This window comes from Engystomops pustulosus, chromosome 7 (assembly GCF_040894005.1).
Source record: "Engystomops pustulosus chromosome 7, aEngPut4.maternal, whole genome shotgun sequence".
Classification (NCBI taxonomy): Eukaryota; Metazoa; Chordata; class Amphibia; order Anura; family Leptodactylidae; genus Engystomops; species Engystomops pustulosus.
Window position 1 is genome coordinate 12070020 of NC_092417.1, and position 251480 is coordinate 12321499.

Below are 251480 nucleotides of genomic sequence, written 5' to 3' on the forward strand. Positions count from 1 at the left end.
ATCTGCTTCTATATATATCTATCTATCCCGTAAATCGGCTGCCTTTTTTTGTTGATAAATTTTACATTCTTTGTTTGTTTTATGTGTTTAGTTAATTTTTTTTTTTTTTTTTTTTTTTTACCATCAATTCTGTTCCCCCACCCACACCACATAAAACACTTTTAGATATATTTTTTCATGTGTTTCTTTTACCTGATGGTTACAGTCTTGGCGTCTCTTGTATCAAAACTCCTTGACAAAAACAAGCTTTTAAAAAAATTTTTAAAACTGGTTTTGGGGGTTAGAGAGTTGTTGCCTACCTCTACATTACCCCGCCCCCTACTACTTAGTGACGAGTCTCACTGGTGAAACATTGAGAGCTCGGTTACATCATTGGCCGCTTCATGTCATGTGACCAGGGTGATTTCATCTCAGGTCCTGTTACATTTCTACAGTCTATCCCATGTATGTATCTGATCATGTGAAATGACAGCAGCCTCCAAGTGATCAGATGCATACATGGGGTAGATGTTGCAAATGTAACTGGGTAAAGGACCTAGGAGATGACATCATCCTGGTAACATGGCATGCTGAGATAAGAATGGTCGGCAAGGGCACGCCCCCTCTGATGCCAGGTAATTTAAGATCTAGTTGATTGATGGCGATTATAAGAAACAATTTTAAGTTAAAAGAAGGGTGCCTGTTATGATGGGTTCCCTTTAAGATATTTTGACACCTCTTGGCATAGGGGATAACTAGCTGATCAGGGAGGTCTGACTTCCGGGACCCCTACCGATCACGGAAATGAGACCCTTGCGACCTCACTAGATGAACCTTGCTTCTACTTCCTATTCAGTGAAGGTGCCGGAGACAGTGGAGTGCACGTTCCGGCCTGCGCTTTATAAATTAGTGAGAACTGGTTCCCCATTGAGGGGATCCCAGCATCCCAGCAAAGTTCTAACTTTGAAACTTGCGACAACTCCCTAAATTAGACGGATCTCTGTCCTATTTAGTGTTCCAAAATGTAGTCCCAGCCTTTGACGGTCCTCTGCTTTATTCCGTTCATTTTCCGAAAATTTAACATCGTCTGAGGACTCTTGTATGCGATTATATTCTATATGAATGTTATTTATATACATTGTGTATTATAATACTTTATGTAATTATATAAGAGAAGCTTTACCCAAAATTTGCTAACGTGCAGTGTTGACCCCCCTCAAACCTTTTCCTAACTAGCGAAGGCCACCTGCTCCGGAAGACTTGTCCATCTTTAGGACTCCCTACATACATGTACAAAGAGAATATTTAGCTATTTTGGTGGCCATATTGGTTGCTGTTTTCCTTCTAAAGAAGTATTGTTTATACTTGAGTATAAGCCGACCCAAGTATAAGCCGAGGACCCTAATTTTACCACAAAAACCTGGTAAGACCTATATTTTTTTTTTTTTTTTTTTTTACTCAAGTATAAGCTGAGTTTGGGTTTTCAGCACATTTTTTTTGTGCTGAAAAACTAGGCTTATACTCGAGTATATATGATAAATATAAGAAATGGGTTTTTAATTTTTTTTTTTCAAAATATTTCTATGCTTATGTCTTGGGCGCTAAATTGAAGGGGCTGTCCAGGATTTTACAAAATGTGTGAATATATAACTTCGGTGATAAATCCTCGCCGCTTACGCTCAGTAATCGCCAAACATTACATGTTTTCTTTAAGCTAATTTACAAAACCTAAAATAAAAAAAATCCTGTATATTGGTGTATAATGTAAGCGATTGTACCTCTTGGATCTTATTCGTTGCTCAGAACAGCTCCTCCCCTTCCTGTCGTCTGTAGCGGTCGTTCGAGGATCAGAATTATCCGTCTAATGTAACGTGTCGCGGGCTTCAAAGCTTCATGTACATTGTCTGTGAAGAGCTTTTCTACGGAGAATGATTCGTGCACGAATTACGCCGCCTATTTTGTTAATAAAATGTGAAATGTCCATGTATTCTATTCATTTTTCTACTAATTTGTAAAAAATTTTTATATTTCAATAAAAGCCTTTTTATATTTTGAGCTAAACTGTATTCCGAGATTTCTTCCAACCCCCCCCCCCCCCCCCCCCCCCAAATTTTGTTATGACCTTTCCATGACAAAGCGAAACAGACGGAAGATGACGGCATTATGGCACCAAACAGGACGCGTAGGTTCTATTTCAAGAGACTTGGTATCATCGAGAGCAGATCCTTCTCTAAGTCTCCAAGGGCGACCTTCGTCGATCAGATGATTTTGTTTTACTTGGGTCGGATTGAGATTCTGGAGTCAAGTCGCCAACTAGATTCCCTCCCAATTTTCCTTTACTGTTTGGTAAGGGCATTATCTTGCTGACAGGCCACTGCTATCATTAGGGCAGATCTAGTCAGTCCCTAACACCTTTTTCCTTAGCACGCGCAGTGCCCCACTCCTCCTTGTGTAAGCACTGCGCATGCGCGGGGAGACGTCGGCGCCTCCGGATCTCCATGGAAATCCACTTGAGTATCAATGGGTAAGCCTTTATATCTCAAATATGCATGCACATTATGCTGAATCCTGATTGGGTCTCCACGGTATTGTAATTTTAAAGTGTTTCAATATCCTTGGAGCAATTGAGGCATCACTTGGTTTATAGTCGTCTTGTTCTCTTTTTCCTTTTTTCCCTTCCTGTTGTTTCTTACGTTGTAGGCTTGTTCTTCTTTTTTTTTTTTTTCGCGTTTGCCTCGAAATTAATGTGGACCAATGGGTCTCATTTGGCGCATTTCTGTTGGGTTTCCTGAATATTTCCGAATTGTCCCGGGATTTTGGCGCACGCGATCGGATTGTGACACATCGGCGCCGGCTTTCACGCGTCAGAAATTGGGGGGCGTGGCCGTCGGAAAATTTATCGCAAGAAAAGCACTCACACCGGGACGAAGAAGGTGAACTCCGGCGGACTTCAGCGCAGCAGCGACACCTGCTGGATATAGGGCACACGACCTTAGTGAATCCTAGAAGACCCGAATCCTCGTCGGAGAACGTGCCGCTTGATCGCGACTGGACCGGGTAAGTAAATCTGCCCCATTGTCTTGTTCTTTAAGTAAAATCCACCAACAAACTCAATTATGTTGTGGTCACCCTTTACTCAGAGGCATCCGCATTGTGAACACCCAAATTCCCAAGAACACCTATAATTCATCGATCAGAAGAGTGCAACTCTGTGACTAGACCCCCCCATACACAGCGAGCTGCCATGTCCTGTGTGTCCTGACACTTTTCTATCATAGCCAGCAGTGGTCAGGGGTCAGCATAGGAGCTCTGACCCCTCTGTGACTACACCCCTATACACAGCGAGCTGCCATGTCCTGTGTGTCCTGACACCTTTCTATCATAGCCAGCAGTGGTCAGGGGTCAGCATGGGCGCTCTGACCTCTCTGTGACTACACCCCCCATACACAGTGAGCTGCCATGTCCTGTGTGTCCTGACACCTTTCTATCATAGCCAGCAGGGGTCAGCATGGGTGCTCTGACCCCTCTGTGACTACACCCCCCATACACAGCAAGCTGCCATGTCCTGTGTGTCCTGACACCTTTCTATCATAGCCAGCAGTGATCAGGGGTCAGCATGGGTGCTCTGACCCCTCTGTGACTACACCCCCCCATACACAGCGAGCTGCCATGTCCTGTGTGTCCTGACACCTTTCTATCATAGCCAGCAGTGGTCAGGGGTCAGCATGGGCGCTCTGACCCCTCTGTGACTACACCCCCCATACACAGGGAGCTGCCATGTCCTGTGTGTCCTGACACCTTTCTATCATAGCCAGCAGTGGTCAGGGGACAGCATGGGCGCTCTCACCCCTCTGTGACTACATCCCCCATACACAGCGAGCGGCCATGTCCTGTGTCCTGACACCTTTCTATCATAGCCAGCAGGGGTCAGCATGGGGGCTCTGACCCCTCCGTGACTACACCCCCCATACACAGCGAGCTGCCATGTCCTGTGTGTCCTGACACCTTTCTATCATAGCCAGCAGTGGTAAGGGGTCAGCATGGGCGCTCTGACCCCTCGGTGACTACACCCCCATACACAGCGAGCTGCCATGTCTTGTGTGTCCTGACATCTTTCTATCATAGCCAGCAGTGGTAAGGGGTCAGCATGGGTGCTCTGACCCCTCTGTGACTACACCCCCATACACAGGGAGCTGCCATGTCCTGTGTGTCCTGACACCTTTCTATCATAGCCAGCAGTGGTCAGGGGTCAGCATGGACGCTCTGACCCCTCTGTGACTACACCCCCCATACACAGCGAGCTGCCATGTCCTGTGTCCTGACACCTTTCTATCATAGCCAGCAGTGGTCAGGGGTCAGCATGGGCACTCTGACCCCTCTGTGACTACGCCCCCCATACACAGCGAGCTGCCATGTCCTGTGTGTCCTGTGACCTTTCTATCCTAGCCAGCAGTGGTCAGGGGTCAGCATGGGCGCTCTGACCTCTCTGTGACTACACCCTCCATAGACAGCGAGCTGCAATGTCCTGTGTGTCCTGACACCTTTCTATCATAGCCAGCAGTGGTCAGGGGTCAGCATGGGTGCTCTGACCCCTCTGTGACTACACCCCCCATACACAGCGAGCTGCCATGTCCTGTGTGTCCTGTGACCTTTCTATCCTAGCCAGCAGTGGTCAGGGGTCAGCATGGGCGCTCTGACCTCTCTGTGACTACACCCCCCATACACAGCGAGCTGCCAGTCATCTTGTCCTCACATTAAAACCCTTCTACTTGCGTGTCCCACTCCTGCTTCCAACACATCAGCTTCGTGAACTGACTATTCACTCACCGCCCGATATACAACACTTGCTGACAGGCGTCACTGCCACCAGATAATCTGATGTTCGTGGAGAGCCTCCAGAGGTTGTCATTGCCTTCTTAAAAACATTCGCACCGACCGATAGTGTCCTCTCTCATCGTGCAGTCATAGCTTCCTGCTTATCACATAGGTACATGGCTTTGCCATTCAGGAATAGTTTGATTGCCCCTATGGGATCTGTAATGGCTCCATGTTCAATATATTTCCATATTTACAAAATTAGATACAGCGCCGAAACGGCTAAATCGTATTTGTAGGGGATTGAAGCGCACAACTTTCCTGAGATAAACTAGACTGACGATAGGATAAGAAGGTCACCCACTGCCATCGTTGTTCCTTTCTGGATATAGACATTACCCTTCTGGGTTAATCAGCGAATGCAGCATCGGAGAACTGGAGTAACGTTATTGCGAAGCAATGGATTTCTTCTCCTTGTCGGGTGCGTTGCAGCAGTCATTGCTATGGAGACTGCATGTAAATTGTCACTTGATTTCACCAGGATGACAGCGTGAGCGTGGATGAGACTCCCGCGCACTGCAGTGATGGGCAATGTACTGAATCGGGGATAATTGCCCAATTCTTATTAACTAACCTTTGCGCAAAGAGAATCTCCATGGTGGCGTTATAGTATACATCAAAAATCTCCATCTTTATCTTCTATTCCATTTTTTTACTTTATAACTTTTGTAGTTTTTATTTTTTAGGTTGTTTTCAGACAACCATGTTTATTGTGTGAAATCTGTCCTTAGACGTTTGAACACTGCCCAGGAGTTCTGGACTCGGAACGTCTACGAATCTGTGATTCACTACTTCCCCAATGGCCTTGTAACATAATTTTGTTTTTAGAACCACAGTCCTCCGGGGATCCAGTGATTCACAGCATCATAGATGAAGTCTATCCACGATATATACCCAGAATACACCTGTTCGAGACTGAAATAAAAATAAAGAAAAATTGCTAGGATGGGAAAAATCAAGCTTGTCTCTCTTATTGAGGTTTAATCAGATTGTTTTACTGGTGTGAATACTTGGGTAGACCTCATTTCAGGTCCGTTCATATCCCCATGTTGTGACCTGGAAATTTTGTCCATTTGTCCAAGGCTCAACCTTGGTTCTTCTCAGGCCTCATGCAAGCAATGTTTTTGTTTACGCAAAAACGGCCAGCGGAAGGGTTAGTAGGAGGGGCGTGAAGGCAGATGGGGGGTTCCTGCCCCTCACCGGTGCACTTGTTACCACCTGTGAACATTCGCAGGCTGCGGGGCAATTGAAAGCCGCCAAATGCTTCAGTAGGCCAGAGATTCCTGATGTATCCAACAGATGGACGTGGACTATCATACACTTCCACATGATAAATGTCCTCCAGTGACTATATTACAAGGACCTCTAGCCCTCGGAACCTTATGGTGACCTGTAATGATAGAACAAGGTCCTGGGTCCATCGTATGCCAATTTAGGCCATCACAGAAGCATTCAGGTATGTATACATTTGATCAAAAATGAGAACAGAGATGTAAACACAAGCTTCTTTTTAGGTATTTGAGATGCTATATTAAATTTTGTGTCGAGGTGGAGCTTACTACATAAATAATTCCTGGCTATTATACCCTAGTTACATCTAATATGGGTTGTCTTTTGCTGTACGTCAGGGCCATGGCAGCTTGCTGTGTATGGGGGGTGCAGTCGGAGAGACCATGTAGACCTGTCCACCATTAAGAAAGCTGGTGACCTGGTCTTCTGATCATGTCGATATTCTAGTGGGCCTGGGCCTCACTCTTGGTAGATCTTCATGAGTTTGAAGTATATCAAGTTGATGTTACAGTATGGGCCCATATCAGTGTGTAGGTGCATTTTACGGATCTACAGAACAATAAGAGAACACTACAGAAAAACACTGAGAAAACTTCTCCACTTTTATTAAGTTTCCACATTGCGCACACAAAAAATGCTGGAGCACATGAACATTTCAGCAGATACTTCGGGGAGCTGGTATTTGTATTCCTTGACAATTACGGTATTACATTCTCAACTGCAACCCACCGGCCCTCCCCACCTCCCGAGGCGTCATCTTCATCAATTTTAGCAAGGTAGAACACTTCAAAATAAAGATGCCCAGTTTCCATGGAAACTGCAAATTTTTTTTTTTCCTCCACCAATCTGAGTCTTTGGCACGAAAAGAGATAGCAGATCTTTCCTGGCAGTGACTGGTCCCGCTTTCAATTTCTATCCATCGGCAAAAAGACGAAGCATCACCTCTCCCGACATGTCTGTTTTAGTAAATAGTCTTATTGTCTTTACAATACAAATCCTGGGGAAAACTTTGTTTAGGGTTCTGTGTTATATTTCTTGTCTATGTGCAAATAAATGACAATTGGGTGTAACCAGTTGGGGTTAAGATTCTATAGAAAACGTTATCCCTACTCCTCGGCTCTAGAGACGACCCTCCATCCCCTCGGGTTTCTGCTCCTTAATGGCCATTGGTGATACAATGTTTTATGTAGAGGTTCCGAAGGAAAAACTTCATCTTTACAGGAGTCAGTTAATGCCACGCTCAAGATACCTCCCGTTGTGGGCCAAATGAGTCTTTTGATCCGTTTTTTAAAATCCAAACTTTATTTTAATTCTAGGTATTAAGAGTTATCTGTCGGCTACGCGTTTTGAGGCTTATATTCGATCTATATCTGGTTGATAACATAATGATATGTTGTTAGCCAGAGGAGAATTTCAGCCTCCAACATATTGTAGAAAAAAAGAAAACAGTTCCGACCTTCTAAAACTTAAGATCCAGAGATCAGAGACGATGATAGAATAAATGGGGGGATGGAACGACACTCCGAAGTCTTGGATAAAAAGCATTTCCTTTATTTAACATGGCTATGTTATACGTTCACGTCTTTGTCAAGGTCCTCCAACATATTGTTATGTATAAATGCAAGCCTCCAACATATCGTTATGTTATCATCCTGAGGAACAGGCGAATGTTACCCTCGAAATCCCTACCCGAGAGAGAACTTTTGATACCTAGAATTAAAGGGGTTATCCGGGTGTTAAAAATTACTTATGGCCGGGCTGGGGTGGGCTATTTAAAAATAATAAACATCTACTTACCTCGTCCTGCGCTGTGGTCCGTCTCCTCTGTGCGCCGGTTTACAACGCTGAGAGATAGGGACGGACGGGAGGAGCCGGCCACATCACGGACCGGAAGTTCCCTGTGCGTGGCTTCTGTGCCCCTGTAAACAAACAAGGTCACAGATCAGACAGACTGCGTTGCGGGACATTGGCGGCGCCGGACGAGGTAAGTACATGTATTTTTAAATATCCCACCCAAGCCCGGCCCTAAGTAATTTTTAACACCCGGATAACCCCTTTAAAATAAAGTTTGGATTTTGACAAACAGATCAAAAGTCGAAAGAGCCATTTGGCCCACAACGGGAAGTATCTTAAGCGTGGCATTAAGTGACTCCTGTAAAGATGCCATTGTTTTCCTTTTGAACCTCTATTTGACCAACGGCGTTCATAAAGAATCCAGAAAAAGAGTATGAACCAGCAGCAGTGGAGACCCTCGCAACCCTCATTTTGATACGTGCAACCAGTAGTTATGTACTGAGCCTAACCAACTAAGGTGAGCAGTACCATACACGCGTGAAGTACCAACAGATTTTAAAAAGGAAGTTGCCCTACGAGTGTTTTTTGTGTTGTTCTTTTTTGTAGTTCTTTGAATATACAAAATCTTTTTTTTATTGCACTTTAGTGGCCTGTGCCAATTATTCTCAGCCTTTGGTATAGGCCCGGATGTCATGAGTGCACTTCGGAAGCAGAACCACTAGGTGAACGCGTGGTCACCGCAGGAGGCGGTGACTAGTAAAATATTTTCTTCTATATCTTCTTCTATATCCCCCCCAAATGCTTCCCCTTCTGGATTTTTATTTTAGTGAAACTTTACTGTAACTTTACGGTACAATTATATATATGTTTTTAACAAAACAGACATATCAGAAGTGGTCAAGGGTCCTCGTTAGCATAGACACGGTCTACAGAACCATTGAGAGATAACAGCCCCCTAGTTTTGTAGAATCCAAAAAGAAAATATATAAAAAAAAAAAAAAAATCTGTGGAAAAATATCCAGCTGCTCAAAAAGAGACATACTTGGATTTCGATGTGCTTTTCATTTTGTTTTTGTTTTTTTTGATAAACGACGCCGTTTACACAGAATCATGGAAGGTCCAAATATGACCACGTTGGAATGAGTTGGTGATGCTTTCTCCTAAGCGGCGTCCAGACTTTTGGCTGGTCCTGTATTGATGTTGAGGCTTTTGTAGGAGTGCAGTGAGATTTTGGTGAAGCGTTATGATGCACTTATCGTGCCGATAATCACTCGCGTAAGGAGAACATAAAAAAAAAACAAAAAAAACTTAAATCCAATGACCTCTTCCTGCAATTGGAAACACAAGAATTTTTGTAAACTTGTGTAGACGGTCTGTTTTCCGGTCCAAGACAATGAAATTGTGGACGGCCTCCAAAAATTTTTTTGATATGTTTTAGTGATTTTATTTTTTTTTTTCCAAAATATTTGAAAAATTTTTATGATTGGCTGAGGTATCCTGGGGTTTTCGAAGAGTACAGTTGAGGCATGACACTGAAGCACAGAACAACTCTAACCAGACATTGCTGAAAAATGGATATGTTTGTCTTTTTGGATATCCCGATGCTCACCTACAATATCGATACAGAATAACACACAGAAGATAGCCACAACAGTCACGTTACGTTCCGGGCATAGGCGTGCACAAAGTGTGCGGTAATGAGGCTTGAAATCTTTTTTTTGTATTGGCAAATCTATGTCAGCTTTGTGCCATCTTGGTCAGAGCTTAGCATCGGTCACAAAGCTTCACAGTCGATGTAAACATCCCACACAATTCGGCTTAAAGAATACAAAAAAATAACACAACCCCCCCTCCCCCCTGCCCCTATTCCCACGCCTTAAGCTGATTTCCCGAAGGCCACCAGTGAATGTTGGGGATAACATCAATATTATCATCCCATGATCGGGACATGAGGACCACCGGTTCAGGCCCAGCGGTAATCGAAGGTGTCCTTCTCCATGTAATCTGTCCATGTGGACGAGGGCATGCTCCGGTATGGATCCAGGAGGATCCTGAAGCAACGTACGATAAGAAGCCCCAAGAAGATGAAGAGTAGGAACACGAGGACAAAGGCAGCTTTCTGTTCTAGGGTCAGAGAAGACACGGGAAGGGCAGCGCCTGACGTCGACATTGTGGTGCTCAGAATCTCTCCGCCCATTGTTAGTAGCATAGTGAGATCACTTGTCTTCTGTCTCTGATCCTGAAAGAATAGAAACCAAATTTTTTTTTTTTAGATTTTAATAGGAAAATGATAAATCAATTATATGTAAGCTACGGTATGTACATGTCTTATAACTGAACCAGAACTGCCATGTAGACAAAGTTATCAACTAAATAACGGAAACATTTGGGGCCATTAACCTTCTAATCTTCACAGTTCACATCTTCTTCAAGAGACAAGGACTGAGATTAAAGTGTGGGGGGTTTGTGCATAAGAGAATGTATTACATTTACTATAGTTTTGTATATGGGGAAGTACATAGGGGGCAGTATTATAGTAGTTATATTCTTGTACATAGGGGGCAGTATTATAGTAGTTATATTCCTGTACATATGGGGCAGTATTATAGTAGTTATATTCTTGTACATAGGGGGCAGTATTATAGTAGTTATATTACTGTACATAGGGGGCAGTATTATAGTAGTTATATTCCTGTACATAGGGGGCAGTATTATAGTAGTTATATTCTTGTACATAGGAGGCAGTATTATAGTAGTTATATTCTTGTACATAGGGGGCAGTATTATAGTAGTTATATTCCTGTACATAGGGGGCAGTATTATAGTAGTTATATTCTTGTACATAGGGGGCAGTATTATAGTAGTTATATTCCTGTATATAGGAGGCAGTATTATAGTAGTTATATTCTTGTACATAGGGGGCAGTATTATAGTAGTTATATTCCTGTACATAGGGGGCAGTATTATAGTAGTTATATTCCTGTACATAGGGGGCAGTATTATAGTAGTTATATTCTTGTACATATGGGGCAGTATTATAGTAGTTATATTCTTGTACATATGGGGCAGTATTATAGTAGTTATATTCTTGTACATAGGAGGCATTATTATAGTAGTTATATTCTTGTACATAGGGGGCAGTATTATAGCAGTTATATTCTTGTACATAGGGGGCAGTGTTATAGCAGTTATATTCTTGTACATAGGCGGCAGTATTATAGCAGTTATATTCTTGTACATAGGGGGCAGTATTATAGCAGTTATATTCTTGTACATAGGGGGCAGTATTATAGCAGTTATATTCTTGTACATAGGGGGCAGTATTATAGTAGTTATATTCTTGTACATAGGAGGCATTATTATAGTAGTTATATTCTTGTACATAGGGGGCAGTGTTATAGTAGTTATATTCTTGTACATAGGGGGCAGTATTATAGCAGTTATATTCTTGTACATAGAGGGCAATAGTATAGTAGTTATATTCTTGTACATAGGGGGCAGTATTATACTAGTCATATTCCTGTACATAGGGGGCAGTATTATAGTAGTTATATTCTTGTACATTTGGAGCAGTATTATAGTAGTTATATTCTTGTACATAGGGGGCAGTATTATAGTAGTTATATCCTTGTACATAGGGGGCAGTATTATAGTAGTTATATTCCTGTATATAGGGGGCAGTATTATAGCAGTTATATTCCTGTACCTAGTATTATAGTAGTTATATTCTTGTACATATGGGGCAGTATTATAGTAGTTATGTTCTTGTACATAGGGGGCAATATTATAGTAGTTATATGCGTGTACATAGGGGGCAGTATTATAGTAGTTATATTCTTGTACATAGGGGGCAGTATTATAGTAGTTATATTCTTGTACATAGGAGGCAGTATTATAGTAGTTATATTCCTGTACATAGGGGGCAGTATTATAGTAGTTATATTCTTGTACATAGGGGGCAGTGATATAGTAGTTATATTCTTGTACATAGGGGGCAGTATTATAGTAGTTATATTCCTGTACATAGGGGGCAGTATTATAGTAGTTATATTCTTGTACATGGGGGGCAGTATTATAGTACTTATATTCTTGTACATAGGGGGCAATTTTTATTAGTAAAAACAAACAAAAATTTACAATACATTCTTGTCAGAATGAAAAATAAAACAATTATTTAACAGAGATTAAACACATCAGCAAAATAATGAATTTAGAGTAACTTCAAATTAAAAAGTCCATCACTGGTAATAAGGAAAAAAAATAAATAAACAGAATTCCATGACATATAATCCATCACTGTAGATTTATGTTCCTCCATAACTGAACATTCTGGCTCTTTTTCCTAAACTCTAATGATTGGATCCACCTCAGCTCTGACAGTATCTGTGTGACTGCGGTCATGGGCTGGAAGGACTCATTATGGACGGACACTCTGGTCCTGGTGTGCCAGTGGTAGTATTTAGTTACCGTGATGATCAGGTACATGGTCCCCCTGTCGATGCCGGCTACCTGTGGTGTCACCCCATAGATTACATCAGGGTAGGTCAGAGACTGCAGTCTTGGTATCCTAAGCCTGCGGGACACCTCCTGCCATATCCGTCTCCCTCCCTGGCACTCGGTAATGAAGTGCTGCATCGTCTCCTCCTGCTGACAACCCAAGGGGCACATACGGTCTGAGACACTTAAAAACTTTAAATTACCCCTAACAAAAAGCTTCCCGTGCAGTGATAGCCAAGCAATGTCGAATAGTTTTGCAGGGAGCCTAGGACTATTGAGGAGCTTCAGACTTTTCTGCAATGTGGCCGTTGTGCAGTCCCTCAGAGCTGGCTGTAAAGTATAAAAGGTCCTACAGACACTCATATAAAGGTCCTTCCTGGTCTTACTCTCCAGATAGGTCTTATCTATTCTCCACTTTTTCACACACCTGAGACCATACTCCAGATACTGGGGGAGGAAGCCAGGAGTCCATCGGCCCCTCTTGAGACTGCCGCCTCGCACCCAAGATTCTGCAAAAGGCAATATCCAGTCCCTGACACTACTTACCCACATGAGACCATTATTTGAGTCCAAGCTTCCAAAATTAACTTTCAGAAACATGGAGTCAAAAAATACCCTTGGATTTAACATATCCAGTCCACCCTCTCTCCTCTGCAGGTAGGTGATCCCTCTTTTTACTGGGTTCAACCTGTTCCCCCATAAAAGCTGGAAGAACAGGCTAAAGAGCCTAGCGGAGAAAGATTCTGGCAAAGGAAAGACGACAGAGACGTAGAGGAAGACAGGGACCAGGTAAGCCTTCATCAGAGTAACCCTTTCTCTATAGGTCAGCCTCCAGTTCTTCCATCGCTGAACCTTTGCATTTCCGGTATCCAACTTCTCTTCCCAATTTAGTTTGGCATTATCTTCCCTCCCAAATTTCACCCCAAGGATCTTAATATGGGTGGAGGCCTTGGCGAACTGTGGCAGATCAAAGCCAGGAGCAGTATCCAATGTCCAGAAAGCTTGACTCTTCTCAAGGTTGACCAGAGACCCGGAGGCCTCTGAGTAACTTCTGATGGCTGCAGACAACATCTCCACCTCACGAGGTTCAGATATCACCACAGTGACATCATCCGCGTAGGCGACTACCTTCAAAGGCAAGCAATGGGGGACCGGCACCCCCTGAAAATCACACCGCTGCAGTGATCGCAGAAACAAGTCTATGGCAAACACATACAGCAGTGGACTCAGGGGGCAGCCCTGTCGCACCCCGGCCTCTACTTCAAAAGTGTCCCCCTGCCAACCATTGATCAGAGGAAAGCTCTTCGCCTCTCTATATAAAGTTCTCAGCCAATCTATAAATTGTCCCGGAATACCGTACTTTGACAAAGTTGCCCATAGATAATCGTGATCAACCCTGTCAAAGGCTTTAGCCTGGTCCAGACCTACAACATATCTCCCACACCTCAGAGCTTTACATCTCTCAAACATCTCCCTTATCGAGATAACTGCTCCAGAGATGTTCCGCCCTTTTACCGTGCCGTACTGAGAGCCTGCCAACAGTGCCGGGGACAAACAGACTAACCTAGAAAACAGAATTTTTGCCAAAATCTTCCGGTCAACATTCAAGAGGGCGATCGGCCTCCAGTTCTTGATGTCACTAGGCTCTTTACCTTTGGACAGCAGAATAAGGGAGGACACTCTCATGGATGGAGGCATCAGGTGATTTTCTAGACAATTTGTAAATACATCCACAAGGATCGGGGCTAAGAGGTCTCTGAACTTCTTATAAAATTCACATGTTATACCATCAGGACCTGGTGCCTTCTTCAGATGTAACTTATCAATGGCCTCTTTAACCTCCTCCTCTGTTATTCCTGCTGTCAAAGGAGAAAAGTCCAAATCTTTAGTGTCAGGACCTGGAGTTGCCTCCAAGAATTGAGCCATTTTCTCTTCATCCAAAACCTTCTTCTGAAATAACTCAGCATAGTAGGATCTCACCACCCCCAGGATACCCTCCCGAGATTCCTGTAAAACTCCCTGGGAGTCAGTGAGACCTGTGATCGATTTTTTTGCCACACGTTCCCGGCAATTTTCATATGGATCTGGAACCCCCAGAGTCCCGTAATCCCGTTCTACAACAAGAGACGTGTAGCGGCTGTACTGATACTGCTTTATTTCAGATTTCAGTCGGTCTATCTTTTGTTTGTCCCCCCCTCCCGCCGAATACAGTGACTCCAATTCTTTCCGCAGCTTGAGATACTGGCTGTACTTACTCTTACCCTTCTTCACTGACAGTCTCTTTAAGAGGGACCTGATCTCCTCCTTGACGTTCTCCCACCAGTCAGATATGTTGTCATAGAAGTCTACTCTCTGGAGCTGGTCCTGAAAAAGGGAGTGAACACAATTCTGGACACAGACATCATCCAGGATGCTAGAATTGAGCCTCCATAACCCCCGACCAATGTCTGAGCGGTTAGAGGCTCCCATACAAAAAAATAACGCCAGGTGATCAGAATATGGGACAACTCTCTCGCTCATCCCACTAACAGTCTCTGAGGGACTCACAAACGCCATATCTATCCTACTGCTCCTGTCAGCACATGTGTAGGTGTACTTGGGTTTCCTGCCACCCAGGGTAAACACATCACATAAATGGGCCTGTGATACGATGTTCTGTAGGACTTTGGAGTCTCTGACCACTGCTCTGCCCGAGGACCTGTCACCTGATGTCATGGTAACATTGAAATCACCCGCCATTACTACAGGGATTGAGGTAAATAGATATTGTTTCACCTCATTGAACAGCTGGATTCTCTCTGTCACTGTCTGTGGGCCATAGATGTTGATCAGACGGAGCCGCCTACCATGGATGGTCACCTCTAGCACCAGGCACCTCCCCATAGCGACCTCCGTCAGCCTGTGCACCGTCACGTCTGTGGTGTTAAACAGTATGGCGACCCCGGCGTACGGCTCCACAGCCAGTGACCAGTAAGAAGGACCAGACCGCCACTCACGCTCAGCCTCACGGAGATGCCCCAAGGTGGTCAGACGGGTCTCCTGCAGGAAGATGACATCAGCGTCCAGATATCTCAGGTGGTCATATACAGCGTGTCTGGTCCTTCTTACTTTAATGCTGTTAACATTGCTAGAAGCAACTCTTAGAGAGAATCCAGCCATCATAAGGAAAAAGAAAAACAGAGCAGCGACCCCCATCATCATGAGTCAGAGTCAGATTCCCTCTGCCTACCACCAGTCTCCATGTCTGACAGGGGGTCTCCAGCTTCAGAAGAAGGGGGCTTCTTTTTTGTCGGAGGGTCTTCTATATCCCCGTCACACTCATTATCGATGCGTTCTAACTCACGCTCAAAATCTCCATCTGACTCTGATAAGACATCAAATCTATTGGAAAGGACCATGACCCCGGCATCACCACTGGATTTTTTCATGGTCTTAGACCCTGCACCATACTCTGTCTCAGGCTTACGGGTGGATTTGTCTTTTTTCTTTCTTTTGTTCTTTTTGGACTCCTCATATTCGGTAGTAGATGTTATAGAGGCTGCTGCCTGAGGCTGGTCCTGAGTGACAACCTCCATATTCTGCTGAGTGCGGACTGCTCTCTGAGGTTCTGGCGCAGTATCACCTGACCCCTGCTGTACCTCCTGCCTAGTTAGTATTAGACCTGACATCAAGGCCTCCTCCTCTAAGGCGTCTGCCTCCTGTACTATCTCGTCATCAGAGAAATCCCTGGCGATGTTATGCCAGGCCTCCGGGCAATCCTTGTGTGGGTGGCCCATCTCACCGCACAGATTACACTTGACTGTCTCGCAGTTGGCGCTGAGATGGCCGACCTCCCCACACAGGTTGCACTTTACTACTGTGCATACTTTGGCCACATGACCGATCTTCCCGCACCTAAAACACTTTCTCGGCTGCCCGGGATAGAAGCAGACGCCTTTCTCTCTGCCTATGAAGAAGCTGTTGGGGAGGTGCAGGGTGATGTTATTATACTGGCGTAACTTCACCAGAACCTTCCACCCTCCAGTCCAGATACCGTCGGCGTCTCTATTCTTGGTGAGGTCTGACACAAGATCACAATGGCGCCTGAGCCACACCAGAATATCCTGAGGGGGAACAGACTCGTTCCAGAAGATGACATTAACCAACACAGTACCTGGCCTGGATATGGGGACAAACGTGAACTTACACCAGCCATCGGTGTCCCCGAACCGGGGGAGTTTATCCCAGAACCTGTCCAGACTAGACATGAGCTTAAAGCTGACATCATAGCCCTGTCTGTCTGGAAGGTTGATGACTGCCAGGATGTCATCAGGCGTGAACCCCATCTGGCGGCACAGGAGATCCCGCACCACAAACCTCCTATCTGGGAGATCTTCCTTTGCGCCTCTGTTCTTAAAGCGCACCACGTTCCTCCTCTTAAACGCCTGCCCGGAGTATTGTGCACTGGAGGTAAAGGAGGGAGCGCCGCGGCTCCAGGCATTTCTGGGAGGTTCATGACGGGGTTCACTCTGGCTATTAGGGGGAGGGTCTGATCTAGGGGGATCTGACTTATTTGGGGGGCTTGATGTTAGAGGGGGGAAATCACATACATCATCCTGTACAACCCCCTGCGCCCCATCCACCTCTATGCTATTATTAGATGGTTGCATATCCCAGACAGACTGAGGGTCCCCTCCATCCCCCAACCCCTCAGGTTCATCAGAATGTCCCCCAGTCTCGGTCACAGCAGCACAGATCTCCTGGGACAGTGCATCAGTCTGACACACAGAGGAAAATGCTTTGTCTTGCTGCTGCGCAGTCACTGCTGGGACTTGTTGTACCACATCCTCGTGCTCCTTCTCAGTGACTGCTGCAGAGGTCTGCGGCTGATCCTGCAACTGTCCCTTTTGGAAGGAGAAACTAGCAGGTTTCAGTACAGGTGTTGTAACACGGGGCGCATCTGGGATCTTGGGTCTGGGGTCACAGCTCTGCCTCTGCTGTGAGAAGCGCTCCCTATTCTGATATGTCTCAGCCAGGGGTCCCATCTTCTCCAGAACATAGTCCATGTCCCTCACCACCTGTGCCAGCTCTATGCTCAGTGAGTGCAGCTTGGTATCATACAGTCTCTTACTCTCTGGATGCGCAGTTTTCAGGTTATACATACAGTCTATCTGCATCTGCAGCATTTCCTTATGGTGGCTAAGCTCCCCCATCCTCCTTACCAGTCCTGGGATCTCCTCTGCTAGCCTCAGCTCAGGCGCTCGCACGGTCTCCTTCCCCTGCTGTGCTGGTCGGGGTGCTGCTCCAGGTGGTCTAGGAGCACCCGTCTCCTTTGCAGCTCCAGTCTTTCTGCCTGCAGTGGCAGAGCTTGAGGCCTGTTCACACTGTGCAGGGACACTCAGCGGCTTAGCTGTAGATCTTGTGCGGCCTGTAGCGGCCATGCTGGACACCACATCCCTCTGCAGTAAGTTCTCTTGCAGGGTTTGTCTCTCCAGGGACGTTCTTCTCTGTCTGGGTGCAGGAGTGGGGGGCTGTGCACCTGCTGCTCGTCCTGCACTCACCACCTGTGCTGCTCCATGCTGGCCGGGCCTGGGACTTACTTCCTTCATTGCTTCACTCACTTTGTTTTCTTGTATCTTCTTTACAACATCCATATTCTGCTGACTTTCTTCCTTACAAACGACTCTGGGATTTCCATCCCTTGTAGAAATTGTATGGGAGTTTTCTCCCGGTGTAGGCCTGGAAGCCTGGGCCTTGCTTGGGGAATCTCCCCACCCAGGGTGGCCCCGCCCTGGGCTCGCTCCAGACATCAGGAGACTCAGGAGCTCACACTGCACACAACCTCTCAGCAAGGGGGCAGTATTATAGTTATATTCTAGTACATAGGGGGCAGTATTACAGTAGTTATATTCTAGTACATAGGGGGCAGTATTATAGTAGTTATATTCCTGTACATAGGGGGCAGTATTATAGTAGTTATATTCTTGTACATAGGGGGCAGTATTATAGGAGTTCTATTCCTGTACATAGGGGGCAGTATTATAGTAGTTATTTTCTTGTACATAGGGGGCGGTATTATAGTAGTTATATTCTTGTACATAGGAGGCAGTATTATAGTAGTTATATTCCTGTACATAGGGGGCAGTATTGTAGTTATATTCTTGTACATAGGGGGCAGTATTATAGTAGTTATATTCTTGTACATAGGGGCAGTATTATAGTAGTTATATTCTTGTACATAGGGGCAGTATTATAGTAGTTATATTCCTGTACATAGGGGGCAGTATTATAGTAGTTATATTCTTGTACATAGGGGGCAGTATTATAGTAGTTATATTCCTGTACATAGGGGGCAGTATTATGGTAGTTATATTCTTGTACATAGGGGGCAGTATTATAGTAGTTATATTCTTGTACATAGGGGGCAGTATTATAGTATGTATATTCTTGTACATAGGGGGTAGTATTATAGTAGTTATATTCTTGTACAGGGGGGGCAGTATTATAGTAGTTATATTCTTGTACATAGGGGGGCAGTATTATAGTAGTTATATTCCTGTACATAGGGGGCAGTATTATAGTAGTTATATTCCTGTACATAGGGGCAGTATTATAGTAGTTATATTCTTGTACATAGGGGGCAGTATTATAGTAGTTATATTCCTGTACATAGGGGGCAGTATTATGGTAGTTATATTCTTGTACATAGGGGGCAGTATTATAGTAGTTATATTCTTGTACATAGGGGGCAGTATTATAGTATGTATATTCTTGTACATAGGGGGTAGTATTATAGTAGTTATATTCTTGTACAGGGGGGGCAGTATTATAGTAGTTATATTCTTGTACATAGGGGGGCAGTATTATAGTAGTTATATTCCTGTACATAGGGGGCAGTATTATAGTAGTTATATTCCTGTACATAGGGGCAGTATTATAGTAGTTATATTCTTGTACATAGGGGGCAGTATTATAGTAGTTATATTCCTGTACATAGGGGGCAGTATTATAGTAGTTATATTCCTGTACATAGGGGCAGTATTATAGTAGTTATATTCTTGTACATAGGGGGCAGTATTATAGTAGTTGTATTCTTGTACATAGGGGCAGTATTATAGTAGTTATATTCTTGTAAATAGGGGGCAGTATTATAGTAGTTGTATTCTTGTACATAGGGGCAGTATTGTCGTGTAAATAGTGCTGTAAATGGATGAGATTATGTATACTGTACAGTGAATTATCACCCTGCAGTCTTTCTGTACACAATGTACCTGACACCAAGCGGCTTTTATCACCAAATAAAGCTCGGGCTCAGCAACCGAGACAAATGTAATGTCCATGCCAGTGCCAGCAGCGATGTGGATTCCATTGCCATTAATTTTGTTTCGGAAACCTGCAGAAGCTACAAAAAACCCTAAATTGCTTCTTTATCTTCTGGGGATGTTTGTCCTTGAAATCTTCTTAGTTTATGAAAAGTTAAACATTTTTTATTAATGTGAGACTAAATGTGTCCTTAGAGACTGTCATTTGGGCTTCTCAAATTTGGTGTTCTGCAAAAATTTGAATTGTACAATTTTATATGAATTGTATTCATGAATGATGTGGACGGACTTACATTGAAGATTGATTAGAGTGTGTACAATACTGTGCAAAAGTTTTAGGCAGGTGTACGAATGAACAAAATAGTAAAATAAAAATCATCCATCTGGGTGTGATCACTTGTTACTTTCAAACTAGGACTATCTCAGTCACACCCATTTGTTGTCAATAAGAGTGACAACATCCTTGCAGGACACATCCTTGACCTACAACTCCAAATATTACTGAGAAGAGTTCCCCGTTCTCGAGATTGCTAGGGGGAACTTGTTATTGGTGGGGGTCCCAGCATTTCCACCCTCATTGATCACCATATCAGCTTACCTTACGACAAAATCAGAAGAGTGCCATCTGCTCAGAACTGGCAAAGGTTAGTGCCAACAGGTAGATCCATCATCTGTTCAGAGAAGATCCACCACACTTGGTGTGATCACTCTTTACTCTCAAACTAGGACTATCTCAGTCACACCTATTCGTTGTCAGTACTGCAAGAGTGCCGGAAATATTGAGCTCAGTGTTTTGCAAGTTCCGACACTCCTAAAGTATTGAATGGACCAGCAGGACATATCCTTGACCTACAACTCCAAATATTACTGAGAAGAGTTCCCCGTTCTCGAGATTGCTGGGGGCACTCGTTATTGGTTGAGGTCCCAGCATTTGAACCCTCATCGATCACCATATCGGCTTACTTTACGACAAAATCAGAAGAAAGTCAGCAAGTGCCTTCAGCTCAGAACTGCCAGAGGTTAGTGCCAACAGGTAGATCCATCATCTGTTCAGGGAAGATCCATCACACTTGGTGTGATCACTCTTTACTCGTAAACTAGGACTATCTCAGTCAACCCCCTTTTGTTGTCAATAAGAGTGCCGGAGATATTGAGCTCTGTGCTTGGCAATTTCCGACACTCCTAAAGTATTGAATGGCACAGCAGGACACATCCTTGACCTACAACTTCACATATTACTGAGAAGAGTTGCCCGTTTTCGAGATTGGTGGGAGCACTCGTTATTGGTGGGGGTCCCAGCATTGGAACCCTCATCGATCACCATATCAGCTTACCTTACGACAAAATCAGAAGAGTGCCATCTGCTCAGAACTGGCAAAGGTTAGTGCCAACAGGTAGATCCATCATCTGTTCAGAGAAGATCCACCACACTTGGTGTGATCACTCTTTACTCTCAAACTAGGACTATCTCAGTCACACCTATTCGTTGTCAGTACTGCAAGAGTGCCGGAAATATTGAGCTCAGTGTTTTGCAAGTTCCGACACTCCTAAAGTATTGAATGGACCAGCAGGACATATCCTTGACCTACAACTCCAAATATTACTGAGAAGAGTTCCCCGTTCTCGAGATTGCTGGGGGCACTCGTTATTGGTTGAGGTCCCAGCATTTGAACCCTCATCGATCACCATATCGGCTTACTTTACGACAAAATCAGAAGAAAGTCAGCAAGTGCCTTCAGCTCAGAACTGCCAGAGGTTAGTGCCAACAGGTAGATCCATCATCTGTTCAGGGAAGATCCATCACACTTGGTGTGATCACTCTTTACTCGTAAACTAGGACTATCTCAGTCAACCCCCTTTTGTTGTCAATAAGAGTGCCGGAGATATTGAGCTCTGTGCTTGGCAATTTCCGACACTCCTAAAGTATTGAATGGCACAGCAGGACACATCCTTGACCTACAACTTCACATATTACTGAGAAGAGTTGCCCGTTTTCGAGATTGGTGGGAGCACTCGTTATTGGTGGGGGTCCCAGCATTGGAACCCTCATCGATCACCATATCAGCTTACTTTACGACAAAATCAGAAGATAGTCAGCAAGTGCCATCAGCTCAGAAGAGGCAGAGGTTAGTGCCAACAGGTAGATCCATCATCTGTTCAGAGAAGATCCATCATACTTGGTGTGATCACTCTTTCCTCTAAAACTAGGACTATCTCAGTCACACCCATTTGTTGTCCATACTGTAAGAGTGCCGGAGATATTGAGTTCTGTGCTCGGCAAGTTCCGACACTCCTAAAGTACTGAATGGAACAGCAGGACACATCCTTGACCTACAACTCCAAATATTACTGGGAAGAGTTCCCTATTCTCGAGATTGCTGGGGAAACTCGTTATTGGTGGGAGTCCCAGCATTTGAACCCTCATCGATCACCATATCAGCTTACTTTACGACAAAGGCAGAAGAAAGTCAGCAAGTGCCATCAGCTCATTACTGGCAGGGGTTAGTGCCAGCAGCCAGATCTTGTGGTTTGCAGCCAGATCTTGTGCAGTGAGCTCTGCAGATTTTTGTGGCAGATAACCTTTAAAAGAAGCATCACAAAAGCGAGTGTGTGAGCTTGGCGGCAAGTGTGCATTGATCCCAAGTGTGTGCAGTGTCTTAAGTGTGACTTAAGTTTGAGGGGCTTTAGCAGGTAACTGCTGTATTTTGTGTTACTCTGACTGTAGATTCTTCTTTCTGTGCATATTTATATTGTAATCCCCATTAGAATAATGGACTCCATAAGTGGCATTGCTACAAGGTGTACATCCTGTGCCATGTATGCTTTCCTTGAACAGCCGTTCGAGGGGGAATACTGCTGTGTGGGGTGTGTGAAAATTGCTCATCTGGAAGCCCAGATTCTGGATCTAAATGAGCAAGTTTCAAGGCTGCGGGCAATTGATAATATGGAACGAAGTTTGCTGCTCCTGGAGCACAAACTCTCTGGGGAAGATGGTTGTGGGGAGGGAAGTAAGGAGGTGCAGAGTGAGGGGGCAGCTAGTTGGGTAACATGTAGAAGGCGGGGTAGAGGGAAGAGTTGTAGAGAGTCTAGTCCTGATCTGGTGCACCCCAATAAGTTTGCCAGGCTGGCGGATGAGGGGGATATCAGCTCTGGGGTAGCAATGCTGCAGAAAGACGTGGCCGCTAGTAACCAGGGGACTGTCTGCTCCAGTAAGAAGGGTAATGGAAGCACAGGCAAGGTCAGACAGGTGCTGGTAGTGGGAGATTCGATTATTAGGGGAACACACAGGGCAATCTGTCACAAAGACCGTGCATACCGAACAGTGTGTTGTTTGCCGGGTGCTCGGGTTCAGCATGTTGCGGATCGGGTTGACAGATTACTGGGAGGGGCTGGTGAGGAACCAGCGGTCATGGTCCACATTGGCACTAATGACAAAGTAACAGGTAGGTGGAAGGTCCTTAAAAATGATTTCAGAGATTTAGGCCATAAGCTCAGGGCAAGGACCTCAAAGGTAATTTTCTCCGAAATACTGCCTGTACCACGTGCCACACCAGAAAGGCAGCGGGAGATCAGGGAGGTAAATAAGTGGCTCAAAGGTTGGTGTAGGAAGGAGGGTTTTGGGTTCATGGAGAACTGGACTGACTTTTCTGCCGGCTGCAGGCTCTACAGTAGGGATGGGCTGCACCTCAATGGGGAGGGGGCCGCTGTTTTGGGGGGAAAAATGGCTGGAGGAGTGTTTAAACTAGAGACCTGGGGGGAGGGCAACTACACTTGTGCAGGGCAAATAGATGGTGTACATAGAGAGCTGGGAAGAGCCATAGTCCATGGGGGAGGAAGGGGGGCTGGAATGAGATTGGGGAATAAGAACAAAAGGAAAACGGACAGGGAAAACCATATAAAGTGCATGTACACAAATGCCAGAAGCCTCACAAACACAATGGAGGAACTGGAACTCTTGATGTTGGAGCGGAAATATGATATAGTGGGTATCAGCGAGACATGGCTGGACAGTAGCTATGACTGGGCTGTTGCTATAGATGGTTATAGTCTTTTTAGAAAGGATCGTATAAATAAAAAGGGGGAGGGGTTTGTTTATATGTGAATTCTTGCCTCAAGCCCGTCCTGCGAGATGACATCAGTAACGCAAATGTGGAGTCCCTATGGGTGGAGATAAGAGGAGGGAAAAAGAATAATAAAATATTACTAGGGGTTTGTTATAAGGCTCCAAATATAATGAAGGCAGCAGAGGAAATGCTGATAAGTGAAATGGATGCGGCTTCAAAGCGCACGACCACACATGGAATATTGTGTACAGTTTTGGGCACCAGTGTATAAAAAGGATATAGTAGAGCTGGAACGGGTGCAGAGGAGAGCAACCAGGATTATTAGGGGAATGGGGGGAACTAGAATACACTGACAGATTACAAAATTTGGGATTATTCAGTTTAGAAAAAAGACGACTGAGGGGAGACCTCATTACAATGTACAAATACCTGAACGGACAGTACAAGGATCTCTCCAAAGATCTTTTTATACCTCGGCCTGTGACCAGGACAAGGGGGCATCCTCTACGCCTAGAGGAGAGGCGATTTTACCATCACCATAGACAAAGGTTCTTTACTGTAAGAGCAGTGAGACTGTGGAACTCTCTGCCGCAGGAGGTTGTTATGGCAGACTCTATGTACATGTTCAAGAGAGGCCTGGATGACTTTCTGGAGAGAGAAAATATCACGGGTTATGGGGATAAAACATTTATTTAATTCTTAAAGGTTGGACTTGATGGACTTGCGTCTCCTTCCAGCCTTATATACTATGATACTATGATCTGTTCGGAGAAGATCCATCACTCTTGGTGTGATCACTCTTTTCTCCCAAACTAGGAGTCACACCCATTTGTTGTCAATAAGAGTGCCGGAGATATTGAGCTCTGTGCTCGGCAAGTTCCGACACTCCTAAAGTATTAAATGGCACAGCAGGACATATCCTTGACCTACAACTCCAAATATTTCTGAGAAGAGTTCCCCGTTCTCGAGATTGCTGGGGGCACTCGTTATTGGTGGGGGTCCCAGCATTGGAACCCTCATCGATCACCATATCAGCTTACTTTACCACAAAATCAGAAGATAGTCAGCAAGTGCCATCAGCTCAGAACTGGCCGAGGTTAGTGCCAACCAGGTAGATCCATCACACTTGGTGTGATCACTCTTTACTCTCAAACGAGGACTATCTCAGTCAACCCCCTTTTGTTGTCAATAAGAGTGCCGGAGATATTGAGCTCTGTGCTTGGCAATTTCCGACACTCCTAAAGTATTGAATGGCACAGCAGGACACATCCTTGACCTACAACTTCACATATTACTGAGAAGAGTTCCCTATTCTCGAGACTGCTGGGAGCACTCGTTATTGGTGGGGGTCCCATCATTTGAACCCTCATCGATCACCATATCAGCTTACTTTATGACAAAATCAGAAGATAGTCAGCAAGTGCTACCAGCTCAGAACTGGCAGAGGTTAGTGCCAACCAGGTAGATGTATTATCTGTTCAGAGAAGTCTGGCCAGATGTGGTCTTCAAGGAAGAATTGGGCCAAAGCCACAATTTCAATTATGAAACAAGGCCAAACGACTCGATTATGTACAAAAACACTCCGCTGCTCCAGACTGGTGGGTCACAATCTAAAATATATTAGGCGGGAAATGAAGAGATTTCATTTGGCGACTTCAGGCAATGGAAGCATCGTGGAGGTTCCGTGCAAATTTGGGGCTGCATTTATCTATTATTCAACAAATTTAGGAAGGCCTCTGATTGGATCCAAATTTATTGGGGGACAAGAACCCCAAACATTTATTTTGAGTTGTTAAGAACTATCTTCAGGGTAAAGAAGTACAGGGAGTCCATAAAGAGATAGAAGTATTGGGTTACAGTTTAGAATCTATCATTGTATTCTATTTCCCCGATCCCCTAATCTTCTTAGTTGCGCTCCTCTGCACCCGTCTCAGTTCTACTATGTCCTTTTTATATACTGGTGCCCAAAACATTCCCCAGTATACGGTATCATCCCTGCTGCATCTCCCCTGTTACAGGTTGATGGCTCCGGTGGAATTTTCCAGGTTAATTCCTTCTCCGCCTCCACCATCACATCTTCTGCTGGATCAGACTTTTCCCTTATCTGTTGTAAATGATTTTAGCGCTCCCCTCCCGGGGCGCGGAGCCTCAGCCCGCGCCAGCATCACAATTGGCATTCACTAAAACTAAGACAAATGGGGCTAATGTTCAGAGCGGACTGTGAGAGCGCGGCCTTGTCTGCAGAGCTGCTGTATATACTGTAATCAGCTGCCACGGGGGATGAGTGAGCGCAGCTCCGGAGAGATGTGTGTCCTCCAACCGGAACAAATTGAGATATATGATATTATCTGCATTTTACCCCATATTTGTAGGAGGGTTACTTATCTCTTACATAATTTCTCCAGTCACTTCCAAATTTATATCATATTTCTATGTGTAGCAGAACCTGACATCTCCTTGCGGGTTCAGTCCCTACAGAAACACAGATTCATATTTTTTATAATTGTGTGAACTGCATTCACAATTCTGCACATACTCAGTCTCAAAGCTCACTTCTTCCTTTACACCTGCTTGTTCAGTGTCTGCTATGTTATGTATTTTAGTAACACAGCTGCATTCACCATTTTGCTAGCACTTTCTTAGTTTTCAAAGCTCACATCTTCCTTCATTCTCTTCTTGTTCAGTGTCTATAAGAAGCATTGGGGGTCATTTACTAAGGGACCGATTCGTGTTTTCCCGACGTGTTACCCAAATATTTCCGGTTTGCGCCGATTTTTCCTGAATTGCCCCGGGATTAGGGCGCACGCGATCGGATTGTGGCGCATCGGCGCCGGCATGCCCGCGACGGAAATCGGGGGGCGTGGCCGAACGAAAACCCGACGGATTCGGAAAAACTGCCGCATTTAAAAAAAAGAAAGTGTTGCTGGACACGCGCTTACCTTCACCCAGCAATGGATCGTGGACTCGCCGCTGGATCGCGAATGGACCGGGTAAGTAAATCTGCCCCATTATGTTTTGTGTTATAGTCATAAACCTGTGTTCCCTTTTTTCTGACACCTTCCCAACTCCACAACTCACATCTTTCTTTACACCCTGCTTCAGTGTCTGCTATGTTATGTATTTTAGTTACAGAACTGCACACACCAATTTGCTAGCGCCTTCTTAGTGTCAAAGCTCACATCTTCCTTCCTTCCCTCCTTGTTCAGTGTCTGTAGGAATCAGCTACTTCATGTTTTGTACTTAAGTCCCAGACCTGTGTTCCACATTCTGCTTGCACATTCTTAGTTCCAGAGCTCACATCCTCTTTCATTTACTTCTAGTTCATCAATGGTGTTATTTTTCTTTAGTGTCAAAGGGGTGTGGCCAGGCTGACAGTTCCAGCCCAAACCCAACTGCCAACAGTAGAAGGCCAATTAGCATATTGCATTTCCGTCGGACTGTTCATGGTTTTCAGGTTTTGCGCCGCTGGGAGAGGGATTTAGAAGGGGATTGTGTCGCACGTGATTGGATTTTGGCCCAGCAGCGCTGGTTTTCATGCAACAAAAATAAGGGGACTGAGCGCGGGATTTAACTTTCAAATTCTGTCTCAAGCCCAAGCACTTACATGCACCAGGAAGAAGAAGGTGAACTCCGGGGACCTGAGTGGGGAAGCGACACATGCAGGATATCGGGCGCACGATTTTAGTGAATTCTCGTCGGACAATGCACTTTCAGGGAGGTAAGTAAATGTCCCCCATGGTGTCTTATACTTCATTCAAAGAGCTGCATCCACCATTTTGCTTTCTGAGTTTCAAAGCTGAAATTATTATTTATATCCTGCTTGTTCAGTGTCTGTAAAATGCAGGTATCTTATGTCTGGAGGTACAGAGCTAGAATGGTGATTTTACTAGCACATTCTCAGTGCAAAAACTCACAGCTTATTTCATACCCCTTGTGTTCAGTGTCTGCAAAAATTATCTGTATTATGTCTTATTCTTGAGTTGCATTCAGCATTTTGCTACCACCTTCTCAATTTCAAAGCTCAAAATTTCCTTTCTACTCATGCTTATTCAGTGCATATTAAAACAAAGCTATTGTGTATGCTTCAGTCACAAAGCCCTTATATTACATATTACATCCTCCTTGTTCAGTGTCTGTTATGTCTTCACCTCAGTGATGGATTATATGTTGGTCTCACAACTGCAATCACCATTTTGCTGGCACCTTCTCAGCTAAAAAGCTCAGATCTTTCTCCATACCATGCTTGTTCAGTGTCTCTTACATACTTTATATAGACAATTAACTACATCTTCCACATGAAAACTAACTAAATTATAATGTTTCAGCAGGACTGTAGATGTGGCTTTGGATGGTTCTGGAGACTACTTGAAGTCATTTTTCTATAAAATGACATATATCCTATTACGGAGACGTATGGATCTTTCGGAATCGTCTTGTAATGATTTACCATCTTGTTAATGTATCGCAGTGGGGCAAACATGATTTGCATTGGACACTCGTGTAATTTAGAAGAATATAAAACTGTCTGCCGAAATGTGATCTTTGACCAATAATGCAGGGTGTTCTTTCGAGCGGCGGATCTGAGTGCACGCAGCAGCCGGTGATTATCCCACTTTGGCTTTTCCGGCAGTAAATACATATTAATTATCTGCTTATGTGAACACAACACTGTCCAAGTCTGCTGCCAGCGGCTGCCAAGAGCCGGGCTTGATGTGTGATACACACTACAGAAGAGTCGCTGCAGCAGACTCTCGTCACATGAGCCACCATTTGTATAGTCAACCCTTTCGGAGCAGATCCCTTGATCGAAAGGTTGCGCTTTATATGTTGTGGTTGTCCCTCTGAGGTCACCACATTGGCAGACAATTTAAAGGATCCCCTCCCTTCTACTCTGTGCGAAAAACTGACCTCTACAGTGGTCGAAACAATTAGGTGTTAATCAGTTCCTTGCCAACATCATCTTATTATTATTAGTAGTGGGGGGGTCCTAATAATTAGGATCTTCCCCCACAGTGATAATGTGAAAGGATGGTCGTTCAAAGTTTGTGGTTTAGCAATGGAAGATGACATCAGACTACACACAGTTTATTTGTAGTCTGTTACCATGGAGACACAAATGTCTACAGAGGTGAACTGATGAGTTTTAGGGTACTCGTCTTGGTGATAGTTTGCTTTGAGTAATTTAGCGAAGCTAATTTTTACAAAATTTGAACCCCAGAGGTCAGGAATCCTATCAGTCTGGCGATTCAGATTGTATTCTTGGCCAAGTACCTGATATCTTATGTTTTAAGATGTCTCCTTGTTTTGTTACAAATTATGGTTTTGTTTATTTAAACTGATTAATTTAGCTTCCTTTGTTATTTTAAAGGAGCTAAGTTAAAAAAAAAATACTTTCAAGTAAGTTTTTGAATTTCTGTCATGTTGACTATGCACAGGATGTATTTGCTTATACTAACAGAAAATTGGGAGAAAGGTTTTTTAACTTGGTCACAGTCATTTTTAGGTTTGGTTCAAGAGATTAGTCGGTTAAATACAAGAAACAAAAAAGGTTAGATATAAAATATTTATAGGCTTTGTACTGGAGATGTTTTGGTACGTAAAAGAGATTTTTAGGGTGATAATATTTTGACATATGTTTTATGCTTGGTTCAAGACATTTTTAGCATGGACACAAGAGATTTTTTGGGTTGGGTGGACTACAAGAGGCTTGTTGGTTGGGTACAAATAATGATTTTAAAGATGGGCACAATGGGGTCATTTACTAAGGGCCCGATTCGTGTTTTCCCGACGTGTTACCCAAATATTTCCAATTTGCGCCGATTTCCCCTGAATTGCCCCGGGATTTTGGCGCACGCGATCGGATTGTGGCGCATTGGCGCCAGCATGCATGCGACGGAAATCAGGGGGCGTGGACGAATGAAAATCCGACGGATTCGACAAAAACCGCCGCATTTTTTTAAAAAAATGTGTCGCGAAAATTGCACTTACCTTCACTCACACCGGTTCGGTGAACTCCAGCGCGTTCCGATGCTCTTCAGCGCAGCAGTGACATCTGGTGGACGGCAGAGGAACTACCTTAATAAATCCCGGCCGGCCCCGAACCCAGCGCAGAGAACGCGCCGCTGGATCGCGAATGGACCGGGTAAGTAAATCTGCCCCAATATTTTTTAGATTGGTAAGAGTGGTTTTTAGGTTTGACGTAAGATTTTTGGTTTGGGTATATGACAAAAAGATTTCTAGGTCAGGTACACAGTTTGGTATTTGCAAGACGTGATTTTTTTCAGTATTGAATGTAATCTTTTAATAACAACATGAAAACTTGTTTCGAAACCATTGCTCAACACTCTCCCACATGGAATCAAAACAAAACTTCAATGGTGTTTCCAATATACCATGTGGTACTTAGAACGTCAAATTGCCCACAACCCCCTATAAATCTGCCTACTGATTGGACTCTTACACTCCAAGGTCCCAAAGTCCAAGCCACCCACATAACTACCCATTACACCCCCCCTCCCCACCCCCACCCAATTATAACTTTCTCATAGCAGTCTGATCCTTGTGCTCCCTCCTTTTTGCCAACAAGCTTTACCAGCTAAACTTGGTGTAAGTGAAAGCCTGTTTTTCTACAGACGAACATCGACACTCAGAAGATTCTCCTTTATAAGTTCAATCTGAAATCGCCTTATATCTTCTTAAGACACCTAGCAAGTAGCTCATCAAAGCCCCACTGCCTCTCTTTATCTTGACCCCCTTTTCCCTTGTTTGTTCTCCCCTTGTTATTATGTAAGAGTAGAAACCCTCAAAATGCTTAATATGACTCAAATAAAACTCAAATAAAACAAGAAAAATTTGTGGCAATGAAAGATATTGGGGTAAGACAAAGGTACGACAACAATGAACAAATAATATAGCATTTTCTGGTGTCCCATTATTTTGGATACATATAAAGGGTACAACAATAGAGGTTGCCACCTAGGGGCACTTCAATTGGGGGAATCAACATCCATGCTTATCAATTACCCAGAATTTTCCAAAATTCCCTAATTTTTAGAAGCCGCAAAAGCTGGCAAGAGTCGTGAAATTCCTCTCCAAATTGGGCAGTTTTGTATGGTTTAAGGGAGGGACTGAAGGTTAAGTGAAAGGTCCATTCGGCATCTAGGGGTTTGAGTTAAAGCCAATAAATTCGGCATCTACACGATAGGGGAATAGTTAGAAATCTGTTTGGACCCTTAGCAATTAGTAGAAAGCAAATGAGACTGTGATTGAAGCACTGCTAGGCATGCGTTCCCTTATTGGGGGCTTCCCAAGATCGTCTACCCCTCTTTTCACAGTTCCTGATTCTCTTTTTCACTGCTGTTCTATATGTTTTATATTTTCGGGACAGCCCCTTTAATTGTCACGTGAAAACCATTACCTGCAAGGGCACCATCTTTGTATCTTTCAGGACCCATTCCCTATTGTTGAGTGCCCTATTAAAAAAATTTCAGTAAATCATATTTGGGGGTTTCCTTGGTTCAAGGATTCCAATTCGGTAGGCAGAGCAGAGCTCTGGTGGACGTAGCAGGTCCAAGGATATCATGGAGAAGCCATTGATTTGACTGGACTGCATGCAATACTTCAAATCTCCTGTGGGGGAGCTGCTGGGAAATTGGAAAGCTGATGTAGGTATCCTCCTTAGATTACTAGAACCTTATAACTATAAAGGACAGTCTGAAGAAGACAGTCTCTTTACGTGTTTAAAAATGTATCCAGTTCTGATCATTTTGGGCTTCCAACTGAGAATCATTGTTGGGCCTTTAAGCGGACTAAATAATATTACGGGCATGTGCTAGAATAATCCACACTTCCAGTATATAATTATAATACATGCAGTAAATGATAAATCTGCTCTTAGTGCTGACCTATGGGAAACACGCCTCATGCCTTACGTCGGTCAATACATGGTCACTTTCGCTGGTAGAACACAATTGTGACCTTCGATTACCGATAAATCGTGGGAACGCCTCCGCCGAGGTCAATACTTGTCTTGAGGTTTGAGTTAGTGATCCGCACCTCCCGCAGCTGTCAGCGACTCCATTTTCCTTTCAGGGTCACTAATCATCGCTTTCTGTCTGACCTTCCATAGATTACACGTGAGGGAAACAGTAATGTCCATTCAGCGGCTATAGATTATGTAGTCCATATGCAAAGCGACACGGGAAAACTGTAAATGGAAGAGCGTCACCTGCCCGCAATAACCACATAGTTCTGAGGTAAAAAGTTCTGGCTGCTCATAGTTCTGAGGTAAAACGTTCTGGCTGCTCATAGTTCTGAGGTAAAAAGTTCTGGCTGCTCATAGTTCTGAGGTAAAAAGTTCTGGCTGATCATAGTTCTGAGGTAAAAAGTTCTGGCTGATCATAGTTCTGAGGTAAAAAGTTCTGGCTGATCATAGTTCTGAGGTAAAAAGTTCTGGCTGATCATAGTTCTGAGGTAAAAAGTTCTGGCTGATCATAGTTCTGAGGTAAAAAGTTCTGGCTGATCATAGTTCTGAGGTAAAAAAGCAAGGATTACTAATAATATAGTATCTTGAGATATACCGAGATAGTAGGTCAGAGCTGGGATACCTTATATCACGGAATATTATACTAATAAGTCACTTAGATATGAAGACCAATGGTAAGATCGGACGGGAATTATCGATCTGAGAATATGATTTAATGCCTGAGGTAATAATTCCGGAACGGGAGGAATCTTTAACTAGTCAACTACTATATTAGGTAATAAATCAGAGCTGTAAGATAATTACTCATTTATCTGAGGGAAGTGGACAATTGTCTTTGAGTTTGATCATCAAGAAATTCCGAGATTGTAAATCAGCTACGTGGAATAATTATTGAGCGTAATAAGTCATTCGAATGGTATAAGTCTCTCTGAGTTAGTGCATGTGAGACAAGAGCTATTCAAGATAAACAAATCAGAAGGGATAACATGATGGGTTAGGAGATGGATCTATAGGGATCCAACCCAAGACACAGGGACTTATGGGTGACTACTACCTTTACCCCTTCATCTGTAAATCAATGATATAATGGGGCACATTTACTGTCCGACAAGGATGAACTCTGCCGCGATTCATGAAAATTGTGCGCTCGAGATCCTACATGTGTCGCTTCCCCGATCAGATCCGCCGGAGTTCACCTTCTTCTTCCTTGGCTTGCGACACAAACTTAAATGTTAAATCCTGCGCCTAGTCCGAATCCATTGGATCATCTGACGGCCCGCCCCACGATTTGTGTCGCGTGAAAGCCGGCGCGATTGCGACACAAAATGATTGCGTGCAACACAATCCCCTTCGCGATCATCAAAAAGTCGGTGAAAACCGACAAAAATGCAGCTGCGGGACATAAATAATCGCCAGAAGTACCCGTCCTATTATATGATGAGAAATAGAGTATCTGAAATAATGAATTAGTGTTATAATATAATAAATTGGTACCAAGAGATTACGATTAAGTTACCTGAGATAAAAAGTCAGTGATATGAGATGATAACTAAAGTATCTGAGATAGTAACTGAGTTGGCATCACTTTGTAATGAGGCCGTGAGATAAGTTTCTGGGATAATGAGGGGAAGGTTTTGAGTTTTTTTGAGAAAAAAAAATGGCACAAAGAAATAGTTTTTGTGCAAATGGAGGTTTTTTTTATTCAGTCCTCTTCCCTTGCAAAAACGGGGCTTGTACAGAAAAAAGTGGGTTCTTCAGTCCTTTGATGTCCCCATAGTGTAAGAACTACTACTACTAATAAGCTGATGACATGAGATATGTAGTAAGTGTTAATGTTTGGTGAAATAATATGCTTAATTATGAGATAATAAACATGTCTCTTGGCCAGTAAGTCAAGTTATGAGATAATACGGCCGGTACAGGAGATAATTAGTCACATTATAAGATGATAAGTTGCTGTGTGAGAGAAGAAGTCAGCACCATGAAGTCATGAATATAATTATGAGATAATAAGGCAGGTGTCTGAGATAATAGATCAGTGCTATAAGATCCTGCATCACGATATGATATAATACACCAGTTATCTCCGATAATAATTCAGGTTATAAGATAATAAACCAGGTAGCTCAATTAATGAGTTAGCACTATTAGGTCACCCATATGATTATGAGATATGTGAAGTTATGAGATAATAAGTTACCAATATGAGATTAAGCATCAGGATATAGGATAATAGCCAGGTACCTTACATAATAAGTCAGGATATGAAATAATAAGTCAGGTATCTGAGATAATGGGGCACATTTACTAAGGGTCCGCAGCCGCGAATCCGTTGGGTTTTTCCCGAATATTTCCGCTTTGCGCTGTATTTCACGGGATTGTGGCGCACGCGATCGATTTTTGGCGCAATCGCGCGACAGAAATCGGGGGGCGTGGCCACCGGCCAACCCGAAGGATTCGGAAAAACCACAGAATTTAAAAAGCCATTTGTGTCGCAAGATCAAGCACTCACATACACCAGAAAAAAGCAGGTGAACTTCGGCGGACCTCGGCGCAGCAGCGACACCTGGTGAATATCGGCGCACGGACCTTAGTGAATCCCGGCAGAACCCGAATCAGCGTCGGAGAACGCACCGCTGGATCGCAACTGGACCGGGTAAGTAAATGTGCCCCAATAAGTCAGCACTATGACATCATGCATCGGGTTATGAGGTAATAGCCAGGTACCTGAGATAATAAGTTGGGTATCTGTGATAATAAGTCGGGTACCTGAGATAATAAGTCAGGTACCAGAGATAATAAGTCAGGTTATGAGATAATACAGCAGGTATCTGAGATAACAAGTGACCACCATGACATCATAGGCCAGGTTATGAGATAATGGGGCACATTTACTTACCCGGTCCAGTCGCGATCCAGCGGTGTGTTCTCCGACGCTGATTCGGGTTCTGCCGGGATTCACTAAGGTCCGTGCGCCGATATTCACCAGGTGTCGCTGCTGCGCCGAGGTCCGCCGAAGTTCACCTGCTTTTTTCTGGTGTATGTGAGTGCTTGATCTTGCGACACAAATGGTTTTTTAAATTCTGCGGTTTTTCCGAATCCTTCGGGTTGGCCGGTGGCCACGCCCCCTGATTTCTGTCGCGCGAAATACGGCGCGATTGTGCCAAAAATTGATCGCGTGCGCCACGATCCCGTGAAATACAGCGCAAAGCGGAAATATTCGGGAAAAACCCGATGGATTCGCGGCTGCGGACCCTTAGTAAATGTGCCCCAATAAGTCAGCACTATGACATCATGCATCAGATTATGAGATAATAGCCAGGTACCTGAGATAATAAGTCAGGTTATGAAATAATAAGTCAGGTATCCGAGATAATAAGAAAAAATTGTATTGCAGTGTCCATAAAAAGGAAGGAAAATACTGGAGGAGCTACTAACTTGGTACACTCCAAAATTAGCCATAAAAATCACAAATAAAAACAATGTTAGTGCTCTAACTCCACAATAAAATGTTAGGGTTGAGAATTCCACAGAACAGTCTCACCCAGTTCCTTATAAATCGAAGATTGGAGAAATTTCTTGGTAATTCCTCTTGTCATGATGTTCACTTCTCTATACTAGATCCTGTGGGAGACCACGCTACACTCTCGTGCACGCGATCACAGCACCGGTCCTGTATCAGGAAGAATGTGGACGGATGGTGCAGATCACCAAGGATAAGAGTAAAAATAATTTTATTCTAGCATACTCACAAGCAAAATATTAAAAGTGCGCACATCAAAATGGTTAAAAACGCCAGAGGACCTCATGCCGACCTAGATTTCGCCCTTTTGGCTTCATCTGGGGCCTGAGGCCCATTTTGTTTGTGAGTATGCTAGAATAAAATAATTTTTACTCTTATCCTTGGTGATCTGCACCATCTGTCCATTCTTCCTGATACAGGACCAGTGTTGTGATCGCATGCACGAGAGTGTACATGGTGACAGGAGGAATTACCGAGGAATTTCTTCAATCTTCGATCTATAAGGAACTGGGTGAGACAGTTCTGTGGAATTCTCAACCCTGTTTTATGTTTTATTGTGGAGCTAGAGCACTAAGGCTACATTCACACTACAGTACGGGGGACGTATATACGGCCGATGTATATGCGGCCGATATATGTCCCCGATACACTTCTATGGGCTCACGGCCCTGTACGGGAGCGGTACGGTGCAGCACACGTGCGGCACCGTACCGCTCCGTAGCCTGGGGAAAGATAGGACATGTCCTATCTTTCCCCGTATTACGGCGCCGTGCGCCATTACTTCCTATGGAGAGGGACGGGGGTGAGCTGCGCTCACCTCCTCCTCCTCTCCCCGCGCTGCCGTGTGCCCGCCGTGCTACGGTGCGGCAGGCTCACGGCAGTGGGAATGTAGCCTAACATTGTTTTTATCTGAGATAATAAATCAGCACTATGACATCATTCATCAGGTTATGAGGTAATAGCCAGGTTATAAAATAACACACCAGGTATCTGAGATAATAAGTCTATGACACCATAGTTCAGGTTGTGAGGTAATAAGTCAGCACAATTAGATAATAGTTAGATAATACGTGAGAAATGATGTTGCTGCTATGAGATTATGTCAGGGTTATGATGTATTTCATTAGCACTTCAGGCTACGTAATGGAGAAATCTCGGCAATAACATTCTGGGTGCGGTCACACGTCGCATTTAACGCAGGTGTCTGCGATATGTCAAATTATGAGATCAAATATCTGAGGTAATAAATGAGTGTCATGAGATAACAAGTGAATTTATGTGATAATCGGTCAAATATCTGAGGTAATAAATGAGTGTCATGAGATAACAAGTGAGTTTATCTGATAATCGGTCAAATATCTGAGGTAATAAGGAAGCGTCATTAGATGACAAAAGGGGCATATGAGGTAATGTGTCAAGTATCTGAGAAAACGCAGGTTATGAGATAATAGATCACATGTGCGCTGGTGTAAGATGAAAGCCATGCCGCTTCTGATGTATCTGGTGGGCGGCTCTGCCGACTGCCAAAACTATGCCAGTTTCTAGATGGTCTAGGTAGTGCGCAGGCCGGGGCATGGAGCTTGTGTAAAGCGGATAATAATCGCAATGATTGGCGCTCTGAAAAGCATTGTGATTATTTGACGGCTTATAAGCTTGTTTTCGAGCAGATAAGCCGGGCTAAATGTCACCCGTGATGTCAAATATCTGACGTAACAAGTCAAGGTAAGTGATAATAAGTCAAATGTCTGAGGTAATAAGTGAGTGTCACGAGATAACAAGTGAGGTTATGACATTATGGTGCAGATTTACTTACCTGGTCCATTCGCGATCCAGCGGCACGTTCTCTGCGGTGGATTCGGGTCTTCCGGCGATTCACTAAGTTCCTCCGACGTCCACCAGGTGGCGCTGCTGCGCTGAAGTTCCCCGAGGCCCGCCGGAATGCACTGAAGTTCACTGGCCTATTCCTAGTGAAGGTAAGCGCGAGTCCCGCGACACTTCTTTTTTTTTAAATGCGGCGTGCCAGCGCCGATGCGCCACAATCCGATCGCGTGCACCAAAATGCCAGGGCAATACATGGAAAATCGGCGCAAATCGCAAATATTCAGGTAACACGTCAGGAAAACGTGAATCGGGCCCTTAGTAAATGACCCCCAATAAGTCAACCATATGGGATAATCGGGCTTTTTTACTAAGGGACATTTTCGGGATGTGTGCTGCTGTGATAGGGATTTAACAGGAGTTTTTGGCGCACGCGATCGGATTGTGGCGCAGCTGTGCTGCTTTCATGCAACAGAAATCAGGGGGCCGACGGATTATCCGACTGATTCGGACTGAGCGTGGGACCATGCACCAGGAAGAAGAAGGTGAACTCTGTTGGACCTGAGCGGGGAAGCGACACATGCAGGATATCGGACGCACGATCTTAGTGAATTGCGGCACAGTGCATTGTCGTCCTCCGGACGGGTAAGTGAGTGTGAACCCAATAAGTCAGCCATTTGACATAAGGGGGCTCATTTACTAGGGGTCCGCGGACCGTACTATCGTCAGAATATCCGTCGATTTCCAATGTGCACCGCATTTAGAAGGGCTTTTTATCGCTCAGGGACCTGAGCGGGGAAGCGACATATGCAGGATATCGGGCCATCTTGGCGAATCGAGGCGGACTTCATCCTCGTTGGAAAGTCTGGATCAGGGATCGCGACAGGACCGGGTAAGTAAATGTGCCTCAATAAGTCAAATATCTGAGCTAATAAATTAGTTTATGACCTAGTTAATTTGGATATTTAAACTTCAGGTACGTCAGGAATGATGAGGGGACTTGTATATAAACTCCCCCGCCCGCCATGCCGCTGGGCTACGGGAAAGATCGCCATTCTGCGTTTAGGACAGCGGTGGCGATCCTACTGTAATTGACGCAAATAAGTATTATAATGATGTCATCCATACATGGTCACGACGTATATAACATCTATATGACAAAATACCGTAGCCACGCCCCTTTTATAGTAGTTATTACATCACAGGGAATTGTCTAAATTAGCCTTAAAATTTTAAAAAAGCATAAATATTGAAGAAAAATGTGCAGAAAAGCGTCCACCCCCGTGTTGCAGCGTGTGATCTTCCCTCAAAGCTCAGACCTGTTGCTGCAGTAGTTAAATGCGACGGCGCTCACCTGCACCAGTGCTGATTAACCTCTTCAGTGCTGAATGTAGCTGTGCGTCTGGACAGAGGGGTGCGGATGTCTGTGCATCTTCTATGTGACCCCCCCACCCTATGTTGTAGATGACTGCAGACAATAGGCAGTGCCCGGTGCCCGCCGCCTCCTTACCTGTTGATGAGGAACTTGTGAATGCCCATCCCTGAGCGATCGCCCTCCGATCACATCTCCAGGGTCTTCACATCCAGCACTGAGCGTGTTCCCCCGGCATCTGCTCTCCAGCCGCCCGCTTCTGCATTTCTGTAATGGGGGGGAGGTAGTGGGGGTAGGGGATGCCACCGCTGGTATGGTTGTCACTAGCAACTGGTACCTATAGCAGCCCCTGGGCTGAGCATCTGCAATTAATTGGCAAGAAGCAGGGAATGGTAGCGGCTGGAAGAGGTCTCACTCCCTCAGCCTCGCGGACCACCTATGCTCCAGACCACGAGCTCTCATTGGCCACTGCAGTTACTGATGGGAGATGGAATAAGCCCCCTCCTCTGGTCTGGAGCACAAGCAGCAGAAAGGGGGCTATTAACCCCCTGCCTGCCGAACATGTCACTCTGCAGCGCAACTGGTGGACGCCCTCCACTTGTGGGGACAGGACAGGGAAACGCTGACACTTGGGGGTACAGGACAGGGACACACTGACACTTGTGGGGACAGGACAAGGACACGCTGACACTTGGGGGGGACAGGACAGGGACACGCTGACACTTGGGGGACAGGACAGGGACACGCTGACACTTGGGGGGACAGGACAGGGACACGCTAACACTTGGGGGACAGGACAGGGACACGCTGACACTTGGGGGACAGGACAGGGACATGCTGACACTTGGGGGTACAGGACAGGGACACACTGACACTTGGGGGGACAGGACAAGGACACGCTGACACTTGGGGGGACAGGACAGGGACACGCTGACACTTGGGGGGACAGGACAGGGACACGCTGACACTTGGGGGACAGGACAGGGACACGCTGACACTTGGGGTACAGGACAGGAACACGCTGACACTTGGGGGACAGGGCAGGGACACGCTGACACTTGGGGGACAGGACAGGGACAGGCTGACACTTGGGGGGACAGGACATGGACGCGCTGACACTTGGGGGGGGCAGGACAGGGACACGCTGACACTTGGGGGACAGGATAGGGACACGCTGACACTTGGGGGGACAGGATAGGGACACGCTGACACTTGGGGGACAGGGACACTGACACTTGGGGGACAGGACAGGGACACGCTGACACTTGGGGGACAGGACAGGGACACGCTGACACTTGGGGACAGGATAGGGACACGCTGACACTTGGGGGACAGGACAGGGACACGCTGACACTTGGGGGACAGGATAGGGACACGCTGACACTCGGGGGAACAGGACAGGGACACGCTGACACTTGGGGGACAGGACACGCTGGCACTTGAGGGACAGGACACGCTGGCACTTGGGGGACAGGACAGGGACACGCTGACACTTGGGGGACAGGACAGGGACACGCTGACACTTGGGGGACAGGATAGGGACACGCTGACACTTGGGGGACAGGACAGGGACACACTGACACTTGGGGGACAGGACAGGGACACGCTGACACTTGGGGGACAGGGACACGCTGACACTTGGGGGACAGGACAGGGACACGCTGACACTTGGGGTACAGGACAGGGACACGCTGACACTTGGAAGGGACAGGACAGAGACACGCTGACACTTGGAAGGGACAGGACAAGGACACGCTGACACTTGGGGGACAGGACAGGGACACACTGACACTTGGGGGGAACAGGACAGGGACTCGCTGACACTTGGGGGACAGGGACACGCTGACACTTAGGGACCAGGACAGGGACACGCTGACACTTGGGGGACAGAACAGGGACACGCTGACACTTGGGGGACAGGACAGGGACACGCTGACACTTGGGGGACAGGGACACGCTGACACTTAGGGACCAGGACAGGGACACGCTGACACTTGGGGGACAGGACAGGGACACGCTGACACTTGGGGGACAGGATAGGGACACGCTGACACTCGGCGGAACAGGACAGGGACACGCTGACACTTGGGGGACAGGACACGCTGGCACTTGGGGGACAGGACAGGGACACGCTGACACTTGGGGGACAGGACAGGGACACGCTGACACTTGGGGGACAGGACAGGGACACGCTGACACTTGGGGGACAGGATAGGGACACACTGACACTTGGGGGACAGGACAGGGACACGCTGACACTTGGGGGACAGGACAGGGACACGCTGACACTTGGGGGACAGGACAGGGACACGCTGACACTTGGGGGACAGGACAGGGACACGCTGACACTTGGGGTACAGGACAGGGACACGCTGACACTTGGAAGGGACAGGACAGAGACACGCTGACACTTGGGGGACAGGACAGGGACACACTGACACTTGGGGGGAACAGGACAGGGACTCGCTGACACTTGGGGGACAGGGACACGCTGACACTTAGGGACCAGGACAGAGACACGCTGACACTTGGGGGACAGAACAGGGACACTGACACTTGGGGGACAGGACAGGGACACGCTGACACTTGGGGGACAGGGACACGCTGACACTTAGGGACCAGGACAGGGACACGCTGACACTTGGGGGACAGGACAGGGACACGCTGACACTTGGGGGACAGGACAGGGACACGCTGACACTTGGGGGGACAGGACAGGGACACGCTGACACTTGGGGGACAGGACAGGAACATGCTGACACTTGGGGGACAGGACAGGGACACGCTGACACTTGGGGGACAGGACAGGGACACGCTGACACTTGGGGGACAGGACAGGGACACGCTGACACTTGGGGGACAGGATAGGGACACACTGACACTTGGGGGACAGGGACACGCTGACACTTGGGGGACAGGACAGGGACACGCTGACACTTGGGGGACAGGACAGGGACACGCTGACACTTGGGGGACAGGACAGGGACACGCTGACACTTGGGGTACAGGACAGGGACACGCTGACACTTGGAAGGGACAGGACAGAGACACGCTGACACTTGGGGGACAGGACAGGGACACACTGACACTTGGGGGGAACAGGACAGGGACTCGCTGACACTTGGGGGACAGGGACACGCTGACACTTAGGGACCAGGACAGAGACACGCTGACACTTGGGGGACAGAACAGGGACACTGACACTTGGGGGACAGGACAGGGACACGCTGACACTTGGGGGACAGGGACACGCTGACACTTAGGGACCAGGACAGGGACACGCTGACACTTGGGGGACAGGACAGGGACACGCTGACACTTGGGGGACAGGACAGGGACACGCTGACACTTGGGGGGACAGGACAGGGACACGCTGACACTTGGGGGACAGGACAGGAACATGCTGACACTTGGGGGACAGGACAGGAACATGCTGACACTTGGGGGGGCAGGACAGGGACACGCTGACACTTGGGGGACAGGACAGGGACACACTGACACTTGGGGGGACAGGACAGGGACACGCTGACACTTGGGGGACAGGACAGGAACATGCTGACACTTGGGGGGACAGGACAGGAACATGCTGACACTTGGGGGGACAGGACAGGGACACGCTGACACTTGGAAGGGACAGGACAAGGACACGCTGACACTTGGGGGACAGGACAGGGACACACTGACACTTGGGGGGAACAGGACAGGGACTCGCTGACACTTGGGGGACAGGGACACGCTGACACTTAGGGACCAGGACAGGGACACGCTGACACTTGGGGGACAGAACAGGACACTGACACTTGGGGGACAGGACAGGGACACGCTGACACTTGGGGGACAGGGACACGCTGACACTTGGGGGACAGGACAGGGACACGCTGACACTTGGGGGACAGGACAGGGACACGCTGACACTTGGGGGACAGGACAGGGACACGCTGACACTTGGGGGGACAGGACAGGGACACGCTGACACTTGGGGGACAGGACAGGAACATGCTGACACTTGGGGGGGCAGGACAGGGACACGCTGACACTTGGGGGGACAGGACAGGAACACGCTGACACTTGGGGTACAGGACAGGGACACGCTGACACTTGGGGGACAGGACAGGGACACACTGACACTTGGGGACTTGGGGGGACAGGACAGGGACACGCTGACACTTGGGGGACAGGACAGGAACATGCTGACACTTGGGGGGGCAGGACAGGGACACGCTGACACTTGGGGGACAGGACAGGGACACGCTGACACTTGGGGGACAGGACAGGAACATGCTGACACTTGGGGGGGCAGGACAGGGACACGCTGACACTCGGGGTACAGGACAGGGACACGCTGACACTTGGGGGGGGCAGGACAGGGACAAGCTGACACTCGGGGTACAGGACAGGGACATGCTGTCAATTGTGGGATAGAACAGGGACACGCTGACACTTGGGGGACAGGACAGGGACACGCTGACACTTGGGGGACAGGACAGGGACACGCTGACACTTGGGGGACAGGACAGGGACACACTGACACTTGGGGACAGGACAGGGACTCGCTGACACTTGGGGGACAGGGACACGCTGACACTTAGGGACCAGGAAAGGGACACGCTGACACTTGGGGGGACAGGACAGGGACACGCTGACACTTAGGGACCAGGACAGGGACACTCTGACACTTGGGGGGGCAGGACAGGGATACGCTGACACTTGGAGGGACAGGATAGGGACACGCTGACACTTGGGGGACAGGACAGGGACACGCTGACACTTGGGGGACAGGACAGGGACACGCTGACACTTGGGGCACAGGGACACACTGACACTTAAGGACCAGGACAGGGACACGCTGACACTTGGCGGACAGGACAGGGACACGCTGACACTTGGGGGACAGGACAGGGACACGCTGACACTTGGGGGGACAGGACAGGGACACGCTGACACTTGGGGGGACAGGACAGGGACACGCTGATACTTGGGGGACAGGACAGGGACATGCTGACACTTGGGGGGACAGGACAGGGACACGCTGACACTTGGGTGGACAGGGACACGCTGACACTTGGGGGGACAGGACAGGGACACGCTGACACTTGGGGGGACAGGACAGGGACACGCTGACACTCGGGGTACAGGACAGGGACACGCTGACACTTGGGGGACAGGACAATGACATGCTGACACTTGGGGACAGGACAGGGACATGCTGACACTTGGGGGGGCAGGACAGGGATACGCTGACACTTGGGGGGACAGGACAGGGACACGCTGACACTTGGGGGGACAGGACAGGACACGCTGACACTTGGGGGACAGTACAGGGACACGCTGACACTTGGGGGACAGGACAGGGACACGCTGACACTTGGGGGACAGGACAGGGACACGCTGACACTTGGGGGACAGGGACACGCTGACACTTAGGAACCAGGACAGGGACACGCTGACACTTGGGGGACAGGACAGGGACACGCTGACACTTGGGGGACAGGACAGGGACACGCTGACACTTGGGGGGACAGGACAGGGACACGCTGATACTTGGGGGACAGGACAGGGACATGCTGACACTTGTGGGGACAGGACAGGGACACGCTGACACTTGGGGGGACAGGACAGGGACACGCTGATACTTGGGGGACAGGACAGGGACATGCTGACACTTGTGGGGACAGGACAGGGACACACTGACACTTGGGGGGACAGGACAGGGACACGCTGACACTTGGGTGGGCAGGGACACGCTGACACTTGGGGGGACAGGACAGGGACACTCTGACACTTGGGGACCAGGACAGGGACACGCTGACACTTGGGGACAGGACAGGGACACGCTGACACTCGGGGTACAGGACAGGGACACGCTGACACTTGGGGGACAGGACAGGGACATGCTGACACTTGGGGGACAGGACAATGACATGCTGACACTTGGGGACAGGACAGGGACATGCTGACACTTGGGGGACAGGACAGGGACACACTGACACTTGGGGACCAGGACAGGGACACGCTGACACTTGGGGACAGGACAGGGACATGCTGACACTTGGGGGACAGGACAGGGACATGCTGACACTTGGGGGGACAGGACAGGGACACGCTGACACTTGGGGGACAGGACAATGACATGCTGACACTTGGGGACAGGACAGGCACACGCTGACACTTGGGGGACAGGACAGGGCCACGCTGACACTTGGGGACAGGACAGGGACACGCTGACAATTGGGGAACAGGACATGGACACGCTGACACTTGGGGGACAGGACAATGACATGCTGACACTCGGGGGACAGGACAGGGACACGCTGACACTTGGGGGACAGGACAATGACATGCTGACACTCGGGGGACAGGACAGGGACACGCTGACACTTGGGGGGGGGCAGGGACACGCTGACACTTGGGGGTACAGGACAGGGACACGCTGACACTTGGGGACCAGGACAGGGACACGCTGACACTTGGGGCACAGGACAGGGACACGCTGACACTTGGGGCACAGGACAGGGACACGCTGACACTTGGGGGACAGGACAGGGACACGCTGACACTTGGGGGGACAGGACAGGGACACGCTGACACTTGGGGATAGGACAGGGACACGCTGACACTTGGGGGACAGGACAGGGACACGCTGACACTTGGGGGGACAGGACAGGGACACGCTGACACTTGGGGGGACAGGACAGGGACACGCTGACACTTGGGGGACAGGACAGGGACATGCTGACACTTGGGGGACAGGACAGGGACATGCTGACACTTGGGGGGACGGGACAGGGACACGCTGACACCTGGGGGGACAGGACAGGGACACGCTGACACTTGGGGGGACAGGACAGGGAGACGCTGACACTTGGGGGACAGGACAGGGACACGCTGACGCTTGGGGGACAGAACAGGGACATGCTGACACTTGGGGGGACAGGACAGGGACAAGCTGACACTCGGGGTACAGGACAGGGACACGCTGACACTTGGGGGACAGGACAGGGACACGCTGACACTTGGGGGGGCAGGACAGGGACACGCTGACACTCGGGGGAACAGGACAGGGACACGCTGACACTTGGGGGGGGGGGGGACAGAACAGGGACTCGCTGACACTTGGGGGACAGGACAGGGACACGCTGACACTTAGGGACCAGGACAGGGACACACTGACACTTGGGGGACAGGACAGGGACACGCTGACACTTGGGGGACAGGACAGGGACACGCTGACACTTGGGGGACAGGACAGGGACACGCTGACACTTGGGGGGACAGGACAGGGACACGCTGACACTTGGGGGACAGGACAAGGACACGCTGACACTTGGGGGGACAGGACAGGGACACGCTGACACTTGGGGATAGGACAGGGACACGCTGACACTTGGGGGACAGGACAGGGACACGCTGACACTTGGGGGGACAGGACAGGGACACGCTGACACTTGGGGGGACAGGACAGGGACACGCTGACACTTGGGGGACAGGACAGGGACATGCTGACACTTGGGGGACAGGACAGGGACATGCTGACACTTGGGGGGACGGGACAGGGACACGCTGACACTTGGGGGGACAGGACAGGGACACGCTGACACTTGGGGGGACAGGACAGGGAGACGCTGACACTTGGGGGACAGGACAGGGACACGCTGACGCTTGGGGGACAGAACAGGGACATGCTGACACTTGGGGGGACAGGACAGGGACAAGCTGACACTCGGGGTACAGGACAGGGACACGCTGACACTTGGGGGACAGGACAGGGACACGCTGACACTTGGGGGGGCAGGACAGGGACACGCTGACACTCGGGGGAACAGGACAGGGACACGCTGACACTTGGGGGGGGGGGGGGGGACAGAACAGGGACTCGCTGACACTTGGGGGACAGGACAGGGACACGCTGACACTTAGGGACCAGGACAGGGACACACTGACACTTGGGGGACAGGACAGGGACACGCTGACACTTGGGGGACAGGACAGGGACACGCTGACACTTGGGGGGACAGGACAGGGACACGCTGACACTTGGGGTACAGGACAGGGACACGCTGACACTTGGGGGACAGGGCAGGGACACGCTGACACTTGGGGGACAGGACAGGGACACGCTGACACTTGGGGTACAGGACAGGGACACACTGACACTTGGGGGACAGGGCAGGGACACGCTGACACTTGGGGGACAGGGCAGGGACACGCTGACACTTGGGGGACAGGACAGGGACACGCTGACAATTGGGGTACAGGACAGGGACACGCTGACACTTGGGGGACAGGATGAGGACACGCTGACACTTGGGGGACAGGACAGGGTCATGCTGACACTTGGGGGACAGGACGGGGACACGCTGACACTTGGGGGACAGGGCAGGGACACGCTGACACTTGGGGGACAGGACAGGGACACGCTGACACTTGGGGTACAGGACAGGGACACACTGACACTTGGGGGACAGGGCAGGGACACGCTGACACTTGGGGGACAGGGCAGGGACACGCTGACACTTGGGGGACAGGACAGGGACACGCTGACACTTGGGGTACAGGACAGGGACACGCTGACACTTGGGGGACAGGATGAGGACACGCTGACACTTGGGGGACAGGACAGGGTCATGCTGACACTTGGGGGACAGGACGGGGACATGCTGACACTTGGGGGACAGGGCAGGGACACGCTGATACTTGGGGGACAGGATAGGGACACGCTGACACTTGGGGGACAGGACAGGGACACGCTGACACTTGGGGGACAGGACAGGGGCACGCTGACACTTGGGGTGCAGGATAGTGATATGATGACACTTGGGGTGCAGGATAGTGATATGATGACACTTGGGGTGCAGGATAGTGATATGATGACACTTGTGGTGCAGGATAGTGATATGATGACACTTGGGGTGCAGGATAGTGATATGATGACACTTGGGGTGCAGGATAGTGATATGATGACACTTGGGGTGCAGGATAGTGATATGATGACACTTGGGGTGCAGGATAGTGATATGATGACACTTGGGGTGCAGGATAGTGATATGATGACACTTGGGGTGCAGGATAGTGATATGATGACACTTGGGGTGCAGGATAGTGATATGATGACACTTGGGGTGCAGGATAGTGATATGATGACACTTGGGGTGCAGGATAGTGATATGATGACACTTGGGGTGCAGGATAGTGATATGATGACACTTGGGGTGCAGGATAGTGATATGATGACACCTGGGTACCTGTAACCTCTGTTACTTGTATACTGACCGCTGATGCATGTGGCATATACATATAGTATTTAGAGTGCTGCCCTCTGGTGGACACATGACACATACACTGTGATGTACTTGTGAATATACATGCGACTGCTGCCATCTAGTGGAGCTGTAATGGATCTGTCATTATAGGTCAGACCATGAATAAGCTCTTGCGAGCAAAACGCGTAGGTCGTCTCCTGTGAAGTCTCTCTATGTAGAGCTGTGTATTCTGCCCTGAAACATGTCTTTTTATGGAACATAATAAAAGAAAAGATAATATTAATCTTGGATCTCCAAAAGCGCTGGTGTCCTGTCTTTAGAATTACTGTGCCCATATTTACAAGATAGGAGTAGTAGTACTGTGCTGTGCCCGTATATACAGTATAGGAGTAGTAGTACTGTGCTGTGCCCATATATACAGGATAGGAGTAGTAGTACTGTGCTGTGCCCATGTATACAGGTTAGGAGTAGTAGTACTGTGCTGTGCCCGTATATACAGTATAGGAGTAGTAGTACTGTGCTGTGCCCATATATACAGTATAGGAGTAGTAGTACTGTGCTGTGCCCATGTATACAGGTTAGGAGTAGTAGTACTGTGCTGTGCCCGTATATACAGGATAGGAGTAGTAGTACTGTGCTGTGCCCGTATATACAGTATAGGAGTAGTAGTACTGTGCTGTGCCCATATACAGTATAGGAGTAGTAGTACTGTGCTGTGCCCATGTATACAGGTTAGGAGTAGTAGTACTGTGCTGTGCCCGTATATACAGGATAGGAGTAGTAGTACTGTGCTGTGCCCATATATACAGTATAGGAGTAGTAGTACTGTGCTGTGCCCGTATATACAGGATAGGAGGAGTAGTACTGTGCTGTGCCCATATACAGTATAGGAGTAGTAGTACTGTGCTGTGTCCATATATACAGGATAGGAGTAGTAGTACTGTGCTGTGCTCATATATACAGGATAGGAGTAGTAGTACTGTGCTGTGTCCATATATACAGGATAGGAGTATAAAGGCTGTGCTCATATATACAGGATAGGAGTAGTAGTACTGTGCTGTACCATATATACAGGATAGGAGTAGTAGTACTGTGCTGTGCCCATATATACAGGTTAGGAGTAGTAGTACTGTGCTGTGCTCATATATACAGGGTAGGAGTAGTAGTACTGTGCTGTGCCCATATATACAGGATAGGGGTAGTAGTACTGTGCTGTGCCCATATATACAGGATAGGGGTAGTAGTACTGTGCTGTGCACATATATACAGGATAGGAGTAGTAGTACTGTGCTGTGCTCATATATACAGGATAGGGGTAGTAGTACTGTGCTGTGCCCATGTATACAGGATAGGAGTAGTAGTACTGTGCTGTACCCATGTATACAGGATAGGAGTAGTAGTACTGTGCTGTGCCCGTATATACAGTATAGGAGTAGGAGTACTGTGCTTTGCTCATATATATAGGATAGGGGTAGTAGTACTGTGCTGTGTCCACATATACAGGTTAGGAGTAGTAGTACTGTGCTGTGCCGGTATATACAGGATAGGAGTAGTAGTACTGTGCTGTGCCCGTATATACAGTATAGGAGTAGTAGTACTGTGCTGTGTCCATATATACAGGATAGGAGTAGTAGTACTGTGCTGTGTCCATATATACAGGATAGGAGTAGTAGTGCTGTGCCCATATATACAGGATAGGAGTAGTAGTACTGTGCTGTATCCATATATACAGGATAGGAGTAGTAGTATTGTGCTGTGCCCATATATACAGGATAGGAGTAGTAGTACTGTGCTGTGTCTATATATACAGGATAGGAGTAGTAGTGCTGTGCTCATATATACAGGATAGGAGTAGTAATACTATGCTGTGCCCATATATACAGGTTAGGAGTAGTAGTACTGTGCTGTGCTCATATATACAGGATAGGAGTAGTAGTACTGTGCTGTGCCCATGTATACAGGATAGGAGTAGTAGTACTGTGCTGTACCCATGTATACAGGATAGGAGTAGTAGTACTGTGCTGTACCCATGTATACAGGATAGGAGTAGTAGTACTGTGCTGTGCCCGTATATACAGTATAGGAGTAGTAGTACTGTGCTTTGCTCATATATACAGGATAGGGGTAGTAGTACTGTGCTGTGCTCATATATACAGGATAGGAGTAGTAGTACTGTGTCCATATATACAGGATAGGAGTATTAGTGCTGTGCTCATATATACAGGATAGGAGTAGTAGTACTGTGCTGTGCCCATGTATACAGGATAGGAGTAGTAGTACTGTGCTGTACCCATGTATACAGGATAGGAGTAGTAGTACTGTGCTGTACCCATGTATACAGGATAGGAGTAGTAGTACTGTGCTGTGCCCGTATATACAGTATAGGAGTAGTAGTACTGTGCTTTGCTCATATATACAGGATAGGGGTAGTAGTACTGTGCTGTGCTCATATATACAGGATAGGAGTAGTAGTACTGTGCTGTGTCCATATATACAGGATAGGAGTATTAGTGCTGTGCTCATATATACAGGATAGGAGTAGTAATACTATGCTGTGCCCATATATACAGGTTAGGAGTAGTAGTACTGTGCTGTGCACATATATACAGGATAGGAGTAGTAGTACTGCGCTGTGCTCATATATACAGGATAGGGGTAGTAGTACTGTGCTGTGCCCATGTATACAGGATAGGAGTAGTAGTACTGTGCTGTACCCATGTATACAGGATAGGAGTAGTAGTACTGTGCTGTGCCCGTATATACAGTATAGGAGTAGTAGTACTGTGCTTTGCTCATATATACAGGATAGGAGTAGTAGTACTGTGCTGTGCCCGTATATACAGTATAGGAGTAGGAGTACTGTGCTTTGCTCATATATATAGGATAGGGGTAGTAGTACTGTGCTGTGCCCATGTATACAGGTTAGGAGTAGTAGTACTGTGCTGGGCCGGTATATACAGGATAGGAGTAGTAGTACTGTGCTGTGTCCATATATACAGGATAGGAGTAGTAGTACTGTGCTGTGTCCATATATACAGGATAGGAGTAGTAGTGCCGTGCCCATATATACAGGATAGGAGTAGTAGTACTGTGCTGTATCCATATATACAGGATAGGAGTAGTAGTATTGTGCTGTGCCCATATATACAGGATAGGAGTAGTAGTACTGTGCTGTGTGCATATATACAGGATAGGAGTAGTAGTACTGTGCTGTGCTCATATATACAGGATAGGAGTAGTAGTAATGTGCTGTGCTCATATATACAGGATAGGAGTAGTAATACTATGCTGTGCCCATATATACAGGTTAGGAGTAGTAGTACTGTGCTGTGCTCATATATACAGGATAGGAGTAGTAGTACTGTGCTGTGCTCATATATACAGGATAGGAGTAGTAGTACTGTGCTGTGCCCATGTATACAGGATAGGAGTAGTAGTACTGTGCTGTACCCATGTATACAGGATAGGAGTAGTAGTACTGTGCTGTACCCATGTATACAGGATAGGAGTAGTAGTACTGTGCTGTGCCCGTATATACAGTATAGGAGTAGTAGTACTGTGCTTTGCTCATAGAAGAAAAAACGATGTCCGCGCTTCGGGGATATCCAAGTAAAAAATTATTCTTTATTTTCACATTCTTGTAAAATCCATATTAGGCAAACATGTACAAGTGTGGTGGCCCAGGTAAGAAACCAACGCGTTTCGCCCTCCCTCAGGGCTTAATCATGGTTACACTCACTCATAAATCGTAATGCAATTTAAAGATCCCGCTGCGGTGATGGCGTGTGACGTACCGGTCACGTGACAGAGATCACGTGATCGGGCTGAGACGCGTCCAACAGACCACAGAAGGATAATGATGTGCGTTAAAAAACTCTAAATGATAAAACAAAACATAATGAAAGGTAAGTAGGATAATCGGAAGGTACTGGAAAAGTGAACTGGGCTATAAGAAACAGATTGCAAATCCACTAAAATATGGGGGAAAGCCGTTAATCGGGAGAGGATGGTATAGACATCAAGCATAAGGATCTTAATAATAATGCAATAGAATAAGCATAAATATGGCAGGATGACAAATCTCATATATGTAGTTAGATTAATATACAGACATGAATACCAAAAGAGGAGAACACATAAAAACAATCTTGCTCCAAGAAACAGGTTATAACTTGTTAACAATAGCAAGTGCCTGGTTAATGATAACATAATATTAAATCCTGCCTTAGGTTCATACCTAGGGGTTGGGTGGTTTTGAGTACAAACATCCAGTATGTCTCCCTATTCATAAGTTTCTTCCTATGATCACCCCCCTTTTTGGTCTTTTAACTTTTTCTATGCCTTGCCATCTAAAACAACTATTGTCACCATGGTGTATATCCCGAAAATGCTTGGAAACTGCTGACATGTTGGTAAGATTGGTGTTTTTAATGTCAGACAAGTGTTTCCTGATGCGCGTTTTTAAAGAATTGGTAGTATAACCCACATACTGTAAATTGCACATAGTGCAAGATATTAAATAAATAACACAAGTAGTATTACAATTTAAATAGGTGTGGATTTTATATTTTTCTTTAGTAACGCACGAGGAGAAGCTGCTGGTGATCAGAAGATGTTCACAGGTAATGTGCTTTGCTCATATATACAGGATAGGAGTAGTAGTACTGTGCTTTGCTCATATATACAGGATAGGGGTAGTAGTACTGTGCTGTGCTCATATATACAGGATAGGAGTAGTAGTACTGTGCTGTGTCCATATATACAGGATAGGAGTAGTAGTACTGTGCTGTGCCAGTATATACAGGATAGGAGTAGTAGTACTGTGCTGTGCCCATATATACAGGATAGGAGTAGTAGTACTGTGTTGTGCCCGTTTATACAGTATAGGTGTAGTAGTACTGTGCTTTGCTCATATATACAGAATAGGGGTAGTAGTACTGTGTTGTGCTCATATATACAGGATAGGAGTAGTAGTACTGTGCTGTGCTCATATATACAGGGTAGGAGTAGTAGTACTGTGCTGTGCCCATGTATACAGGATAGGAGTAGTAGTACTGTGTTGTGCCCATATATACAGGATAGGAGTAGTAGTACTGTGCTGTGCCCATGTATACAGGATAGGAGTAGTAGTACTGTGCTGTGCCCATATATACAGGATAGGAGTAGTAGTACTGTGCTGTGCCCATATGTACAGGATAGGAGTAGTAGTACTGTGATGTGCCCATATATACAGGATAGGAGTAATAGTACTGTGCCCATATATACAGGATAGGAGTAGTAGTACTGTACTGTGCCCATATATACAGGATAGGAGTAGTAGTACTGTGCTGTGCCCATATGCACAGGATAGGAGTAGTAGTACTGTGTTGTGCCCATATATACAGTATAGAAGTAGTAGTACTGTGCTGTGCCCATGTATACAGGATAGGAGTAGTAGTACTGTGTTGTGCCCGTATATACAGTATAGGAGTAGTAGTACTGTGCTTTGCTCATATATACAGAATAGGGGTAGTAGTACTGTGCTGTACCATATATACAGGATAGGAGTAGTAGTACTGTGCTGTGCCCATAAATACAGGATAGGAGTAGTAGGACTGTGCTGTACCCATATATACAGGATAGGAGTAGTAGTACTGTGCTGTGCTCATATATACAGGATAGGAGTAGTAGTACTGTGCTGTGCCCATATATACAGGATAGGAGTAGTAGTACTGTGCTGTGCCCATGTATACAGGATAGGAGTAGTAGTACTGTGTTGTCTTTAACAAAAAGGGGAGAAAAGGTCACAGCATCCAATATGATGAAAAAAGGTTAAACCTTTATTCACACAGGCATAGAAAAAAGTGCAACGTTTCGATTCACAATGAATCTTTGTCTTTATGTTGTGTCTTTATGTACATGATAAGACTAGTAGTGCTGTGCTTAAACTGTGAGTACGAGATGAGAGGGGCCACAATATGAGGGAGAGATATGAGGCCACAATATGAGGGAGAGCTGAGAGGCCACAGGACCGGACTGAGGGGTCTAGGTCCCACCAGTGATATTGATTCTGGAAAATTCATGGAAATATTATTTGCACATTCTTAGGTCGCGTTTACACAAAGCATTTTCATTGTGTTTTGAAAGGTACTATAAATGTGTCCGTCAAAAACTTATCACAAATCCCATCAGTCTTAATGATGGTAAAGGGATGAAGATGTGGTGCAAACACTATGGGGCACATTTACTTACCCGGTCCATTCGCGATCCAGCGGCGGGTTCTCCGACGCTGATTCGGGTTCTGCCGGGATTCACTAAGGTCCGTGCGCCGATATTCACCAGGTGTCGCTGCTGCGCCGAGGTCCGCCGGAGTTCACCTGCTTTTTTCTGGTGTATGTGAGTGCTTGATCTTGCGACACAAATGGCTTTTTAAATTCTGCGGTTTTTCCGAATCCTTCGGGTTGTCCGGTGGCCACGCCCCCCGATTTCTGTCACGCGAAAGTCGGCGCGATTGCGCCAAAAAACGATCGCGTGCGCCACAATTCCGTGAAATACAGCACAAAGAGGAAATATTCGGGAAAAACCCGACGGATTCGCGGCTGCGGACCCTTAGTAAATGTGCCCCACTGTGTAGGCAGATCCTATGATCATGTTCACACGATGCAACTGAATTGCATTTCAACGTGTATTTCAAGCGCATTTGGAGCTTCTCCTTCCTGAATGCAGATGGGTTTAGACCTAAATTCTTATGTTCGGTAAGTAGTAACATGTTTTGCACGTCTTTGATCAGGTTGACGATAAGGTGTAAAGGAGCCTTCGGTTATGACGCTCTCCCCGAGCAATGGCAGAGGACGGGCACTCTTCACACCAGGCTTCATATTCACCCCGTAGAGCCGCCTCCTCAGGGTAGCTTCATTCCATTGAGTGCCAAAGTTTCCCGACTGATCGTGGTACATGTCCAGCACTATCTTGGCTTCCCTCCTGGGAATCAGAATCTGGTAAAGTCGGTCATACAATACCAAGGTAATAGGATCCAGGGTTCTTCTTTCAGTAGACCCTGTTGTAGACTCAGAGTCTTTCTCTGCCGCCACAGTTGAGATAACTCTCCATCAGCCGGCGGATTCTCTCCACCCCCGGGAAAGTCTTCCCACAGGGCATCAGTGCATGGTCCACTTCCTTGGTAAGAAAGACAGGATAAGGCATCCGCATTGTCGTTGGTCTTGCCGGCCCGATATTTGATAATAAAGTTGAAATTGACCAGTCGAGAGGCCCTCCACTGCTCAAGTGCCCCGAGCCGGGCAGTATTCAAGTGCGCCGGGCTTTGTCAGTAAAGACGGTAAAGAACGAAGCAGCCAGGCAGTCCTTAAACTTTTCTGTCACCACCCAGATTAACAACACGATCTCCAACTTGAACGAGCTGTAATTTTGGTTGTTTTGTTTCATCTCCCGTAGGGAGCAACTGGTGTAGGTGCAACATCCCCCACGGGGCCTAGCCTTTTCTTGGGACCTGGAGTCAGCCGGGGCTCAAGATACCGGAGTGGCTGGCAGTCGTGGCCTAGGCACGCTAGTGTCACGGTGCTTGGTATGGGGACTGGAGGGCTGTCCCACAGCTTATTCACAACTACTCCTCTGCCCATGCATTGGCATGGGTGTTGCATACCGCCAGGGCAATTGAAAGAGCCACCCACGGCTCGGCTATGGACCAGATGAAGAGAAGAAAACCAACGCTGTCCAGCAGCAGATGGGCTCTAGGGGGTACAGGTGTGTAACAGCCAGTAGGGGTAAAGCTAGTATGGGTTGCACTTTCGGGGAAGTGCTGGCTATGTGCAGTGTAGGGGACAAACCGCCCATGGTCCTGGAGACAGGCACCTGGGTTGGTGTTGCACTAGGTACACAAAGATACGATCATAGGGGACAGTTGGTAGCTAACGCCCTTAAACCAACTGTATAGTAGGGAAAGGTGTGGTGTCATGTCCTGTAATCTACTCCTTGCACCAAGGCCTGTCTATTTGTTCAAAAACTCTTCTTCCTTGGCGACAAATAGTAATACATTTACGTACATGTAATGCATACAGTACACTTTACCTGCCGTCTGACAGTCTTACCCTGTGTGTATGGCATCTAGGTGCTTCTAAGTGAACAACCCCGGTCCCCTAAGGACCCGCAGTTTACAGAAGCCACACAATGAGTGAGCTCAGATTCTAGGCGTAAGCTTGCGGTCAGGATTTACAAATAAGACGGTCCAACACAGTCATACTATCACCTGCAAAGCCTATGAAAATGTTAAGTGCAAACTTATTGACAGTAAATGACAGTTGTGCAAACATTATATAACGCACGTTGGCTTTAGCAGCCCAATGGGTACATTGCTTGAACGTTACAAACGTTACTTAAACTGACTATTCATGGAAGCGTAAGCAAAGAATGCCTTTTTTCCTGTAAAGAAAAAGCATAGATCATGCATGCAAAATGTCCGAACCTGTAAAGGAAGGCATTAAGTGCAAAACATCACAATAGCAACTTTTCCTTGTAGCATATGGCTAAAAGTCTCTCAGAAGGTTTTAAGACAAAGTCCATCTTCTGGGCACAGCCCTTGATGTGGGAAAAGTGCAGCAAACAAAGGGTCTCCTCTGGAGGTAAGGGGACAGAGTCCTTTGTGGAGATGTGGCCCTGCGTCAGCAGAGGTTGATGCTAACATAGCATATAACAATGATGAGCAGTTCAAGGAAAGTCTCTTGACTGTAGTAAATAAATAGGGGGAAGAGTCCCAGGAAAGTCTCTGGCTCCATGAGGTAGATGTAGGCACTCAGCCCAACTGGGAAATTAGATGAGGGAGAGGCTGTGGTACTGGTTCTCCCTGGGGCAGCCCTTAGAGTCTGTAGTATGTGTCCCTGGATGGTGGATGGGGCGCCCTTGATGGTGATACAGCCGTAGCAGGGACCAGACGGAGGCAATGTTGTGCATAAAAGTAACTTACAGTTCTTTATTCGAACCAACAGCAGCAACAGGCCAAACGATTCTGTACAAGTGCAGTACTGGAGTGATCTTGGAGAGGAACCACAGGAGTCGGGTCACCAGCCTGGATGCAGGGGCAGGCTGGGATGTAGCTGTGTCCAATCCTGGAAGCTGCAGCTTTGTCCTGGTTGTTCTGTGTCACTCAGTGTAGAGTTGCTGAGGCCTAGGAGGCCTGTAGCGAGAGCTTGTGCTCTGAGGTGGTGCTTCTCTGTCAAGAGCTGGTCCTCAGAGACCTAACTCCTCCCCTGACTAAGGGTTTAGTTAATCCCTGGTCAGGCGATCTCCCTCTCCGATCACACTCCAGTTACAATAGTGGAACATCATTGGAAGACAACATTAAGTAACATTAACCCTTGCCTATTCAGGCAGTATCTACCGCTGCACAATTACCTCTATATATACTAGATCAGTGATGGCGAACCTTTTAGAGACAGGGTGCCCAAACTACAGCCAAAATCCACTTATTCCCCGTGCCAACATGGAATTTTAAGCAGTAACTTATTTACTACGTGTTCTTCCTCATCTTTCAAACGTACCAGCCCCAGAGGCCACCAATACAGTTGAAAGAAGGAGAGCACATTCAGACTCTCATTGTAGCTTCTCTCCAGGGTCTCTCTGTACAGGAAGAATGGTGGGTCCAGCAGAATGAGCTTCAAAGATAATGCAGTTCTGTCAACACCTTCTCACTTTTCCCGCAGTTCCAAACAGGCAATGAAGGGTCGCTTTAAAATAGCGCTGAGAGCAGCTTCTCTTAAGTTGCCTGGGACTGCAAGAAGATTTGGTGGATTGGATCCTGTTTGGTGAACTCTGGGCTTGGGTGATGGTCTGAGTGCCCACAGAAATGACTCCAAGTGCCACCTCTGGCACCCGTGCCATAGGTTCGCCACCACTGTACTAGATGGTACAAGGGGCTTATTCGCAACTACTCCTCTGCCCATGCATTGGCAGGGGCGTTGCATAGGCTATGATTTTCTTGGTTCCATTTTGAAGCTGCGACAGCACAGCTTCTATCATGCACTGTGCTGCAATTCACTAAGATCGTGCACCCGATTTCCTGCATCTGTCGCTTCCCGCTCAGGTCCGCCGGAGTTCACCATTTCCCGGTGCATGTAAGTGCATTGGATGCGACACAATTTGAATATTAAATCCTGCGCTCAGTCCGAATCGTCCCACCACCGGATTTCTGTCGCATGAAAGCCAGCGCAATTGCGACACAATCGCTAGTTAAATACCTGTCACATTGACGCAAATCCCGAAAAATTTGAAACTCCGAAGAAAGTGCAATCCGCGGACCCTTAGTAAATAAGCCCCATTGTCTTTATAACTCTGTATCCCAGATGGATAGAATGGGCTCGCGTATGGGTACAGTTTCCCTATTAGTAGCAGTGATGTTTAAATAAGCCTTTGGAGCCTGTAGCTGGGATGCTGCTCTTAAGGTTGCGCTGCGTATAGTGGTCACCTGAGAGCCGGTGTCAATTAAGGCTGGTAGGGTCACTCTATTGATGGTGAAAGGAACCATGGGGTGACTACCCACAAATCTTGGCATCAAGGTGGAATCTCTGGGACTTAGAGGTTCATCCATTGAAAATCGTCCTGTTGCTTCTAGGGTTCGTCGCTTAACCAACGACATTCATTCTCCTCATGTCTGAATAGGCGACAGAAACCACATTGCCGTCTCAGTTCTCTCCGACTCCAGGTGTTAAGTGACTTCCCCAGAGTTGGGAGTTGGATGGCCCAAGGGTCATGGAGGGGGGCTGGCTATAAGAAGGTAGTAGGAGGTCTTCTTCTTTTTGATGGGGCTGCCAGAAAGGTGACCTGCTCCGTCAGGACAGCAACTTCATCGGACACTGGGGTTGGGAAGCACCTAGAGCGGTATCCTCCAGGCTCACCAGCTCCAGGCTGGAGCTGAGGCTTGAAAGGCAATTGTCAATGTCAATGGCCGTTTCTTTAAATATTAGAAAAGAAGGAGAGACAGCAGTTTTAGTTGACATTGTGATGCTTATCCAGAAGCTTGTTAATAAATTGTTCCTACAGCAACTGATCTGAGTTATCTGTCTCCTTAGGGTCAAGGCGGATGATAGCCTTCCATGTTTCTCCATGTCTACCCTCTGTTAGAGGGTATAGGGTGAAGGTGACTAACATCTTTGCCAAAAATTCATAGAGGATGTGTAGCTTCCCTTCGTAGTACCCAAGGTAGGACGGCATAGTAAGGGGCATAACCATGGTGGCACCTGAAGTAGTAGAAGTAGGTGGGCTGCTCAGGGTGCTTGGGAGACTCTGGCGCACAGACGAGGGCTGCGGCGACAGGAGTTGCTCCATTACGGCCTCCTCTGCCCGATCTGCAGAACCTAACGTCTAATGCACTGGGAGATGTAGTAATGTCCGTTGCTATGGGCGATGGCTGGTAATGGGGACATGTTCCATTAAAGGCACAGTCACTATTCCCTGGGAGGTGAGCGAATATACACCTAGCTTTGGAAACAATGGCGGACCTGAGCGGGGAAGCGACACATGCAGGAACTCGGGCGCACAATCTTGGGGAATCGCACCGGACTTCATCCTCGTCGGACAGTCTGGATTGGTGATCACGACAGGACTGGGTAAGTAAATGTGCCCCAATCTCTTTAACTTCCCGGTGCTCACTCCAGTGCACAATCCTTCTGTGGCCTGTCGGAAGGCTGGAGGTGATCAGCAGAGGTAAAGGGTGCTCGTCTCCGGATACAGGACACTTGGATCGGCACTCCAGCTGATGCACACACGTCGTCAATCTCCTTGGCTGCATACCACGAATTCCAAGATGGCTGATTAACCCTCTTCCCTGCCGGACCGCTGCAGCTTGGGCTCCTCCTCTGAGGTACTTCGCGCCATATACTCTGGGGGTGGAGCTCAGCGAGTGTACAGACTGGGTTTACCGCCAGTAAACTTTGGTGGCCGGAAATTTCTCGCTGCATAGCACAGTCACTGTGGGGGTTAACGCAGTCAATGTCGGATCAGCGCTAGCTTTTTTCTGTCCTGAGTGGCCTAGTGCTCCTCTGCGGTCACGGTACCAGGGATCGAGGCCTCATCCAAAGCCTGGCAGGTCTCCAACAGGTGGAAGTGCAAGAAAGGAGGGAGAGGCTGAAGGGGTAAAAAAGTTCTCCCTGGGGCAACCCCGGTGTAAGTATCCCTGGGTCAGGACCAGGGTCAGCACTGGGCATACCTGGGCAAGTACCAGGGCCCAGAGCTTCTGGAGGGCCCACATAAGACTGCACATAAGGAATCCATGGGGGTGAGGGGGGCTTTATATAAAATAACCATGAGGCGCTGCATTGGATGATAAAATAGGGAATATTTTAGAGAACAGGTTTTTAGTTTATGAATTTTTAATGCCGCAATGTCAGTTCACTCAAAGGGGCCTACTGAGGCTCTGCCGCCCCGGGACCTACTGAGGCTCTGCCGCCCCGGAACCTACTGAGGCTCTGCCACCCCGGGACCTACTGAGGCTCTGCCACCCCGGGACCTACTGAGGCTCTGCCGCCCCGGGACCTACTGAGGCTCTGCCGCCCCGGGACCTACTGAGGCTTTGCCGCCCCGGGGCCTACTGAGGCTGTGCCGCCCAGGGGCCTACTGAGGCTCTGCCGCCCCGGGGCCTACTGAGGCACTGCCGCCCAGGGGCCTACTGAGGCTCTGCCGCCCCGGGACCTACTGAGGCTCTGCCGCCCCGGGACCTACTGAGGCTCTGCCGCCCCGGGACCTACTGAGGCTTTGCCGCCCCGGGGCCTACTGAGGCTGTGCCGCCCCGGGGCCTACTGAGGCTCTGCCGCCCCGGGGCCTACTGAGGCTCTGCCGCCCCGGGGCCTACTGAGGCTCTGCCGCCCCGGGGCCTACTGAGGCACTGCCGCCCAGGGGCCTACTGAGGCTCTGCCGCCCCGGGACCTACTGAGGCTCTGCCGCCCCGGGACCTACTGAGGCTCTGCCGCCCCGGGACCTACTGAGGCTCTGCCGCCCCGGGACCTACTGAGGCTCTGCCGCCCCGGGACCTACTGAGGCTCTGCCACCCCGGGACCTACTGAGGCTCTGCCACCCCGGGACCTACTGAGGCTCTGCCACCCCGGGACCTACTGAGGCTCTGCCGCCCCGGGACCTACTGAGGCTCTGCCGCCCCGGGACCTACTGAGGCTCTGCCGCCCCGGGACCTACTGAGGCTCTGCCGCCCCGGGACCTACTGAGCCTCTGCCGCCCCGGGACCTACTGAGGCTCTGCCGCCCCGGGACCTACTGAGGCTTTGCCGCCCCGGGGCCTACTGAGGCTGTGCCGCCCCGGGGCCTACTGAGGCTCTGCCGCCCCGGGGCCTACTGAGGCACTGCCGCCCAGGGGCCTACTGAGGCTCTGCCGCCCCGGGACCTACTGAGGCTCTGCCGCCCCGGGACCTACTGAGGCTCTGCCGCCCCGGGACCTACTGAGGCTTTGCCGCCCCGGGGCCTACTGAGGCTGTGCCGCCCCGGGGCCTACTGAGGCTCTGCCGCCCCGGGGCCTACTGAGGCACTGCCGCCCAGGGGCCTACTGAGGCTCTGCCGCCCCGGGACCTACTGAGGCTCTGCCGCCCCGGGACCTACTGAGGCTCTGCCGCCCCGGGACCTACTGAGGCTTTGCCGCCCCGGGGCCTACTGAGGCTGTGCCGCCCCGGGGCCTACTGAGGCACTGCCGCCCAGGGGCCTACTGAGGCTCTGCCGCCCCGGGACCTACTGAGGCTCTGCCGCCCCGGGACCTACTGAGGCTCTGCCGCCCCGGGACCTACTGAGGCTCTGCCGCCCCGGGACCTACTGAGGCTCTGCCGCCCCGGGACCTACTGAGGCTCTGCCGCCCCGGGACCTACTGAGGCTCTGCCGCCCCGGGACCTACTGAGGCTCTGCCACCCCGGGACCTACTGAGGCTCTGCCGCCCCGGGACCTACTGAGCCTCTGCCGCCCCGGGACCTACTGAGGCTCTGCCGCCCCGGGACCTACTGAGGCTTTGCCGCCCCGGGGCCTACTGAGGCTGTGCCGCCCCGGGGCCTACTGAGGCTCTGCCGCCCCGGGGCCTACTGAGGCTCTGCCGCCCCGGGGCCTACTGAGGCACTGCCGCCCAGGGGCCTACTGAGGCTCTGCCGCCCCGGGACCTACTGAGGCTCTGCCGCCCCGGGACCTACTGAGGCTCTGCCGCCCCGGGACCTACTGAGGCTCTGCCGCCCCGGGACCTACTGAGGCTCTGCCGCCCCGGGACCTACTGAGGCTCTGCCGCCCCGGGGCCTACTGAGGCTCTGCCGCCCCGGGGCCTACTGAGGCACTGCCGCACAGGGGCCTACTGAGGCTCTGTCACCCAGGGGCCTACTGAGCCTCTGCCGCCCCGGGACCTACTGAGCCTCTGCCGCCCCGGGACCTACTGAGGCTCTGCCGCCCCGGGACCTACTGAGGCTGTGCCGCCCCGGGGCCTACTGAGGCTCTGCCGCCCCGGGACCTACTGAGGCTCTGCCGCCCCGGGACCTACTGAGGCTGTGCCGCCCCGGGACCTACTGAGGCTCTGCCGCCCCGGGACCTACTGAGGCACTGCCGCCCAGGGGCCTACTGAGGCTCTGCCGCCCCGGGACCTACTGAGGCTCTGCCACCCCGGGACATACTGAGGCTCTGCCACCCCGGGACCTACTGAGGCTCTGCCGCCCCGGGACCTACTGAGGCTCTGCCTCCCCGGGACCTACTGAGGCTCTGCCGCCCCGGGGCCTACTGAGGCTCTGCCGCCCCGGGGCCTACTGAGGCACTGCCGCCCAGGGGCCTACTGAGGCTCTGTCGCCCAGGGGCCTACTGAGCCTCTGCCGCCCCGGGACCTACTGAGCCTCTGCCGCCCCGGGACCTACTGAGGCTCTGCCGCCCCGGGACCTACTGAGTCTCTGCCGCCCCGGGACCTACTGAGGCTGTGCCGCCCCGGGGCCTACTGAGGCTCTGCCGCCCCGGGACCTACTGAGCCTCTGCCGCCCCGGGACCTACTGAGGCTCTGCCGCCCCGGGACCTACTGAGGCTCTGCCGCCCCGGGACCTACTGAGGCTGTGCCGCCCCGGGGCCTACTGAGGCTGTGCCGCCCCGGGGCCTACTGAGGCTCTGCCGCCCCGGGACCTACTGAGGCTCTGCCGCCCCGGGACCTACTGAGGCTCTGCCGCCCCGGGACCTACTGAGGCACTGCCGCCCAGGGGCCTACTGAGGCTCTGCCGCCCCGGGACCTACTGAGGCTCTGCCACCCCGGGACCTACTGAGGCTCTGCCGCCCCGGGACCTACTGAGGCTCTGCCGCCCCGGGACCTACTGAGGCACTGCCGCCCAGGGGCCTACTGAGGCTCTGCCGCCCCGGGACCTACTGAGGCTCTGCCACCCCGGGACATACTGAGGCTCTGCCGCCCAGGGGCCTACTGAAACTTATACCCAACTCTGCCCTGGGTGATGGTATATGGGGCGCCCTTGCTGTTATGCAACCCTTCCTTCAGGCTGGAGATGAGATGAATGGCGGGGCTATGAGGATGGCACTGTTATAGCTCAGGGTCAACATCCCTGGAGTCTGCAGCCGTGTGCTGGGATGTGTACTGCTCCTCAGCACTGCCAGGAAAGCAGAGCGAGAACTTTCCACACCACAGGTTTATATAAGCTATGGGAGTGTCCAGCTCAGTTGTATCATCCAACCAGCTCCTCTGTACTATACAATAATAACATTGCACTTGATTATTTTTACATTACACTTTATTATTATTATTATTTATTGGTCACATAAGTAACATTGCTTCTCAGGCAGATATTAAGCAGCTGCAGTACCAAATGGAACCAGTAGATGGCGGCATTGCTAAGGGAAAGAAATCTCACATTAGGTATAGTGCTCTTTCTTATAGGTTTCTTAAAGGAGTCTGTCCTATGGAACCTACACAGATTGCAGGAATAGATGGCCCGACTTCTCCTACATCCAGGAGGCATTAAGGTTCACAATTTCGTAAAATAAGCCATCCGGCGGGTTGTTACAGATGTCAGTGTTATGGGGGCTGTGGGTGTCAGTGTTATGGGGGGGCTGTGGGTGTCAGTGTTATGGGGGCTGTGGATGTCGGTGTTATGGGGGGCTGTGGGTGTCGGTGTTATGGGGGCTGTGGATGTCGGTGTTATGGGGGGCTGTGGGTGTCAGTGTTATGGGGGGCTGTGGGTGTCAGTGTTATGGGGGCTGTGGGTGTCAGTGTTATGGGGGGCTGTGGGTGTTGGTGTTATGGGGGGGCTGTGCGTGTCAGTGTTATGGGGGGGCTGTGGGTGTCAGTGTTATGGGGGGGCTGTGGGGGTCAGTGTTATGGGGGGGCTGTGCGTGTCAGTGTTATGGGGGCTGTGGGTGTAGCTATTATATATTAATACATCTTTTGCTGTACATCTATGTACTGTACTGTGAGTAAATCCCACTATTAATATTTGTTGTTGTAGGTGGATCATCAGATTTTACAATTGCTTCCTGATGGGAAACATTTACATTTTTTGCAGAGGTTCTGCAGCACTACTTTATCATTGCATCTGTATGCCCTTTATACAATGGGGGTCATTTACTAAGGGCCCGATTCGCGTTTTCCCAACGTGTTACCCGAATATTTCCGATTTGCGCTGATTTTCCCTGTATTGCCCCGGGATTTTGGCGCACGCGATCGGATTGTGGCGCATCGGCGCCGGCATGCACGCGACGGAAATCGGGGGCGTGGCCGAGCGAAAATCCGACGGATTCGGAAAAACCGCCGCATTTAAAAAAAGAAATGTGTCGCTTGGGACGCGCTTACCTTCTCTCAGCCCGAGCTGGTGAACTCCAGCGCGTTTAGATGCTTTTCAGCGCAGCAGCGCCACCTGGTGGACGTCGGAGGAACTACCTTAATGAATCCCGGCCGGACCCGAATCCAGCGCAGAGAACACACCGCTGGATTGCCAACGGACTGGGTAAGTAAATCTGCCCCAATGTATTACTGCCTGTATTGCCTGTGTGTGTCCAGCAGGTGTCAGTGTGAGCCCGGCCATGGCATTGCTGTCTGCGCTGTGTGTGAGATGTTGTCTCTGATCCTCACTGATGAGACTGGGATGGATATATGTCAACGGGCACAGGGGTAGTTACATCTCAGCCACAGCCTCTTTTCATCTAATGATGTCTATGGGGTTCTCCATCACAGAGAGATCACCACTCTCAATTTTGAGCACACATGCACCCACAGCTGAGGCGGGTGTTCATGTATATTGTATTATGAGAAGAGACTGCATTCTGCTGGCACTGATGTCATGGGTGTGGAGCTGCCTCTTCTCTCTGTCATCCTTTCCATCATCTCATTCACAACCACCGTGGCCTCCTCCGTCCCCACCGTGGCCTCCTCCGTCCCCATCGCGGCCTCCTCCGTCCCCACCGCGGCCTCCTCCGTCCCCATCGTGGCCTCCTCCGTCCCCATCGTGGCCTCCTCCGTCCCCACCGCGGCCTCCTCCGTCCCCACCGTGGCCACCTCCGTCCCCACCGCGGCCTCCTCCGTCCCCACCGCGGCCTCCTCTGTCCCCATCTCACCTCCTCCACCGCGGCTTCCTCCATCCCCACCTCTGCCTCCTCTGTCTCCAACGCGGCCTCCTCCATCCCCACTGCGGCTTCCTCCATCCCCACCTCTGCCTCCTCCGTCCCCACCTCTGCCTCCTCTGTCTCCACCGCGGCCTCCTCCATCCCCACCGCGGCCTCCTCCATCCCCACCGCGGCCTCCTCCATCCCCACCGCGGCCTCCTCCATCCCCACCGCGGCCTCCTCCTTCACCCTGGATATTCCCCATATCTCGTTATATTCACAGCTTGAACCTTCTATCTAGAAAATCCATGTTTTATTCCATATAGAAACATCCTAATTTCCACTGATGGAGTTTTGTTGATCGGGCCCTCCATCATAGAGACAGCGGGTTCTTCGTGTATTTTCGCTTCACAGGTGCTATATCTTTGTTCATAGATTAGATTGGAACGTCTGTGGTTACAGGGATCAATTGTGTTTCCCGTTTTTTACTGGTGCCCCCCAGTACTATCCGGGTGATCGCTAGGAGCCGGCAGGACATTAGGGATGATGTATGGATCCTGCCGCGCGGTAAAGAGGTGTTTAATATTTATTAATCCCCGGGGATAAATCACGCTGAGCTCCGGCCTCGTAATTCCATCTACAATTTGCATCTTGATCAATGTGCGGCCTGGAAATCCTTCCCCCCTTCCCCCTCCTCTTGTTTTGTTGGTTTGGTATTTAGAAAAGATGAGGTTTTATAAATGAGGCTGCGTCTTGTTTTTTTTTGCCGGGAGATAAGAATCTTAAAGGGCTCGGGATAACCTTAAAGGTGATTTCCATGGAAAGATTTTATTAGAAAATACCTTGAGGTAGGAGCCGGATTGGACGCGGTGCGGATGACATTATGCGCTCGCTCTGTGCTAGCGGACATTCACATATTACAGATTGTGGTTTATGGGGGTCAGGTGAGAAGAATTAGGGGCTGCTGTGAGTACTAGTGTAGTAGGGGGCTGCTGTGAGTACTAGTGTAGTAGGGGGCTGCGGTGAGTAATGGTGTAGTAAGGGGCTGCTGTGACGACTGGTGTAGTAGGGGGCTGCTGTGGCTACTAGTGTAGTAGGGGGCTGCTGTGAGTAATGGTGTAGTAGGGGGCTGCTGTGAGTACTAGTGTAATAGGGGGCTGCTGTGACTACTAGTGTAGTAGGGGGCTGCTGTGACTACTAGTGTAGTAGGGGGCTGCTGTGAGTACTAGTGTAGTAGGGGGCTGCTGTGAGTACTAGTGTAGTAGGGGGCTGCTGTGAGTAATGGTGTAGTAGGGGGCTGCTGTGAGTACTAGTGTAGTAGGGGGCTGCTGTGACTACTAGTGTAGTAGGGGGCTGCTGTGAGTAATGGTGTAGTAGGGGGCTGCTGTGACTACTAGTGTAGTAGGGGGCTGCTGTGAGTAATGGTGTAGTAGGGGGCTGCTGTGAGTACTAGTGTAGTAGGGGGCTGCTGTGACTACTAGTGTAGTAGGGGGCTGCTGTGAGTAATGGTGTAGTAGGGGGCTGCTGTGACTACTAGTGTAGTAGGGGGCTGCTGTGAGTAATGGTGTAGTAGGGGGCTGCTGTGAGTACTAGTGTAGTAGGGGGCTGCTGTGAGTAATGGAGTAGTAGGGGGCTGCTGTGAGTACTGGTGTAGTAGGGGGCTGCTGTGACTACTAGTGTAGTAGGGGGCTGCTGTGAGTAATGGTGTAGTAGGGGGCTGCTGTGAGTACTAGTGTAGTAGGGGGCTGCTGTGAGTAATGGTGTAGTAGGGGGCTGCTGTGAGTACTAGTGTAGTAGGGGGCTGCTGTGAGTACTGGTGTAGTAGGGGGCTGCTGTGACTACTAGTGTAGTAGGGGGCTGCTGTGACTACTAGTGTAGTATGGGGCTGCTGTGACTACTAGTGTAGTAGGGGGCTGCTGTGAGTACTAGTGTAGTATGGGGCTGCTGTGAGTACTGGTGTAGTAGGGGGCTGCTGTGACTACTAGTGTAGTAGGGGGCTGCTGTGACTACTAGTGTAGTATGGGGCTGCTGTGACTACTAGTGTAGTAGGGGGCTGCTGTGACAACTAGTGTAGTAGGGGGCTGCTGTGAGTACTGGTCTAGTAGGGGGCTGCTGTGACAACTAGTGTAGTAGGGGGCTGCTGTGACTACTAGTGTAGTAGGGGGCTGCTGTGACAACTAGTGTAGTAGGGGGCTGCTGTGAGTACTGGTCTAGTAGGGGGCTGCTGTGACAACTAGTGTAGTAGGGGGCTGCTGTGACAACTAGTGTAGTAGGGGGCTGCTGTGAGTACTGGTCTAGTAGGGGGCTGCTGTGACAACTAGTGTAGTAGGGGGCTGCTGTGAGTACTGGTCTAGTAGGGGGCTGCTGTGAGTACTAGTGTAGTCATCAAATACGTTAAATTGTACAGATTCTGTTGAATTTTGTGAATATCCAGACATCTGGAGCGGTGAAGGGTTCTCCTTATAATATGGCTCCTGGACCTGGCTAAGCTTTGCCTGCGCCGGCTCCTCGGGTCCTTGGATCCGTACATGACTTCTTCCCGTCTTCTCCTCTCGTGTTTTCCTTTTTTTGCCGACTCGGAAGCTGATAACAAATCACATCATTACGGAGAATAATAGAATATCGCGCTCCGCTGGCTTCCACGCGGGTCATGTACATATCCCATTATTCCCGGGGCGGAAAGACAGTGATTGGATTGGCTACCGGAACCACATGGAATACACGGTGCGGCCTCTCACATCTACAACTCCCAGTGATCTCTCGGACCTCACTGAACAGATTGTTCTCCCCTGGACAGCCCCTTTAAGGGTGACCTTTGTATAACATTCCCCACTGTATATTAGAGCATATAATTATGTAACATTATATAATGGTTCCGCAGAGACGTGACACGCGGGGGTGGCTGTAGGGTGACGGACCGTTGACCTTCTGGTCAGAGGAGATGTCTCTGTGCACTCTCGCTCTTCTGTGTGAATAATTGTGACGCGTCTCACAGCTGTCACCCCCTCGCGAGCCGTCTCGCCCCGTCACTCCCTCATTTTGTGCTTTGTTTGTGTCAAAACAAGAATTTGGTGTCCGAAAAAAAATTAATCAGGAGGGACAGGATTTCTCCGAGGCGTCTGATGTCTCCTCAGCGGAGTTGATGTCCTTTCAAGATGTGCGACATTCATGATGGGTGACATCAGCCGGACACTTGTGGCTGGGATTAGACTCCCGCCATGTGATACTCCACACATTACGCTTGTTTATGTCCATGCTCGGCGCTCGCACCTGTCTCCTTCTCACTCGTGACTTATTCCGCTGCGTCGGCACAATAAACCGGCTCATACCGGCTGTGGACCACTCACACGACGGAGATATCCAGCCAGAGACCCCTGAAACTCATAAAGTGACCCCAGACTTCAGCACGGCTGATTGCATGTAAATGGATCCTTACGTAGGAGCCTGTCTAGTCATACTGTAGTAGCAGCAGGACTGTGAAAAAAGAAGCGATTTATATTCCAGGATTGTAGCTTCTGTGAATGAATATCTGGAGGGTTCATTCAACCTGATGCCAGTTACAGATTTTAGTTAAGACAATATAAAGAAGCGTGTTGCCAAAAAGCAAGAGGACATGTCCCCAGTGTACCTGGTGAAGTTACAATCCTGGACTATAAATCCATACCGCACAGTCCTGCTGCTACTAACGACATGGTATGAGTACACATCTCTCTGGGAACAATACCTAATACTGCTTGCAAGAGTACAGAGCACAGCAGTGTGAGGACTTGCCTCCAGTGAATGTGGAGAAGTTACAATCCTGGAACAAAATTCCTTTGTGCACAGTCCTGCTGCTACTAACAACATACACATCGGTCTGATTACACATCTCTACAGAGGCAAAACCTAACTGTCTATGAGAGCACAGAGCACAGCAGTGTGAGGATACGCTCCTAGTCTTGGAGAACGTTGAGAAGCTACAATCCTGTACTATAAATCCATGTTTCACAGTCCTGTTGCTACTAAGAACATACACATTGGTCTGATTACACATCTCTACAGAGGCAAAACCTAACTGTTTGAGAGAGCAAAGCAGTGTGAGGACACACTCCTAGTCTTCAAGAAACTAAAATGCTGGAATATAAATCCATATATCACAGTCCTGCTGCTACCAATACCATACGCAAAGAAATAAATAGACATATTTCCAGAGAAAAAACCTAAAACTGTCTGCAGAGAGCGTGAGGCCATCCCCAGTGTAGTTGGAGAGGCTACAATCCTGGAAATCAATTTTTCACAGTTCTGCTGCTACTAACAACATACTAAAAAGGTCTGATGTCTCAAGGAACAATACACAATCTATGGTGGAGACCTAGCTGCTGTGACTCACAGCTCCCCCTCCCCTCTCCATAGACTTCTATGTATTCTGACATCTCCTTGATCTTCTGTCTCGCTATTATCGAGCCGGAGTAAGTGGAGTGGTAAGTGCTCGGCTCTGATATATTACAGCGTTTTGTCTCGTTACTTGTATCGATTGACTGACCATTTAAGGACCATGTTCTCAGGACTTCCCAGAATTACCACTCAACCACATTCTCATGACCATTGATGTAGCCACATAAGTGGAGCGGCCCACATGAAGAGACCTCCACCTTGTGACTCCTCTCAGCTCCAAAGAGCCTGGAATAAAGGATCGACAGAGCCGGCAAAACCTCCGCCACATCACACGGAAGCTTCTTATCATCTCCACCTTACGTAAGGCATAAAAACATCACCGCACAAAGGAGGACACTCACAGACTGCTGAAGGACTCGAGGAATCTCTAATCTTTCGAAAATTTCATGGAAAGAGACATGAAGTGAGAACCTTACGTATGATAAACCATAGACTTGTAGTCACGGAACATCAATATGGCTTGGATTTTCCAAATATTTCAACCTCTGTTCATTTTGACCTTGAGGAACCTCAACTTCATGGACCAAGTCAACAGTGGTCACCTGATCCCCTCCAGATCCACCATAAAGATATAGATCAAGACTGAACTATAAATCATGGAATGTACAGTATTTCATCCCAGCCCGATTTTGCAAGTTTTCACTCCTAAAAAGAACGTAGAGGTCTGTAATTTTTAATGTAGGTCACTTCAACTGTGACAGACAGAAAAACAGAAAGTCATATTTGGTACCGAAACAAATTACAGAGGTCAGAAGTTTCCTGTATCTCCCGACCAAGTGGGCATTCGCTCCAGCAGGGATTTTGGCCCAGTCCTCCACACAGATCTTCTCCAGATCTTTCAGGTTTTGAGGCTGTCGCTGGGCAACATTGAGTTTCAGTTCCCTCCAAAGATTTCTGATTGGGTTTAGGTCTGGAGACAGGCTAGATCCCTCCAAGACCTTGAAATGCTTCATAAGGAGCAGCTCCTTAGTCGCCCTGGCTGTGTGTTTTGTGTCACTGTCCTACTGGAAGACCCAACCATGACCTATCTTCAATGTTCTTACTGAGAGAAGGTTTTTATCCAAAATCTCGTGATAAATGGCCCCATCCAACTTCCCTTCCATGCAGTGTAGTGATCCAGTCTCTGCTACGGAAAACCAACCCCAAAGTCTGATGTTCCACCTTCATGCTTCACATTTGGGACAGTGTTCTTAGGTTTTTACTCATCCTTCTCCCTCCAAATCCAGCAAGTGGAGTTGATGGTAAAAAGTTCTATTTTGGCCTTATCTGACCACATGACCTTCTCCCAACCAAATGGTCAGTGGGGAACTTCAAACGGGCCTGGACCTGTGCTGGCATGAGCAGGGGAACCTTGCAAGCCCTGAGTGATTTTAATCAATGATTGCGTAATGTGTTACTATCGGTGATCTTTGACAATGTGATCCCAGCTGTCTTCAGGTCATTGACCAGGTCCACCTGGGGTGATTTCTGATTCTCAGATTCATCCTTACCCCTCAAGGTGAGATCTTGCATGGAGCCGCAGACCTAGAAGGTTTTCCATTTTCTCATTATTGATACCAGTGGTTGTCTTCTCACCAAGCTGCTGCCTATTGTCCTGTAGCCCATCCAAACAGGTCTACAATTTGCTCCACGGTTTCGTTAGACAGCTCTTTGGTCTTGCCCATGGTGGAGAGGTTAGAGTGTGATTGAGTATGTGGACAGGTGTCTTTTATCCAGAAAACATGGTCAAACATGTGCATTTAATACATGTAATAAGTGCAGAGTAGGAGGAGCTTTTTAAAAAACAAAAACAACAGCGATCCACTAGGTCCTGTCTACTTCTGGTGTTACCCAAAGGACGCCTGATGATTGTGTCAAAAAGATATACAGTCTAAACAACTGGTCACGCTGGATCCCTGGTTACTTGAAGGAAATCAACTATGTAAAAAACAAAAAAGCCCAAAAAAGGCTAGAAACACTCTGCTCCTCCCGGCTGGGAGAGGGAGGTGACCCATGAGAGGGGCGTGAATTCACACCAGACATCTTGTCTCTGCGCTCCTAATTATAACTTTCTTTTCTAGGTGATCCCGGCGTGTCAAGCTTAGCGACGGACAGCGTCGGGATCAAGATGAAGAGGAGCAGGGGGTGAGTATTTTTAGCCTTTTTCTGTTTTTTTTCCCCCCCCATGGAAAGGTGTCAGAGCAATAAGATTCCTAGTTTAATCTTAATCATCTCATACGTGATCTCCACCTGCTTTGACCTCAGAAGGTTTCATGCATCTCTGATTGCATCTCCCGACCCATTTCGATCAACCTTCACTATACTGAAGCTACTCTCAAGGTAGCAACCTCATAGTTCTTGGCCATGAAGCCCAGATCTCTGTTCAGGGGTTAAAGGGTGAACACCAGGGGGCTACTAGACTCAGAAGCAGCCCCACATCAAATCCGTTTCATCACACTGTGGGTTTCCGTTCTCTTCTCTAAGTCCACCTTGGACAAGTAGATGGATTCCATCATGTCAAAGATGAAGAGTGATAGTTTTTGATGCCAATTTGGTAAAGTAGCCCATACTTGGAACAACCTAAAATACACAACTAAAAAACCTCAAAGACGTCTTTCTTCTGTATGTCTCTCGATTCCTACATCTCTTTGGCCCTCGTGTTTATTAAAATGACCTAAATCTTTAGACTTTGCCTTGGAAATCTCATTTAGGATCCTATGCCCGCAGCAGACTGGCATTAAAGTGCCACTTACGCTCCCTTTCATTGATGTCCGGCTCACAGAGAAGAGCCGGCTCCCAGAAGAGAAGTCATCTCTTGAACTTGCCAATATCTTTCTCATTTGCTTTCCTTTCATGAATATATTCACACCTCCACAGAAATAACTGTTACGTATTCCTGCTGCTTGATGGGAACGATGATTGAAAAATAGAAGAAAATTAGATCGCAGGAGATGGAAGCAGGACGCCGAGGCCGGGGGGATATCAACTTGATTATATTTTCACATGGACTATGGATATTTGACCTGTAAAGTGGTTCCTCACAAAATCTCATTGTTCCTTGATTCTTTTAGCCTAAGTTTCTCATCGTAATTTGCATTTCGAGTGATCTTTACCTTGTGTCTAGTGCCATGAAACGTAAACACTTATAATGTGCAAGTGCGTTGGACGTGTACAGGTTCCGTTCAACGGGGACAGGAGAGGAGCCATGGCCAGACAACTCAAACAACACTTATCTACTGGGGTATGAAGGATTGGGAACATTCCAGATGACCTCTCACCCCCTGTCCAATCTATCGGTATTGTTCTCTGTCTATGGTCCCTGTCGGAGAAGTGCTAAGGCTCTCATGACTGTTCCTGCCAATCACTGTCCTCAGCAGTAAAAGTCACCGTACTCACCGATGAGGCCAGCCGGTGAAGACATGGTCCACTCTGAGATGAAGTAGTCATAGGTTTCACATCCAAACTCCTTTATTCAGAGAGCTTGATCCTATCAAGAACTTAAGCTGTGGCCAGAGACAAATTTTTACTGTAGGGTAAGATCATTTATGAAATATGTTCAGTCCACCAGAACGAGTATTGCAGCTCTTCTTTCCATCTCTGAGGAGAAAGTTCACCCAACGTTACATGATGTCCACAAGCACCAGTCGGAAAAGAAGACAATTTTCCATTGGTAAAATTTAAGTAATGTAATTAATTCCATCATATTTTATGGATACTGGTCATCTTCCTTCGAGAGACCACCACCTAGAAGACCACCTAGAAGACCACCTAGAAGACCACTTGTCGCTGCAATTTTAGGTGAATGGATATTTTAAGGTAAAAGAAATAAGTTCGTTTCTGTGAGCCGGACATCAATGAAAGGGAACATGACGCCAGTCTGCTGCATCCTAAATTAGATTTCCAAGCTAAAGCCTAAAGATTTGACCAAAAGTCATGCTGTGAATTCTCTCGGAGAAGATCAAATCGAAATTTGATTGATCATTTGCCTTCTAGAATTGTGAACGTCTCAAAGTAGATGGTCATTACATATAATAAAGGAACTTCTCAGAGGTGGTCTTTTGAGGAGGCTTCACTGTATTTGGGCATCTCTTCAGGTAGCCATCATGTTTAAGGACTACTATATAGATTAAGGATTGAGGGAATGTCCCCTGGCTTGACAATTAGGGTGACCAGAAGAAAGAGGAACGTTGGGGTTAATTGTCGTCACCTCTGAATCTCATCCACGTTGAAGTACCTTCTGCAGTTCCTCATCTCTTACGTTTTAATAGGATTGACAAACCAACCAGAACCTAATATCATAAAAGCTTCTCCTTCCACATTTATACAGAGGAGCGGTGGGAGGGCGGAGGCGCTGTTTTCCCGTAAGCTGGGTGTTTAGCAAATTAGCTCCTTCAAGCTTTCTGAGTACGTTTGGATTTATTAAGGTTTCCTCCTGCTTTAAGTCTGTCATAATTGCTGATTTTAGTGTATATGTGCAACATAAGTCAATTTCCTCATTCGCTGGTTTTTCTATTACCGTCGATCTTCTCCAAAGCTGAAAATGGAAATCACTCCAGTACCTTCTAGTGAGTCCGTGTAATCTTGTATAACATAACTACCGCTCAGGAGAGGATTACTGTCTATGAAACGCGTCAGAAAGTAATCGTCAGAGATTTGTGTAATGGTTCTCATCAGGTAACTCCAATTATCAAGTCCACTTGCATACCATTGACCACGAATGTGGTGCTTCGGTACCATCCTGTGGAGAACTCTACATGCCTCCACAAAAGTTTGCACAAAGTTTTGGTCAGTGCCACCCTTGATTTCTTCTATCGGACACATTATGGACTTTATCTTTGGATGTTCAACCTGGACTGTTGCCTAGTCTCTGCTCTCGTAGCCATTGATTAGGAACTCGAGTTACAGTGTTAGCAGTGCCGACCATTTGTCTCTTCTCTTCTACTCTACATGGTCTATCATGTCATGTTCCTGTAATAATCGAAGGCAAGTCTAAACTCAAGTCAACCGTACAGTAAAACCTCTTTAAGATGATTACCAAACACGTCATTGGGTCTAGGGTGGTGGCCTTCTCAAAGAAGATGGTGGGTATCCATTATATATGGAGGAGCTGAAAATCCATCATAGGAAATATGGTTTCTTCTCAAGAACGAGTCCTATGGAGAGATTCCACAGAATTCGGGTGCCATTACAACTCAAAAGTAGCTATTAATGTTGACAGTCGTGTTCTTTCAGGATAACTCAAAAGTCCACCTACCTGTCTACCCAACATACATCCCCCTATAGGTGACTAGACATAATGTAAGGGCGGCACTGATATACCAGTCTGATCAACCAAGTATTGGAGAGCCATGTACCACCACAGGAACTTTCTGTATTTCCTATTTTTCACCCGTTATGGTTCTCTTGACTGACCTTTTGGACATGTGTGCTCCAAAGACTACTCATAACCCTAAACCTTAGTCATATCAGTTACTATAAAAAATTGTCCCACTGCCACATTTGCCACTTTGGGGCCAGTCTTCTCAACTATTTGCCCTACCCAACCATTGGGGCTTTCTGTACTTGTCTATGGTCCACCAGAAACAGGATCGATCCTTTGCCCACCATGAAGTCAGTTCCTCACCAAATTGCAATGGACCACAATAGTGGACCTTTAGACAGGTCTGCTTTGAAGAACCCTTACCAAGGGAAAAGTATGGTGACCCACTGTGATGTCCTTCCAACTAACTCTCATAAATGTCCTGGACCACCATAGGGACCTTCTGTACTAGCTTATGATGCCCCTTACAAGGTGGAGGTTAGTCCTCTTTACTGATTTCCATGCCAGTTGTGCTCCAAAGACTCCTCATTCACCACAAAAACTACCAGCATGCTAGTCCACCTGGCCGATGTTCTCAATAGCCAACATGGGGACCTTCTCTAATGACCTGATTTGGTCCTTCCTTGGAAAAATTGTGACCACAAGTAAGTGGAGACTGACGCAAGCCACGTCATGGATGTTACATGGAAGAAGCAGCTACAGAGGGTTAGAAAAGTGACCAGAGTTCCCAACCTTCCTGACATCTGATGGTGGGAGGACTTCCCTACTGCTCAGTATGCAGGAAGTGGCGTCTAATTGGAATTCGACCCTTCTGCCATCACATCAGGTGACAAAATCAATTAATTGTATGCAGACTATATAATCACAGTAATCAGGAATCTGCACAGATAAAAACAGAATTAATGGCGCCAAACCCCAGAGAAATACTGTTTATAGGCGGAGTAATTACCAGAGCAAGAGAGATTTCCTAATGAGATGTGTATGTCAGGTGTCCAGAATGGTTAAATATGAAGAAACTGCCAGGAGATATTACAACATAAACTCTGCTGTTATAATACCATCCCAATACCAATCCTTCACCAGTATTATAGTAGTTATATTCCTGTACATAGGGGGCAGTATTATAGTAGTTATATTCTTGTACATAGGGGGCAGTATTATAGTAGTTATATTCTTGTACATAGGGGGCAGTATTATAGTAGTTATATTCCTGTACATAGGGGCAGTATTATAGTAGTTATATTCTTGTACATAGGGGGCAGTATTATAGTAGTTATATTCCTGTACATAGGGGGCAGTATTATAGTAGTTATATTCCTGTACATAGGGGGCAGTATTATAGTAGTTATATTCCTGTACATAGGGGGACAGTATTATAGTAGTTATATTCCTGTACATAGGGGGCAGTATTATAGTAGTTATATTCCTGTACATAGGGGGCAGTATTATAGTAGTTATATTCTTGTACATAGGGGGCAGTATTATAGTAGTTATAGTCTTGTACATAGGGGGCAGTATTATAGTAGTTATATTCCTGTACATAGGGGGCAGTATTATAGTAGTTATATTCCTGTACATAGGGGGCAGTATTATAGTAGTTATATTCCTGTACATAGGGGGCAGTATTATTGTAGTTATATTCTTGTACATAGGGGACAGTATTATAGCAGTTATATTCCTGTACATAGGGGGCAGTATTATAGTAGTTATATTCTTGTACATAGGGGGCAGTATTATAGTAGTTATATTCTTGTACATAGGGGGCAGTATTATAATAGTTATATTCTTGTACATAGGGGACAGTATTATAGTAGTTATATTCTTGTACATAGGGGGCAGTATTATAGTAGTTATATTCTTGTACATAGGGAGCAGTATTATAGTAGTTATATTCCTGTACATAGGGGGCAGTATTATAGTAGTTATATTCTTGTACATAGGGAGCAGTATTATAGTAGTTATATTCCTGTACATAGGGGGCAGTATTATAGTAGTTATATTCTTGTACATAGGGAGCAGTATTATAGTAGTTACAGGCAGTCCCCGGGTTACGTACAAGATAGGGTCTGTAGGTTTGTTCTTAAGTTGAATTTGTATGTAAGTCGAAACTGTATATTTTATAATTGTAGATCCAGACAAAAAAAAATTTGGGCCCCAGTGACAATTGGAGTTTAAACATTTTTTGCTGTAATGGGACCAAGGATTATCAATAAAGCTTCATTACAGACACCTTACAGCTGATCATTGCAGCCTGGGACTATAGTAAAGCATCCAAAGAGCTTCAACAGAGGTCAGAGGGGTCTGTCTGTAACTATGGGTTGTCTGTAAGTCGGGTGTCCTTAAGTAGGGGATCGCCTGTATATTCTTGTACATAGGGGGCAGTATTATAGTAGTTATATTCTTGTACATAGGGGGCAGTATTATAGTAGTTATATTCCTGTACATAGGGGGCAATATTATAGTAATTATATTCCTGTACATAGGGGGCAGTATTATAGTAGTTATATTCCTGTACATAGGGGGCAGTATTATAGTAGTTATATTCCTGTACATAGGAGGCAGTATTATAGTAGTTATAGTCTTGTACATAGGGAGCAGTATTATAGTAGTTATATTCTTGTACATAGGGGGCAGTATTATAGTAGTTATATTTCTGTACATAGGGGGCAGTATTATAGTAGTTATATTCTTGTACATAGGGGGCAGTATTATAGTAGTTATATTCCTGTACATAGGGGGCAGTATTATAGTAGTTATATTCTTGTACATAGGGGCAGTATTATAGTAGTTATATTCTTGTACATAGGGGGCAGTATTATAGTAGTTATATTCCTGTACATAGGTGGCAGTATTATAGTAGTTATATTCTTGTACATAGGTGGCAGTATTATAGTAGTTATATTCTTGTACATAGGGGCAGTATTATAGTAGTTATATTCTTGTACATAGGGGGCAGTATTATAGCAGTTATATTCCTGTACATAGGGGGCAGTATTATAGCAGTTATATTCCTGTACATAGGGGGCAGTATTATAGCAATTATATTCTTGTACATAGGGGGAAGTATTATAGTAGTTATATTCCTGTACATAGGGGGCAGTATTATAGTAGTTATATTCTTGTACATAGGGGGAAGTATTATAGTAGTTATATTCCTGTACATAGGGGGCAGTATTATAGCAATTATATTCTTGTACATAGGGGGCAGTATTATAGTAGTTATATTCTTGTACATAGGGGGCAGTATTATAGTAGTTATATTCCTGTACATAGGGGGCAGTATTATAGTAGTTATATTCCTGTAAATAGGGGCAGTATTATAGTAGTTATATTCTTGTACATAGGGAGCAGTATTATAGTAGTTAAATTCTGGTACATAGTGGGCAGTATTATAGTAGTTAAATTCTGGTACATAGTGGGCAGTATTATAGTAGTTATATTCTTGTACATAGGAGGCAGTATTATAGTAGTTATATTCTTGTACATAGGGGGCAGTATTATAGTAGTTATATTCTTGTACATAGGGAGCAGTATTATAGTAGTTAAATTCTGGTACATAGTGGGCAGTATTATAGTAGTTAAATTCTGGTACATAGTGGGCAGTATTATAGTAGTTATATTCTTGTACATAGGAGGCAGTATTATAGTAGTTATATTCTTGTACATAGGGGGCAGTATTATAGTAGTTATATTCTTGTACATAGGGGGCAGTATTATAGTAGTTATATTCTTGTACATAGGGGGCAGTATTATAGTAGTTATATTCTTGTACATAGGGGGAAGTATTATAGTAGTTATATTCCTGTACATAGGGGGCAGTATTATAGCAATTATATTCTTGTACATAGGGGGCAGTATTATAGTAGTTATATTCTTGTACATAGGGGGCAGTATTATAGTAGTTATATTCCTGTACATAGGGGGCAGTATTATAGTAGTTATATTCCTGTAAATAGGGGCAGTATTATAGTAGTTATATTCTTGTACATAGGGAGCAGTATTATAGTAGTTAAATTCTGGTACATAGTGGGCAGTATTATAGTAGTTAAATTCTGGTACATAGTGGGCAGTATTATAGTAGTTATATTCTTGTACATAGGAGGCAGTATTATAGTAGTTATATTCTTGTACATAGGGGGCAGTATTATAGTAGTTATATTCTTGTACATAGGGAGCAGTATTATAGTAGTTAAATTCTGGTACATAGTGGGCAGTATTATAGTAGTTAAATTCTGGTACATAGTGGGCAGTATTATAGTAGTTATATTCTTGTACATAGGAGGCAGTATTATAGTAGTTATATTCTTGTACATAGGGGGCAGTATTATAGTAGTTATATTCTTGTACATAGGGGGCAGTATTATAGTAGTTATATTCTTGTACATAGGGGGCAGTATTATAGTAGTTATATTCTTGTACATAGGGGGCAGTATTATAGTAATTATATTCCTGTACATAGGCGGCAGTATTATAGTAGTTATATTCTTGTACATAGGCGGCAGTATTATAGTAGTTATATTCTTGTACATAGGCGGCAGTATTATAGTAGTTATATTCCTGTACTTAGGGGGCAGTATTATAGTAGTTATATTTCTGTACATAGGGGGCAGTATTATAGTAGTTATATTCTTGTACATAGGGGGCAGTATTATAGTAGTTATATTCCTGTACATAGGGGGCAGTATTATAGTAGTTATATTCTTGTACATAGGGGCAGTATTATAGTAGTTATATTCTTGTACATAGGGGGCAGTATTATAGCAGTTATATTCCTGTACATAGGGGGCAGTATTATAGCAGTTATATTCTTGTACATAGGGGGCAGTATTATAGTAGTTATATTCTTGTACATAGGGGGAAGTATTATAGTAGTTATATTCTTGTACATAGGGGGCAGTATTATAGTAGTTATATTCTTGTACATAGGGGGCAGTATTATAGTAGTTATAGTCTTGTACATAGGGGGCAGTATTATAGTAGTTATATTCTTGTACATAGGGGGCAGTATTATAGTAGTTATATTCTTGTACATAGGGGGCAGTATTATAGTAGTTATATTTTTGTACATAGGGGAAGTATTATAGTAGTTATATTCTTGTACATAGGGGGCAGTATTATAGTAGTTATATTCTTGTACATAGGGGCAGTATTATAGTAGTTATATTCCTGTACATAGGGGCAGTATTATAGTAGTTATATTCCTGTACATAGGGGCAGTATTATAGTAGTTATATTCCTGTACATAGGGGGCAGTATTATAGTAGTTATATTCCTGTACATAGGGGGCAGTATTATAGTAGTTATATTCTTGTACATAGGAGCAGTATTATAGTAGTTATATTCTTGTACATAGGGGGCAGTATTATAGTAGTTATATTCCTGTACATAGGGGGCAGTATTATAGTAGTTATATTCTTGTATATAGGGGGCAGTATTATAGTAGTTATATTCCTGTACATAGGGGGCAGTATTATAGTAGTTATATTCTTGTACATAGGGGGCAGTATTATAGTAGTTATATTCCTGTACATAGGGGGCAGTATTATAGTAGTTATATTCTTGTACATAGGGGGCAGTATTATAGTAGTTATATTCCTGTACATAGGGGGCAGTATTATAGTAGTTATATTCTTGTACATAGGGGGCAGTATTATAGTAGTTATATTCCTGTACATAGGGGGTAGTATTATAGTAGTTATATTCTTGTGCATAGGGGGTAGTATTATAGTAGTTATATTCTTGTACATAGGGATCAGTATTATAGTAGTTATATTCCTGTACATAGGGGGCAGTATTATAGTAGTTATATTCTTGTACGTAGAGGGCAGTATTATAGTAGTTATATTCCTGTACATAGGGGACAGTATTATAGTAGTTATATTCTTGTACATAGGGGGCAGTATTATAGTAGTTATATTCTTGTAAATAGGGGGCAGTATTATAGTAGTTATATTCCTGTACATAGGGGGCAGTATTATAGTAGTTATATTCTTGTACGTAGGGGGCAGTATTATAGTAGTTATATTCTTGTACATAGGGGGCAGTATTATAGTAGTTATATTCTTGTACATAGGGGGCAGTATTATAGTAGTTATATTCTTGTACAGAGGGGGCAGTATTATAGTAGTTATATTCCTGTACATAGGGGGCAGTATTATAGTAGTTATATTCTTGTACGTAGGGGGCAGTATTATAGTAGTTATATTCCTGTACATAGGGGACAGTATTATAGTAGTTATATTCTTGTACATAGGGGGCAGTATTATAGGAGTTATATTCTTGTACATAGGGGCAGTATTATAGTAGTTATATTCCTGTACATAGGGGGCAGTATTATAGTAGTTATAGTCTTGTACATAGGGGGCAGTATTATAGTAGTTATATACTTGTACATAGGGGGCAGTATTATAGTAGTTATATTCTTGTACATAGGGGGCAGTATTATAGTAGTTATATTCTTGTACATAGGGGGCAGTATTATAGTAGTTATATTCTTGTACATAGGGGGCAGTATTAAAGTAGTTATATTCTTGTACATAGGGGGCAGTATTATAGTAGTTATATTCTTGTACACAGGGGGCAGTATTACAGTAGTTATATTCTTGTACATAGGGGGCAGTATTATAGTAGTTATATTCTTGTACATAGGGGGCAGTATTATAGTAGTTATATTCTTGTACATAGGGGGCAGTATTATAGTAGTTATATTCTTGTACATAGGGGGCAGTATTATAGTAGTTATATTCTTGTACACAGGGGGCAGTATTACAGTAGTTATATTCTTGTACACAGGGGGCAGTATTACAGTAGTTATATTCTTGTACATAGGGGGCAGTATTATAGTAGTTATAGTTTTAATCCACTCATTAAACAGATGACAGGAGACATTAATGTTTTTTTCCTTTTTTCTTTTATTATTATTTTTTTTTTTACAAATTTTACATTCACTGTCTTTATAAAAAATGCAGATGATGTCAGTCAGTACAGAGGGACGAGGGATAATTTAGTCCATAGATTTGGACTATTATACATTTAATATAAAGTGTGGAAGGATGAACAAGTCAGGAACCGTACAGCTGAACCCTTGTGACCCTGCAGGGCGCTGCTGTATCTACGTGTAGTCACATGCTTAGATACAGCATTAGAAACGACTGGATGAACAGAGCGTTTGATGTGTTGGGTTGGATTCACACACAATATGGCAGGAGCTACTATCTAGATATCCTCTACCAGGGGATGCTTCGGCTTTGTGTAGGCACATGGTAGACTTGAATAGATCTCGCAAAGTAATGTCACGGGAAACAAAAAGTAACCCCGCCCCCAATAGGGGACATTTTAAGACCTTATTCACATGGTGCAACAAAAAAAAAAAAAATTAAAAATTTAGTCATACATTTGTGTATGATGCGAGTAGCAGCAGGACTGTGACATCGATAGGGGTATGTCCTCACACTGCTGTGCTCTGAACTGGTGTACAGCTCCTCCTGCTCTTCTCTGAGCGACTTTTGTCTATTCAACCAATATCTGCTACAGCATTGACTAAGGGTAGAGGCGAGGGACTGCAATGACGCAAAAACAGAGCACAACAGTGTGAGGATAGGCCCCCCCCCGGAACTTGGAAAAGCTACAATGGGTATGGTGTCAAACCCTTTAAAGAGGACCTTTCACACATGTGGAGATGAAGGTACCCTTCTGTAGGGGCTGTAACACAGATTTGGGAGCAGTTTGAATTTTCTTTGCAGCCATCACGGTTTCAGAGATATCAGTCCCAGTATTTGACCATTGTAAGACCATTATCAGAGAGGTGGGGCTGGAGCGGAGAAAAGGGCATGTCTTATGCTAATCTTCTCTAAAGCTGAAGATTAGCATAAAACACCCCCCCCCCTCCTCTGCTCTAGCCCCACCTCTCTGACAGTGGAGAAGATGTTCAGATACTGGGGCTGATATCTCTGTAATTCAATGTGCCCCTTTATCTTTGTTACAATACCCACATGTGGAGAAAGGTCGTCTTTAAGTATCTAACCCTAACCTTGACCCTGCTGTTTATAGACCTAATAAAATTGGAAATAAAAAAATTGTCAGTAATTTTTTTAACCATGAAATTGCAGTATAGAAGAGTTCTGTGTGTTCGTGCGGTGACTTAATTGGGAATTAAAGGAAATGTTAGCGCTCACGTCTGCGATCCTCGGAGTTTGTCACTCGTAGTCACACAATTAATCCAAAACTCTCATGTTTACGTGAAAATCAATTAGCACAAGAAAAAGCTGCCAATCTCTCGCTGGATAGACGCCAGAATTTTTTGTGAAAAATGCTTCTTTTTTTCTTCCGCCTGCTTAGTGACAGGAGTGAATTCATCAACACTCTCAAATATTTGGTTATCCGTTTCACAAAAATAGCGCCACCGCTGCCCTAAGGTCATCTATGGTATTACATCTCACGTCCAATCATTAATACTGCAATATCACACATAAACCGTGTACAGGAGTGGCGCTGTTTTTGGAGGAATGCAGCCGTGGTTTTTCTTATCATGGACAAGACAATTAAAAAAACTAATTTTGATTAAAAAAATTACTGATATGCAAATAAAAGAAATTTGGGTGTGAATCAGGCCAGTCTTGAGAGAGATAAGATTGGAAATTGCAAAAAAAAAAAATTCCTCCCTAAACAAGGAGTATCCTGCATAGTTGACAAGCAGTTTTTGCTGAAGTTTTTGAGAATTTTTTTTCCGGAAATCTCCTGTATTTGTGGTATCGGCCTAATGACCCTGGGACTTCTTTGTATCATTTCGAAAAGCCAAAGACTAGACTGCTAAAAACTCAATACGGAGCTCGATATAATTTCTACTTATGGTTCACATTCCCGTCATGGATAGTAGCTCCTCATGGTTGTTGCTGCACCCCCGTCTTGTAGGTGTAATCCCTTACTTTATTCTCGTACTACAGTATATGAAGGTTTGCATCCCCCTATGTGACACAAGGCCTTTCCATTTACGAAATACTTGGAAGAACTTGGCCAACTTCCTCCTATGTGACACAAGGCCCTTCCATTTACGAAATTCTTGGAGAACTTGGCCAACTTCCCCCTATGTGACACAAGGCCCTTCCATTTACGAAATACTTGGAAGAACTTGGCCAACTTCCCCCTATGTGACACAAGGCCCTTCCATTTACGAAATTCTTGGAGAACTTGGCCAACTTCCCCCTATGTGACACAAGGCCCTTCCATTTACGAAATACTTGGAAGAACTTGGCCAAACTTCCCTTGACCATTAGTGGTGGCAAGTGAACAAATCGAGGGACAACTGATGAGAAACATTGAGGAATTTTCGACAAGACACATGAAGATCTAAGAACTAAGGAAACTTGGAAACTAATCGGACAACCAGGGCACCCAAAGTCCTGAACTGGAGAAGAGTCTTCCTCGACAGGGCTAAGTGGAGATTTGCGACACTCCAAAAAGCAACCTTAGAAAAACCAAAAAAAAAATTTAAAAAAAGGATAACCACTCCGTGACAAAATAAATACAGACACGTGTTGCTACAATCGCACTGTTCATAATACTAGATTGAAATAAGGCACACATGTACACAGACTATCCATAGAGCTAACTGGATCCAAACAAAAGACAGAGCCGGAAAGGTCGAGAACCTCTTCAACTTCTCGAGGAACTTGACATCTTGGCCGACTCCGTCTGGAGGCTCGTCATAAAGGGTTCCGGGACCGGTTTGGAGCCCCTTTTAAAATTTGAGCACACAGTGCTTATAGCTTGGCTGGTATACATCACCCTGAAGATATATCGTCATATACAGTAAGTCACTGGGGATTTAAGGACAGCCGAGACGAGACTTGACTTGCGATACTGATACGGTGAGATAATCATAATGCGGTGGGCCACCATTCTTACCTAATCTTAACCATTTTTTTTCATCTCGAATTATACATTTGAAGTAATATAATATAGAAGTGAGTTTCTCGCCCCTACACAGTAGGGTAATAAACCTCCTTTTATATGGAGTAAGGTTGTGAAATATATATATATATCTTTATATATACACGTGGATGTATATATAACTTAATTTACATTTGATCTATTCCTCTTGAGGTATCCTTTCATTGTATCCAACTGCATCCAGGAAATTTCGTTCCATATTCCTTATTAGTGGTATTTTACGGCTCAGGGACACAGGTAAAGTCCATTGAACTGATACAACTCTTGTTATGACCTGTTGTGACCAGCCATTGGCAGGCCCTTCCCGAAACTGTCAATGAAAGGGCAGGCCAAACAAAGGTCATCGGACGTCAACAACATCATGCTTTCCTACTTGAGGAAAACAATGTAGATAGGTAGAATACTTAAAAAAAAATGAACAGCAGATGTCTACCGCCCAACAAAGTCCCACGATGGCCTGACGTGAGGAGGTGTTGGTGGCTTAGTCCATCATCTCTTTTCCCACCAATCTCCAGTCCTTCCGCACGACGTTCCTGTTTGCTGGAGATGACTTGACATTAGATGTTTTTGAAGCACTCTGTTAAGAGTTTTTCAAACACCAAAGGCAAATTTCATAGCATCTGTTTTCACATTTCAGAAGTTTAGAGGTGTCCTTCTTCCAGAACTGATTATTAATACTTAAACTGGTTCCCATCCTTTACTGGGGAAGATGGCAGGAATACAGGATTTGAGGACATCTCTGGTCTCAAGGACAGGGTTCTTTTCACCATACCCCTCTGCATTGGGGTTTGGTCTGTGTAACTATGCTGCCGAGATAGAAAAACACTGTGACTATCCATGGGCACTGGGGTGCCTGTTGAATGCATCCTTGTGAGGAGGGGAGGTGGGTGTTGCCTGCTTACTTGGCCTAGGCTATGCTGTCGTGAAACCAATGGCCCTCCTGGACCTATGTTCATGAGTTTGTGTCCAGAGGATAGAGAATGTCTCTGGGATGGGTGTCTAGACTGTTTTTCCAAGCATGACTGAGGATTGACATCTGGTGGGATGTCCAGTCTTCTTGGTAGACTGTCTCTTGGAAGCGTTGAGGAGCTATAGTAAGGAGCACTTTCAGTGTCAGGAATTTGGGGCTGTACTCTGTTCATGAATGATACTGGTGAATGAGGACTGACAGCTTGTGGGCTCAAAGCCATCATTCCTGACATTTTTCTTGGCGATCCACCGCCTTCTGGAAGGTGTTTTAGAAGTTCGTCAAGAGTGGTCACCTCCCCGCCTTTTGGAAGATAACACTGTGAGTGACGAATCAGAGCCCTTTCGGAGTTGGGTATCTTTTTATCGTCTGCATAGCTGGAGAGAGGTTGGTCATACCCATGCATGCTGCTTGGCAGGACCAGAGTACTAGGAAACTGAAATACCTGGGAGTTTGAGACGGGGAAATGAAACACAGGGCTTTTGCTTTGGATTTCTTTAGCATTGTTACAATTCTGGTTTCTTTCCCATTGATTCTTGAAGGCTTTGAGGTTTTTCATTGGCAGTTCCGGTGTGGATTCTGGGGTAGGAAGACCCTGGAGCTCCGGATGTTCTTTACTTCCAGCTTTGGTTGTCTCGGTCGGTTGCTCTTTGTCACCATGAAGAAGAGTGGTATAGAGCTTTGGAGACGTTGCCTCCATCATCCCTTCCTTAGACTGACTTTCTAGTAGACCGTTCATCTTCGCCAGACTCCTCAAGGATAGAGGCCTCTGAAGGTTGGACTCTGGGTCCTTAGAATTATGTTTGTTTTTCTGAAACATGTGATTGCAGTAGCAAGACACAAAAAGACCAGAGAAGATGGCTCCAACCACGAAAGCTACGAAGACGCATCCAATAAGGAAGGTGAAGTGGACCGTCTTGGTGGAATCTTTTCCCGTCACTTCTTGATGTTTACCTTTAAGAGAAAAGAAAACAAAATCAATGACAAAAAAATAAAAAAAAAAAGTTTATAGTGAGAAAATTATTCTGATGTACGGACTCCAGGCTAGGATTTACTACATGAAATTATCATTCCGAAATGAGAAGTCATTTGTATGTTTTTGAATGATTGAGACATCGCAATCTGTGAAGGCGAGTTATGAATATTCTGCATTATGAGTGGAGACCTGCGGGGCACAGACAGTCCTAATTTGGTATCTTTAATGTCCTTAAATTTAAAAAAACCCGTCATAGCTTCTCAATACACATATGCACATCCAAATTTAGCTTGGAGATGGTCTTGTTGGGTGTGACTCGGGGTGGTATTTGGAATTGTAATAGTTTTGTGGGGGTGTATTATATTGGTATTTGGGAACCCTATTTCTTTGGTGCCATACAGTCTTTGTTAATACACGTTGCGTTGAGTTCCACATAGGACAACATTTTGACACATCCCCAGGTACTTGCACTCCAAAAAGAAGATTTTTAGGGCCAAAATAATTGACATAAGCACCTTTACGGGAATCTCTAATACTGCTCTGCTCCTATACTGCCAGAAGTTGCTTATGTTCTTTAGTCTATCCCATACTACAGATACTTTTTAACATGCAGCGAAGGCTCTGCGCTCTTTCCAAACTCTCAGTCAGAAAAACAAAAGGTTGTTTATCGAGAAAACAGAAGACGAGTTTAGAATTCTGTACAGGTAAGAAAAGAAGAAAACCTCCCCCAAATATCTGTCCTCTCCCCAGAGACTCCTACAAGAAGTAAACATGAGATACAGCAATGTAGCAGTCAAGGGTCCAATTATCTGTGAAGTCTCTGCCTGGGGTTTCAGTGGGTCAGCTTTACGATCGAAGATGGAAATGATGAGGAGGACACGCCTTTCCAAATGTGGAAAAATATAGAGTTGTTAAGGGTGGAATTTGACGACGTTTCATGGGTGGGAACGGAACTGTACAGAGGAAATGTGTGGGCACATTTGTCTCCCTTGCCTTGGTTGGGGGTGGCCATTTTGTTGATTGAACCAAATACTAAGAAAGTGAAACCTTAACATCTATATTTGCTGCAAGGGCCTAGATGATGAAGCAGGACTTCTGTATTTGGTGTTCTTTATCCTCGGGGTGGGGAATATCATCCACAGTGCCCCTTGTTTCGATACGTCCATACATTTCAATTGATTCCTTTCCTTTCAGTAAGGGCCGTTTTGTTGAAATATCCCTTTAAACAACGTCTTCCATTGAGTCGAGTAAGCTAATAATCGGAGACAACTCTTCTTGGTGACCCAAGGTTCCTTTGAAGATCTCATCTCGGAAGCATCGTCACGCCACCTGCATTCACAGCTTTCTTTCTATCTCTCGTATCTAACTCACGACGCAAAGAGACCAAAGAGATCTTCCAGCAGAAGAATCTCCGATGCTGCGTCAGACATCAAGGAGCTCAGGAAATCTATGCACGGTGCTACTGTCATTGTTGTGCTAGCTAATGCTACCGGCCCTTCATCCTTAAAGACTGCCTGGCATGAGCCAAGCCCCAGGCCCCGAGACAACTTCATTCAGACTGGCGACAGCTGAGAACTCTTAATGCAATGAAAGGCGGGAGCCAATCAAACCCGAGAGCGCTCAGATGCCGAGAGGTAATGAGCTTCTTCCCTCAAAGCCATGACAGCAGGTCCGCCAATCACATAAACCAATATACCACGATAATAATTACACGCCGTCTCCTCCGTGGCTGGCAGCAGGTTCCCTCTAATCTTTCTGCACATAGAATTTCAAAAATTTTTTTTTGTAATAGCTCCGACATTCTTGGAATAATTTCCTCGTCAGAAAGTGTTCGGGAAATTGCATTTTCTCAGTATCCCATTCTCAAATCAATTATTTTAACCCGATTCACGCTGAGGTGAGGAGTCTTCCGGGGACAAAGAGATGGCAGATAATTATTTCTCCAGTTCCAGATCGACGAATTGAGTTTTTTATTTTTTTTCCTTTTTTTTTCACTTCCTCCCCTTGTTGCTGGAGATTGATGTATCTCGGAGTCGACTGCTAGGAGTCTCTGGGACAGGTATAAATAGAATTGGTCTATACAGGCAGTCCCCGGGTTACATACAAGATAGGGACTGTAGGTTTGTTCTTAAGTTGAATTTGTATGTAAGTCGAAACTGTATATTTTATCATTGTAGTTCCCGACAATTTTTTTTTTTTGCCCCAGTGACAATTGGAGTGTCAAATTTTTTTGCTGTAATAGGACCAAGAATTATCAATAAAGCTTCATTGCAGACATCTTACAGCTGATCATTGCAGTCTGGGACTATAGTAAAGCATCCAGAGAGCTTTACCAGAGGTCACAGTGGGCAGAGGGGTCTGTCTGTAACTATGGGTTGTCTGTAAGTCGGGTGTCCTTAAGTAGGGGACCGCCTGTATTTACTTTGCCGTCAGCAGGGAAGGCAGTTAATGCTCAGCCGAGGGAGGTGGGAAAATTATTTTGCCTATTCGGCAAAAAAAATTTCAAAATTTTTACCATTCGTGATGTAAACTGTCTTGTTAGCTGAAGAATATTCTCACGTGTACACACTGAAAATGGAAATTTGAGGATTTTCCTATTTCTCTCTTTGTCCTCATCTAGCGGAAAGAACACTTAAAGGGAAACTCTACCCAAAACTTGAAGGCTTGGATTTAGCAATATCCTACTTCTAACGATCCACTACATTGGTTTCCTATAGGTTCTTTTACACATTGCTCATCTAGTTCAACAATATAGCGAATTGCAATTTGAGAACTGTGTAAAGGGTCCTTTAGGAACGGGAGATGTGTTGTCTCAGAGATCTTTAAGTAACCTCTTGAGAACATGGGAAGGAAAATGGGTTCAGACTTCTTGTCCTCTCTCTGTTGGTCAAAATCTGGACCTAGTCTGGTCTAAAAGTGCGAGGCAACAGGAGAGAATCTCCCTAACTTCTGGTAGATGGATCGACAATTGTAAAACCAATATGAGTATAAGCAGGGAACACTTAAAATCCCTCCAATGACCAGCCAAGAAGGTCCAACCAGCTGCCTCGGTTCTCAGACTACTTTCGGCTGAACCATATCTGGGCCCAAACATTCCCTCAGTCAAAACAAGCAGGAGGGGTTCTCTACAGCTTCTAGTAGACAAGAGGAGGACCTCCATGAGGGAGAACTTAAAGGTTGTCACTCCAATTGCCCAAAGCTTACTCCAGTTGTCTTTGTCGTAAAGGTCCATGCACAGATATCTTAGCAGCTTTGTAAGAGAGAATGGGTTGTCAGATCTTCGTCAGTAAACCTCTAGTCTACCAGTAAAAAACTAAACCTTTCTTTTACCTAGATGTTTCCTTGTAGAAGGGAACTATAGAAATTCTCCATACCTTCTGGTAAACAAGAGTGGGATCTCTATGAGGAAAAATAACTGAAGGTTGTCACTCAATCCACACAAGAGTGGTCCGGCCTTGGTCGTAAAGGTACAACCATTGATATCTAAGAAGCTTCTTGACAACCAGAAGTGACGGAGAATGGGTTCTCTTATGGTTTCCCAATTCTTCTCCTCATGGGCAAAAACTGAGCACCACCTGGGCACAGAAATTCATGGGAAGTACAAGAAACAAGATGTTTTCCATAGTGTCTGGCAGATAAGGACCTCTAATGAGGGCAAGCAGAGAAAAATGAAAGTTTTGTCATTCGAAATCTCGTCAACGCTTACCACAATAGTATAACTATAGAAGCTGCAGATGCCCTTAGGCCGGGAGGGGCCCACAAGCCTCTCTACAACACAGTGATGTCTTTTGATATTGGCAATTTAAGCACTGTAAATTATTTTACCCTTACTCTGTGCACTGAGATTTATGACTCCAATTTCCAAGATGTGCCCACCCCTCTCCAAGATAAGTAACTTTTTTTTTATATTAGAACTGGCAGTAGTTAAAAAAATAGAAAGTAACTGCAACTTATTGAAATTATTTTTTAAGTGCTAGGACACCAAAAGTCAGCCTGTAGTACATGATATTATCGTGATTTGTGAATTTTTTAGCTGGTGGTTCACGGGGGAGATAATATGGCAAATATTGGAGCCAATAATTTTGGGCATCTCGTATCATCCTGGTGAAGAACACTTTTAACATAAAGCTAAGATTTCTGTTTCTTTAAGTAAAAAATTCTAAAAAGTACTAGCGCCCCCTGCACATATGCATCTTAATGAGTCATTACTGGGTAATATCACTGCATGATGTCTCCAGGGATAAAAACTGAGATGAATTAGACAAACAAGTTACAACACGAACACAATTATCACATCTAACGAGAGCTTCGGAGTTTCATGCATGGTCCATGCCATAGGCCTGCTCACAGCCAGGGGACATCTAACCAGTGCACGATGGACAAAGCAGATGTTGGGTCTTCCGTTAGAGATAGATGGGAGGGGTATGACTGGAGGGGGGGGGGGAGGAGATGCAGAACCTCGTAGGGTACAAGCCAGGGCATCTACACGTCTACCAAGAACGAATACCCCGCTTACCCTGGGTTTTTAGATTGTGCCAGGCAGAACGTTGGTAGTAACCGTCTGATGTCACGCCTGGCGGGGCGTAGTGAGGCCCGCCTGGGTGAGTCACATGCCCAAGGGAGGCAACATTGGCAAAGGTGATGTCGATGCTGGGCGGGACTTTCCCTGCATTACCAGCAAGAAATAAAACATAATAAAACATAGGCAAAGGCAACATTATCAATAGCGGTGAAGATGGTGTCGATTATCGGGGAGCGGGACGGTGGGGGAACAGGGGGAATGGGTTGGGGGGTGACAATGACAAAACACCATTCGATGAGGATAGAGCTAAGTAACCCAGTGTAAGAGGAGACAACTGGTTTTTATCAGGGTACTGGGATATTGAGCTCATTTAAAGGATTACTCCATAATATGGTGCGTATGGGTCTAATGTGCGGTGACTATTAGTAGCCAGTCAGATATTACACCTAAAACCATCTGTGATCAACATCGATCAGAGATACCGACCATAAAGTGGTCTAATCTGCATTCACAAGCTCCGCCCCTTGGCCTAGTGGGCCGATCACATGGGTCTACGCACCACATTATGAAGTCCTTGTGCATGCAAACACATGGACAGCGCAGGGACTTGACACCTATACATCTCCTCTTTTACCTTAACGAGTCCAAACAGACATGTACATTGATTAGAATATATACCGTATACTGTGCACACATACATAGTGTATCATACATATATATTTACATACTTCATTATCTAGAAAAAATATTGGTAGCACAAACTTGTTCCATGTTCTTGAAGGAGCAGAAGTGCAAAAATTTAAGTTTATTTATAGCTAAAAAATTTGTAAAAAAATGTTTAGGGGCAACATTTAATACAGCTATAACCGTCCAGAGAGATACTGTCGATGTTTACGGCAATATAGATTCCAGAGCTGCAGTAACTGCCCTCCGTCACAAGGGGGCAGAAATGCTTTGACTTTCAAATGGCAAAAAAAGGAACATATGGGCATAAAATAATATCATTTACTCGATTATTTCTGCTTTTGTTGTTTTTTTTTTTCACATAATGAGCTGAAAACCGGTAAATAATTATTTTAAGAAGCGGAAAATTGTTTATCCTTTAAGTGGTCTATTTCTGTGTATCAGGTCCCAATTCTCCCCCCACATAAAAGCAGCATTGTGTTAGGCAGCTTTCCAGGAATACCGGAATACCGTTCATGTTTTCCAGGGATTGGTCATTTTAGAAAAAAAAAAAATTGGATTCTATTTTTATGCAAATTAACTAGTGCAGTAGGGGCGGAGCCTATTCTGCTGGTGCAACCATATTTATTTTTACTTATATTCCTTCTTTCTATGAGATGGTGGTGCTGTGTAGTACAGAAAGGATGACACAGGTGCACAAGCAGCAGAGAACCCGCCCCTGGTGCACTGAGAAGCTAATTTGCATAAAGATAAAAACATGATTTTCTTTAAAATTATAGATTACTGGAAAACAGAACAGACGGGTCAGAAAAGATTGTATAATACCTTTAATATATAATACCTGGTGTTCGTTTTAGACTCCCTTTCTCCTTACATTTTTTTGTTTTCCCTTTATGATTACTTTTCTTGGTTGGTTTTTAAAATGCATAATTTTTTTTTTTAGTAGGAAATTCCATTGTGTAAAGTTCCATCATGTAAAAAAAAAATGTACGGTAACAAAAATTTTTATGTAAAACTTAAATGAAAAAAGTATTTGATTAAGAAATATTTTTTATTACCTTTTATTCAGATTTTTTATTAAATTTTTTTGTTTCTTTTATGTCTTCATTTAATCCATATTATATTCAAGCACAAGGCTGGAATCTGATGTGGATTTTCCGAAGGAAAAACTGCATAAAATGATGTAAGAAAATTTAGCTGTTTGGTCTTTCTGATGCAGATTTAGACTTTCCTGCCCGAGATGAGGGGGGTTATGGTACCGATAATTCTGGGGGTAAATCGGGGGCAAAATCTGCTTGTGAATAGAGATGAGGGATGGTTGAGTTCCGTTTTGTTGTTTGGGTTCGGCTGCCTGACCTGGACATATTGCCGGATTGGTGGCCTATCAGCCAATTTGTCAAACTGACCCCCAAGCAACTTGACGCCCCAGGGGACACTCGACCAATCAGTTGTTGACTGTTCCTTTCATCCTTTTATATAACGTACAATAGGTGTTTTGGCCTAATTCACAAGTATTAAGTAAAAAACAAATTATAAAAATTCGACCTATAAAAACGAATTTGTATTTTGTTACGAGATGAAGTCGGTAAAATGTAAGAACCGCCCCCCTCCCTCCTCCTCCGTTATACAGGGTTAAATACAAGCCCCGGTTCGGGTTTGGTAACTTTCCAGGGATGTGTCTGCTGCTTCTCCTCTCTCGCTGTGAATGTCACACTTCAGTAAATCTTTCCATCTGACAAACACCTTTCTCTCGAGTGACAAATCCGGAGCTTAAAGCGGCGCATCCTAAAGATACGAGATGGGACCCGCTGTTAAATTAATGATAGACCATCGTTTGTAATCCTCCCCGACGCTGTAATACATCGGCTCTTCCAATTCTAACCACTCCAATAATCCCCGTATTTGGGAGATGGGGGGGGGGGGGGGACACAAATTAATTCCTGATCATTTTTTTATCAAGCTGAAAAACCTAATTAAATTGTAATTTTTTCCTATTTTTTTTCCATTTTTTTGGCCCGACACCGTTGGTTCATTTCTCCTGAGTGTTAATTTACCCGGACAGGCAGTAATAGGCTGATAATGTTAGAAATGTTAGTGCCGGTAATGAAGACAAGAAGAATGTCACATAAGCTGCTGACTAAAAGGTTTCTCATTAGGAGATTCGGAAGAGAAGGCCAAAATCTAACGCTCGCGAAAAAAAAAAAAAGTCAAAACCTTAAAGCAAAAACTTACAAAATGTGAAAGTTAAATTATACTGTTTTTGTAAAATTGTTGATGTTTTTTCCCCCAATTTCAAATATTCTGGGAAATTTATGGAGATAAGGTTTGAAAAATCATGCGGATGAGTATCCACAAGGTCCAGGTTGTACTGGAAGGAACCTTCTAGAACTTTTGATCACAAGGTCTGCTACCCTGGAGTCTGAGCTCTATCATAAATTTTTGTAGCGTCTACTTTACATTAAGATTTTTCGGTGGCTTAAGTGTTGGTGGGAGAACTGGTACCTTACTGGCGAGTAGAACTGTCATACAAATATAAGAATTGTCTTCGTAGACGTCTATTTAGGTTCTACGGTCATTAGAAAGAATTTTTTGGATCAAGTCTGGTCTTCAACCTTCACAAGAGTCTATCTTGTCTATTTAGTTTCTACGGTCATCAGAAACCATTCTTTGGACCAAACGTGGTCTTCAAACTTCACAAGACTCTATCTTTTCAATTTAGATTCTACGGCCATTAGAAACTCTTTTTTTGGACCAACCCTGGTCTTCAACCTTCACAAGAGCCTATCTTGTGTATTTAGTTTCTACGATCCTTAGAATTTTTTGGACCAACCCTGGTCTTCAACCTTCACAAGAGTATATCTTGTGTATTTAGTTTCTACAGCCATCAGAAACCATTCTTTGGACCAAACGTGGTCTTCAAACTTCACAAGAGACTATCTTTTCAATTTAGATTCTACGGCCGTTAGAAACTCTTTTTTTTCTGGACCAACCCTGGTCTTCAACCTTTACAAGAGACTATCTTGTGTATTGAGTTTCTACAGCCATTAGAAAGATTCTTTTCGAGCAAGCATGACCTTCAAACTTCACAAGAACCTATCCGGTCATCAGAAACCATTCTTTGGACCAATCGTGGTCTTCAACCTTCACAAGAGACTATCTTGTGTATTTAGTTTCTACAGCCATTAGAAAGATTTTTTTTGGAGCAAGTGTGGCCTTCAAACTTCACAAGAATCTATCTTTTCTATTTAGTTTCTACAGCCATTAGTAACCAGTCTTTGGACCAAGTGTGGTCTTCAACTTTCACAAGACTATCAATAGAAGCATGACCAGTTTGGCCAGACATATGTTGGATGCAATGGTTTCATGCTCCACTTTGTGTGTGGTTTCAAGGTCTTAGGGGTAATAATTCCAGTGAAATACCATGTGAAAGATGCAAAGGAGATGACATTGGAAAGGATGGGGTATGGGCAAGGAAAGGGGTGACCAAAGGTTGGAAGAGAATATAGGACAAGAAAGTTACCATAAGAAGAGTCACCTTCTATGTCTGTACTTCCCGAGGACGTGACAACATCTGGAAGAGACACAAAACAAAATTCATCAGGGAAATCGGGAAAAATAAATCTTCAAACTTTTCAGTAAAAGACCAAAAATATATATTTTCCAAGCTACATGAATTTTTTTTTTTAGGAAGAACAAATATAATTTGGGGTTAAAAAGTTACAGACATAACAAAAATAAAATCATAAGGCACACTGATGGAGAGCCTCGAGGTCTATGCCCCGTTCCCATGTATTGAACAGTATCATAATGTTTGTGGATCCTGAGAACACCCGCCTCTTGCCGATTCAATAGTCCCAGTGTGAGTCAGGAGCCGGTGGAGAACAATCGTCCACTGTAGACAACCCATGATCCACTCTGTGAGGTTACACAACGCGTCACAATCCCGTCTTCAGTAGATGTGGCCAAGGCTACAACATGTGCTTCACGGCCTTTAGAGCTTCTTCGAGATAATGAGGCTTTTAAGGACATGTCATCATTTTACGAGTCTGTCGATAAACAGGATCAAGGCCTGGGGCGGGGGGGGGGGGGGCGTATCTAAGTCTTAAAGAGGATCTGTCACCTCTCCTGACATCTGTTTTGGTAAATGCTTGAGAATCTTTCTCAGTTGTGGCATCCACCTGCTATTTCTCCTATATAGGTATGAATAGATTGTCATCTGGGTGGTACCAGGGGAGGCTTTGCCCCTACATGTAGAAGACCAGACGATGGATCCTCTTTATGTCATCATCCTTCGTTGGTTTCCCCATTACCACATTTTGCCTCCTGTTCCCTGATGCGAATTAAAAATCCTGGGCTGTATGAAAACTGTGGGCCCAAAAGCATCATTTTTTACAAATTTTTGACACTTCTTATGGTCCCGGAACCAAGATTTCCCTTCTACTGGCCATTTTTCTAGGATCTTTATAGGTCCTGGAAGGGCTCTTGTATACATGTGTCTAATGTGGGACTGGTTGTTCTTTTCAATATCTTTAAGGGGCAGTATAACTTGGTGGGTGTTTTGGGTGGTCATAGATCCCTCAAGGTCCTGGGCGGATGCCGATCTCTCCATATTATAATCTGCTGATGCCTGATCCCTCTTTGTACAGTCTCCCATGACCATTTCTTGTCCTATCCGGCCACCTCAAAGTTTTCTGCTAAGCCCATAAAACCCATAAAAAAATGTGCAATTCCTACAAAAATTGTGGTCATGATTGGAACGTGAACAAATTCCAATAGTCCTGATGAGCATGGTAGCACCCAACCTTTGTGGCTACAAACATATATGAATAAATATGCAAATTAGTATGCAAATAAACTGATGGAGGATCAATTTTTCCAGATTTGGAAGCCGTAGTGTCGACAGTGGCTGAAAATGTCAATTGTGACTAAAAGGGGGAGGATTTCAGAAAAAAAGGAGGAATCGGGCAACTTGTGCCCGCCCCTATTGCACTTGCAGATTGATTTGCATATATATAAACCAATGATTATTTCTGCATTTGCCTTAATGGTGGAGATAAAGGACCCAACGTTTGCATACTTGATTCGGGGTTCGGCTGTGATCCGGAAAATTGTCGCCCCTAGGTACTAGCCATGGCTATGATTGGCCAGTGGGACCATTCAACTAGCCATGCTTATGATTGCCCAGATGTGTCCCCCTGACCAGTCATAGCCATGGCTAGTAGATAGGGACGTTAATTAGCCGGACTGGCTGTCCGACTGCCAATCCGGCGATAACCGAACCCAAACATTGGTTCGGCTCTTCTCTACTTATTGGTTTATTGCTACAAATGTCTCTTTTTTCCACCCATAAAAGGCCCCTGCACCGGACTATAAGTGGCATCAGCCTGTTAGTTCTGTGCCCACTATGTCAGGAGCTATCACTTATAGCAAAAACCAAACCTGTCTACTCCAAATTCCAAATGTGGAGTTCCCCTTTAAGAAAACGAGACAACTCCGCGTGTAGAGGACAATGAAGATGGACAGTGCTCTGTAGCTCAAAGTTAAAAAATTAATGCAGCCTTATGGATGGATAATAAATAATTGCAACATCAGGCCGGAGAACAGTAGCGAGCAGTCGCCATTCGTCTTGTAAATGTCAGGACTCATAATGGGATATTTACTTTGCAGCCTGCTTTGGCCGTATAGATTGACTTTATTAATACCGAACCTTGTAATGCGCCCAGAAGGCTTCCAACGTTGTGAAATATGAGATAAGAAATCAGACTTGAGAGAGAGTGAAATCCGCAAGTTAATATACGGGCGGCTTCATCCCATCTGCCTCGCTGTGGAGGCCCAAAACCCTGGCGCAGAGGCCTCCTGCCGAGAGCTATGGAGGACACACGTTTTATTACCGACAAATCTGTTCCTATAATTCAAGGCTTTCATGTCCGGCAAATAATCTGGTTATTACCTCCCCCATAGGTTCTTCTTATAACAACCGACATATAAAGTCTCACCCGACCCCGAGTCCGGCTCTATAGGACAATGGAGTATCACGGAGTACGGTTATGTGGTGGTGGCTTGTTCATCATCTAGTGCCCAAATATTATGTACAATTCTGGGAACCCCGTGTAGAAGTAGGACATAAACCAAAGCTACAGCAATCAATGGAATTAAGGTTATGGGTGGATTACAGTACAAGGACAGACTTATGCAACTTAGGACACCACTGGTAATAACAGTATAGAGGTACTAGGACTGAAGGTTCGTAAGTAGAGATGAGCGGAACCGTAGTTTGCATTCAGGTTTGGAGGCTTGTCCAGTATGTATTGCCGGATAGGCAATATCCAGCAAACTGACACCCCCCCGGCTAATCATAACCATGGATTTTTGGTAGGATTTGCCAGTTTGGCTGTTCCACCACCAATCTGGCAATATTTTCGAATACTGCGGCCGACCCAAAACGTCAGGTCCGCTCATCTCTAGTTTGCATTACACCTCAAGATTTCATCATCATTGATGGTTCATCCAGTCTAAGAAGGTGACGGCTCCTTCAGAACTTTCCAGATCTCAAGCTAGCAAGGAGCCGGTACAGCAGTCCCAGTCCTTGAACTACCTATTCATGAAGGCGCTCCGCTCACCTTGACAGTTTCCTCGGTACTTCGGCTGCTCAATGTCTTGTTCGAATGTAACCCTAGAAATAATCCAAAACAATCCATAAATACAAAAACCTCCAAACATTGTGACTAGAGTATATTTTGATATTTTTAAAATTCTTTGAGAAGACCTTAGAAAGAACAATCACTAGAGGTTGATTGAACCTATCCGGTTACTCCGAATAGCCCAGGCTGAAGCTCTATCTTTTGGTGGCATGGCCATTCATAGTAGATGAATTCTAGATGGTTTGACAAAACTGGTGGGACTGACCGGACTGGATGATCACATATTTGGTGGTCCACTCTCTATCAATGGCAGATGTTGGGGGAAACAAGCATGGGGCTGTTGGATTTCAACATGGCTGCTAACTTCTCCTTGTTGGGAATAGGCCAAGATAGCCAAGTGATCATTTCTCTGAGGACATCACTCATGACCCCCTAATGCCTGATCGGCTGGCTGAGAGGGCATCAGAGGAGACCAAGTCTCATCTCTATAAGAATCCGGCAGTATGATTAGAGATATGTCGGAAATCCAGATATCTGATCTAGCATCAAAGGTGGCCCCATTCACATGGTCGTTCCCCTTCTATGCTAGATCGGATATCTCGGTGTCTGACATTTCGGGATATCCGATTTCAAATAGATGGCCAAAAATGAACTTTCCTTTCCAAAGTTTATGTAGTATGAGGTATGTGTGTGTGTGGATGTGTCGTCAGGCGTATGAAGCTCAAGTGTACGGCCAACCTTCCTGTGGACATTTCATGAAAAGTAAAATAAGACCACCAACAATAACACAACCGTCGAAGAGTTTGAGAACACAGAGGAACGAAAGACCCAAGAGAAATCAGGAAATTCTGAAGATACTACAGACATCCTCGGGGGGGAACAAAACACATACAATATACCGGATACACGCCAATCCCTCGGCAATGCCGTAACCAGAAACACAAAGCTAAAAACCTGCATTGGGTTGTGGTGATGACTAGTCTACAGCTCTTCACAGTGTGACTGCCTGCACCATGTATTATACATATATATAGATGTCAAGTCAACTTTAATTGCTGTAATCTCATGCTCCTGCCAAGGGAACGCAGCTTAACCATAATATATGGGCCGGGAAGAGAAGACGTAGTTCCCTTTATATTTATCGGAACTGATTATTCACATTTCAGCCGCATTTAATTAGATCTTAAGGGACGGCTTCTTCTCTGTTCATGAAACGTTCATCTAGTGTTTTGGAGGGGGGGGGTAAAGTTCTGCCCACCCCCCTTATATACGGAGCGCGTGTTACATTATGTATCTTGTATGTTGTATTACCTGATGTCACTGCGGTAATTGGCGCAGTTCCCCGATTTTAACCACACACAGTAAGGGTCTCTGGATGACAGGCAGCTCCTGTGGGAAGGAAAATAATAGACTTTGTACGGCGGAACTCTTTGTGCGACGACATTTTTGGACACTCAACGGCGTCCTGCACAGTAGAACCCATCCTGTATGAGAAAACCTTGATATAAGCCCTGAACGTTCACAGTTTTTTATTGAAACCCATCTACAGACTTGCTTACGTCGGGGGCCCCCGTAGGCACCACACGCGGCTGGCGGCCTTCCAGAGATCTGAGGCTTGAGTCGGATGCATTTGGCAAGCAAGCTTTTTTCTCGAGCCTTCAATTCTCTCTTGGCTCCCATCGCAATAAGGAGCCTGCAAATTAAAGCTTTTCCCTTCCCGCCACCGGAGTAGCAGAAGCGGGCACCCTGGGACCCCTTCAAACGTTATTGCAAGGCTCGTCGTACTGATGACTTTGTGGTAGGGTTATTCAGCCTGACGAGGGGGGGGATGGTCTCGTTGAGGGCCATGCGGGGAGTGAATGACAAGCCGAGAATTGTAAGCGGCTTTGTTCTGGAGACGCACACATGTGATGTGACTTTATTAATGAGATTATTACTGAGCTGGTTAATTTTATTTAGAACAGAAGGGATTTCTTTTCTCTCTCTCAACTGCTTCCAAAACTGGCGGTAACAATGGATGTGAAGCGATGGCGGTAATGACTACAGCCCACTTGTATGGCGCGAGCTGCTGTTCTCCTTTCTTCTCTCCGTTATGTTCCATTCCTTTGATTGACGGAGCCCTTATTAAGTGCAACATGTAACGTTTTGGCAGCGGAATTGTTGAAATTTTTGTGCTTTTCGCAAGTGAAAACCAACCTGTACAGAAGAACCTGACATCTGAGGGACCAGACTAGTGTTTCGACCCTTAGAGATGCCCTCAAGCCAGCGTAGACATCACCTACCTCCTACAGGTCCCATGCGATTCGCATCGGCTAAGAGGAACACGGATGATACAGCTTGAGAAGGCGACAAACAGGGCTCGGTTTTCTCGATCCAGCTGCAGTCCTAGGATCCTTGCGTCGTCCATCTTCCCGCCACACCTGCGTTGTGCAATGTTTTTTGTACTTTATTATAGTGCTAGCACAATCCCAGTCCCGAGATCTCCAGTGAATGCTCAGATCTTACCTGTCTTGGTTGTAGACATTGATCTCTTCAAGGAGGACGGTTTCTATTGTGGAGTTTTCTGTAGTTCCTGTGAGAACCTTTAGAATTTTCCCATCTTCAGATCCCAAAAACAAGACAGTGTAGTTCCCATAAGGACCGGCCGAGGTGTCTGCAGCTATCTGCGTCAGTTTATACCTGGGGAAACAGAATGGGTAAGAACTTTATAAAAAGAGTATCACGAGACTTCAATGTTCTAGGCACCAAGTTCCATCAGAAATTTTCAATAACACATTGTTGTTAATGAGTCATTGTTAATAACTACCTGCTGGTTGTTTTTGTGAACCATGGTGTCTCGGTTATCGATGGCACAGCCTCATCCAAGAGAGGGAAAGATTTGATGAAGGAAAGCGTCTCATCTGGAAACTCGTTGGATGCCTTGTACGAAGCAGCATTACCAAAACCTGCACAGCACCCAGGCCTGGAAGATGGGGAGACAAAAGTCAAGATTTAAGCCATGAGCCTCTTGAGGTTTTAAGCTATGAATCTCCTTGAACCCCTCAGCTGTGAGTCTCAAGCTATAGGATGATCCTCAAGATATCCACCAAGTTCCCTTGAAGCCTCTAATCATGGATCTCCTCAAAGCATCGAGCTATAGATCTCTTTGAAGTCTCAAGCTTTAGAGCTCTAAAGCTCCGAGCTATAGGTCTTCATAAAGCCTGTATAGATCTCCTACAAGCTCCGAGCTATAGGTCTTCATAAAGCCTGTATAGATCGCCTACAAGCTCCGAGCTATAGGTCTTCATAAAGCCTGTATAGATCTCCTACAAGCTCCGAGCTATAGGTCTTCATAAAACCTGTATAGATCTCCTACAAGCTCCGAGCTATAGGCCTTCATAAAGCCTGTATAGATCTCCTACAAGCTCCGAGCTATAGGTCTTCATAAAGCCTGTATAGATCTCCTACAAGCTCCGAGCTATAGGTCTTCATAAAGCCTGTATAGATCTCCTACAAGCTCCGAGCTATAGGTCTTCATAAAGCCTGTATAGATCTCCTACAAGCTCCGAGCTATAGGTCTTCATAAAGCCTGTATAGATCTCCTACAAGCTCCGAGCTATAGGTCTTCATAAAGCCTGTATAGATCTCCTACAAGCTCCGAGCTATAGGTCTTCATAAAGCCTGTATAGATCTCCTACAAGCTCCGAGCTATAGGTCTTCATAAAGCCTGTATAGATCTCCTACAAGCTCCGAGCTATAGGTCTTCATAAAGCCTGTATAGATCTCCTACAAGCTCCGAGCTATAGGTCTTCATAAAGCCTGTATAGATCTCCTACAAGCTCCGAGCTATAGGCCTTCATAAAGCCTGTATAGATCTCCTACAAGCTCCGAGCTATAGGTCTTCATAAAGCCTGTATAGATCTCCTACAAGCTCCGAGCTATAGGACTTCATAAAGCCTGTATAGATCTCCTACAAGCTTCAAACTGTGGATGTACTAAATGCCCTCAATGCCTAAAGTTCCAAATCTCCACAAGCCTTAAGCTATGGATCTCTATAAAGTCTCAAAATGTATCCTGAGATATGGATCTTTAACAAGCCTCAATCTATGAATCTCCTCCATTCCTCAAGCTGTGGATCTCTTTTTAAAATACTATGAATTTTTCAAAGCCTCAAGCAATGAATCTCCCAACCCCTCAAGCCACGGATCAGCAAAAATATATGGATCCCTCAGAAACCTCAAGCAATGGATCTCCTAGAAAGCTCAAGCTATGGTTCCACTCGAACCTACTGATATACTCAAAGCCTAAAGCCATAGACCTCCTCAATGCCTTAAGCTCCAACTCATGGATCTCCAAGAAGCCTCAAACTATGGATCTCCTCTATTCCCCCAACTGTGGATATCCCACAGCCCACCTGTGCAAAGCCTAAAGCTGTAGACCTCCTCAAAACTTCAAACTATGGATCTCCTCAAAACCCCAACTCATGGATCTCCTAAAAGATATGAATCTCTGAGGAGCCTCAACCTATGGATCTCCTTGAAGCTGCTAGATGTCTTAGGCTATGGATCTCCTTGAAGCTGCTAGATGTCTTAGGCTATGGATCTCCTTGAAGCTGCTTCTCTCCTTGAGGTCTTAGGCTATGGATCTCCTTGAAGCTGCTTCTCTCCTTGAGGTCTTAGGCTATGGATCTCCTTGAAGCTGCTAGATGTCTTAGGCTATGGATCTCCTTGAAGCTGCTAGATGTCTTAGGCTACGGATCTCCTTGAAGCTGCTAGATGTCTTAGGCTATGGATCTCCTTGAAGCTGCTTCTCTCCTTGAGGTCTTAGGCTATGGATCTCCTTGAAGCTGCTAGATGTCTTAGGCTATGGATCTCCTTGAAGCTGCTAGATGTCTTAGGCTATGGATCTCCTTGAAGCTGCTAGATGTCTTAGGCTATGGATCTCCTTGAAGCTGCTTCTCTCCTTGAGGTCTTAGGCTATGGATTGTCTCGTCCATAGAATTCCAATTACCTGGGCACGGGGACTTTATCTTCTGGAATAGGGGTCCAGGCCGATTCGGTGGTCTTTTGCTCTTTGAACTTCCCGTTAAAGACTTTCTCGATCTCCTCCATGTAGAAGGCGCAAACGCCCGATCCCGTGATGCTAGAAGAGAAGACACGGTAGACCGCCCTGTCGTTAATTTCACCTCTACAAGACGTCCGCCTGTGACTTATGGTTGTACATCCCCATATTTTACATCGGACCCGTGCAGAAGTTTTGGTTAATAAGGACTTCCATCCTAATTCTGAACGGCAATATTAATCCCTCATCTTAATGTCTTCTCTCCCCGGATGGTCGTATGCGCGACGCTAATGCTCCTCCCGTCCAATAAGAAGCCGTCCCGGAGGATGAATTCCCTTTATGAGGCCATACATCCTGTGCCGCCGAAAACATTGATATAAATGGATTTATGGTCTGCGTCCTGGGTGGGAGGCCTCCTGCTCCGCCACCTGATGTATCGCCCTCCATTACCGGCACTCTCCTTCTTTATAACCCGGAATTTATCGCCCCCTTCTTTATTACGTTTGGTCTCGCGGCCCCAAAGCCGGCGTTAAATCTTCCGCAGAACTTTTCCCAGTCTCTTCATTCCCGTTTCGCGGCTCTACTGGGCGCCTCTCCGCCGCCGCCGCTCTGTTTTGCTTACCTAATCCGCTAATAGGGTCTGGCAAGACGCGGCGGCCATTACTGGCGACTTCCTGTGCACTCATGCAGGTTATATCGCCCCCTAGGGGAGGACTCGTGAATATATAATGTACGGGAGAAGAGAGAACTCTTAATAGCTCTCATTATCCGATCGCTTTTTACCGCTCCGGCAGCGCCGTCCATACTTTACCGATGTCGTAACTCGTCATCTGCTCTAGTCACATCTAAAGCTTTCAACAATCCAAAGGTACCGAAAAAAACACAGCTTCAGCTCTGGATGTGACTAGAGTATAACAGAATATAACAGTGCTTGGCCTCAGCTTACAATGGAGACTTGTCCTCACACTGCTGTGCTCTCAGCTCTCTGCATTGGACTGCTCCACTGTCCTCGTCTATACAAGCTATAAAAAGGCTTCTGAATACTACAGCAGTTACTCAGAGCAGAGTGTAGCATTACACAGCAGTGTGAGGACACACCCCAGTACTAGAGACCAAATATAGAAGTTATCCCTTACTCTGCTAGGCTCTGCACAAGACAAAGGACCAAAGTACTCAGGGGGGCAGTGGTTGTGGAGCAGAGAACTAAGAGCACGGCAGTGTGAGGAGGAGCTCAGAGCGCAGCAGTGTGAGGAGGAGCTCAGAGCGCAGCAGTGTGAGGAGGAGCTCAGAGCACAGCAGTGTGAGGAGGAGCTCCAGGCACAGCAGTGTGAGGAGGAGCTCAGAGCACAGCAGTATGAGGAGGAGCTCAGAGCACAGCAGTATGAGGAGGAGCTCAGAGCACAGCAGTGTGAGGAGGAGCTCCAGGCACAGCAGTGTGAGGAGGAGCTCAGAGCACAGCAGTGTGAGGAGGAGCTCAGAGCACAGCAGTATGAGGAGGAGCTCAGAGCACAGCAGTGTGAGGAGGAGCTCCAGGCACAATAGTGTGAGGAGGAGCTCAGAGCACAGCAGTGTGAGGACACAGCTTAATGCACAATCCTTGCATGTGAATGCATTTTTCCGTCTTACATGGATGTACCAGGAGCCGGCTCTCACCTGTTGGGCTGGGTGCCAAACACTCCGATCACGGCGGGGCGGTTATTAATGGTGAGGATGTCGCTCATGGACTGGAGAACATCGAAGTAGAAGAAGGAGTCACCGGGGACGGAGCAGTTGAGGCGCGCCTTCAAGAACGAGGTCCAATACTTCTCCAGGACCCGAGGGGAACCTCCCATGTCGTTCTTACAGACCCGAGCGACCCGAGAGAAAGTCACCTGAAAGACAGTATGGACATGATAAACTCCACACACACAACATAGCGATACCGGACACATAATACCGCCATATACTGCCAGGAACCACTCACATAATACCGCCATCTACTGCCAGGGACCACTCACATAATACTGCCACATACTACCAGGAACCACTCACATAATACCGCCATCTACTGCCAGGTACCAATCACATAATACCGCCATATACTGCCAGGAACCACTTACATAATACCGCCATCTACTGCCAGGAACCACTCACATAATACTGCCATATACTGCCAGGAACCACTCACATAATACCGCCATATACTGCCAGGAACGACTTACATAATACCGCCATCTACTGCCAGGAACCACTTACATAATACCGCCATATACTGCCAGGAACCACTCACATAATACTGCCATATACTGCCAGGAACCACTTACATAATACCGCCATATACTGCCAGGAACCACTCACATAATACCGCCATATACTGACAGGAACCACTTACATAATACCGCCATATACTGCCAGGAACCACTTACATAATACCGCCATATACTGCCAGGAACCACTCACATAATACCGCCATATACTGCCAGGAACCACTTACATAATACCGCCATATACTGCCAGGAACCACTTACATAATACCGCCATATACTGCCAGGAACCACTCACATAATACTGCCATATAATGCCAGGAACCACTCACATAATACTGCCATATACTGCCAGGTACCAATCACATAATACCGCCATATACTGCCAGGAACCACTTACATAATACCGCCATATACTGCCAGGAACCACTCACATAATACTGCCATATAATGCCAGGAACCACTCACATAATACTGCCATATACTGCCAGCTACCACTCATACTGCTGAGCTGTGTATCTAATCCTATCCTGTGTGATACTGACTGCTGAGCTGTGTATCTAATCCTATCCTGTGTGAGACTGACTGCTGAGCTGTGTATCTAATCCTCTCCTGTGTGATACTGCTGAGCTGTGTATCTAATCCTATCATGTGTGATACTGCCTGCTGAGCTGTGTATCTAATCCCATCCTGTGTGATACTGCCTGCTGAGCTGTGTATCTAATCCTATCCTGTGTGATACTGTCTGATGAGCTATGTATCTAATCCTATCCTGTGTGATACTGTCTGCTGAGCTGTGTATCTAATCCTATCATGTGTGATACTGCCTGCTGAGCTGTGTATCTAATCCTATCCTGTGTGATACTGTCTGCTGAGCTATATATCTAATCCTATCCTGTGTGATACTGTCTGCTGAGCTGTGTATCTAATCCTATCCTGTGTGATACTGTCTGCTGAGCTGTGTATCTAATCCTATCCTGTGTGATACTGTCTGCTGAGCTGTGTATCTAATCCTCTCCTGTGTGATACTGACTGCTGAGCTGTGTATCTAATCCTATCCTGTGTGATACTGTCTGCTGAGCTGTGTATCTAACCCTATCCTGTGTGATACTGTCTGATGAGCTATGTATCTAATCCTATCCTGTGTGATACTGTCTGCTGAGCTGTGTATCTAATCCTATCATGTGTGATACTGACTGCTGAGCTGTGTATCTAATCCTATCCTGTGTGATACAGTCTGCTGAGCTGTGTATCTAATACTATCATGTGTGATACTGTCTGCTGAGCTGTGTATCTAATCCTCTCCTGTGTGATACTGTCTGCTGAGCTCTGTATCTAATCCTATCCTGTGTGATACTGACTGCTGAGCTGTGTATCTAATCCTATCCTGTGTGATACTGTCTGCTGAGCTGTGTATCTAATCCCATCCTGTGTGATACTGTCTGCTGAGCTGTGTATCTAATCCTATCCTGTGTGATACTGCTGAGCTGTGTATCTAATCCTATCATGTGTGATACAGTCTGCTGAGCTGTGTATCTAATCCCATCCTGTGTGATACTGCCTGCTGAGCTGTGTATCTAATCCTATCCTGTGTGATACAGTCTGCTGAGCTGTGTATCTAATCCTATCCTGTGTGATACTGACTGCTGAGCTGTGTATCTAATCCCATCCTGTGTGATACTTCTGAGCTGTGTATCTAATCCTCTCCTGTGTGATACAGTCTGCTGAGCTGTGTATCTAATCCTCTCCTGTGTGATACTGCTGAGCTGTGTATCTAATCCTATCATGTGTGATACAGTCTGCTGAGCTGTGTATCTAATCCCATCCTGTGTGATACTGCCTGCTGAGCTGTGTATCTAATCCTATCCTGTGTGATACTGTCTGCTGAGCTGTGTAACTAATACTATCCTGTGTGATACAGTCTGCTGAGCTGTGTATCTAATCCTATCCTGTGTGATACTGACTGCTGAGCTGTGTATCTAATCCCATCCTGTGTGATACTGCTGAGCTGTGTATCTAATCCTCTCCTGTGTGATACAGTCTGCTGAGCTGTGTATCTAATCCTCTCCTGTGTGATACTGCTGAGCTGTGTATCTAATCCTATCATGTGTGATACAGTCTGCTGAGCTGTGTATCTAATCCCATCCTGTGTGATACTGCCTGCTGAGCTGTGTATCTAATCCTATCATGTGTGATACTGTCTGCTGAGCTGTGTAACTAATCCTCTCCTGTGTGATACTGTCTGCTGAGCTGTGTATCTAATCCTATCATGTGTGATACTGTCTGCTGAGCTGTGTATCTAATCCTATCCTGTGTGATACTGTCTGCTGAGCTGTGTATCTAATCCTATCCTGTGTGATACTGCCTGCTGAGCTGTGTATCTAATCCTATCCTGTGAGATACTGACTGCTGAGCTGTGTATCTAATCCTATCCTGTGTGATACTGCCTGCTGAGCTGTGTATCTAATCCTATCCTGTGAGATACTGCCTGCTGAGCTGTGTATCTAATCCTATCCTGTGAGATACTGACTGCTGAGCTGTGTATCTAATCCTATCCTGTTTGATACAGTCTGCTGAGCTGTGTATCTAATCCTATCCTGTGTGATACTGTCTGCTGAGCTGTGTATCTAATCCTATCCTGTGTGATACTGTCTGCTGAGCTGTGTATCTAATCCTATCCTGTGAGATACTGACTGCTGAGCTGTGTATCTAATCCTATCCTGTTTGATACAGTCTGCTGAGCTGTGTATCTAATCCTATCCTGTGTGATACTGTCTGCTGAGCTGTGTATCTAATCCTATCCTGTGTGATACAGTCTGCTGAGCTGTGTATCTAATCCTATCCTGTGTGAGACTGACTGCTGAGCTGTGTATCTAACCCTCTCCTGTGTGATACTGCTGAGCTGTGTATCTAATCCTATCATGTGTGATATTGCCTGCTGAGCTGTGTATCTAATCCCATCCTGTGTGATACTGCCTGCTGAGCTGTGTATCTAATCCTATCCTGTGTGATACTGTCTGATGAGCTATGTATCTAATCCTATCCTGTGTGATACTGTCTGCTGAGCTGTGTATCTAATCCTATCCTGTGTGATACTGTCTGATGAGCTGTGTATCTAATCCTATCCTGTGTGATACTGTCTGATGAGCTGTGTATCTAATCCTATCCTGTGTGATACTGTCTGCTGAGCTGTGTATCTAATCCTACCCTGTGTGATACTGTCTGCTGAGCTGTGTATCTAATCCTATCCTGTGTGATACTGACTGCTGAGCTGTGTATCTAATCCTATCATCTGTGATACTGCCTGCTGAGCTGTGTATCTAATCCTATCCTGTGTGATACTGTCTGATGAGCTATGTATCTAATCCTATCCTGTGTGATACTGACTGCTGAGCTGTGTATCTAATCCTATCATGTGTGATACTATCTGATGAGCTATGTATCTAATCCTATCCTGTGTGATACAGCCTGCTGAGCTGTGTATCTAATCCTATCCTGTGTGATACTGTCTGATGAGCTATGTATCTAATCCTATCCTGTGTGATACAGCCTGCTGAGCTGTGTATCTAATCCTATCCTGTGTGATACTGTCTGATGAGCTGTGTATCTAATCCTATCCTGTGTGATACTGTCTGCTGAGCTGTGTATCTAATCCTATCCTGTGTGATACTGACTGCTGAGCTGTGTATCTCATCCTATCATGTGTGATACTGACTGCTGAGCTGTGTATCTAATCCTATCCTGTGTGATACTGTCTGCTGAGCTGTGTATCTAATCCTATCATGTGTGATACTGCCTGCTGAGCTGTGTATCTAATCCTATCCTGTGTGATACTGTCTGCTGAGCTGTGTATCTAATCCTATCCTGTGTGATACTGTCTGATGAGCTATGTATCTAATCCTATCCAGTGTGATACTGACTGCTGAGCTGTGTATCTAATCCTCTCCTGTGTGATACTGTCTGATGAGCTGTGTATCTAATACTACCATGTGTGAGACTGTCTGCTGAGCTGTGTATCTAATCCTATCCTGTGTGATACTGCCTGCTGAGCTGTGTATCTAATACTATCATGTGTGATACTGTCTGCTGAGCTGTGTATCTAATCCTCTCCTGTGTGATACTGTCTGCTGAGCTCTGTATCTAATCCTATCCTGTGTGATACTGTCTGCTGAGCTGTGTATCTAATCCTCTCCTGTGTGATACTGTCTGCTGAGCTGTGTATCTAATCCCATCCTGTGTGATACTGCCTGCTGAGCTGTGTATCTAATACTATCATGTGTGATACTGTCTGCTGAGCTGTGTATCTAATCCTCTCCTGTGTGATACTGTCTGCTGAGCTCTGTATCTAATCCTATCCTGTGTGATACTGACTGCTGAGCTGTGTATCTAATCCTCTCCTGTGTGATACTGCTGAGCTGTGTATCTAATCCTATCATGTGTGATACAGTCTGCTGAGCTGTGTATCTAATCCCATTCTGTGTGATACTGCCTGCTGAGCTGTGTATCTAATCCCATCCTGTGTGATACTGCTGAGCTGTGTATCTAATCCTCTCCTGTGTGATACTATCTGCTGTGCTGTGTATCTAATCCTATCCTGTGTGATACTGCTGAGCTGTGTATCTCATCCTATCCTGTGTGATACTATCTGCTGTGCTGTGTATCTAATCCTATCCTGTGTGATACTGTCTGCTGAGCTGTGTATCTAATCCTCTCCTGTGTGATACTGCCTGCTGAGCTGTGTATCTAATCCTATCCTGTGTGATACTGTCTGCTGAGCTGTGTATCTAATCCTATCCTGTGTGATACTATCTGCTGTGCTGTGTATCTAATCCTATCCTGTGTGATACTGTCTGCTGAGCTGTGTATCTAATCCTCTCCTGTGTGATACTGACTGCTGAGCTGTGTATCTAATCCTATTCTGTGTGATACTGTCTGCTGTGCTGTGTATCTAATCCTATCCTGTGTGATACAGTCTGCTGAGCTGTGTATCTAATCCTATCCTGTGTGATACTGTCTGCTGTGCTGTGTATCTAATCCTATCCTGTGTGATACTGTCTGCTGAGCTGTGTATCTAATCCTATCCTGTGTGATACTGACTGCTGAGCCGTGTATCTAATCCTATCCTGTGTGATACTGTCTGCTGAGCTGTGTATCTAATCCTCCCCTGTGTGGTACTGTCTGCTGAGCCGTGTATCTAATCCTATCCTGTGTGATACTGTATGCTGAGCTGTGTATCTAATCCTATCCTGTGTGATACTGTCTTCTGAGCTGTGTATCTAATCCTATCCTGTGTGATACTGCCTGCTGAGCTGTGTATCTAATCCTCTCCTGTGTGATACTGTCTGCTGAGCTGTGTATCTACTCCTCCCCTGTGTGGTACAGTCCGCAGAGCTGTGTATCTAATCCTATCATGTGTGATACTGTCTGCTGAGCCGTGTATCTAATCCTATCCTGTGTGGTACTGTCTGCTGAGCCGTGTATCTAATCCTATCCTGTGTGATACTGACTGCTGAGCTGTGTATCTAATCCTATCCTGTGTGATACTGACTGCTGAGCTGTGTATCTAATCCTATCCTGTGTGATACTGTCTGCTGAGCTGTGTATCTAATCCTATCCTGTGTGATACTGTCTGCTGAGCTGTGTATCTAATCCTATCCTGTGTGATACAGTCTGCTGAGCTGTGTATCTAATCCTATCCTGTGTGATACTGACTGCTGAGCTGTGTATCTAATCCCATCCTGTGTGGTACTGTCTGCTGAGCCGTGTATCTAATCCTATCCTGTGTGATACTGTCTGCTGAGCTGTGTATCTAATCCTTTCCTGTGTGATACTGCTGAGCTATGTATCTAATCCTATCCTGTGTGATACAGTCTGCTGAGCTGTGTATCTAATCCTATCCTGTGTGATACTGTCTGGTGAGCTGTGTATCTAATCCTTTCCTGTGTGATACTGCTGAGCTATGTATCTAATCCTATCCTGTGTGATACAGTCTGCTGAGCTGTGTATCTAATCCTATCCTGTGTGATACTGTCTGCTGAGCTGTGTATCTACTCCTCCCCTGTGTGGTACAGTGGGTACCCATGCCCTCTGGTGCCCGGGTGATGTTGGGATACGCGGCTCCCAGCAGTGGTTTGGGTGATGTGTAACTTTCTTGTGATTCGGGGAGGCTGTCCCCAATGCCGCCATCACATGACTATCACCCTCAGCACCTCCAACCCCCCCCCCCCCCCCGAGCACCTACCTTCCCCAGCGTGGTGTACTCCATGGAGATCTCCCGGAAGAAGAAATACGCGTAATTACCGTATTCAACTGCGTGGATGAAGTGCGGCTCTGCAGGGGGGACACATGGAGAGGACAGTGAGCGCCACCTAGTGGTCACATTATAACCTCATATACTGTGTACACAGCACCACCTAGTGGTCACATTATAACCTCATATACTGTGTACACAGCGCCACCTAGTGGTCACATTATAACCTCATATACTGTGTACACAGCGCCACCTAGTGGTCACATTATAACCTCATATACTGTGTGCACAGCGCCACCTAGTGGTCACATTATAACCTCATATACTGTGTACACAGCACCACCTAGTGGTCACATTATAACCTCATATACTGTGTACACAGCGCCACCTAGTGGTCACATTGTAACCTCATATACTGTGTACACAGCGCCACCTAGTGGTCACATTATAACCTCATATACTGTGTGCACAGCACCACCTAGTGGTCACATTATAACCTCATATACTGTGTACACAGCGCCACCTAGTGGTCACATTATCACCTCATATACTGTGTGCACAGCGCCACCTAGTGGTCACATTATCACCTCATATACTGTGTACACAGCGCCACCTAGTGGTCACATTATCACCTCATATACTGTGTGCACAGCGCCACCTAGTGGTCACATTATAACCTCATATACTGTGTACACAGCGCCACCTAGTGGTCAGATTATAACCTCATATACTGTGTACACAGCGCCACCTAGTGGTCACATTATAACCTCATATACTGTGTACACAGCGCCACCTAGTGGTCACATTATAACCTCATATACTGTGTGCACAGCGCCACCTAGTGGTCACATTATAACCTCATATACTGTGTACACAGCGCCACCTAGTGGTCACATTATAACCTCATATACTGTGTGCACAGCGCCACCTAGTGGTCACATTATAACCTCATATACTGTGTGCACAGCGCCACCTAGTGGTCACATTATAACCTCATATACTGTGTGCACAGCGCCACCTAGTGGTCACATTATAACCTCATATACTGTGTACACAGCGCCACCTAGTGGTCACATTATAACATCATATACTGTGTGCACAGCGCCACCTAGTGGTCACATTATAACCTCATATACTGTGTACACAGCGCCACCTAGTGGTCAGATTATAACCTCATATACTGTGTACACAGCGCCACCTAGTGGTCAGATTATAACCTCATATACTGTGTACACAGCGCCACCTAGTGGTCACATTATAACCTCATATACTGTGTACACAGCGCCACCTAGTGGTCACATTATAACCTCATATACTGTGTGCACAGCGCCACCTAGTGGTCACATTATAACCTCATATACTGTGTGCACAGCGCCACCTAGTGGTCACATTATAACGCTATATACTGTGTGCACAGCGCCACCTAGTGGTCACATTATAACCTCATATACTGTGTACACAGCGCCACCTAGTGGTCACATTATAACATCATATACTGTGTACACAGCGCCACCTAGTGGTCACATTATAACCTCATATACTGTGTACACAGCACCACCTAGTGGTCACATTATAACCTCATATACTGTGTACACAGCGCCACCTAGTGGTCACATTATAACCTCATATACTGTGTACACAGCGCCACCTAGTGGTCACATTATAACCTCATATACTGTGTGCACAGCGCCACCTAGTGGTCACATTATAACCTCATATACTGTGTACACAGCACCACCTAGTGGTCACATTATAACCTCATATACTGTGTACACAGCGCCACCTAGTGGTCACATTGTAACCTCATATACTGTGTACACAGCGCCACCTAGTGGTCACATTATAACCTCATATACTGTGTGCACAGCACCACCTAGTGGTCACATTATAACCTCATATACTGTGTACACAGCGCCACCTAGTGGTCACATTATCACCTCATATACTGTGTGCACAGCGCCACCTAGTGGTCACATTATCACCTCATATACTGTGTACACAGCGCCACCTAGTGGTCACATTATCACCTCATATACTGTGTGCACAGCGCCACCTAGTGGTCACATTATAACCTCATATACTGTGTACACAGCGCCACCTAGTGGTCAGATTATAACCTCATATACTGTGTACACAGCGCCACCTAGTGGTCACATTATAACATCATATACTGTGTACACAGCGCCACCTAGTGGTCACATTATAACCTCATATACTGTGTACACAGCGCCACCTAGTGGTCACATTATAACCTCATATACTGTGTGCACAGCGCCACCTAGTGGTCACATTATAACCTCATATACTGTGTACACAGCGCCACCTAGTGGTCACATTATAACCTCATATACTGTGTGCACAGCGCCACCTAGTGGTCACATTATAACCTCATATACTGTGTGCACAGCGCCACCTAGTGGTCACATTATAACCTCATATACTGTGTGCACAGCGCCACCTAGTGGTCACATTATAACCTCATATACTGTGTACACAGCGCCACCTAGTGGTCACATTATAACATCATATACTGTGTGCACAGCGCCACCTAGTGGTCACATTATAACCTCATATACTGTGTACACAGCGCCACCTAGTGGTCAGATTATAACCTCATATACTGTGTACACAGCGCCACCTAGTGGTCAGATTATAACCTCATATACTGTGTACACAGCGCCACCTAGTGGTCACATTATAACCTCATATACTGTGTACACAGCGCCACCTAGTGGTCACATTATAACCTCATATACTGTGTGCACAGCGCCACCTAGTGGTCACATTATAACCTCATATACTGTGTGCACAGCGCCACCTAGTGGTCACATTGTAACATCATATACTGTGTACACAGCGCCACCTAGTGGTCAGATTATCATGCACTTGTTATGTAGTTTTGCCTGTGTGTCTTTGCCTTGTTCTCACAGCTGAGGGTTTGTTACTCATTCTAAATAGTCTCCAGTATTCCGATCCTCTCTCCTGTCCTGACAGTTTGTTACAATGTATCAGCACAGGGAGAACCTGTTCCAGAGTTTCTAGAATAAACTGTAACAAACCCTCAGCTGTGATGTAAAAAATAGAATATCAGTTTGTTACAATGTAACAGCGCAGGTGACATATCACAGACTTCTCACCTCTCAGCCACTTGGAGTCGTACTTGACGGTGCGGAGGACGGGGCTCTTCTCCCCGAGGCTCCGGTATATGACGGCGTCACTGGCCTGGAAATCAGCCACCGTGGCGGAATACAGATTCCCATCTATAGGGGGAGAGAACAGAGGTTTATGAAGGGGAAGGGAGGCCGGGGATGAGCGGAGGACGGCGAGGGGGAGAGAGGAGGCTGGTGAGGAGGGGGGAAGCAGGAGCCAGGGAGCAGGGAAAAGCAGCCTGTCGAGATGGGGAGAGGAGGCCGGTAAAGAGGGGAGAGGAGGCCGGCAAGGAGGGGAGAGGAGGCCGGCAAAGAGGGGAGAGGAGGCCGGCAAAGAGGGGAGAGGAGGCCGGCAAGGAGGGGAGAGGAGGCCGGCAAAAAGAGGAGAGGAGGCCGGCAAAGAGGGGAGAGGAGGCCGGCAAAGAGGGGAGAGGAGGCCGGCAAAGAGGGGAGAGGAGGCCGGCAAAGAGGGGAGAGGAGGCCGGCAAAGAGGGGAGAGGAGGCCGGCAAAGAGGGGAGAGGAGGCCGGCAAAGAGGGGAGAGGAGGCCGGCAAAGAGGGGAGAGTAGGCCGGCAAAGAGGGGATAGGAGGCCGGCAAAGAGGGGAGAGGAGGCCGGCAAAGAGGGGAGAGGAGGCCGGCAAAGAGGGGAGAGGAGGCCGGCAAAGAGGGGAGAGGAGGCCGGCAAAGAGGGGAGAGGAGGCCGGCAAAGAGGGGAGAGGAGGCCGGCAAAGAGGGGAGAGGAGGCCGGCAAAGAGGGGAGAGGAGGCCGGCAAAGAGGGGAGAGGAGGCCGGCAAAGAGGGGAGAGGAGGCCGGCAAAGAGGGGAGAGGAGGCCGGCAAAGAGGGGAGAGGAGGCCGGCAAAGAGGGGATAGGAGGCCGGCAAAGAGGGGAGAGGAGGCCGGCAAAGAGGGGAGAGGAGGCCGGCAAAGAGGGGAGAGGAGGCCGGCAAAGAGGGGATAGGAGGCCGGCAAAGAGGGGATAGGAGGCCGGCAAAGAGGGGAGAGGAGGCCGGCAAAGAGGGGAGAGGAGGCCGGCAAAGAGGGGAGAGGAGGCCGGCAAATCGGGGAGAGGAGGCCGGCAAAGAGGGGAGAGGAGGCCGGCAAAGAGGGGAGAGGAGGCCGGCAAAGAGGGGAGAGGAGGCCGGCGATGAATGAGGGCAGTAGATTTAGAGGCTCATCCATATTGTGGCTGATTCTTACCTGCAAAGAGCGCCACGCTGGCATGCCTGGCATCGAAGGGGCAACGCGCTTGACCGTTAAACTCTTCCCCATCTTGCTCCAGGGTCTTGATCTAGGAGGATCACACATATATATAAAACAATCCCCACTACTAGACCCCCAGATGAAAGGAGCATGGGGGGGGGGGGCACATAATTTTCGCCAATTTATAAAATAATATACCGTACACACACGTGAAAGCCGCAGGTTTTTGCTCACCTTGTAGTTGCGGCACGTGGGGTTGAAGGAGTTGGTGCCGCAGGCGATGAGGGTCTGGTCGTTCTTGGGGACCAGCACTTTGATGTAGTTGTAACATTCATCCTGGAGACAACGAGAAGTGTCATAAATAATTCACACAACTACCCAGCTTTCCCCAATCCTGAATGGGAAATTATGGAAATCTCTAATAACCAGTCAGACACTCATCACCGTATCACCAGATTTAGATACCTGGCCAAGCTGGATGACAAAGCCTATGGCATTGGTGATGGCGGCCATCTTGGATTTTACTCAGCTTTCCCAAAAACGGACAAAAATGGCTGACAGGTATGGTAGAGATGTATATATTGCCACGTGTGATATATAGACGGTAATAAAGCCTTAAGGATGCGGTGGGTCCGGATGAATGGGAAAAATCCGGTTTTTATCTCAAAACGCGTCGTTACTCGACAACCGCACCTTGTGCCCACATCACATCGGCGAAAGGAAGCTACGAAACAATGGCGGCTCAGCGAGGGACAGAATCTCAATTATCTTCTGCCCTCACCGCTGCAATCGGCGGCGCTCACGGGGAGGTCCTTCATCACTTGTGAAGTCTTGAAAGCTTTTCCCCGGAACGATTGAGGTGATTGATCCGTTCTCTCTGTAATCATTGTCTGTTCCTTCGAGGACTGAATGTAAAAAAGAAATCAAAAACTACCCTGGGATGGCCTGTACTTTCTTATATTTGATTCTGGGAAAGCTGGGTGATGATATGGCCACTGTATACAAGTTTGAAAGCTCCTTATCCATCAGATTAGAAGAATTGTAGAGACTGCTCTGATGAGATCTAAAAAGACTGGCACAGTACAAGGTCAGCCGTGATCTACTGATGAGACATGAAAAAATTGGCAGAATTAATATTGATTGCCGAGGAGAGGGTCAACCATTGTTATTGACTTATACTGATGACATATGAAAAAAGTGACACAGTACAGCTAGAATCCTTGCCTTATAATAATGAGATTAAAAAAGACCGGCACAGTACGAGGAGTGGAACCGCTGTAATACTGATGAGACTTATAGGTTGGCACAGCACAAAGAGAGGACAGGTCGTGAACATTGCCTCATAACGATGAGATGTATCACGTCTGGCAAGGTACGAAGGGAGCACTGGTCATGATCATTGCCTTATAATGATGAGATTGAAAAAGACTGGCAGAGTACAAAGACAGTACGGCTATAATTCTTGCCTTATAATGATGAGATTGAAAAAGACTGGCACAGTACAAGGAAAGGTTCAACCGTTATCATTGACTTATACTGATAAGGCTTAGAAAGTCAGGCAGAGTACAAGGAGAAGGGCAGGTCATTATCGTTGACTTGTACTGTGCCAGTCTTTTTAGATCTCATCAGTATAAGGAGTAGATCCACCATAATACAGATAGAAATAGACATAGAAAGGTGGGCACAGTACAAACAGAGGGCAGGTCATGATCACTGACTTATGCCGATGAGGTATGAAATGACTGGCACAGTACATCTATGATCATTGCCTTATACTGATGAGTTTGAAAAAGACTGGAACAGTGTAAGGAGAGGGTCAGCCGTAATCATTGATTTATACTATTTAGAACGTCAGGCACAGTACATAGAGAAGGGCTGGTAATGATCATTGCCCTATTCTGATGAAATCTTAAAGACTGGTACAGTAAGAGGAGTGTATCTGATGTAATACTGATCCAGCTGTAGATCCACCACAACACTGATGAGACCTAAAAAGGTTGCCACAATACAAAAGAGAGGACCGGTCATTGACTTATACTGATGAGTCTAAAATATCTAACACATTAAAAGGACTGGATCCACCATAATCTTATTGAGACTTAGAATGGTGGGCACAGTACAAAGAGAGGGTAGGTCTTGATCCATGACTTACACTGATGAAATCTAAAAAGACTGGAACAATACAAGTGGTGGATCCGCTGTTAGGGTACATTCACATGGCCATTATGGGGGATATGATCTGGCAAAACGGTTTGCAACCAGATCACGGCCCCCATAGACCTCTATGGCCCCCAGTCTCTGCATCGCCACCGAGTCGGTCTCGTCTGCCTATGGAGGGAGGAGGGGTGAAGAGCGTTAACCCCTCCCCTCTTCCGCCCTGTGCTTGCCTGGTATCTGGTCCAGGTGAGCACTTGGCTGTGGGAATGAGCCGTAATACTGATGGGACTTAGAAAAGTTGGCACAGTACAATGAGAGGACAGGTCATGATCATTGCCTTATACTGATGAGATATGTAAAGTCTGGAACAGAACAAAGTTGTCACAGACTCTAACCATTGCCTTATGTTGATGGGATTAATCAAGTCATGCTCATAATCATTGTCTAATACGGAGATATTAAAAGTCTGGCACAGTAATAAATCATTGTCTATCACTGATGAGATTTAGAAAGACTGGAGCAGTGCAAACAGAGATCAGGTCATGATCATTGCCTCGTATTGATGAGATTTATCAAGTCTGGCACAGTACAAAGAAAACGTGGTCATAATCATTGCTTTGTACTGATGAGACTTACAAAGGCTGGCACAGTACAAAGAGCAGAGAGGCTATAATCTATAATTTATTGTCTTAACTAATGAGATTGTAAAAGCCTAGCTCACAATAAAAAGAGGAACGCCACAATGCCTGCATTATATTGATGAGATATGAAAAGGCTGGCACAGTACAAGGAGAGAACAGGTCATAATCATTGACTTATACGGAGGAATCATTCCCCGATACCGTATGAACCGACACAACCTCTGAAGGTAAAATTAAAATTTCTTTTGTGTCCGTTTTGGTTATATTTAATCCCGAAAACTCTGTAGACCAGTTCTCTGACGCTCCTAGTTATTGGTATTGTATCAACTGCGCTAATGAGATCTAAAACTAGCAAAGTACAAGCAAAGGGTCAGCCAAAATTATTGTCTTATACCGATACAAGAGGTTAGCACAGTACACACAGAGGACAGCCATGATCATTGCCTTATACTGATGAGATATGAAAAGTCTGGCACAGAACAAAGAAAGCATGGGCCATAATCATGGACTTGTAAAGACGAGATTGATCAAGTCTGGAACAGTATGAAGATGTCAATGGTCAGAAGCATTGCCCTGCACTGATGAGATCTAAAAAGTCTGAAATAGAACAAAAACAGTACACGCTATAATTACTGACTTATGCTGATGAGATTTATCAAGTCTGGCACAGTACAAAGAGATTGCTAGTCTTAATGATTGCCCTGCACTGATGAGATCTAGAAAGTCTGAAATAGAACAAAAACAGTACATGCTATAATTACTGACTTATGCTGATGAGATTGATCAAGTCTGGCACAGTACAAAGAGATCGCTAGTCTTAATGTTTGCACGGTACTGATGAGATCTACTAAACCAGGCACATCGTAAAGAGAGGTCATCATATAATCATTGTTTTATACCGATGAGATATACAAAGACACAGCCATAGCCCCTGCCTTGCGCTGATGAGTGTAAAAGTACAAGGAAAGGTCTTATACCGATGATAAAAGTTTAGCTGTGTCAAAGAAGATTGGAGCCTGATGCTCCGTAAAAAACTTTTCTCAAAGACATCTTGAAGGGATACAGACGTCCTAATCTGTCAGCGTTTATATTGCGTTGTCCCGCCACCTATAATTTTGATTTATCCTTGTTGAGCACCTTGAGGAGAGAAAAAAAAAAATCGATAAATCCTATCAAGCGACCCAATAGATAATGAAAATGAATGAAAAGCTCTTAGGATCGATGTAAGCCAATCACATCCTGACAGGCCCAGCTGTTAAATACCATCGCCTGCCACTCCCCCACCCTCCCAAAAATAAAGTTTACTCCAGAGCCCAACACAAAAAAAATTTATGACTTTACGGTTATCACTGAGTGTTTTCTAGGTCAGCTGATGAGATATAAAAATGTGGCACAGTACAAAGAGAGTACAGGCGTTATTCATTACTTTATGCTGATGAGATCTTCCACATCCGGCATATATATGTATATATAGTATGTACTGTATATAGAGAGTGCACATCATTACGTTGCAGATACGGAAAGTGTTGTTTTTTTTTTAATAATCATTACTTTATACTGATGAGATCTAGAAAGTATTACACAGTACTAAGAGAGAACAGGTCATAATCATTGACTTATGCTGATGAGCTTTAAAAAAGGTGGGCATGGAGCTCTGGCCATAATCATTGCTTTATACTGATGAGATCAAGAAAGCTTGACATAGAACAAGGATAGGCCGTTCTATAGTCATTACTTGTAACTGATGAGATCTACAAAGTGTGACACAGTACTGAGAACCCGCAATAATCAGTGACTTGTGCTCGAAAAAGGTGGGAATTTTACACAAAGCTCTGGCCATAATTGTGGACCTGTATTAAAGAGATCCAAAAAAGTAGAAGTAGAATAAGAGTTTATTTCAAAATTATTTCTTTATACTAATGAGATTCAAAAAGTGGGACACCATCTTAAGAGTGTATGTCCTTATCAATGACTTGTGTTGATGAGCTTTAAGAGGATTAACATACTACAAAGACACCTTTGGCCATAGCCCTATACGGGTATAAGATCTAGGAAGTGTCATATGGTATAGAGAAAGTTCAGTCTATAATCATTACTTTATACTGATGAGGTACAGAAAGTGTGACACAGTACAAAGAGGCTCTCACAGAGTTTTGGCTCATTATCCTGCACCAATGAGAGCCAGAGAACATGAAATAGTAGAAAGAGAGAGTGTTCTATGATACTCACTTCATACTGATGACATATAAAAAGTCTGGCACAATTTGGATAAAGCCATGTCCACAATAATTGCCTTACACCTATGAAATCTAAAGAAAACCGGGCATGGTCGAAGGAAAATGTCAACCAAAACCAATAAAATTTACAAAGGCTGTCACAGAAAAGACATGATCACAGCTTTATAGATTTTAAAAGTCTGGAACAGAATGAAGAAAGCGCATGCTATGATCCTGCTTTATGCTGATTAGATTTATAAAGTCTGGCACAGTCTGGTTGTTATCATCATTGCCTTACACCGATCTGGAAAGCATGGCATAGTACAAAAGAGAGAACAGTCTATAATAATGGCCCTATACCAATGAGGTTTTTTTTTAAAAAAAAACAAGCACAGAACAAAAAAATGAAAAGCATTAACTCTTGCATTGTGCTGATGAGATGGAAAAAGGCTGGAATAGTACAAAGATGGTGAAGGCCATTGATTCATATGCTGATAAAACCAGAAAGTCTGGCACAATGCAAAGTAAACACTGGCAAAATCACTCCCTTCTACTGATGAGATCTAGAAAGTCTGGCACAGAAAGCATAGCCCATAATTCTTGACCTTTACAGGTCTGCCTGAGCAATAGGAGATAATACATTATAACCACCGCTTTATACTTAACTCATCTTAAAAAAAAATCCTGGCTCGGTAAAATGATGATGATTAATTCCTTACCCTAATGAGAGCTAAAAAGCTTGGTACAGAAAAAAAAAAGCAAATAGAGGCCATAAACGATAATTTATATTGATGAGCTCTAAAAAGGTTGGCACAGAGAAGACAACACAACAATAATAATTGTCCTGTGCTGATGAGGAGCTCTGAAAGGCTAGCAAAGACCATAAGACCATCAAAGATGTGACCAACTAGGTCCTGTATGAAAGCCTAAAAGGCTCAGGCAATTAAGGAACTTCACACTATGCTGATGAGAGCTAAAAAGTCAGGAACTTAAGAAGACGGCTGAAGGTCGAACATAAAAAGCTAAATCCATGCTTTACACTGATGAGATATAAAAAGGCTAGAGTGGAATCCACAGTCCGTGCTTTACACTGATGAGATATAAAAAGGCTAGAGTGGAATCCACAGTCCGTGCTTTACACTGATGAGATATAAAAAGGCTAGAGTGGAATCCACAGTCCGTGCTTTACACTGATGAGATATAAAAAGGCTAGAGTGGAATCCACAGTCCATGCTTTACACTGATGAAATATAAAAAGGCTAGAGTGCAATCTTTACACTGATGAGATATAAAAAGGCTAGAATGGAATCCACAGTCCATGCTTTACACTGATGAGATATAAAAAGGCTAGAGTGGAATCCACAGTCTGTGCTTTACACTGATGAGATATAAAAAGGCTAGAGTGGATCCACAGTCCACGCTTTACACTGATGAGATATAAAAAGGCTAGAGTGGAATCCACAGTCCATGCTTTACACTGATGAGATATAAAAAGGCTAGAGTGCAATCTTTACACTGATGAGATATAAAAAGGCTAGAGTGGATCCACAGTCCGTGCTTTACACTGATGAGATATAAAAAGGCTAGAGTGGATCCACAGTCCACGCTTTACACTGATGAGATATAAAAAGGCTAGAGTGGAATCCACAGTCCATGCTTTACACTGATGAGATATAAAAAGGCTAGAGTGCAATCTTTACACTGATGAGATATAAAAAGGCTAGAGTGGAATCCACAGTCTGTGCTTTACACTGATGAGATATAAAAAGGCTAGAGTGGATCCACAGTCCACGCTTTACACTGATGAGATATAAAAAGGCTAGAGTGGAATCCACAGTCCATGCTTTACACTGATGAGATATAAAAAGGCTAGAGTGCAATCTTTACACTGATGAGATATAAAAAGGCTAGAGTGGAATCCACAGTCTGTGCTTTACACTGATGAGATATAAAAAGGCTAGAGTGGATCCACAGTCTAGCCTTTTTATATCTCATCAGTGTAAAGCACAGACTGTGGATCCACTCTAGCCTTTTTATTTCTCATCAGTGTAAAGCACAGACTGTGGATCCACTCTAGCCTTTTTATATCTCATCAGTGTAAAGCACAGACTGTGGATCCACTCTAGCCTTTTTATATCTCATCAGTGTAAAGTGTGGGCTGTGGATTCCACTCTAGCCTTTTTATATCTCATCAGTGTAAAGCACAGAGTGGAATCCACAGCCCACGCTTTACACTGATGAGATATAAAAAGGCTAGAGTGGAATCCACAGTCCATGCTTTACACTGATGAGATATAAAAAGGCTAGAGTGGAATCCACAGTCCACGCTTTACACTGATGAGATATAAAAAGGCTAGAGTGGAATCCACAGTCCATGCTTTACACTGATGAGATATAAAAAGGCTAGAGTGGAATCCACAGTCCATGCTTTACACTGATGAGATATAAAAAGGCTAGAGTGGAATCCACAGTCCATGCTTTACACTGATGAGATATAAAAAGGCTAGAGTGGAATCCACAGTCCACGCTTTACACTGATGAGATATAAAAAGGCTAGAGTGGAATCCACAGTCCATGCTTTACACTGATGAGATATAAAAAGGCTAGAGTGGAATCCACAGTCCATGCTTTACACTGATGAGATATAAAAAGGCTAGAGTGGAATCCACAGTCCACGCTTTACACTGATGAGATATAAAAAGGCTAGAGTGGAATCCACAGTCCGTGCTTTACACTGATGAGATATAAAAAGGCTAGAGTGGAATCCACAGTCCGTGCTTTACACTGATGAGATATAAAAAGGCTAGAGTGGAATCCACAGTCCATGCTTTACACTGATGAGATATAAAAAGGCTAGAGTGCAATCTTTACACTGATGAGATATAAAAAGGCTAGAGTGGAATCCACAGTCCGTGCTTTACACTGATGAGATATAAAAAGGCTAGAGTGGAATCCACAGTCCGTGCTTTACACTGATGAGATATAAAAAGGCTAGAGTGGAATCCACAGTCCATGCTTTACACTGATGAGATATAAAAAGGCTAGAGTGGAATCCACAGTCCACGCTTTACACTGATGAGATATAAAAAGGCTAGAGTGGAATCCACAGTCCGTGCTTTACACTGATGAGATATAAAAAGGCTAGAGTGGAATCCACAGTCCGTGCTTTACACTGATGAGATATAAAAAGGCTAGAGTGGAATCCACAGTCCGTGCTTTACACTGATGAGCTACAAAAAGGCTAGAGTGGAATCCACAGTCCACGCTTTACACTGATGAGATATAAAAAGGCTAGAGTGGAATCTACAGTCCATGCTTTACACTGATGAGATATAAAAAGGCTAGAGTGGAATCTACAGTCCATGCTTTACACTGATGAGATATAAAAAGGCTAGAGTGGAATCCACAGTCCGTGCTTTACACTGATGAGCTACAAAAAGGCTAGAGTGGAATCCACAGTCCACGCTTTACACTGATGAGATATAAAAAGGCTAGAGTGGAATCTACAGTCCATGCTTTACACTGATGAGATATAAAAAGGCTAGAGTGGATCCACAGTCCATGCTTTGTGTTCATGACATCTGACACAGCACATGGGGAGCATATTGCTTTCACCAATCATTTCTAGGTTGTGGCTTACAAGTTCTCGTGAAACGCTCACTTATGCCATGCCCCGATAACCACGTGAGCTGATGAGATCTAAAAAGACAGGAGCATTAAATACGCTGCAGAAATCTCGGTGAGATCTAGAAACACATGAGAAACGCAAAGCTTGAACCGCGATGATTTTATTTTTTTGTGCTGATGAGGTTTAAAAAATTTGGCACAGAAGGAACAGTAACTTGTACTTGTAAACACTATAAGGCCGGCACAGGTCTCTCTACAATGGTATCATGAATCATTACAATTGTGACTGACGCTCGTTATGTCTATTATGTCTGCATTCTGTTCCCGAGCAAGTAATGCCTACGGTTTTATTTCTGAATATTCTTTGATTTTTGGGCTTTTTTTGTTCCTTCTTTTTTTTTTTTTTTTTCATATTGAGGCCTTGAATATACAACCAGCAGGTCATTTCAATTTTGGAGAATTATTCTGGGCGCTGATCTTCCACAATAAACCCATTCGTCCGCTATCTGGGCAGTCAAAAACATGCGCCATTAAACCAGCGCCTGCCATCGAGCGCTCGCCTCGATTGCTCTGCCGCCTTTGTGTAAATGTTTGCCGCCTGAAACCACCTTCAGCGGCAATTCAGCCTTGACTAAAATGGCTTCTCCGAGAGCCCTGCAGCAAAAAAAATCCACTTTTTATGCTCCTCGAATTGGCTTGGAAAGTGTCACAGCTTGACGGCTGTCCACTTAGCCGGGGCCCAACACTTTTAACTCTGTAATGATATACAGTCCAGTGGAAAGTGCTGCCCTGCAGAGTTGTGAGGGATAATAAAGCTTTCTTGTTGTGAAAAAAGCCACCTGAAATGGGTCTGGAGCTACGCGTCCGTGGTCTACTGCTCGCTGTTATGTACGTGCGATAATGTATGCCCAGTCCTCACAAGCCTTTCATGTCCAACAAGCCCAGCAGCATTAATGTATAAAGTGCTGCCCAGAAAATCCATTTCACAACCATAAATAAAACAGAAAAGTTTACTACAGGAAAAAAAAACAAAAAGTTGTGGATTCCTTTAATAACGTTATTCTACGGTCGGCTGTCCAAGAAGATGGGACTGTCTTGCTGTGAGAGAGGCAGAGAGAGCTGCTTCATAACTCTAACCATAAATTTCTGGGGTTTCAGTGAATAATATGTTATGTAACATAGTCACTCTCAGGTAGGGGTGGTGTCACCTTGTAGATGTGAGAGATGACATGGCCCTCAGGTTGGTAGCCTTCTTAGTTACCTAAAAGTTGAGGTGGGTCTACCATAGCGTCAAGAAGGTGCTTCCATTTTGAACAAAGCCCCCCATATCCCAAAAGGCCCCCAAAAACGTCAGGTTTGACAAAGAGTAAAAGGTAGGAAGAGATTCAGGAGAAAATAGTTGGGTTTAGATCTGAGGTAAGGACCAAGTAGTGTCAGTCTTCTCTTGATTTGGCCTAGTTTTTGGCCCATCATTTTGTGGACCTTAGCGGGTGAGATAAAATAGTTGGGTTTCGACATTTTAAGTCCTGGGATAGCAGTTTGTCCGAATACGTGATCCTTTAAAGTCTAACGTAGGTACATGCGCTACATTATCAGGAGATGGTTACGAAAGGCTTTAGTAACAGCAGACTGGCATTGATCTTACTTTCAGGAGAAATGAGATTGTGGCTGAGAATTATATTTTATATACTCTGGCCAAACTCAAAAGGTTAACGAAGGTTATGCTCTTTCTGTGACCGTGCCGCTGCGGGCCTGTGTTCTGCGCATGCGCAGCACTGTGGCTTCGCGAAGGAGTACGCGCATCTCCTCATAGCTGCGATGGGTAGGAAGATCAAAGAGGCTACTGGGGATCGGAGTAGCCGCGCGGTGTAGCCTCAGCTCCAGCTACTCCACTCCCCAGTAGCCTCTTTAGAAAATTAGCATATTAGGGCAATAAAAGTTTGCAAAAGATATAGGGAAGGTGATGATTAGCCCTTAAAAGGGCTATCCTCACGTACAATAGAGGCACCTACCACCCCATCTACCTAAATGGGTAGATCCGTGGTGGTAGGTTTCCTTTAAAAGGGGTAGAAGATGATTAAGGGCTTTAGTGACAGCAGACTGGCATTGATCTTACTATCAAGATAAATCATCTCGTAAGACTCACTGGAGACAGGAACAAGTCGTCTCATCACATAGATAATGAATGAATAAAGCTTGAGATCCGAGGTTCTCCCAAACACTCCTTCCGCCACCCGTCTGGAGGCTCTTGTCTTCTCATTGTCTTTCGTTGAGTCGTTTGGTAAAGCTCCTCCACCGGCCTCCCGGAGGGGGGAACTTGCAGGTGAGCCATTTTGCTTGAGATCAGAAATCCAATCAAGGCGTCTGTCGTAGAGAGAGCGCATCGCGCCAGTGTGGAAGGCGCTGGAGTGTGAGACAGTGACAAAGAGACGCGTGCAGACGTTGGTGCTTAGCTCAGCAAGAGGAAATGTGCCGCTGTGCAACATCACAGAGCCGCTGAGTGTACGAGGGAGCGGGGTCATCTGCTGCTCAGCCTCAGCAGCATGCTCTTCTTAATTAAAGGCGAATTCTAATTAGTGGCAGGGATAATGTTATTTTCCCTGGGCCAGCAGTCGGAGCTTTTCTCATTTAGGATATTTTCATTTAGCAGGAGGAGTAACAAAGGCCTGGTGCCGGCAGCGGAGGATCGGGGAATTGGAGTCCTTCGGCTTGTAGAGAAAAATTTAGTTCTCAAACCCATTGTTTTCGGTACGTTTCTTAATTTGACTTTCTGTCGTCTGGAGATGGAAACGTTCCATCATTCATTAGTGGTGAGGAGGACAAGATGAATACTGATACGCCCCATTGGAAACGTTCAACGTGGTGCCAATTGTCTTACGTAGGACAATTATGGAGACCAGTCCTCACCAAGAAGTGAGCATCATCGGGGGCTACTAGTGTCTATTACTGGGGTTACTCCAGATAATATGATTCAGAAGACCAACCAACTTCCAGAAGATAAACCCTAGAGGACTTCAAATCAGGTGGTTTTAAGATAGACCTTTGGGGCCTACGACCTTGTGAGAGCCTGGGCCCACCAAAGGATCTTCTAGTACCCTGGTGGGCCGGTCCACCCCTAGGGACCATTACAACATAACCCGTTCTATCATGATGATGACATAAAGTAAGTGGTGAAGGTCACTTACGGGTTTGCCCCTCATCGCGCAGTTGTCCATGTCCTTTGTCTTCCATGTTATATACTGAAAGAAAATGAAAAAAATATTATGTTTCTAGCCCCTTTCTTTCAATAACACATCAAGAAGGGTCACCTTAAAAGTCTGGATTTTAAGGGGAACTCAAATGTTTTGAAAAGTCCACCTAGGGGGTTATAAATTGGCCCAGTGTGTCTCATTTTTGGGATGTTGCTTGGCAATAGAGAGCAGGGCCTATGCAATACATACACAGTAATGGGGTATCCACAGTTCTTACCTTGTCCGGTGTAATGGAGTCTTTGGCTTTCCGTAGGTCTATTGCATAGACATGGTCCCTAAAATACCAGAAGAGGACCTCAAGTTAATTCTATAGAAGACATTTAGAACACATCTGCCATGGATTGGTTGCGGGGGGTTCAGAAGGCCACTCCACAGGAGATTACAGACATGTTGTAATTGGGACTACCCCAACTGCCCTCTCTGGACCCCACCCCCACCGCCACTGTAGACTGGACACAGCCAGAACATTCCTCTAGTTCTTCCTATAATATAAGCTATGTTCCGAGTATGAAGAATATAGATTTTTTTCATGGTATACCCATCGGGAATTGGAGAGGTCATGCTCTGAGCGGTAATTATACACTTTACCTTGTCTTCCTTATTGACAATTACTGAAGCCCAATTGAAGAAGACATATGTGAAAAACTAAGTGCCCCCTATATATCCATATCTTTACCGCACAGTGAACCTTCTCTTTCTGAAACATTCTGCAGTAGATTTGCTGTCGTACTTGAGATATTGTCCTGTTGCGTGACCCAGTTTTGACCAAGCTGCTACAAACATTTGTCTGTCCAAGGAACATTGTTTCGGAAGTCTTGTAGTTGGTTCAGTTGTAACTTGAGTTGTGCCGCCATGTTCATTCGTGTCATACGTATTCAGTCTCTTCTAATTGTAATGTCATGAACTTGAACATGTAACACACTAACTGAGCCCCTGTACCGTCTCAGATGTAGCTCCTGGATATTTCAGTTTCTCTAAGCATTGCATGGAGATATTTGTGGGTGAATTAGCTAAGACATCTCCTCTGCTGTTCCTAATGTTCTCCAATGTGAATAAGCTTTCCTTTTGTGGCATTGTGGTGACAACCACCAAAAGACTCCAGACCAGAACTAATCCTTTTATAGAGGTGGTCACACTTGCTGATGATCAATTAATCCAGGTGATTTGATTAGCACCTGGCTGTTTCTTGCTTACATATTTTTTACTTACTACTTCTGCATTGACATCTATTATTTGTTACACAATGACCCTTAGACATCTGTTGAGTGGTCTTCCTTATCCAATGTTGCATTTGCCAAATTTAACCTTCTACAGATCAGATCAATTTTTATGCCCCGGTACATAAAAACCATAAACCTCAAAGAAAGAGCATGTGACTGTAGGTCATCACTCACCTGGCTGCAACAAACAATGTCTGGTTGAGCTTCAGCATCTTCTGAAAGTCTAGACCAAGATGGGTGGAGTCGTGATCGGTGGTCAGCCCTCGGAACCATGGGTAGGCTTTTGTATCTTTGGGATTGAGAAGAAAATATGGTTATAACATAAAGTTTACCGAATGTATATAATAACAAGGAGATCTCTTTTGAGAACCTAGAGGACCATCCATGGTCATCAGGACACAATCAGTAAGGTACATGGATGACAGAACATCTTGAGGACTTACTTCCACTCTCGATGGTTCTCAGGGGACTCAGGTCTTTCGGGAATACAAGCGAGGAGAACAGCTGACATCTGACTAGGAGAAGAACCAAAGCAAGAAGCAGGTGGGACATTCTTATCCTATTCCGAGAGTAGCAGAAATGAGCGGGTGATGTCCGGGTATTAGGGGATAGTCATTATGGTCCAAGAGGCTCTGCAACACAACACAACACAAGCACTGATTAGGGTTGTACCAAAAATATATCTTACATTTTTCCAATTAGGGCACACAATACAGTATCAAACATATGGGTACACTATGGTTACCAGTATTATGGGGCACCATATCAGTGGTTATGGGGGCACTGTGACTGTACGGTGTTACTACACTGACTGCCGTATATGGGAACACTATGATTATCAGTATAGGGCACCATATCAGTAGTTATAGGGGCACTGTGACTATATGGTGTTGAGGGTTAATGTATATATGATGCCATACCCCGTATATCCCGCAATCACTTATCTACGTGTGTCGCTTCTAATCTCGTCCGCCATAATTTATTCTCCATAGGCGGTTAATATCCCGGACCTTCTGAACCCGGATCAGGGGAGAGCGAGGCCTGATTAATAGGGATACTGATCCGATCTGATCCAGCGTCTTCATGTAAAGTGTATTTATTACTAGCCGGAGCCCATCCCGCCGCCCGCCTCTGCTTCATCACTCACCAGGACCTGATCGCATCCACCGTGACAACCCGCACTTACCCCACTCACTGACACAAAGGGAACTGATGTGTTTGTTTGGAAACTGAGCTAATGATGTGCAATGCTCTGCAGATTTCTGGAGCGGTCAGGGGGTGTAATAATCTGCAGGGTATATCACTGTGTATCTAGCAGAATGTAGAGGAGAGATGCTCTGCGGATCTCTAGAGAGATCACTGTTATAATCTGCAGGATATATCACTATTTGTTTGAAGGAAAAGGAGCGATGCTCTGCAGATCTCTAGAGAGATCACTGTTATAATATATCACCATTTGTTAGGAGGAAAAGGAGTGATGTTCTGCAGAGCTCTTATGAAGTCACTATTGTAATAATCGGCAGGATACATCACTATGCATGAGAAGGCAGAGGAGCGATGTTCTGCAGATCTATAGAGTTCACTGATGTAATGATCTGCAGGATACATCACTATGCATGAGAAGGCAGAGGAGCGATGTTCTGCAGATCTATAGAGTTCACTGATGTAATGATCTGCAGGATACATCACTATGCATGAGAAGGCAGGGGAGCGATGTTCTGCAGATCTATAGAGTTCACTGATGTAATGATCTGCAGGATACATCACTATGCATGAGAAGGCAGAGGAGCGATGTTCTGCAGATCTATAGAGTTCACTGATGTAATGATCTGCAGGATACATCACTATGCATGAGAAGGCAGGGGAGCGATGTTCTGCAGATCTATAGAGTTCACTGTTGTAATGATCTGCAGGATACATCACTATGCATGAGAAGGCAGAGGAGCGATGTTCTGCAGATCTATAGAGTTAACTGATGTAATGATCTGCAGGATACATCACTATGCATGAGAAGGCAGGGGAGCGATGTTCTGCAGATCTATAGAGTCACTATTGTAATAATCTGCAGGTTCTATCACTAACTGTTTGTCGGGAGGGAGAGGAGGGATGCTCTGCAGATCTCTAGAGAGGTCTCTGTTGTAATAATCTGCAGGATATACCACTATGTATAAAGATGTAGAAGGACGATGTTCTGCAGAGCTGTAGAGTGGTCAGATGCGTAATAATCTGCAGAATATTATGTAAGCAGTGTAGGGAGTGATGCTCTGCAGGCATACATTTATTAGCAGACACAGAGTGGCCTCTCCCTCAGTCGCAGCACATCGCACCCCACTATACTGCAGATGGTTACAGATTGTATATACAGTGTAATGTGCTGCTGCTTCCTGACCAGCAGGGGGCGCCGGGGCGAGTGTGGCGGAGGGTTCCCGGTGTGCTGAGCGTGGCACGTGGCTCCGGTGTGGAGCGCTAGATAATAGCTCCCAATTATTATCCGGCAGATGGAAGCTAATGGAAAGGAAATTAACCCAAAAAGCGCCTCGCCCCCTCCCGCTCACCAAAACTCATTTTAGCCCATTTCCGAGGCCCAAATTGGAGGAAAATTGTTCTCCTAAATTCACAGGAGAAGGAGGAGAGCGGCCCCGGGGCATGTGAGAGGCGCGGAGATAATACAAACACAGCGCAGAGCTAGTGACATAGCAGAGCCGAGACTGTCATCACATGTTACACGTGTGCTTCAGTATACCGCCATATAGTGCCCTATTACAGGAGAGACATCGCCAGAAGCTCCAGAATCCTCACGTCCTCCCATCAGAGAACGTATAGATGCTAATAGAAATCCGCTAATTACCGGGAAATTACTCCACCCCCTCTTATTAATTAATGAAATTACAGAAGATACATTCATCAAACCTCAAATAACTGGAGAAATTGATTCCCAATCCTACAATTAACGGATTATAAGATTTACTATGGTGGAAGATGTAAACAGGCCTGACCTATATCACATCCCATAATCAATGTAACTACTATAATACTGCCCCCTATGTACAAGAATATAACTACTATAATACTGCCCCCTATGTACAAGAATATAACTACTATAATACTGCCCCCTATGTACAAGAATATAACTACTATAATAATGCCCCCTATGTACAAGGATATAACTACTATAATACTGCCCCCTATGTACAGGGATATAACTACTATAATACTGCCTCCTATGTACAGGAATATAACTACTATAATACTGCCCCCTATGTACAGAAATATAACTACTATAATACTGCCCCCTATGTACAGGGATATAACTACTATATTACTGCCCCCTATGTACAAGAATATAACTACTATAATACTGCCCCCTATGTACAAGAATATAACTACTATAATACTGCTCCCTATGTACAAGAATATAACTACTATAATACTGCCCCCTATGTACAAGAATATTACTACTATAATACTGCCCCCTATGTACAAGAATATAACTACTATAATACTGCCTCCTATGTACAGGAATATAACTACTATAATACTGCCCCCTATGTACAGAAATATAACTACTATAATACTGCCCCCTATGTACAGGGATATAACTACTATATTACTGCCCCCTATGTACAAGAATATAACTACTATAATACTGCCCCCTATGTACAAGAATATAACTACTATAATACTGCTCCCTATGTACAAGAATATAACTACTATAATACTGCCCCCTATGTACAAGAATATTACTACTATAATACTGCCCCCTATGTACAAGAATATAACTACTATAATACTTCTCCCTATGTACAAGAATATAACTACTATAATACTGCTCCCTATGTACAAGAATATAACTACTATAATACTGCCCCCTATGTACAAGAATATTACTACTATAATACTGCCCCCTATGTACAAGAATATAACTACTATAATACTGCCCCCTATGTACAAGAATATAACTACTATAATACTGCTCCCTATGTACAAGAATATAACTACTATAATACTGCCCCCTATGTACAAGAATATTACTACTATAATACTGCCCCCTATGTACAGGAATATAACTACTATAATACTGCCCCCTATGTACAGGAATATAACTACTATAATACTGCCCCCTATGTACAGGAATATAACTACTATAATACTGCCCCCTATGTACAAGAATATAACTACTATAATACTGCCCCCTATGTACAAGAATATAACTACTATAATACTGTCCCCTATGTACAAGAATATAGCTACTATAATACTGCCCCCTATGTACAGGAATATAACTGCTATAATACTGCCCCCTATGTACAGGAATATAACTGCTATAATACTGCCCCCTATGTACAAGAATATAACTACTATAATACTGCCCCCTATGTACAAGAATATAACTACTATAATACTGCCCCCTATGTACAGGAATATAACTACTATAATACTGCCCCCTATGTACATGGATATAACTACTATAATACTGCCCCTATGTACAAGAATATAACTACTATAATACTGCCCCCTATGTACAAGAATATAACTACTATAATACTGCCCCCTATGTACAAGAATATAACTACTATAATACTGCCCCCTATGTACAGGAATATAACTACTATAATACTGCCCCCTATGTACAAGAATATAACTACTATAATACTGCCCCCTATGTACAAGAATATAACTACTATAATACTGCCCCCTATGTACAAGAATATAACTACTATAATACTGCCCCCTATGTACAGGAATATAACTACTATAATACTGCCCCCTATGTACAGGAATATAACTACTATAATACTGCCCCCTATGTACAAGAATATAACTACTATAATACTGCCCCCTATGTACAAGAATATAACTACTATAATACTGCCCCCTATGTACAGGAATATAACTACTATAATACTGCCCCCTATGTACAAGAATGAATATAACTACTATAACACTGCCCCCTATGTACAAGACTATAACTACTATAATACTGCCCCCTATGTACAAGAATATAACTACTATAATACTGCCCCCTATGTACAGGAATATAACTACTATAATACTGCCCCCTATGTACAGGAATATAACTACTATAATACTGCCCCCTATGTACAAGAATATAACTACTATAATACTGCCCCCTATGTACAAGAATATAACTACTATAATACTGCCCCCTATGTACAGGAATATAACTACTATAATACTGCCCCCTATGTACATGGATATAACTACTATAATACTGCCCCTATGTACAAGAATATAACTACTATAATACTGACTCCTATGTACAGGAATATAACTACTATAATACTGCCCCCTATGTACAAGAATATAACTACTATAATACTGCCCCCTATGTACAAGAATATAACTACTATAATACTGCCCCCTATGTACAAGAATATAACTACTATAATACTGCCCCCTATGTACAGGAATATAACTACTATAATACTGCCCCCTATGTACAGGAATATAACTACTATAATACTGCCCCCTATGTACAAGAATATAACTACTATAATACTGCCCCCTATGTACAAGAATATAACTACTATAATACTGCCCCCTATGTACAGGAATATAACTACTATAATACTGCCCCCTATGTACAAGAATATAACTACTATAATACTGCCCCCTATGTACAGGAATATAACTACTATAATACTGCCCCCCTATGTACAAGAATATAACTACTATAATACTGCCCCCTATGTACAGGAATATAACTACTATAATACTGCCCCCTATGTACAAGAATATAACTACTATAATACTGCCCCCTATGTACAAGAATATAACTACTATAATACTGCCCCCTATGTACAGGAATATAACTACTATAATACTGCCCCCTATGTACAAGAATATAACTTCTATAACACTGCCCCCTATGTACAAGAATATAACTACTATAATACTGCCCCCCTATGTACAAGAATATAACTACTATAATACTGCCCCCTATGTACAAGAATGTAACTACTATAATACTGCCCCCTATGTACAAGAATATAACTACTATAATACTGCCCCCTATGTACAGGAATATAACTACTATAATACTTCCCCCTATGTACAAGAATATAACTACTATAATACTGCCCCCTATGTACAAGAATATATCTACTATAATACTGCCCCCTATGTACAAGAATATAACTACTATAATACTGCCCCCTATGTACAGGAATATAACTACTATAATACTGCCCCCTATGTACAAGAATATAACTACTATAATACTGCCCCCTATGTACAGGAATATAACTACTATAATACTGCCCCCTATGTACAAGAATATATCTACTATAATACTGCCCCCTATGTACAAGAATATAACTACTATAATACTGCCCCCTATGTACAGGAATATAACTACTATAATACTGCCCCCTATGTACAGGAATATAACTACTATAATACTGCCCCCTATGTACAAGAATATAACTACTATAATACTGCTCCTATGTACAAGAATATAACTACTATAATACTGCCCCCTATGTACAAGAATATAACTACTATAATACTGCTCCTATGTACAAGAATATAACTACTATAATACTGCCCCCTATGTACAAGAATATAACTACTATAATACTGCCCCCTATGTACAGGAATATAACTACTATAATACTGCCCCCTATGTACACGAATATAACTACTATAATACTGCCCCCTATGTACAGGAATATAACTACTATAATACTGCCCCTATGTACAAGAATATAACTACTATAATACTGCCCCTTATGTACAAGAATATAACTACTATAATACTGCCCCCTATGTACAAGAATATAACTACTATAATACTGCTCCTATGTACAAGAATATAACTACTATAATACTGCCTCCTATGTACAGGAATATAACTACTATAATACTGCCCTCTATGTACAAGAATATAACTACTATAATACTGCCCCCTATGTACAAGAATATAACTACTATAATACTGCCCCCTATGTACAAGAATATAACTACTATAATACTGCCCTCTATGTACAAGAATATAACTACTATAATACTGCCCCCTATGTACAGGAATAAAACTGCTTGTTTGTGTTCTTCACTTACTGAATAAAGTAAGTCTTTTGGTTGTGTATATTCTCTCCGCTCCCTAGATGGGGGACGTCTGCGGTTTGTCTTGCTTGAATAACCTCTCCATTACATGACAAGGCTGCGTCTGGCAGGATTGTATTACCTGGACGCGTGTCCTGCACCAGTCTGTTTCCCAAGCTCGGTGACATATGGCGAGTGATGGCCGCACTGTGCCAAGCAGCCTCACCTCCAGCCATGATGGTAGGGGCCTGATAGCAGCTGCCACTGCCTGACAGTATCACACAGGATAGGATTAGATACACAGCATCACACAGGATAGGATTAGATACACAGCTCAGCAGACAGTATCACACAGGATAGGATTAGATACACAGATCAGCAGACAGTATCACACAGGATAGAATTAGATACACAGCTCAGCAGATAGTATCACAAAGGATAGGATTGGATACACAGCTCAGCAGACTGTATCACACATGATAGGTTTGGATACACAGCTCAGCAGACAGTATCACACAGAATAGGGTTAAATACACAGCTCGGTATCACACAGGATATGATTAGATACACAGCTCAGTATCACACATGATCGGATTAGATACACAGCTCAGCAGTATCACACAGGATAGGATTAGATACACAGCTCAGCAGACAGTAGCACACATGAGAGGATTAGATACACAGCTCAGCAGACAGTATCATACATGATTGGATTGGATACACAGCTCAGCAGACAGTATCACACAGGATAGGATTAGATACACAGCTAAGCATACAGTATCACACATGATAGGATTAGATACACAGCTCAGCAGACTGTATCACACAGGATAGGATTAGATACACAGCTCAGCAGACAGTATCATACATGACAGGATTGGATACACAGCTCGGTATCACACAGGATAGGATTAGATACACAGCTCAGCAGACAGTATCATACATGACAGGATTGGATACACAGCTCGGTATCACACATTATCGGATTAGATACACAGCTCAGCTGACAGTATCACACATGGTAGGATTGGATACACAGCTCGGTATCACACAGGATAGGATTAGATACAGAGCTCGGTATCACACATGATCGGATTGGATACACAGCTCGGTATCACACAGGATAGGATTAGATACACAGCTCGGTATCACACATGATCGGATTGGATACACAGCTCGGTATCACACAGATTAGAGGTCAGGTATGGATCCTTGTCCCTCAGGCCCCTTATAAGTTGACGTCTCTGTTCCGGACCTTGTGTTGGGATAAGGCCAAGACTCTCCACATTCCGATGTCAGGGACCCTGGGAATGTCCAATACCCCACAGGCGACTGTTCCCACAGCTTTCCTCTCTGGGGTCGCTGTGGCAGCCATGTACATAGAGAACCAGCGGACTCCTTCTCACGGCCCGCGGGGCACAGGTCACCCATTTCCTGGGACACATTTCGTTCTCAGAAGTGACTGATTATTTTTTGGGAACTAAGAGGAGTGTATACCACACAGAGGCGGTGTCGTTACAGTGGTGCAGGGAAGGTGCGATCAGTCAGGGATGATGAGGGGTGATAGGAGGGTGCGGGGGGGGGGGCACTTTATTTAGGACGTAGAATATAAAGAAATCGCTCCTCAGGCTTTGAAGGATCCTCTCACAAGACGAGGGGCTCAATATTTCAGACTCTCTGCTTCCACATCTTCAGATTCTGAAAGAAGCGGCGGAATAATTATTCAGCGCTCGGCGGCCGGTAATGAGGACAGGTCTGACGCAGGATGTCGCTATCGGGAGACGTATAAAATTATACCCTGAGAGGAGGAAGATTAGAGGGATATCATAGAGGCACTGGGATGTGTGGGTACTAATACTCCATTTTGTGTGATATCATCATTTATACACAGCGGTGAAGGCCGCATTCTATGACATCATCATTTATACACAGCAGTGAAGGCCGTATTCTATGACATCATCATTTATACACAGCAGTGAAGGCCGTATTCTATGACATCATTCATACACAGCAGTGAAGGCCGTATTCTATGACATCATCATTCATACACAGCAGTGAGGGCCGTATTCTATGACATCATCATTTATACACAGCAGTGAAGGCCGTATTCTATGACATCATCATTTATACACAGCAGTGAAGGCCGTATTCTATGACATCATTCATACACAGCAGTGAAGGCCGTATTCTATGACATCATCATTCATACACAGCAGTGAGGGCCGTATTCTATGACCTCATCATTCATACACAGCAGTGAAGGCCGTATTCTATGACATCATCATTTATACACAGCAGTGCAGGCCGTTTTCTATGACATCACCATTCATACACAGCAGTGAGGGCCGTAGTCTATGACATCATCATTCATACACAGCAGTGAAGGCCGTATTCTATGACATCATCAATCATATATATAGTAGTGAAGGATATATTCTATGACATCATCGTTTACACTTTGCGGAGGTGTTGTTTTTTTAATCAGTTCATCATTTTTCTGTAAGCCTTTAAGTTTTAGGATAGACACTTTTTCCACATAAAAAACTAAAAATAAGTTAGGTGGGGAACACATTTTGTGCAGACATCACAGTGGCAGACATTTTGAATGACATCAGTATAGGTAACTAATGTGTGTGACATCACTGAGTGGAGGCAGCCATCTTGTCTGCCTACATTCAGATACGGCAGATGCTTGACTGTTTCTGCGTCTCTCGTCGCCGGAGGGCACTAATTTATGAATATCTCCACCTGCTGACAGACGCCTCCTGATCCAGATAAGGACAGACATCTTAACTTCTCCCAAACACAATTTACTTCTTGTCAGAGCCTGAAATTCTCCGTATCTCCAGAAATGAAATCCCTCCTCATTTTCTAGCGAGCCGCTGTCAGATATACTCGTTTTTATTAGGTTTTCCGGCCAGAGACAATCACATAGCGGTTAATTAGCCCCTGAGGCCGACTCGCCATCTTCACAGCCGTTCCATCGATGGAGATTATACGTCTCCTTCTCTAATTGGTCAGGAAAGCGCCAGCGGGCGAGTGACGTCCACTCAGCGTCGAGGGATAGTGTCGGAACAGATTTCAGATTATCCGCTCAATTTACAAAGATTTCACCCTCCCCCCCCTCCTCGTCCCCCAGACCCTTATTATCCGACTATTCCTTGTGTCTAATTTAATCCCCTTTATGTATTCCAAGGAGGATGGAGGAATCAATATGGCCGCCTAGATTTTCCTCAGAAAAGATCGAAGCGAGAAAGAAAAGGTCGATAATTCTAGATCGAAAGAAAGTTTGTGAGAGAAAAAAAGGAAGATGTGGCCTTATTTGTGGCATTTATATGCCTCAGTTACCCACAGCAACCAATCAGATCACAGCTTTCATTTTTAAAACCAACAAGGTAAAAAAAAGCTGGGCTTTTATTGGCTGTGGAGTGTAGTACGTTTGTTTTTACGGTCATGCGGTTTACATTAATTCCGGACACGCAAACCTGTGTTGTTCACGATCTGTAAAAAATTATCAGGTACTGGATAAACCCATTGAAGTACATGGGTCTAAATATGGATCACATTGGGGTGGAGAATCAGCCACGTCAATGAACACTGTGATATAATATGGCCGCCCTTAAAGGCATAGTCAACCTTCTTTTCCAATCTCCTGTAGGGCAATCCTTCTTGTTATGTAATGTTACTCAATGATACGCCAAATCCTGAGGTAATAAATGGCGTACCCCACTTCTTAACAACTAGAATGATCTAGTAATTACTGGTAGTACTAGAGTACTAGTGTAATCACTAATTTCACCCAGAAAGTCTGACTATAGTGGAACTTTATAATCGTTCCTTTACTGAATCATATTATTTTTGACCCACAAAATGTCTTCCTTCAGTCCTGTTCACAATTTCCAATAGTGATGGGTCGTTCGCAAACGAGCCGGCATAAAGAGCTTGCTCTTGTTCGGGAACGACCTGCGCCGGCTCCCGTCAATGAGCCGATCACTCACTAAACCCTGGACCAAACGTCTCACCAAGCCCCCTTTAACCCGATAAAATTGGGTTAAAAGTGGTGTGATTTGTGCGGTGACTTACTGGCCTGCGGCTCCCTATTATATATTTAATAGGGAGCCGTTCAGGAGCCAAAAGAGCCGGCTCTTCTTAGTGAGCTGAGTCTAATGAGAAAAGAAGAGCCATAATTCCCATCACTAGTTTCCAAATAGGAAATCTATTAAAAACAACCAGAAATGACCCGGTTGCAAAAGTATTCACCCCCCTTAGCTGTAATATTAAATTTTTCTGTTCAGTTGAGGTGAAAAAATGTAAATATTTCCTCGTCACCAGATCGTGAAGGTATTAGAGGACGTGTTGTCTCCTGATGGGGTCTTGAAGCCTCATTATAGGTAGAAGCGAGGGGTCGGGTATCCGCTGAGCCTGATTACTTAACGCTAATGATCCCTCTGTAACTTCCACCTATAGTACAGGCAGTACTCGGCCCTTCCCGAGTCACTGGAAATAATAACTCGGTCCCTTGCGCTTGAGCCGGCGCTTCTGACAGCCCGCGAACATAAAGTAACGGGAATCTCATTATCCGACTTAATTCCTCTTTCATTAAAGGGATATTGGATGGAAGGTCGTCAGGAGACAATTTCGTTTTTTTTAACTTGGGAGAACCTATAAATACATCTCGGTGGTGGGCGACGCGGGGCGGGTGACACATGCCGCAGCGGCGTCTTCTGGGAGGGGAGGGGTGAAGAATTTATCACAACCTTAATGCATAAAACTTAAAGATCCGCGTAATCCTCTTGTACACCGCAACGCAGAAACAAACCCTTGATAAAAATAGCCGCTTAATCCTCCCAGCACTCCATAGCGCTGCTCCTAATGCTTTCTTGTATCTCACTCCCCCCCAGCGCTGCCAGCCTTCGCCTGTCAACCTTCTGCTTTCATGCCAGTCTGAAATGTTGAAGAATTGACGGCGGTGCAAAAGTTTACACGCCCCAGTGATTGTACGCCTACCCTTCCCCCTATGGCGCGCTGTGGCACCCTGCCGGTTCTCCGCATGGTCTACATACAAGCTGCATCTCAATTTCCTGAATTTTTGATGGCTCTTTCTCACACCGTTGAATGCAAAAAAAAAAAAATTAGGAACCCCCTTTAAAGTGAGGGTATAACACAACCAGGGCTCAAAGACGAATATTATAAAAATCTGTAAATGTTTATTTTTCATTACTGCTAATTTTGAAGAAAAATTGCCCACAAATTGGGTAAGAAATGAGGGCGATGCACAAGTTTACACGCCCCACTGATTGTAGATCTACCCTTCCCTCATGGCACATCCTAGGATTTCTCATGCTCTTCAGATAAGCTGCATCTCATTTTTCTTCCTCACGTGGATCAATTTTATCAAATTTTTTTCCAACTCCAATGCAAAAGTTTAGGAACCCCTCTTATCAAAGGCTATAAAAATCACAAATATCAAAGTCAAATATAAGACCTTTCTTTAGATTCTGTTACTACGTTACTGTCTACTTGCCGAACTTATTTCTTAATTGGTCATTGCAAAAACTGTGCTCCAATAAGTTTCCTGCACAAATAATTGGGGCGCCAAAACTTTTGGAGAGGAGTTTTTCAGCTTAGCCCCATTTTTATATGTCGCTTTTCCCTCTCCTGGGTCTCTTCTACTTCCATGCCAGTGTGAGATGCTAGGGTACTGTGTTTCAGAATCGAAATAATTGACGGTATTGCAAAAATTTCCACGCCCCAGTGCGTCATACGGTTTAAGGTAAACCTGAGCCTGGGCTTTATGACACATTTTTTCAGCATTCATGATATTCACAATATCCACATGAACTGTGATCCCCCGGTGCCCGCCGGACGCCGGTATCTGGACCAGGTGACATTGAGAGTCGAAACTGGTCCACAGGCTCCGTACTGGGACTGTGCCGAGAATCAATCTTGCGAAATAACATAATGCGCTAAATATGCCCCCGCGTTCTGCTGACTGCAGAGCATGTGAGATCCTCAGAGCGCCTCCGCGTTTAGCTAACATATCTAGCCCGCAGGCATCTTGTTGTATGCCTGGCAAATATTATAATGTGTTCCTGCATGCCGGAGCGCGCCAGTCAGCTGGAGGATGGCGAGGGGAGATAATTGTAGAGAGGAGATTTACGAAAATCCTGTGTTTCTGTAGATGGAGACAATAATCCACCAAATATGGTGCCCACAGGATGCCCATCAGGACGGTTCTTCGCGAGACAGGGAAATATAGGCAGTACCTAGAGCCATTTGACTTTTTACTTACAAGTCCATCTTAGTTCTTTGTACGACCACCAAGGTCATATATTTGGAAAGTTTTAACCAATGTGGCCTCTGGAGGCGTGTGGTGGTACTAGAAAGGAGGTCCCGAAAATTTTTTGTCTGTGTTCCCGATCAGCTGAACTCTATTGAGTCCCATAAAGCCATGAAGCCAAGTCGTGTAGACCCAATGGGTCATTTGAATTAAGCTACTCCTATGGGTGTTGTCTACGAAGTTCTGGTGGCCCTCCCTTTAACCCTGGACATCAGTACTGATAAACACCAGGTCACTACCTCCTGTCTTATCTGACATTACATTTGCTTCACTTGTCCTGATCACCAGACCACTACAGTGACTTGGAGCCACTTCTAAGAATGCCGTCTAAGTGGTTCCCTTGTATTCACTCTTCAACCCTTGTAGAAAACTTAGACTTCGCCATCAAGAACCACGAGATTGCTCGAAGATCTGAACTTCAGTATTGATAAATACCAGGTCACTTATGTCACTCGACTTCTAGTCTGCTTTACTTGTCCTGGTCACCAGGCCACTACATGTATGACTTGAAGCTACTCCCAAGAGTGTCGCCTAGTGGTTCCCTTATATTCACTCTTTAACCTCTGTAGAAAACCTCAACTTCACATATAAGACACCACAAGATTGCTTATTGTATCACTTGGCTTCAAATCTGTTTTGGGACCACTGGGTTACCATGTATCTGACTTAGAGCTACTCCTAAGAGTATTGTCTAAGTGGTCGACTGGTATTCACCTTACAACCCCTGTAGCAAACCTGCTGGAAACCACCGTGTTGTTACTTCTTGTAAAACTGGGCCAGAAATCTGCTTCATATCTTCTGGACCACCAAGTCACTATAGATTTGACTTGGAGCTACACCTAAGGGTGTTGTCTTAGTGGTCCTCTGGTAGTCACCCTTTCAGTCTGCAGGGCACTCTCCAGGTCACTACCTCTTGGAGAAGTGTTTGTTCAGTGAAAAGTAAGCCAGGAAGATTGAACAATTTAGGACTCGGTGGCCAGGAGGAAGAAGCTAGAGGGCAGCAGGAGACAAGCGTTGACACGGACATCTTTCGACTCTTAAGAGCAGAGGGTCACGTAGCAAATTTTAATGGGAACCCACCTTTTACCATTGATAATGTTGTAAATTATCCCTTAGGTAGGTCCCACAACTTTTTGCTCATACATATAGCCATAACTTCTCATAAAGTCTATAACATCTTCCTCTAAAGTGCATCACTGTCCATGGTTCCATACATATCTAAGTCAGTCCCTAAGGCCTTGCTAGCTCTATAGGCCCTGGGGTTGTACTGGAAGTGAGGTCATGTAGGTTCCCGTTGAGTGGATATTTCATCAGTATCAGCACGAGTCTGCTTCACGTATAATTTATCGCCAGATTACAAGATGTAACTTACAGCCCAGACACAACAAATAAACGCCGCTTTACACGGTGCTAGAATTTCTAATTAATCCCCTCTAGGCAAGCAAGGGTTATTTATGGTTGACGAACAGGGAGGATGAAAAAAATCCTATAGTCGGGATCGGCTATGCTAGTAAAGTACACAAGACATTAATCCATCAATTTCCCGAGAACTCCCCGGGGCGCAGGAGATTAGTCATAGGGCTACTGCAGCTAATAAGGAAATAAATGACGGAGATCGAGGTGGCCATGAAGGGACACGGAGGTGAAGGACACCGACCGGTGGAGAGGTCTATCATGGTTGTATAGGCACAGAGCTCGGTGGAGGGAACAAAATGTCTGTGATAATGGACAATACGATGGACAGGACGTCTATTGATTGCTCTCGGCTGTCACTCAGGTCTCAGACGGCTGTCTCATGTCTGTATGTAGACACAATAGGGCACGGCGGGGGCGGCCTTTGTCTCCTCGGTAGAATCCTCAGTCCCATCAGTGGCTTTTGTGCCGAGGTGTCACCTTGTGTCCACATTGACGTTCATAGTCTTTTGTTCATCCTGTCTTCTTGTTGTAGTGGAGGACGGTAATAATAGGGAAGGAAATCTAAGCAGCCGCTATGTAATGACGATAGTTACTACTTTTGGTGGGTTATTGACCCGTAATTGGGTAACCAATGGGTTATCATGTCGGCTTGTAGAAGTGGTGTTGTCCTAGTGACTTGTCGTAGAGGAAGTCATCCTGGTGACAAATGGTAGTGGTCTCTGGTCAAGGTGTTATGCTTGTGTCGTATCATAGTAGTAGGTAACCAAGGGATAGGTGACCAGCATGTTATTCTAGTGGCCTGTAGTGGAGGTAAGTAACAAATGTGATGTTTTAGTAACTCGTAATGGAGGTAGGTTACTATTGAGTTACGTAAGTGGCTTCCAGAAGTAGAGGTAGGTAACCAATGTGTCGTCCTGTACTAGAGATGGTGGGGAGATTTACCAAAACTGGTCTTAACCAAATTTTTGACACTTTATTTGACTTGTTAGACAAGAGGGAGTGGCTTAGTGAGAAATGGATGTGACTTCAGGGACTAGAGGATAGCTCAATATATCAGAGCCTATATCTGGAAGGGTCTACGTCCACTGTGTGGACCACAGACCAAGGCCTATGAGGTGAACATGATCAAGGGTCAACCTAAACACTCTGCTGCCTGAGGGGGGTTATGTAACAGCGTCCCCTCTGCCCCACCATTGTTGAAGGTGGTTCACACTGAATTTTGGATTTTTGGAGTGCTGCCTACACTTTTTTCAACTTTACTACTGAAGGATCTTGCCAGGATCCATGGAGGCTCTGCACCCCCTCTATTGAGGTTTTTCTCCACTGTGCGGACAGGGTTTTCTTCTTTGTATTGCCCCATTCAGTAGTTATATATCAGGTTATTTTTTAGTACGTTGGTTCTCCATGCATTGTCTCACACCCCTGCTGACATCAGATGTGTAGAGATATTGGGGCTCATTTACTAAGGGTCCGAATCTCGCACTTTTGTTGGGTTTGTTGTTGGAAATGCCCCGGGATTTTGGCGCATCGGGGGGTTGGGTGTGGCCGTCGGACAACCCAACGGATTCGGAAAAACCACATAATATAAGAAAGAATTTGTGTCGCAAGATCAGAACTCACATGCACCAGGAAGAAGAAGGTGAACTCCGGAGGACCTCGGCGCAGCAGCGACACCTACTGGGCGCACGACCTTAGTGAATCCCGGCAGAACCCGAATCAGCGTTGGACAACACACCGTGGGATCACGACAGGACCGGGTAACTAAATCTGTCCCATTATTTTTAAGTGTCAGGTCCTGCTTTCTAGAACCCAAATGCTGCCCCCTAACGTGCTGCAAGTGGTGCAGTCTGAGGCAAGCAGCTCAACTGACCTCGTGGCTTTTGCACTCCTAAATACGATGATGTAATAATCACTCGAAAATGTCATGAGAGGGAACTTGGAAGTTAGTCCAAGAACTTTTATAAAAAACCATTAATGATTCAAAAACATTCAGGCCGGATGTGCGGTTCCTCGTAATACACCCAGTACAAGGATCACTTCTATCAAAGCAGCTTAATGCAATTTCTCAGAGTCTCCGATTCTAAAGCGGCTAAATGGATTTTAATGCCGGCGGTCCGGTAAATAGCAGCATGTCCCCGGTAATAATAGATGCGGGCCCAGGGATTTACACGTAAGGAAAAAAACTTGCCGAGGGCTCGCTACATTATCTAAAGTCTATAACTGCTTGTAATGGGTCCAGCTTACGGCTATTACTCACTAATACTCCCTCATCCTCCCGGGAAGATGATAGCCACCTGAGCAATCTCCCGGTAGACACCCACGCACGCTCCCACCTCCCCTCTCGGGGGGAAATGCTCATCGACCAATTATGAAGTCAGCTCCACCATCCTGAAGGAGATCTCCCGGAGAACTGGCAGGTTGCGGGTTTTTTATCCTTCTTGTTATATTTTTCTGTGCAGGAAGTGCCCCCAACCCCCGAAAAAATTCTCTAAATAAAAATAAGGGAGGTAATCAGGCCACATCGTAGGATGACTAAATCTGCTTATTTGTATCGAAGCCCGGGCTTATCTACACCCTGGTGGATTGTGCCGTCTGCCCGGAAAGCCGTGTTATTAGGCCGATGCCGGTGTCGCACACCGCTGCTCAGAAGAGATTTTTTTTGAGCTTTTTAAGGATTTTTTTTTACAGTTTCAGTAATTGGTTTTCATATACAGCGGTTTATGTTATTCTGCGTCCACAGGTGCCACATAAAAACCACCTTTAACCACCTCACCAACATCCAACGCTTTGTCTCCTTCAACCTCCACCGTTAGAACTTTCTATCTAGGCCCCACCGTTCCCGAGCAATAGCTGGCATTAATTTCACCACTTAATATGCTAATTAGGTTCTATTCTGTCAGGTGGGAGGTCCTACTACCCAGTAATGAGCCTGAGAGATGGTCAGTATATCTTTCAGCGCCATCTACAGGACAGGATGTCTCACTGCATGGCTCATCTGAGGTTCTACATGGCAGCGCCATCTAGAGGCCAGGAAGTCTTATTACAGAGCACATCTGAGGATCATAATTGCAGCACCATCTAGAGGAAAGGAAGTCTTATTACATGGTACCTCTACATTGCAATGCCATCTACTGGTTTTCCCAGTGGCTCAGTGGTTAGCATTACAGCCTTGCAGCGCTGGGGACCTGGGTTCAAATCCCAGGGTCAACATCTGCAAAGAGTTTGTATGTTCTTTCCATGTTTGTGTGGGTTTCCTCCGGGTCCTCAGGTTTCCTCCCACACTCCAAAACATACTGGTAGGTTGATTAGATTGTGAGCCCCATTGGAGACAGGGACTGATGTGACAAGCTCTGTGCAGTGCTGCATAATCTGTGTGTGCTATATTAATAAAGGAATTATTATTATTAATGACATGGCTATTTAATCAAGCTGTAATTTCCAGCTGTGAGAGATGCAGAAAGAGCTGCTTTGTTAATATCTTGTTTGTAAACTAGCAGTTGATGGGTCATTGACATGTTTACAGAAAAAAAGCCTTTACTCAGTTATTGATATTATATTTTTTATATTTTTATTTAGCCCAACTTTCCTTTGGATCTTAGGCTGGACAGTGTGAATAAGGTTCATCTTTAGACACATAAAAAAAGAAGGGTTTCATGACATGGTAGTTGAGTTGTGCTGTGACTTCCCGCAGCGAGAGGGGCACAGAGAGCTGCTCTAAGATAATAAGAAGCCCCTGCCTCCTTTCAATTACCTGAGGTTCTATACTGCAGAGCCATCTAGAGGCCAAGAAGTCTCATTACAGAGTACATCTAAGGATCAAAATTTCAGCACCATCTAGAGCAGCGGTTATCAACCTGTGGGTCGGGACCCCAGCGGGGGTCGAACGACCAAAACCGGGGGTCACCTAAAGCCATCGGAGCCGCAATTTTATTGTGTTTTTACTGCGAGTTGCATGGTTTGGGGTCACCACAACATGAGGAACTGTATTGCGGGGTCACAGCATTAGAAAGGCTGAGAACCACTGATCTAGAGGAAGGCGCGTCTTATTACATGGTACCTCTACATTGCAGCGCCATCTACAGGTTGGGATGTATCAGTGCAGAGTTTATCTGAGGATCTACATTGAACTCTATGTTGTTTCAGCATTGAGATTTATGTTTGGTATGAGATGAGAGATCATGGCCACAGACAACAAGAGCGGCAGAAAAAGAAGGAAAGGGAAAAAAAAATCCCTAAATGATAGTCTCAAAGTCTAGACGCAAAGACGTGTGTTGATCAATCAGGCCGGCGTGCACAGAATACAGAGGAGGCCAGGCCTCCAGCTCCATCCATATACATCATAGCTGCTGGAAGTTTAAAGGTCAGGCTACTTGTAATGCAAGTCACGCCGGCCACTGGGGATAGATGGGGGGTGCCATGTGCTACAGGAGATCCGTTTCATCAACTGGATCCCCTTAGTGACTAAAATTAGATCAATCAGTACCGGAAAAGACTGTACTGCCGATACTGTGCAAAAATACAATCATGAAGCGAGGTCTTTTCATGTCAGCCGCGCTCCTGGTGACTAGTCATCATCATATCACAAGGCAGACGGGGGAAAACAATGAGGATTTTATGAATCACTGACCTTAAAATGGATAAATCTACCAAAACTATATGCAAACAGAAAGAAGGTATTGATAAATGTCTATGATTTCATGGAAATTTTGGAAGCACCACCTTGGGATATGAAGGTGGCTTGGGATATGAAGACTAGACTATGGAGGATAGGTTCAGCTTCAGACACACAGAAAGAGAAGGGTTTCATAAAATGGGAATTCAGATATGCTGTGACTTCCTGCTGGGAGAGGGGCAGAGATAGCGCCTTTATCAATATCTGGGTTCTGGTTAAAACACCAAATTTCTTTCTCAGGAAATGTAATGACTAACCTGTGGGGAGGGTATTCAGCTTCAGACACAAGCAAATACAAGGGAGTAATGGCAGGCCATTTAGTTATGCTGTGACTTCCCGCTGGGAGAGGGGCAGAGAGAGCTGCTTTATCAATATCTGGGTTCTGGTTAACACACCAAATTTCCTTCTCAGGGAATGTAATGACTAACCTGTGGGGAGGGTATTCAGCTTCAGACACAAGCAAATACAAGGAAGTAATGGCATGGATATTTAGTTATGCTGTGACTTCCCGCTGGGAGAGGGGCACAGAGAGCGCTGCTTTTTAATATCTTGCTTGTAATCTGGCTACATTTTATTGACCATTGCCCTTAAACATGTTTACAGAATGAAGGCCCCCTTTTAGGCCATGGTCACATAGGGCAACACTAGCGCACTGGGGTGCGATAGGTAAACCCGCCCCGGTGTCTTGCAGTTACAATATAAACTGTACAATTTAAACAATAGTATATTTTTGACAATAGACAATAATAACCCTTCTGCCTCTTGATCACTACCTTAACTTTACTTTGAAGTGTAGGATGTAATGGCGGCTGGACTGTTATGACACGGTAAATCAGTTATGCTGTGACTTCCCGCTGAGAGAGGGGCACAGAGAGCTGCTCCATTTATCCTGATTAAAGATGTCTATGCTCTTGTTTCTGGTTGAGCTGCACTTGGTTTAGCGCCACCCACAGTAAATAGTCTTTCTAGTAAATGAGGCAGCCACACGCCGCTCATTTATAATGCTGTAATTAACGGACATAAAACCCCATTTATCGCCCTGATTTGTATTGGGAGCTATGGGGAAACAATAACTGGGCGCGTGGCAATTCATGACTCCCAGTGACGTTCCGCACGGATGCCCTCGGGCACAGGACGCACATGCGGCAGCTTTGTACCAGGGAGTGGGATGGTGGGCAGGTGCTGGCGGTAACACTTCCATCTATTTCTGGCAGCCGCTTCCCACACATACACCTGGCACTAATTGGTTAATTTGTGTAATTAAGCTCAGCTGCGCATTAATTCTACCGTTTACTTGTTAAAGTTCACAAGCCCCCGGCTGGCATCTGCTCCCCCCGCCAGTCCATGACATCCTCCCTGGTAATTGGGGGAGATCTGAAGGGAGCTGCGGGGGTTAATGTGACCTGCCTGCATAATGAGGATGTGGGGAAAAGAAACAAGTGTGAACAGTAACATAACACAAAGGAGATCTGCAGATACATGACCAAAGGGTTGTATCCTGGAAAATGGAGGCCAGTATCTAATCCTATCCTGTGTGATACTGACTATTGAGCTGTGTATCTAATCCTATCCTGTGTGATACTGTCTGCTGAGCCGTGTATCTAATCCTATCCTGTGTGCTGAGCTGTGCATCTAATCCTATCCTGTGTGATACTGCCTGCTGAGCTGTGTATCTAATCCTCTCCTGTGTGATACTGCCTGCTGAGCTGTGTATCTAATCCTATCCTGTGTGATACTGCCTGCTGAGCTGTGTATCTAATCCTATCCTGTGTGATACTGTCTGCTGAGCTGTGTATCTAATCCTATCCTGTGTGACACTGTCTTCTGAGCTGTGTATCTAATCCTATCCTGTGTGATACTGCTGAGCTGTGTATCTAATCCTCTCCTGTGTGATACTGCCTGCTGAGCTGTGTATCTAATCCTATCATGTGTGATACTGCTGAGCTGTGTATCTAATCTGTGTCCTCTCTATCATAGTGATGCTGTAATGTGTGATACGATGCAGCAGTGTATCTAGGTTTCTGCTGTGTGATACAGCCTTGTATCTGGGAGGTCCGGTAAGGCAGTTCTGGTCAGTAAGGTTCTGTGTGTATGTAGGTGAAGTGTCAGCCGTCCTTCCCTATCCGCCTTGGTGACTCTTCCCATTGACTTGCGCTTCCTTCCCCTCTCTTGTCTGATCCTACAATCCCTTGTATTCCCATGGGAAGCTTATCTGGACCTGCGGCTTTCCTGGACCTGCAGGCTACACCCAGCTGCTGCACAATCTTACGCTGCTGATAACAGAGGGCATGTGCGGGAGCGCTAGCAGATTGTCGAAAACAGATTAAACGGACACTTGGATTTGATGCAAAATCAAAATCCACGTAAGTACTCAGTCAGCGAGCGCCTCTCCGGCTCAGGACTCGTAAAACCGCTCATAAAGCCATGGAAGTGCAGGCGGCGGTTTCGGTTTAACACTTAAAGGGGAATTATGACCAATTTTCCTAATCGGTAAATGTCGTAGAACTCTTCCTGACGATTAAAACGAGGGGTCCGGCGTTCCTGGCAAAGACTGTACCTAAGGATGGCGGCCTTGTAAAAATCAATGGTTTATGTGATTTGGTCTCTATTGTAAAAAGAAACAGCTCACTACTGCCGCAGTGGTGAGAAGCAGAACTGCATGCAAAAATTACAAAATTGAGGGACTGATCTGAAATATTTGCCATGAAAATCACTTACTCCTTCGCCTCGGGGGTGGAGGACTTCCTCTCTGTAATTAAGGAAGACAAACAGTGGCCATTGATTGTTTATCAGCTCGTTAAGCACAAGAGCTTGCGCTCTTTTCCTGTTTCGATGCGGCCCGGGAAGCCGGGTTAATACGAGGAGGTGACTTGGTTTCCTGATTGGGTTAAGTGGCTCTCGGAGAGTGCGGTTTTGTGACAATGGTGCAGGAAGCCGGAGTCATTTATATGCCGGGATTGTTTTATGCGTCTTGAGAACTTCATCAGCTCGGAATGACAATTCCGAATCCGAGCTGGAACATGTGCGCCGTCACGCTCGGCTGTCGGTAAAGGACGCCGCAACCCAGTAAGTCATCGCTCCGAGGTAAAACCGATCAACCTAATCCCTATCCTGGAGCAGGATTCGGATCCTGGCATCGCGGTATCTTATGTGGTGCCCATGGTGCTTCCAATATTACAGATTCATTTCCGAGAGGAGGAATATTGACAGCCGGTTGGATCACGACAAAATTTCCGTGCTCGTACACGTTACACCCAAGAGTCTTCTCAAAAGTGGCCAGAAAAATTGCTTCTCGAGATGTGAGTGGGAAGATATTTTTCCCAGGATCCCCCAGTAAACGTATAAATAAAAGGAGAATAAAAATCGATATAGTGATAACGGAGTAATGGCTTATTAGTCCTGACAGGCGGCAGGCGAGGAGCGGCCGAGCCATGAACCCCCCCAACGCCGGAGTCGCCGAGTACTCGCCTTTGGCTGCATAACAAACACGAAGCGAGAGGGAAGAGAACGCGGGAACAAGCGGATAATCTATAGGAAATGGATGGAGCGCTGACGCCAGGAATTGTGTTCAAATGAAGGCGGAATAATCGCATCGCCATTACAGCCGCAATTCATGGCTGCTCCCGAGTAATATAGTCATTAAGGCAAAGCTAGTCAGGAGGCTGTAACGACGGCTCCTCCGCGCCGAGCCTGGAAGAGTGACGACCGCAATGTCTGCCGCATGACAATTCCCGAAGTAAACCCTAGGAGGTATTCATACAAAATCAGGTCGCTCTATGCCCTGGTGGTCTGGTGTATAGTACTGATCACTATACCCTAGTGTCCTCTCACCAGTGATGTATATACAGTGACATATATCCTGGTGGTCTGGTGTATAGTACTGATCACTATACCCTAGTCTCCTCTCACCAGTGATGTATACACAGTGACATATATCCTGGTGGTCTGGTGTATAGTACTGATCACTATACTCTAGTGTCCTCTTACCAGTGATGTATATACAGTGACATATATCCTGGTGGTCTGGTGTATAGTACTGATCACTATACTCTAGTCTCCTCTCACCAGTGATGTATATACAGTGATATCATCGCTCTATGTCCTGGTTATCTGTATAGTAATGATCACTATATCCTAGTGTCCTCTTACCAGTGATGTATGTACAGTAAAATCAGTGCTATATATGTCCTGGTGTGCTGGGGTATAGTATTGATCACTATACTGTAGTGTCATCTCACCAGTGATGTACATAAACAGTGATATCACCGCTTTATGTCCTGGTGGTCTGGTGTATAGTACTGATCACTATACTCTAGTCTCCTCTCACCAGTGATGTCTATACAGTGATATATATCCTGGTGGTCTGGTGTATACAGTAGACTCGGTATCTCTTTTGTGTCACGTGATGGACTGAGGCGTGAAGGAGCGCTCCATTGTACCAGCACATAATGGCTGTCCGCAGGACAATGCGAGGCGGTAATAAGAGAGCACGACCATTGTCCCTGTGAGTGTCATATGAGTCCGATTTCAAAGGGAGCAGCGAATTATAACCGTCTTTTCTCCGGGACTCTCTTGTCTGAGGCTTTTTAGGGCACTTTTCCCTTCATTATTCTGACTGAACCCATTAACTCCGGCCGCTCGGAGCCCCCGGGTGACATTAACATGGAGGAGATAACCTTTCCCCGGCCCCACCATTCTCTGACTGGAAATGTGTTTTTCTCTTGTTCTGACTGGAAATTTTCTGTCAAAGTTGCAGGACGGTGCGGAAGCTCTATCAGATCACTCCATCATCTCCGTTCTGTCACCCCGCATACTAATTTGGTAATCACCCGCGAGCGTGTCGCTGTAAATTCCAATTCCTCGCTTCCCCTGCGCTGGTGATGAGGCCTCCTTATTAGATTGCTGGATTTACAGTCGTTTGTCAAATTCCAATCGCAGCGGATAAAGGGGAAGCACGGAACGTAATTATCTCATCGAATTATACTGTAATGGCCGACCACGCATTAGCCTACCACACCCCAACATCTGTGGGCCACGAAGTCGCCATGGCAACCAGGCTTCGTAGGCCCGACTCCTCGCAGGCCGCATCCATTAGGGCATGATGGGGCCTGCAGGCGTAATAATGAATGATATATAAGCAGCCAGGAGCCTACCCCCCGCCACCAGACGACTTTCACATTCTCGCCTAGTGGGGGTGATCCAGTAAGTGATGGGGGGAAGATAAATGAACCTTTTTCATCCCCGACTTAATGAGAAATTCAGATCAAATAATGAACGTAAATTCATCAAACGCCTCATGCCTCCCCCCCCACAGCTCTTCCTCTTTTATGTTTACCCCGTTCTTATCAGAGCCTCTTATAGACATACATTTCCACGCCGCGGCGTAGGTGTAATTTGTTCTAATTTGGTGAAATGGTTGACACTTGTGTTTGTGGAAGAAGTGTTTACAGGTACTTCATATTAAATTAATATCAAGTATGGATCTCGTGACGATAAGCGGCAATCTGCGCCACGCTGTGCACTCTAACAAGTGTAGTGGATGGAGACAGACGGGCGTCAGCTGACGAATGCGAGATCTCACTTCTATGTCTAACATAAAGCGGTGCTGTGCACAGGGGAGGAGGTATACAGTATATACCACCACAGTTATATTCTTGTACATAGGGGGCAGTATTATAGTAGTTATATTCCTGTACATAGGGGGCAGTATTATAGTAGTTATATTCTTGTACATAGGGGGCAGTATTATAGTAGTTATATTCCTGTACATAGGGGGCAGTATTACAGTAGTTATATTCTTGTACATAGGGGGCAATATTATAGTGGTTATATTCCTGTACATAGGAGGCAGTATTATAGTAGTTATATTCCTGTACATAGGGGGCAGTATTATAGTAGTTATATTCCTGTACATAGGGGCAGTATTATAGTAGTTATATTCTTGTACATAGGGGGCAGTATTATAGTAGTTATATTCTTGTACATAGGGAGCAGTATTATAGTAGTTATATTCTTGTACATAGGGGGCAGTATTATAGTAGTTATATTCCTGTACATAGGGGGCAGTATTATAGTAGTTATATTCTTGTACATAGGGGGCAGTATTATAGTAGTTATATTCTTGTACATAGGGGGCAGTATTATAGTAGTTATATTCCTGTACATAGGGGCAGTATTATAGTAGTTATATTCTTGTACATAGGGGGCAGTATTATAGTAGTTATATTCCTGTACATAGGGGGCAGTATTATAGTAGTTATATTCTTGTACATAGGGGGCAGTATTATAGTAGTTATATTCTTGTACATAGGGGGCAGTATTATAGTAGTTATATTCCTGTACATAGGGGGCAATATTATAGTGGTTATATTCCTGTACATAGGGGCAGCATGATAGTGGTTATATTCCTGTACATGGGGGCAGCATGATAGTGGATATATTCCTGTACATAGGGGGCAGTATGATAGTGGATATAGTCTTGTACATATTATAGCAGTTGTATTTCCAGCAATGTCTGTATTGTTGCGGTTTCTTTCTTTGTCTCCCATATTGCAGCGAGTCCCCGGCTCCACTCCTCGTTGTGCCTCCAGCATACAGATGCAATATTCACAACAGCAGAAAGCGTTTTTCTCGGCTCACGGACACATCACGGTGAGAAATGACAGCCTGCCATCCCGCTGTTTCCGGCACTAATAATAGGTATTGTATCAGCAGTTGAGCGTAATGCACACAGCATATGAGATGGCTGTTCAGTGATATCTTACATGAGACGCCACTCAGGAGAGGAATCGGCATAGACAAGGCTTTCATGGAGAGAACCGATGCAACCCCACCGGGAAGATGAAGACCTTGTCTGGCCCCGCAGTCTTCTACATAAATATCTCAATAATGAGGCTCTAGACGGCCTGAGGTCTTCATCATTTAGTAGGGTTGGAGAATCATCGGGCCATTTCTGTTACAAAAACTTGTTCTCTACTTTACTTTTAGGCATATCTGTTTCCACCTGTCAAGGTCTGGATCAGAACCCTAGTGTAAAATGGGCTTTTCACACCCACAATACTCCAACAATGAAGACAGAGATATCACAGCCATGTCCATTCTTCACCATCACTGACTAGAACATCTCCATTGAAGGCTTCATGGCAAGAACATTATGAACTTCGATGCACGTGATGTTTGGGTCCCAATTGGTTCACGCTACTTGTGGCCCACATTTAGGTAGTTGATGTGACCCATGCTCTGACCAATGGTCCTAGGGTCCTAAGCCCCCACTTAGAAGGTCCTTTAGGTCTATGTGGTGGCAACACCAGATCATAAACATTGAAGAAAAGGAGATATAAACGAAGGGTGATGCCATCTTCTCCACCCAGGACAAGGGGCTACAGGTCCTTCCATGACATTAGTTACATCATAGCTACATAGGTTCCTGCAAGTACAAATGTCCCAACCAAGAGGTCCTTGGAAATAGCTAGGTCAGCTCAAAATCAGAAACTATGAAAAGAAGAAGAGGTAACCCAAAGCTGTAGCCATCTACTCCACGAGTGGTAAAGGAGAGCTACACAACCTTTGATGACTATTGAGTCCATCATGGCAACTTACGTTTTTGAAGGACGCATGCTGAAACCAAGTCGTCCATGGACATGGTTGTGCCAACCCCTTTTGGAGAAGTTTTTGGAGATGGACGGTTTGACATAGGTGAGGACAAGATGAGAAGAAATGACTCAAGGGTGATTCCATTAGCTCCACCAGTGGTTGGTGGATATTGACATATCAATATCTTGACGAGGTGGGTCATTTAGTGGCTATGGGGTCAATCATGAGCACATAGGTTGGTGCGCAAGCCAAGGAGTCCTTTTGGACGGCAGTGCTAACTCTTTTTGTTTTACTACATTTTTTCAAAAAAGGTAACTACATTTAGGTAGACGATATGACCCATGTCCTGACCAAGAAGTCCTTGGTCAAGAAAGTTAACCACCCGTTTAGAAGGACAAGAGGAGAGGAGATAACTCAAGGATGATCCCATTAGCTCCATCTATGGCTGCTAGGTATTGAGATACTGAGGTCTTGATGAGGTGGGCCATTAGTTGACTTTGGGGTCAATCAAGGACAAGTAGGTTTCTCCAAGGACACCTGCCCAAACCAAGGAGTCCTAATGGACAAGTTATGATAGAAGGAATCTACCACTGTTTGAAGAAGGTGGGTGCATATACCTTTTAGGTAGATGTTTTGGCCAAGAAGTCCTTCTAGACATTTAAGTCCTCTCTTCGAAGGACAGGAGAAGAAGATATGAGTCGAAGGAGATGCCATTCGCTCAGTGACTGTGGAGTTCCACAACCATTGATGAGGCGAGGTGACCATGGAGAAGGTTCCTTCTTTCTGTGTAACTGTTTAGGAGCTACAGAACCATGGATGAGTCGAAGGGATTTGGTGACCATAGTGTCCATCATGCGTAGGTAGGTTCTTCTAACCTTCTGTGGTTGAAGTCCTATCACTGGTTGATGATAGACTGTTCATAGTGGTAGAAGCTCCCGGGCCCCCATCAGCAGAGGTCACCCGCGCCGTAATTCCTCCGACTCGGCATCCACCGGTAGACTCTAATCTTCTCCGACACAAATTTTGCACGTTATAAATTTTACTTTCTGTCAAGTAACTTAATATAAAGCCCCGGAGGAGCGAGTGAGGGGGGAGGGGAAAGACTTCAATTAAAGGAAAATCAAATAAGAAACAATGGATCTCGCCTCGGGGCAGCACTCTAGAAATCAAATTATTTCTTCTTCCAGACAAAAAATCCAACAGAGCTCTAGGGAATGTAATAAAATCCGCCCCCCCACCCCACACCCCCCCAACCTAGCGGGACGGTACAGGGGCTTCCAGCGCCACCACGGAGGGACTCAAGGTGCAGAAGAGACACTTTTTCTTCTTATTAATTTCCGAGAAGGGACCCCGAGCCGGGAGTCACACATGAGAGGGCGCCGGCGGTTATCCTGCCTTAATTTTCCACAAGATATCACCACAAAAACAGGGCGAGGGCGGATGATAAATAGCCGCATTAGCCGGGAATATCACCCGTCACTGGACCACAAAATGGCTTCCTAATTGCGGAATAAGATCTCTTTCCGAGTGTGAATACTAGGGGTCTGACTTTCGGAAAAGTTTTCTTCCTAACGAAGCGCCGGCGGCCATTTTTGGAAAGGTTTTTGCAAAATTTAAGACTGTTTTGCCCCGGACTCGAACTTCTAAAGATTGTTTAAAGGGAACCTGTCAGCAGGTGTGATCATACAGACTGCAGATAGTGTTAGGTATTGTCCCTGAGAGATTTGTAATCAGACATTTGTGTATGTTAGTAGCAGCAGGACTGTGAAATCTAGATTTATATTCCAGGATTGTACAGTGTTTCCCCACACTGCTGTTTTCTCAGCTCTCTGCAATAAACCACAGCCAGTGTTGGGTATTGTCCCTGAGAGATTTGTAATCAGACCTTTGTGTATGTTAGTAGCAGCAGGACTGTGAAATCTAGATTTATATTCCAGGATTGTACAGCGTTTCCCCACACTGCTGTTCTCTCAGCTCTCTGCAATAAACCACAGCCAGTGTTGGGTATTGTCCTTGTAGGGATGTGTAGTCAGATATTTGTGTATGTTAGGAGCAGCGGGACTGTGAAATATAGATTTATATTCCAGGATTGCACTGACAGTGTTTCCTCACACTGCTGTTTTCTCAGCTCTCTGCAATAAACCGCAGCCAGTGTTGGGTATTGTCCTTGTAGAGATGTGTAGTCAGACATTTGTGTATGTTAGTAGCAGCGGGACTGTGAAAAATGGATTTATATTCTAGGATTGTACTCAGGGTGTTTCCTCACACTGCAGTGCTCTCAGATCTCTGCATTAAACTATGGCCAATGTTATGTATTGGAGATCTGAATTTGTGTATGTTGTTTGTAGCAGCAGGACTGTGGAAATGGAATTATATTCCAGGATTGTAGCACTGGGGGAGTGTCCTCGCACTGCTGTTCTCTGTAGATTGCACCACAACAAGGCCTCACTGCTCTGAATGAAAGCCACAACAGGTTTCTGGTACAATAATTCAGCAGTTACTCAGAGTAGAGAGGCGGGTCTATGGAGAAGTTCACTGCAGAAAGCTCAGAGTACAGCAGTGTGAGGACATTCCTAACTATATCATATCTATCCATCATCTCACATTTCCAGAAATTTGCTAATCTCTATGCGGCGGATCACAGGGTGTGAAATGAGGAAATGTAATATTTAATCTTTATTTAGTAGGAAGCGTCCGGACCGAAACTGAACAAAATTCCGTGCGTTTCGTCTTCCTCAGAAGATATCTGGAGCAAGACGAGGGAAGTGCTGATGAAGGGAGCGCGATGTGAGGAAATACGTGTGCGATTAGGAAGCCATGGCCGCGCACCCCGGGCTGTATGTAATGTGAGTATAACGAGCCGCCCCTCCCAGGAGGGCCATTACCACCGCATCCGTGCTCCACCGACAGAAAAATATACCGCTAAATGGTGTGTGAGCCATTCATTTACTCTAAGTGAGAGCTGCCGGAGGGGGGAGGGCGCTAAGAGGCCGCCATCTTGCATCACCAGACATTGGGGAGGGGTCTGCCGGGGATAACATTCAGTTTTTGTTTTTAATTTTGCAATACCAGAGCCGAGCCTGTAGGGGTCAGTGTGACATCTGCAGGGGGAGAGATCCATTATCTAGAAGGACAATGTAGTAACAGATGCGTTACAGTGTGTCAGCGCATCCGCTATAGGATGACTAAAGGGGCTCAACACGGGAAAGTATCTATCTATCTATTTCCTATGTATCTATCACAGTGTGAGGTCACAGGGGGCACAGGCGGCAGTGTGGGGGCATCTCCCTGCTCCTCGGTGCTGAGGATACAAGAGCAGAAGCTTCTAGATAATTGTCTGCCGGCGAATCATCCCCTGTATAACCGTGCCATAGGGGGGAGAGCGTACCCAAGCCTGCTGTGTGTGATACTGTCTGCTGAGCTCTGTATCTAATCCTGTCCTGTGTGATACTGTCTTCTGAGCTGTGTATCTAATCCTATTATGTGTGATACTGTCTTCTGAGCTGTGTATCTAATCCTATTATGTGTGATACTGTCTGCTGAGCTGTGTATCTAATCCTATCCTGTGTGATACTGTCTGCTGAGCTGTGTATCTAATCCTATCCTGTGTGATACTGTCTGCTGAGCTGTGTATCTAATCCTATCCTGTGTGATACTGTCTGCTGAGCTGTGTATCTAATCCTATCCTGTGTGATACTGTCTGCTGAGCTGTGTATCTAATCCTATCCTGTGTGATACAGTCTGCAGAGCTGTGTATCTAATCCTATCCTGTGTGATACTGTCTGCTGAGCTGTGTATCTAATCCTATCCTGTGTGATACTGTCTGCTGAGCTGTGTATCTAATCCTATCCTGTGTGATACTGTCTGCTGAGCTGTGTATCTAATCCTATCCTGTGTGATACAGTCTGCAGAGCTGTGTATCTAATCCTATCCTGTGTGATACTGTCTGCTGAGCTGTGTATCTAATCCTATCCTGTGTGATACTGTCTGCTGATCCATGTATCTAATCCTATCCTGTGTGTGATACTGTCTTCTGAGCTGTGTATTTAATCCTATCCTGTGTGATACTGTCTGCTGAGCTGTGTATCTAATCCTATCCTGTGTGATACTGTCTGCTGATCCATGTATCTAATCCTATCCTGTGTGTGATACTGTCTGCTGAGCTGTGTATCTAATCCTCTCCTGTGTGATACTGCTGAGCTGTGTATCTAATCCTATCCTGTGTGATACTGCTGAGCTGTGTATCTAATCCTCTCCTGTTGACATGATGGAGGTGCTGTGTATCTAATCCTCTCCTGTTGACATGATGGAGGTGCTGTGTATCTAATCCCATCCTGTTGACATGATGGAGGTGCTGTGTATCTAATCCGATCATGTTGACATGATGGAGGTGCTGTGTATCTAATCCCATCATGTTGACATGATGGAGGTGCTGTGTATCTAATCCCATCCTGTTGACATGATGGAGGTGCTGTGTATCTAATCCCATCCTGTTGACATGATGGAGGTGCTGTGTATCTAATCCCATCCTGTTGACATGATGGAGGTGCTGTGTATCTAATCCCATCCTGTTGACATGATGGAGGTGCTGTGTATCTAATCCCATCCTGTTGACATGATGGAGGTGCTGTGTATCTAATCCCATCCTGTTGACATGATGGAGGTGCTGTGTATCTAATCCCATCCTGTTGACATGATGGAGGTGCTGTGTATCTAATCCCATCCTGTTGACATGATGGAGGTGCTGTGTATCTAATCCCATCCTGTTGACATGATGGAGGTGCTGTGTATCTAATCCCATCCTGTTGACATGATGGAGGTGCTGTGTATCTAATCCCATCCTGTGTGATACAGTCCGCAGAGCTGTGTATCTAATCCGATCCTGTTGACATGATGGAGGTGCTGTGTATCTAATCCCATCCTGTGTGATACAGTCCGCAGAGCTGTGTATCTAATCCCATCCTGTTGACATGATGGAGGTGCTGTGTATCTAATCCTATCCTGTTGACATGATGGAGGTGCTGTGTATCTAATCCCATCCTGTGTGATACAGTCCGCAGAGCCGTGTATCTAATCCTCTCCTGTTGACATGATGGAGGTGCTGTGTATCTAATCCCATCCTGTTGACATGGAGGTGCTGTGTATCTAATCCTATCCTGTTGACATGATGGAGGTGCTGTGTATCTAATCCTATCCTGTTGACATGATGGAGGTGCTGTGTATCTAATCCCATCCTGTGTGATACAGTCTGCTGAGCTGTGTATCTAATCCCATCCTGTGTGATACAGTCCGCAGAGCCGTGTATCTAATCCTCTCCTGTTGACATGATGGAGGTGCTGTGTATCTAATCCTCTCCTGTTGACATGATGGAGGTGCTGTGTATCTAATCCTCTCCTGTTGACATGATGGAGGTGCTGTGTATCTAATCCCATCCTGTTGACATGATGGAGGTGCTGTGTATCTAATCCCATCCTGTTGACATGATGGAGGTGCTGTGTATCTAATCCCATCCTGTTGACATGATGGAGGTGCTGTGTATCTAATCCCATCCTGTGTGATACAGTCCGCAGAGCCGTGTATCTAATCCTCTCCTGTTGACATGATGGAGGTGCTGTGTATCTAATCCTCTCCTGTGTGATACAGTCCGCAGAGCTGTGTATCTAATCCTCTCCTGCTGACATGATGGAGGTGCTGTGTATCTAATCCGATCCTGTTGACATGATGGAGGTGCTGTGTATCTAATCCTCTCCTGTTGACATGATGGAGGTGCTGTGTATCTAATCCCATCCTGTGTGATACAGTCCGCAGAGCCGTGTATCTAATCCTCTCCTGTTGACATGATGGAGGTGCTGTGTAATCCCTCCCTGTAGTAATCACTCGAGTCTCATTTCATTTCCCTGTTTCCCCCGGAGCTGTAATCATAATATCTCCTCTCATCTATAATGACATTTCCCTCTGATTGGGGAGAATTAATCTGTGAGTTCCTCTCCGCCGGCCGCCCCCAGACTGACAGTACCAAGAAATATGACTGCCACTGATCATCCAGATCCTCCTGGTTCATGAACGGAATGATAAAAACCTCGGGATTATTCATCTCTCTAACATCACGGAACCTGAAGAGTTAATAAAACTTTTTGTTTTAATAAAAAAATACAACATTGGCCCCTCCTTAAAACGGAAAGCATTTAGGATTGTGGCGGAGTCTGTTAATCCAGATCCTCCTGGTTCATGAATAGAATTCTAGAACCTCGGTGAAGACTGATTGTATTTGTAACAAGCTCATTGGTCGTTACCGCACCGCTGGGACCGTGAGTTCGGATCCCGTCACTATCCAAACTGACAAAACGTCCAATATTCTTAGTAAAATGTAAAATATTACTAATACAATAAATTAAAACAGAACCGGGGACCCGATTAGAGTCCAAAACCATAATTTGAATATTTTTTTAGGGCCAGCGTCAGGTCAGTGATGATGGGAGACGCCGGTCCTCCCTGAGGCTTGAGGTTGGTATTGGGGAGGCTGCAGTGATGCTGTATTAGGGGGGGCTCTCCCAGGGGCTCTCCCGATTTATTGCGCCGGTCGCCTTTTTCCTACATATGTTTTTCCGTCGGCGGTGCTGTAGTAAATACCCCGGGTGATTAATGGCCGCTACCCGCCAGGGTCTCCTGTCTGAGGCGCATAGTGATGAGCCAGCGCTACGAGGAAGCTCTCCGCCTCGCCGCCATCCATTCATCACCCGGGAACATCCACAAGTGCAGAAATTACCCCTCCGCGCCGCACGGATTTATAGCCGCGATACAGGCGGCAGAGATCTCACGATTATCTCAAAATATGGTAAATGTACACAGGGGGCGCCAAGACTTTTGCAACCTCCTTATTTTTGATGCTGTCGTCGCCCCGCTCTTTATCTCGTTTAATCCGTCACATTCCTTCCCTCTCCTCAAATCCAGTAGACTGACACTGGGGCGCTAGGACTTTTGCATGGGGGTTATTTTTATATTATATTAATATTTTGGCTGTATCATGTTTTATCATCCAGACTCTTCTCTTCCTGCGCCCCTCTCCTTCCCCAGCCCCGCGCCATCCTTCCTCCCGACCGCCTCTAATTTAGGTACATTTATAAGGGGTGTGAATACTTTTGCAGTGGGGTTATTTTGAATGTTCTGGGTGACCCGTTTCCGCCTTCACATCTATCCCTCTAAATTTCTCAACCCACACCCCATCTCCTGACTCGTTTTACCCATCTACAAGGGGGGCTAATACTTTTGCAGCAGAGTTATTTTTGATGCTATTAATGGCTTGTTTTATCGCCTTTTCTTAATTCATAGTCCCAATCAACATCTAAATTAACTAAATGTATAAGGGGTGTTAATACTTTTGCAGCAGGGTTACTTTTGATATTATGGGTGTCCAGTTTTTCCCTTGACCCGCACCTAATCTCCGGCCTTGTTTTACCGGGGCGCTAATACTTTTGCAGTGGGGTTATATTTGATGCTGTTGTTGGCATGGGGGGTGACATCTCTTGTCTTGTTGAATCCATCACACTCCCACCTCCCCTTTTCATAGTATGAAAGCGTTACACAGGGGCGCTAATACTTTTGCAGCGGGGTTATATTTGATGCGGTTGTTGGCATGGGGGGTGACATCTCTTGTCTTGTTGAATCTATCACACTCCCACCTCCCCTTTTCATAGTATAATAGCGTTACACAGGGGCGCTAATACTTTTGCACCGGGGTTATTTTTGCCGCTGTTGTCGTTTCGGAGCTCCCCCCTCGCTCCCCCATCCTCCGGAGTTCCTGTTTATTGCTTGTTTTATTATACGGCTGATGTTTCCCATGGTCCGTCTGGATGGCGATGGCGGTAATAATCCGGGAGGACGCGGACGTGGCCGCCGCCATCCCCCTCGCATACGCAGGACTTCGCTCTCTCTCTGTAGATTTAATCAAAGCCTTGACACCTTCCATCAGCTCCTTGTGACGAGATGTGACCCTGGAATGGCCTGGAGATGGCGGTTTTATATTCAAACGGGACGTCCGGTAGCGTATGGCGGTATTATAGAGGGAGGGGGGCTGATCTACGTATCTGTTCATCTATCAGAGAAAATATTACCGCACATCACTGCATCATAGCGATACACGGTGTCAGGCCGTACCATGTGCTATAGATAATAACGCCATGTAGTGCCATGTGCTATATATAATACCGCCATATAGTGCTCTCCTAGAACGGAGTATAATACTGCCATCCATGACCATAAAACCGTGATATACAGTGTTACGCATGACAGTACTACACAATACCGCCATGTAGCGTTCTCCTAGAGCTGCATATAATAATACCGCCATATAGTGCTCTCCTAGAACGGAGTATAATAGTTTCATAGTTTCATAGTTTATACGGTTGAAAAAAGACACTTGTCCATCAAGTTCAACCAAGGAAGGGATTGGATGAGGAAGGGATTTAGGGGAAACAATTCTATGTAACATAACCATCAATGTTATTTAGGTGTAAAAAGGCATCTAGACCCTTCTTAAAGCTCTCTGCTGTCCCTGCTGTGACCAGCGCCTGAGCTCTCGGCTGTCCCTGCTGTGACCAGCGCCTGAGCTCTCCGCTGTCCCTGCTGTGACCAGCGCCTGAGCTCTCTGCTGTCCCTGCTGTGACCAGCGCCTGAGCTCTCTGCTGTCCCTGCTGTGACCAGCGCCTGAGCTCTCTGCTGTCCCTGCTGTGACCAGCGCCTGAGCTCTCTGCTGTCCCTGCTGTGACCAGCGCCTGAGCTCTCTGCTGTCCCTGCTGTGACCAGCGCCCGAGCTCTCTGCTGTCCCTGCTGTGACCAGCGCCTGAGCTCTCTGCTGTCCCTGCTGTGACCAGCGCCTGAGCTCTCTGCTGTCCCTGCTGTGACCAGCGCCTGAGCTCTCTGCTGTCCCTGCTGTGACCAGCGCCTGAGCTCTCTGCTGTCCCTGCTGTGACCAGCGCCCGAGCTCTCTGCTGTCCCTGCTGTGACCAGCGCCTGAGCTCTCTGCTGTCCCTGCTGTGACCAGCGCCTGAGCTCTCTGCTGTCCCTGCTGTGACCAGCGCCTGAGCTCTCTGCTGTCCCTGCTGTGACCAGCGCCTGAGCTCTCTGCTGTCCCTGCTGTGACCAGCGCCTGAGCTCTCTGCTGTCCCTGCTGTGACCAGCGCCTGAGCTCTCTGCTGTCCCTGCTGTGACCAGCCCCTGAGCTCTCTGCTGTCCCTGCTGTGACCAGCGCCTGAGCTCTCTGCTGTCCCTGCTGTGACCAGCGCCTGAGCTCTCTGCTGTCCCTGCTGTGACCAGCGCCTGAGCTCTCTGCTGTCCCTGCTGTGACCAGCGCCTGAGCTCTCTGCTGTCCCTGCTGTGACCAGCGCCTGAGCTCTCTGCTGTCCCTGCTGTGACCAGCGCCTGAGCTCTCTGCTGTCCCTGCTGTGACCAGCGCCCGAGCTCTCTGCTGTCCCTGCTGTGACCAGCGCCTGAGCTCTCTGCTGTCCCTGCTGTGACCAGCGCCTGAGCTCTCTGCTGTCCCTGCTGTGACCAGCGCCTGAGCTCTCTGCTGTCCCTGCTGTGACCAGCGCCTGAGCTCTCTGCTGTCCCTGCTGTGACCAGCGCCTGAGCTCTCTGCTGTCCCTGCTGTGACCAGCGCCTGAGCTCTCTGCTGTCCCTGCTGTGACCAGCCCCTGAGCTCTCTGCTGTCCCTGCGCTCTCTGCTGTCCCTGCTGTGACCAGCGCCTGAGCTCGGCTATTCCACAGATTGACAGTTCTCATAGTAAAGAAGCCCTGTCGCCTCCGGTGATTAAACCTTGATTTCTCCAGACGGAGACAGTGCTCCCTCGTCTTTTGATTTGATTTAATCTGAAACAACTTACCGCCATATTTTTTGTATGGACCATTTATATATTTATAGAAATTAATCATGTCCCCTCGTAGTCGTCTCTTTTCCAGACTAAATAAATCTAGTTGTTTTAATCTTTCCTCATAACTAAGACCCTCCATACCCCTTATCATTTTTGTGGCTCTACGTTGAACCCTCTCCAACTCCAGGGCATCCTTTTTATGGACCGGTGCCCAGAACTGGACGGCATATTCCAGGTGAGGCCGAACCAGTGCCTTGTACAGGGGTAATATTACATCCCTATCACGAGAGTCCAGACCACTGATACATGACAAGATCCTACTGGCTTTAGAGGCAGCTGATTGACATTGCATGCTGTTATTCAATTTATGATCTACTAGTACCCCCAGGTCCTTCTCAACAAGGGACTCTCCCAGATTTACTCCCCCAAGGACATATTTTGCCTTTGGATTATTGGCCCCCAGGTGCATAACCTTACATTTATCCACATTAAACCTCATTTGCCAAGTGGATGACCAAACATTCAGTTTGTCCAAGTCACCCTGCAGCCTATGTACATCCGCCATAATACCGCCATCCATGACCATAAAACCGTTATATACAGTGTTACGTATGACAGTACTACACAATACCGCCATGCAGTGCTCTCCTAGAGCTGTGTATAATACCGCCATCCACAACCATAAAACCGTGATATACAGTGTTACGTATGACAGTACTACACAATACCGCCATGCAGTGCTCTCCTAGAGCTGTGTATAATACCGCCATCCACAACCATAAAACCGTGATATACAGTGTTACGTATGACAGTACTACATAATACCGCCATGTAGTGCTACACTGAATACATGAAGCCGCTATTCGCTACTCGCTACATAACTGCTGGAGGTTGGGGGTTAATTGGCGTCTTTTCCTCGGCTTCTCCTTCCCGTCTCATGTGTGATTTGCGCAGATGATGTCGGCACCACCATGAAAAAGAACCGCAACGCGGAGCTCCGGAGCGTCCAGGAGCCTCATTATCTGCCACTTCTGCTTTCATCGGATTTCCCGCATCTACTCAGACGCCTCTTACCAGCTGTGTGATCCCTGCCTGGGAGATTATGCATCTCAGCATCATCACCCGCTACAACCTAACCCCCCACCCGCTGCCTGGTATCATCCTACAGGAACTACCCCCACCCGCTGCCTGCTGTCACCCTACACATAACCTACCCCCCACCTGTCTGGTATCACCCTACAGGAACTACCCCCACCCGCTGCCTGCTGTCACCCTACACATAACCTACCCCCCACCTGTCTGGTATCACCCTACACACGACTACAATAATACTGCCACCAATGTACAAGAATATAACTACTATAATACTGCCCCTATGTACAGGAATATAACTACTATAATACTGCCCCCTATGTACAAGAATATAACTACTATAATACTGCCCCCTATGTACAAGAATATAACTACTATAATACTGCCCCTATGTACAAGAATATAACTACTATAATACTGCCCCTATGTACAAGACTATAACTACTATAATACTGCCCCCTATGTACAAGAATATAACAACTATAATACTGCCCCCTATGTACAGGAATATAACTACTATAATACTGCCCCCTATGTACAGGAATATAACTACTATAATACTGCCCCCTATGTACAAGAATATAACTACTATAATACTATCCCCTATGTACAGGAATATAACTACTATAATACTGCCCCCTATGTACAAGAATATAACTACTATAATACTGCCCCCTATGTACAAGAATATAACTACTATAATACTGCCCCTATGTACAGGAATATAACTACTATAATACTGCCACCTATGTACAAGAATATAACTACTATAATACTGCCCCTATGTACAGGAATATAACTACTATAATACTGCCACCTATGTACAAGAATATAACTACTATAATACTGCCCCTATGTACAGGAATATAACTACTATAATACTGCCCCCTATGTACAGGAATATAACTACTATAATACTGCCACCTATGTACAGGAATATAACTACTATAATACTGCCCCCTATGTACAGGAATATAACTACTATAATACTGCTCCCTATGTACAAGAATATAACTACTATAATACTGCCCCCTATGTACAAGAATATAACTACAATAATACTGCCCCTATGTACAAGAATATAACTACTATAATACTGCCCCCTATGTACAGGAATATAACTACTATAATACTGCCCCCTATGTACAGGAATATAACTACTATAATACTGCCCCCTATGTACAAGAATATAACTACTATAATACTGCCCCCTATGTACAGGAATATAACTACTATAATACTGCTCCCTATGTACAAGAATATAACTACTATAATACTGCCCCCTATGTACAGGGATATAACTACTATAATACTGTCCCCTATGTACAAGAATATAACTACTATAATACTGCCCCCTATGTACAGGAATATAACTACTATAATACTGCCCCCTATGTACAGGAATATAACTACTATAATACTGCCCCCTATGTACAAGAATATAACTACTATAATACTGCCCCCTATGTACAGGAATATAACTACTATAATACTGCCCCCTATGTACAGGAATATAACTACTATAATACTGCCCACTATGTACAGGAATATAACTACTATAATACTGCCCCCTATGTACAGGAATATAACTACTATAATACTGTCCCCTATGTACAGGAATATAACTACTATAATACTGCCCCTATGTACAGGAATATAACTACTATAATACTGCCACCTATGTACAAGAATATAACTACTATAATACTGCCCCTATGTACAGGAATATAACTACTATAATACTGCCCCCTATGTACAGGAATATAACTACTATAATACTGCCACCTATGTACAGGAATATAACTACTATAATACTGCCCCCTATGTACAGGAATATAACTACTATAATACTGCTCCCTATGTACAAGAATATAACTACTATAATACTGCCCCCTATGTACAAGAATATAACTACAATAATACTGCCCCTATGTACAAGAATATAACTACTATAATACTGCCCCCTATGTACAGGAATATAACTACTATAATACTGCCCCCTATGTACAGGAATATAACTACTATAATACTGCCCCCTATGTACAAGAATATAACTACTATAATACTGCCCCCTATGTACAGGAATATAACTACTATAATACTGCTCCCTATGTACAAGAATATAACTACTATAATACTGCCCCCTATGTACAGGGATATAACTACTATAATACTGTCCCCTATGTACAAGAATATAACTACTATAATACTGCCCCCTATGTACAGGAATATAACTACTATAATACTGCCCCCTATGTACAGGAATATAACTACTATAATACTGCCCCCTATGTACAAGAATATAACTACTATAATACTGCCCCCTATGTACAGGAATATAACTACTATAATACTGCCCCCTATGTACAGGAATATAACTACTATAATACTGCCCACTATGTACAGGAATATAACTACTATAATACTGCCCCCTATGTACAGGAATATAACTACTATAATACTGTCCCCTATGTACAGGAATATAACTACTATAATACTGCCCCCTATGTACAGGAATATAACTACTATAATACTGCCCCCTATGTACAGGAATATAACTACTATAATACTGCCCCCTATGTACAGGAATATAACTACTATAATACTGCCCCCTATGTACAGGAATATAACTACTATAATACTGCCCCCTATGTACAAGAATATAACTACTATAATACTGCCCCCTATGTACAGGAATATAACTACTATAATACTGCCCCCTATGTACAGGAATATAACTACTATAATACTGTCCCCTATGTACAGGAATATAACTACTATAATACTGTCCCCTATGTACAGGAATATAACTACTATAATACTGCCCCCTATGTACAGGAATATAACTACTATAATACTGCCCCCTATGTACAGGAATATAACTACTATAATACTGCCCCCTATGTACAGGAATATAACTACTATAATACTGCCCCCTATGTACAGGAATATAACTACTATAATACTGCCCCCTATGTACAGGAATATAACTACTATAATACTGCCCCCTATGTACAGGAATATAACTACTATAATACTGCCTCCTATGTACAGGAATATAACTACTATAATACTGCCCCCTATGTACAAGAATATAACTACTATAATACTGCCCCCTATGTACAGGAATATAACTACTATAATACTGCCCCCTATGTACAGGAATATAACTACTATAATACAGCCCACTATGTACAGGAATATAACTACTATAATACTGCCCCCTATGTACAGGAATATAACTACTATAATACTGTCCCCTATGTACAGGAATATAACTACTATAATACTGCCCCCTATGTACAGGAATATAACTACTATAATACTGCCCCCTATGTACAAGAATATAACTACTATAATACTGCCCCCTATGTACAAGACTATACCTACTATTATACTGCCCTCTATGTACAGGAATATAACTACTATAATACTGCCCCCTATGTACAGGAATATAACTACTGTAATACAGCCCCCTATGTACAGGAATATAACTACTATAATACTGCCCCCTATGTACAGGAATATAACTACTATAATACTGCCCCCTATGTACAGGAATATAACTACTATAATACTGCCCCCTATGTACAGGAATATAACTACTATAATACTGTCCCCTATGTACAGGAATATAACTACTATAATACTGCCCCCTATGTACAAGAATATAACTACTATAATACTGCCCCCTATGTACAAGAATATAACTCCTATAATACTGCCCCCTATGTACAGGAATATAACTACTATAATACTGCCCCCTATGTACAAGAATATAACTACTATAATACTGCCCCCTATGTACAAGACTATACCTACTATTATACTGCCCTCTATGTACAGGAATATAACTACTATAATACTGCCCGCTATGTACAAGAATATAACTACTATAATACTGCCCCCTATGTACAAGAATATAACTACTATAATACTGCCCCCTATGTACAGGAATATAACTACTGTAATACAGCCTGTACGTGGCGGTACATATAATCCGTGTATTACATGACATCATACTCTTATCTTCCCTGTCTCCCCGGTTACTCATGCCTCGGCTTTGAGGGTCTCAGTATAATATAGATTGTGCTGTATCTGATTCTGTATCCCCGGCTCGGATACTCTAATCCCAGATGTCTGTGACAGGGAGATAAATGGATGTTGGGTTAGTCATGCTTTTGTAAGTCAGGAAGACATGATGTCATCATTGTGGCAGCTAAAGGGTTATCTGTGCCCGTAGCAGTGATGGGGGGTGGCGGTAATATTTATGTGCACATGTATGTGGGGTGTTATGTGTATAGAAGGATTATTATACCTGTAGATGCGGGTAATGTCGGGGCTGGCATGCACGGTGTTTATGGCGGCGCTGGATGCCATGGGGCACGGAGCATCGTGGGAACCCTCAGCGCTGCCAGCTTCCTTGTCCCAGTCTTATCAGGGACACCTCGCTCGCTTTCCATCTGGCACTCGGGAGGCAGGGACAGAATTAGACGCTTGTGTCTGCTCCCGCCGCTTATCACCCCCTGCCTGTCTCCTTGGCGCGGAGGCCATGATACCAGGGATCCTGTAATGTCACAGTGCGTTTCGTCATCCACAGTCTCTGCTTTGTAGTATAATAGAGGCCTGGCATGGATATTGTGTCACTACTAAGTGGTGCCCGATGTCCGCCTTAAAGGGCAATACCAGTCACATCCGATCTAGTTACAGCATTCCCAGAAATGAGACAGGATCGGGCACGGTATATACAGTATGGTAGCGCTGCCGGTATAGGATTATCAGTGATAAGAAGTAAGTGACAGGATCAGGCACAGTATATACAGTATGGTAGCGCTGCTGGTATAGGATTATCAGTGATAAGAAGTGACAGGATCAGGCAGTGTATATAGAGTATGGTAGCGCTGCTGGTCTAGGATTATCAGTGATAAGAAGTGACAGGATCAGGCACAGTATATACAGTATGGTAGCGCTGCTGGTCTAAGACAATCAGTGATAAGAAGTAAGTGGCAGGATCAGGCACAGTATATACAGTATGGTAGTGCTGCTGGTCTAGGATTATCAGTGATAAGAAGTGACAGGATCAGGCACAGTATATATCAGTATGGTAGCGCTGCTGGTCTAGGATTATCAGTGATAAGAAGTGACAGGATCAGGCACAGTATACACAGTATGGTAGTGCTGCTGGTCTAGGATTATCAGTGAGAAGTGACAGGATCAGGCAGTGTATACACAGTATGGTAGCGCTGCTGGTCTAGGATTATCAGTGATAAGAAGTGACAGGATTAGGCACAGTATATACAGTATGGTAGTGCTGCTGGTCTAGGATTATCAGTGATAAGAAGTGACCGGATCAGTATGGTAGCACTGTTGGTATAGGATTATCAGTGATAAGAAGTGACAGGATCAGGCAGTGTATACACAGTATGGTAGCGCTGCTGGTCTAGGATTATCAGTGATAAGAAGTGACAGGATCGATCAGGCACAGTATATACAGTATGGTAGTGCTGCTGGTCTAGGATTATCAGTGATAAGAAGTGACAGGATCAGGCACAGTATATACAGTATGGTAGCACTGCTGGTCTATGATTATCAGTGATAAGTGACAGGATCAGGCAGTGTATACACAGTATGGTAGCGCTGCTGGTCTAGGATTAGCAGTGATAAGAAGTGACAGGATCGATCAGGCACAGTATATACAGTATGGTAGCGCTGCTGGTCTAGGATTATCAGTGATAAGAAGTGACAGGATCGATCAGGCACAGTATATACAGTATGGTAGTGCTGCTGGTCTAGGATTATCAGTGATGAGAAGTGACAGGATCAGGCACAGTATATACAGTATGGTAGCGCTGCTGGTCTAGGATTATCAGTGATAAGTGACAGGATCAGGCACAGTATATGCAGTATGGTAGTGCTGCTGGTCTAGGATTATCAGTGATAAGAAGTGACAGGATCAGGCACAGTATATACAGTATGGTAGTGCTGCTGGTCTAGGATTATCAGTGATAAGTGACAGGATCAGGCACAGTATATACAGTATGGTAGTGCTGCTGGTCTAGGATTATCAGTGATAAGAAGTGACAGGATCAGGCACAGTATATACAGTATGGTAGCACTGCTGGTCTATGATTATCAGTGATAAGTGACAGGATCAGGCAGTGTATACACAGTATGGTAGCGCTGCTGGTCTAGGATTATCAGTGATAAGAAGTAAGTATTGGGCATATTACATATTATTATTACTCTGCTACTACTCTGTTATAGGTAGGGAGTGAGACCTATGTGCCCCGTTATCCTTACACATCCTCCAGATTGGCCGCTCTATAGGGGGCAGTACTGCTAAATTATGGCTATAATGTCTATTACACATCAGGGCGGTATAGTTTGTTACAATTACTGTAGTGGAGCTAATAAAGAAGGCTTCCACTCCTAATCCCTTTGCGACTTGTTAATCCCGGCCATGTTCGCCCAGTTTCTCACTCTCGGGATTAGCCGGAGAACAGATTTTACCGCCCTCTGCCCGTTCATGGCCCTTAGCATAACAGGATTAAGCAGATTACTGCATCACATGCCGGGCCCCCACCATAAGCTCCACTGACCCGCCTCACCTCAGCCCAGAACACTAGGTTCTGCTTCCTGACCCGCAGTACCACCACAAAGGCTCATCCCAGATTAAGCTGAAGTTACTCATATATATATATAGAGCGGGCCGGGGTCTTATAGTGGAACTCCGCAGATGAGCAATGTGAATGTGTAATATCCTCCTCCTCCTCTTCTTCCTCTCTATTTTTGTCCCTGCAGGGCCACCATATGCTGAGGTTATAGGGCCCCTCCACATCTTGGAGAAAGAAAAAAAAAAGAAACTAAAATATAAAAATAAATCGAATAAAAGAAATCACTATTCAGACTTCATTCCTCCAGCGATCCATCCGCTTCCTATACAGGATTATATTCCAGGATTGTAGCTCCTCCAAGTGCATCAGGGGCGTGACCTCACACTGCTGTGCTCTGTGCTCTCTGTAGATAGTGTTAGGTATTTCCCATCAGACTTTTGTGTGTGCTGTTAGTTTCAAAAGGACTGTAAAAATATGGATTTATAGTGCAGAGTTTAGAGAGTTCTGCTGCGGACGTGTGTGTGTGTGCGGAGCGCTCTGCTGCGGACATGTGTGTGTGTGCGGAGCGCTCTGCTGCGGACGTGTGTGTGTGTGTGTGAGGAGCGCTCTGCTGCGGACATGTGTGTGTGTGTGAGGAGCGCTCTGCTGCGGACATGTGTGTGTGTGTGTGCAGAGCGCTCTGCTGCAGACGTGTGTGTGTGTGTGTGAGGAGCGCTCTGCTGCAGACATGTGTGTGTGTGTGCGGAGCGCTCTGCTGCGGACATGTGTGTGTGTGTGCGGAGCGCTCTGCTGCGGACATGTGTGTGTGTGTGAGGAGCGCTCTGCTGCGGACATGTGTGTGTGTGTGAGGAGCGCTCTGCTGCAGACATGTGTGTGTGTGTGCGGAGCGCTCTGCTGCGGACATGTGTGTGTGTGTGCGGAGCGCTCTGCTGCGGACATGTGTGTGTGTGCGGAGCGCTCTGCTGCGGACGTGTGTGTGTGTGTGTGTGTGTGAGGAGCGCTCTGCTGCGGACGTGTGTGTGTGTGTGTGTGTGTGAGGAGCGCTCTGCTGCGGACGTGTGTGTGTGTGCGGAGCGCTCTGCTGCGGACAAGTGTGTGTGTGCGGAGCGCTCTGCTGCGGACATGTGTGTGTGTGCGGAGCGCTCTGCTGCGGACATGTGTGTGTGTGCGGAGCGCTCTGCTGCGGACGTGTGTGTGTGTGTGTGAGGAGCGCTCTGCTGCGGACATGTGTGTGTGTGTGTGAGGAGCGCTCTGCTGCGGACATGTGTGTGTGTGTGTGCAGAGCGCTCTGCTGCAGACGTGTGTGTGTGTGTGTGAGGAGCGCTCTGCTGCAGACATGTGTGTGTGTGTGCGGAGCGCTCTGCTGCGGACATGTGTGTGTGTGTGCGGAGCGCTCTGCTGCGGACATGTGTGTGTGTGCGGAGCGCTCTGCTGCGGACGTGTGTGTGTGTGTGTGTGTGTGAGGAGCGCTCTGCTGCGGACGTGTGTGTGTGTGTGTGTGTGTGAGGAGCGCTCTGCTGCGGACATGTGTGTGTGTGCGGAGCGCTCTGCTGCGGACATGTGTGTGTGTGTGCGGAGCGCTCTGCTGCGGACATGTGTGTGTGTGCGGAGCGCTCTGCTGCGGACGTGTGTGTGTGTGTGTGAGGAGCGCTCTGCTGCGGACGTGTGTGTGTGTGTGTGTGTGAGGAGCGCTCTGCTGCGGACATGTGTGTGTGAGGAGCGCTCTGCTGCGGACATGTGTGTGTGTGTGTGTGTGCAGAGCGCTCTGCTGCGGACATGTGTGTGTGTGTGCGGAGCGCTCTGCTGCGGACATGTGTGTGTGTGTGTGAGGAGCGCTCTGCTGCGGACATGTGTGTGTGTGTGTGTGAGGAGCGCTCTGCTGCGGACATGTGTGTGTGTGTGCGGAGCGCTCTGCTGCGGACATGTGTGTGTGTGTGTGTGAGGAGCGCTCTGCTGCGGACATGTGTGTGTGAGGAGCGCTCTGCTGCGGACATGTGTGTGTGTGTGTGTGTGTGCGGAGCGCTCTGCTGCAGGCGTGTGTGTGTGTGTGTGTGTGAGGAGCGCTCTGCTGCGGACATGTGTGTGTGCGGAGCGCTCTGCTGCAGCCTCCTGCCTGATACAGAAGAGTTCTGGAGACAATGAGGCTCATTCATTATGCATTAAAGGTAACACTACTCCGCAGCAGAATCACTCAGAGTAAGAGAGTGTCGCACCTCGTGGCTGCAGTGACTATGCGTGCACTATATGGCGGTCAGGCAGGCTAGCTCCTGGTAGGTAGTGACTATGTGTGCACTATATGGCGGTGGGTTATGCTACCTGTGCACTATATGGCGGTGGGGTATGCTACCTGTGCACTATATGGCGGTGGGGTATGCTACGTGTGCACTATATGGCGGTTGGGTATGCTACCTGTGCACTACATGGCGGTCGGGCAGGCTCGGCTCTGTGATGATTAGGTATGCGGCACCTTCCCTGGCACAGATTTGTTTTGCCTGTACGCGGGAGCCATGAATATGAATGAATGTGATTTCTCGAGGCGGCGCTCGTCCTGTGCCGCGTTTTGTGCATTATTAGCGAAAGCGAAGAACCCAAACACGGGCGTCCGACCTCTGCGCCCGCACATCACTTCTTATTATCCCCACTCATTCGTCTCTCTCCCAGGGAGGAATGTCTTTGTTGGACAAGGCTGGAAATACCGAATCTAAATACGGACTCATCATCCGCTGGAGACTATTATAGGGGATCCCTGCATCTACAGACACCGCTATACCCCGTCACTGACCTTATCATCCACAGGAGACTATTATAGGGGATCCCTGCATCTGAAGACACCGCTATACCCTGTCACTGACCTTATCATCCACAGGAGACTATTATAGGGGATCCCTGCATCTGAAGACACCGCTATACCCTGTCACTGACCTTATCATCCGCTGGAGACTATTATAGGGGATCCCTGCATCTGCAGACACCGCTATACCCTGTCACTGACCTTATCATCCACTGGAGACTATTGTAGGGGATCACTGCATCTACAGACACCGCTATACCCTGTCACTGACCTTATCATCCACAGGAGACTATTATAGGGGATCCCTGCATCTGAAGACACCGCTATACCCTGTCACTGACCTTATCATCCACTGGAGACTATTATAGGGGATCCCTGCATCTGCAGACACCGCTATACCCTGTCACTGACCTTATCATCCACAGGAGACTATTATAGGGGATCCCTGCATCTGCAGACATCGCTATACCCTGTCACTGACCTTCTCATCCACAGAAAACTATTATAGGGGATCCCTGCATCTGCAGACACCGCTATACCCTGTCACTGACCTTATCATCCGCTGGAGATTATTATAGGGGATCCCTGCATCTACAGACACCGCTATACCCCGTCACTGACCTTATCATCCACAGGAGACTATTATAGGGGATCCCTGCATCTGAAGACACCGCTATACCCTGTCACTGACCTTATCATCCACAGGAGACTATTATAGGGGATCCCTGCATCTGAAGACACCGCTATACCCTGTCACTGACCTTATCATCCGCTGGAGACTATTATAGGGGATCCCTGCATCTGCAGACACCGCTATACCCTGTCACTGACCTTATCATCCACTGGAGACTATTGTAGGGGATCACTGCATCTACAGACACCGCTATACCCTGTCACTGACCTTATCATCCACAGGAGACTATTATAGGGGATCCCTGCATCTGAAGACACCGCTATACCCTGTCACTGACCTTATCATCCACTGGAGACTATTATAGGGGATCCCTGCATCTGCAGACACCGCTATACCCTGTCACTGACCTTATCATCCACAGGAGACTATTATAGGGGATCCCTGCATCTGCAGACACCGCTATACCCTGTCACTGACCTTCTCATCCACAGAAAACTATTATAGGGGATCCCTGCATCTGCAGACACCGCTATACCCTGTCACTGACCTTATCATCCGCTGGAGATTATTATAGGGGATCCCTGCATCTACAGACACCGCTATACCCTGTCACTGACCTTATCATCCACTGGAGACTATTGTAGGGGATCCCTGCATCTACAGACACCGCTATACCCTGTCACTGACCTTATCATCCACTGGAGACTATTATAGGGGATCACTGCATCTACAGACACCGCTATACCCTGTCACTGACCTTATCATCCACAGGAGACTATTATAGGGGATCCCTGCATCTGAAGACACCGCTATACCCTGTCACTGACCTTATCATCCACTGGAGACTATTATAGGGGATCCCTGCATCTGCAGACACCGCTATACCCTGTCACTGACCTTATCATCCACAGGAGACTATTATAGGGGATCCCTGCATCTGCAGACACCGCTATACCCTGTCACTGACCTTCTCATCCACAGAAAACTATTATAGGGGATCCCTGCATCTGCAGACACCGCTATACCCTGTCACTGACCTTATCATCCGCTGGAGATTATTATAGGGGATCCCTGCATCTACAGACACCGCTATACCCTGTCACTGACCTTATCATCCACTGGAGACTATTGTAGGGGATCCCTGCATCTACAGACACCGCTATACCCTGTCACTGACCTTATCATCCACTGGAGACTATTGTAGGGGATCACTGCATCTACAGACACCGCTATACCCTGTCACTGACCTTATCATCCGCTGGAGATTATTATAGGGGATCCCTGCATCTACAGACACCGCTATACCCTGTCACTGACCTTATCATCCGCTGGAGACAATTATAGGGGATCCCTGCATCTCCAGACACCGCTATACCAGGTCACTGACCTTATCATCCGCTGGAGACTATGAAAGGGGATCCGTGCATCTACAGACACTGCAATACTCTCTGACCTTCCTGAAGCCAGCCAATCACAGCTCAGCAGTTTCAAATTTGAAAGTTGAGCAATATAAATGTAACAGTCTCCTCCCGTCTCCAGAGCAGATAATGTAACGGTCACACAGGGATTATATGGGGGAAGGTTCCTTTACACTGTAAATTCCAAACACACAGCCCTGGCGATGACACATGGCAGCATCTGCCGCACTATCACAGCGCCATAAAGTACACAACGCAGAGAAAATACTGCAAGAAGGAGACAGGGTACAGAGGCTTACCGTACTGCCGCTCACTGATCACACAAGAGTCCTTCACTGAAGACAGCAAATCTGAAATGTAAGAGAGGAAAGAGTGAGAGCATTCCGCATATAGTGCACAATATCACAGAAGTAACCGCACAGAGCAGAGCGACCAACACACACATCCACAATTATAGTACAAAGACAGTATTATACTACTGTACATAGGGGGCAGTATTATAGTAGTTCTATTCCTGTACATAGGGGGCAGTATTATAGTAGTTATATTCCTGTACATAGGCGGCAGTATTATAGTAGTTCTATTCTTGTACATAGGGGGCAGTATTATAGTAGTTATATTCTTGTACATAGGAGGCAGTATTATAGTAGTTATATTCTTGTACATAGGGGGCAGTATTATAGTAGTTATATTCTTGTACATAGGGGACAGTATTATAGTAGTTATATTCTTGTACATAGGGGGCAGTATTATAGTGGTTATATTCTTGTACATAGGGGGCAGTATTATAGTAGTTATATTCTTGTACATAGGGGACAGTATTATAGTAGTTATATTCCTGTACATAGGGGGCAGTATTATAGTAGTTATATTCTTGTACATAGGGGGCAGTATTATAGTAGTTATATTCTTGTACATAGGGGGCAGTATTATAGTAGTTATATTCTTGTACATAGGGGGCAGTATTATAGTAGTTATATCCTTGTACATAGGGGGCAGTATTATAGTAGTTATATTCTTGTACATAGGGGGCAGTATTATAGTAGTTATATCCCTGTACATAGGAGGCAGTATTATAGTAGTTATATTCTTGTACATAGGGGGCAGTATTATAGTAGTTATATTCTTGTACATAGGGGGCAGTATTATAGTAGTTATATCCCTGTACATAGGCGGCAGTATTATAGTAGTTCTATTCTTGTACATAGGGGGCAGTATTATAGTAGTTCTATTCTTGTACATAGGGGGCAGTATTATAGTAGTTATATTCTTGTACATAGGGGGCAGTATTATAGTAGTTATATTCTTGTACATAAGGGGCAGTATTATAGTAGTTATATTCTTGTACATAGGGGGTAGTATTATAGTAGTTCTATTCTTGTACATAGGGGGCAGTATTAAAGTAGTTCTATTCTGTACATAGGGGGCAGTATTATAGTAGTTATATTCTTGTACATAGGGGGCAGTATTATAGTAGTTATATTCCTGTACATAGGGGGCAGTATTATAGTAGTTCTATTCTTGTACATAGGGGGCAGTATTATAGTAGTTATATTATTGTACATAGGGGGCAGTATTATAGTAGTTCTATTCCTGTACATAGGGGCAATATTATAGTAGTTATATTCTTGTACATAGGGGGCAGTATTATAGTAGTTCTATTCCTGTACATAGGGGGCAGTATTATAGTAGTTATATTCTTGTACATAGGGGGGCAGTATTATAGTAGTTATATTCTTGTACATAGGGGGCAGTATTATAGTAGTTATATTCCTGTACATAGGGGGCAGTATTATAGTAGTTATATTCTTGTACATAGGGGGCAGTATTATAGTAGTTATATTCTTGTACATAGGGGGCAGTATTATAGTAGTTATATTCTTGTACATAGGGGGCAGTATTATAGTAGTTATATTCTTGTACATAGGGAGCAGTATTATAGTAGTTATATTACTGTACATAGGGAGCAGTATTATAGTAGTTATATTACTGTACATAGGGGGCAGTATTATAGTAGTTATATTCCTGTACATAGGGGGCAGTATTATAGTAGTTATATTCTTGTACATAGGGGGCTGTATTATAGTAGTTATATTCTTGTACATAGGGGGCAGTATTATAGTAGTTATAGTCTTGTACATAGGGGGCAGTATTATAGTAGTTATATTCTTGTACATAGGGGGCAGTATTATAGTAGTTATATTCCTGTACATAGGGGGCAGTATTATAGTAGTTATATTCCTGTACAAAGGGGGCAGTATTATAGTAGTTATATTCTTGTACATAGGGGGCAGTATTATAGTAGTTATATTCTTGTACATAGGGGGCAGTATTATAGTAGTTATATTCTTGTACATAGGGGGCAGTATTATAGTAGTTATATTCTTGTACATAGGGGGCAGTATTATAGTAGTTATATTCTTGTACATAGGGGGCGGTATTATAGTAGTTATATTCTTGTACATAGGGGGTGGTATTATAGTAGTTATATTCTTGTACATAGGGGGCGGTATTATAGTAGTTATATTCTTGTACATATGGGGCAGTATTATAGTAGTTATATTCTTGTACATAGGGAGCAGTATTATAGTAGTTATATTCTTGTACATAGGGGGCAGTATTATAGTAGTTATATTCCTGTACATAGGGGGCAGTATTATAGTAGTTATATTCCTGTACATAGGGGGCAGTATTATAGTAGTTATATTCTTGTACATATGGGGCAGTATTATAGTAGTTATATTCTTGTACATAGGGGGCAGTATTATAGTAGTTATATTCTTGTACATAGGGGGCAGTATTATAGTAGTTATATTCCTGTACATAGGGGGCAGTATTATAGTAGTTATATTCTTGTACATAGGGGGCAGTATTACAGTAGTTATATTCCTGTACATAGGGGGCAGTATTATAGTAGTTATATTCTTGTACATATGGGGCAGTATTATAGTAGTTATATTCTTGTACATAGGGGGCAGTATTATAGTAGTTATATTCCTGTACATAGGGGGCAGTATTATAGTAGTTATATTCTTGTACATAGTGGGCAGTATTACAGTAGTTATATTCCTGTACATAGGGGGCAGTATTATAGTAGTTATATTCTTGTACATATGGGGCAGTATTATAGTAGTTATATTCTTGTACATAGGGGGCAGTATTATAGTAGTTATATTCTTGTACATAGGGGGCAGTATTATAGTAGTTATATTCTTGTACATAGGGGGCAGTATTATAGTAGTTATATTCCTGTACATAGGGGGCAGTATTATAGTAGTTATATTCCTGTACATAGGGGGCAGTATTATAGTAGTTATATTTCAGTATATCAGGAATATTCGGCTCCCTATTACTGAGCGTTACAGAGTCCCAATGAATAAATACGGCAGCCTTTACTTTTTGGCAGGAATTCTCCTTAATCAAAGATTTTCCTAAATCTGGATCTTTTCCATAGAAATTACAGCTAATAGTAGTGGGTACTTGTGGTGGACGTAATCCTATTTCCCTGTGATGGATTTTTTCTAATATGAGGCGCGAGGTTTATGTGAGCTCCTAGATGATGGTAGAGCAGTAATAGTCCTGTTTATGAACTCCCAACATGAGCAGAACGGTGCAGAGTACAGATATTTATAGACTCCATATCTTCTTATAATACTATGCTGTCCCATCAGAACAGCAATTATAATCTGATAGTACGCAAATATCTGCTGCCCAGTAATGATTATACAGGAGATCCCCAGGTTATACCAGCTGTACATATATCATTATATACAGGAGATCCCCAGGTAATACCAGCTGTACATATAACACTATATACAGGAGATCCCCAGGTTATACCGGCTGTACATGTATCATTATATACAGGAGATCCCCATGTTATACCGGCTGTACATATATCATTATATACAGGAGATCCCCATGTTATACCGGCTGTACATATATCATTATATACAGGAGATCCCCAGGTTATACCGGCTGTACATATATCATTATATACAGGAGATCCCCAGGTTATACCGGCTGTACATATATCATTATATACAGGAGATCCCCAGGTTATACCAGCTGTACATATATCATTATATACAGGAGATCCCCAGGTTATACCAGCTGTACATATATCATTATATACAGGAGATCCCCAGGTTATACCGGCTGTACATATATCATTATATACAGGAGATCCCCAGGTTATACCGGCTGTACATATATCATTATATACAGGAGATCCCCAGGTTATACCGGCTGTACATATATCATTATATACAGGAGATCCCCAGGTTATACCGGCTGTACAGATATCATTATATACAGGAGATCCCCAGGTTATACCAGCTGTACATATATCATTATATACAGGAGATCCCCAGGTTATACCAGCTGTACATATATCATTATATACAGGAGATCCCCAGGTAATACCAGCTGTACATATAACACTATATACAGGAGATCCCCAGGTTATACCGGCTGTACATATATCATTATATACAGGAGATCCCCAGGTTATACCGGCTGTACATATATCATTATATACAGGAGATCCCCAGGTTATACCGGGTACATATATCATTATATACAGGAGATCCCCAGGTTATACCGGCTGTACATATATCACTATATACAGGAGATCCCCAGGTTATACCGGCTGTACATATATCATTATATACAGGAGATCCCCAGGTTATACCGGCTGTACATATATCATTATATACAGGAGATCCCCAGGTTATACCGGCTGTACATATATCATTATATACAGGAGATCCCCAGGTTATACCGGCTGTACATATATCATTATATACAGGAGATCCCCAGGTTATACCGGCTGTACATATATCATTATATACAGGAGATCCCCAGGTTATACCAGCTGTACATATATCATTATATACAGGAGATCCCCAGGTTATACCGGCTGTACATATATCATTATATACAGGAGATCCCCAGGTTATACCGGCTGTACATATATCATTATATACAGGAGATCCCCAGGTTATACCGGCTGTACATATATCATTATATACAGGACATCCCCAGGTTATACCAGCTGTACATATATCATTATATACAGGAGATCCTCAGGTTATACCGGCTGTACATATATCATTATATACAGGAGATCCCCACGTTATACCGGCTGTACATATATCATTATATACAGGAGATCCCCAGGTTATACCGGCTGTACATATATCATTATATACAGGAGATCCCCAGGTTATACCGGCTGTACATATATCATTATATACAGGAGATCCCCAGGTTATACCTGCTGTACATATATCATTATATACAGGAGATCCCCAGGTTATACCGGCTGTACATATATCATTATATACAGGAGATCCCCAGGTTATAGCGGCTGTACATATATCATTACATATGGATGTCATACAATACAGGTATCATTACTATGCGGAGGCTTTAGCAGGTGAGTCAGGGTTGGGGGCCATCATGGGGGTCTCTGCCTCCTGTCCGGTTTCATGTTGTCGCCCCCGTCATAGGTCGGAGGGTAATATCATTATAGCAGCTGTTGTCAGTAAGGCTCCTCTGTTCCGGTCCGGTTACATTACATGGAGGCTGCTGAGGACTTCAAAGGCTTCTTGACAAGTGCGCTGCTGGCCCTGCAGAGTCCTTCCTTAATCCCTGCTATTTATAGCTGTAATTAAGTTAAAATAATATTGGGATATGTAGGGGGGTGGGGGGTAAAATGCTGTCGGCTCACTTCCTTCAAGGTCAGAACAGCTGTAGCGAGACGCGAGGCCTCGGACTCATGGTGCCCGCAGACATGGGACATTGTAACAAACAATATGGCCGCCACTACACTCCCTTTCACCCCCCAAGAACAAATTTCATCAAGATCAATAAAAAAAAAAATCCTGGGTGACTACCTTGTTCCTTCACATCACAGTGAGGTACAGAGAGTCACATCACATCTCTATGGTTGGAGGACCCAACAAACAAGGCCCCATATCTCAGCATCCTGCGCTCCCGTCACTGTGAAATTTTAGGGTTGGGATATTGGGGGGTGACAGAAGTCAAATCAGTTTTTTTTTCTTTTCAGTGGAGCTGACCTTAAAATTTTTTATAAAATTCGGATGAAAAGAACACGTTTAACATAACGCATCTCTAAAAACGACATGTTAAACAAGGGTCGGGGATCTCCATAAATAAACCCGCTATATAGTTTCCGGCAGCTGCGCCTCCCACTGCGGCGAGCGCGATGATCACTAGAGGAAAATTGCTCACCCGAAGGTTAACGAGCGGGAATGTGACAATTATACGGAGCGGCGGCGAAGCTCGTCTGACGCCCAATAACGCCAGACAAAGGATCCGTCCATTCACAAACATCTTCCTTTGATGCGTAATGAGTTATATCTCACGCGTGCGCCCGCCATCAGCCGTACGATGTGCGCGATGCTCTGCGCCGCCTGTGGTGCCAGACCTTAAAATGTTATGTCAGAAAATGAACGGCGGCACATGAAAGAGACTGGCGATGGCGGGCGAAATAAAATTATGTTTTCTTAATTTAAGGGTATTTTCACAAAAGACTTCTAGGTGGGGGGCCTAGAACTCGAACATCCCCCCGAGAAATAGCAATAGTAGCATGCCATAGTTTGTAAGGCATAGGGGCTTATTTACTAAGGGTCCGCAGATCGCATCTCCATCGGACTTTCTGATGTTTTCGGGATTTGCGCCGCTGGGACAGGTTTTTAGCAGGGGATTGTGTTGCACGCGATCAGATTTTGGTGCAGCTCGCGACAGAAATCGAAGGGTGCGGCCCACTGACCGGGTAAGTAAATGTGCCCCATAGTGTGAGAGATGTGTGAGATAAATCATACCGCCAAACTGTACACAAATAATACTAACCTATACCTTCCACACATAAGCCCACCATATATTTCACACATAACTCCATATACATTTCCTGTATAACACCGCCACCTATTTTTCATGTTACAATACATTTCCCAGATAATGCCGCCATATACTTCACACATAACTTCATATACGTTTTTCACAGATAACACAATCATCTATTGCACACATACCTCAACAAATATATTTCCCACTTTATACTGCCATATATTTCACACATAACTCCACATATGTATTTCCCACATTATACTGCCATATAGTTCCCATATAACACTGCCATATAGTTCCCATATAACACTGCCATATATTTCACACATAACTCCACATATGTATTTCCCCCATTATACTGCCATATGGTTCCCATATAACACCGCCATATATTACACACACAACTCCACATATGTATTTCCCACATAATGCCGCCATCTATTTCCCATAAAGTTCTGACTTATACAAGCAGCATAAATCAGTATGTTAATGATCCCGCCATACAGCCATAATAGAATTCAGATAGTATCGATAAAGTTTGTTGAGGAAGCTCATGATTTATTACACGCTAGGCCTTATACAAGATGTAGCCATGGATTTTAATAAACTTTATTGAAAAAGATGTTACAATCTCACTGGACGATGCAGGGCAGGGGGTCCATGTTTTTGAAGCCGTTCCACTTTCTCTGCCGTGTTATAGTTACGTTTCCGCCACAGACTGATGGAATATTGTTGGCGGCTTCCTCCCTCAGACCTCCATATTCCTGTTTACCTTCCTGTCAGCTGCACACACCTCAGGACAATAATTCAGCTCCCACACTGGGGAACAAGGAGGCGGCGGCCATCATGAGCCATGGCTTACCTAGCCTTAAAGGGGAACTCCACACTGAACAGGACGGACACCACCATGATGATATACTATGCCGGACTTCAAAAATATCCAAAAAGCTCAGGATTGAGCGTGCAGATCTGATACAGCTATGGCAGGGAGAGGGGGGGGGGGTTCGGGTTGAGGGTGCAGTAAATATCTCAGTTTCCATTGTTTAAAATTAAGGAAACTCTCCTACTCCAGAAAACTTCATAATAATGAACCCACTTCAATATAACACATAGCACCAAGGCCTACAAAACTAGGGAGGGAAAGATAGATAGATATGAGATAGATAGATAGATAGATAGATAGATAGATAGATAGATAGATAGATAGATAGATAGATAGATAGATATGAGATAGATAGATGGATAGGAGATAGATAGATAGATAGATAGATAGATAGATAGATAGATAGATAGATATGAGATAGATAGATGGATAGGAGATAGATATGAGATAGATAGATGGATAGGAGATAGATAGATAGGAGATAGATAGATAGATAGATAGGAGATAGATAGATAGGAGATAGATAGATAGGAGATAGATAGATGGATAGGAGATAGATAGATAGGAGATAGATAGATAGATAGATAGATAGATAGATAGATAGATAGGAGATAGATAGATAGGAGATAGATAGATGGATAGGAGATAGATAGATAGATAGATAGATAGATAGATAGATAGATAGATAGATAGATAGATAGATAGATAGGAGATAGATAGATAGGAGATAGATAGATAGATAGATAGATAGATAGGAGATAGATAGATAGATAGGAGATAGATAGATAGATAGATAGATAGGAGATAGATAGATGGATAGGAGATAGATAGATATGAGATAGATAGATGGATAGGAGATAGATAGATAGATAGATAGATAGATAGATAGATATGAGATAGATAGATAGGAGATAGATAGATAGATGGATAGATAGATATTCCTCACTGTATAACCACTCTATCCCTGTGACACTATTATTACACTCCAGGGTCATTATAAAACCATTACGATGCGGTGGACCTGTGCTCCATTAATGGTCTATAAATGATGGCCGCCAGCCAGAGCCAGTCAAACACATTATCCTTCCTGCCTTTAGCTACACTTCCCTGCGTCGGGGGTCCTGTTAATGTAAGTCCCCCGCCCCTCACACCAATTACATTATAATCCTATTTGTTGGAGCTCTAGGGCACCTTCATAGCCATTAACATCTCCCCTACTGTTCCCCTGAAACTCGTAATGTGATTCACCCATCATCCATTCATGGCTGAACATCTACATCGGGCCATCACTGTGCCCAGGAAACATGGCAGCATACACGTGAGGGAACGCAATTCTACACTGAGCACCACCACCCATGGTTGAAGTCTTGATGGCCATCGTTGGAGGATGGTATGTTCTAGAATGGAACTATAATTGAATTGAAGGGGTCCTCAGTATCCACAACTGCTACCGCTCCCAATTCTACAGGGTTAGTGTGGCCTACCAGGGCACCAGAGGATCCTCTGATGAGCTCAGGCATAAGCCCCTCAAGTCCAGAAGAAGACAACACATTTAGAAGCTTTTAGGGCCACCAGGATCACTTCATTCTATACCTGACACTGGTCCACACTATTACCAACGTCCACCGTTGATTGTTCATCTCGAATATCGATCTCGAATATGGCTCCCATATATCTTTATGTGTTCCACACTTGGGATAGACCATGGTTGGGCCATTCCCCCAATCTTGTTCCTTCCTGTGTTAGACCGTTATTACCTAGGCGAGATGTAACCTGTAATGAAACCGACCTATGGGTGCTCATTCGATGAAGAACGAGGAGCTGTTTATTTTTGGTTTGTTGAACAACTTTGGAGACACTACTGGTTATTCTGGTGACCCAAATTGGCCAAGTCAAGCAACAAAGACACTCCCAATGTTATGTAAGGAGAAAATAAGAAGTATCAGAAGCACGAGACCATCAGTGGTGGAAGGAGAGTACTGGGGATTAATGGAAGGACACTGATATGCTTTTACTTTTGTTTGTGGGCCATAGCTGACTACTGGGTGAAGATGATGGGAAGTATATAAGGGAAAGCTTATCAGTGGTGGTGGGAATCCAACCTTGGGTGTCTGCAAACATGAACCCTGATGGGCTTTAATTCTTGACTTGTAAGCCACAAATGACTTCCGTGGCCTCTTATTCCATATAGCTACAACACAATGCTACATCCCACCACAATGCCAGTGTCCACCATCGTCCACGGTTGGCTTGAAAAACAGATTCCCCTCATTCAGCTCAGTCTTTTGAGCCAGATAATCAAATGTTCTAAAATATGGTGAGAAATTATCCCAAAAGCTGAAAATCTTCCCCACTTTGTTGGATCTGGGGTTGGCCCATGTTCCTTATAGTCTGGTACATCAATCTCTATGGAAGGGCCATGCACTCCAGGGTGAATCCAACCTAAGGCATCAATCCAACTTTGAGGACCTCATCTAAGAACCCTCTGAATGACTTTGGTGACCAGTAGTAACGTCTACTCTTTGGCCATCTCTATAGATAACCTTTGGTGAATTCGATAGGAAAACGCTGAGGAGCTTTTATTTTCATTTGTAAGACAACTTCACATGACTCAGGTGACCTAACTCAAGTAAAGTTCTGAGTACACACTCAGTATTACATAAGGTGATACACTCTCGAAGGGCAGGACCATCAGTGGTGGAGATTGTCCATGATCTCGTCTGTGGTCAGGAAGCTACTGGAGACCTCTGCTGACACCTGAAGTTCTCACTTTGTCCAGAAGATCGAGAGTTAAGATAGTGGTCACATCCAGACACGCGAATATCGAAGCAGAGGACCCGTTGTGTGATTGTGGAGACACAGCGCGCGGTGAGTAAATGACCGTTTATCAAGTGCGGAGTGAATGGAGCCCCGGTGGACGGCGGTGGCACCTGCGGGCGCAGCAGATGGATCAGATATTTGTCAGTAATGTCTCTATTTAGTTGTGGAGATAATGGCCGGAGAGAAGACACAATAGAGCGGAGCATTGTGGAGATGACAATCTCTGCAATCGGAGCGCCTCCACCAATCAGATCTCCTTTGCAGAAATTGCTCATTCGTTTAGCCAAAAACATACAAAGTAACTGCGGATCGGCACAAGACAAAAGAGCGCAGTGTCTAAAGACACACCTCGAGAGAGTGTCTCTACCGAGACGGTATTGTGTCGGTCTTCACTGTAGTTCTAGAATTGTATTCATTAATCAGCAAGAATTGATGCTGATCTACCATGCATTGTGCATTAGAAGCCTTCTCTTCTGTGTCAGTCTCCACTGACATTTTCGCATTGTATTCCGGAACGTTGTACAAAGGTGGAGGATGGCGCGTTCCCAGCCTCTCCTGGCACCATCTTGGCAGACGGTGGATGACAATGTATCTTCCTCCTAACGAAATCAGCCATTAGAGAAGGTCAGTACCAGATGGAGATACTTAGCTTGGCCATAAATCACTGCTAGTTCCTCCACTAACACAAACTGCTGTTTTAACCCTCGACCTCCGCATTACAAAACAAAGAGCCTTCTGGGTAACGAGGTTAGGCCCACTCCAAGACATTCATCTCCAGATAAAGCTGTCCCATCCCGCCTCTCCCCAGATCATCCCTATAGGAGGCCAACGTGATGGGAATACCGGATACGGCGCCGGTTCTGCTACATCCTTACGCTTCCCAGTTACCGATCTGTAACCTTCACACTCGTCGTCTGATTTGATTTTAATTTACTAAAAGCCGATTTGAAATTCTCTCTGTCTCCTGTTCCTCGTCTTCCTCTGACCCCATATTATCCAGCGAGATTAATTGAAATAACTGCGGCGTAACATTAGAAAGCCGCACTACGAGTCTGCTGCAGCGGCTCGTCCAGGTTCGGAGACTTCGGAGATAAAGAGCCTGGGGCCCTCAGGGATAAATTGTTCAGAAAATTGTAAATAAAGTTGTGTTTGAAGAAAACTAAATGGGTAAGGGCATTATGAGATTAAAGGAACACACCCCTACGTCAACTGCTTTTGCAACAACCCACTTTTTCGATTGAGGCAACTTAACCCAAAGCACCGTGGTAGTGGAGAAATGGGCGGAGCTTTATATTAACCCCACCCCTCATACCGATTTTTACAAATTTTAAAATCTGAAATTTTCAGGTTTCAGATTATAGTAATCACGACCTACTGCAAAGCATTGTGGACCTGAGATGAATGGGTGGAGCTTTAGTAACACCACTCCCGAGTCATAATAATTTGGGCTAATTTCTTCTCTATCTGGGATTCCCCACACTTTGAAACCAAAACTTTATTAAAATAGGACTAATTTAACATTCTGCTGCAAAGCATTGGTGTCCTGAAATAAAAGGGCGGGGCTTTTTATAAACCCCACCCTCTCTCAAACCGATCTTTACAAATTTTTACTCTCCATCTCAAAATTTCCTCCCTTTTCACCCTCAAATCCAAAGCAAGAGATTAAAGTAGACAACAACAATTACAAAGGATTGTGATCATAAGACTAATGGGTGGAGCTTTAGGAAAGCCATACCCCTTTCATTTAAATTTTGCCTAATTTTCCCATATCTGGGATTCCCCACACCTCTAGACTTTGAAACCAAAACTTTATTAAATGGGACTACAACCTGCTGCTAAGCATTGTGGTCTGGATATAAAATGGGCGGGGGCTTTATATAAAACCCTCCCCTTTTTTTCTTTTTTTTTTTTTTTTTTAATTTTCTGCTTTAGTAAAACCACATTCTTATTGTATTTTATTTGGATAAATTTCCCTGACATTTGGGATTCCCCACATTTTTAGACCAAAACTTCCAAACCAAAACTTTATCAAAAAGGACAATTTTGTAATTCAACAACCTACTGCAAATCACTGTGGCCTTGAGAAATAAATAGGCAAAGCCTTGTAAAACCCCCAGTATGTGACTTTATTCTGCTATCCTTACGTTTTGTATAACTTTATTGCTCACATGTTCTGTAAGATCAGACACGGTAGGGCCCCCGCACCACTGTCTTGTCCCCGTCTCGCTCGCTCAGGTTTCCGCCTCCTCATCTCCGAGACTTTGAGCCAAGGATGACTCACGAGCGGGGAAAATATCCGCACATACCTATAATTTTGGCTTCACACCTCTAAGATTAGTTTACGTTGGGGAAGGAAGCGAAGGAATGATAGTAGGAGATTAATTACTGCTACTCCAGACACATGCTACTGTCTTAAAGGGACACATAAAAATGTCCCCTTTAAGAGAATGACAACACAATGGTCTGGCTATGGTGATGGTTACTGCAGTCACTTAGTGTTATACGATGGATACAAATGTTCACAAAGATTCTCACAGCTGAGGGTCTGTCACTATTGTTTCAGGTTGAGACAAACCACTTTGAGGTACAAACACAGGCAGCACAAATATGCTACTGGTTTGTTACAATGTATCAGTGAAGGTTACATGTATCAGCCTAGATCCCCGAAGATGGTGTAGACTAGATCCAATGTAACAAACCCTCAGCGAGTTCAGGGTGTTATCATCTGGGATTAGTAACAGGCACATCTGTAACCAGTCACTGCACCGAATCATCAGAACATTAGTGTATGATCCCACATGGTTATAATAAGACACAGAGACTACTACTACGTGTCCACATATACACTGAGAAATATCTATACATCCATCCAATATCTTCTAATATCGATCCAATATCTTCTGTCTATCTCACATTTACATATCTCTCCATCCATCTCATACATATCTATCAATAATTGATCATATCAATTGATACATTTCCATAGCATTTCAAGAATATGGAATTGTGGGGGACAGGGTGGGGTGCAAAGTGATGGGCAGAAGGGGTAAATGGGTTGTGGGGGACTAGAGTAGTCCATGTTATGTCTATCCATCTCTCCTGTGTACAGTCAGGGTTGGTGTCCACTAATACAGTATTATTGATTAGCGGCAGGCAGATAATCCTGATATGGAGTATATACCCGAGTCCCGTCCTCCCCTCCTGCACACCAGCGTCCGTCTGGCTGTGAAAAATTCCGGATTGATCGGTTTACTCAGAAATAATTTCTAATTTGTCAGAGTCTACAATCAATATGTCCAGGAGGAAGGGGCAGCAGCGGCGCAGTACAGGGGAACGCGACAGGAGAGCGGAGATACAGCCACCAGAGAATAACCGCACCACCCATCTATCACCTGCAGGGGGGTCCACAGCTGTATCACACCACATTGGATTAGATACAAGGCTCAGAAGACAGTATCACTCAGGATAAAATTAGATACACGGCTCAGCAATATAGCACATGATAAGATTAGATACACAGCTCAGCAGTGAGTATCAAACATGAGAGGATTAGATACACAGCTCAGCAGACAGTATCACACATGATAGGATCAGATACATGGCTCAGCAGACAGTATCACACATGATACATTTAGATACACAGCAAAGTGGTGAGTATCACACATGATAGGATTAGATACAAAGCCCAGCAGACAGTATCACACATGTTGGGATCAGATACACAGCTCAGCACAGTATACACAGCACAGTGGTGAGTATCACACTGATAGGATTGGATACACAGCTCGGGAGACAGTATCACACATGATAAGATTAGATACACAGCTCAGGAGACAGTATCACACATGATATGATTAGATACACAGCACAGTGGTGAGTATCACACATGATAGGATTGGATACATCCCCTGTATGGTGAAGCAGCTGATGGTCACACATCTCTCAGTGCTGAGCCACGGGGTAGCGTGCAGTGTGTATTCATGTAGGGATCTCTTTCCATGGGATGCAGAGGCCTCCGGGCAGGAGCTGTCATCATTTTGGGAAGCTAATTAATAACATGTAGATCCAGACCATGTAAATATGTGCTAAAATCTTGTCCAGTGTTAGATGCTAGGCCTCTGGGGACGCTCTCTTTACTGTCTACAAATGGCAGATTGATGGAGGGCAAATATATCTCATAAAATCACTTTATTCATCAGATATTACTATATTATCCCTAACAACCAATCAGAGCTTAGATTCCATCTCTGAAACTGCTCTGGAGAAATGATAGCTGCACTCTGATTGGTTGCTAGGAGCAACACAGCGAGTTGTACTGTTAACTTTTGATAAACAAGGCCCAAATTGCGTTAATTTAGCCCAAAAATGTAATTTACTTATCTTTTATTAACTGAAACTAATATTTGGTTTTCTATTCCAGTCATCACTACGGCTGCATTTAGTATTTTAACATTTATCTTGTCAGGGGAAGGATTTGAAATTTCAGAGGCTCTAAGTCAAGTTATGTCTAGGGGTCCATATTAGAGAGGATGGTGTCATGAAGGCCTTAGCATTGCCCCCCAGCCCATGATTTCCGGGGCCCCAAGCAAATGTTTAGGTTGCTTTAGGCCGCGTTCACACTGTTTGTTTTGATAATCGCTGACTAAATGAGATGTAAACGCAATGTTACTTCAAAATGTGTTTAAGGGTAGAAAACGTTATAACACATGGGTATATTGGCCCCTGACCTTCTCTGTGTGACCTATGAATCTTGTTCAGACATATTAGATGAAATCTTTGTATGTGACTGGAGTATAAGAATCGAGATATAATATGTTAAAGGTAAAGCCACAAGTGTATCATGAGGTAATATCCCTTTAAGAGCAGTCCCGGTATGGTTAATGGTGAGGACTCTATCCGTGCGCTCGCGGGGGCCACAGGAGGTCGGAGAAGGCTCGCTGGCGGCTCTCACATCATTACAGCGAGCACTTAGCGAGCATGAGGTAAGAATTGGCAAAACCTCTCGCTGCAACTAACTAATGGTTTTGTCAGAAAGACAATGTAATCAGGGACTTGGCCGTCCTGCTGGGACCTCATTTGTGTTTCATAGAAAGCCAACAGAGGAGCGAGTAGGAATCACAATGTCTCAGGAAATGGACAAGATGGCCGCCAGCAACTTAAAGGAGAGATAAAAGTCACCCCTAAAGGCAGGCGCAACTATGGGGTGTCATAAAAAAGACTTGTAACACCATGATTATAGCGATAAAACACATTCTATTGTCACAGTACAGGGATAATACACAGTACAGAAACAATACACACAGTGATGTCACAGTACAGGGATAATACACACAGTGATGTCACAGTACAGGGATAATACACACAGTGATGTCACAGTACAGGGATAATACACACAGTGATGTCACAGTACAGGGATAATACACACAGTGATGTCACAGTACGGAGATAATACACACAGTGATGACACAGTACAGGGGATAATACACACTGTGATGTCACAGTACAGGGATAATACACACAGTGATGTCACAGTACAGAGATAATATACACAGTGATGTCACAGTACAGGGATAATACACACAGTGATGTCACAGTACAGGGATAATACACACAGTGATGTCACAGTACAGGGATAATACACACAGTGATGTCACAGTACAGAAACAATACACACAGTGATGTCACAGTACAGAAACAATACACACAGTGATGTCACAGTACAGAAACAATACACACAGTGATGTCACAGTACAGGGATAATACACACAGTGATGTCACCGTACAGGGATAAAACACACAGTGATGTCACAGTACAGGGATAATACACACAGTGATGTCACAGTACAGGGATAATACACACAGTGATGTCACAGTACGGAGATAATACACACAGTGATGACACAGTAAAGGGGACAATACACACTGTGATGTCACAGTACAGGGATAATACACACAGTGATGTCACAGTACAGAGATAATACACACAGTGATGTCACAGTACAGAGATAATACACACAGTGATGTCACAGTACAGTGATAATACACACAGTGATGTCACAGTACAGAGATAATACACACCGTGATGTCACAGTACAGGGATAATACACACAGTGATGTCACAGTACAGGGATAATACACACAGTAATGTCACAGTACAGGGATAATACACACAGTGATGTCACAGTACAGGGATAATACACACAGTGATGTCACAGTACAGGGATAATACACATAGTGATGTCACAGTACAGGGATAATACACACAGTGATGTCACAGTACAGAGATAACACAGAAGAGGCCGATTCAGTAACTCTCCTTTTAGAGTTCCTGTTCCTATGACTGCTGCCTCGGCAAAATGACCCCGTCCCGATGTGACAAATTGGATACTCAATAATCACATCCTGAAAAATCAAATTGACTTCAGAGCGACCATTAGAACATGAGACCGTACTGAGACGCGAAATGGACATCGACTCGACAATGTCCTATGACGATCGGCAATCTCGGAAATGTGAGTTGCATTAGTATTGACGCCTGGGAGACATAACTAATGCACCGTGCAGGTTCTCAGGATGAAGAGCTATCATTCACATTTAATAATGTTATTATTCGAAAATTTCCCAAGTCCCTTTCATTTTGCCGTAGAGGCAGTGCCCATATCTGGAGCGTGACCTCTTTCCCTGAAATCTGTTTCCCTTCTGGCCCATTGTTGATTCTCTTATTGTAAGTCGTGTGAGGTACCCACCATGTGCCTCCCGGGCCTCGCAGACGTATCCTGCCTTTGTTCTGTAAATTGTAAACAACCCGAAAGGAAGACTAAGACTTATACAAGAAGAAGATTTCACGGCGTTAGTCACCGCTCTGCCACCAAAACCGTAAAAATACCTTCAATCCAGAACATAAAATGTGAATCAAATAGAACCCAAGACTCATAATGCGAGAAAAACATTTGTTGTTCTACGTTTCCATTTTGTGACACAGAATTACATTTTGTGAAAAGTTTACACAAATTTTGTGCCACAAATATAGAAAAATTCACAACAAATGAAGATTAAAACTAATACAAAGAGACTGAATGTTTCTGAATTCTATAAATATTAGTGTTCTGCATCGTGGGTTATACTTTTCTGATACAGAATCTTCTATATGAAAATTCCAATCGGATAATTTTGTACCCTACCTATTTTGTGACACAAAATTCAATTTCGTAAACATTTTCCACAAATTTTGTGCCGTGTATGTAATATGGGTATTAGACAGTCTTGGTCAGGAATGTTTTTGAATTTTGCATAAAAGGAATTAGATTTCATTTCACTTGTGAACGCACAAAACATAAAAACTGGATAAAATTGTACCCTAAACTCAAATAAATACAATAAAATAGAAGTTCTTTTTTTACTACGGGTTACAATTTTCACTCAGACAAAAATAAATTTGCGTCATAAATGAATGGACAAAATTTAGATCATATCTATGTTTTAGAATTTTGGAGGAAAGAAAGACATAGGGGCACATTTTGTCGCGATCCCCGATCCGGAATGTCCGACGATCATGAATTGTGCCACGATTCAATATGAGCGTGAGCCCGATATCCTGCATGTTTCGCTCCGCGCTCAGGTCCGACAGAGTTCACCTTCTTCTTCCTGGTGCATGTAAGTGCATGTCTTGCGACACAATTTAAAATGTTAAATCCCGCGCTTAGATCGAATCAGTCGGATTGTTCGACGGCCCCCCGATTTGGGTCGCAATGAGAGCCGGCGCCGATGCGCCAAAATCAGGTTGCGTGTGCCAAAAACCCTCTCTAAATGCGGCGCAAAAATGAAATCGTTGGAATATCCAACGATAGTGCGGACCCTTAGTAAATGAGCCCCATGGTCTCGTACAAGATAAAAATACTAAAATCTGAATAAAATAAAACCCAGACCTCAAAAAAACACTATTAAACAAGACCACTTTGTATTTGACGACACAGTCACAATTTTAAAACCTATTTTTTTGAAAAATGTTATGGCATAAATGTCATTTGGATATTGTTACCAAAGTCTGACCATGAATCAAAAATTTTTTGTACCAACTGGAAGACAACGACTTTTGCAAAAAGATTTCACGTCGTCTGGGACTGCGCTGCCACTTTTTCGTCGACAGAAATAAAATGAATAACATTTTTGTGAGACAATTTAGCAATACGTGGTTGGGGTTTTAATGTTGTGTCTCACTTTCCATCGAATTCAATTTTGCTAATTATTTTCCCAAATTTTTTTGCCTCACGTTGGACACCCTGACAAAATTCCGATCACGTCTCAATCAGAAAAGTTTTCGAATTTTTGTGGCGGATCTTATTCCTAATAAATACGAGCCCCCGCTTTTCCGCCCGTCCTAAATATGTTTGAGACAAGGATATGAATTTTTACGAGCCTTCGCCAGCGAGCGCGGTGAAGACGAGCATCCTCACAGAACAACGCGCACAAATTGTCTGTTATTTGAGCGGCTGTCAAAACAAGATTGTCGCAGGGAGGAGAGACGACATATCATTTAGCTGAGACAACCTGACTAGTGTGTCTCCCTGCGGTGTCTGTGTCATGTCTTATGATAAAGGGTGTGATGGGCACTACCGGGGCCCGTGGGGAGTCTCTGTGAATACGGATCTACATTATGTATTCATGGATCTGCCCAGTCACCACTGGCAGATGTGGCTTTGTTACTAGATTGCAGATACATTTGCTCAAAAAGGAATGAGACCCCCTACCAACCCTGGTTTCATCAGTAGAAGCCCTTCCCTCTAATTATTATGTCCACCTTGACTGAACATCAGTGAGAGTTGCAGAAAGGTTGAGGTTCAATAACTCAATGCGGTTCCACCACTATGGTCCAGGACTGAAGGGTTCAGGGTTAGATTCCCCATTATGCACCTTTTATGGGCCAATTCTCCACTTCGTCGTCCATATCACATTTAGAGACATTGGGGGATATTTATCAGGACCTCTGCGCACCGCCAGTGGCGCAGAGGCCCTGAAATAATCGCAAATGCTAGCTTATTGCTAGCTTTTGCGATTATTTTCCCCAATCTGCCACCTTCACGCCAGTGGGGCGTGAAGGGGGGGGGGCGCGGCCGGCCGAGCGGGGGGCGCAGCCGGACGGGAGTGGGCCGGCGCGGGGCGTTACTGTCCCCGCGCCTGCGCACTCGCTGCTGCCGGCGACTTTTCATACGTGAAAAGTCGCCGGTTGCGGTTTTTTCTACGCCAGGCCCTGCTGCGCAACTGGTGGCCCGATACATCAAGAGGCAGAAGCCTCTTCATGTATCGGGCTGCGAATTTGTAGCGGCGGGGCTAGCACGAGCGCCAGCGTATGATAAATATCCCCCATTCTTTCTATGAAGATGATGGAAACCACAACAGAACCCTACTGTCCCGTCATAAGGGCAATGAAGTCCAACATTGATGGTCAACATCTTGATGGATAGCATTCTCTAATAAAGGTCAACAAGATCCATCAGGTGTCATAGGTATCCTTCCTGCGATGGATCTGCAACTTATCATGCTCTTGAGATGTAAGAAAGCTCAAAATCTTGGTTCTCCATCAAATTTGAAGGAAGATGCGATAGAAACTCCTGATATGAAAACAGCCAAGGTTGGAGGAATGGGGCCAAGAGACGATCCCCTTTATCGAATGGTTTGCTGGTGGTCGTGGAGGTCTCCAGCATAAACAATCTATCAGTAGTAATAATGACTCCCAAAACAGAACCAAGAGAAGATGAAGGATCTAAGGAACATCAGGAACCGATGTCGATGGAACAAGCGTACAGTTATGGAAGTGGTTTGATCGTTCTGAGTAACCCAGCCATCATTCCTTCAGATATTTAAACTGTCCTATGGACCCAATATGTTAATATGTTAATCCCATTAAACCAACCAACCTAAAACATAAGGAGAACCATAGAAGAGTTCTTCAGTCATCAAGACCTTCCATAGTTCCTCTGTTTCTAAGAGCCAAAATTGTAGTTCAAAAAAGTCATCAAATATCCCTTCAGACAATTGTCTTATGAACTTGATATGTTAGTTCCACCAAATTGACCAAAATAAATAGAACCATAGAAGAGATGTTGAGCTGTGGAGACCTTCTACAGTCCATTGGTTAATTTTGTGGAGCTGGAACCCTAAATGAATCTTATAAAGAATTATAGAAGAGAAATGGAGTTATGGAAACCTCCTCAAAACTTTAGATCAATGAACCTTTTTTAATAGAAATTTTATTAGTTTTCATCGCAAATATTATACATCATAACAAATTTGCAATGGTTATCAAGCATAACATAGATCAACCTATCCAAAAGCTTTGGGGTATGTAGGACTCTGTGGATCAGAAACACTGATCTTCCTCCATTGATAGATCTGTTAGATCTCCCTTCCATTTTTCCAACAGAATTTGACAACTCACTATCCAACAATAGGTCCAATTTTGACATCGAGCCTTTCAGTTTAATCTGAGATCGGAGCAAATTGAGGTGGGGATGCTGTTCTTCTCTAGGCTCTTGGCCAGGGACGTATCTAAGCTGAGCATACGGAAGCCAATCTGCACCTAATGCAGCGACAACTCCTCCACTATCTGGTGCACATACAAAATACCCCTTTCCCGCCAAAATCTATACCCTTCAATCGGGGCCAGTGTCCAATCCTCATCACCACATAGTGGAGTTTCTTGTAAAAAAAAAAAATTTCCAACCTAATTCTAATTTTACTTTTTCCTAAACCCACTGCATCAAAGTCAATAGTGAAAAATGTTTTTTGAATTATTCTTTGACAAAAACTAATAAACTCCAAAAATGATACCCGTCCAAATATCCATATTTTCCCCTTAATATATAATAGACCAGGGAACCTACTGAAAATACGTTTAGAGATTTTAAGGATGTTTGGTGGAGATTGCTGGTTCCTGCTGGGATTTAGTCATTTTTTAGGATGTCTCTGCAAAATTTTTCATATATGATTGGCTATATTTTGTGATGGCCTCTCACATAATGTTGAAAATCAAGCCTCAGGTTTCCGCCAAAATATGGTCATTTGGTGGTGGTGGAGTGTCCCAAAGTTACACCTGAACCATAAGGACTAACCTGTGGGACACAAGACTCGCCTCAGGCAATGAGGTGATAAGGAGGTCAATGCTTTACAGGTCAATTCAAAAGGATGATCCAGATTTTTAGGGGAACAGGTCCCAAATTTCTTGTTTATCATTATAATGAACACCTTGGACAATACAGATCTCCTAGATGACACTGATCAGACACAAGGAGGATGGGAATACCCAGTATCAAAGAGGGATGACATGATCTCTGTTCTGACCATCCTAAATTTCTTCTGCTGGGGGTTGTGGCTCTGTAACATATATCACGGCGCCTCTAACATATAAGCCTATGGCGACAGCGGTGACTAAATGACCGCTGACAGATGGCATAAGTGTATCACTCACAGAGCCGTATGCCGGGGGCTACGAGGGGGCGACATGTCCAACTGTTCAGTAACCACCACACGGCCAGACAGATGACAGCACAGACGCACGCCATCCTGATATAAGGAGGGGGGCACATACTATATACCAGGGGCGGCCAGGTTTACTCAAGAGAAGCATCCGGCGTGTGTGTGGGCGCAGTGCCAGCCTATCCCTGGCATGCCACACAGTTTATCTAGATAGGTTTATTATGTACCAGGCCCTGCCGCAGCCTATTAGTAAGGTGGGGACACATTGTGAAGGGTGCTTGGATGGCTTCCCGGGCTAAGGACTTTATTTCATACAATTCCTCATTCTCCTTATCAGAGCGGCCACTATACAGGGGGATAAAGGAGAACTCCTCCTGTATTACATCTCATAATGTATAGATATGTATAGTAAGCTCCGCCCAGGAGATACATAGATGATATAAGATATATATAGATATATGAGATAGAAGGTTATAAGAAAGATAGTAGATGGGTGGTAGGTAGAAGATGGAAGATAGATATGAGATAGATAGATAGATAGATAGATAGATAGATAGATAGATAGATAGATGGATAGATAGAAGAGAGAAAGATGGATAGATATGATATAGATCACAGTTGCGGCCCCTCTGACCGAACAGGGGTTACCCTATGTGCTGACCCCATCCCTCTGTGACAGATCCATTTCTGGACATTATTTCTCATGAATGAAAAAAAAAATAGCTTGGAAACAAGTAAAAAAACAAGATGTGCCCCCTGATTTAATAACCTCCTCAGAAGTGAAGTGCCCCCTCACCCCCTTATCTAATAACCTTCTCAGAAGTGCCCCCTCACCCCCTTATCTAATAACCTTCTCAGAAGTGCCCCCTCACCCCCTTATCTAATAACCTCTTCAGAAGTGCCCCCTCACCCCCTTATCTAATAACCTCCTCAGAAGTGCCCCCTCACCCCCTTATCTAATAACCTCCTCAGAAGTGCCCCCTCACCACCTGATTTAATAACCTCCTCAGAAGTGAAGTGCCCCCTCACCCCCTGATCTAATAACCTCCTCAGAAGTGCCCCCTCACCCCCTGATCTAATAACCTCCTCAGAAGTGCCCCCCTCACCCCCTGATCTAATAACCTCCTCAGAAGTGCCCCCTCACCCCCTGATCTAATAACCTCCTCAGAAGTGCCCCCTCACCCCCTGATCTAATAACCTCCTCAGAAGTGCCCCCCTCACCCCCTGATCTAATAACCTCCTCAGAAGTGCCCCCCTCACCCCCTGATCTAATAACCTCCTCAGAAGTGCCCCCCTCACCCCCTGATCTAATAACCTCCTCAGAAGTGCCCCCTCACCACCTGATCTAATAACCTCCTCAGAAGTGCCCCCTCACCCCCTCATCTAATAACCTCCTCAGAAGTGCCCCCTCACCCCCTGATCTAATAACCTCCTCAGAAGTGCCCCCCTCACCCCCTGATCTAATAACCTCCTCAGAAGTGCCCCCTCACCCCCTGATCTAATAACCTCCTCAGAAGTGCCCCCCTCACCCCCTGATCTAATAACCTCCTCAGAAGTGCCCCCTCACCACCTGATCTAATAACCTCCTCAGAAGTGCCCCCTCACCCCCTCATCTAATAACCTCCTCAGAAGTGCCCCCTCACCCCCTCATCTAATAACCTCCTCAGAAGTGCCCCCTCACCCCCTCATCTAATAACCTCCTCAGAAGTGCCCCCTCACCCCCTGATCTAATAACCTCCTCAGAAGTGCCCCCTCACTCTCTGATCTAATAACCTCCTCAGAAGTGCCCCCCTCACCCCCTGATCTAATAACCTCCTCAGAAGTGCCCCCTCACCACCTGATCTAATAACCTCCTCAGAAGTGCCCCCTTCACCCCCAGATGCTGCCTCCACCACTTGGTGAGAGGCGCAGTATGGTTACCATGATTTTTCTTTACAGAAAGTATGATCCAGCTTTCACAGAACCCTGATAGTGAGAGTATATTATCTAGGCCTGAGCCTCACCCAGCTTTCCCAGGTGCAGACACCTCTGGCTGGGTCCATGTTCATGTTTTAAGAGATTTGTTTGTACTTTTCTATCTGTGAGTAGAAGCAGTCGGCGGAGGTGGAGACGTGTCAGCTCCTGGGATCCATATCTTCTCCTCAAGCTCCTTATGACCATATATAGAGACGTCTCCAGATCTTTCCAAATACATGGAAAGATTGTGATATGTGAAAAATATATACGACAGGGCCCCGGCCTATATCACAGGCATCACAGAAAGATCTATAGATCCACAGAGATAGGAGATAGATAGATATGAGATAGATAGATAGATAGATAGATAGATAGATAGATATGAGATAGATAGATATGAGATAGATAGACAGATATGAGATAGATATGAGAATGAGACAGAAATAGATAGATAGATCGATCGATAGATAGATAGGAGATAGATAAGAGATAGATAGATAGATAGATAGATAGATAGATAGATATGAGATAGATAGATAGATATGAGATAGATAGATAGATAGATAGATAGATAGATAGGAGATAGATAGATAGATAGATAGATAGATAGATAGATATGAGATAGATAGATAGATAGATAGATAGATAGATAGATAGATAGATAGGAGATAGATAGATATGAGATAGATAGATATGAGATAGATAGAAATAAAGAAAGAAAGATATTATTCACCCCATTCTGTTCTTCCCCCTATGGATGACATATATTAGTAGCCCCCTCTATGCTGGTATGATATATATGATGCGGTATTCTCTGTATTGGGGGGGTCACACAAGGAGGCAGCGCAGTCACTTATCCGGGAGCGGACATATGTCATCTCCCTCCAGGTGTCAGACTCCTGGATAATCCGCAGGCAGGAGAATCTTCTCCCCCACCCCGGGAGGATAATCCACCGCCATTTCCTATACACACACTTTCCCTTGTTCTGCCAGTACAGAGATAACCACAGCAAAACTGGGTCCTGACCCCCCACCCCCAAAAAAAAAAAATATACACCTTTATACATAAAGAAAAATTTTAGAAAGTCCTTAGAAAGTCAGAATTCTCTATGGATGGAAAGTTCTTCTCCTTCCAGCATCAGTCAGTGATGTCACGTTCCCCTCCTCTGCAGTTACTGTAAAATTATTTTTTCCTCTTTCCTGTCATTTTGCCTTTACAAGTAAGTGAAGAAATCCGTGCGATTGTTTACTGTACTCAATGAGCACAATAATGGGTTAACAATTATGTAGAGGCCAAGGGAAGGTTATTATACTGAGAACAATCACTCCCCCTCCCCCCTGCAAGAAGACCCCTCATCTACAGGAATCTGCTGTTTTTGTTGGATGACATTACACATAACCCGTCCTCTCCTGCAGATGTGTCCCCAGCTAATACCCATTGACTATGGAACATGGTACATATAATACCGCACCACAGCCTCATACTGCTCCAAATATACAGCACACACTCATCCAACATGTATGTCACCATATAATAACAAGACTGACACTATAGTAATACACCCAGCCCAGCCGTATACCGACATATCACTGTAATACAAGTATATACTATAATACTGCCCCCTATGTACAAGAATATAACTGCTATAATACTGCCCCCTATGTACAGGAATATAACTACTATAATACTGCCCCTATGTACAAGAATATAACTACTATAATACTGCCCCCTATGTACAGGAATATAACTACTATAATACTGCCCCCTATGTACAAGAATATAACTACTATAATACTGCCCCCTATGTACAGGAATATAACTACTATAATACTGCCCCCTATGTACAAGAATATAACTACTATAATACTGCCCCCTATGTACAGGAATATAACTACTGTAATACTGCCCCCTATGTACAAGAATATAACTACTATAATACTGCCCCCTATGTACAGGAATATAACTACTATAATACTGCCCCCTATGTACAAGAATATAACTACTATAATACTGCCCCCTATGTACAAGAATATAACTACTATAATACTGCCCCCTATGTGCAAGGATATAACTACTATAATACTGCCCCCTATGTACAAGAATATAACTACTATAATACTGCCACCTATGTACAGGAATATAACTACTATAATACTGCCCCCTATGTACAAGAATATCACTACTATAATACTGCCCCCTGTGTACAGGAATATAACTACTATAATACTGCCCCCTATGTACAGGAATATAACTACTATAATAATGCCCCCTATGTACAAGAATATAACTACTATAATACTGCCCCCTATGTACAGGAATATAACTACTGTAATACTGCCCCCTATGTACAAGAATATAACTACTATAATACTACCCCCTATGTACAGGAATATAACTACTATAATACTGCCCCCTATGTACAAGAATATAACTACTATAATACTGCCCCCTATGTACAAGAATAGAACTACTATAATACTACCCCCTATGTACAAGAATATAACTACTATAATACTGCTCCCTATGTACAAGAATATAACTGCTATAATACTGCCCCCTATGTACAAGAATATAACTACTATAATACTGCCCCCTATGTACAAGAGTATAACTACTATAATACTACCCCTTATGTACAAGAATATAACTACTATAATACTGCCCCCTATGTACAAGAGTATAACTACTATAATACTGCCCCCTATGTACAGGAATATAACTACTGTAATACTGCCCCCTATGTACAAGAATATAACTACTATAATACTGCCCCCTATGTACACGAATATAACTACTATAATACTGCCCCCTATGTACAATAATATAACTACTATAATACTGCCCCCTATGTTCAAGAATATAACTACTATAATACTGCCCCCTATGTACAAGAATATAACTACTATAATACTGCCCCCTGTGTACAAGAATATAACTACTATAATACTGCCCCCTGTGTACAGGAATATAACTACTATAATACTGCCCCTATGTACAAGAATATAACTACTATAATACTGCCCCTATGTACAAGAATATAACTACTATAATACTGCCCCCTATGTACAGGAATATAACTACTAAAATACTGCCCCCTATGTACAAGAATATAACTACTATAATACTGCCCCCTATGTACAGGAATATAACTGCTATAATACTGCCCCCTATGTACAGGAATATAACTGCTATAATACTGCCCCCTATGTACAAGAATATAACTACTATAATACTGCCCCCTATGTACAGGAATATAACTACTATAATACTGCCCCCTATGTACAAGAATATAACTACTATAATACTGCTCCCTATGTACAGGAATATAACTACTATAATACTGCCTCCTATGTACAAGAATATAACTACTATAATACTGCCCCCTATGTACAAGAATATAACTACTATAATACTGCCCCCTATGTACAAGAATATAACTACTATAATACTGCCCCCTATGTACAAGAATATAACTACTATAATACTGTCCCCTATGTACAAGAATATAACTGCTATAATACTGCCCCCTATGTACAAGACTATAACTACTATAATACTGCCCCCTATGTACAAGAATATAACTACTATAATACTGCCCCCTATGTACAAGAATATAACTACTATAATACTGCCCCCTATCTACAGGAATATAACTACTATAATACTGCTCCCTATGTACAAGAATATAACTACTATAATACTATATAACTACTATAACTACTATAATAACTACTATAATACTGCCCCCTATGTATAAGTATATAACTACTATAATACTGCCCCCTATTTACAGGAATATAACTACTATAATACTGCCCCCTATGTACAAGAATATAACTACTATAATACTGCCCCCTATGTACAAGAATATAACTACTATAATACTGCCCCCTATGTACAAGAATATAACTACTATAATACTGCCCCCTATGTCCAAGAATATAACTACTATAATACTGCCCCCTATGTCCAAGAATATAACTACTATAATACTGCCTCCTATGTACAAGAATATAACTACTATAATACTGCCCTCTATGTAGAAGAATATAACTACTATAATACTTCCCCGCTATGTACAAGAATATAACTACTATAATACTGCCCCCTATGTACAGGAATATAACTGCTATAATACTGCCCCCTATGTACAGGAATATAACTGCTATAATACTGCCCCCTATGTACAAGAATATAACTACTATAATACTGCCCCCTATGTACAAGAATATAACTACTATAATACTGCCCCCTATGTACAGGAATATAACTACTATAATACTGCGCCCTATGTACAGGAATATAACTACTATAATACTGCCCCCCTATGTACAAGAATATAACTACTATAATACTGCCCCCTATGTACAAGAATATAACTACTATAATACTGCCCCCTATGTACAGGAATATAACTACTATAATACTGCCCCCTATGTACAAGAATATAACTACTATAATACTGCCCCCTATGTACAAGAATATAACTACTATAATACTGCCCTCTATGTACAAGAATATAACTACTATAATACTGCTCCCTATGTACAAGAATATAACTACTATAATACTGCCCCCTATGTACAAGAATATAACTACTATAATACTGCCCCCTATGTACAAGAATATAACTACTATAATACTGCCCCCTATGTACAAGAATATAACTACTATAATACTGCCCCCTATGTACAAGAATATAACTACTATAATACTGCCCCCTATGTACAGGAATATAACTACTATAATACTTCCCCCTATGTGCAGTGTGGTGCAGGTCCTGCCCGCAGTGTGCATGTAGCAGTGTCAGGCGGGTATCAGCAGGGCACAGTACCCCCGCCGCTCACTGATGAGATGCTGCTATACTGTGTGTGGATGTTTTGTGCGGTGTCTCGGTTTGCCATCGCTTAAAATTCATCGCTTCTTCTCTGCAGCAACAAAAAGGGGGAAAAAAATAAAATAATACCGCACGGCTGATGTCTGCTGACAGAATATAAATCGTCCTAATTCTGTCCTAATGATGCGCGGGTCAGGGAGAGATAATACAGCACACGGGGAAATCGCTTAAAGAAACCAGCACCATGATGAGAGTCGTAGTCCCTATCTGAGTTGGAGCACTTGTACTGTATCACTAAGGATGCTTTGATTGTCAGCTCCTGGGCCTAAAGGGACTGGAGGATTAGAGGGGACTCCCCCGGGGCCACAGATGTAGTATAATGAGATAGTGGCCCCTGGGGCAGCGCTGCGGGAGGGGGGAGGGGGCTGCTGCTGTGACAGTCATTGTTACCCCTCCAGATGATGAGGAGAAGACGTGGAAGGGCGACCACCCTGTTACGGGGCCCCCCAGAACTGACATCTCACAGCTGTGCAGGGAGACCCTGTACCTCCAGCACGGGAGAACCTATAGAACCGCAATATGGTCCAATGCCGTGTCCTTCCCCATACCATGTGCCGCCATATGGGGTAAAACGCAGCTATTAATGTATAATGCACAACTAACTGCGACAAATACTGCCTAAATAATACTGCCATATGGTGCTGTCACCACTATCGTGGTAGTACCATACCATGCATAGATAATACCGCCATACAGTGCTATCCCCACCACATGTAAAACAAGAAATAATACCATATAATACATAGATAATACCGCCATACAGTGCTGCCCCAGCACATGTAATACAAGAAGTAATACCATATAATGCATTGATAATACCGCCATACAGTGCTGCCCCAGCACATGTAATACAAGAAGTAATACCATATAATGCATAGATAATACCGCCATACAGTGCTGCCACAGCACATGTAATATAAGAAGTAATACCATATAATGCATAGATAATACCGCCATACAGTGCTGCCCCAGCACATGTAATATAAGAAGTAATACCATTTAATGCATAGATAATACCGCCATACAGTGCTGCTCCAGCACAAGTAATACAAGAAGCAATACCATATAATGTGTAGATAATACCGCCATACAGTGATGTCCCCCCAGCACATGTAATACAAGAAGTAATACCATATAATGCATAGATAATACCGCCATACAGTGCTGCTCCAGCACAAGTAATACAAGAAGTAATACCATATAATGTGTAGATAATACCGCCATACAGTGATGTCCCCCCAGCACATGTAATACAAGAAGTAATACCATATAATGCATAGATAATACCGCCATACAGTGCTGCTCCAGCACAAGTAATACAAGAAGTAATACCATATAATGTGTAGATAATACCGCCATACAGTGATGTCCCCCCAGCACATGTAATACAAGAAGTAATACCATATAGTGCATAGATAATACCGCCATACAGTGCTGCTCCAGCACATGTAATACAAGAAGTAATACCATATAATGCATAGATAATACCGCCATACAGTGCTGCCCCAGCACATGTAATACAAGAAGTAATACCATATAATGCATAGATAATACCGCCATACAGTGCTGCCCCAGCACATGTAATATAAGAAGTAATACCATATAATGCATAGATAATACCGCCATACAGTGATGTCCCCCCAGCACATGTAATACAAGAAGTAATACCATATAATACATAGATAATACATACGAGTAGTACCATACTATTTGACATGAAATACAGTCATTAGGTAAACTGCACTGACACCACTCTATACCGTATCATGCCTACACGATGCTTAAATAATACCGCCATAGAGTGCTGAAATGCTATACAGCTGTCCTGTAACACTGCTATGCTGTACTAAAAAAACAGTACACCGCACAAACAATAAACTGCACAGCACATATGTCATGGTACCATGCCAAGTCTATATAATACCGCCATGCAGTGCTCGAATGCCACCAGCCACAGTGTAACACATCCATACAGGTGTCTACATCGTTGTCTATGCAGCAAACGTAATATACTCCATAGTGTGTATGTAGCTGTGCCACGTATGTAAATAATACCGCCATACTGTGCTCATATCATTCCGCCATACTGTGCTCATAGCATACCGCCATACTATGCTCATAGCATACCGCCAGACACTTTACAACAAGCGCTGGGCAGTTTTCTAAATCACCATACTCTACTCCATCCCAAGTGATGGCAGCACACGAGCCCTACATATATACCGCCATACTGTGCTCCGGGAGCTGAGCCGCCACTGATCTCACATCAGAGCATTGTGTATAGTACACAAAACGCTCCGCACAGAGCTCCGTATTATCCATCATACACATAATGCTCCGCTCACACCACAGGGTTACCCATGATGCTCTGCACTCCGTGCTCTGGAGACGGGGTAATACCTCATATAATAACGCTCCGCATCTGCGCCTTATGATGCAGAAGATCATTCACAACATGCTCTGCGCACACTTGGATGCACTTTGGAATACACAGAATGCTCTGCACAGGACGCCGTGGTTTATAGTACACACAATGCTCTGCACATATATATACTCCTGTATCATATACATAATGCTCTGCATATTTATATACTCCTGTATCATATACATAATGCTCTGCACAATGCAAATATCATGCTGCTCTGCACAAATATATACTCTTGTATGATATATATAGCGCTCTGCACATTGTATTTACTCCTGTATCATATACATAATGCTCTGCACATATATATACTCCTGTATGATATATAACGCTCTGCACATTGTATATACTCCTGTATCATATACATAATGCTCTGCACGTATATATACTCCTGTATGATATATATAACGCTCTGCACATTGTATATAGCGCTCTATCATATACATAATGCTCTGCACATTGTATATACCATTGTATCATACTGCTCTGTATCATATACATAACGCTCTGCACACTGTATATACCATATCACAATGCTCTGCAGACAACAAAATAGTCGCTGTATGTTCTGCTGCTCTATATACATGACATTGTTATCACACACAAAGTTCAGCAGCCTGCAGAACCCTAACACGTAATGCTCTGTACAATATCAAACACAGTGTTCTGCATACAATATGCTTAAATTGCTCACCGTATTTATAACATATACATAACATACGGCATGATGTATATACCGCTGTATCATAATGCTCTGCACGCTATACGATACACAGAATCCTCTGCACTCTAAATCATATGCGGAGTGCTCTGCACACTATCAAATACAGAATGCTCTGCACGCTATATCATATACAAAATGCTCTGCACGCTATATCATACACAGAATGCTCTGAGCGCTATATCGTATACAGAATGCTCTGCACGCTAAATCATATACAGAATGCTCTGCACGCTATATCATACACAGAATGCTCTGCACGCTATATCATACACAGAATGCTCTGCACCCTATATCATACACAGAATGCTCTGCACACTATATCATATATACAGAATGCTCTGTACGCTATATCATACACAGAATGCTCTGCACCCTATATCATACACAGAATGCTCTGCACACTATATCATATATACAGAATGCTCTGTACGCTATATCATACACAGAATGCTCTGCACCCTATATCATACACAGAATGCTCTGCACACTATATCATATATACAGAATGCTCTGTACGCTATATCATACACAGAATGCTCTGCACCCTATATCATACACAGAATGCTCTGCACACTATATCATATATACAGAATGCTCTGTACGCTATATCATACACAGAATGCTCTGCACCCTATATCATACACAGAATGCTCTGCACACTATATCATATATACAGAATGCTCTGTATATACAGCAGTAGCACAGGACTGGGGGCACAGGGAGCTGCTCCGGTACATGGTGGTTCTGCTCCCAGCGCACAGATTTCCAGTACAGGACACCAGGACCAGCCGCTGCTTAACCCCTCACATGCCGCCTCCATGGAGCTGCTGGAACTGGAAGGGTCCTGGTTATTAGGAGAACTGGGAGATCTGTATGTGTGTGTATATTGTATGTATAGTGTATATGTGTGTGTACAGTGTGTATAGTGTATATATGCGGTGTACGTATGTATGAGTGGCAGTGTATAGATCCGTGTACATGTATGATGATAAGTTATAGTGAGTGTTGTGTGTGTATCAGGATGTATTGTATCTCTGGGAGTAACTTTCTGTAATGTATCAGGATGTAACATGTATGTGTGTATTATATGTCTGTGTATGTATTATATGTGTGTATTATATGTATGTATAATGTATATGTCTGTGTATGTATTATATGTGTGTATATATGTATGTAATATGTGTGTATATTATTAGTGTATATTATGTCTGTTTATTACGTGTAGACTATGTGTGTATATTATGTCTGTGTACTATGCATATACAGGGCATTATACAGTCATGTGTAGGTGTATAAGTATATATATATATATATAGGTGAGTGTCTGTGGATGTAATGTATATGCCTGCGCCCCTCCAGTAACCGCACGGTGTGTACAGCGGCGTGTCTTACCTTGCCGGGGCTCCCGGGGGCACATAGGGGGCAGTAATCCGGGGCAGGGGCCGCTCCGCACGTCCCGGGGCTCTGGACGGATTTTATTCCTTTCTCCAAACTGAGAGACGGAGAAAAACAAAACTACAGCGAGCCAGCAGCCGCCCCGCCCCCGGACACTCCCTGCTAACCTCCGCCAATCACCGGCCTCCGCCCACACCAGCGCCCCGCCCCCGGAGCTGTCATCTGCCTCCGAGAGAGCGAGAGACGGGAGCCTAGCGTGCAGGTAGCGGGTACAGGGGAGGGAGCAGGAGAGCGTGCAGGTAGCGGGATACAGGGGAGGGAGCAGGAGAGCGTGCAGGTAGCGGGATACAGGGGAGGGAGCAGGAGAGCGTGCAGGTAGCGGGATACAGGGGAGGGAGCAGGAGAGCGTGCAGGTAGCGGGATACAGGGGAGGGAGCAGGAGAGCGTGCAGGTAGCGGGATACAGGGGAGGGAGCAGGAGAGCGTGCAGGTAGCGGGATACAGGGAAGGGAGCAGGAGAGCGTGCAGGTAGCGGGATACAGGGGAGGGAGCAGGAGAGCGTGCAGGTAGCGGGAGAGGGGAGGGAGCAGGGGAGCGTGCAGGTAGCGGGATACAGGGGAGGGAGCAGGAGAGCGTGCAGGTAGCGGGATACAGGGGAGGGAGCAGGAGAGCGTGCAGGTAGCGGGATACAGGGGAGGGAGCAGGAGAGCGTGCAGGTAGCGGGATAGAGGGGAGGGAGCAGGGGAGCGTGCAGGTATCGGGTACAGGAGAGGGAGCAGGAGAGCAGTGCAGGTAGTGGGATACAGGGGAGGGAGCAGGAGAGCGTGCAGGTAGCGGGATACAGGGGAGGGAGCTGGAGAGCGTGCAGGTAGCGGGATACAGGGGAGGGAGCAGGAGAGCGTGCAGGTAGCGGGATAGAGGGGAGGGAGCAGGGGAGCGTGCAGGTATCGGGTACAGGAGAGGGAGCAGGAGAGCGTGCAGGTAGCGGGATACAGGGGAGGGAGCAGGAGAGCGTGCAGGTATCGGGATACAGGGGAGGGAGCAAGAGAGCGTGCAGGTAGCGGGATAGAGGGGAGGGAGCAGGGGAGCGTGCAGGTATCGGGTACAGGAGAGGGAGCAGGAGAGCGTGCAGGTAGCGGGATACAGGGGAGGGAGCAGGAGAGCGTGCAGGTATCGGGTACAGGAGAGGGAGCTGGAGAGCGTGCAGGTAGCGGGATACAGCGGAGGGAGCAGGAGAGCGTGCAGGTAGCGGGATACAGGGGAGGGTGCAGGTAGCGGGTACAGGGGAGGGAGCAGGAGAGCGTGCAGGTAGCGGGATACAGGGGAGGGAGCAGGGGAGCGTGCAGGTAGCGGGTACAGGGGAGGGAGCAGGAGAGCGTGCAAGTAGCGGGTACAGGGGAGGGAGCAGGAGAGCGTGCAGGTAGCGGGATACAGGGGAGGGAGCAGGAGAGCGTGCAGGTAGCAGGATACAGGGGAGGGAGCAGGAGAGCGTGCAGGTAGCGGGTACAGGGGAGGGAGCTGGAGAGCGTACAGGTAGCGGGATACAGGGGAGGGAGCAGGAGAGCGTGCAGGTAGCGGGATAGAGGGGAGGGAGCAGGGGAGCGTGCAGGTATCGGGTACAGGAGAGGGAGCAGGAGAGCGTGCAGGTAGCGGGATACAGGGGAGGGAGCAGGAGAGCGTGCAGGTAGCGGAATACAGGGGAGGGAGCAGGAGAGCGTGCAGGTAGCGGGTACAGGGGAGGGAGCTGGAGAGCGTGCAGGTAGCGGGATACAGGGGAGGGAGCAGGAGAGCGTGCAGGTAGCGGGATACAGGGGAGGGAGCAGGGGAGCGTGCAGGTATCGGGTACAGGAGAGGGAGCTGGAAAGCGTGCAGGTAGCGGGATACAGGGGAGGGAGCAGGAGAGCGTGCAGGTAGCGGGATACAGGGGAGGGAGCAGGAGAGCGTGCAGGTAGCGGGTACAGGGGAGGGAGCAGGAGAGCGTGCAGTTAGCGGGATACGGCGGAGGGAGCAGGGGAGCGTGCAGGTAGCGGGTACAGGGGAGGGAGCAGGAGAGCGTGCAGGTAGCGGATACAGGGGAGGGAGCAGGAGAGCGTGCAGGTAGCGGGTACAGGGGAGGGAGCAGGAGAGCGTGCAGGTAGCGGGATACAGGGGAGGGAGCAGGAGAGCGTGCAGGTAGCGGGATACAGGGGAGGGAGCAGGAGAGCGTGCAGGTAGCGGGATACAGGGGAGGGAGCAGGAGAGCGTGCAGGTAGCGGGTACAGAGGAGCGAGCAGGAGAGCGTGCAGGTAGCGGGTACAGGGGAGGGAGCTGGAGAGCGTGCAGGTAGCGGGATACAGGGGAGGGTGCAGGAGAGCGTGCAGGTAGCGGGTACAGGGGAGGGAGCAGGAGAGCGTGCAGGTAGCGGGATACAGGGGAGGGAGCAGGAGAACGTGCAGGTAGCGGAATACAGGGGAGGGAGCAGGAGAGCGTGCAGGTAGCAGGTACAGGGGAGGGAGCAGGAGAGCGTGCAGGTAGCGGGATACAGGGGAGGGAGCAGGAGAGCGTGCAGGTAGCGGGATACAGGGGAGGGAACAGGAGAGCGTGCAGGTAGCGGGATACAGGGGAGGGAGCAGGAGAGCGTGCAGGTAGCGGGTACAGGGGAGGGAGCAGAAGAGCGTGCAGGTAGCGGGATACAGGGGAGGGTGCAGGAGAGCGTGCTGGTAGCGGGAACAGGGGAGAGAGCAGGAGAGCGTGCAGGTAGCAGGTACAGGGGAGGGAGCAGGAGAGCGTGCAGGTAGCAGGATACAGGGGAGGGAGCAGGAGAGCGTGCAGGTAACGGGATACAGGGGAGGGAGCAGGAGAGCGTGCAGGTAGCGGGATACAGGGGAGGGTGCAGGAGAGCGTGCAGGTAGCGGGATACAGGGGAGGGAGCAGGAGAGCGTGCTGGTGGCGGGTACAGGAGAGGGAGCAGAAGAGCACGCAGGTAGCAGGTACAGGGGAGGGAGCAGGAGAGCGCGCAGGTAGCGGGATACAGGGGAGGGAGCAGGAGAGCGCGCAGGTAGCGGGATACAGGGGAGGGAGCAGGAGAGCGTGCAGGTAGCGGGATACAGGGGAGGGAGCAGGAGAGCGTGCAGGTAGCGGGATACAGGGGAGGGAGCAGGAGAGCGTGCAGGTAGCGGGATACAGGGGAGGGTGCAGGAGAGCGTGCAGGTAGCGGGATACAGGGGAGGGAGCAGGAGAGCGTGCAGGTGGCGGGTACAGGAGAGGGAGCAGGAGAGCGTGCAGGTAGCGGGGTACAGGGGAGGGAGCAGGAGAGCGCGCAGGTAGCGGGATACAGGGGAGGGAGCAGGAGAGCCTGCAGGTAGCGGGATACAGGGGGAGGGAGCAGGAGAGCCTGCAGGTAGCGGGTACAGGGGAGGGAGCAGGAGAGCCTGCAGGTGGCTGGTACAGGGGAGGGAGCATGAGAGCGCGCAGGTAGCGGGTACAGGGGAGGGAGCAGGAGAGCGCGCAGCTAGCGGGTACAGGAGAGGTAGCAGGAGAGCGCGCAGGTAGCGGGTACAGGGGAGGGAGCAGGAGAGCGCGCAGGTAGCGGGTACAGGGGAGGGAGCAGGAGAGCGCGCAGGTAGCGGGTACAGGGGAGGGAGCAGGAGAGCGTGCAGGTAGCGGGTACAGGGGAGGGAGCAGGAGAGCGCGCAGGTAGCTGGTACAGGGGAGGGAGCAGGAGAGCGCGCAGGTAGCGGGATACAGGGGAGGGAGCAGGAGAGCCTGCAGGTAGCGGGATACAGGGGGAGGGAGCAGGAGAGCCTGCAGGTAGCGGGATACAGGGGAGGGAGCAGGAGAGTGTGCAGGTGGCTGGTACAGGGGAGGGAGCAGGAGAGCGTGCAGGTAGCGGGTACAGGGGAGGGTGCAGGAGAGCGTGCAAGTAGCGGGTACAGGAGAGAAAGCGTGCAGGTAGCGGGTACAGGGGAGGGAGCAGGAGAGCGCGCAGGAAGCGGGTACAGGAGAGGGAGCAGGAGAGCGTGCAGGTAGCGGGTACAGGGGAGGGAGCAGGAGAGCGCGCAGGAAGCGGGTACAGGAGAGGGAGCAGGAGAGCGTGCAGGTAGCGGGTACAGGGGAGGGAGCAGGAGAGCACGCAGGTAGCGGGATACAGGGGAGGGAGCAGGAGAGCGCGCAGGTAGCGGGATACAGGGGAGGGAGCAGGAGAGCGTGCAGGTAGCGGGATACAGGGGAGGGAGCAGGAGAGCGTGCAGGTAGCGGGATACAGGGGAGGGAGCAGGAGAGCGTGCAGGTAGCGGGATACAGGGGAGGGTGCAGGAGAGCGTGCAGGTAGCGGGATACAGGGGAGGGAGCAGGAGAGCGTGCAGGTGGCGGGTACAGGAGAGGGAGCAGGAGAGCGTGCAGGTAGCGGGGTACAGGGGAGGGAGCAGGAGAGCGCGCAGGTAGCGGGATACAGGGGAGGGAGCAGGAGAGCGTGCAGGTAGCGGGATACAGGGGGAGGGAGCAGGAGAGCCTGCAGGTGGCTGGTACAGGGGAGGGAGCAGGAGAGCGTGCAGGTAGCGAGTACAGGGGAGGGAGCAGGAGAGCGCGCAGGTAGCGGGTACAGGGGAGGGAGCAGGAGAGCGCGCAGGTAGCGGGTACAGGAGAGGTAGCAGGAGAGCGCGCAGGTAGCGGGTACAGGGGAGGGAGCAGGAGAGCGCGCAGGTAGCGGGTACAGGGGAGGGAGCAGGAGAGCGCGCAGGTAGCGGGTACAGGGGAGGGAGCAGGAGAGCGCGCAGGTAGCGGGTACAGGAGAGGGAGCAGGAGAGCGCGCAGGTAGCGGGATACAGGGGAGGGAGCAGGAGAGCGCGCAGGTAGCGGGATACAGGGGAGGGAGCGGTAGAGCTCGCAGGTAGCGGGTACAGGAGAGGGAGCAGGAGAGCGTGCAGGTAGCGGGATACAGGGGAGGGAGCAGGAGAGCCTGCAGGTAGCGGGATACAGGGGGAGGGAGCAGGAGAGCCTGCAGGTGGCTGGTACAGGGGAGGGAGCAGGAGAGCGTGCAGGTAGCGAGTACAGGGGAGGGAGCAGGAGAGCGCGCAGGTAGCGGGTACAGGGGAGGGAGCAGGAGAGCGCGCAGGTAGCGGGTACAGGAGAGGTAGCAGGAGAGCGCGCAGGTAGCGGGTACAGGGGAGGGAGCAGGAGAGCGCGCAGGTAGCGGGTACAGGGGAGGGAGCAGGAGAGCGCGCAGGTAGCGGGTACAGGGGAGGGAGCAGGAGAGCGTGCAGGTAGCGGGTACAGGGGAGGGAGCAGGAGAGCGCGCAGGTAGCTGGTACAGGAGAGGGAGCAGGAGAGCGCGCAGGTAGCGGGATACAGGGGAGGGAGCAGGAGAGCGCGCAGGTAGCGGGATACAGGGGAGGGAGCAGGAGAGCCTGCAGGTAGCGGGATACAGGGGGAGGGAGCAGGAGAGCCTGCAGGTAGCGGGTACAGGGGAGGGAGCAGGAGAGTGTGCAGGTGGCTGGTACAGGGGAGGGAGCAGGAGAGCGTGCAGGTAGCGGGTACAGGGGAGGGTGCAGGAGAGCGTGCAGGTAGCGGGTACAGGAGAGAAAGCGTGCAGGTAGCGGGTACAGGGGAGGGAGCAGGAGAGCGCGCAGGTAGCGGGATACAGGGGAGGGAGCAGGAGAGCCTGCAGGTAGCGGGATACAGGGGGAGGGAGCAGGAGAGCCTGCAGGTGGCTGGTACAGGGGAGGGAGCAGGAGAGCGTGCAGGTAGCGGGTACAGGGGAGGGTGCAGGAGAGCGTGCAGGTAGCGGGTACAGGAGAGAGAGCAGGAGAGCGTGCAGGTAGCGGGTACAGGAGAGCGTGCAGGTAGCGGGTACAGGGGAGGGAGCAGGAGAGCGCGCAGGTAGCGGGTACAGGGGAGGGAGCAGGACAGTGCGCAGGTAGCGGGTACACGGGAGGGAGCAGGAGAGCGTGCAGGTAGCGGGTACAGGGGAGGTTAGCAGGCGAGCGCGCAGGTAGCGGGTACAGGGGAGGGAGCAGGAGAGCGCGCAGGTAGCGGGTACAGGGGAGGGAGCAGGAGAGCGCGCAGGTAGCGGGTACAGGGGAGGGAGCAGGAGAGCGCGCAGGTAGCGGGTACAGGGGAGGGAGCAGGAGAGCGCGCAGGTAGCGGGTACAGGGGAGGGAGCAGGAGAGCAGTGCAGGTAGCGGGTACAGGGGAGGGAGCAGATAGCGGGTACAGGGGAGGGAGCAGGTAGCGGGTACAGGGGAGGGAGCAGGTAGCGGGTACAGGGGAGGGAGCAGGTAGCGGGTACAGGGGAGGGAGCAGGTAGCGGGTACAGGGGAGGGAGCAGGTAGCGGGTACAGGGGAGGGACAGGTATCTCAGCTCCTCCTGTGATACTGGTTAGGCACGAGGTCTATGTGACTGCAGTGCCAGGTGAGAGTCACTCCAGTCACCTCAGTTATCACTGGGAGGCGCCAGGCTGCACGTGCCTCAGACTCCTGTGCTATGAGGTAGAGCAGGTACAGGGGAGGTGTCACCCATCACCCACTGCTATGGCAGGACCACAGCGGCTGACCTTTTCACCCCAGCGTGACCCCTTCACCCTCCACTTGCTGCTTTGGTGTCAGGTGAGGGGTTACGCGGCCATTACTAATGCATGGGCAGAGGTGAGAGGTGAGGGGTGCCACCCGGGGAGGCTACAGTGGCATCGCCAGGGCCCGGCGCTTTGTAGCGGCTAATTGGTGTAAAGCAAAGCCGGGGTCAGGTGACAGAGCCGTGTCATATGTACCCAGGAGAGGGGGGAGTCCTCCAGAGCCCCCCGTATAGCTGAGGATTAGATACATCAGCAGACTGGATCACACAGGATAGGATTAGATACATCAGCAGACAGTATCACACAGGATAGGATTAGATACACAGCTCAGCAGACTGTATCATACAGGAGAGGATTAGATACACGCCTCAGCAGACTGTATCACGCATGATAGGATTAGATACACAGCTCAGCAGTCAGTATCACACAGGAGAGGATTAGATACACAGCTCAGCAGACAGTATCACACAGGAGAGGATTAGATACACGGCTCAGCAGCCAGTATCACACAGGATAGGATTAGATACACAGCTCAGCAGACAGTATCACACAGGATAGGATTAGATACACAGCTCAGCAGACGGTATCACACAGGATAGGATTAGATACACAGCTCAGCAGACAGTATCACACAGGATAGGATTAGATACACAGCTCAGCAGTCAGTATCACACAGGATAGGATTAGATACACGGATCAGCAGACAGTATCACAAAGGGTAGGATTAGATACACGGATCAGCAGACAGTATCACACAGGAGAGGATTAGATACACAGCTCGGCAGACTGTATCACACAGGATAGGATTAGATACACAGATCAGCAGACAGTATCACACAGAATCGGATTAGATACACAGCTCAGCAGACAGTATCACACAGGAGAGGATTAGATACATCAGCAGACAGTATCACACAGGATAGGATTAGATACACAGCTCAGCAGACTGTATCATACAGGAGAGGATTAGATACACGCCTCAGCAGACTGTATCACGCATGATAGGATTAGATACACAGCTCAGCAGTCAGTATCACACAGGAGAGGATTAGATACACAGCTCAGCAGACAGTATCACACAGGAGAGGATTAGATACACGGCTCAGCAGCCAGTATCACACAGGATAGGATTAGATACACAGCTCAGCAGACAGTATCACACAGGATAGGATTAGATACACAGCTCAGCAGACGGTATCACACAGGATAGGATTAGATACACAGCTCAGCAGACAGTATCACACAGGATAGGATTAGATACACAGCTCAGCAGTCAGTATCACACAGGATAGGATTAGATACACGGATCAGCAGACAGTATCACAAAGGGTAGGATTAGATACACGGATCAGCAGACAGTATCACACAGGAGAGGATTAGATACACAGCTCGGCAGACTGTATCACACAGGATAGGATTAGATACACAGATCAGCAGACAGTATCACACAGAATCGGATTAGATACACAGCTCAGCAGACAGTATCACACAGGAGAGGATTAGATACACAGCTCAGCAGACAGTATCACACAGGATAGGATTAGATACACAGCTCAGCAGACAGTATCACACAGGAGAGGATTAGATACACGGCTCAGCAGCCAGTATCACACAGGATAGGATTAGATACACAGCTCAGCAGACAGTATCACACAGGATAGGATTAGATACACAGCTCAGCAGACAGTATCACACAGGATAGGATTAGATACTCAGCTCAGCAGACAGTATCACACAGGATAGGATTAGATACACAGATCAGAAAACTGTATCACACAGGATAGGATTAGATACACAGCTCAGCAGACAGTATCACACAGGATAGGATTAGATACACGGATCAGCAGACAGTATCACACAGGAGAGGATTAGATACACAGCTCGGCAGACTGTATCACACAGGATAGGATTAGATACACAGATCAGCAGACAGTATCACACAGAATCGGATTAGATACACAGCTCAGCAGTCAGTATCACACAGGAGAGGATTAGATACACAGCTCAGCAGACAGTATCACACAGGAGAGGATTAGATACACAGCTCGGCAGACTGTATCACACAGGATAGGATTAGATACACAGATCAGCAGACAGTATCACACAGAATCGGATTAGATACACAGCTCAGCAGACAGTATCACACAGGAGAGGATTAGATACACAGCTCAGCAGACAGTATCACACAGGAAAGGATTAGATACACAGCTCAGCAGTCAGTATCACACAGGGTAGGATTAGATACACGGATCAGCAGACAGTATCACACTGGAGAGGATTAGATACACAGCTCGGCAGACTGTATCACACAGGATAGGATTAGATACACAGATCAGCAGACAGTATCACACAGAATCGGATTAGATACACAGCTCAGCAGACAGTATCACACAGGATAGGATTAGATACACAGCTCAGCAGACTGTATCACACAGGAGAGGATTAGATACACAGCTCAGCAGTCAGTATCACACAGGATAAGATTAGATACACAGCTCAGCAAACTGTATCACACAGGAGAGGATTAGATACACAGCTCAGCAGACAGTATCACACAGGATAGGATTAGAAACACAGCTCAGCAGACAGTATCACACAGGATAGGATTAGATACACAGCTCAGCAGACGGTATCACACAGGATAGGATTAGATACACAGCTCAGTAGTATCACACAGGAGAGGATTAGATACACAGCTCAGCAGACAGTATCACACAGGAGAGGATTAGATACACAGCTCAGCAGTCAGTATCACACAGGATAGGATTAGATACACAGCTCAGCAGACAGTATCACACAGGAGAGGATTAGATACACAGCTCAGCAGTCAGTATCACACAGGATGGGATTAGATACACGGATCAGCAGTCAGTATCACACAGGATAGGATTAGATACACAGCTCAGCAGTCAGTATCACACAGGATAGGATTAGATACACGGCTCAGCAGACAGTATCACACAGGATAGGATTAGATACACAACTCAGCAGTATCACACAGGATAGGATTAGATACACAGCTCAGCAGACAGTATCACACAGGATAGGATTAGATACACAGCTCAGCAGACGGTATCACACAGGATAGGATTAGATACACAGCTCAGTAGTATCACACAGGAGAGGATTAGATACACAGCTCAGCAGACTGTATCACACAGGAGAGGATTAGATACACAGCTCAGCAGTCAGTATCACACAGGATAAGATTAGATACACAGCTCAGCAGACAGTATCACACAGGATAGGATTAGATACACAGCTCAGCAGACAGTATCACACAGGATAGGATTAGATACACAGCTCAGCAGACAGTATCACACAAGATAGGATTAGATACACAGCTCAGCAGACAGTATCACACAGGATAGGATTAGATACACAGCTCAGCAGACTGTATCACACAGGAGAGGATTAGATACACAGCTCAGCAGACAGTATCACACAGGATAGGATTAGATACACAGCTCAGCAGACAGTATCACACAGGATAGGATTAGATACACAGCTCAGCAGACGGTATCACACAGGATAGGATTAGATACACAGCTCAGTAGTATCACACAGGAGAGGATTAGATACACAGCTCAGCAGACAGTATCACACAGGAGAGGATTAGATACACAACTCAGCAGTCAGTATCACACAGGATAGGATTAGATACACAGCTCAGCAGACAGTATCACACAGGAGAGGATTAGATACACAGCTCAGCAGTCAGTATCACACAGGATGGGATTAGATACACGGATCAGCAGTCAGTATCACACAGGATAGGATTAGATACACAGCTCAGCAGTCAGTATCACACAGGATAGGATTAGATACACGGCTCAGCAGACAGTATCACACAGGATAGGATTAGATACACAACTCAGCAGTATCACACAGGATAGGATTAGATACACAGCTCAGCAGACAGTATCACACAGGAGAGGATTAGATACACAGCTCAGCATACAGTATCACACAGGATATGATTAGATACACAGCTCAGCAGACAGTATCACACAGGAGAGGATTAGATACACAGCTCAGCAGTCAGTATCACACAGGATAGGATTAGATACACAGCTCAGCAGTCAGTATCACACAGGATAGGATTAGATACACGGCTCAGCAGACAGTATCACACAGGATAGGATTAGATACACAACTCAGCAGTATCACACAGGATAGGATTAGATACACAGCTCAGCAGACAGTGTCACACAGGATAGGATTAGATACACAGCTCAGCAGACAGTATCACACAGGAGAGGATTAGATACACAGCTCAGCAGTCAGTATCACACAGGATAGGATTAGATACACAGCTCAGCAGTCAGTATCACACAGGATAGGATTAGATACACAACTCAGCAGTATCACACATGATAGGATTAGATACACAGCTCAGCAGTCAGTATCACACAGGATAGGATTAGATACACGGCTCAGCAGACAGTATCACACAGGAGAGGATTAGATACACAACTCAGCAGTATCACACAGGATAGGATTAGATACACAGCTCAGCAGACAGTATCACACAGGATAGGATTAGATACACAGCTCAGCAGACAGTATCACACAGGAGAGGATTAGATACACAGCTCAGCATACAGTATCACACAGGATAGGATTAGATACACAGCTCAGCAGTCAGTATCACACTGGAGAGGATTAGATACACAGCTCAGCAGACAGTATCACACAGGATAGGATTAGATACACAGCTCAGCAGACAGTATCACACAGGATAGGATTAGATACACAGCTCAGCAGACAGTATCACACAGGATAGGATTAGATACACGGCTCAGCAGACAGTATCACACAGGATAGGATTAGATACACAACTCAGCAGACAGTACCACACAGGAGAGGATTAGATACACGGCTCAGCAGACAGTATCACACAGGATAGGATTAGATACACAGCTCAGCAGACAGTATCACACAGGATAGGATTAGATACACAGCTCAGCAGACAGTATCACATAGGACAGGATTAGATACACAGCTCAGCAGTCAGTATCACACAGGATAGGATTAGATACACAGATCAGCAGTCAGTATCACACAGGAGAGGATTAGATACACAGCTCAGCAGTCAGTATCACACAGGAGAGGATTAGATACACAGCTCAGTAGTCAGTATCACACAGGATAGGATTAGATACACAGATCAGCAGTCAGTATCACACAGGAGAGGATTAGATACACAGCTTAGCAGTCAGTATCACACATGATTGGATTGGATACACGGCTCAGCAGACTGTATCACACAGGAGAGGATTAGATACACAGCTCAGCAGGCAGTATCACACAGGAGAGGATTAGATACACAGCTCAGCAGACAGTATCACACATGATAGGCTTAGATACATGCTTGGTGTGATACTGGGTGGCTTGCGGACCTCTGGTCCTGCAGTCAGGGGATGAGATATATTGGAGGTAATTGGGGTCCGGTATAATGACGGGGTCTCCATCACTCCTGGGTGGCGGCTGTCACCTCCCTGGTCTCCTCTATCACTTTATCCGGACCTCTAAATGATCAGTAATGAGAGGAGAAGTCTTCCAAGGAGCGATGTCTAGAGCCGCTAATTATAGGGATAGAAACATCCAGAAACTTGTAAAGGTGAAATACGGGAAGAGATCTCTGTGACCACCACCTTCTACCAGACCTACGCGGAGATGCCACCAACATCTGAGGGGACAACTAAGAAACTAAACTAGAGTGGCCTTAAATATGGCGGATCCTGAGGGAACCAAATATTCTTGACTTCTCAAAATCTCAACAAGTCACTGGCTCGAGATCACGTATGTTGTGTCTTCAGGACCTCCAAGTTCTAGAAGGTTTTAAGAGCAACCCAACCGTGGTCCAAGATCTGACTGCGTCTCTTATGGGGAATTGGCCAGAACTTCTGATGAGAACTTGTGGAACCTTCATGATCTTCAAGGTCTCACATCTCTAACCTCGTAGTTTGAGGGTCTGTTGTCCTCATCAAGGACACAACAAGTGTTTTTCATCTTTGAGGACATTGGATTGGACCATTCCTCTAATCTTAAAGGGGTTCCTAACAAACCAATGTATATGACCCTTCCCCAAGGTCTGGTGGACTTGATAGTTTGACCTTAGTATCTAGAAAAGTAAGACTAAAGAGAAGAATAGTCTACCCGGACTACCCTGTGATAGCCACATCTTAGGACACTCATGACATCACTAGGTGAAGGAAATCCAGGTCAAAGAGCATAATGTACTCTTGATAACCTCATCCACCGAGCTCTTAGAAGACCAGCTTGGTGGCCACCACTCAGTCCAACCTTGGCACTTAGTCATTTTTGAATGCCACCTCTAATCTTGGATGTTGTCATTGAGTCTAAAGGTCATGTTTTGGAGACAACCACAAACCTAGTTGTTGTCACCAATCCTGGAAGCCGTTACTGGTTATCACTAAGTCTGGTCATGTTTGAATGACCTTGTAGGTTCTCTAGATGTTCTCAATGAGTCTGATGGTCATGTTTGGATGACACCACTGATCCTTGTTGTTGCCACCAAGTCTGGAGGTCACATTGGCTGATATCTTTAATCATGGTTGATGTCACCAAGCTGTTGTCATGTCTGGAAGACATCATAGAACCTGGATGTTACCAATCTTGGCTGTTTCCACCCCAATCTGGTGGTCATGGATCCTGGGTTATCACACTTAGTCTAGTTATGCTGAATGACACCACCGATCCTGGTTGATGTTGATGTTGCTGATGCTGGTGCTCATCCTGGGTGACATCTCTAATGCTGGATATCACTGATGCTGGTGGTCATGTTTGGATGACATCACTGATTTCGATGATTGTTACTGAGTCTGGTCACGTTTGGATGATATTGTAGGTTCTCCAGTTGTTCTCACTGAGTCTGGTGGCCGTGTTGGGTGACATCACAGATCTTGGTTGATGTTGCTGATGCTGGTGGTCATATTAGGTGAGATCACTGATTTTGGTCATTTTTGGAGGACATTGCAGGTTCGGGATGAGGCCACAGATGCTGGTGGTCATGTTGGAGGACATCACTGATGCTGGATGAGGTCACAGATGTTGGTGGTCATGTTGGATGAGGTCACAGATGTTGGTGGTCATGTTGGAGGACATCACTGATGCTGGATGAGGTCACAGATGTTGGTGGTCATGTTGGAGGACATCACTGATGCTGGATGAGGTCACAGATGTTGGTGGACATGTTGGATGACATCACTGATGCTGGATGAGGTCACAGATGTTGGTGGTTATGTTTGGATGACATCACTGATGCTGGATGAGGTCACAGATGCTTGTGGTCATGTTGGATGACATCACTGTTACTGGATGAGGTCACAGATGCTGGTGGTCATGTTGGATGAGGTCACAGATGCAGGTGGTCATGACATCACTGATGTTGGATGAGGTCACAGATGTTGGTGGTCATGTTTGGATGACATCATTGATGCTGGATGAGGTCACAGATGTTGGTTGTCATGTTTGGATGACATCACTGATGCTGGATGAGGTCACAGATGCTGGTGGTCATGTTTGGATGACATCACTGATGCTGGATGAGGTCACAGATGCTGGTGGTCATGTTTGGATTACATCACTGATGCTGGATGAGGTCACAGATGTTGGTGGTCATGTTTGGATGACATCATTGATGCTGGATGAGGTCACAGATGTTGGTTGTCATGTTTGGATGACATCACTGATGCTGGATGAGGTCACAGATGCTGGTGGTCATGTTTGGATGACATCACTGATGCTGGATGAGGTCACAGATGCTGGTGGTCATGTTTGGATTACATCACTGATGCTGGATGAGGTCACAGATGTTGGTGGTCATGTTTGGATGACATCATTGATGCTGGATGAGGTCACAGATGTTGGTGGTCATGTTTGGATGACATCACTGATGTTGGATGAGGTCACAGATGTTGGTGGTCATGTTTGGATGACATCACTGATGCTGGATGAGGTCACAGATGTTGGTGGTCATGTTTGGATGACATCACTGCTACTGATTGTTTTCAGTATAATAACCCTGTCTAATCTTCCGGGGATTTGGTACAGGTAGCCCAGATCCTCAGGACACGGTGGTCTTCCATCCTCCTCTCACAGATTAACCATTTAAGTGCCAGTGCCCGTCACACACAATGCAGGACTGTTCCTGAGCTGACAAGTGTGGAGGCAGCTGACGTCTGTCACCAGCAGCTGTCCACCAATCTGCTCCTGATGGAGACTGTCTCTTAGACTGTCCTGGTCTTCATCTGCCCGCTGCTTGTTCTTGCCCCAGGACCCTCTGAGATGTGTTGCAGTATCCCCCCAGGTACATCCCCCTAAACAGCTGCAATCAGGGGATAACCCAGCTTTCCCAGACACTTGAGAAGAGAGCTCTGCAATATGACCAGACCAACATCTTGTAAAGGGAAAATCTGATGGATATATAGTGATTGCTGAGCTGTGTATCTAATCCTATCCTGTGTGATACTGACTCCTGAGCTGTGTATCTAATCCTATCCTGCGTGATACTGTCTGCTGAGCTGTGTATCTAATCCTCTCCTGTGTGATACTGTCTGCTGAGCTGTGTATCTAATCCTATCCTGTGTGATACTGTCTGCTGAGCTGTGTATCTAATCCTATCCTGTGTGATACTGTCTGCTGAGCTGTGTATCTAATCCTATCCTGTGTGATACTGATTGCTGAGCTGTGTATCTAATCCTCTCCTGTGTGATACTGCCTGCTGAGCTGTGTATCTAATCCTATCCTGCGTGATACTGTCTGCTGAGCTGTGTATCTAATCCTATCCTGTGTGATACTGATTGCTGAGCTGTGTATCTAATCCTCTCCTGTGTGATACTGCCTGCTGAGCTGTGTATCTAATCCTATCCTGTGTGATACTGTCTGCTGAGCTGTGTATCTAATCCTATCCTGTGTGATACTGCCTGCTGAGCTGTGTATCCAATCCTCTCCTGTGTGATACTGTCTGCTGAGCTGTGTATCTAATCCTATCCTGTGTGATACAGTCTGCTGAGCTGTGTATCTAATCCTATCCTGTGTGATACTGCCTGCTGAGCTGTGTATCTAATCCTCTCCTGTGTGATACTGTCTGCTGAGCTGTGTATCTAATCCTCTCCTGTGTGATACTGTCTGCTGAGCTGTGTATCTAATCCTATCCTGTGTGATACTGTCTGCTGAGCTGTGTATCTAATCCTCTCCTGTGTGATACTGTCTGCTGAGCTGTGTATCTAATCCTATCCTGTGTGATACTGTCTGCTGAGCTGTGTATCTAATCCTATCCTGCGTGATACTGTCTGCTGAGCTGTGTATCTAATCCTATCCTGTGTGATACTGATTGCTGAGCTGTGTATCTAATCCTCTCCTGTGTGATACTGCCTGCTGAGCTGTGTATCTAATCCTATCCTGTGTGATACTGTCTGCTGAGCTGTGTATCTAATCCTATCCTGTGTGATACTGCCTGCTGAGCTGTGTATCTAATCCTCTCCTGTGTGATACTGTCTGCTGAGCTGTGTATCTAATCCTCTCCTGTGTGATACTGTCTGCTGAGCTGTGTATCTAATCCTATCCTGTGTGATACTGTCTGCTGAGCTGTGTATCTAATCCTATCCTGTGTGATACTGTCTGCTGAGCTGTGTATCTAATCCTATCCTGTGTGATACTGCCTGCTGAGCTGTGTATCTAATCCTATCCTGTGTGATACTGCCTGCTGAGCTGTGTATCTAATCCTCTCCTGTGTGATACTGTCTGCTGAGCTGTGTATCTAATCCTCTCCTGTGTGATACTGTCTGCTGAGCTGTGTATCTAATCCTATCCTGTGTGATACTGTCTGCTGAGCTGTGTATCTAATCCTATCCTGTGTGATACTGTCTGCTGAGCTGTGTATCTAATCCTATCCTGTGTGATACTGATTGCTGAGCTGTGTATCTAATCCTATCCTGTGTGATACTGTCTGCTGAGCTGTGTATCTAATCCTATCCTGTGTGATACTGTCTGCTGAGCTGTGTATCTAATCCTCTCCTGTGTGATACTGTCTGCTGAGCTGTGTATCTAATCCTCTCCTGTGTGATACTGTCTGCTGAGCTGTGTATCTAATCCTATCCTGTGTGATACTGTCTGCTGAGCTGTGTATCTAATCCTATCATGTGTGATACTGACTGCTGAGGTGTGTATCTAATCCTATCCTGTGTGATACAGTCTGCTGAGCTGTGTATCGAATCCTATCCTGTGTGATACTGTCTGCTGAGCTGTGTATCTAATCCTATCCTGTGATACTGCCTGCTGAGCTGTGTATCTAATCCTATCCTGTGTGATACTGCCTGATGAGCTGTGTATCTAATCCTCTCCTGTGTGATACTGCCTGCTGAGCCGTGTATCTAATCCTCTCCTGTGTGATACTGTCTGCTGAGCTCTGTATCTAATCCTGTCCTGTGTGATACTGTCTGCTGAGCTGTGTATCTTATCCTCTCCTGTGTGATACTGTCTGCTTAGCTGTGTATCTAATCCTATCCTGTGTGATACTGTCTGCTTAGCTGTGTATCTAATCCTATCCTGTGTGATACTGTCTGCTGAGCTGTGTATCTAATCCTTTCCTGTGTGATACTGTCTGCTGAGCTGTGTATCTAATCCTCTCCTGTGTGATACTGTCTGCTGAGCTGTGTATCTAATCCTCTCCTGTGTGATACTGTCTGCTGAGCTGTGTATCTAATCCTATCCTGTGTGATACTGACTGCTGAGCTGTGTATCTAATCCTATCCTGTGTGATACTGCCTGCTGAGCTGTGTATCTAATCCTCTCCTGTGTGATACTGATTGCTGAGCTGTGTATCTAATCCTATCCTGTGTGATACTGCCTGCTGAGCTTTGTATCTAATCCTATCCTGTGTGATACTGCCTGCTGAGCTTTGTATCTAATCCTATCCTGTGTGATACATTCTGCTGAGCTGTGTATCTAATCCTATCCTGTGTGATACTGTATGCTGAGCTGTGTATCTAATCCTATCCTGTGTGATACATTCTGCTGAGCTGTGTATCTAATCCTCTCCTGTGTGATAGTGTCTGCTGAGCTGTGTATCTAATCCTTTCCTGTGTGATACTGTCTGCTGAGCTGTGTATCTAATCCTCTCCTGTGTGATACTGTCTGCTGAGCTGTGTATCTAATCCTATCCTGTGTGATACTGCCTGCTGAGCTGTGTATCTAATCCTCTCCTGTGTGATACTGATTGCTGAGCTGTGTATCTAATCCTACCCTGTGTGATACTGCCTCCTGAGCTGTGTATCTAATCCTATCCTGTGTGATACTGCCTGCTGAGCTTTGTATCTAATCCTATCCTGTGTGATACTGTCTGCTGAGCTGTGTATCTAATCCTATCCTGTGTGATACATTCTGCTGAGCTGTGTATCTAATCCTATCCTGTGTGATACAGTCTGCTGAGCTGTGTATCTAATCCTATCCTGTGTGATACTGATTGCTGAGCTGTGTATCTAATCCTATCCTGTGTGATACTGCCTGATGAGCTGTGTATCTAATCCTCTCCTGTGTGATACTGCCTGCTGAGCCGTGTATCTAATCCTCTCCTGTGTGATACTGTCTGCTGAGCTCTGTATCTAATCCTGTCCTGTGTGATACTGTCTGCTGAGCTGTGTATCTAATCCTCTCCTGTGTGATAGTGTCTGCTGAGCTGTGTATCTAATCCTTTCCTGTGTGATACTGTCTGCTGAGCTGTGTATCTAATCCTCTCCTGTGTGATACTGTCTGCTGAGCTGTGTATCTAATCCTCTCCTGTGTGATACTGTCTGCTGAGCTGTGTATCTAATCATATCCTGTGTGATACTGACTGCTGAGCTGTGTATCTAATCCTATCCTGTGTGATACTGCCTGCTGAGCTGTGTATCTAATCCTATTCTGTGTGATTCTGTCCGCTGAGCTGTGTATCTAATCCTCTCCTGTGTGATAGTGTCTGCTGAGCTGTGTATCTAATCCTTTCCTGTGTGATACTGTCTGCTGAGCTGTGTATCTAATCCTCTCCTGTGTGATACTGTCTGCTGAGCTGTGTATCTAATCCTCTCCTGTGTGATACTGCCTGCTGAGCTGTGTATCTAATCCTATCCTGTGTGATACTGCCTGCTGAGCTGTGTATCTAATCCTATCCTGTGTGATACTACCTGCTGAGCTGTGTATCTAATCCTCTCCTGTGTGATACTGTCTGCTGAGCTGTGTATCTAATCCTCTCCTGTGTGATACTGTCTGCTGAGCTGTGTATCTAATCATATCCTGTGTGATACTGACTGCTGAGCTGTGTATCTAATCCTCTCCTGTGTGATAGTGTCTGCTGAGCTGTGTATCTAATCCTCTCCTGTGTGATACTGTCTGCTGAGCTGTGTATCTAATCATATCCTGTGTGATACTGACTGCTGAGCTGTGTATCTAATCCTATCCTGTGTGATACTGCCTGCTGAGCTGTGTATCTAATCCTATTCTGTGTGATTCTGTCCGCTGAGCTGTGTATCTAATCCTTTCCTGTGTGATACTGTCTGCTGAGCTGTGTATCTAATCCTCTCCTGTGTGATACTGTCTGCTGAGCTGTGTATCTAATCCTATCCTGTGTGATTCTGCCTGCTGAGCTGTGTATCTAATCCTCTCCTGTGTGATACTGCCTGCTGAGCTGTGTATCTAATCCTATCCTGTGTGATACTGCCTGCTGAGCTGTGTATCTAATCCTATCCTGTGTGATACTACCTGCTGAGCTGTGTATCTAATCCTCTCCTGTGTGATACTGTCTGCTGAGCTGTATATCTAATCCTATCCTGTGTGATTCTGCCTGCTGAGCTGTGTATCTAATCCTCTCCTGTGTGATACTGCCTGCTGAGCTGTGTATCTAATCCTATCCTGTGTGATACTGCCTGCTGAGCTGTGTATCTAATCCTATCCTGTGTGATACTACCTGCTGAGCTGTGTATCTAATCCTCTCCTGTGTGATACTGTCTGCTGAGCTGTATATCTAATCCTTTCCTGTGTGATACTGCCTGCTGAGCTGTGTATCTAATCCTATCCTGTGTGATACTGCCTGCTGAGCTGTGTATCTAATCCTATCCTGTGTGATACTACCTGCTGAGCTGTGTATCTAATCCTCTCCTGTGTGATACTGTCTGCTGAGCTGTATATCTAATCCTTTCCTGTGTGATACTGTCTGCTGAGCTGTGTATCTAATCCTATCCTGTGTGATACTGTCTGCTGAGCTATGTATCTAATCCTATCCTGTGTGATACTGTCTACTGAGCTGTGTATCTAATCCTATCCTGTGTGATACTGTCTGCTGAGCTGTGTATCTAATCCTATCCTGTGTGATACAGTCTGCTGAGCTGTGTATCTAATCCTCTCCTGTGTGATACTGTCTGCTGAGCTGTGTATCTAATCCTATCCTGTGTGATACCGCCTGCTGAGCTGTGTATCTAATCCTATCCTGTGTGATACTATCTGCTGAGCTGTGTATCTAATCCTCCATGTGTGATACTGTCTGCTGAGCTGTGTATCTAATCCTATCCTGTGTGATACGGTCTGCTGAGCTGTGTATCTAATCCTCTCCTGTGTGATACTGTCTGCTGAGCTTTGTATCTAATCCTATCCTGTGTGATACTGCCTGCTGAGCTTTGTATCTAATCCTATCCTGTGTGATACTGTCTGCTGAGCTGTGTATCTAATCCTATCCTGTGTGATACATTCTGCTGAGCTGTGTATCTAATCCTATCCTGTGTGATACAGTCTGCTGAGCTGTGTATCTAATCCTATCCTGTGTGATACTGATTGCTGAGCTGTGTATCTAATCCTATCCTGTGTGATACTGCCTGATGAGCTGTGTATCTAATCCTCTCCTGTGTGATACTGCCTGCTGAGCCGTGTATCTAATCCTCTCCTGTGTGATACTGTCTGCTGAGCTCTGTATCTAATCCTGTCCTGTGTGATACTGTCTGCTGAGCTGTGTATCTAATCCTCTCCTGTGTGATAGTGTCTGCTGAGCTGTGTATCTAATCCTTTCCTGTGTGATACTGTCTGCTGAGCTCTGTATCTAATCCTGTCCTGTGTGATACTGTCTGCTGAGCTGTGTATCTAATCCTCTCCTGTGTGATAGTGTCTGCTGAGCTGTGTATCTAATCCTGTCCTGTGTGATACTGTCTGCTGAGCTGTGTATCTAATCCTCTCCTGTGTGATACTGTCTGCTGAGCTGTGTATCTAATCCTCTCCTGTGTGATACTGTCTGCTGAGCTGTGTATCTAATCCTCTCCTGTGTGATACTGTCTGCTGAGCTGTGTATCTAATCATATCCTGTGTGATACTGACTGCTGAGCTGTGTATCTAATCCTATCCTGTGTGATACTGCCTGCTGAGCTGTGTATCTAATCCTCTCCTGTGTGATACTGATTGCTGAGCTGTGTATCTAATCCTATCCTGTGTGATACTGCCTGCTGAGCTTTGTATCTAATCCTATCCTGTGTGATACTGCCTGCTGAGCTGTGTATCTAATCCTATCCTGTGTGATACATTCTGCTGAGCTGTGTATCTAATCCTATCCTGTGTGATACAGTCTGCTGAGCTGTGTATCTAATCCTATCCTGTGTGATACTGATTGCTGAGCTGTGTATCTAATCCTATCCTGTGTGATACTGTTTGCTGAGCTGTGTATCTAATCCTCTCCTGTGTGATACTGCCTGCTGAGCTGTGTTTCTAATCCTCTCCTGTGTGATACTGTCTGCTGAGCTGTGTATCTAATCCTCTCCTGTGTGATACTGTCTGCTGAGCTGTGTATCTAATCCTATCCTGTGTGATACTGTCTGCTGAGCTGTGTATCTAATCCTATCCTGTGTGATACTGCCTGCTGAGCTGTGTATCTAATCCTATCCTGTGTGATACTGTCTGCTGAGCTGTGTATCTAATCCTATCCTGTGTGATACTGCCTGCTGAGCTGTGTATCTAATCCTCTCCTGTGTGATACTGTCTGCTGAGCTGTGTATCTAATCCTATCCTGTGTGATACTGCCTGCTGAGCTGTGTATCTAATCCTATCCTGTGTGATACTACCTGCTGAGCTGTGTATCTAATCCTCTCCTGTGTGATACTGTCTGCTGAGCTGTGTATCTAATCCTTTCCTGTGTGATACTGTCTGCTGAGCTGTGTATCTAATCCTCCATGTGTGATACTGTCTGCTGAGCTGTGTATCTAATCCTATCCTGTGTGATACTATCTGCTGAGCTGTGTATCTAATCCTCCATGTGTGATACTGTCTGCTGAGCTGTGTATCTAATCCTATCCTGTGTGATACGGTCTGCTGAGCTGTGTATCTAATCCTCTCCTGTGTGATACTGTCTGCTGAGCTGTGTATCTAATCCTATCCTGTGTGATACGGTCTGCTGAGCTGTGTATCTAATCCTATCCTGTGTGATACTGTCTACTGAGCTGTGTATCTAATCCTATCCTGTGTGATACTGTCTGCTGAGCTGTGTATCTAATCCTATCCTGTGTGATACAGTCTGCTGAGCTGTGTATCTAATCCTCTCCTGTGTGATACTGTCTGCTGAGCTGTGTATCTAATCCTCTCCTGTGTGATACAGTCTGCTGAGCTGTGTATCTAATCCTATCCTGTGTGATACTGTCTGCTGAGCTGTGTATCTAATCCTCTCCTGTGTGATACTGTCTGCTGAGCTGTGTATCTAATCCTATCATGTGTGATACAGTCTTATGAGCTGTGTATCTAATCCTATCCTGCGTGATACTCTCTGCTGAGCAGTGTATCTAATCCCATCCTGTGTGATACGGTCTGCTGAGCTGTGTATCTAATCCTATCCTGTGTGATACGGTCTGCTGAGCTGTGTATCTAATCCTATCCTGTGTGATACGGTCTGCTGAGCTGTGTATCTAATCCTATCCTGTGTGATACAGTCTTATGAGCTGTGTATCTCATCCTATCCTGTGTGATACAGTCTTATGAGCTGTGTATCTAATCCTATGTGATACTGTCCACTGAGCTGTGTATCTAATCCTATCCTGTGTGATACTGCCTGCTGAGCTGTGTATCTAATCCTCTCCTGTGTTATACTGTCTGCTGAGCTGTGTATCTAATCCTTTCCTGTGTGATACTGTCTGCTGAGCTGTGTATCTAATCCTCTCCTGTGTGATACTGTCTGCTGAGCTATGTATCTAATCATATCCTGTGTGATACTGACTGCTGAGCTGTGTATCTAATCCTATCCTGTGTGATACTGACTGCTGAGCTGTGTATCTAATACCATTCTGTGTGATACAGTCTGCTGAGCTGTGTATCTAATCCTATCCTGTGTGATACCGCCTGCTGAGCTGTGTATCTAATCCTATCCTGTGTGATACTATCTGCTGAGCTGTGTATCTAATCCTCCATGTGTGATACTGTCTGCTGAGCTGTGTATCTAATCCTATCCTGTGTGATACGGTCTGCTGAGCTGTGTATCTAATCCTCTCCTGTGTGATACTGTCTGCTGAGCTGTGTATCTAATCCTATCCTGTGTGATACGGTCTGCTGAGCTGTGTATCTAATCCTATCCTGTGTGATACTGTCTACTGAGCTGTGTATCTAATCCTATCCTGTGTGATACTGTCTGCTGAGCTGTGTATCTAATCCTATCCTGTGTGATACAGTCTGCTGAGCTGTGTATCTAATCCTCTCCTGTGTGATACTGTCTGCTGAGCTGTGTATCTAATCCTCTCCTGTGTGATACAGTCTGCTGAGCTGTGTATCTAATCCTATCCTGTGTGATACTGTCTGCTGAGCTGTGTATCTAATCCTCTCCTGTGTGATACTGTCTGCTGAGCTGTGTATCTAATCCTATCATGTGTGATACAGTCTTATGAGCTGTGTATCTAATCCTATCCTGCGTGATACTCTCTGCTGAGCAGTGTATCTAATCCCATCCTGTGTGATACGGTCTGCTGAGCTGTGTATCTAATCCTATCCTGTGTGATACGGTCTGCTGAGCTGTGTATCTAATCCTATCCTGTGTGATACGGTCTGCTGAGCTGTGTATCTAATCCTATCCTGTGTGATACGGTCTGCTGAGCTGTGTATCTAATCCTATCCTGTGTGATACAGTCTTATGAGCTGTGTATCTAATCCTATCCTGTGTGATACTGTCTGCTGAGCTGTGTATCTAATCCTATCCTGTGTGATACTGTCTGCTGAGCTGTGTATCTAATCCTATCCTGTGTGATACGGTCTGCTGAGCTGTGTATCTAATCTTATCCTGTGTGATACAGTCTTATGAGCTGTGTATCTCATCCTATCCTGTGTGATACAGTCTTATGAGCTGTATACAGGCAGTCCCCGGGTTACGTACCTTCTAATTGTATCTCTAGACTTTCTGTCCCTGTGACAATCAGGTGCGGGTTACAACGGGTGAGGACACATCACTGAGAGAAGCTGCTAATCCTCTATTGTTCACTCCACTTCTAGTGTGGACATCAAAAACTACATCTGATAAAACTGAGAGTGTGAACGCAGCCTAATGGGACCATTGATTATCACTAAAGCTTCATTACAGGCACCTCACAGCTGATCATAGCAGGGACTAATGTGACATCCAGAGACTTCACTAGAGGTCACCGGGGGCAGAGAGGTCACGTCTGTAACTAGGGGTCGTCTGTAAGTCGGGTGTCCTTAAGTAGGGGACCGCCTGTATATAATCCAGAGTCTTCCAGCAGCACAGAGTATTAAAGCTCTTGATGGATATCAGTGAGAATGTAAGTATTACACCTCTTCCCCCAGCAGCACAGAGTATTTCAGGAGAGCATTGATCACTGACTCCTATGAAGGAAGATGGACCAGCGCTCCTGGGGCGTATGACCCGATTGTCTCATGACATAACATTGCTCCAGAATCCCTGCTGTGTGTAGTCAGTGTGATACTAATCTGCTGTGCATTACACAACCCATGACAGTGATCTGTCCTATATACAGCCTCTGCTTGCTGTCAGTGTATCCAGACTAATCCTCTAAACTCTATACTGATACATTGTAACAAACTCTCAGCACATGGATATAAACTGATGCCGTGCTGGACACATTTGTAGCAAATTCTTATATATTTCTAGGATAAGATGTTTGTTATTGTGACAGCGCACCCGGTGGAGGGAGGGGGTATTGCACCTCTTCTGGTATTGAATATTCTCCGTCTCGGATACATGAGGTATCATTTTCCGGCCAGCGAGCAGCAGCGGGAATATTTATAGTCTTGGTTGGGACGCAGCGTCTGCAGGCCGTGTATCAAAACTTCCACAAATATGTATTTTGGCATAAAGTCGATGCATTTTGTGTTAATTTGAGCTTGTCCGTGGTTATCAATCATGCACGCCAATATTTCACCGTGAGTGCCGGCAAAGCTGCGAGTCTGCGCCCCGACATGCTGGCTGGGAAATTACTGCAGCCCCTAAACTTCACCCAAGTGATGAAATATCACCCCGTGATGATGTAACCCATAGGTGATATCATCAGTTGTGTGTCACCCCTGATACACTGTAGCAGCACCGCTCCCGGGACACATACATTAATCACAGACCGAGATAACATTAGATAAAAAACATGGAAGGCTTTTATCCGAGGCTTTATGATGTGAATCACAGAATCCATTCCGGAGTGTCGAAATTTGTGCTATAGCCTCTTAAAATATTTGGTGGATAATTCGGGCGCATGCAGAAACTATATCCCAATCTGCCCAGCTTGTGGTGATCCTCATATTTCTGTAGATTCAGAGGTCATCATGATGACTGCAAGCTAATCTGAACCGAAGAGAAGATAAGCGGGGGCGGAGTCAGGAGGCGGGGTAATGAGAACATGGCTGATCTAGAACATTGCTTCTAGACCAGTAGTCCAAAAAAGTCTGAAACAAAATGACTCTGGACTGTGATTTAATTTCGGATCCGTAAGGAAACTTCACAGACTTTGACCAGGTTGCCGAGAAGATAAGTGGGGGCGGAGTCAGGAGGCGGGGCAATCGGAACACGACTGATCAAGAACATTGCCTCTAGACCAGTAGTTCAAAAAGTCTGAAACAAAATGACTCTGGACTGTAATATAATTTCGGATTGTTGAGGAAACTTCACAGACTTTGACCCAGTTGCCGAGAAGATAAGTGGGGGTGGAGTCAGGAGGCGGGGCAACAAGGTTGATTTAGAGCATTGTTTCTAGACCAGTAGTCCAAAAAGTCTGAAACAAAATTACTCTGGACTGGAATTTTATTTCGGATCCGTAAGGAAACTTCACAGACTTTGACCCGGTTGTCGAGAAGATAAGTGGGGGCGGAGTCAGGAGGCGGGGCAACAAGAGCAGCAATATGCTATTAGCTTACAGGTCCAGAAATTCAGGACCACCTAGACTTAGAACTATCTAACAGTTTGGAGCAGTTTCTATATAAGTTAAGAACTTTTATGGTATATACTTGAAAAAGGATGCAATTTGATCCTAGTGGGCCGGACAAGGACTGATGGACAGACAGTGGGTCGACCGGGTCAGGACTTCTCTCCACAGGCTAATAAGTGTTTAGTCAAAATAGACAATTACTTTGAGCTCTGGTTAAGACCCCAGTCCCTCCTCTTTGAGGAGAAGGGAGTATTAAAAGGCGGAGCAACAGGAACACATCTATCCAAACATTAGTGTATAACTCAGAACCAGTTTGACTCTAGGCTATAGATATGGACCAGAATAACAGAATTTTAGCTTTGAAAAGGAGGCATTTTGATCCGTGGGGGGGGGGGGGGGGGACACGTATTGACTCAATGCAGTGGGTCTAGTAGAGTAAGATCTGCTCCCTACCTTTGTTGATCGAGAGTCATGAGGGCTAATCAAAGTGGACAATTCTTTTAAGCTCTTTTCATAAGCCCAGTTCAACCAATTGGACCACAGAGGAGATAAGCGGGGGCGGGAACAGGAGGAGGGGCAGCAGGAAAATTGTGGAACTCCCAACTTCCTGCTGAACCTGAAGACTAGCCAAAGAGTAGTGCGTACATCCAGAACCGTGTTGACTCTCTAGACAATTGTTGAGTTTATGACTGTGTGTTCCGGAAAAAAGTTGCAGTTTGATCCTGGTGAGGGCACCACGGACTGACTGACCTGGAGCCATCTACTTTGACTGATGGAGATTTATACGCACAATACCAATGGATAATAGTGGACAATCCCTTTAAGTTCTAGTCTAAAGAGGGGCGGGAACTTTAGCAAGTGGAACAGATCTGAGTTTCAGCCAAAGCATGGGGACTATCCAAACCGTAGTCTATAAATTTAGGCCTAGCCTGACTCCGAATGATAGATAAATGCCGGATTAAAGAAATATTTACAGACAATGATGCCATTCGATCCCAGTGGTGGTGACGAGGGTCTACCACAGTACGATTAGATCTGTATTCTTCCTAAGGGAATATAAGTGGCCAGTACATACGCCACGCGTTCGCTCTCACCGCTCATAAATATTGATTTTCTGTTTGTTTCTCCTTCGTTAGATTTTAAGGAAGGGATAGAAGTTCACAGCTTGTGCCCATCTTGCTTCACGCCCGCTCCTGGCTGCGGGTACAGGCTGTCATTGTATTTCTAATGTGCCAACGCATTTCACGGAGCTGTCTGATAAGGTAACAGGATGACACTCCAGCGCTGACGAGGGATCACGATGCGACAGGATTTCTCCGAATTCTTAGAAGGGATTTTTTTTATGGGCGACATATGGATGTTTTTTTCCCCTTTTTTTTCTGCAATTTCATTGGAAATAGTTTCATCAGGTGGGAACGTTTCCAGAGAAATGTACTGGGTAGTGAGATGTGAAGGAACACCTCACAAAAATGGATAAAGATGCTACTAGTGAGGAAACAATCCGGATGGGGATGTGGAGGGGGGGAAGGGGCTAGACCAGTGGTGGCGAACCTATGGCATTGGTGCCAGAGGTGGCACTCGGAGCCTCCTCAGCATAGAAGACAGGACCCATGGCCTAATCCTGCAGTTCCAGTTTTGTTATAATTTGGGCACTCGCTCCCTAAAAGGTTCCCTATCACTGGGCTAGACCTTATCACAAGTCTGGGCTCGGTGTCTCGGTCTTGACTCGTTGTCTCGGTCTGGTCTCGGTGTCCCGATCTGGGCTCGGTGTCCCGATCTGGGCTCGGAGTCTCGGTCTGGGCTCGGCTGCACGGTCTGGGCTCGGCGTCTCGGTCTGGGCTCGGCGTCTCGGTCTGGGCTCGGCGGCTCGGTCTGCGCTAGGCGGCTCGGTCTGCGCTAGGCGTCGTGGTCTGGGCCTGGTTTCTTGGTCTGGGCTCGGTGTCACGGTCTGTTCTAGGTTCAGGTTAGGTGTCTAGGTTCAGGTTAGGTGTCTAGTTTCAGGTTAGGTGTCTCGATCTGGGCTCGGTGTCTCGGCCTGCGTTAGGTTTCTAGGTCCGTGTTAGGTGTCTCAATCTGGGCTAGATGTCCTGGTCTGTGCTAGGTATCTCGGCCTTTGCTAGGTGTCTTGGCCTGGGCCCGGTGTCCCGGCCTGGGCCCGGTGTCCCGGCCTGGGCCCGGTGTCTCGGCCTGGGCCCGGTGTCTCGGCCTGGGCCCGGTGTCTCGGCCTGGGTCCGGTGTCCTGGTTTGCGCAAGGTGTCTAGGAGAAGTTCAGTTTTCTAATGCTTATACCCTATAGACAGACTTTCTATAGGACAGCTTCAGGGTCCTCAAGGCATAAGAGGAAAAACACATATCAAACACTTCCAGTACTTTTTTTTAATGTATGGTAATTCAGGAGAAAACTTTTGAATATTTTTTTTAACTGTTTTTGTGATATATTTAATATAAAACCTGCTACGGTGGGTAAGTGCCCCTAATCAATATAGTGTCCTATCAAAACCCATGTGTGGCGTTTACAATATAAAAGTTGATAACTGACCCTATGGGTATTTCAGACATTAATCCAAGCTTACTGCATATACATTCATCCAGTAATTTTTGGTGACTAGATAGTAATAGCTAACATGCTAGGAATCTGTGCTCACTGCTCCATCCAGGCAGATTTTCTAGTAAATGTTATAATTTCACGGGGAGCTGCAAATTTATATGTTACTAATTGGAAATAACCATTATTTAAATTATATATGTGAGTTCCTAACTGCTGGATGTGAAGATGACTCAGTGGGTAAGAGCAATAACTTTGATAACTATAATATAAAGCAATAATTAATGATAAAACATGAGGAAACTGCTACTTGGCAATCGTATTGTTTTCTTGTTTATGAAGGTCTGCGGGGTGTGATTCTGGGCTTGCGCTCTTAACCACTACTCCGCTCTTCTACTTAATTGATATACAGTATGGATTTGAGGATTATGTACTGCTAATGCTGCTGATAAGCTGTTTATATCCCTCTGCCTCTTCTCCCTCAGTAAGCTGTAGGGTTACTCATGCGTAAAGCGCGTGACTCACTCAGGTTTTTCAAAGGTTTTTTTTCCACCTTCCATTGAAACCATCTCTCTCCCAATAATAGTCTCTTGGCAGGAGAGCGGATCGGTAATCTCCCCGTGTTGGGTTTTAAGGGATAGTCTGGATAATAGGATACAAAAACCATAATCATACGGTTACGAAAGAGATGAACTCCCCGTCGTTCAATGGCTGGAATGGGAAGTGGTAATTTTGTATACATTACCTGGACAAAAGCATGTGCCCCCCCACCCCAATGCACAATAGCAGGTTGGGTTGTTCCAGTCACCCCAATTGCTAACAGGTGCATAAAATTCACTGTATTGTACTAAAATCTCGAAATGCCCTAAGCATGAGAACCCGTTGTAGATTTCATGGACTGAAGTCCACTTCTTCTTCTAGAGATCCAGTGGTCAGATGTCCACCTTCATGGAGTAGTCTTCATGGAGATGTCCACCTTCATGGTCAACTCTTATTCAAAATGTCTAGTAACAACATCTCAACCACAAAGCTATAGGCTACACAATCAAAACTGTGAATCTACCAAGTATTGAAATGCATAGAATTTGAGTAATTTCTCCAGCGTGGAGCTTTATGGATTGAAGTGCCTGGAGATCAAGTGGTGGACCACCGGAAACATTTTCTCAAGAGTAGTTATGGTTAGCTGATGTCTATTTCCTGCTTAAATGTGGATTTTGAAGATGTCAAGGCCTAATATGCATAAATTAAAATGTCTCATGGTATGGGTTATCACGACTGGAGGTCCCCACCAGAGCCACCACCATTTGGTCAATGGAAGCGTGGTCTCTAGAATCATTTGGCTTGGTAAATCATCACCTGTTTCGGGAATGAAGGTGGGTTTCATGGATTCCCGGAAGACACTTCTTTACACGATATATAATGGTCATTGTCAACTTTGGTCAATGATTGAAGCTTATTTCTCCAAGATGAAGAGAACATCCATAAATATTTGGATTGTTGTGGATAAACCTCAATCTTGGCCAACACCATTGGGACCAACTGGAGCATGAACTGTGACCAGACTTATCACCCAACATAATTGCTCCGTGGTTAGGAGTTTCATGGCATGAGTTACCATGACTGGAGGTCCCACCATTGGACCACTTGTAGCATGTTCTCCAGAATAATTATACATAGTAGACCATCTACTGTTTCATGAATGACGGTGAGTTTCCAGGATTCCCGAAAGACACTTTGGTAATTTGCAACCAAGGAGGGTCAATGATTGAGGTTTCTTTCTCTAAGAAGAAAATAACATCCATAAAGATGAGGATTGTGTGTGGAAAAACCCAACAGGTCAATCTCATCCAACACCATTGGGACCAACTGAAGCATGAACTTTGACCAGACTTTTCACCTATCATCATCGTCCAACCAGCCCTGTTTGGTGAATCAATGTCTTTTTCCATAACAATGTTTGACCACCTACTGTAAAGTGTCCCCAAAAAGGTGGAACATACTTTGACGAAAGTATCGAAATGAAATGTTCACGACCACGTATGGTCAGCAGATGGACCACCACAATGCCCACCTGTGAAGATAATGCCATGGCCTTGTAGGGGGTATTGTTTGGTCTTTCTTGGAGACCACAACCTTAGTATTTAATCTATGGTGGTTTAGACATGTGGTTTACATGTGTCCAACCATGATTCCACCATGAACGGTGTTCTGACGCAGATAAGGTGGAGATTTTTATGGGGCCCCTTTGAAACTTTGGCCTTTTATCCCTTACGAGACGTGTTCATTGTCTTCTGAGTGACATGTTTTTTTCATTCTTTTTTTTATTTACATTTTAGGAAAAACCAGTTTGGCTTCTCTAATGAAATTCCAGCGCGATTGTAAACACTAATGGATAAATTCTTGGCGGGGTGGAGCAAATCTTGTATCATAACCTACAAAGGCTAAGAAAGAGACTAAACTCGAAATACCTCAAACATCTGCAGGTAGAAATCCTCGATTAAACCTTTGGAGACCAAACCTTTGTGCCTGGTCCCTATCCATGAGAGTTGCTCTTTATTTGGGACTTTTTGTTCCGGTTTATAGGAGGGGCCTTTGAGTGGGAGATCCAGTGTGGTCTCCTGCTGCCATAATAAGACTGGCCAGATATCACCTTATTTTCCTGGTTAATCTGGGTATTTTTATTGACTCCCATGGGGTTGCTACACATTTTTGGTCTCCTGAATAGCTAATCTACCCTGTAACATGGAATAGAGATGAACTCATAAGTAAAATTCCCAAAACATATTTTATTTCTGTTTCTAAAGATTCATTGGGGCTCATTTACTTACACGGTCCTGTCGTGATCCCGTGGTGTGTTCTCCAATGAGGATTACGGTCTTCCTTCAAGCTCGTGCGTCCAACTTCCTGCAGGTGTCGCTGTTTTGCCGAAGTCCGCCGGAGTTCGCCATCTTCTCCCCGGTGCATGTAAGTGCTTGATTTTGCGACACAACATTCTTTTTTTAAATTCCGTGGTTTTTCCGAATCCGTCGGGTTCTCCGACGGCCACGCCCCCTGAAAAACCGGTTGCGTGCGCCAAAATCCCGGCGGAATTCGGCACAAAACGGAAAAAGTCAGGAAATCTGACCAAACCTTAGTAAATGAGCCCCAATCTGTTTGACTCAATTCGGTCCAAATTGAATTCTCCCCTAATATATTTTTAAAGGAAGTCCAGGAGAGTTGGGATTCCTGGCTGGGTAACAGTTCCCAGATCCTAGGTATGGGAAACAGGGCATTGTAAAGTAGAACATATTCAGGGACAATGGTGGGGAAGTTGGGGGACAATGTTGTCCTACTCCATAGCGGGACGTTTTAGTAAGATGGCCCCAGTAAGCCGCACTTGGACTCCAGTCATGGCCAGTGGTCCTATAGTTCCTCCGTGGCCTGAAGGACTAACTGTTTCCAGTCCATGGTCAATGATTTAGAAAAATTGCGAAAATTTTCGGATTCATCAAAATTTTAAACATATTTGAATACCTTGAATCCCTAAAGTTCCAACCGTGGTCACTTTTTAATTTTTTTTAAATGCTTTATATTAAGCATTTTTTGTTATATGTTTATTGAACTCTTGTATGTTTTGTGATTTTTATATTTATTTTTTTACAATTTTATCTTTTCCCATTTTTAAGAATTTATTTGATATATTTTTGTGCCCTATTGAGAATTTTTATATATTTTTTTTACAATTTTGTATCTTTTTCCCATTTTTATGAATTTATTTAATGTTTTTTTTGTGCCCTATTGAAAGTTTTTATATATTTTTTTACACTGTTGCTATAATATAGCAGGCAAAATTCCTCCCGAGATTTCTCGACCTACCCAGCATTCTGCATTATTCTCTATAGATACAGAAGAATCAGGACGACACGCCGGCTGGTAGCGGCGAGGCAATAAAAAATTTCATATATTTTTTAACAAATGGGCCGTAGCCTGGGTTTTCCATCTCTTTGGCGCGCTGGTTATTAAAGCGTCGCATAGGTAGACGGAGCCCGCTGAGACATGAGTTCTATCACAGCGGGAGAGCGGCATCTAATATTATTTGTCTAATGATAAAAATCAGACGGCGCTTTCATCTTCCATTTTTTTTTTTTTTTTCTGGCTTTTTTTAATGAATTTTAATAGTTTATTATTTTTTCGTGTCCTGAAATTGAAACATGAGTGCATCCTAATATCTTTAATTTACCTTCAGAGGTTACCGGTATTTCATCTCTAGATCACCTGCACAGCCGTATACTGCGGAAACTGTATAACCACAGTCAATTGGTTTTAGGTTGTCACAACTCCGCCCCTCACGAATATATTATAATTTGTTTCTTAATTAATTCTCTTATGTGAACAATGTAACCTGTGGCATATAATGAGAGTTACTTATATGGTTTATATAATTCCTTTAAACAGGACACAACCCCCGGCTATCCTGCTGATAAAGGATTACAAGTCCTCCCCGTATCACCTAAAATTAGCTGCCAATGGGGTCCTGTACCTTAATCACAGACGTTTTTCTGATATGCAAATTAGATATTCTGACTCACCTCTGGCATCTGTGACTCTTCTCTCTCTGTGAGCCACGCCCAATTATTGTGACTGACAGCTCTGTGTCTCTTCAAATCCCTGCTCTGCCTCCTTCTACTGAGGGACTGTCTGCTAATATTCAACTACTGACATATAAAGCTCAGTGTACAGATGGGAAATATTGTGTCAATCTTTTTACACAGTGCCTTGTGTTACATTAATGACATGTGACCAGTGACATCATCACTGGTTATTCAGCCTTCTAAGAATAGCAAACTGTACACCATGTATGTGATTACATGAGAACACAGCAGCCTCCATGGAGGATGAGGAGCAGTAGAAGTCCATGGAGGCTGCTGTGACTTCATGTGGTCAGATACATGCATGGGGTACAGTTTGCTATTATTAAGAAGCTAAGGGACCTGAGATTATGTCACTCTGGTCACATGACATGAACAGAGATCAAACTCAGGATGATGTACACTAGGGACCTTATTGCTCAGGAACCCTTCCAATGGGAAAAGGTGTGGGTTTTGGTGCACACAAGCCTAGGAAGGAGCCATTATTGGTCGATAGACACAGGACTACAGAGCAGCACTGTGGTTCAACATAAACCGGAGTCATAAGGCCAGTGGTCTATTCACATCTCATCACTAACGCATTTCTAAAGAAGAAGAGAAGAGAGACCTACAATATAGAAAAGAGCTAACCCTACCCACGCGTTTCACTGCCTCCACATCCTAATCATCACATAGGAGGAGGCTATGACTTTTACCATTAGATCTGTGGACCATTCACATCACATGACCGTTTCGGAATACAGAAGAAGAGGTTGGACACACTATGTATATAATATAACTCCACCAATGTGTTACTTTGACCACAACCACTTCACCTAGTTATTATTAGTTTTAGGGTCAGTGGTCCATTCACATCTTACTAGTAACGCGTTTCACTGCTCTCTTATTTGTAGGGAGAGGAGAGGCACAGAGATTAATTAAGAGCAATCTCTACCCACGCATTTCATTGCTCCTCCTCCAAACCCTTAATGGCGGAAGAGGAGAAGCAAATCATCTAATGGTTAATAGTCCACTCACATCTGACCCCTAACGCGTTTCACTGCTCCCTTATTTGTAGGGAGAGGAGAGACCCAGAGATTAAGAGCGATCTCTACCCATGCATTTCATTGCTCCTCCTCCAAACCCTTACATGGTGGAAGAGCAGAAGCAAATCATCTAATGGTTAATAGTCCACTCACATCCGACCACTAACGCGTTTCACTGCTCCCTTATTTGTAGGGAAAGGGGAGACACAGAGATTAATTAAGAGCGATCTCTACCCTCGCATTTTATTGCTCCTCCTCCAAACCTTTAAGTGGTGGAAAAGGAAGAACAAACCATCTAATGGTTAATAGTCCACTCACATCCGACCACTAACGCGTTTCACTACTCCCTTATTTGTAGGGAAAGGGGAGACACAGAGATTAATTAAGAGCGATCTCTACCCACGCATTTCATTGCTCCTCCTCCAAACCTTTAAGTGGTGGAAAAGGAAGAACAAACCATCTAATGGTCAATAGTCCACTCACATCCCACCACTAACGCGTTTCACCAATCCCTTTGTTCTAAAGAGTAGATACCCTAGAAAAAATACAGTAATAAATTTATAATGTTCTTTTCTGCTTTTGTATAAGATATAGCAGTAACTGCGTAGTTACTGTATCGTTCTAGCGCGTTTCGGTCCCTACGAGAGTTCCTGTCATGTCGCATTCAGCTCTGTCTCACTAAGAACTGGTTCCTCAGGAATTTTAATCATATCCGCAGCATTATGCAATATCTCTTACTCGAGAGAAGTGGCTGAGTGTCTCACCACAGTCAGGTATGAGACTCCCCCCTGAGGGGTATCTTCTTCGTCGGTATTTTTACACGTCAGGATAAAAATTTGGCAAAAACATTGCTCCTAAGTGGAGTCAGAGCGGTGTGGATGAGGTCCAGGTGACGCCCTTTTCCGGCTGACACACTCCCGGCCGTGCGCAGTCTCTGTAATTGGTGACTCTCCGGTAGTCACTGTCTGGTTAACCTGCCAGAGTTGGGTGTGGAATACAATTTTCTAGTGGGTATTTGATTATATCTTTAATTCCCACTATTAATATACATTCCCCAAATCCAGTCGGTTGACAATCTTGAGCGTTGAGTAGAAAAAAATACATGACCCACGTGGAGTGAGAAAATGAGATTCCATTAATGAGATGCCTTCAGAGGAACTCATAAGTATAACTGGTTCTTCCTCCGATCCTCCCAGGAGATGAGTTGGATACAGGTTGAGATAATAGACAAACTGCTATTATAGCTGAGCTTAATGCACAGCACTGCCCCTACAGGAAAAACAATGTATTGCACTTCAGTAAATCAATTATTTAAGGTTTCAGACTATCTAAGGAGGGTTTTCGAGAAGATGAACCTTCAGGTTTTTGTGGAGGTGGTCAACCAACCATTCTTGGAAGGAAGTCTCTTGATATAGGTGAAGGGATAGGGCAACCCTAGATTAAGGCCAGTGGACACCTAGGTGCTATAGTGCCTGGATCCTGCTCCCCTTTGGTAAAAGTTCTCGTACCTTCACAATATGAGTCCCTCAACTTGGGTAACGTGTCTATCGTAGTCTACTAGACTCGGAGGGGGTGATGCCTACATGGGTTACGTCCTTCGTATGGATGTGGTCCATAATCTGTCTATGGTACTAATCATAGACAAGGGGGCATTCTCTAAACTTCAAGGGAAGATGGTATCACCCGGATCCTTTACTTTAAGGGCAGTGTGACTAAAGATCTTGTGGCCACGGGAGGTTGTGAGGGCAGATACAATGTCCAAGTTCAGGAATGAATTGGATGAAAGTGAAAATCTCGCATACTGTGGAACCTAAATTTATCCTGGGATTGAGTTTGGAAGGAATTTTTTTTTCTCTGCTATGTGCCAATGATCATCACCTGGAGCTGCACCATCCATATGGCGAGTTGAGCCTCTTGCCTCAGGCAGCAACACCTACAACAAGATAGGGGGCGGCATCAGGGGTGCTGTTACCTGCTAAAAAGCAATATGTATTGCTTGTAGAACCCACTTACTAAAAAAAATAACTTCATATATTAGGTCTGGATGGGGAGGAGGGGGCTCCGTTCTATAGCTGGCCTCATGCAGCATAGAGTTTAGGTTCATCCCTGGCACCAGCCTCTTCGGGTTCGGCACTGTAGAATCATAGATTGGACTTGGACTGAACCTGTGTCTTTATTCAACCTCCTTGACCATGATACATCTGCCCAGGCATTGTACAGACCATATTCTACAGATGAAATTGGACATGAGTGGTCAGCGTCAGTCAGCGGCTGCAAAAGCCAACTTTTATTTATACAAGAGAAGATCATGAGTGGATAATGGAGAAGTAATATCACTTCTACACAAAGCCTGGATTGTGAAATGCTGAAAAGTTAGACAAGACTTGTGAATGCCGCTTTTCTTAGTAGTAAAAATAGGAATAATCGCTGCATTATTTACTGAGCAGCGGCACTCGCATGAATCCCATTATATGTTACCAACACAAAGAACCTGTCAAGGTCACAAGATGATTGTCTGACATTAAAAAAACACTTTCATAGGATCGACAATGGCTGCTGCGGAGGAAGGGGGGGACAGAACTTAAAGATATCACAGAATAGACCCAGAGAGATTACTAAGAGGTAGCTACTCGGGAGGAAAATGTGGGCATTCTAAGTTTACATGGACCTTGGGCAGATGATGGACAGATAATATGTTCCTGAGTGAAGGACCTCCAATTATACAAAGAAATCTGAACAGGAGATGTATCACTATTCAGACTATGGTTCCTATAAGATATATTTATGCAAATTAGACAATTCCCATAATCCTTTGCTCAATCGCTTTGCACATCCATTCCAGTAATTGTTTGACTGCCATGTACTATTACAGATTTTTCTAATAATAGTGACAACTACTGTCCTAATATATGGCGTTGGGAGGTAGTCACAGCTCCGCCCCTTTTGCTAACATCATTGAATAGAGGTATCATCTGATGTCTAATATTCTATGCGTATTTAAAGGGTTCTTCCACACAAATTTGTTGTCTGGGTCATACGTAATAGAAAATAGTTCATATGTACCTGGCAGAGGAGATACCACGAATCACTTAGGTGGTCTTCCAACCTAATTGCACTTGTGTACCCCAGGAATGATTGAGGTGGTTGTGAGATTCTCTTCCTAGTTAGTTCCATTCTTATGGGGGTCTAATATGAAGGCCATTACGTAGCATGTGGTGCTAGAATGGTGTCCCTCCATACTAGTCTACACATGAATCATCTTGGTCCATCCTGCCTCGAAGAGGTCAAGATTTGGGTGGTAAAGAGTCTGATGGCCATACATACAACCTCTAGAGACCCAGGACCTAGGACCCAGCGATGAGGTGGAGGGACCATGAGATGGAGGAACCATGTTTCAGAGATAGTTTGGTATTTCTTTCCCAGCAACCTCTAACTTCTCTCCTATCATATCGACCATGGACTTCTGTTCCTTGCCCAAGACGGTAGAAGCCAGGAGCCATCTGGAGAGTTCCTCAAGCTTTGGGAGTCCATTGATGTGGTGCTTAAAGGGGTTGTCCCTCCATACCAGTCTACACATGAATCATCTCGGTCCATCCTGTTTCGAAGAGGTCAGGATTAGGTTGTAAAGAGTCTGATGGCCATACATACAACCTTTAGAGATCTTGAGGACCCAGCGATGAGGTGGAGGGACCATGTTTCAGAGATAGTTTGGTATTTCTTTCCCAGCAACCTCTAACTTCTCTCCTATTATATCGACCATAGACTTCTTCTGTTCCTTGCCCAAGACGGTAGAAGCCAGGAGCCATCTGGAGAGTTCCTCAAGCTTTGGGAGTCCATTGATCCCCGACTCTTGTGTGGTCTTCTGGTTCAGGAAGATGGACAAAGTTTATGACCCTCCTCAGGGATGGGATCCATGTTTCTGGAGAAGGCAACCAACCCATGTGTTTTGTCCTAGACATTGGCTTCACATCTACCCCGACAGCCCATATACACCTTGGGTGGCTTCTGCCGGCCCTGGTGGTGGCCAGTTTTTGGTAAATAGTCTTAGAATTGTTGTTTTTACCTCAATGACATTCGGAGTCCGATGACAGTAGGGATCTGTAATATTCTTTTGTGTCGTTGCCTCAACCTCTTGGTGACAATCGTAGATGACAATGACATTATAATGACTCCTCTTCCTCCGCCGCTTGACATTGTGCTCACGTCGGGGGCTGTAGGACGGGAACGACTTACCCTGATGGTATTTATAGCTGTTGTTTGTAACCGTGAACGATCAGGAAGAATGGGATTAATGGAGGTTATTCGGAGCACCAGGGAATTTCACATCCATCCCAGCAGGTCTCACATCTTTACCCGGCAGGAGTTATAGAGCCGGACCATGTACTTCCAGAACCTCCAGTACCCCCTCCCCCATTATATCCGGACTGGAACAGAATTAACCCCTTTCAGTGTAAGGTCAGGCAGTAATATTGTATCCTGAGAAATTCTCACTCTTTATATGACCCCATTCTTACAGTTCAGTAGGAGAATACATAACATGACCCACATGGCAGTGAGATCGTATGCACAGTACTACTTCTCCTGTATATATGTGCAGTGCACAGTACTACTTCTCCTGTATAT

At 45.5% G+C, this 251480-nt stretch overlaps 1 protein-coding gene across 5 annotated transcripts; it reads right to left on the bottom strand.

Annotated features, from left to right (window-relative positions):
• Nucleotides 1-81942: 81942 nt before the first annotated feature.
• On the bottom strand, nucleotides 81943-212849 carry SEMA6C (semaphorin 6C). 5 transcript variants are annotated; one of them, XM_072114791.1, is made up of 20 exons: nucleotides 212710-212849; nucleotides 179566-179616; nucleotides 130209-130397; nucleotides 129940-130054; nucleotides 128763-128820; nucleotides 128480-128533; nucleotides 116888-116989; nucleotides 116651-116741; nucleotides 115439-115561; nucleotides 112293-112381; nucleotides 105462-105679; nucleotides 103758-103889; nucleotides 101575-101730; nucleotides 101274-101447; nucleotides 101051-101188; nucleotides 100080-100157; nucleotides 98748-98800; nucleotides 95663-95698; nucleotides 91438-91587; nucleotides 81943-86899 (listed from the first exon to the last, which is right to left on the bottom strand). In XM_072114791.1, the coding sequence occupies exons 3-20, from the start codon at nucleotides 130315-130317 to the stop codon at nucleotides 85650-85652; spliced, it is 3126 nt and encodes a 1041-aa protein (XP_071970892.1). In that variant the 5' UTR covers nucleotides 130318-130397; nucleotides 179566-179616; nucleotides 212710-212849; the 3' UTR covers nucleotides 81943-85649. The 5 variants fall into 5 exon arrangements, with proteins under 5 accessions (XP_071970892.1, XP_071970890.1, XP_071970891.1 ...); XM_072114789.1 differs by having other exon boundaries at nucleotides 95648-95698; XM_072114790.1 differs by lacking the exon at nucleotides 212710-212849 and adding an exon at nucleotides 184685-184897 and having other exon boundaries at nucleotides 95648-95698.
• Nucleotides 212850-251480: the final 38631 nt, after the last annotated feature.

Bases quoted from the DNA above. Each gene is read 5' to 3' on its own strand.
- SEMA6C (XM_072114789.1), bottom strand. From the start codon at position 130,317: ATGTCCCACCTGCTTCTTGCTTTGGTTCTTCTCCTAGTCAGATGTCAG. The intron at 128,821-129,939 runs GTGAGTGATGAC...CTGGTATTTTAG, and splicing joins ACATTGTTTGTTGCAGCCAG to GGACCATGTCTATGCAATAG. The intron at 116,990-128,479 runs GTAAGTGACCTT...CGTTGTCTCCAG, and splicing joins GCGCGATGAGGGGCAAACCC to GATGAATGTTACAACTACAT.